At 31.7% G+C, this 255,429-nt stretch overlaps 4 protein-coding genes across 14 annotated transcripts; 1 reads left to right on the top strand and 3 right to left on the bottom strand.

The window, feature by feature from the left end:
• Positions 1–5,770: 5,770 nt before the first annotated feature.
• Positions 5,771–40,312, bottom strand: LOC134716350 (glutamate receptor ionotropic, NMDA 3A-like). Its single transcript, XM_063579299.1, has 9 exons — positions 39,651–40,312; positions 21,171–21,736; positions 17,875–18,904; positions 13,836–13,960; positions 11,848–12,001; positions 11,054–11,347; positions 9,365–9,484; positions 8,477–8,544; positions 5,771–6,711 (listed from the first exon to the last, which is right to left on the bottom strand). Exons 1-9 carry the CDS (start codon positions 40,020–40,022, stop codon positions 5,862–5,864), a joined length of 3,579 nt encoding a protein of 1,192 aa, XP_063435369.1. The 5' UTR covers positions 40,023–40,312; the 3' UTR covers positions 5,771–5,861.
• Positions 40,313–75,146: 34,834 nt separating this feature from the next.
• On the bottom strand, positions 75,147–92,205 carry LOC134716345 (WD repeat-containing protein 18-like). Its single transcript, XM_063579285.1, has 11 exons — positions 92,163–92,205; positions 90,820–91,011; positions 90,141–90,251; positions 89,799–89,932; positions 89,080–89,227; positions 88,366–88,509; positions 87,810–87,874; positions 87,137–87,261; positions 86,490–86,656; positions 78,094–78,144; positions 75,147–75,299 (listed from the first exon to the last, which is right to left on the bottom strand). Exons 1-11 carry the CDS (start codon positions 92,178–92,180, stop codon positions 75,165–75,167), a joined length of 1,290 nt encoding a protein of 429 aa, XP_063435355.1. The 5' UTR covers positions 92,181–92,205; the 3' UTR covers positions 75,147–75,164.
• A 5,184-nt stretch (positions 92,206–97,389) lies between these two features.
• LOC134716332 (nuclear pore complex protein Nup153-like) lies at positions 97,390–127,784 on the bottom strand. Of its 3 annotated transcripts, none has more exons than XM_063579256.1 (25): positions 127,570–127,784; positions 125,346–125,453; positions 124,545–124,815; positions 124,150–124,323; positions 123,767–123,879; positions 123,065–123,187; positions 121,974–122,105; positions 121,438–121,503; positions 120,652–120,720; positions 120,338–120,465; positions 119,233–119,542; positions 118,299–118,467; positions 117,821–117,964; positions 117,223–117,351; positions 116,715–116,846; positions 116,123–116,254; positions 115,629–115,787; positions 113,108–113,920; positions 112,434–112,532; positions 111,720–111,806; positions 110,578–110,667; positions 109,459–110,064; positions 101,645–101,754; positions 101,117–101,304; positions 97,390–100,605 (listed from the first exon to the last, which is right to left on the bottom strand). In XM_063579256.1, the coding sequence occupies exons 1-25, from the start codon at positions 127,642–127,644 to the stop codon at positions 100,548–100,550; spliced, it is 4,485 nt and encodes a 1,494-aa protein (XP_063435326.1). In that variant the 5' UTR covers positions 127,645–127,784; the 3' UTR covers positions 97,390–100,547. The 3 variants fall into 3 exon arrangements, with proteins under 3 accessions (XP_063435326.1, XP_063435336.1, XP_063435344.1); XM_063579266.1 differs by having other exon boundaries at positions 109,459–110,061; XM_063579274.1 differs by lacking the exon at positions 116,715–116,846.
• A 5,465-nt stretch (positions 127,785–133,249) lies between these two features.
• LOC134716281 (uncharacterized) lies at positions 133,250–231,627 on the top strand. Of its 9 annotated transcripts, XM_063579199.1 has the most exons (8): positions 136,314–136,431; positions 143,125–143,275; positions 159,886–160,618; positions 161,545–161,619; positions 220,748–220,962; positions 223,772–223,921; positions 229,016–229,234; positions 229,743–231,627. In XM_063579199.1, exons 3-8 carry the CDS (start codon positions 160,347–160,349, stop codon positions 229,886–229,888), a joined length of 1,077 nt encoding a protein of 358 aa, XP_063435269.1. In that variant the 5' UTR covers positions 136,314–136,431; positions 143,125–143,275; positions 159,886–160,346; the 3' UTR covers positions 229,889–231,627. The 9 variants fall into 9 exon arrangements, with proteins under 9 accessions (XP_063435295.1, XP_063435262.1, XP_063435269.1 ...); XM_063579208.1 differs by lacking the exon at positions 161,545–161,619; XM_063579225.1 differs by lacking the exons at positions 136,314–136,431; positions 159,886–160,618; positions 161,545–161,619 and adding an exon at positions 133,250–133,391.
• The last annotated feature ends 23,802 nt before the right edge of the window (positions 231,628–255,429 follow it).

Genomic DNA, 255,429 nt, shown 5'->3' with positions numbered 1-255,429 from the left:
TATATTTCAATGGATAAAGAAAGACAACATGGTTTAATGATTACATTGCTCGGTTTATAAATCAGAATTATCTTTCTTTGGTTTATTATTAACCAATACTGTAACTTAAAAACTACCCGGATTGTATGTTGTATCGTATATTGGCAAATCTTTTAAAAAATATATATTTTAAATGAAACCAATGACCCAATTAAATCACGTAAAAATTTTGTTTACAATGATATGTTCAAGTATTGTTTTTCCTTGTCAATTCTCTACTTACCTTTTTTTCTGTTTTGATCGTCGCCGGATACACACTCCAACTTATTTTCCTGGATTTTGGTTTTTCTTCATTTTTTGAAAACAAGTGAAATAATTTTGTTTGAATATTGTATAAGTATGTACTGAGGGTATTTCTTAAGTATGTTAGTTGCAGTTAAATTTATTATGTTGCTGTGTGAAATCTATTCGGAACTGCGGGGTCAATATTGGAATCCTACAAAAGCATAACATCGATATCAACAGACGGAATAAGTTAAAAGTTAAGTATATCTGCATGGTTCATTTTAAATGTTGAGAAACATTTCAGTATGATATGAATTACTATTATTTTGGTCTATTATATGTCATTATGATATGAATTACTATTATTTTGGTCTATTATATGTCATTATGATATGAATTACTATTATTTTGGTCTATGATATGTCATTATGATATATTTCTTTTATGAATTACTATATACGTTGAACCACAAACGTCAAAATCATTCAATCGCGTAGTGGAATGAACTATTTTTGGATTCTCATAAATTCTACCTATAACTTTTGGACTAGTTTAAATCTCGGTCTATTTCTGTAATTTGTTCTTACATACTTTTGATTTTTTAACTCTGTATGCTTACATTGCCTATGTAAATTTTAAAACTGTTTATATGCACATTGAATGACAAATTTATGTGACGTATACAAATTTTATGACGTCAGACACTCAAGTCAATCCATGTGTTCGTAGATAGATGTTTTTGTGTTCTGTTAAATTGTCCCTTTTAAAATTGTTATGCGATGATGACTGATGTACCCATATTTTGACTATTTTTATTAATTGTGACTGCTTATTTAACGCATCATGTAAATATAACGGAATTTGATGAGACTGTTATTAAAGAGAGAGGGTTAGCGCTATAGAACCAGGTTTAATCCACTATTTTCTACATTTGAAAATGCCTGTACCAAGTCAGGAATATGACAGTTCTTGTCTATTCGTTTTTGATGCGTTTTGTTATTTGATTTTGCCATGTGATTTTGGACTTTCCGTATTGATTTTCCTCTGAGTTCATTATGTTTGTGATTTTACTTTTCACTATATTCTTTACCGATATCATTAACAGTATGAAGCAGGCAATGATTATGTATCATTTAGTATCATTTGTTTTTATAGCTGTTCTATTTCGAATTTAATTCCGATTATATACGGTAAGTGTTCACAGTGATTTGTATTGCACGTTCTACGAACCTTTTAAGTCAAGATTAAACCAAAGCAGGCAGAGTACTAATCAGATATATCAGCCCGCCAAACGTTTATATGCATGTTATGATCCTAATTCATAAGTGTAAGCATTTTCAAGTGTTTTCGGTGTTGACATGAATATCAATTATATGGTCATTTTTATAAATTTTCTGTGTACAAAACTTTGAATTTTTCGAAAAACTAAGGATGTTCTTACCCCAGGAGTAGATAACCTTAGCCGTATTTGGCACAACTTTTTGGAATTTTGGGTCCTCAATGCTCTTCAACTTTGTATTTGTTTGGCTTTCAAACTATTTTGATCTGAGCGTCACTGATGAGTCTTATGTAGACGAAACGCGCGTCTGGCGTATAAAATTATAATCCTGGTACTTTTGATAACTATTCATATTTAAAATTTACGGTCGATTTAATATAGTTAGATTTACAACCTGACAATTGACCTGATATGCTTTTTATTATTTCAAGGGACTGTATGGTCATATTAATCTTAAACTGTTTCGGTGTGTATGCGTACTTGTCATCCAAATAGCTTGACATCAGTCTATTGCAATGGTTGAGGAATACGGCTGAGAATTTGAGGTACGGGGATACATATTGGACATGTCAAATCTGATATGCTAATACCTAGTTGTTTGTATTGGTTTCTTGTGTGTTGTTTATTCACTATAAATAAAATTGAGAATGGAAATGGGGAATGTATCAAAGAGACAACAACCTGACCATAGAAAAAACAACAGCAGAAGGTCACCAACAGGTCTTCATTGTAACGAGAAATTTCCGCACCTGGAGGCGTCCTTCAGCTGGCCCCTTAACAAATATATACTAGTTTCCAAATTGTACACAAGAAACTAAAATTAAAAACATAATGTCCGTTTTCCATATTCATGGCAAGGGTTCAAGACGATAGGAGTTAAATAAGAAAAAAACAAACAATATCACGGATTATTATAAGAAAAATAAACCAATGCAAACACAAAGGAATTCAGCGATTTATGCCAAATAGTCAGCATTAGATAATACTATATGAGTTTGTGAAGTACAGAAACCATGGTTAATGAAGACTTACGTCACACCAACAGTTTTAACTTTATTAATATCGATTTTATCTCTCATTGTTTTAGGGACTGAAGTGAAGCGTAGACAAATAACACAAATCAGATAAGACAAAGTCGTTTTTTAATTAAACTGTAAAACACGTTATGGTGTTCTGTTAATAATGATGTTAACATGATTGTTCTAATTTTCCCATAGAAAAAAGATTTTTCTTAACTACAGGTTCAAGAAATACTATTAAATATGAAATACATGTATTCAACTGAAGTTATTCGAGAGTTTCCATTTAACCAATTCACATTATGTTTGTTCGAATTTTACCTTCGAATCATTCAATTAATGAATACATCCAATTTAAGATGAAACTATTTAGTGTTGTTTGATTGAATGTTCAAACGAACAATCACGTCGCAATAAGTGTACGGGGTCATGTTTTTCGAAGTTATGACACGGCCTGACTAAGGTTTCAAATACAGATCGAAGAAACTTTCATAAACATTTTTAAGAGCATTCCTACACCAGTTGCCTTAATCTTAAGTAAGCCGGGTTGGAGTTTATCACCAATACTTTACAGTGTAAACTTAACGATAAAATATCAAATGGTATTGGCATTCTCAAAAACATTTGTTTATTCAGATATACACAAACGAACACTTTTTGCTTCATTACACTTGTTAGGACAAGGCAAGTTAATTTAAAAGGAATCTTTAGACGTACGACTTTGGTCCACCTTTTGGACAGGTTGACATCATTGTTTTCCGAAAATAAAAAATGTCGACTGCAATTGACAAAATGATTGTCGCTCAAACGCTTAAGAAAATGCATCTCCTCTGCTACATAAATACCGTAGCCGTTTAGATATACCATGCAACTGTGGTGCACAGGGAATTGAGAAAGCAAATGTGGGGGAAATTAAAGAATTGGACTCCCATGACGTAATGAAGTCTTTTTTTGACATTTGTTGACTTATTAATCAGAAAATTTACTTCGACTGTAATGGTACATAAACTTTCACAAAAAAGAAACTATATATATACGATATAATGGGTTAATCGAAAAGCTATAAGATGTAAAAAAAATAAACAACACCTCCATTGTAAACCACAATGACAAATAGACAATTATATATATAGAAATATTTACATGGAAAACTAAACATTGGACAACATGAAACCAGCCAAAACCTTGCTCCGGACGTGTTAGCTGTTCTTGCTCAGCTAGTTGAACTATTTATGTTTCTTAGAAAGAAACAATTCACTTATAAGTCATATTTTGTCATGTAACAATCGTGATACAGGGAATGAGCTTGTAGAAAGAAGTGTAATATACCCGCATACATCTGTTACACAGATATTCCAATCGATCTACCAAATCAGGACTGCGATTGTAAAACGCTAAACTGTCAAAGAGATGACATTATCTTAAAGCACCCTGTGTTCAATAGCTTTCTTGTTAGCAGCATCCGTTATCAAGATGCATCTGATTCACACAGATGCTAAGGAATGTAGTTTCACATTGACTTTGAAACAATCTAAGTAATTGATAAAATTGAAATATAAAGTGTTATATAATTTGGAAAGAGATATCATAGATCATAAGAAAGTCTTTGACTGATTCCTGTTAAGCACATACATAAACGACGTTGTTACACTAGAGGCATTGCTTGTCGAAATGCACATGTGGTGCAGAAGTTTCAGTTATTGTGAGATGGCCGGTTGTTCGTGAAACCTATTGTTGCTCGCTTTAGATTCATAGCATATCGGTTTGTACAATTATATTTAATAACATTCTTTAAAGCACATTTGAAGAAGAGATTACAATGATTTCAGCTTTCCAATTGTGAACTTTCCTTTTCTAAGTAGCAACATTTCATGCAGCACCTGCATACGGGGTATATATATCCCAATTGATACGATATTCCCGTGCTTGCATTTCCTATCGTGATGTTTTTGATAGAGGGTTGCTGCTCACAAGGAAGCTATTAAACAAAGAGTTTCAAATTGTGAAGTTGAAATCATCCCTTCGTAAATTTTACGGACACCATCACGAGTTGGTTGACCGTTATGGAGTTATCGTTTCACAAATGATATCGGATATGTTCCTTACGTCGTAACTACAATCCCCTTCCCTTTCATGAATGTGACCTACCGAATTAGACTATTTACCGGATTTCATATCACATAAGCAACACGACGGGTGCCACATGTGGAGCACCTGAAATCACCCCTAGGTTTTTGTGGGGTTCGTGTTGTTTATTCTTTGGTTTTCTATGTTGTGTGATGTGAACTAGTGTTTGTCTGTTTGTCTTTTTCATTTTTAGCCATGGCGTTGTCAGTTTGTTTTAGATTTATGAGTTTGACTGTCCCTTTGGTATCTTTCGTCCCTCTTTGAAACTTCATTCACTAGTCATTGTTGTCAGCCATTTTTTTTTTGTCTCGACCAGGTTTAATTGATATTTGTCAGATTTTTTTTATATCATGTGAATGTGTATTAATTTCCTTTCAACATTGTGTCATTAAGATTGTATTGGTTATATTTAACAATTTGATATTCATGTTCAATTGATTTACATACTTATAGGAGCAAAACAAAAAAACGAGGATCTTAGATGTAAACTAAAGGCACATTATTTTTCGTTTAAATCCGTTCAAAAGAAATGTAATATTTACTTCATTCAAACAGGTATGTTACAAAATACATGTACATGTTTTGTGATAATTCATGCATATGATGTACGAATAGGGGCAACAGTAATTTTATCATGCAAAAGCACTAATTTATTAAAAATGCTACATTAATTGTAGCAAATGCAATAATCATTACTAAGGCAACAGACATAAAAAGTGATTTGAGAAATAATTTATGGGGGCTTGAATTTCAACTTTAAAATCAGTTTAAATTCAAGCAACCGTGTATTATTTCTCAAAGGATTTTCTACGGTAAATGTTTGATGTTCCCGTATAAATTTACATAAAAGACAGTAAACGAAGGAAGTAACAATGTTTGAACGATTAAATGATTTACAATAAGATTATCTCACTTTAAAATAAAACAATATGCGACTAAATATGTAAAATGCTTAAGGTTTTCCCATGATCATGTATCATTCTATAATAGTGATGTCATTGCAAGATTCAATATAGTGTTTGGGTAAAAATAAAATTGTCCCCATAATGTTTATAACCGATGCTAACTTTGTAAAACAGTATTTGTTTTATGATTTTTAAACAAACCAAAACACTATTTTATTAAAATAACAGATAACAATGTAGAAATGAAACAAAATCACTTTGACTCTATCACAGTTTCGTGCATAATAACTTTTTCTTTTTGGAGAGAGTTCTTGTCGGTTCCTCTGGATCGTCTGACTCAACTATAGCCAACAAACATTTCAAATGATTGTTTTGTGACTGAAGTTTATTAAGCTTAGTTTGTAGTTCTATTTCTGAACGTTTCCATAGAACCAACAAATCTTCCTTCGATAAAGCCTCTACTGCACATTCATCAAATACTGTTGTTGAATGGCGTTTAAATTGAGCTAGAGCGTGTCTACGTATTGTGGATTTAACACGATTATCTTTTAACTTAACCGATGAACTATAGTAACATTTTGATTTCGAAGATGAAGTAGGTTTGTTTGGTTGAGGTGCTGCCACGGGTAAAGTAGATGGTTCATTTTCTCGTTCTAATGTAACTTTTTCTTTTTTCCTGAACGTACTAAACTTTCTGTTGCGTTTTTTCTCGCTTTCGTGATTACGTCTTACAAGATGCGACGAATCGGAATGAGATAGCTGAAGTCGTTTTTTCTTTATCACGTCTAATTCAGCAGTTGCACTGACATATTCGCTGGATATTGAATGAAGTTTGTGATCCCATAAATGATTAACCTGTAAGTGTTTATCTAGGTTAGAGTCCGAACTGTTATGATGGATTGTAAAAACATTATTCTTTTCCTGAATATCCTCAGGTGAGCTTTCTTCCGTTGAATCATTGAAAAAAACATCATCAAACTCCTGAGATTCTATTGGAAACGTCATTCGGCCATTATTTATTTCCTCCTCTTCTGTAATATTATAGAGTTTACCGGAAGAAGAAGTGGAGAATATAGCACTATCCCCATTACATAATGAGCGATCTTCACTTGCAGACCTACAACAAGTAAAACAATGAATAACATCCGCCATTTAATATTGTTTCAAATGGAAAAACAATTTTTAAGATGCATGCGAAAACATTTCTTACAGAGTATCAAATAATGAATATTATAAAGTAATAAACTATTCTAAAATAAATGATGTGGAATCATATATTCAATCTAGAGATTCTAACATAAACAAATTAAATCAAAAGCAGCCATATAGATACAGGTAAAAAGATAAGACCATGTTTGTTGTCTCTTTGACACATATGAATGTCGAACGAATAATAAAATTGGTTTATACAAATAACCATCGAAATTGGGAGAGTCAGATGCTCTTGAAATGTTAGAAATATCATGTGCTTCCGACACTATAGTGTACAATATTATGTACAAGAATGGTCAATACAATTTTGTCGCACACAACATTTATTGAGGTAATCACTGGCCTGATCATAACAATCTGATAACACTCAACACAGCTGTGAACAATGGTTGCTACAATTAGTTCGTATTCGAAACGTTTGTGATTACCACTAGTCATTACAGTTGTGGTACATTCGATAATGTAGAGATAATCATTGAACTTATTGGTGTGGTTCGAATCGACACCATCTTTGCTAGCCATGGGTTACGATCCACTCCCTTCATCCCTACTCCTGGCGGAATGAGATAGACCTAAAGTAATGATTTATATTGGTCGAAGTTGGAATAATCAAAAGGCGCTTGTAACATGATCACATGTAGATGTGGAAAATGTAGGTAAACAATTACCACGAGCTGATTGTGCAAGAAGTCTAAATCCCCCAATACATTCGACGATATTTAGTGATAGTTTGAATGTATTTAACCAAATAATATAAGTTCCTGTGTATGTGTCTTGCAAAAATGTTTAAATGTCAACGTATATATTCGTTTTCTGCTTCAACAAGTTTGTAAACTCTAGGCGATACCTTGTGTTCACCTTCGCACTGGAGAAAGTTCAAGTGCTACAATTTGTCAGGAATAATGTATTTGAAATGGGCGACTTATTCAACCAAATGTTTGCGCAATACTGTTATCACAAATGTTGGCTTAATCTGCCAAGGATGGGGAGAAGGCGAGTGGATCATAACTCTTGGTTGACGACCTTGATTCGACACCGCCTGCTGTACTACGTGGTTAACAACCTATCAAATGTGATGAAGGTCAAAACCATGCAAGTTAATTTACCCTTGAGTTTTAAAACCTCATTCTACTCTTATACATGTTTCTCAACCACCTAATCCAAAAAAGTATCAAAGATTCTAATCTTAACATAGTACGCTTGATAGGCTTTTCGGGATCATAAAACTCATTTGTAGTATTCGATTGAATGTTCTTAAATGATCAGCACAAATACTGATGAGTTTCTCTTGGTTTTTGATTGTCACCCGGATTTTGTTTTCCCTCATTCGATTTATAACTTTTGAACAGCGGTATACTTCTGTCTCCTTTTTTACGATATGTTTTTTTTATAACTTATAACTTCATAACTTCATAATAAACCTGTGCATTATTTAAATAGAAATATTAATCCTTCGATCCGATGTAGTTTTTATATTGTGAATTGTGACATCCGTTATCAATGTTATCCAGCTCGACACTTAAACTGTTGATACTCAGATAGGATGGGGTTTGTAGGCACGAAATCAGATCGACATTCTTCCGTCAATGAGATATTTTTATTACTTTTCATCTGTCAATCATGAATCGTATGCAATGATTCAACAAATACTATCAATTAAAGTAACCTACCTTAACAAAATATCAGTCAGGTTCATAAATTTTAAACCTTTCCGGGGTGCTCTTTGAACTGCTTTTTGCTTTAAAAAAAAAATCAAAATGGACATGTCATATAATGTATTATGAATGTTATTTAACAGTTAAAACGGACTTTGTAAAATTTAAGTTTATATGAATACATAAATAAAACATATAAAGGTGCAATAACTTACAAATACCAAACTCCATCTCGTTACAAATAATTTCAATTTACTCGAATCCATAAATTTGCAGCAGAATAGTGTTCAGAAATGTTAAGAAATAAACCAACCTCCGAATGGTTAACCTCAAAATGTGTGAATGATAAATTTCCATTTTAAAAATATAAACGCGAGACGGTGCATCTTAGGGCTTAATTGGTGCCCTGTTCATTTGTTTCAAATAAAGAATTGTATACTATCTTTTAAATTACTTATCGCATGTTTTAAGCTCTAGACCAAATGCGTTTGATAAATATAAATATCTTAGCTGGGATGAACGAAGTTTTGGGAAAAGCAAGCCCGCTGAAAAATTCTCGAAATTGTTTTGTTTTTTAAAAGTATCTCAAACAAAAGCAACAGAACATTCACATGTCTCAAACTATTAATAAACATTTATAGATTTCCGATCTATCATTCTTAACCTATTTGTTCTGCAGTACTGAAACTAATATATTTTATATGTATCTAATACGAAAAACGCTGCGTATAGTGTTATTTATTTTGCTTGATGATATTTACAACTCATCAGACAGTATACATCAATGAAAGCTACCTCTAATTGGAAACTATCCATATAAGAGCTTCAAGACCATGGCATATTACCAATAACCCCTATGTCATGCCCACCCACACTTATCAAACATTAAAAATGGTAAATTACCTGCAATTCGTTTTTTTGGAACATTCTAGTAAACTGTCGATCTTTCATTATCATCATCATTTCACGGGCTGTTTGTTGAGGGGACACTAATGTTTCACTCATAACAGTTCGATATAACCTCTGAAAAAATACGATATAAGAATAGAAAAAAATATTATTGTACTCATTGTAGTACGATAATAGAGCTAACAATGCTATATAGTTATAGCCAAATATAAAAAAGAGGATATAGTATGATTGCCAATGAGACAACTATCCACAAAAGATCAAAATGACACAGTCTTCATTTTTTATATTGTGTTTTCTATTTTGTGTACTGCTGTTTGTCTTTTGTTTGTAGCTATGTCGTTGTCTGTATATTATCGACTTATGAATGTTCCTTGTTTGGTATCTTTCCTCTCTTTTAATGTTGTTGTTATCACATTATAATTTACAAGAAATTATCTCTGAAAAAGATAAATAAAGCCTTAAAAAAAGTTTTATTCATAGAAGTACGACATAAATGAATAAAGGGAAAAAGTAAAAAACAGTTATAATACTATACTCAACTGAACTACTTGTTAAAATGGCAAACATTTGCCATAGTTTTATTATTTATGTTAAAAACAGATTAAAAAAGATTACAAAACCGTCTGAGATTTGCTATAAAGTGTTGAAAAAATTATTCAATAGAACTTTACACCTTGAATATTTTTTGTTACAACATATGTTCTGTACTGCTATAGATTTCGATGCTTTTTACAACTACTAGATATTTTATCACTATATTCATGGGGCAGGGGTTACGACAGGCTTGCTGATTGATATGATCAAAATATAGTTCAAACACAATAATCAGGTTACTATCTAGTGTTGATTTAATTAGTTCAATTTCGTTTTAGATACTCATATCCTCTCAATGGCAGATTCACAGTCGCAAATATTAATCCTCAGATATCGAATATCGAATGTTCATTTCAGACTTCCGTGTATTTATATAAAATGTACATAGTAAATGATGTAAATTGGACATGATGTAATGATCACGATCCAAGATAACATTTTTTAAACAACTTTCAATTAATAAAAGAATGTGTGCCTCACTTTTTACAAATATATAAGTGAGGCATATTTGCCAAATTAAGATACCACAAGTTTTCCCTCATGCAAAGCCCTGATTCCTTTCAAGGATTTGGCTATACGTTTTGGACCTTTTGGATTATAGCTCTCCATCTTTTATATAAGCTTTGGATTTCAAATATTTTGGCCACGAGCATCACTGAAGAGACATGTATTGTCAAAATGCGCATCTGGTGGAAGAAAATTGGTACCGTTAATTTTATTACTACCACTGGGTTGATGCTCTGCTGGTGGACTATTAGTCCCCGAGGGTATCACCAGCCCAGTAGCCAGTACTTCGGTACTGGTATGAAAATACGGATTTGTTTGTGTTATTAAAATTTGCTGTTGCAAAATATTTGAAACTATTATAAATTAAGGAACGTATCTCCCTCATGCAAAGCTCTGATTCCTTTCAAGGATTTGGCTATACTTTTTAGACCTTTTGGATTATAGCTCTCCATCTTTTATAAAAAACTTTGGATTTCAAATATTTTTGCCACGAGCATCACTGAAGAGACATGTATTGTCGAAATGCGCATCTGGTGCAAGAAAATTGGTACCGTTAATTTTATTACAAATAAAATATACCTGATTGAAAAATTCAAGTGTTCGTCTAGATTTCCACCTACTGTCTGTCGCTTGTTTTCTGAGGTATGGAACCAAATACTTGAAAGCAGCATGTTCCCCGACTAACAGCAAAACCGAAAGACCTAAACCACACACGAGCATAATAAACAGGCCCCCAGTCTGCTGAAGATCATATGGATTGACACTGTCCGTGGACATTTGTTCTTTGCAGTCTCGGGCCGACACGAACTTCTTTGTAATTGTCACCAAATATCCATTTTCTACATAATCCAAAATAAGTGACGATAGTTTTTCCTGTATAAATAAGATATATTTTTTAAATCAAATGTTTTGTAGATGTTCGCCATTGTTCTTAATTGCATGCATTTTAATTCAATCTAGCTGTTGTATAAGCAAATAATGCATCGAAAGTAATGATAAAATGTTTTAAGCAGTCATGTTAAACGATAACATTTAAATTTCAAAGCAGCTTGCATAATTTGTTCAATGGGAAATATCTCAAAATAGCATAAAGCATGTTAACTTATCTAAATAATGTATCATAACATTGAGTAACTGTTGTTTTTTAACGCCCTGAGACGAATATTCATGCATATCATTGAAGGATTCGAAAATTTAGAATTCCGTTAACTGTAAATCAATTTCAATGTTTAAACAATTTTTTAACATCCTTTCAATAAGATTTTTATTATTTTATCAGAACATGCTGGGGTTCTTTCGAAAATTGAAAATTTTGGGTTCGTGACTGTTTCATAATTATTGTCTGTCTAAAAATTTACAAGATTATTTCCTACCTCAAGCCATATGGATTTAGATGGCAACCCAAAAGCATAGAAATTTTCACCGAACTCGCTACCAGAAAACTTGATGGTACATTTGGAATCAATCTCAGCTAATTTATATTGAAGGATTTGGGTATCATCAACATAAACATCATATATACCCTTTCTAAAAAATAAAAAAAATGTTTCGATGGTATAACATATCAATAGAACGTAGTTTATAAAATATCTGTGGAAAATGTTCTAGTAAAATGATGTCAGTAAAGATTTTTGTTATTTTTCTAATTTCTTTATATATGGACAGTTTGATGCTGTAAATTTAGTCCAATTATAGTATGAAATTACGTTGTAAGTAAAATAGCGTGTGTTTTCTTTTAATAATTTCGCAATGGTAACAGATCTTTTTTGTTTCTTTTGTTGATCAATTGATATTATATGTATTTTTTTAAACAAAATATTAAATTGTCGATATTATAAATTTAATTCTTTTGTTTCATACATGTATAATGAATGATATTTGTGTTTGTAAATCTCAATTGTGCAAACCGATGTGTATCTTCAATCTAGTTCCTTCCGTGAAATGCAGTTGACAATTTTCCGAATATGCTACATATTTTGTACAGAACGTAAAATTTTTTTTTGAAGATATTCTAATTCAACGAAAAAACAAGTAACCATACTTGTAGTCCTATTTTGTTTAAAAATTTTGGTATGATTTAAAATGACAAGATGTATAAATTAATATTCTAACATGACGTCCTTCAAACGCTTTGAGTACACACCCGTGATAAAATATGGATTTCAAATGTTTGGCTTTGAGCGTTCCTGATGAAGGTAAATCCAGAAAAGCGCTTCGGACGCAAGAAATTAATAATGTGTTGTTTTCCATATTGTAAGGGCTGTTCGATTGTTCTCCCACGTCATATGTCTTTTTTTATGAATGAGCTACTCGACGTCATAGAACAATGACGTCAGAATATACGCAATTTACGGGAAAATACACGCTTGTGAAGCGGAAAATCATCACAACAAGGAAACGTAAACAAATGATGCTAAAATAAGTTATATTAACCATTTTTGTATACATATGAGACATACAAGTACAATAATGATTAGATTCATCTAAAATAATTTAAATATGTAACTATAAATAGTTTAAGCATCATCATTTATTCAGTTTGCTCCGTTATTTTACGTTAATAGTGAATTTATTTATTGGAACGCCAAAAAATGCCATCACCTAGGGCGCTTCGATCCAAAATAATTGCCGCATTTGTCCTATTAGAATCGAAATAATTCATGGGGGCTTGAATATATCTAGATTTTACCACGGGTTGTCCCTTTATGCCGATATTTTACCCCTCGCTATCGCTCAGGGGAAAATATTTGTCATAAAGGGCCAACCCGTGGTAAAATCTAGATATATTCAAGCCCCCATGAATTATTTCGATTCTAATAGGACAAATGCGGCAATTATATATTCAAGCCACCATGAATAATTTCATAAGTAATTGCTTATACACAATTAAAGACTTTAAGCTAGGCATTTGTGTTCACCGATTATGAAGTCTAACTGTGAAAAGAGTTGTTTTAATGAAAACACACCAAAGGAGATTAACCCTTTGACTGCCATGACATTGGAACACGCTTTACCTTTGACTGCTAAGAATCGGCCCGACTTCGTACGTTATCAAACAGCGCCATGGTAACCCTTACAACAATTGATAACGTCACGCTATTGTGCATGGTACCTACATATGATTGCTCGTTTTGATGACACTACAGATACACAGTTGGTATGAATTTGATTCACATAAAATACCAGCCCGGCTCATGGTATCTTTTTTACGAATCAACATTATCTATACTGTCTCCTTTTTTCTTGCTTCACCATTTCCACTATCAGTATCATTTCTGGTTTCAATGCTATCAAATAATTAATATTTACCATACACACAAATGAAAGTTTTGACATCACACAGTATAATTGTTGTGTTTACCTCAGTCCTTGTAAACCCTCATCTAATCCACTCACAAAAATGGGCTTTGTCAATTTAGAATCTACTTTGTCTAAAAAATCAGCAGCAGCACTTGTTTCAATCATCGCTATTTTCTTTGACTCAAGCTGTAAGAATAATTAAAATCATATCTCACTGTATGCCAATGTATTTATTTTAATCTGTTAATTTTATTAGTTTTTTTTCGAACTATGTTTTTATTTTTTTCCGGGTTTTTTTGTGTTTATTTTTTTAATAATTTCCATCTGTAGTAAGTCAAACTCAATATACAATTGATTAAAAGAAATTGTCCTCCGTTTCGTTTGTACAAGGTTAATTACCACGCAAATATCATGTCTAAACTACTTCTTTCCCGTATGCCCATATGCCAAAAACGGCCTCAACTATGTCTTGTTCAGCATGCAAATATACCAAAACAGTCTCACCAATGACATTTATGTTTATAATTATATTACTTAATTTGTAAATTAATTGATTTACAAATGTTGTGCGTGTTAGATGACTTGTTTTATGCCCGCGTCACACTGTCCCGATTTTTATGCCGATGGCAACACGATTATAGAAATTTTCATAATCGGGACTGATCGTATTCATATCGGGCTATTCGTAGTGCCATCTTTAACCATCGTAGAACCATCAGCCACTTTTTCTAGCCGTCGGAGACAACTTCGGGAAGGGTTCTCAATTTTTAACATGTTAAAAAATCCCCGAAGGTGCGTCCGTTGTTGAGGGTTCGTATTGAGTTCGTATCACCATCCTCACCATCTTAATGTCACCGGGAATGCATCTTTGAACATCGTATTGCATTCGTGTTTTCATCGTTTCCATCGGGCAGTTTTGACATTACGATGTCTACACGAATGAAACACAAAGCTACCCGAAGGTCTTATGATGGCAACACGATTACGTGAATACTTCGTAATCCCGTCGTGTTGCCATCGAATAAAAGTACGAAGGCGACAAGATGGAACTACGACGGCAGCTAAATTTAAGTTAATTTTTGCGCTAAAATATATTTAAAGTGCCAAGCGCAATATGCACTGGTCAGTCAAATACGACAGTTAAGAAAGACGTTCACAAAACATGGAGTCCTATCATATGATTCTATGATATCAATAAAGGCGACAGCGTTGTTTCTTTTAATTCAAATGGAACAAGAAGACCAGCTATAACATGCTCAGGATTTACCTTTACAAGTCAAATATTATTTTTTGTCAATTTTTCATATCAAGTAACATAATGAAAATCATAAACGCGCCTCGTACACCAACACTGCAGGTACACGTATATAGGGAAACCAACTTTTTCTTCATTATACTTTTTTTATGTATCGTCTGAGTTGTTGTCACACGAATGTTTACCCCATAGCCATTTTGTTTTCTATATGTCATATTTTGCCGCATTTGTTGCTTTCTCCACATCCTTCCTTTTGTCTATATTACTATGATATTCTCCTGGAAAGAGCTCTTTTTGAATAAAAGGGATCAACGAACCCATTACCTTACCTTTAAGATAGATCAGTAAACATGGGCATAATGGGTGATTATTAAGACTAGTCTTCACATTTTACAGTTAAAAAAAGGCAATGCCGAGCGTGGCATCCCCTCGTATGTAACATATTGGGGACAAATATGGACACTATTTTTTTTTTAGAAATCAACCCAAACATTCAGTTACTGGAAATACCTTTAATACTGTCTTTAGAACCAGCAGGTAAAAAAATGAGCAACCAATTTCCTGTGTATTATGCTATTTCAAGAAAGAAAAAACAAGTCCATCTGCATGACCTTGACCTTTGGCCTTGAAGATAAAACAAATGTCAGATCATTTAATACAAGGAGGAACAATATATCAAATGGGGTTAAAATCTTTTGAAGCATATTGGTTTTAGAGTGTCCACAAGGGTGATATTGCCTTGTATTACAACTGCCACTGTGACCTTGACCTTTGAACTTTAAAGTCAATAGCGCTTATGATATCCTTAACGAGATACACCATACCAAGTTTTGAGCATTTTGGTTCTAGAGTGTTCATAGCAATTTTATCTACACGCAACCTACATATAGTAGGCGAGGGGATAATAAACTAAGTTTTATAAGAATTAGACAAAAAGATCGATTTCCCGCCATGCATGGCAAAATTGTACAGAAACGATATGTTGTCGAGATTCTGTTCGTATCATAAAAAAGTTCAAAACAAGTAGAACGCATTTTAGACATGGTATGGCCATCGCACCATCATCGTAATCCATCGCGTAGCCTACGTAATCCATGGTGTTGCCTTCGTGATCCACCTTGTAGGCTTCGGCTGAGATATGAAGCTTAAATACCCGTCTTCGGTTAACCTTCGTATGTCCATCTTTTGCTATCGTATATAATTTCGGCACCATCGTATAGACTTCGTTATTCATCGTACTTGCTTCGGTCACTTTTTGGTATTTTTAACGAGATCGGGACCAACTTCGTACGAACTTACAATTTTCGCATTCGGGTGTCCATCGTATATAAAAATCGGGACAGTGTGACGCGGGCATTACAATATACAACGTACGATGTAAATTTAGCTATGCATACTATGTGTTTCTGACATCACCTGTGTAATGGATGTAAATGACAAAAATTTATAGTTGTACAGATTTATTTTTACTTTTAATTTTAGTTCATTAATGTTTTTGGTTAAGTATGGAGTCCATTTTCACTAAAAGAGGGACGATAGATACCAGAGGGTCAGTCAAACTCATAAATCGAAAATAAGCTGAAAACGCCATGGCTAAAACGAAAAAGATAAACAGACAAATAATAGTACACATGACACAACATAGAAAATTAAAGACTAAGCAACACGAACCTCGACAAAAACTGGGAATGATATCAGGTGCTCCAGAAGGATAAGAAGATCATGTGGCACCCGTCGTGTTGCTCATGTTATTACAAACCCGGTAAATAGTATAATTCGGTAGGTCATATTCATAAAAGGGAAGGGGATTGTGGTTACGATATAAGGAATATATCCAATATCATATGTGAAACGGTTATTCCATAACGGTCAACCAACTCGTGATGGCGTCCGTAAAATTTACGAAGGGATGATTTTAACTTCATCATTCGGAACTCTTGGTTTAATAGCTTCCTTGTTAGCACCAACCCTCTATCAAGAATATCATGATAGGAAATACAAGCTAGGGAATATCATTTGGGAGATATATACACCTTATACAGGTGCTGCTGGGATGTTGCTACTAAGAAATGGAAAGTTCCCAATTGGAAAGCTAAAATCATCTCTTTTGTCGTAAAGTTTTGTTTTCAACCGACTCTAGTTGTAAATTTGTTGATGTGAGTCAAGATATATGTTTTACCCATGTTTTAAATATTTAGTGAGAAAACATCATTTATATAGCGGAAAGTAAGGTTAAAGGAAATTGCTAACTTATTATCTTTCTTCCTAAGAAGTTGCTGTATGAACTAAACTAGTACACTTTTTATTTTAATGGCCAGCTGATGCCCACCTCCTGGTGCTGGATTTTCTCGCTGCTCTAAAGACCCGCTTGGGGCCTTCGAATGTTAACTGCTCTTTGGTTGCAGAATTTTTCGTCTATGTCATTTTAAGCCAAAATATTTAGTAGAAGGATTTTATTTTACGATGCTGCATTAGGATGGAGATAACTGTATTATATTTGTCGCTAGATAACTCAGTTGGCGACAGTCAAATCAACATTTTACGAAAGCCAAGCTTAAAATACAATACAGTTATCTCCTAAATAGAGATCAAAGAGGGGCGAAAGATACCAGAGGGAAAGTCAAACTCGTAAATCGAAAATAAAATGACAACGCCATGGCTTTAAATGAAAAATATAAACAGACAAACAATAGTACACATGCCACAACATAGAAAATAACTGGTTGTTAGCACTTGCAATTTGGAAAAATTACCATACACTTACACTAGAGATAACTTGCTTTTAACCATTTCAGGAGAGAGAATTGACAGTTAACACCAGAAAGAACTGGCTTTTCACACTTACTTGATTATCCTGGATACCAATAATGTCTTGAGTTTCATTCACAATACCGGCAAGATAAGCAGCAAGGTTGGCTGTATAACTGGCAACTATAAATATAGCCATCGCAGCCCATACATTCTGTAAAACTTTACTTGGCCAACCTTTTGGTGTTTTTGTAGAAACGGTATGACCAAACCACAAAGAAAATACCATTGTTAGTCCGGACCCTAAAGTATAATTTTTGGCACGTTTCCTGGCCCATGGGTTTAAGCCAAAAGGACTATTCCATTCTAGTAATGATGTAGCTATACCAGTACCTATAGCACTAAGAATTACGAGTAACCACACATTGTCGTCAAAAGGCTTCAAAAATGCGACAATTGATGGATTAGTTATTTCTTTTTTCATAACTAATGAATAACCTGAGTAGTGAAAAGGTTCTGTAAATGATATTAATTTTGATCTTGCTGATGTAATGCTGAAGGCTCCAACTATCATATCTGCAACACCGGAGAGAATATCACCTACCATTCCGTTCATAGTATCGTTGATAAGATTGCCATAATTTGTGTCATTTTCAAAATAAATTGCATAATCAAATTTGAGATCTTTCGATAGTACATCTAAAAGTTCAATAGCAATTCCACTACAACAATATATAGAATCTGAATAATTTGTAAAACAATTATCAATAAAGGCACCTTTGGCAATCGGCTCGGTCTGTGAAACTAAACAACATGGTTTTGATGTAAAACAACTATCAACTCCATCAACTGGACCGTGTATGAATACAAATGGTTCTGCAGGTCTAGTAACTACCCTGTGTCTTGGACTGATATTTTTTACAGGCCCAAATATGGTATGACCGGGCCAGTAAATGGTATTTAAGGTAAAGATATCACTTCCAACGTGTCCTACATCCTTCCATTTAGTGATGTTATTTTTAACTTCTTTGTTTCGTACTACATACGAATAATTGGTTCGACGTCCCTCTTCGTCAAATGAAAGACCTTTGTTTGAGGAATCATTATGTCGTTTAGATGTTACATAGCTGAAACATAAAAATAATTATACAGCTTTTTTTAAATGACTTTTGATGAAAATATTCAAAGTCAGTTCAACATAAGTTTAAAAAATTTAGCGAACGTCTTTGTAATTTTTAAAATATGTCTTTATACGGATTTTGTATCCTAAAACCTCTTCAACTTCGAACTTTATCAAGCCTATTTTAAAAACTTTACTAATTCTTTCATTACTAATGAGTCTTTTGTAGACTAAACGCGAGTCTGGCTTACACTTTTATAAGTTCGGTATCTTCGATGTGTTTTTGTTCTTACATACTCGCATAGGAATTAATCATAGTTCATTGCGTGGACCGACGCTGTGTTCTAGCTTTCATATTATCCAGCGTCAAATTAATGATGGTAACATATATCTATTCGTAAATATTAACGATGTTTCAATTACAACAAGAGTATCTAAAATATTTTTAATCTTGATTTTTCCTCTTCATATAATAAAGCTTTTGTGTTTTAATATGTTGTTGGGTCGGTTTGACAATTTAACCCACAAGATAACATGTGCTTTATTTGTCAATGTATTTTTATTAATATCTATACCCATGATATTTAAATATGCATCTGTTATGAGATTTTAGTTATTAAATGACAAAGGTGTGATAGTAATCTGGATATTAAATCGATTTTAAGTATTCAATATTGGTTCCAATAAAACTAGATCTGATTGAAGTCTACAATAGAGTAATCCCAAGACATAAGAATACCATTATTAATAAATCGGTCTTGCAATTTGACCATTAGAGCCTTTCATTATCACTGAATAATTCAGGCAGTGACAAACCCCCAACAACGCTTGATGTAGCAATAAAGACGCTAAATCAAACTTTCAAATTAGCATTGATAGTGTATTCACGCTCTAGTTTAGGTTCAAAGCGTTTTAAAACTATCCCATGGGCTATAATTGAGTACTAATACTTTGTAAATCAAATGATATCAAAATCACATCTATGTCATACAGAAATTATTAAACAAACTAAAGATTACTCTCTTTAAGTGCAATTAATAGGAGTTTTAGAACATTAACCTTCATGTTTATTTCTATGAAAACGTTAAGCACTGTGGCGTAAATGGCATCCGGTGGGTGCTTGGTTTATTTGACGCAATAAATGTTCAATAACAGTATTATAATTTCCAATGCTTGACTTTTAAAATGTATCAATCTGATGAGATAAGCCCTATTGAATTGATTTTTATAGTTTGTTCTTAAGTTATGCTGATACACCGCTGTTCCAATTAAGTGAAGGGTTGGGCTCTTTTTTTTTTGTTTCTAGTAGGATTTAAAAGTACAAGTTGTAGATTTCAACCATGTGAGTAAAACACACACAAGGGAATGGCCATACAACTTTATTATGTTTTTCATTGCTTTCTTTTATTCATAAAATTGGAACAATGATAAACAATAAATAGAATTGAGAAATGGAGAATGTGTCAAAGAGACAACAATCCTACCAAAGAGCAGAAAACAGCCCAAGACCACCAGTTAAGGGTCTACAGTGAGAAAATCTTGCACTCGGAGGCGTGCTTCAGCTGTCCCCTAAACATAAATATGTACTAGTTCAGTGATAATGGACTTCATACTAACTTAACTCAGAAATATATAAAAGAAACTAAATTCAAATTCATACAAGACTAACAAAGGCCAGAGGCGCCTGACTTGTAACAGGTGCAATATGTTGTTAAACATGTTTTTGAATTATCAGCTTTCCCCTTATACCTCTAGCCAATGTAGAAAAAAAACAAACACATATCAACTCAGTTTAAAAGAAGTTCGAGTATATAATTAAGTATTGTTGTAGTCAGAATAAAGCAGTTTAAAAAAGCAAAATGGAAACCCTTTTGGTATGATTTATACATCAAGGTCATTTCTATTACTATACTTACCTTCAAACATGTTGGCGTCATATCTTGACATCCTACTCAGTTTTGATAATATATTATTACTATCACCCAAAACAACAAATAGTAAAAATATGCTTAGATTTTTATGATAAAACAATGATCTGCGTTACAGACAATTGAAAAACAAGAATTTCGATTTTGTCTGCGAATGTAGATATCAATCACGCCAGAAAGAAATATAACAACATTTGTGGTGTAAAGTATGATCTATTTTTGTGTCACCTTGCTTTTTCTTGGGATTTGATTGCATAATGATAGTTGTGGTATTTTGATTCCCTTTGTCACCGTGAAACGCAATAAAGATAAAAGATTGCAAAAGATTAGAAATTAAACAATTACCTGATAACCTGGTCACGGAACACAGAATTATTGTATATAGCTGTTGTATCTCCAAGTGAGTTAATTTCTTCGACAAAATTAGAAATAGAAATAAGAGATTTATCAATCAATGATTCCAATCCATCCATTTCTTGGCTTTGTAATGCCAGTAAACCGGAAGGGTAAAACTTTTCGTCGATGTCAGACGCCGGCATTGACATGTCAGATAAAATCCAAGCGTAACCTGGTTCAAAGTAACCTTGTTGCTGACACAACTGGAACAGTGTTTTGATGTCCGTGTTTTTAATATGAGCAATAATGAGTCTGTATCCATGTTCTCTTATTTGTGTGAGTTTGAGAGATAACGTTGAGATGTCTTCTTCATCCCGAAAAATTATAATTTGAGTATTGTTGAATTCGTAATTCCCGGTTTTAGTGACAAAACCCTCCAGAAACTGGTCGTTAAGATGTCGATAGTCTATGATAAAACATGTCTTTGGTAAGTAATGAGATTCTACTACAGCTGCCGTCGCCTGACCTAAATTCCACCGGTTTCCATTCAATGCTACCACATTAGATGGATATATCTGAAAATATTAAATATAACCCATAAAGATTTTAAAACGGACATTAAACTTGTATACACAGTTTTAATATTAAATATAACATATAAATTTTTTAAAACGGACATTAAACTTGTATACACAGTTTTAATATTAAATATAACATATAAAAAATTTAAAACGGACATTAAACTTGTATACACAGTTTTAATATTAAATATAACATATAAAGATATTAAAACGGACATTAAACTTGTATATGACTAAAAATCGTCTCCAATTTGTCAATTGTTTCATTGCTGGCAAACACGGTTCGTAACTCTTATAGTTGATGTGTTCCCCTAAGCTTTGGTTTGTTAACTGGATTAATTTTTGCTTTATCGATTTATGACTATAGAACAGCGGATACTACTTTATATGTCTATTACTACTTTTGATCATCTTCCTTTTTCAATCAGAAATTTGCTATTCAGTCGTTCGAATTCGAAAGAAAAAGTTGTCCGAAATATTTATATAATCCTCGAATTCCCAGTCTTTAAACATGCTATTTCCATACTATAAGTAGTTGTATAATCCCCACATATTTATCAAATATGCCACATAATATGTCACTTTTATTATAGTTTTTTTGTCCGTGTTCATCCTCAACCTTTATATATGTTGTGTAGTATCAGCAAATACAACTTATATTCAAATATTAAGAATACCACGAAAGGGGTCCATTGAAGACAAAAACAAAAAATATCTTAAAAGTGACATAGTATGGCATATTTTATAGATATGTGGGGATAATATATCTACTTATAGTATTTAACAACTTGTTTCACCCTTGTGCATAAGATGAATAGCGCTATATTTTTTTTAATTTGAATGTAACATGTCATTGCTATGGCAATATGATGAATATAAAGTAGAGAGTAAAGGGAGCATATATCAATAACTTGGTAGTAATGTTTGGAACTTGCACACTATTCAGTATAGGGGGATGATTGAGATCTCAAAAAACATGTTTAACCCCTCCGCAATGTTGTGCCTGTTCCAATTCAGGAGCCACTGTTAGTCTTGTATGATTTTAAATTTTAGTTTCGAGTGTATAATTCAGAGTTTAGTATGACGTCCATTATCACTGAACTAGTATAAATATTTTTAGGGGCCAGCTGAAGGACGCATTCGGGTGCAGGAGATTCTCGCTGCATTCAAGACCTATTGGTGGCCTTTCGCTGTTGTCTTCTCTATGTTCGGGTTGTTGTCTCTTTGATACATTCCGCATTTCCATTCTCAATTGTATTAGGTGTTACAAAAGTGACAAAAATGTTTCATCAGATGAATCTAAAATTTGAGGACAAAATTTGACCAAATCCATCTATATAAAATAAGTTTGCATTTGAATAAAAACAGTTTAGCATAAAACTAGTAGTATATTTGTACGTAAATCAACCACATATGTTTTTTCTGTATATATTATTTTATTATCATTGATTACTTCTATTCGACAAAATGTGTCACAGATGTTTGAAACAGTTGTAAACAATGATAATAAATTTACTCACACGATCACAACTATTGCACAAGACCACACGCGATGCTGTCATACAGTAAAAAATTTGTAAAATTAAAACAAAAATAATGTTCATAGTGTGAAATCCATTCATGGTAACTCCTGCTTCTGTGGATACATTTCTATGAAAATTTAAATAGATGTCGACCAATAAAACATTAGTTTGAAAATATATTGTTTGTCAACAACATTTGATATGTGTTGGACATGATACCCCGGTAATATATCTATACAATTTATGCTTTCAAGCCATGAAAACAAGCGTTTGGTATGGATAAACAAGTAAATTTTTAAATAATTTATTTTTGATTTTTAAATGCAAAGCTAACAAAACTCCGGAAACTGTAACGTATGCCATCGTAAATGAACATCAATATTAAACATCATTTTAACAGTATATTAACCAGATTCGTTTCCATAAACAAGTCAATAAGTAATTCCTCTACACTAGGAATGGTAAAACAATAGCAATGTTTATATTTAAAAAAAAACCTGTTGCAACTACATGGTCCATTGACGCTTTCTGCCTACAATCAAGTATATTTGAAACGGAAATAATTTCATAAAACCTTCTATTGGTCCAAAAATCGGTGAAATTTGTACGCGAAAGAAAGCTTGGGTGTGGGACTTCAGTGGAAACAATGTGGTAATAACAAAATTGACGTGATGGATTTATAAGATGTACTTTTTATGTATAAATACATGAAGATGCTCGGTAAAATACATTAAGACAGTAGTATGATGACACCAAGGGACCAAGTGACACCTATGTATAGGGTATATCAAAATTGTACAATAGACCTTCGATATCGTTATTTGGAAATCTGCACAGCCTGACCCGAGAATCTGCGTCTTTTAAATATAAAAATCAGTGCACTGATTATGCCCTTAATGGGTCCTTTATTGGTATATCTTTTCCTTATCTAATATAACTACAAATAAACTGTTTATAAAGCATTTTTGACCACAAAAATATTTCACCTTAGATATACATGTATTTTGAAAAATCTTTCTGACTTTTGTTTGGTCCTTAATGGTCTTCAATTTCGTAGTCAATTTAAACTGTGCAACTTTTTTATATTCGCGTGTCATTGATATGTTTTTAGGCGATACGCGCGTCTGAAGTTCGAAATTTAATCCTAGTATCTATGATAAATTATTATACGCACTTTAATCAAAGTTTTAAAGAAAAAAAAATATCCTTTGATTTTGCCATTTAGTTAGGGACTTTCCGTTTTGAATTTTCCTCGGAGTTCAGTATTTTTGTGCTTTTACTTTTTTCCATCATTATTTTGTTTTTGACTTCATGACCTTGCTGTATATGGTGTTGATAAAAATCCGCAGTACCAGTTGTTTACGTTATATGCTAATAATTACATACAGATTGTCTCTGTGGTATACTTCTGTACTTTTTCACTTAAATAAGTATATTTACATATGCGAGAAATGACTTGAAATATTACGTTTGATAGAGAACAGTTGGAAAATTGACATATATGTGGAATTATATTGATACGATTGATATTTATACTGACATTATTTTAGCGTTCATATTTAATACAGATTTATTGTATCGATATTATCATGCAATGTTTTTTTTATATTAGAAATGACTTATAAACGAATGATAGCTTTAAGTTCTCTTTAGAAGGCAGCTTTGATTGTACAAATGAGGAAATTAAATGTTTTTCTGATAATTAATTGAGTGAAACCTTTCATGGAACGAATTAATTAAAATGGGGCATAAAAATAGGGCATGACCGATATTTTTAGCGTACGACGTCGACGGTATGATGTCTCGTTGTACACTACCACAGTCCCTCTGACATGTGTTTACTTCTCAATTAGCCAGTTATAAATTTGGGAAGAAGGACGTTTCCGCGGCTGTTTTACCTGTACCACGAGAGGGCATTTGCTTTGCAAACACTAAGGATATTTGTGCTTTAATATTAAAATTGATTGGACAGTTGCCCCTTTTATCTATGATAGCTTACCATTAGTGATATTTTACCAAGGATTTATACAGTAAGATTTCTTACTTTAAAAATCTTTGATTAAACCCATTGCGATTGTTACGTAATTTGAAAAGATATTTCATGTTTCCTGATACTTTTTTTTATAAATCTTTAATTTTCGGTTGTCTTGAAAATGAGCACAACATTGCACCTTCTTATATAGTTATCAAAGGTACCAGTATTATAATTAAGTACGCTAAACGCGCGTTTCGTCTACATAAGACTCATCACTGACGCTCATATCAAGATATTTATAAAGCCAAACAAGTACAAAGTTGAAGAGCCCTAAGGATTCAAAATTCCTTGAAGTTGTGCCAAATACGGTTATAGTAATATATGCTTGGAATGAGAAAATCCTTAGTTTTTTTAAAAAGGAAATTTATAAAAATGACCACAGTATTAATATTCATGTCAACACCGAAGAGTTGACTACTGGGCTGGTGATACCCTCGATGACGAAACGTCCACCAGCAATGGCATCGACCCAGTAATGTAAATAGTTATCAAAGGTACCAATTCATCCAATCTGAGCTTATTCCAGGAAAGATGCAATGTTAAGCTAAATCCAATCGGTTATATAGATAGTAAATATTAATTTATATCTTTAGGGAATATTTATTATCAAATTGTTCACTGCTGTTTTTGGTTGTATCAACACATCAAGTAAAGAGCAAGATCATATTATGATCGCAATGTATTTAAAGGTCATTTGCACTCCTTCGTATGTTTACGGGAGACATTAAGTATATGACTCTGAATCATGATAGCTCCAGAGAGGACTTGTATTCCATGCTGAGAGAAATCATTACACATCTTTTACATTTAACCACCTCTTGTCTGAGTATCCTTTCAGGCACCTGAGATCACACCCGGTATTTTGGTTGGGTCCATGTTTCTCATTCTTGAATTTTCTTTTATGGTGGTTCAAGTTACGTTCATTTTTTGTTGTTTTTCGGTTCTTGCTATGGGTTGCTTGTTTTCTTTTTGGCTTTTAATTGTCACTTTGGTGTCTGTTCATAACGGTTTATATTAATATTTCTGGTTATATATGATTCGCTTTAAAATACAGTACTACATAGTTAGTTTAACTTCCGGTATTTGCCCTTATTGTTCTGACATTTGATACTCATGGATTTTAAAAACTGAAATTGGATTTTATATGTTTATAATGGCCGATGGCTTACGTTGTTTCTGTTTGGGGACCTTTTCATCGATCATTATTTTATTGGAAATGCATTAAATATTGTTTGATACTAATAAAACTGTTTTGTGGTTCAAAAACAAAATGTCAATGGCTTTTTGTGAAAAATTTATCATTTTCCTCATATGCATGCTGTATATGAGATAAATGCTTAAGGAACTGCATTCTTGGTATCATTAGAAGCTTCTGTACTGTTTCGAGAGAGTGGTTATAACACGGGATTTGGTTCCGCCTTTGACCAAGGTGTTAGTATGTAAATTAAATCAGACGGGTGATGGATTTATAATCGTTTTCTTTATTTTAATTGTTTCAGACTCCCATACTTGACAATTACACTAAATTGTATTATTGTATTCCTATGAATTTCAATAATAAATATTGTTTAAAATAAAATACCATTACGTGAAAACAAAGCTCATGCATTGCTCTTATTCTTGATCCCACTGGTCGTTTTTGGTTTCATCAGCACTTGAGCGTTTGAATAAGGTTTAGACTTCCAAATAGTTGTTCGACCTCGAGCATTACTGAAGATATTTCGTCGATAAACACCTCTTGTGCAGTAAAATTGCAATCCTTAATGTTACTTGAATACTATTTTATAGAACTATATGTGAAAGTACTTCACGATTTTTTTGTGTGCCTAATGCTTCAATCTTCTTATGGTTTGGTTGAAAAAGGTTCAATATATTTAACCACCTTATTCAAAGCACAAAGAATTGTGCAAATCAGCAAGTGGAATTTTACAAAAAGTAAAAACGATGGCAACAAGTAACATTGGCAGTTCGGGGTCATGCTTTTGATAAAAAGGGTTTGCTAAAAATGTGACAAAAACGTCTGACAAAAAAAAACAGAACTGACAATTTTATGGTGGATAACCGTTTGAATGTTGTATATCAAAGATGAAATAGAAAGCTCAATCTTGAAGCAAAATATCATGACGGTATGATTGATGGGTAAAATAATGATCTTAATTATATTTTTTCAGTAGGATCAGATAGCATTGATAAAATCATGCTTAATTGTTCCTTCAACGATACGTATTTAGACCATTGATAGATAGAAGAACATTCAAAGGAAAGAGTGTATGTTCTTCTGTCGAGATTTTCATATCAATTAAAAATGAGTTAAGCTTTTGATAGAATAATAAACTCACATTACGACTTCTTATATTTTAACTAGTCCATTTGCACTTATAATAGTTTAAAACATATCTATTTATAGTGGATTGGGAAACAAGTTATTGCAACTTATATTAATCCCTTTCCACTTTGCGGGTGCGAGTGCTGCCTTGTCTTTTTCGAAATCTACACGTGTTCCTTTCACGTGCCAACGTTATGGCTCATTCTTAGTACGGATCAGACATTTATTGTCCCTTCCGACAGACTATCCTCTTTTCTCAAGACCATAGGTAGCACTCCACAGTTAGGTGTGTAGTTTCGCATTTTGGCCCCTGTGGATTTTTCAAATATGAGAGCTAGTGTGCAATAAAATTCATTTTTGGATAGCTGAGTATTAAAATAGCCTTTGTATTGGGTTTATATAAACATCAAGGTTATGTAATGTATGTAATATAGGCTGTTTTCTGTATGACAGTCCGTATTTGCATGTCCATACCATACATTGGTCCGGCAATTATTGCAATGTTTTTTTCCAACTTTTTATCGCACGAACTTTGTGATTGGATTTTACGAAAAAATGAGGCGAAAGACACCCAATTTTTATTTGATCATAAGGAAGATTTAAGAAAACAGTTTCTAAAAAGGTATCACTCAAAGGCATTGAAATTCTAGTTTGATCCAAATTTTGGGGGGATATATGACATGTTCACCCCCCTTTTTGCAATATTCTATGGTAAATAAATGCAGAATGTTGCCATGGATACACATGAAAGGAATTAACTTTCATCCTTTTAACTTTTGAAAATTGAATCTATGGAAGATACTGATTACATACATATGCACATGTGCAACACAAACAGTTAGGTTAATGTATTAGAAATCAAGGAATAGGAGATGATAAAACATTTTGCGGCTCATTTTTAACTTTATTTTCTAACTGTGGAGTGCTACCATAGTTGAAAATGGTGTCAAGTGGAGAACCGAAAATTCAGTCCCGGAGCGGGGATCAAACCAGGACGCTTTGCACTAACCACCACACCACTTATAATATATGCATAATTATCATGAACATGTATTGGTTCAAAGGCATAATGCAGTGTGAAAGCGTACGACATTTTATGTGCACGGATTTAAAAAAAAATAAACACATGGTTTCCATGGTATTTCCTTTGAACGTGCTCATTTAACTTATTGCGACCGTATAGATCGTGACTCTAAGAATATATATAGTTTATAAACTAAATAAATATTTCCAAATATGGATAGACTAAGACTATCTGTAGTTTTCAGTAATCATTAAAGGATGGGTTTTATATCTAATATTATGGAAATAGACTTTTCTGCCACTAGAAATTTAAGGAGCAGATGTCTCATTAAAAAAGATGCGCTCGTTTCGTGTAATTATTAATATAGTTGACATTTCCAAATAAGAATAAAACATCAATGCATATAAAACTGTCTGATCCATTACGTTACTAATATCTGTCATATAAGTTTTTTTTATCAAACAGTCTCCTGTTTAAAGATACACAAGACTAAGTGACACTTACTATTAATTACACTGGTATCTTTGATGACTATTTTCAAACATCTATTTATCTTATTTTTATTTCTATCTGTTTTATTATCCCTTTTTCTTTTCTTTTGGGCGGGAATACTGTAACATTACATGTCTAAATAGAGGCTGAAACCCTACTTACGAAATGAAAAACACTGTGCATGCGACGTTGCTTTGCTAATAACGATTATTACTTTGTAATATGCTGTCCCGTCAAGTTATTTTCTTTTTGCTTTTCTGCAGTTTTTTATTGCTATCTTGAATTTTCCCCAAAAATAATCCTTTTTTATTGATTTATGATATTTGAACTCCGTTTAACTACTGTCGCCCTAAATATTTGTTTTAGATTTAAAATAAATACCATGTTGTGAAAAACAATTTTTAGCTTAAATTGAATGTTCTTATTTTTAAATCGGCGTAAAAATCTTTTTATTAAGAGTGTTTTTATAACGGAAAGTATGGAATGATGAATTTGTATTGTTAAGACAAACTAGTATTGACTGAACTTAATGATGGTTTATTGATTTTGCATTGGATATTAATTAATTTGACCTTTGCTGTTTTATTTCTACAGTTGTTCATCATGTTGTTTTCATTTAACTTGATACTTTGAAATTGAATGATCTGAATAGTATAATTTATACACATCCGATAAAAACGATCCGGTATTCAGTTCGCGAATTTAAATCCTCAGCAAGCTTTGTCTAATCGTACAGGGGTCACTCCATCAATTAAAACCCCCAATTAACCATTTTTTCTCAATTGTCATAGCTTTCTTAATATTGTGGCTGAAGTTTAACTTCATAGAACCCATATCATAATTCTGATTTGTAAATATATCACCTTCTTATATGCTTATTTTTAACCAATGTTTAAGGAGGTAGAACTAGGTTAAGGGAAATAACTCTTAAATTCACTAGTATGTTTGTGTCAACCATTTTCATAATTATATTCTAAGCTTCTAGGTTACATAGATTATTTCCAATCTGTTTCTGGTAAATGCTTAAAAAACATTGATGATATTTGACTTTTACAAACGCATAAGAGATTTAAAGAGTTATCTCCCTGAACTAAGGTCTACCCCCTTAAAGTCTTGCACCACAACTTCTTCTACATATAACCCCTGCTTTTCTAGAAATCTTAGATAAGTATGAGATTGGGCGAATTTCTTCTCATTTTTTACTTTTCATGCAAAATCATGAACATAAAAATTATAGATTAACATGGTCGATATTTCTTTTTCACCAAAAGTTTTATTTCTTCAAATTTGTCTGTAAGTTCAAGTAAACAATGAATTCAAAAGCCCTATGTTCTTGTCGGGAAAGGGCGCCTATTACCTACGTTCTAAATTGAAGTGGGCGACGGATGCCACATAATGAGTACGTCTACTAACCCTTCCAGAGCACCTGAGATCACTCCAAATTTTAGGTTGGGTTAGTGTTGCTCAGTTTTTTGTTTTCAAGTTTTGTTTTTTGTACTATTGTTGGTCTTTTTGTTTTTAGCCTACCGGTGTCAATTTATTTCAAACTTTCGAGTTTGAATGTCCCTCTGGCATCTCTTGTCTCTCTTTTGGAAATATTTGCATATCAATACATGCCGATTGACAAAAATTAAATGTACCGACTTGTCAAATGACATATGTAGAAATTTACTTTTTCTGTCAAAACTATTATTTTTATAATTGATGCTGATTTTTTTTCTAGACCAAATATCCAAGGATTGCTAATGAATAGAACTTTTTTCGTCCGTGTAATCAAGTTAAATGTAGCGGAGGAATGCGCCTAGAAATTCAAACAATGAAACTTACTTTGGCAGTACTACTATTCATTGTATACATATTTTTACCTTTATAGGAATGTTGTGGAATAAGAATTCTCTAGTCCTGGAATACAATACCAAATAGCAAATGGCACTCTTTGATGTGTGGAATTATACAATACGCACTTAATAACGTGACCCTGATTTTTTTTCTTTTATGGTTAAAAGGTAAAATATGGGCCACTTATTGAAACCGTCTATGACCTTCCATTGAATCCCTTGAAATGAGGAATCTTAGCAGTAATATTTTTGGTATCATCATTTCTATAACGTTCGAAAGTAATGTCATCAAAACAAAATTAAATTAAAAAAATGAAGATTATGTGGACATAGCCAATGAAACAATTATCTGAGGGTCTGGATGAGTGTCCTTTTTCTGTATTCTTTAAATATTTTATATATTTTTTTCTCAATTCTGTATTGTCTTTTATTCTCGATTCTTTTTATTTTTTGTCTTTTATTGTCATTTTTTTTTTGTTAAATAATTTAGCACTCCAACAAGACCCTCTACCACAGACCAATGGACAAGAACGCACACAATTAAAGTTCACAGCCCTCAACAATTAGCAAAACCCACGTATAATGTGCTATTTAAAGACTAAAGATCTGTTGTAACCGCTTAACTGGAATATACGGGTCCACGATCACAAATCATTTATGATACAGGTGCACTTAAAACATTCAAAATTGCTCTAACCTTTCAGCACTGGTGAAAGGATCATCGATGTGTTGATTCAATTTTCAGTATTTTACTCTCTTTAAACATTATTTATATCAATACGTTTTCTCCCCACTTCTTTCATTTGTCAAACATTTTAGATGATGATTGCTTATATTTTAAAGACATTCTATTTACATACCAGTTGTAGACTTGTCAAATGAAGGAGCAATGTTTACTGGAAATTGATTAATTTTCTTTGTAACTTCCACTCATTAATTAATTCAAATAAATCTTAAGAGCCTATAAAGTAACAAACTTTATTACCTTTCCTTTGTACTTAATCTTTTAACATTCTTCATTGACATTTCAATCTATTCTGATGGTGCTTTTAATCTTTAATAAGTATGCACCTGAAGAGTGCAGTGCAAGTTCCTTTGGCTTTATATACATTTCCCCAGAATACACTGAACGCTTAAGAGTATTTTTAGTTAAGCTTTCACTTTAACTCCTAAAAGTCTTTTGCAAAATGGTACCTTTTAAATGATAACTCTCATCTTTCCAAACATTCAAGCCATGCCTATATAGATGCAATATAGAGGCTAAATAACTTTAGAAATCGTCGGTTTCTGTGTGATGGAGGAAGGATTGTAGTAAACGTCCAATGGCAAATCAGTGTTCATGTTTAATAGGACAAGAACATATAAGCGTCAGCCGAAAGACATGTCACATTACCCGGACACATTATTCTTACTCCAGGACGACCATACTTTGCTCGTGTTCACAAAATTCCGCTTTAATAGATTATTACATGTCCCAACCTTTCGTGGATTATTTGTTCAATTAAAGTTGCCTACTGGTTTAAAACTTAATATTACATCGTAAATTTGTTTTTATAGAATATGCTTATACTGTTATCTATGAAAAGTATGTTGTTGAACTTCGTGAAAATAAATAAAACGTTTAATGAGACGTAAATGTTTATAAATATTTCAGGATGTGTTTTAACGTGGATTATACAAATGCTTGCAGTACATGTAATATAAACAATACAAGTTATTTTCTAACATTTTAATGTTGAATGATGATATGGTTCCTATTTCATTTCAAAAATTAATTCCCTGAAACATTTAAACAAAATTAAAAACACATTGACAGCAGTGACTGCAATATACAGCGGAAAAGGTAATTTCAAAAACGATTGCATATTGTATAAAGCTAATAAAAGTGATACTTTCCCTCAAGATGAACGAGTATTTGATTATAAAAATTATGCAATATGTTTGGTTTTGGGAGTAAATATACGAGGCAAAATGCATAGATTGGTGAGGTTATGATTAATCGAAACCATTAATTGCTCTTAGAAAATAGACTAAATCACAAAAGACGTGAAAAAAATGCAATTTTAAGGGCAAGTACTCTAACATGTATAGAAATGTGGGTATCTTTATTTTAAGAATGTCTTATTCTTCTCGTTATTAACAAAATAATTCACTAATACGCTGAATATTGGTATAAATCGTCATCAACTTCTTTAGGATTCATCTATTGTGAACATTACTATACTTTAAGTAGTAAACAAAGGCACCAGGATTATAATTAAGTACGCAAGACGCGCATTTCGTCTACATAAAACTCATCTGTTACGCTCATATCAAAACATTTGTAAAGCCAAACAATTACAAAGTTGAAGAGCATTGAGGATCCAAAATTCCAATTTTGTTGATCTTAGTTCTTTAATTTGTAAGACTTTTTAAACGTTCATCTTATTTCGTCACGACACAAAATCAATATACTGAGTCAATGCATGCGCAGCAAAAAGCACAAAAAGCAACAAAAAAAAACAGAACTTCTATTGTTGTTCTTCATCTCAAAGTCACAGTAAAGCCTTTAACACGGAAAAAAGAACGAAGAATGTGAAGTGATGGCAATGGCTCACAAAATAAATTTATACCGGTGCGACTTACAAATTGGAATGTTGTTTTGCTTAAATAAACTATTACCATGGAATAAAAGTCCACATCAAATTGAGAATGGACATGGGGAATGTGTCAAAGAGACAACAACCCGACCATAGAAAAAACAACAGCAGAAGGTTACCAACAGGTCTTCAATGTAAGAGAAATTCCCGCACACGGGGGCGTCCTTCAGCTGGCCCCTAAACAAATATTTACTAGTTCAGTGATAATGAACGGCATACTAATTTTCAAATTGAACACAAGAAATTAAAATTAAAATAATACAAGACTAACAAAGGCCAGAGGCTCCTGACTTGGGACAGGCGCAAAAATGCGGCGGGGTTAAACATGTTTATGAGATTGGATACTTGTCAACTTTTCAAAATGCCCAGGGGGGTTGCGTGCTAGGTGGCTCTTGTAGTCCTTTAAAACCTTCAAGGGAGCCTTCAAATGTATTTTAATGGGTTTTTTTTTTTTTTGGCTTCTTCATACTTTTGAAAGCCTATAGCAATTATGAAACTACTGTGTTGTTTAAAACTGTAGACAAAAATGCCCTTACAAAATTTCCATTTGATAGCTTCCATGGGGAAATCCCCCGCAAATAGTGACAGTTGGCAGGTACATGTATGCACATGAACAATAACATGTTTTGATAGGCTCAATCCAAAACATTTTCATTCCAATGTTATATTCCTGGATTAGTATCTTGTTTGTTCTATCTATAGTTGAAGACTCGTTGACCTTTTCCTAGTTATTATATTAAATGATTATTTACATCAATGGTCCATCAAAACTTTTGATTTATTAATCGATTGCCTTACATGCTATAAGATTGGATTGATTAAGCAACTTCTACTCGTCACGCACATAATAAAGCAAAGGTTATATTTAATACTCATCACGCATAGAATGCAGTAAAAGTTGTATTTAATACTAGCATTGAGTTTTTTTATTTATTTTATTGTGCAACTGGATTACTCAGCGAGATATTTATTTATCTCTTTGGTATGCTTTAGATTGATAAGTACCTTGTTATTATTTACACAAGCTGAAACAGTATTTAGATCCGGTTTGACGCCATCTGTAATTGTTTTCGTATTATTGATTGATAATCCGTGTTTTCAAAATCAGATTTTTTCGTCTTTCATGGTTTGAGAAGAAACTGTTTTTACTAAGTATCATATTATACGTGACGTAATATTTATTTCTTTGATTTTCATAAAGTACTGTAAGAAGTGAAACAGAGCATGGTATCTGGCAGTGATGCTTACTTTATAATGAGCCATCTTGCGTCCGTCAGATTTCACAAGTACATTTAGGTCGTAAAATAAAATAAAATACATGTATGATGTCTATTCCATGCACCTAACGCGTGATTCGGAATAATCTCCAGCAGGTGCGCTCGAGACAAACAGTTTTGAAAGATAAACACACAAAGCGTATTACAGCATGAAAACGAAAGTACAAAGTCTAAAGATTTACCTAGTGCGCAAACTTTTGATTTTGTCGAAAGAAATGATGAAACCAACAAAAGGCTGGCATAACTATGTCAACTCTCAATACATCCTCGTAATATTTTATATAAAACCACATTTTCGTATTCAGTGATAATATAATTTTAGTAAATTCTAAGATTTTCATGTAAGGAATAACTTTGTTACTTTAAAGAATATTTTTTTTAGCAATATCTTACAACGCAAACGTATATTAGTTCTATGGATATAATCTCATCAGCGTCTTTTGTTGGATTAGATTAGGTTTCATGTAAAGCATACTCGAATCAAAATTTTATAAACAGACCAAAATCAGAAAAAAAATAATGATCCGTATAGGAGACACACTAATTGAATATAGCGTATACATATTTCAGCTCAAAGTCTAAAAGAACAGCAATATCTAAAACTGTTAAGAAAATAACCCAAACTAAATCGATCAATTACCGGTTTGACTAAAAAACTTTTAGATTATCGATCAAGAGAGAGAGAGAGAGAGAAAATCGACTCATAGTTGACGAAGATCAGATATACTTTTAATCAGTCATTGCTGTAAGATTTTATTCAGATGTCAATTCAAATTCAAATTCAATTCAAAGCTTTCGGCATGTTACATAACAAATAAATATAAGCTCTCTGAGCTTTTATAACCGACAAAGTCCATAGTGCAAATGTTTTTCAATCAGGAGTAACCCAAACTGAATAATTTATTATTCTATAGTCAACAGAACTGAACTTGCTGAATGTAAAGGACTATTTTTTCAATAAGAGACATATCATTTGCTGTTTGTGCAAAAACAGATATGATTCCGTCACATACCTGAATAGTTCACCTCTTTTTCGGGACAAGTTCAATGTATATTCCGTATAGACACCTGTCTATTCTTGGTCACTAGATCTCTTTTTTTTTGTTTTGTGTGTTGGTGTGCTGTTTTATCCACGCATCTCTTTTTATTTATCACTTTTTATTCATAACTGATTTTAAAGAATCAGTTATGCGTGGAAGACTAAATTACCAAGAACTAAATTACTAGAACAAAACCTCGGAGAAGCAAGTCAGATGGTATGCTAGATACTGTTAACAAAAAATCAAAACGAAACGAAACAACCAACCTATCGAGCCAGATTAAACATTCACGACAAATAATATGTTTAAGACCCTACATGCCTACACCAACTCTAATAGAAAAGAAAGCATCTCTTAGCAAAAAAATTGAATTAGAATATAGCTTCCGGGATGAATGCATTTTGATTCTTCCTTTATATTCTAATAACCATTGAAGAGCAACAAAACATGATAAGGTGAAAACAATGCAATATTGAAAGATAGTCTCGGTTTAGGGAAATGGTTATTACACAGAATTACAACCTTAGTTTACAAAACCTCGTTAAGTATATGTTTATCTCCTTTTTAATCAATTCAGCAGGCACATAAAATCAGCCAGCTATCATCACGTTGTATAATGTATAGACTTGCTGAATCCGTAGTGACATTTTAGATTGCATTCTCTGACGCAAGAGAAAAGAAACATTAGTAGTCAGTCTAACCTAATAATATATGTAAATAATAAGAATAGAACAATAACACATAAAAGTTCTGTACAGTTCTGATTAAAGGAGTATTCTAAAACATGAATAAAAAAAATGGAAATTTTATCGTCATGAAGTAACCTAGTTCAACTTTCATTAGATTAACACATTTATTCTTGCTTTTTTATTCCATCCATGCCAAATGTATTCTTGCTTTTTTATTCCATCCATGCCAAATGTATAATGCCTGCTTAAATAAATCTTAGATTTTAAAGAATAAAACGAGATTCACTAAAAAATTATTCAATGTTTACCTTTCATGAATGTTTTCATTTATTCTTTTATATTCAAACAAATACATTTTTTTCAGATGTCAAAGAAATATAAAACAATATGTTTGAAAGTATTTTTAAAGACTGACATTCTGTTTAAAGTAGTGCTTATCATGCTTTTTATCTTGACAGTTAGTGGAAAGCCGAAACCGCAAACGAGTTAATAATAACTTAATCCTGTTTATTCTAGATAAAAAAAAACAAAGAGAAATTATAAGATAATTGGACAAATAGTACATAAAATTTAAAGGAAGAGCATGTAAAATTCTCGCAATAATATTGCCAAACTTTTCGGGGGATTCGACAGTAACTTTCTAAACATTCCACTCATGTAGCCTACCATATTTATAACATAAAAATACTATTTGGTATGATTGCCAATGCGACAACTCTCAACAAGAGACCAAATGCCACAGAAATCAACTAGTACAGGACAGTGTACGTCCTTCAATAATGAGCAAAAGCTAATGTCTGGTATAGGACCTTTGGCTTTATATACACTGGCAATTAAGCAGATGGAAGTAACGTATATTTCTATCATCCGAAGATGTTGGTTCGCGTTACTCATTTGTGTGTTATCTATGTTGTGTTTTGTATTCTGTTGTTTTGGATTTTGTTATCGTTTTTCTATTCCCCCCACCCCATCCCCATTGACTTGTTAGTTAAATTTAGACTTATGAGTTTAAATATCTTTTGTTTCTCTTGTACTAGTTTCCCATTAAAATCCTTACTTATGAAATTTTATGAGTACTTCCTGCAAAAAGAAATCAGAGAATTTGAAAAATGAAAGAAATAGAAAATGAGGCAGTTGCGAATCATGAACTTCCTTTTTCTCTAATGTAATTTTTATTTTGAAAGCGTCTACATTTTTAGATTTTTTTACGATTCAAATATCATAAGTTAAAACGTGTTTGGTTTTTCATAATCTATTTCAATGTAAATTTTTGTTCTTTTTAAAATTTTGACCGTGTTCCCGTTTACTGCAATTACAACCCTCCTGGAACAGGAGCTTCAATGTTTTAGTGGATCACTCAATTGTACATTTTCATGTTTGTTAGGTTTTTTGTTTGTCTACATTTCATTTGTTTCACGCCTTTGCAATTCTTGGACAATTGCTTAGTTATCAAACTTACAATTATTTATTCAGGTTTTAAGATCAGATTCATGAACGAACTGGTTGGTTCTAGATTATTGATTCCTGTTCACAAAATGGTAAGTCAAAATTTACGTTCAATAAAAAAACGTGTTTCGATGGACTAATTTTTTTCCGACCGTTCTTTATTATACTATGGAAGTAATATTGAAATAGTAATATTGAAATATTACTTCCATGATTATACTGAGTAATTACTCTTTGGACCACTTCTGTTTCTCAAATAAGTATCATCGCTGTCGAAGCTACTATTATCAGCCCTATTTTAAAAAGTACTTTTGATACGTAAAAAGGGAAGGTTAGACCTTAACCTATGGTATTATGCTACCATATATTTTATTTTATCTGCTAATCTATTGGCCATCGTGTGGAGATTGGGGTTCGAAAAAAAAACACGATTTGTCTTTTTAGATATAGGAAGATGTGGTGTGTTGTCCATTTACCAAAGAAAATACTCTTGAAGCTATGAAATAATTTGTTTGTTTTTTGATGCAATGAAATGACCTTGTTTTAACAATAATGGTATTTATGATAACAGTTAAGCGTTTTGTGTTGCAATTTTATGTAGATAATGTCTAAATTACTTCAATAAAAAATTGCTAATGAGATTAATAATCTTTCAGAATTGCAATAACTGCATAATAATTGTTCTTTTATGTTTTTGATCCAGTGCAATGAATATTGAACTGTATGATACTAAAAAAATCAGAGTTGTGCATAGGCATTTGTAAATACGATTCTTGAGGCCTCACGTATTTTACCTGAATTTTATGGAATAAAGGTTGAATTTAAATAGCTATTCTATTGATTTTCCCTGCCTGATTTCAATTTACTAATGAGAATTGACAAATGAATATAATGATTTAGATGGCCAGATTTAGACAATCTTTCTATATTTGTTTCTTTAACATGAATTATGTACTTTAATGGAAATAGCTATAAAATTTTTAAAATATATTCCATCCGTTCTCTTCAGTTTTTCAATCACTATGGTGAGGCCATTTCAATTTCGTTTAAAATTAAAAACAAATAAAGAATTGTGTTTGAGTCCTAGATTTTAACCCACTTTGTTGATTTGCTTTACTTCATTTATCAATATTCAAATAATTTCGATTTTTTAAATGCTTTTTTCGATTTAATTCCCGTAGTGATCTTTTAAAATACAAAAGCAATGGAATGTTTTCAAAGACTATTAATAGAATCTAACATTTAAGCTGGAATAAAAAGAAAATCGTAAGTGATCCCAACGCTGACTTTTTTATTCTTCTATGATCTGTCTGATTCACCAACTATTAACTATACAATCTAATTGACAATACATTTACTTTTTTCTCTCTCTTTTATTTCTTACTTATAACTTAAAATATATATACCTGCTGCAGAGACATGTCTCTAGTTTATATCATTGTTTTTATAACTTAATATAGATAACCATTTCATGTACAGACAAAGCAATTTCTAGCTGTATTTATAAAACTTTCTTTGTATTCAAAATGGGTTGACAGCATATAAATAATAGGATGCTAATAATTGTAACACTACTTACATTGTTGTGCCACTGTGAAGTTGTGTACAGGAATATAGGTATGTGGTAGGTAGTGGCAACAATTGCAGCGGCATTTGTTGTCACGTCATCTCCAAAAACTACAAATATATTCCAAAAGTCATCATTAACGTTAAACTGCTGATAATTTATCAACAAATCACTAGTTCCTTTCTTAATCTTTATAGGAAATACTACATTGTCAATAGAGTTTGTTGATCTTTGATAAGTTTTCTCGTAGGTTCTCACTTGTTTAGCACAAAGATTATATAATGATTCATCACAGATAACACTTAATTGTATTTGTTTTCCATAGGAAATAACTATTGTTACACTTATTACAATATAAGACACAACCAAAGTAAAATTACTCATTATTCATATTCTTCGAATGATGAAAATGTTTTCGTATCATATTTCTCATACTTTCCACAAATTACTGATAATCAATGACATTAAGCCTACAATTATATGATAAATACTGTATGAAAAGTCCTATTAGTTCCATAAACACAGTCCTGTGTCTGATGTACAATTAAATGAAGCGTTTAACAGGTGATTTTTACCTGCAATACGACATCAAATCAATATCCGGTGGTAGTGCTAGGTAGACCGGTCCAGACTGAAGTTTAGATATTCTATTAATGGGTACTTGTGAAACTCCTTGATTGATGACCCGATGGTAGTTACTATTCTTTATCGAACTAGAGATGAGTATCAATTGACGAAGTATTTCTCGCCAATCAGAGGCTGTCAATACATCCCAGCATCAGTAGGCACATCTATTCATTCCACTAGCTACTAAAAGCTTTGCTTGGACAAGAACACTGATAAACGTAAAATGCAATGTTTGTATAGTTTCCCATTATGCCAATCATTGTAAACATTCAGACTCAGTATATGTTATTTTACTACTCATTGTACAAAGGTGCTCAATTATTATAATTGAAAACTCTTATCAGTTATGATATGTCTTGTGCAATATCCTGAAAGTAGCACAGAGAAAATTGCTTGGCTAAGTCTTATATGGTACAACAATAGAGTTGGTATAAAGAATTAAAAGCACATCTAGAAAGCAACACAGTTGTTCTTTGAAATAACAGGAAATGTAGTTCACTTAAAACCCTTGACGCCAATTCTCTTGAGAGTGATATCAAAGTTTTATAAAAATATATTGATCTGCATTTTTATCGATACTTTTTAACATTAATGACCTATCAAGTTTTCAAACATCCTACTTTAAAATGTGAATTTAAAGATTTTGCAAGCTATTACAGTGCCACTTGTTGGCTATGTCGATTGGTATTTATGTGCAACTTAAGTATAAAAGCAACACGATTCTTATAAGAAAATGTTATATATCCAACTGATGCTTTCGTGAAATGAAGAATACTAAGCACGACATTTTTGCTTAGAAAAAAAATCATCATGTTCTTTCAACATCAATGTTGTCTGCTTTATGGTCGGGTTGTTGTCACTTTGACACATTCATCATTTCCATTCTCAATTTTACATTGAACATCAATAGGTAAGCTCAACACATCAATGAAAAAAAATGCTTGATGATAAACATCATAAATACCAAAGGAAATTAAACAGTTCCCCCCTAACAGTCTAATGTCAACATGGCTTGAGAGAGTTGTAGTTTTTGCACAATAACATATGTGTTTGATAAAATACATTACCATAATGTTTTCACGGTCTTAAATCTTTGGCTTTCTAATTTTAAACCAAGTTTGTCCCTATTCCGAAATGTGACTTTTGACTAATGGTTGATTTACATGCAAATGATACATGATGTGCAAACAGTAACTGTGACGTACCGTGCCGGTCTCCTGCTTTTGAAGTACTGGCGATTCTGTATTTTTTTTTTTTATCTTCTTTGTGAATTTATTGGATTTGTGATTTGGACACAAGTAAACTACTTTTGACTCTACTTAAAATATTAATGAATGAAACATTTTATAATTTAAATCGGGTCAATGGTTATTGGGCGAATATTAACCTCGGGAACTGAAAGACAGCCAATATAAGTTAGACCAAACTTATAACACCCTTTCCTGTTCACAAGAAATGTAAATTTTAATAACATACATCGGGTATGCTTGACACCAACAGTTTGGAAAGCCGAAGGGTTTAAATGTCGAAGGGCAATGATTAAATACGCATCAGAACAAAATAAAATGTCAAATAACGTTTGCGCTTGATACATTACGGATAACTCTTTTGATTGAAAGTCCCCGATTAGAGGTACAAACAAAATGGTACTACAGACTTTAATGAGGTTATATTTCAATCAATGATCTGCAGCTATTTTTTTATATTTGGCTTTGATTCTTTGATGGTACTAGCGTCACTAATGAGTCTTTTGTAGACAAAACAGGCCTATTACGTACACAATTATTCGCCCGGCATCTTTGAGTTTTTTTATTGTGTAAATATTTCTCAATATACATTAGCCATGGCGTTGTCAGTTTGTTTTCAATCTATGGTTTTGACTGTCCCTCTGGTATCTATCACCCCTCTTTTAAATTAGTTTCACCAGCAAATACTCTAAAGCATATTGTATTGGACTCTGCATTTACATGTACTAGGTTATAAGTAAACGCTAAGGAGGAATATACATTTATTTGCTGGTAGGTGATGATTTATTTGTTATTGTACTCTGTTTTACCTAAGTGAATTTTATTGGGAGGCATTTGGACTCTAATTGTGATTAATGGAAAAATGACAAACGTTTGATTAGGGTATAGGAGATAAAAATTGGATTGGTCGGACGAAAACATATGCTTTTTTTTTTTTATTAAATTAGGAATTTCCGATATTTCAGCTTTTATTTGTTGATTTTTAACAGTTGGCTTTTAGAAAAATAAAACAGATATATATATATATATAAGTACGTCTGAGTCAGTGACAACCCTACAACAGATGTATCCATCGGATCGCCATCGATGATGGTGATACATGGCTGTGTACATAATGTATATACAACTCGTCTAAACATCAACCCAACAATGTTAGATCTGTAAATTTGCTTTCGCAAATTTTTGGTTCTTCACGGCGAGGGAAGAACCAAAAATTTGCGAAAGCAAATTTACAGATCTAACATTGTTGGGTTGATGTTTAGACGAGTTGTATATACATTATGTACACAGCCATGTATCACCATCATCGATGGCGATCCGATGGATACATCTGTTGTAGGGTTGTCACTGACTCAGACGTACTTATGAATATAATTATTTTCTGTGACTGTATCTTACATTAATTTGTAGGATCCTTTACTATAGATAATTTAGCTGATCTGTAACAATAACATCTTCATGCCTTATATATCATGTACTGTAGTACGCCGCTAGATTAAAAACTGACGTGGAAAGGTAACATATGGCCACCGAAAGCTCTTTTTTTGAGAGCCCAGGTGGTCGTGTGGTCTAGCGGGACGGCTACAGTGCAGGCGATTTGGTGTCACGATATCACAGTAGCATGGGTTCGAATCCCGGCGAGGGAAGAACCAAAAATTTGCGAAAGCAAATTTACAGATCTAACATTGTTGGGTTGATGTTTAGACGAGTTGTATATATATATATATATATATATATATTTGTATATCTGTTTTACAGCATTTTGTCGTCATTAGGAAATAAACAAAAAAAGGTTAAGTTTAAACTGTCTTTCTTTATCCATATGTACTAACGTTATACAATTTTACAAAAAAAAAAATGAAATAGACTGATGTTTGATATCATAATTCGTCAATTATTCTCAGCTTATATTCTAGTGTGCCTGATGCGAGTTTTGAAATCAAGACTCACCTTTATCACTTGAATCAAAAAAGTTTAAATGTCAAACCAATTACGATGTTGAAGATCCTTGCAAACAGGACATTTGTAAGTAATTGCACAGAACATTTGTAAGTAATTGAACAGAACATTTGTAAGTAATTAAACAGAACATTTGTAAGTAATTAAACAGAACATTTGTAAGTAATTGAACAGAACATTTGTAAGTAATTGTCTTTCATCTCAGGAGCAGAATCTGTTTAGCCTTCATGGAAACATGATATCACCACCGGTTCGTTTTGCTCTACCTTTAGTTTTTTATGTTGTGTTTCGTGTACTGTTGTATGTCTTTTAATCGTATTCCAGTTTGTTTTTAACTTATGAATTTGAATTTCTCTTTTTGGTATCTTTCATGATTTGATTTCTCATTTTCAAAGCTAGTCAAGATCAACTATGCAGAAGTGTTTCCAATAATTTTTAATATTTTATGAACATTAAATTTACATCGACCGCATTTACGATATTTCACGTCAGGTCAGGAGCGCTAGATACTGGATATTGATACATACTCACACAAACTGTCCACCGACAATGTCATTATCACAGAGACAACTGTTCTCCAGACAAAAATTCGTCTATATTAGATTCATCAGTGTCACTCAAATAAAACCGGTTGAAGGGTCAATCATTTTTAAGCTTCATACTTTATTTGGCATTTTTAGACTCGAGCATCACTGATGAGTCTTTAGGAGCCTGGCTTGGCGTAAACATTTTTTTTTAATCCTGGTATCTATTTACTTACAAGCGTGTATGTATGAAAACAAAAAATTCCAAGGTTGTCCCAAAGGCTATGTATGCATTAAAAAACTTTAGTGCTGATATAATTTAAAGTACAGTTATTACTAGGCTGGTGATACCCTCGTGGTTACTTCGACTCTGATAGTGTAAAAGCTCATCAAATATACGTGGTTTGTAATATAAGTATAGAAGACGCGCTTTTTGTCTACATAAGACTCACAAATGACACTTGAATCAAATATTTGTTCTGGTGCGGCTGAGATCAACCACGGGTTTTGTAGGGTTTGTTTTGCTCAGTCTTAAGTTTTCTATGTTGGTTTATAATTGAAAAGATGGCCTAGGAAGAGTCAGAAGTTATGCTAATGCGTAGAATTTACGGACTCATTTTCATTTGTAAAGGACGTTACCGAAAACCTTACGCTTGCACAAACTATTGCTGTTTTTGCGATGTCTTATCTGCTATGACGTCAAGGTTATACTATCAAATGATTGTTTCTCTGATAGAGATTAAATTTCACAAGTATGTAATGTTGTGAAAATAGCCACAAGTATATAAGATAATAGAATAAGTATATAAGATAACGGAATCAATAAATGTATCAAATAACGGAATTCATCATGAGTGCGATGATGAATTGATACACGTACGTCAATATTTATGTGCTCTTCGATAACCAATAAACCGAAATCAAGCTCTTCCTTTTGAATAACTCTTTGAACATCGATATGGTCATTTTTATAAATTAACTGTTAACAAATTTTTATTTTTTAAATACTAAGGTTTTGTTCCTCAATAATATATTACCTTAGCTGTATTTGGCAAAACCTTTAGGAATCTTGGTCATCACTGATCTTCTACTTCGTACTTTATTTTGTCTTTTTAACTTTTTTGGATTCGAGCGTCACTGATGAGTCTTTTTAAGACGAAACGCGCGTCTGTTCGTAAATACAAAATGTCATCCATGAATTTATGATAAGTTGATTTTCACTAGCTATTCGTTGATAATGAGGTAAATTGCTCTAAAAGCCAGTAAATAAGTGTAAAAAAAATATTGATACATTTAAGTTAATACTACTTTTTGAATAATATGATTAAAGGACGCATAGAACAGCAAAAAGTACTACTCCTTTCCTTACTACTTTTCCCCAAATGCTTGTTATTATTTGTATATGATAACTCGTACAAGTTGCATGTGCATTTGGTATATATATTCATTATGTATTCATGATATATATACGATGGTTTTGGCATACCGACTATGATTGAGGTGCTATTTTACGATTTATTTTTTAAAAGTTCTTTTTAAGATTTCTCATTAAAAAAAGTAAAATGAGTGGTTTAATGAAAGTAGTAATGCCAATATCAACTGTACAATATATTGTGTCTAAACCTTTTGAATACTGAATATTACTGTCGTTATCCAGAAGGCTTTGGCTATCCTATACCATTTGCTTAAAACGTTTTACCCAATTGTATAATGTATTCTTATACATTAACTAAGCATCTAGTAAAACATTGCTTCAGTTAAAGGTTGTTAGTGTGAAGTGCGAGCTTTGAAATTAGGATAATCCTTACCATCCGTGTCCAGAAATGTCTCTAAATAAAGACAACAGTAGTATACCGGTGTTCAAATGTCATAAATCGAATGAGAAAAAAACTAATTCAGGTTACAAACCAAAACAGAGGGAAATACATCAACTATAAGAGGAAAACAAAAAGCAACAGGAACACCGAAGTGCAACAAAAAACAAAAGCCAACACTCATCAACTGTGTCATGAAATGAAAATAAGAAAATAGCGTACTCTTATATTATGCACTGGTTTATAAAAGTCTGATTTGTATATGAAAAAATCTGTTCTTATGAAATTTTATAAATAATTAGTTCCAAACATTGTTTTGTTTGTCAATTATTTATTGCTTTGTTTGTTAAGAAGTTTTCATTTGTAATATTTTTGTAGCAGCTAATAACTTGCTAATATCAAACGGAAATAATCAACTTTATAAACAGCAGAATTTTGTTCTGTCAACTTTTAACTACCTTCATATTGACATTTTGCAGGGGCTGTTCACGTTATCTCCATAATTGTTCAACATTTATCATGTGTTTTTTTTTGTTTTTTTAATTATTTTGAAGGTGAGTGAAATTTTTAAATAACTGTTGTATCAAGGGACACAATTAAAGTTTTGAAGATCCGTCTATATATTACGAGGGTATCATCAGTACTTCTATGTTTACATTTATTATCATTGACAAGGCACAAAATATAAATATAATTAGTTTGCAAAAATTTAAATCATTCAAAATACTTATGATTATCAACCCCAGGAATTGTTCACCTCAGCCTTTGATTGAAAAATGTGCTTCCATAATGCTCTGCATCTTCATACTTTATTTGGCATTTCGGACTTTTTTTATTGTCACCGATGAGTCTCTGGTAGACCAAACATGCGTATGGCATACCAATTCATAATTTTGTTAATTTTGATTTGGTTTATGTGTACAATGCTTGAATTTAAATTATTTCCCTTTAATGCCCCAGATCAGTAATCGTTTAGAAAAAAAAGTATCCATATTTAAATTACACAATAGCTTCCTTTAAAAAAACATATTGACCAACCGAACAATGTATTGGCAGGTTTAGCTAGCTATACAATTTATTTGAGTCCACCCTTTTGTACATAAGAAAATACTGCACCAAAACAGGAATATGACAGTTGTTGTCCATTCGTTTGATGTGTTTCAGCTTTTGATTTTGCCATTTAATTCAGGACGTTCCGTTTTGAATTTTCTTAGGGGTTCAATGTATTGAGATTTTTCTTTGAACTTATTATGCATAAAATTCATTAGGAGAGAAATTTACATATCCAAGTCAGACCTTTACAAACAATGCAAATGCCTAATAAAACAGTTGCTTATTAGTTATTTCAACTTGTTGACATAGACCTAGAAAATATAGACTTGAATGGTAGGCATTATTTGTATTCACTGTGCTTACTGCACACTAAAACGCTTTTACTGAATCAATTAGCTTAAATGTATGACAGTAGTTCAGTATGAAGAGAGGAATACATACTACAGTTGGGTAAAACTTTTGAAGAAATTTGTACATACATATAGTTATCAAAAGTACCAGGATTATAATTTCATACGCCAGACGCGCGTTTCGTCTACATAAGACTCATCAGTGACGCTCAGATCAAAATAGTGAAAAAGCCAAAACATATACAAAGTTGAAGAGCATTGAGGACCAAAAATTCCAAAAAGTTGTGCCAAATACGGCTAAGGTAATCTACTCCTGGGGTAAGAAAATCCTTAGTTTTTCGAAAAGTTCAAAGTTTTGTAAACAGAAAATTTATAAAAATGACCATATAATTGATATTCATGTCAACACCGAAGTGCTGACTACTAGGCTGGTGATACCCTCGGGGACGAAACGTCCACCAGCAGTGGCATCGACCCAGTGGTGTAAATAGTTATCAAAAGTACCAGGATTATAATTTCATACGCCAGACGCGCGTTTCGTCTACATAAGACTCATCAGTGACGCTCAGATCAAAATAGTGAAAAAGCCAAAACATATACAAAGTTGAAGAGCATTGAGGACCAAAAATTCCAAAAAGTTGTGCCAAATACGGCTAAGGTAATCTACTCCTGGGGTAAGAAAATCCTTAGTTTTTCGAAAAGTTCAAAGTTTTGTAAACAGAAAATTTATAAAAATGACCATATAATTGATATTCATGTCAACACCAAAGTGCTGACTACTAGGCTGGTGATACCCTCGGGGACGAAACGTCCACCAGCAGTGGCATCGACCCAGTGGTGTAAATAGTTATCAAAAGTACCAGGATTATAATTTCATACGCCAGACGCGCGTTTCGTCTACATAAGACTCATCAGTGACGCTCAGATCAAAATAGTGAAAAAGCCAAAACATATACAAAGTTGAAGAGCATTGAGGACCAAAAATTTCAAAAAGTTGTGCCAAATACGGCTAAGGTAATCTACTCCTGGGGTAAGAAAATCCTTAGTTTTTCGAAAAGTTCAAAGTTTTGTAAACAGAAAATTTATAAAAATGACCATATAATTGATATTCATGTCAACACCGAAGTGCTGACTACTAGGCTGGTGATACCCTCGGGGACGAAACGTCCACCAGCAGTGGCATCGACCCAGTGGTGTAAATAGTTATCAAAAGTACCAGGATTATAATTTCATACGCCAGACGCGCGTTTCGTCTACATAAGACTCATCAGTGACGCTCAGATCAAAATTGTGAAAAAGCCAAAACATATACAAAGTTGAAGAGCATTGAGGACCAAAAATTCCAAAATGTTGTGCCAAATACGGTTTAGGTAATCTACTCCTGGGGTAAGAAAATCCTTAGTTTTTCGAAAAGTTCAAAGTTTTGTAAACAGAAAATTTATAAAAATGACCATATAATTGATATTTATGTCAACACCGAAGTGCTGACTACTAGGCTGGTGATACCCTCGGGGACGAAACGTCCACCAGCAGTGGCATCGACCCAGTGGTGTAAATAGTTATCAAAAGTACCAGGATTATAATTGCATACGCCAGACGCGCGTTTCGTCTACATAAGACTCATCAGTGACGCTCAGATCAAAATAGTGAAAAAGCCAAAACATATACAAAGTTGAAGAGCATTGAGGACCAAAAATTCCAAAAAGTTGTGCCAAATACGGCTAAGGTAATCTACTCCTGGGGTAAGAAAATCCTTAGTTTTTCGAAAAGTTCAAAGTTTTGTAAACAGAAAATTTATAAAAATGACCATATAATTGATATTCATGTCAACACCAAAGTGCTGACTACTAGGCTGGTGATACCCTCGGGGACGAAACGTCCACCAGCAGTGGCATCGACCCAGTGGTGTAAATAGTTATCAAAAGTACCAGGATTATAATTTCATACGCCAGACGCGCGTTTCGTCTACATAAGACTCATCAGTGACGCTCAGATCAAAATAGTGAAAAAGCCAAAACATATACAAAGTTGAAGAGCATTGAGGACCAAAAATTTCAAAAAGTTGTGCCAAATACGGCTAAGGTAATCTACTCCTGGGGTAAGAAAATCCTTAGTTTTTCGAAAAGTTCAAAGTTTTGTAAACAGAAAATTTATAAAAATGACCATATAATTGATATTCATGTCAACACCGAAGTGCTGACTACTAGGCTGGTGATACCCTCGGGGACGAAACGTCCACCAGCAGTGGCATCGACCCAGTGGTGTAAATAGTTATCAAAAGTACCAGGATTATAATTTCATACGCCAGACGCGCGTTTCGTCTACATAAGACTCATCAGTGACGCTCAGATCAAAATTGTGAAAAAGCCAAAACATATACAAAGTTGAAGAGCATTGAGGACCAAAAATTCCAAAATGTTGTGCCAAATACGGTTTAGGTAATCTACTCCTGGGGTAAGAAAATCCTTAGTTTTTCGAAAAGTTCAAAGTTTTGTAAACAGAAAATTTATAAAAATGACCATATAATTGATATTTATGTCAACACCGAAGTGCTGACTACTAGGCTGGTGATACCCTCGGGGACGAAACGTCCACCAGCAGTGGCATCGACCCAGTGGTGTAAATAGTTATCAAAAGTACCAGGATTATAATTGCATACGCCAGACGCGCGTTTCGTCTACATAAGACTCATCAGTGACGCTCAGATCAAAATAGTGAAAAAGCCAAAACATATACAAAGTTGAAGAGCATTGAGGACCAAAAATTCCAAAAAGTTGTGCCAAATACGGCTAAGGTAATCTACTCCTGGGGTAAGAAAATCCTTAGTTTTTCGAAAAGTTCAAAGTTTTGTAAACAGAAAATTTATAAAAATGACCATATAATTGATATTCATGTCAACACCAAAGTGCTGACTACTAGGCTGGTGATACCCTCGGGGACGAAACGTCCACCAGCAGTGGCATCGACCCAGTGGTGTAAATAGTTATCAAAAGTACCAGGATTATAATTTCATACGCCAGACGCGCGTTTCGTCTACATAAGACTCATCAGTGACGCTCAGATCAAAATAGTGAAAAAGCCAAAACATATACAAAGTTGAAGAGCATTGAGGACCAAAAATTTCAAAAAGTTGTGCCAAATACGGCTAAGGTAATCTACTCCTGGGGTAAGAAAATCCTTAGTTTTTCGAAAAGTTCAAAGTTTTGTAAACAGAAAATTTATAAAAATGACCATATAATTGATATTCATGTCAACACCGAAGTGCTGACTACTAGGCTGGTGATACCCTCGGGGACGAAACGTCCACCAGCAGTGGCATCGACCCAGTGGTGTAAATAGTTATCAAAAGTACCAGGATTATAATTTCATACGCCAGACGCGCGTTTCGTCTACATAAGACTCATCAGTGACGCTCAGATCAAAATTGTGAAAAAGCCAAAACATATACAAAGTTGAAGAGCATTGAGGACCAAAAATTCCAAAATGTTGTGCCAAATACGGTTTAGGTAATCTACTCCTGGGGTAAGAAAATCCTTAGTTTTTCGAAAAGTTCAAAGTTTTGTAAACAGAAAATTTATAAAAATGACCATATAATTGATATTTATGTCAACACCGAAGTGCTGACTACTAGGCTGGTGATACCCTCGGGGACGAAACGTCCACCAGCAGTGGCATCGACCCAGTGGTGTAAATAGTTATCAAAAGTACCAGGATTATAATTGCATACGCCAGACGCGCGTTTCGTCTACATAAGACTCATCAGTGACGCTCAGATCAAAATAGTGAAAAAGCCAAAACATATACAAAGTTGAAGAGCATTGAGGACCAAAAATTCCAAAAAGTTGTGCCAAATACGGCTAAGGTAATCTACTCCTGGGGTAAGAAAATCCTTAGTTTTTCGAAAAGTTCAAAGTTTTGTAAACAGAAAATTTATAAAAATGACCATATAATTGATATTCATGTCAACACCAAAGTGCTGACTACTAGGCTGGTGATACCCTCGGGGACGAAACGTCCACCAGCAGTGGCATCGACCCAGTGGTGTAAATAGTTATCAAAAGTATCAGGATTATAATTTCATACGCCAGACGCGCGTTTCGTCTACATAAGACTCATCAGTGACGCTCAGATCAAAATAGTGAAAAAGCCAAAACATATACAAAGTTGAAGAGCATTGAGGACCAAAAATTCCAAAAAGTTGTGCCAAATACGGCTAAGGTAATCTACTCCTGGGGTAAGAAAATCCTTAGTTTTTCGAAAAGTTCAAAGTTTTGTAAACAGAAAATTTATAAAAATGACCATATAATTGATATTCATGTCAACACCGAAGTGCTGACTACTAGGCTGGTGATACCCTCGGGGACGAAACGTCCACCAGCAGTGGCATCGACCCAGTGGTGTAAATAGTTATCAAAAGTACCAGGATTATAATTTCATACGCCAGACGCACGTTTCGTCTTCATAAGACTCATCAGTGACGCTCAGATCAAAATAGTGAAAAAGCCAAAACATATACAAAGTTGAAGAGCATTGAGGACCAAAAATTCCAAAAAGTTGTGCCAAATACGGCTAAGGTAATCTACTCCTGGGGTAAGAAAATCCTTAGTTTTTCGAAAAGTTCAAAGTTTTGTAAACAGAAAATTTATAAAAATGACCATATAATTGATATTCATGTCAACACCGAAGTGCTGACTACTAGGCTGGTGATACCCTCGGGGACGAAACGTCCACCAGCAGTGGCATCGACCCAGTGGTGTAAATAGTTATCAAAAGTACCAGGATTATAATTTCATACGCCAGACGTGCGTTTCGTCTACATAAGACTATACTCTTCTCGATGAACATCGCAACGAGACTTAGAGTCTTTACAAATACGTAAAACATTTTAAACAAACATGAGGTTATTACAAGCCCAGTAGTCAGTACATTTTGTGCTGACATGAATTGTCATTGATATGGTTATCTTTATAAATTAACTGTTTACAACTTGATTTGTTTTAAATACTAAGGCTTTTCTACCTCAGGCATAGATTACCTTAGCTGTATTTGGCAAATCTAATAGGAATTTTGGTCCTCAATGCTCTTCAACTTTTTTTGGACTTTTTAACTTTTTTTGGATTCGAGCGTCACTGATGAGTCTTTTGTAGACGAAACGCGCGTCTGGCGTATTACTTAATTTAGCCCTGGTATCTTTGATGAGTTTATTGATACAAAATTGCAAAAGTGCTATTCGACTCTACATGGTGCTTATAAAGGCATTTCAATTCGAAACTGTATATTTTACATGTTAGAAAAGTACCAACGGTATCTTCGGATGTAGTGCTATTACATGGCTCTAGAGACGTGACAAAAATTAGATTATTACGCTTGGTGCTTCATCACAGTTATCATCACCAATGCAATCGTTGTTCACCGGTACTCTGAACTATTAAATATCTATTTATTCCCTGATGTTTACTTAAAATGATATTTCAGCAGTTTGCGTTATATGTTATAAATCCTTGATGTAATTGTTCCTTGTAATTTATGTCATTTACTCTCTATTGAATTTAGCTACAATAGTTTAAAACTCATTCATACAAATTATAGACTCTTATTTGCTTATGAACACTACACTTATTTATTGCGTTTTGTTGTTCTGATAAAAAATAAGAATGATGTGGTATGATTACCAATGAGACACCTTTTCACCAGAGACCAAATAAATAGTTGCCTTGTTGACTGGTTGAGAGTTTCTTGGTTATCTTTTCTAAGAATCTGATCAATTTATACAGCAATTTTTCATTTATAGAGTATATGATCAGAAGCACGAACTTCTGATATGATATATAAGACTCAATCATGGGACGGATTCAATTTTTTTTAAACAAATATATCATAGTTATCAAAGGTACCAGGATTATAATTTAGTACGCCAGACTCGCGTTTCGTCTACATAAGACTCATCAGTGACGCTCATATCAAAATATTTATAAAGCCAAACACGTACAAAGTTGAAGAGCATTGAGGATCCAAAATTCAAAAAGTTGTGTCAAATACGGCTAAGGTAATCTATGCCTGGGATAAGAAAATCCTTAGTTTTTTGAAAAATTCAAAATTCTGTAACAGGAAATTTATTAAAATGACCACATTATTGATATTCCTGTCAACACCGAAGTGTTGACTACTGGGCTGGTGATACCCTCGGGGACGAAACGTCCACCAGCAGTGGTATCGACCCAGTGGTGTAAATAGTTATCAAAGGTACCAGGATTATAGTTTAGCATGTGTTTTCTTATCGTGAGACGTCCTAGCGTTGTACGTTTCGTTTTCTTAAACATCTCTAGGTGTAATGTTTTCCGACGTCCCCGATTAATAAATAAAGTAGTTACAGTATCAATATGTTGCAGTGTCCTCATATTTTACAATGGCAACTTCCTGTGTTTTATTATTCCCAACAAAATATCGTTAATCATACGCTGTGAATGGGAAGTTACTATTAGTCGTTAACTATGTTACTATTTGTTATCATTGAGCTTCGGTACTATATCTTTTCTTTTATATGATCGTTGTATCGTTTTGTTGAGAATGCATCTGCCTCTTTTGACTATTGGTATGGTATCATGGTCATAATATTAATCAGGTCATCAGTGTTATTGTTATTCAAGCAGATGAAGTTAATTTCAGATAGACTAGTATCAGTGTATAATGCTTACATAACAACTGATTCGGTGTTGCTTGCCGATAGCAGACCGTTATTCCCTGTGCACCATTATCATTTTGTGCAGAACTAGCATGATTAAATGATGCAGTGGATTAATAATTTTTAACTTTCAAATTATGATCAACCCGAAACCCCAATTCCACGATAAAGATTTTCTGTTCGCATTTGGCTTTTAAGCTTTTGGTTTCGATCATATCTAATGAAAGCAAGCAAACCCATGTTGTAATTATTCTAATCTACGTACGTTACAGAATAACCATGATTTCTGGCAATCAATAACAGTTGATTTATCATTGTAATTGTTCAGATTGCTGTCCATTAAATGTGTGTTACTCTCAACTTTAACATTTTACGACAGTTAATGGGAAGAAGAAGAAAGAATAAGTCTCTTTGACGTCGAAACTCTTATAAAAATATTACTTTATATAAATCGTTATTACTAGTAATAGTATTTAAATGGTTTCTTTTTAGAAGGTTAATCAATAAATAATCTTTAAACAGTTTAATTCAATGCATTATCGGTACTCATGTTATAGCATAAGATGTGCATGTCAACAAATAATGTCTCTTCATTGATGCTATTGGTCGAATCATCTAAATTCCAAAACGTTGACAAACTGGCAAATGACCAAAAGTAGAGCCAAAAACAAAACATTGAATTCTTGTAATATATATATAACGTTTCACCCAAGTTTTAATTTCGATTGATTTTCATGTTAAACATATTAATTCCAAACTCCTTTTCATTCTGCATTTCACGGACAATGAATACCGTTGGCCATTTGTCATAAAAAACAAAGGTTACATTTAAATGTTTTCTTTTAGAAGGAATATTAATAAATAAGTTTGAAAAAAGCTAAATTCATCCATCACTTACAACTACTTGTATGATTGTATACATAGATATAACCTTGCTGAAGATAAATGTCAATACACCGTCGTCAGTTTGATTATTGCTCTACCAAAAACTTACTGCGGTTGGTCTTTTCAAATTAAGATTTCCATTAATGACGCACTGTGTTTCTGTAATCAGAACTAAGTCTTCGGTAAATGGATTGGTATTATCTGTGGGACAGCTATTTGCAGGTTGTTATCCAATGAAGCAAGCATTGACGTGATTGGAAAAATACATTTGAAGAACTATCTTCGCTTAATTTAGAACACAAATATGAAATGTTCTTTCTTTAAAAAACATCATAACAGTCCTTCAATTTTTTTTATAAAAGAACTCCAAGCTTTGCAACTGGTGTCAAGATGGCATATTCATTTTGCTGTATTCAGCATTTACTATTGAGGAATTTTAGGAAGAAGTTTTTGTTATTCTTGCTTCTGTCAATGTTAAAGAGTAAAAATTGATTAACAAAAACTCAGTCAATTTATCATTTTAATACAGATAAGTGTTTTAAAATATTCTATGAAGGTATGTTAAAGTGATGTGAAAAAGAATAATCCAAGTCTGTTTGTAACTAATTGTTAACTGCCAAAGTAAGTCAAATTATCAGTATAAATAATTTAACATGAGTTTACTGGTGTTCACATCTAGTAAATCCATTAGGAAGAGACAAACCAGGGTAACAAACAAAACCAGGACGTGGGACCGAGTACTTCGACATGGTAAGCGTCTCCTGCCATATATGCATCACCTACCATACGAATTCAAGTCTATAATATCCTTCAGGTCATTGGAATATGTGTAATTAACATAGTCATCACATACAGAAAATGGACATACAATAAAATTAAGAATGGTAATGGGAAATATGCCAAAGAGACAACAACCCTACCAGAGAAAAAAACAACAACAGAAGGTCACCAAAACATGTTAAACCGAAATAATTTAATATTGGATGTAACGCATCTTTTGATTGGCTGACGTTATTTTGTTATCTGTCCATACATATAATTTAGTCATGTGACCGTGACGGACGTTTTTTTATGGTTTTCTACAGTTGAAAATGGAGCTTAGAATCAAATTATAAGAAGTGACTGTGATATTTTTTTCTGTCTATTCGAAATAACATTAAAAATGCGGTGAACACTGTTAAATAACTCGCTACGCGCGTTATTCAGTGTGCACCAAATTTGTTATGTTATTTCTTCATAGACAGAAAGTCATTCCTTAAATAAAGAGAAATAAAAGATTTCATATCGAAAATCGTCTCACAAAGTATGTGTGGGTAAAAATTAGAATTGATATACCACTAACCAAAGCTTGACCTATAACTCTGTTAATGTTCAATCTTTAATATTTTGTTTCGAGCGTCACTGATGAGTCTTTTGTTGACAATAAGTGTGTCTTGCGTACAAATGTATATATCTAGTATCTTGTATTATGGCTTTAACAACCACTTGGTCTATGCCACTGCTGGTGCATGTTTTATCCCTAAGAGTTTAACCAGTCTAGTAGTATTACTTCTTTGTTGACTTGAAATATTTACATATTGTAATTTAGAAATTAACAGTTTACAAAACTTTGTATGGTTGAAATACTAGACAAGACCTTGAGAAATTGTTGGCCCTCAATGTTCGTCAATTTCGTACTTCATTTGGCCTTATAACGAATATATTTGAGTGTCACTAATGAGTCTTTTGTAGTCGAAACGCGCAACTGGCGTACAATAATATAAGTCTGGTATCTTTGAATTGGTTTTACCACCGCTAGGTCGAAGCAACTGCCGGTGGATGTTTCCTCACTTAGAGTATCACCAGCCAAGTAGTATTCACTTATGTGCTGATATGAATAAACATCAATACTGTAATTTAAAAAACTGTTTACAAAACTTTAGTTTATCTTAAATACTATTTTATTTTCATTCCCTGGAATAGATAACCTCAGCTTTTTTGTAAAACTTTTGGCATTGTTGGCCATACATAATATTTAAAAAAACACACACAAAAAACAACCGTCATATTTTATTTTGCCCTGAAACTTCTATTACCTATGGGTCTTTTGAAACGGAACGCACGTCTGGCGTACAAAATTATAAGCCTGGTGTATTTGATAAAACTAAAATATAATGGAATACATGGTTTCACTTTTTATTTTGGCACTTTACAAATTTCTCTACTTACAATAAACAAATATTTGTAGGTGTTTGATTATAAATGGGAGAGAGAAAACAAGGACTTTATCAGAAATAACCTATACATACAAACAATACGTCTAAAACAGCCCGAAAGCGTCTGTCTAAAACAATAGGGTACCATCTGTTGCAAAAAATATGCTGCTAGGAAAAGAAAATACCCCCGATTACGTTTTCGTTAAATAACATCATAGTTTTATCTCTAAAAATCAGGTATAATTTTAAATTAAAAACGCTGCATTTCCATTCATAAAACAAGAAATGAAACAAAAACAAAAACGAGATACTTGGTACACTGTCATGTACATGGAATTGATTCTTTGTCCTTACGTATGCTTTATATTGATTTTATCGTTGAAACAATGGTTTAGAGTTAACAAAACATCATGAATACACTAACATGTTGTCACAAACGATGTAGAGGTGACAGCACACAAACAGCACACTAGTTATAGTCAAAGGTGAAAGATGTTTTACAATACAACCACAACTTAAAGTGAACATGCAGCTACAGGTTACCTGTAAATTTCGGAGTGAAATTTGGTTACTCTGATTTCTTTATTAACTAATAAGATCTTCTAACTTCAAAGCAAAGCGATGGATAATACACAGTTTCTGCAATCAGGAACTTAACGTCACAATCTCTGTCGTCAAAAATATTTCAAAAGTTCTAGTAAGATAAACTTATTAGTAATTTTTACTGTAAGACAAAATATATATTGATACAACAATAAAGTTGGTCACATGCATTTCTAGTTAATATTCCATTCTTTTGTCTAACATTATTATTAAAAATCTGAACTAAAATACCTGACAGATTATGATCAAAATGTGTATTTTACTCGTTTTAAAATTTTCCGTTTCCTTGACTAAACAAATAATGTCAAGTGGGTCACGATTTCGATTCCCGTTTATTTTTCAATTTTGATTTGAATCTTTATATTATTTTTGATTAATTTATTTGAGTGTTATTTTTCCAAACCAAATGTTTTTTAGTTGACACTGGATATTGCGAATGTTAAGAGGGACACTTCTACATTTGGATTCAGGAGTATTGTTGTTCTGGGTATGAAAACGTTAATATTTTCCTTCCATCTCTTTGTTCCTTAAGTCTTAGAGTTTCCCAACAAATTTCGTGTAGAATAATTTAAAACTAAATGAAAATAGGTGAGCCGATCAATTTTCTTTCAGTTGTAAGTTGTAATTAACTGTTCTAGTTTGCTTGAATACCCTTTTGCACAATTTGTTAATATTTCAGTTAATTTTTCAAAAACAGGGCTTTCAGATTTTCAATACAATTTTTGCTATATTCTGTAGGTTAAGTCGATATTTCTCGTTTTTTTCAGTCCATTCAGGCGTTTTATAATACTATAAATTGTATTTGATTATTCCAACTGGCCTCACACATATATGCATTTCATAATTGTTTATGAGAATTTTGTAACAAAAGGAAACATTTTGGCGCTATGTCTCATTACTTAGTATTTGAAAAATATATCATTTAAGTTTACATGAATCGAAGGACATAAGCCATTTTCATGAATTTAACAGAGAGTATAATAGAACTGTCATCATGAACGTATAGCGGTTATAGCCTAGTGATTATTAATCATTTTTGAAATTTCAAACCTTCAACTTTTAACCTTTATAATTGACGAAACAAATTTCTTAACAGTAAAAATTAACACAATAAATCGTAACTCTTCAATAATTATGGTATTGGTATTAAAAAAAAGAAAAAAAAAAGATAAACAATACTTAAAAAAGCTGCATATGATTACTAATCAAAGAATGCAAAATAATGATTATTTGTTGATATACAAAGTAAAAGTGATCACAATCATTGGTAGTTTTTAAAGCTTCTTATTTTGGGATGTAATCAAGACGGGTTATTTTATAGCTGAAAAGCAAATCTAATCGTGGATACTGAATGTAAACTCATTAGACTTATTATAACTTACACTCACTAGATGTATATCTTATGAATGATCAAAACGACTTCCATTAATCAGGATGATACTGAATAACTGTATCAATAAGTTATGACTTTGAGATCAAAATATTAGCATGTAATATCGTGTAAAGAGGCAAAAACTCATTATTTTTTTTGAAATATGAATGATTAACTTTCTAAAAATCCATTACCTCTTCATCATGGAAGTAGTCAAACAGAGTAAGGATGATCACTTAATAGCACAGAACTCCGTGAAACCTTTGTTCGTTACTTCTCTAAATCCGACGACTGATATAAATCAACATGTAGCTAGAATACTTTCAGAAACTAGTGCCGACAATTCTTTACTGAAAATTCGAAATCTATCTGTTGCTATCATCATATCTTTATTTACCAAAGTCATAACAGCTATAGGCTTAACAACATATAAACTACACAATGTATACATAGATAGCAGAAAGTAATGTGTGAAATCATGTAAGATCTTAACTTTTGTTCACGAAACATAAATTTACCCAAATTACATAATTCTCTAAGATTATTAGAACTCATTAATTATATATATTTATACATAGAAGGTTTTCTCCAATAATATGGTTTTATAAAATAAGATCTAAAACCTTGATAAGTAGGACATTTTATAAATAGAATGCATCTCATCTTCAATGTCATTTTTACAAAAACTTCATAGTCTATTACTTCTTGGAACCGCAAAATAGCGACCACATTTTATAGCTAAATCATGACAACTAAGTCTTATTTTGGTAATACATGTCATATAAATAACAATTAATAAACTTAACCTTGTTCACTGATCCATGAAATTAGGTCGAGGTCAAGTGAAAACTGTCTGACGCACATACCAAATATAATTATCCTATAACTTATAATAAGAGAGAATTCAACATTACAAAAAAACTGAACTTGTTTTTCAAGTGGTCCCTGAACCATGAAAATGAGGTCAAGGACATTGGACATATGACTGACGGAAACTTCGTAACATGAGGCATCTATATACAAAGTATGAAGCATCCGGGTCTTCCACCTTCTAAAATATAAAGCTTTTAAGAAGTTAGCCGCCGGCGGATCACTATCCCTATGTCGAGCTTTCTGCAACAAAAGTTGCAGGCTCGACAAAAACAATCACTCGAAAATATTATTTTCGAACATGTTATACCTTTCATTTCTCATATTTTCAGCATTTTTTCTCCAAAATATTAGTAGGATAGACAAAAAAAGCTTTCTCAATATCAGGTATGTGACTGGTTTTTTTTATTTGATACATAGAGAATAATACATGGCAAAATCCGTAACATATGTCGTATCATCCCGAGACATCAATATCAGCCCAAGGGCCTGTAGGCCCGAGGGATGATATTGGTCGAGGGTGATACGGCATGTGATACGGATTTTGCCATGTATTATACTCTTTATCATATGTTTCAACAGAAGAGTATTATATGAACTGTTTTCTGATCCATAGCACTGGGTTACCTTCAGTTCTACTTTTGTCTTGTTTCAAAGGCCTTAAAAGAACTGCTCATTTACTAATCCGAAGCACCTTGGTTACCTTACAATTTGCGTGCTGTTGTTTTAAAAATATTTTGTTTATTTTTGTAAGTTTTTTAAAGTTGCATTTAGTGTGCCAAAAACTATGAAAACTTGACGTACAATGTGAAAACAACGTTCGTGACGTCACATACCAAACTATGACGTCATTAAATAAAATTTTGAGGAAAATTTTTCTTGAGCTAAAACAAATTAAAACTGTCTTTATGTAAAAAAAAAAAAAAAAAAAAAAAAGTAGGGGTGTGATAAAGGGTAGGGGTGCGATAAAGGGTATGCGATAAAGGGTAGGGGTGTGATAAAGGGTATGCGATAAAGGGTGCGCATCAAAGTTGCGCGATATGGATTAAACAGCAGCCTATTTATCACATATGCAAAACTACTGTATTTACTACTAAACATATGATAAATATAAATAAACAACAATTCATGTAATTGTAGAGGTTTGTTGATATACAGAATATACAAATGTACCTTTTTTATAAAACATATGTGATATGCACTCTTTTTGGCAAGTACTAAGATATCCAAAACTTACAAATTGATTTTTGTTTTATCATCTTTATGTAACTCAATATTGTTAAAACAATCAATGTATTAACATTTGGTCATGATGTTTATCCCTTTGCACTTTTTAACGTTTAACTGTATACAAGAAGGTTCAATATGTTATTTGCTTAGTGAATAGTGGTATTTGTTTAATGCACAATCATGGCAAAGGCAAATTATAAAAAACAAATATATCAAATTGGAATAGAAAGTATTCGTATGTATTAGTTTGTCATCAAAATGTATAGAAACGGAATGAAATGTAAGGGTACATTGTAACGTCGCTTGTTATTGTCTGTTGGTGGTTGTTCTCATATGTAATAAAAGAGAGCTAGAGTCAAAATTCAAATAGCCTATAAAGTTATAGATAATTACGCATGGGATATTGCATACGTTCCAACCTCTTTTCTGAGTTTACCTACACCAGGAACGCTCATGAAACCCAAGATTATATAATGTTGAAGAAAAGTGTCCTGTTAATTACGATACTTTATTGATTTCTGAGAGACATGAAGAGAGATTAGAGAGGCAAAATATTTTTTCGACTAGTTAATACTAAAACTACATCTTTTCCAAATAAAGGAATCCCAGAATCCGCCACTGGTAATAATGTAGCGTTCATCCAGATATGTTAATCAGGAGACATAAAATATCTGGCAAAACAATCCAATGATGTCACTAAAAATTTACAGTATGATAATATGTAATAAACAGGAATATTTATTATAAGTTATAGGTATGTACTTGCTTCGTCTTCATAAAATGTGTAAACGTCTTTCTATACCCAGAACTTAAAAACTTACAAAAACAATCACGTTCTTAAATGTTCACATACAAAAGTTATTTAAATTTTTATTCTCCTTTTTGCCTTTTAAATACCATGATTGTAATAATGTAATTCCGCCAGATGCGCGTTTAGTCTACAAAAGTCTCATCAGTGACTCTCCAATAAAAAAAAATGGAAAAAAGGCCATATAAAGAACGAAATTGAAGAGCATTGATCGATAAAAAGATTGGTATATAGATTTAACCGAGCCAACATCTCTAACAGTACATGTGACAAACATATCATCAGAGGATTGTAAAGTCACTGTACATGTGCTTTAATATTAATATTCACTTGCATGATTATTCATATTATTTATGTACCTACAAAAACAATACTTTTGATTTTCAAACCAAATTCACGATAAAACTGCGAAATGATATTTTTCTATAGAGTCCTAATGGTAAAAAATATATGCAGGCCTCCTAATATATATACAGGTGTATAATCAACCCAAGTTAATACGATACTTGATTTTGTTTTTATTTATGATTTCCTTTATCTTGCATCTTGCATTTTCTGTTCATACTTTTCAAAAAAAAATTGATTTTTTTTTCTGACAAACTCTTAATAAGCATTTCTAAGACGGATACTATCACAGCAAACTAAAACAACCATCAAGACCCATCAATAACCAAAGCAACTAAGAGGGAAGCTATATGTTTTAGTTATTGGCGTTTAACGCGCCTTTAAGCTATCCACTCTACATCATGTTGCCCAGTTTATAATAGTGAAAGAAGTTGAATAACCCGGAGAGAGAACCACAAACCACTAATATTTTCTCAGAATGCAGAAAATTATTGTGTAGTGACCCGTGGACACAAAAAGCATGCTTAGCAATGGATGAACAGGAATATTGTATCTGCAACATACCCCCTTTTAAACGTTAAGAATAAAAATGACCGTCCCTAAGCTTCTCAACTCATTTTCAACGTCTTATCGTAATAAATTCTATAAACAATCAGATTAAACAGCCAAGCTCGTCAACGTTTATCAAAACTTAGAATCATTAACATCTCAATATAGCCAGATCACTGGAAAGACGACTTTTACTTTGACTTATTTGTTTTAAGACAGTTGTATCCCGTGTTTTCTGTAATCTGAGCTAGATTGTACGGTAATTTAAGAACAAATCTGTTTGATGGGAAATGAGTGCATTTGGAGAGGCTGGTTATTTGATAGATCAAGTGATATTATTGCAATGGACATTGATTAAATGTTAACAAAATTGTCTATTTTAACATTGTAGATCTGGTAATAAGAGAATGCTGACAAAAGATTATGGTCCGGCAATCTAAATTGGTTCGTCATATTAATGTTGAATTATTACGTTAACAAATGCTCTAAGAAATTATCCTAATAAGAAAGAGCATTTGGGATAGATTCTCATCTGCAAATTTCTTATTACAAAAATAATTATGAAAGCCTATACACAGGAGATCTGAGTAATTGATACGATATTCATCATATATAAAACTCTCTGGGGATCAGCAAGTGTTTCATTCTGCCAAGCTTATCTAATATTGTTAATAACTAGGAGTCAAGTTTGACCATGACCTTGCTAATTTATTTAAGACTTGATATGGATAATGGACGTTCTGTTCAATGAAAATTTAAAAGTAATTATAATCCTTATTAACTTTCCCTAGATATTCAATAATTATCAATAGTACCAGTATTATAATTTATACGCCAGACGCGTGTTTCGTCTACATGAGACTAATCAGTGACGCTCATATCAACATAGTTATAAAAGCCAAACAAGTACAAAGTTGAAGAGTATTGAGGACCTGAAATTCCAATAAGTGGTAAACACACTTTTTGTTCCATTGCCAACTCCATGTATCTTCATATTTTTATACTGCACCGCATAGTGCATAAATATGTTTCTAAGCCTTCTAACTAATGCCAACACTAATGTGATCATTATCTTAAAGAATCATTCCTCAGTTTATGAAACAATGAAAAATATAAAAAGATGTGTTTTTTCTTTTATGTAGTGTAAATTAACCAATCACTTAAAAAGGTACAAATTTTAATTTACTAATTTCGACAATTAATGTTTTATCATTGATGCTCAAGGCCACTATATTTGAAATCTAAAACACTAACTCAAACATTGAAAACCAAATCAAAATGAACCTTACGTAAAGCCAAATCTGAGGTATGCTCGAGGGAGACATATTCCTTAAATTCAAATAATTTCCAATATTTTTTACAGAAATTTTCAATTAACAATATCCGTATTATCATGACAGTTTTGAGGTGATGGTTAATGGGCTGGTGATACCATTTGGGACAAACAATCCACCAGATGTGGTAGTAATAGCATAAACGGAATAAACGTATCAGATGTGAGGTCATAAGCTGCACAACATACACTTATGAAGTATGTGTTCAGGATATAAAATCTAATTGAAAAAACAAATTTGACTTTTTCAATGCCTACCTTTCTTAGTAGTTTTTCTATTCCGTCATGTGGATTCATTTATTTTCGTGGGTACCAATTTTCGTGGTTTGAAGAAAACTTACATATTCGTGGATATATAATTTCGTGGTTTTGGCAAAGTCTACACTTATTCCTTTAAAAAATGTGTATTTCGTTGAACATATGAATTCGTGGTTTTCCTGTACCCACGAAATCCACGAAAATTGGTATCCAACGAATATTAATGAATCTACAGTAAATTAATTTGTTTCTAGATATGCGACATTGAATTGATATTTTCTGTTATTATCTTGAAAATATTTTAGAATTTGAAATCAAATTATATGTCATTTGCTGATTTCCCTCACTCTCTTATTCTTAAAATAATAAATGGAAAATATACGTATTATTAGTAAACATAAACAGAAATTTGTTAATGTCAAAACTGGCGATAATCTGCATTTTTGTCAATTGTAAATTGATGATGAAGAATTGATCTTGCTACTCGTATTAAATACCCATATCTGATGATCCCAATCATTTTATAATAACTATCTAAATTGCAATTACAAGTTACAGAATACACAGTTAGCAAACTTATTATATTACATGAATTATAGTTGCAATATCCTTCCTGTGATACTATTGAAGAAAAAGTAGGGACCCCACTTCATCAAAACATTTTTTTTTATCTTCTATAAATTGGTTATTGTTTTAATTTCCTGTAGAAAAGTTACAAATCCTGGTAAACACACAAACATGAAACAGTTAATAATGATTTTAACATATCTAATTAACCTACTAGCATAATTAAGTAAATTCGTCTTTTAATAGTCGCATATTTTGATATTTTCATAATCAGTCTGCAAACATGATAAATAGTGTCAATTTCCAAAGTTTTGGATTAGATTGTTATAGTGAAGATGTCCAGGTCAGACGAAACACGACAATGCATTGGATGGAGTGATTTCAGTATATTTTGACAAAAATAGAAAAAATGTACAGCAAATGTCTAAGACTTTTCATTTCTATTGGATTTAACGACTTTTTTCTTCGGTAAAGTGTTTTATACAAACAACTTAAGTAAAACATTAATTATCCTTTAGAATATTTTCGACTTCCTTGCAGGGATACAATATGTTGGTACAGCTTATCAATATTATGAACTATTTTTCCAATAGCGTGAATTACCATGAAATGAACACTGTCAAATATTTGAGACTAATCTGTCAAGTGTTATTGCAATTTCAAATCGATGGAACACTTTAACTTGATCAGTATTTATATTAATGATATCAATAATACTTTACTGAGATCACTCCTTTGCATACAAGTTTGTCTTGATGTTAAGAGTATGAAACAGATTAAGTTATGGTGATAAGATGATGTAGTTTCATATGAATCTAGACTATCTGAGAGTAGCTTGATGTTATCATACAATCCATTAAAACTGAATGATAGAGACCGAGATTAAACTAATTAAAAGTATTGGTTGGTATCCTTCCTGCGTTTGGTGACATACTACGCATAATTAACTTATTCAAACTTCTAAGAGTTTCCGATCAAAGCAATTGATTTTTCGCCCTCTGTACTCTTGTAATCAAATTAAATAGATTCTAATAACGTGTTTCGTAAAATAATATATTGGAACACAAAATCAGAAAAAAACAATTCGCCTAGCTGCTTCTCCATAATTTAGACCAAGTTTTCAGTACTTTATCAGACATGAAACATAAGCCAAAAACATTAAAAAGATATGACTAATTTTGATAGATCGAATATTGTTAAAAGAGAAGTAACAATTATCATCAGATCAAAAAAAAATTGATATACTTTTAATTTTGATTTTGTATTTTGTCTTTACGATAAATGATTTCTTTTGTCACATGAGGATGTTGTTGCTGTAAACAGATTCAACCCCACCACAAATTGTTGTTAACCCAAGACATTTTAGCTAAAGACAACTTTCCGCACTAGAACAAAGGCTTGGGATGCAGATAACTTAGTATTTTGTTAATTTCTGCCTTTACTTGTATGACTACGTTTACAGTGGAGACGGGTTTTATACTTTTGTATTGGCTTATATACATTTGTTATGATTCATGATTATCTTTTAATATACAATATGTTGATGTGAATTTTATTAATCCCGCTTAGCACTAAGAACCGACTCACTAAATGGGTTAGGTCACATTAATTCATTATATTTTATACTATTCTTTTGCGTACTGGTATATTCCTACGGTGTTGTTTTTTTTGTGTTTTTTTTGCTATTTTCATAACTTATAAAAATAATGTTTCAAAAAGTTTGAAGAGCCCATCTTTTAAGATAAAGAACTTTTTAAGCAACAACAGTAATTACAATGACTAAAATACTGAACTTCAACACATATTAAAATAGATATAGGAAGATGTGGTGTGAGTGCCAATGAGACAACTCTCCATCCAAATAATAATTAATTTTAAAAAGTAAACCATTATAGGTTAAAGTACGGCCTTCAACACGGAGCCTTGGCTCACACCGAACAACAAGCTATAAAGGGCCTCAAAATTACTAGTGTAAAACCATTCAAACGGGAAAACCAACGGTCTAATCTATATAAACAAAACGAGAAACGAGAAACACGTATATATTACATAAGCAAACGACAACTACTGTACATCAGATTCCTGACAGGTGCAAACATTTGCAGCGGGATTAAACGTTTTAATGGATCCAAACCTTCTCTCTTTTTCTGAAACAATAGCATAACATCACAACATAGAAAAACATACGATAAAATATCAATTGGCAGGCTGAACTCAATCAAAAAACGTATGATTACACAATGAAGACTACCAATCAACGGAACGAATGGAACAAAACTATTGCCTTATTCCTGACTTGGCAAAAGCATTGACATTCAAAAATGGATAGTGATTATTGAAACTTATTATTTATTTTTTTTGGTAGTGTATTCGTGGTACAATTATTGACGCTTTAATCTTTTTATTTTGATAGTACATTCATGGTACACTTAAATATGAAAATATTAACGATTATTTCTTGATAGAATATTCCATGATTTATTTGTGTATTATAATATGCATCTTTGTTAAAACTATATATTTTAATATCCCAACCAAATATAACAAAATATGAATCAAAGAATGCAAGTAAATTATATATAAATTGGCTTAAATGAATGCGAGATGAGGAACTTTAAGAAACATTAGAAACATATATATTATAAGCAATTAGTCTAGTTTCGATGATGGTTTGATAACATGTTATAGGAAATGGCAATATAAATGCATATGGTATTACGCTGAATATGATCTCGATTCATATTAAAGGACATTTTAAAGTGTTATTGTAATCTCTTAAGTAAGGCGCTGTATCTGAGTTAAGATCTTGGGGGAAATTAGATGCGATGTGCAAATACTTTATTCAGGTAATACTCCGACATCAATACTCAGGAAAAGGGCAATTCTACTGTTGAACATTTCAGTCAGCAGATTCGTCATCAAGTTACGTATTCAATATTTATTTCAAAGACGTTTCTCCATATCACGACGACCATGGGTAAAAAAAAAGAAGTTCGTCGGTTTCAACAGCTCAAATGTCAACACCAAAAATGTATATCTCTTTTAAAAAGAAACCAGTGGTTCAGTTCATTAGAAGGCAGTATTATTATGCGCCATGTGACCAAAACTTCGCATTTTGTGTATGAAGTGGAGAATTTCGAACAAAAGGACCTGTATCGATCACTTTCAAAGAAAAGGCCAACTAGCAAAGATTCACGTCTTCTTTCTAAGTTTTATATATATATATATAAAATATATATTGGACATGAAAAAGAAGCACTCGCTTTTCTTCTTTTTTGGGCACTTGCAAATTGAGGTTGACATCAAAAATATGTCTTTTGTGTCCGCTACCATTGAACGGAGTCCTTGGTAAATGACTCATAGTGTGATCATCAAAGAAAATTTCTACAATAAATTTGCTTTCGACATGCTCAGTCTTTGTCGTAATAGTAGGAAATTTTAGCCAGAGTTCATTGCAAGTGGTGCATTTAATATACTGTCTACTATTTATAAAAATGTTTCTTCTATTTGAAAATCTGAACATTTTCCTAAAAAAACAAAATATTGTATAATGGTTTGAAACATATTTTAAAATTATGAATACATATTTGACAATTTAAATGTATGTTCATTGTTAAAAGATATAGTTCAGACACTTGTTAATACATAATGCAATATACCATGCAAATATTGAAATTGGTGAAGAGGGTGTCTGCGATTTTTTTTATAATTTTCGGAAATGTGGTAATATCATACTATGTTTTATCACTGACAAATATGTGTGTCGCATCTATTCAATTGAATTTGAATTGGAGAATACCACAGTTACATTTTGATCTGCTTCTTGAATTGACTCACTTGAAGTGTGTATCCCTATTATGATTTTCTTAATATGAGAGGTGTTGCTTACAAACAAACTAGAAACAAATGATTACAAATTATAGTGAAATTGAAGTTATTAGCAGTAAGGAAAAACTTACCATTCATTACAAATAAAGGCAACAAAAGTATACCTCTGTTTAAAAGTCATGAATCGATTGGGAAAAAACAAATCCTGGTTACAAACTAAAATTGAAGGCAACACATCAAATATAAAAGGAAAATAACGAAATAAAAGAAACACTGAAGTGCAACAAAAAACCAAACGACGTTGCAACACACATAGAAACGAATTACAAGATAACAATTGCCATTTAACTGACTTAGTGCAGGCATTTTAAGAAAAAGTGGTGGGTTTTTACCTTAGTTTAAACCTATTTATCTAATTATGCATCCCTTATTTTTATTAACGATGTAATTGCATTGTATCACAGCTCAAATGTATTTGTTCATTGTGTGTTAATTTTTGTAACAACGCTTTGATTGAGTAAAACCTTCCAATTAATATTTATAGTGTGTCTTTCTATGCTGTGATATTATAATATTGTTTCAGAAAAGGGAGAAGGTTTTGTACCATTAAAACGTTTAAACCCACTGCAATTGTTTGCACCTGTCCTAAGTCAGGAATCTGATGTTCAATGATTTTGTTTGTTTGTTTGGTTTATAAGTGTTTCTCGTTTCTCGATTTTTTTGTATAGATTAAACTTTTGGTTTTCCCGTTTGAATGGTTTTACACAAGTAATTTTTGGGGTCCTTTATAGCTTGTTGTTCGGTGTGAGGCAATGCTTCGTGTTAAAGGCCGTACCCTGATCTATAATGGTTTACTTTTATAAATTGTTACTTGGATAGAGAGTTGTCTCGTTTGCACATTTTACATCTTCCTATATCTGAATAGATAAAAAAAAAAAACGCATACACAGTGGAATATCCAGAGGGGTCAGGGGATTAGAATCACCCTTTTTATAACGATCAATGCATTTGAATGGGGGAAATGAATGGAATACACACACACACGCTTTTTATCCTTGGTTGAAAATCTTTATTTTTGAAAATGGTTGGATCCGCCCCTGGTAGAAACCACAAAAAAGTCTCGGTTACAAGAGATTTATTAATGATAAAAAAAAATGTAAAATAATCGCCAATAGGCCAACTATCCACCAAAGTTCAAATGAGGTGGTTGCAAGAACTTATAGGCAACCGTACTGCCGTCAACAATGAGAATAAGCCATCTCGTAATAAAAGGCCAGACATAGAAAATGTGAAACAATTTAATTTTAAAACCAACGGTCTAATTTATAACAAAGTAATTTACGAAAAAAAACTAATATGACAGACGTGGACCAACGACTACCACTGAAAACCAGGTTTTTATCTTTGAACAGGCAGAAAAAGAATTTGGCGGGTTTAAACATGTTTGTGAACACTCAGCCCTTGTGCTTACCTGGAAGAACGGTGTCACTGCACAATTTGAGAACATATCAGTTGCAACTTGTTAACTGAATAAATCGGTACTAGGCACGAGTCAACTTACTAATAATCAATATACACAAGGTACCGACATAAGACTTACTCTACTAGCGTTAAAGCTCATTAAATAAATATCAAAGCTTTGAATCAGAGAATGCAATATATTTGAACAAATCATAAATAAATTGGTTTTAATAAAGGCTAGATGAGATACATATTTTAATCGACTTTTGAAGTATAATAAGCAATTAGTGTGGCTTTGATGATGCATTGATAATTGGGTACAGGAAACTCGAATACAAATCCATATGGTATTATGCTAAACCTTAACATCAATCCATAACATTAACTGTACTGATTTAACAATGTCGTTGTTATCTCTTAAGTGATGACCTGTAGTTAATATATTCTGGAAAAATAATAAATCACTTGCGGTATGAATATATCATATACAGGTTCCTCAAACATTACCAATTAGAAAGCGGACATCCGTCAGATAATTCCTAAGATTACATATTCATTGTTCGTTAAGAAGAAGTATTCTCAATATCATAACGCAACATATTTAAAAACAAATGTACCAGTGGCGAATAAAATAGCTCAATATATAAAAAAGAAGATGTGGTATGATTGCCAATGAGAGAACTATCCACAAAAGTCCAAAATGACACAGACATTAACGACTATAGGTCACAATATGTCAGCTTCCAGAATGTTTTTCTATTTTACAAAGCAAAAACGGTTCACAAAAAGATAGAATAATGATGTTTCATGGTTGCAACTTTAAACTAGTCTCATTTCTTATTTTCAAAATTAAGAATTCACAAGAAAGGCTTATGCATAGATAGAAATAGAAAAATATGCCAACAATCAAAGATGCATATGCTCTGTCATGAGGATATTCTGACGTGAACTAGGACCACTAGGAAATTCAGTTTGATTTTAAAGATATATTTTTGTGTTCACTGCTAGTGCTTTAAATTACAATTGCAATGGTAATGGCTCTTTTGTGACATTAAAAAAAGTTATTCAATAAAGAAGCAATAGACACAGTAAGCCTTGTCGTACAAGTATGAGATACTAGCTAGGATTCAATTCATATAGTGCATCCACAATTTATATATAGAAAAAAAGGGTTTATTTTTTCCTAATGAACATTTTTGATAATGGTTTAAATAAAGTGAGTAATCAAGAAACTAAGTTAAATACTACACAATTTAAGTGCAAGCACATTGTTTTGAGATGTCATACAAATATCTGATTACTTAGTAAATAATGCAATATACCACATCAATTTAAAATTTAGATATGAGGTTTCAAAGTACATTAAAAATAGAGATAGGTTGGGCATTTTTTCTATAGAAATGTAGATTTCATTTCTGTCTGTAGCAACGTATCAAAAGTGCCTAGCTATGGTATGTACTAGTATATCTTAAACTTTATACAATGTGCAAGATGGTATGTTTTCTATCATGATTTTATTGATGAAGGGTTGTTTCTTACAGGGACGATATTGAACCAAATGGAACATTTTAAAAGTAAAATAACAAAAATACAGAACTCTATTGGAAATTTGAAACGGAAAGTCCCTGAACCAAATGCAAAATAAAAAGCTCAGAAACGGATGAAAATAACAGGTTTATACTTGACTTGGAACAGACATTTCCTTTGTTAAAAATATTGGTTTAAACCTGGTTTTGTAGCTAAACTCCTTACTTGTTTGAAATCGCATACAATTCAATTAAATTGACAATGTGTGAGCAAAACAAAGTCATCCCTTCGAACCTTTTACGAATGCCATCATCAATACCATGCTCAGCATCCCTTCGAACCTTTTACGAATGTCGTCATCAATACCATGCTCAGCATCCCTTCGAACCTTTTACGAATGTCGTCATCAATACCATGCTCAGCATCCCTTCGAACCTTTTACGAATGTCGTCATCAATACCATGCTCAGCATCCCTTCGAACCTTTTACGAATGTCGTCATCAATACCATGCTCAGCATCCCTTCGAACCTTTTACGAATGTCGTCATCAATACCATGCTCAGCAACAAAGTCATCCCTTCGAACCTTTTACGAATGTCATCATCAATACCATGCTCAGCAACAAAGTCATCCCTTCGAACCTTTTACGAATGCCATCATCAATACCATGTTCAGCAACATTTTCCATACAATACTATCTAGTTTTATCCAACAATTTGTGATCCTAAAGTAAACCGAATAATTCAGTTGCTATATTCACCAATATATAGTTGCTGCTTATGATGCAGTTATTAAACTGAGGGTTCCAAGTTGGGGTCATTCCTTCGACCGTTTTCAGGTTGGAATGTTAGTGTGACAGATTACGACCGATGTTTTCCAAACGATATCAGTTCTGTACCATGTTCCTCCAGTGTGGCTGAATTTGTACAGGTTTAAATACTCACCATCTGTTTACCTTTCTTTTTTCGATCACTTGAGATACCACCTATGATGATCAAGTTCGTGTCACGCAGTCTATAATTGTCTGTATTGTGTTAGGTAAAGTTGTTCGTCTTTGTTGTCAATTGTTTTGGGTTGGGGTTTGGTTTTTTTTGGCTATAGTGTTGTTACATTTTAATGTTGTGTCGTTGTTCTCCTCTTATATTTAATGCGTTTCCCTCAGTTTTAGTTTGTTACCCAGATTTTGTTTTTTGTCCATGGATTTTTGAGTTTTGAACAGCAGTATACTACTGTCGCCTTTATTTGTTAATTTCTCTTGACTTATGGATTACAAATGCCACCTAGATATATAATGCCTCTTTTTAATACTTTTACTTAATTATTTCGTAGATACAATATTTTCATTTGGCTTAACTTCACTTTATGTATTAAATAGTTATCAAAGGTACCAAGATCATAATTATCTACGCCAGACTCGTATTTCGGCTACATAACTCATCAGTGACGCTCAGATCAAAATAGTTATTTTCATTAAATTCTAAGTTTTGTCCAAAGGAAATTTATAAAAATGACCATATAACTGATATTCATGTCAAGATCGAAGTGCTTACTACTGGGCTGGTAATACCCTCAAGGACTAAACTTCCACCAGCAGTGGCATCGACCCAGTGGTGTTAATAGTTATTAAAGGTACCAGGACTAAAATTTAATATGCCATTCGCGCGTTTTGTCTATGTAAGTCTCATCAGTGACGCTCAGGTCAAAATAGTGATGAAGCCAAACAAGTACAAAGTTGAAGACCCAAAACTTCAAAAAGCTGTTCCAAATACGGCTACGGTAATCTATTCCAGGGATAAAAAGATCCTCAGTTATTTTCTAAAGTTTTGTCAACAGGACATCACATCCTAATTTTTACCTTGAAGGTGGTTGTGGAGCCCATAAATTTATATAGTCATTGTCCACCTATTGATTATTGAATTGTTTGAATCTTATAGGATCAATATAACACTGTAAACATTTTAAGCATTGTTTTAATTGGTAATAAATAAACTCATCATAGATACCAGACCTAAATTTAGTATATACGCCTGTTTCATCTACAAAAGACTCACCAGTGACGCTCGAATCCAAAACAAGATAAAATGGCCAAATAAAGTACGAAGTTGAAGAGCATTGAGGACCAAAATTTCTAATAGTTTTGCCAAACACAGCTAAGGTAATCTATGCCTGAGGTAGAAAAGCCTTAGTATTTCAAAAATTTCTAAATTTTGTTAACAGTAAATTTATAAATATAACCATATCAATGACAATTCATGTCAGCACAAAAAGTGCTGACTACTGGGCTTCTGATACCCCCGGGGAAATAAATCTCCACCAGCAGTGGCATCGACCCAGTGGTTGTAAATAAACTCCTCATAGATACCAGGAATAAATTTAGTATATACGCCAGACGTGCATTTCGTTTACAAAAGACTCATCAGTGACACTCGAATCCAAAAAAAGTTAAAAAGGCCAAATAAAGTACGAAGTTGAAGAGCATTGAGAACCAAAATTCCTAAAAGATTTGCCAAATACAGCTAAAAATAACATTGATTTTGATTTTGATAAACTAAAATATAACTCAAAACATATAGCTATATTACAGATTTGAAAAGGTATGGTTTTTTTAAAATTGTGTTGGTACAGTTTTTTTATATTTTTAGATTGCACAATGTCACGCTTTTCTTTTTATGTATGATGTCTTTACACTAAACCCTACTGACTGATAACTCTGGGAGAAAAAATAGTTTTGAACTAGCTTTCAATGAATGTAAATACACTAGAACAAACCTTTGTGTTGGATTTTGTTTTTATTGTACCTTGTACCAATCTATCAAGTAAAGCCATTTCGAACTCAAAATTTTACATTTTTAGTTAGTTCTTATGTTGTGCTGAAACATCAATCCACTGTCACATCTAAGGCTAACAAACTTTTTTTTTAATTACATTCTGTGTATGCCTGTCCATAGGGAAGTCAGAAGCATGCAAGTAATTAAGTGGTTGTTATTAGTCAATGTCTGTCATATTCGATTTTTGTGTCTTGCTTTGCTATAAAAGTTGGTTTTCTCATTTGAATTGCTACCTATTTTGTCTTGCCTTTTATATCTCACTTTACAATATGCATTTTGCTCCAATAGAAGCAATACAGTGACCTCAAATTGCTTTCATCCACATTAATTGAACTTTCTTTAAAGATGGTTCATTGGCACTCATATCATTTCCTTATTTGTTTTTTATAGATAGGAATATTAGTTGATTCTTTACTCAAATCAATTAGGAGGGTGTCACCAGGGAAGCAGGAACTGGATCACCTGGGTCCTTCCCCACTTTTTGTATGTCCTTAGTTTTCTGTGTACTGCATTGATAACATTTGGTCTTTCTTTTTTTTATCATGGGTTGTCTTGTTTTTGATGAACTTATGTGAAAAAATAACAAGTAAACATTTAAATGTATAACAATTTTATGTAATTTGTTCATCCTGATGAAGAATTCCCTTTGCAGCAAATTGGAACAGTTTATGGTTGGCTGACTTCAGCATGGCTATTTCTTCTTTACACTTGGCAAGTTCTTCCTCAGGATCTGATATTTCTGTGTTCTGTAAACATACAAAGATAAATAATAGCTAAGAGGCAGATTTTATAAGGACAAATTAAATTTAGTAATAAAGATAATACTGACTTTAAAAATTTTCTAAAAATAATAGCTCCTACATCACATGGCGTTGGTTTGTTAAAGCCATATCTTTAGGTGTATCAGTAGAAACCAATTCTGAACACAATAACTCCTTTATAGCCTTGGTTTGTTGAAGCCATATCTTTAGGTGTATCAGTAGAAACCAATTCTGAACACAATAACTCCTTTATAGCCTTGGTTTGTTGAAGCCATATCATTAGGTGTATCAGTAGAAACCAATTCTGAACACAATAACTCCTTTATAGCCTTGGTTTGTTGAAGCCATATCATTAGGTGTATCAGTAGAAACCAATTCTGAACACAATAACTCCTTTATAGCCTTGGTTTGTTGAAGCCATATCATTAGGTGTATCAGTAGAAACCAATTCTGAACACAATAACTCCTTTATAGCCTTGGTTTGTTGAAGCCATATCATTAGGTGTATCAGTAGAAACCAATTCTGAACACAATAACTCCTTTATAGCCTTGGTTTGCTGAAGCCATATTATTTCATGTATCAGACGAAACCAATTAAGACAAATAAAAAGTAGGTTATGCCAAGAGACATTATTACCATTACCTTAATATATGTGCTAAATATCAAGCTTCGATGAAGATAATAGACTATGTGTCGGCCATTATTAAGTCTTTTTACAGACAACAATATTTGTCTTAATCAATTATAAAAAGATGAAAGACTAATCTTACATTGAGCCTTCTTTCTGCCTTATTAAAGCCAATATTAGCATGTATAGATGCATGCCAATGAACAAAACTAATCTTCTTATAATTATGATCAAATATGTCATCAATCATGATTTTGCATGATTTTGTCATGTCCCTTGTAATTGTACCTTGCAAAAGAGAATGATATTATTTCTATCTTTGCACACAGACTCTCAGGTGCTGTAACAAGCTTTAATATCACAAAATGTAAATGATGTTTTGCTTATATAGATACATTTTTTTCATTAGATGGTATAGACTTTGAAATATCTGTCAGTTATTGTGAGTAGTCTCAAATCTGTATTTTGAGTATTTTTTGTTGTCTGATTGTTTATAAATACCCTGCAATGTCTGGTCTGTGTGTTTGTTAGATCTTTATCTGCTTTGTATTGATCTGATGTGTTGAGCCCTTTTCAACTGATAATTATAGTTTGTTCTTGTGTTGTGCTCAACGTGCTGTAACAACACTGTCCCAGATTATGGGTAAGGTTCAACCCCCACAAAATGTTTTACCCTGTCGCATTCTTTAAGTGTCTGTCCAAAACCAGGAGACTGTAGTTCAGTTGTTGTTGTTAGTTCATGGCTGTTATATTTGTTTTTCATTTATCGTTTTATTAAATTTGGGCAGTTTGTTTTCTCAATTGAATTGTTTCATCTTATTTATAGTCAACTTTAGGGTATGGGTTTTTCTCCTTGTGAAAGGCTGTATGGTGTAGTGTTGCTTATAGCTACTTCCATCCACTTCATTTAAACTTTCATGGATAGTTTATTCATTGACAATCATACCACATTTTCATATTTTTTAAATTTTTAGTTGGTTCCTGTTTCCCAGTCTTTAGTTATAAATGTTATGTTTTGTAAACTGTCTTTTGATCTTTTTTCTTCTTAATTTTTTGCAACGGTATTGTTGATTTGTTTTCAACATATGAGATTGAATATTCCTTTGGTACCTTCCACCTTTCAATTCTCTCATAGAAAAACCATCATTAGCCTAGCTTACAAATATGGTAAATAGCACTTCTATAGGGTGAAATATACTATATTGACATATGATTCCATTGAAAATAATCATTAATGTTCATAATGTATACTTCAGACAAAAACTTATGGAAATACTAATAAGGTATGGGGAGCATCAAAATGCCCTAAACAGCACTGCAATAACCTAATTATGCCGCTAAGTCAACTTTCTATATTTTAACAAGATTTTTGGTGATAAGGATTTCTAAAACTAAATCTAAAAAGCTTTAAAATATCATTAAACTATTATAAAAATAATATGAAGTTAATTACTAATTAATTGATTGTGTAAGATCAGACAATCTGATCAAAAACATAATTTTAACTATGCAATTACAGGCTTAAAGATCAGAAAAATAAATAAATACATCAAAAAGAGAATTTATGTATATAGAGTAGTGCTATATTGATTCTTTAAAATAATTACCATTAACCACTGAAATAAGTCAGAACTGGCTAAATCACAAAATTTAATCAGTGTTTATAATTCAAGAGGCTGTCACAACAACAGCAAACCGGATTTATTAACATTTATTTGTGTCCTGGCAATATCACAAGAACCATTACTGATGATTAGTGGAAGTGAAAATCGTCTATATCAAATTTGACCTCCATTTTGTCATCAGTATCAACATATTAAAATTTGAAAAGCTTAGATTGAATAGTTTGTGAGTAAATGCAACAACGTGAATGGAAACACCATTTTACGATCTTTCAAGAACTCCTGAACGGTAAAAGTCAAAATCATCATTATTGAACTTGACCTCTATTTTTTCATCAGTAACAACATATTAAAATTTGAAAAGCTTTGGTTGAATGGTTCATGAGTTTATGCACAGACAACATTTGATTGCCGTCCGCACGCCCGCCCGCCCGCCCGCCGAGCATCCCCAAATCAATAACCAACATTTTTGTCACAAAAATCTGGTTAAAAATCAATTGCCAATCTACATATTCATACTGTACTTACTTGTGACAAATATGTTGAAATGTCTGACATATAATCAACAACAGATTCCATCTGAAAAACAAAAACAAATGTAAAATAAACTTTTAAAATATATAGTCATAAGTTGTGTACAAGGAAATTAATCAACTTCTATGGTTTATGAAGAATTATCATAAAAAATTAGCTCACTTTAATAACCTGTGTAGCAGTTTAACAGAACATGTGCACCACATTTTTTTAAATTATTTCGATAGACAAAATAACAGACAAATAACATGGACAAGAAAGATAAAGACAAATAGCAAGGACAAGACAGAAGACAGACAAATAACATTGACAAGACATGTAGATACAAAAATGCAAGGACAAGACAGGGGATAAACAAATAACATGGACAAGACATGTAAACACTAAATAGAAAGGACAAGACAGATGACAGACAAATAACATGGACAAGACATGTTAACACAAAATAGCAAGGACAAGACAGGAGAAAGACAAATAACATGGACAAGACATGTAAACACAAAATAGGAAGGATAGGACAGGGGATAGACAATTAACATGGACAAGACATGAAAACACACAATAATATGGATAAGACAGGTGGCAGACAAACAACATGGACAAGATATGTAAACAGACAAATAACATGGACAAGACAGGTGAACAGACAAATAACATGGATGAGACCGGTAAACAGACAAATAACATGGACGAGACAGGTGAACAGACAAATAGCATGGACGAGACAGGTAAACAGACAAATAACATGGCCAAGACAGGTAAACAGACAAATAGCATGGACGAGACAGGTGAACAGACAAATAACATGGCCAAGACAGGTAAACAGACAAATAGCATGGCCGAGACAGGTGAACAGACAAATATCATGGCCGAGACAGGTGAACAGACAAATAGCATGGACTAGACAGGTGAAAAAACAAATAACATGGCCAAACAGATGAACAGACAAATAACATGGCCGAGACAGATGAACAGACAAATTACATGGACGAGACAGGTGAACAGACAAATAGCATGGCCAAGACAGGTGAACAGACAAATTACATGGACGAGACAGGTGAACAGACAAATAGCATGGACCAGACAGGTGAACAGACAAATAACATGGCCAAGACAGGTAAACAGACAAATAGCATGGCCGAGACAGGTGAACAGACAAATATCATGGCCGAGACAGGTGAACAGACAAATAGCATGGACTAGACAGGTGAAAAAACAAATAACATGGCCAAACAGATGAACAAACAAATATCATGGACGAGACAGGTGAACAGACAAATAACATGGCCGAGACAGATGAACAGACAAATTACATGGACGAGACAGGTGAACAGACAAATAGCATGGCCGAGACAGGTGAACAGACAAATTACATGGACGAGACAGGTGAACAGACAAATTACATGGACGAGACAGGTGAACAGACAAATATCATGGACGAGACAGGTGAACTGACAAATAGCATGGACAAGACGTCTGTACAGACAAATAAAAGGAGAGAGAATATAATATGGACAAGACTGGTAAATAGACACATATACAGAAAAACACAGATGTACAGTCAAATAAAAAGGAAAAAAAGATGTGCCCTCCACAATATACAGTCAAATTAGATTTACAATACAGAGAAACAGTCCAATTACAAAGATTAAACCAATGTAGACATATAACAAAGACAAGACAAAAGCTGCCTTCTTGAAAATTTAAAATTTGTGCCTTATATATCTGGTCACACAAATTCTAACATTTTGCCAGACAAAAATATGATTTAGCAGATATGAAGATTACATAAAAATTTTGAAAACAGTTGTTTGATATTTAGACAGACAATTGGATAGACTTGTCCAACCAAACCAAAATGTCAGGAAGTCAAGCACAGTCACTTGTCGCCAGAAAAAAATAATCCTATATACCTTAATATATATCATTGGGTATATTGGTGGGGGGGGGGTGGGGGGGGGTGGATAATACTAAATACCTTAATATATATTATAAGGTATATACTTAAAAAAAAAATTCTCAGACAAGTGCCTGTGTAGTCTGGCATATTAAGGGTCCTTGGCAGATGAAAACAATCAAATAACATATACAAAAGAAATGTATCCTCTGGCTTCTTAATTCAAATTTAAAAAACAGATGTACAGTCATAGACAAGGCTAAGACAGTTGAACAGTCATGTAACAAGGCTAAGACAGTTGAACAGTCATGTAACAAGGCTAAGACAGTTGAACAGACAAAATGATGACCAAAAACTGCCTGGCATTGTAAGATTTAAAAGTCTTTATAGTAATACTGTACCTCTAGTTAGGAACATGTGTCCTTACAATTTTAATGCCCTAACCTATTACTAATTAATAACAGACATTAAAGGATAGTTTCTCTGATAAATAATATTATTTCTATATTTGTAGTTCATACTTTTTCTCACAGACATCAACAAATGCAAATTTAATCAAATTCCCTCAATACAGGATGTTTCAACATCATTAACAGAAGCCTTAATAATTATCAGACAAGTAACAATATTTACTCCAATATCAAATCAATTTTCCTGAAAGTGTCAGTTTGTTAAATAAATCTCTCATCAATGACTAAAGATATAAAATACTTATTTAATGTATATTATTGCTGTATCGTAAATTAATGGCTGGTCATAAGTCAAGGATACTAGTAACAAATAACCAAACGTATTATCTTGTCCTTTGTATCTTACTGTAGATTTTATTATTTTAGTGGCCACCTATTTACATAGATTGATGAAAAATTGTATTTTCATGGATATTTGTTGTCATGGTTTTGCCAAAATCTGCATACAAGCCTATAGAAAATTTACTCTTTGTTGAACATTTAATTTTGTTGTTCACCTATCTCAAGTCATGTAACAGGTCATCGATTGGTTGTTCCATAAATAATTTAGGTTATGCATATTCAGAGAGCTTGAAATCTGGAATTGACACACGCCTACCACTGAAGACTTTTCATAAACATTTTTTTGGTGTATATGTGTAAAGGGTCATCCATAATTGTCAACCATTTTCCAAAGTGTACAAAACATACACTTGGGGGAGGTGGTTAGAAAAAAAACCATTTTAACTGTTTACTTTATTAATTTTATTTCCGACAATAATACGACAGATATGTTTGAGTTTATTTCCAATAAAAAATTCTTTATTAAACTTTACTACAATACACAGGATGTTCTTTATATTAAGAATGATTGATTCTTTTCTTGAAATCTGAAAATGATTGATGTACACTTTTTGAGGGAGGGTGGGGGTTCTGAAAAAGTATGTTTTGTACACTTTAGAAAATGGTTGACAATTATGGATCTCCCTTAAATGGATGTAGGTTAGTCTTACTTCGCTGTGTTGTCCAAGGCAGTTCATGAATCAGATAATGACTTATCAGAAAGGGCATTAACACATTTTATCGCTATTTTGTGCATTTTTCCTTTGATCCTTTTTTGTGATAATTTTCATATCATGCTTCTCGCTTGAGATAGAAAAATTATTGCTAGAAACTAAGGAGGCCACATGGCGTTGCTGACGAAATTGACATGAAGCTAACGAAATTGACATGAAATTGACAACGTCGTCATAGGTAAAATAGCGATAAACAGATTATCATTGGTCATCTCAACTCAATTGCTATTCTCGCTTTCGCTGTACCAGCTCAAGCGAGAAAATCAATCTCGTTGAGATGATCAACTATAATCTATAAATATCAATAAAAGAGTACATGATACAATAATCAATCTGACAGTAAACCAACAATACAAATTTATCAAACTAATAAACATCTTGGTGTCAAAATAAGGCCTTCAATAATTGGCAGAAAAAATTAAATTATAAATCGTCCCGAGCATTGACTTTAGACAGACTGTGATTAAAGTCAACATAGACAACCAAAGGTCACTGTGACAGCGTATGTGATGTATGTTTTAAGCATAAAATGTGGAGTGAATGAAAGATTCTATAACTCATTTGCCTTGTTATTAATACAGAGTTTCACTTCGTTAAAATCAACTTGGCTTCAAGCACTGTACCAAGATCTGACCTTAAAATACACCTCTCTCAAAGGTTTAACACTGACGTTCCTATTTCTGAACTAATTTGTTTAAAATTTAATCTTCTGATGGATTTGTAAATAAATTCCTAGTCAATTTTCTTTCTATATTAAATGGATACAAGGATCTGATTTCCCTAATTGACTTTTTTATCTACAGTAAAAGTAATGGGATTAGTTTTCCCTGTACTGTGTATGTGACTATATGTATCATGTTTTCTATCAATATCTGACAGCTTACAACATTTCTTCCAATAAGACTCATATTTCATTTGAATAATTTAAATATTTCCTAAATGATTACCCAAACATGAACTTATAGTTTGCAATTAGTATATGTTCTGTGTCATTGTATAACATAACATCAGGAATATACATGACAGCTCTACAATTAGTTTATTAAAAGTTAAGAAAACAATTACCCAAGTTAGATGTTTCAGGAATGCCATATAGTACATGTTATATGTACTATGCAAATTCTTTTTTGTCTTCTTATATATATATATATAACAATGAGGATACTGCCTTGTTCTATAGTTATTAATTTTCATTTTTTTTTATTTTATTTTTTATCAAATACAAAATTTAAAACTATCAGTAATTTTTTTTATGACTTACATATAAAACCAAATTAAAACTACAAGAACTATAACTGCAGCATATTTTTACATGAATGTTAATTGTACTGGTCACATTTTTATGGCATCAATTCCATAATTGCATGAAGAAAATTGTGTGTGTAAGGGCAGCCATCAAGTACATGTAATTGTTTTTATTGTAGAATTCAAAAGACTTAGTGTTTTCTTTTGGTTGTATTAAAATTGCGATAACCATATATTTTTGAAGATTTTGGGCTTCAACTTTAGATTTGTAGGTAGCAAATATAAGTTTACTAGCATAGATTATATATAGTTAGTAAACAAAATTTGCCACATTAGAAAACCAATTGATAATGCAAATCTACAAATATGTAATACCCTGATATACCAATACTATCAACTTTTTGAAATCATTAGTAAGCTGGTTACTCTTAATTGTCTGAATATATTAATCATTTGAATTCCTGGCAGAAAATAAATTTTCCAAATCTTTCAAATGGCTGATCATTATTCTCTTCCTCTCTCTTTTGATTTATAACATTCAATCTCCATGAATAAGGACTGATTACTCTTTTTCAGTTTTGGATACATTTCTTGTGTAATCTGTGTAATAATGGTCTTGGGTATATCAGACAATTTACAATTCTATCAATATATCTTTGCATTAAAGAATAACAGCTAAAGGCTCCGATCATTACATGCATCTAAGCTTAAAATCAAAGAAGCCATGATTTATTTTCATAAATACTAAAACAGCAGACTTTTATATAATGCTTTCCAATATATCAATTTAACTCGGTCATAAAAACCAGTGGAAATATTTATTAAGTAAAATGGCCTTAAGTAACATCCAAAATGGAATTTGTTTGATTTATTGACTTGTATTACTTATTAAATATTTAAGACTAGACAAAACATGTCAATTATCATGTGACATTCTTTCACATTTTCAACAAATAATAATAACTAAAGATAAATCTCAAAAATATTTTGATTTCCAAACCTATTGATTTAATATTTAAAACATTATCATCTGATGCAACATAGAGGGAGGGTAGGAGGGGAACTGATCCCGAAATCATGAAATCCCGGGCTTAAAAAAAACGAAATCCTGAGGTCCCGAAATTTGAAAAAAAATTCCCATATCCCAAAAGTGTCCATCCCGAAATCCCGAGCTTAAGATCACCCAATCCTGGAGTCCCGATAAAGGTCCTATCCCCCCTCAACATAGATCCTAGAAATGTGTTAAATAATGTTCTGTGTATCAGAATCTGAAGTCAGCTTATCAAAGAAAAACTTATCAAGCATTTTTTGGAAAAAGAACAAAAAATTATAATTTTTTTAAAATCATCACACAACCAGAGATTGTTCTTAAAACTGTGTGGAAATTTAAATGGAAGAGTGCAGTTTGAATATGTAATCCTTCACCTTTCATGCAATATTTATCTATTCTCCTAGATAACATCAATTATCTTCAATTGACATTCAATTGTTTCAGATGAAAAAATTGACAACCAACATTATCTGCCTATAATCAATATCTATAATGTCACCCTATAATTATCATAGTTATGTAAATAGATCAATTTTCAACATCAACAGATTTTTTTCTCCATTTTCCATCTTTGAATGAAGACAAATAATCTATAAAACACAACTCCCACATAAATGATTTAATCTTACACATTTATTACAAGACCATTGAGTAATCTGTTATGTAAATCTGTTCGCTAGACGGCTTTTGCATACAAATTAATGATTAACATTTTAGGTACATAAACATTCCAGTTATAAACACTTAAATTAATTTGATGAAAATTACAGATTGTTATGGTCTCTCAAGGTCAGATAACCAAAAAAACTAGGGGGAACTGTTTTCTGTAACTAAATAGAAAAATATTGACCATCATTGTTCTTCTATTTATTTTGTTGTTGACTAAATCTGATGAAAAATCGTAATCATAATTTAACAGAAGTTTTTGCCCCCAGAAAAGTATACGAAAATGTGTCACAGTGTATGCCATAAGCTTGCAGATGAATATGAGTTGTGCTGTACATCAAGTATCCATAACTTGGCATGGCTGTCTACACTTCTCACCCTTCCATCCCCGATCGCGGCCACGACACCAGCCTTGGCCGTGTCCGCTTTACTGTCACCGTCGTTTGTCCCGTCGTGGTTGGGGTTATATCGTTTTTCCAGTGTAACCTGTGCCGACTGGTCGGGGGGTCACCCGTGGTTGAGACGAGTGCGGTCCCCTGGCCATGTGCGGACACAACTTTCTTCCGTGCGCCTGCCGTTTCCTGGTTGAGACCGGGGCGACCTTTGCGAGACGTGTCAGATGCGATGATACCAACGCTAGTACCGTGCGACTGATTTTTGCCTGCGTCTCTGGACCCATTCGTGTATCGTACCCGGACTGCCATAGTGACCGTAGCCGGAGGCGTAGGGTCGTGCAGCCACTATGTCGCCTTTACCAACTGGTTTGGGAACCGTGGAATGGATGAGAGATGGGACCGGCAAGTGCATGCCTCTCACCTTCCTTTACTATCGCGTCTATCCCGGCAGCGAAGATCGGGTCTTCACTGCTCCCATGATATGAAGTTGCACACGACGTCTGGGGATTCCAAGATTTCAAAAAAAAAATTAAATTTTAAAAGACGGCACAGCATGGGCAGGTAAGGTCGCCCCTCGATCCGACGATCCCCACTACCCATCAGACCCCTAACATGTGTGCCGTTCTGGCCCGGAAGGAATTTTCGACATTTGAAAAAAAAAAAAAAAAAAAAAAATTCATTGGGCTACCCGCGGCTGAGAAGGTACGTGGTCGACCTGATAGCGGGCTAGCCGCATGGGGGAAAAAAAAAAAAAAAAAAAAATTCATCAGGCTACTTGCGGCTGAGAAGGGACGTGGTCGACATGATAGCGGGCTAGCCGCATGGGGAAAATGTGTCACAGTGTATGCCATAAGCTTGCAGATGAATATGAGTTGTGCTGTACATCAAGTATCCATCACTTGGCATGGCTGTCAGATAAAAATCAGAAGAAATTTCATATGTGTATGAAGTTTCAAAGATGTTTTTGGCAAAAAAGAAAAAGTATGGCCAAGGAACTGAGACCATGTCATGGGTATCACCTATTACTGTGAAGAATGGTGCCATTTATGAAAAACAATGAAATCTTTGACTTGAAGTTTCTGAGAAAAATATGACAGACAAGAGTTTGAACAGGTGGACACAGAGATGAGCTGACAGACAGATTTATAGGCCAAGGTAAACCAGTAGGCCTCCCTTTGAAGAACAGAACACCAGCAATAAAATACTTATCATTCAGGATACTGTGAATTCATTTTTATTCAATGGATACCAATTTAAATGAGTTTTGTGGATAAAGATAAACCACAAGTTTGAATTTTTAACAAAGTACACACTAAACAGACTTTTGCAAATTGTTTCCAAAAATACACACTAAACAGACTTTTGAAATTCATTTCACAAAGTTAACCCTAAACAGACTTTTGCAATTCCACTAAATCAAATGTCCACCAAAAACATATAACTTTTCCGCAATCTACAAAAAGCGATAGTCACTTAAATTAATGAATCAACACTGGATGAACAAACAGACAAATAAACAAAAAGTAAGCTTGATAGTTCATCAGAAGAATGGAAGAAAACAAAGTGTTTAGTGACTTCAGCTTCATTTGCATTAATAATATTAACTAGTACCTTTTCTGCATGATTAAACATCATAGTAACAGTGCCATCCGATTCATCAGTTTGTTCTCCAGGTATGTACAGATGGCGCTGAAATGGTTTGATGATACAATTTCTTGGAGTGTTTAAATCTAGCAGTGCTGGAGGGGTTGGTATCAAAAAAACATTTGTTAACATTCCTGAAATAGATGGTTTGATACATGTTTTAGTATTAGTCAATTTGGTTCATCAGGGGCATAAACTAATCTTTGATTACATATGGCTATAATATAAAAAAAAATCAGTTTTTTTTACTGAAATTAGTAAATTAGATGCAGAAACGGAATTCATTTGATAAAAGAACTATTTATTATTTATTCTTTGATTTTCTTGAAGACTTTTAACTAGTTTTTTAAACTTGTTATATCAGGGGAGATAAATCAGATAATTTTACTCTATAAAACAATGTACAGTAAATTAACTATGTTGTTATGTACTTCCTAGTATGTAGCATGAAAACAAGTACTGTGACCCCAATTGGTCAATCCTTGTCTCCTCTTGCATGTACAGTCTAGAGATTTTACATCCTATCTTCTTTTTTCTTATTTGTCAGAGATTTTATTACACAAATAGTTTTATCTTTCATATGATCCATATTATGTACAACTATTCAACTTTACCTTTATGATCTAAAGTTTTTGTACACTGTCCACTGAAAACATCCCAGATTTTGACATTACAATCATCAGAACCTGATATCAATTTATTACCATTAATAGACACACACAAACACGTCACTTGTTTTCTGTGGAGAGAAGGAAAAATAAAATTAGCATGAGTCATATTAATAAACAAGACACTTGTTTTAAATACAAAATGTAATTTCTATCATCTTCAGGAGACACAATAGGATGGTATTGCAAATTGGCAAACATAAAATACCTCTAATTTTTTTCATACAAAAAATAATTATTTTGTCTCCTGCAAATCTGTTTATTTATAATGCTAGGTAGTAAATGTCAATATAGATTAAAACAGATCTGTAAATACAAGCAATGTAAACTTCCATTATATGAAGTGGCCAATTGCTACACATAGTGGCAGGATATACAAGGTGGCAGAGAGTGACATGTAAAGTGTCAAATCCTAAATCCACTATTTCATGCAAATTAACCTTAAAAATAGGATGCAGTACACAAATATTATTTTGCAGTAGTTCAAGTCTACCCTTAACTCGACATTTACAAGTAGTTTTGACACTAGTAAGTACCGTTCACGAGGAGACCCACATGTAGCCTCTGGCTGTTGGCATCCTCTTTAAATAAATAAAGAATTAAATTAACATTCACTTACTTATGACCTTCAAAACAGGTAATGTCTTCTGAATCTTTTTCTATGTGTCTTTCTTTTTGAACTGGCTTTTAGACAAAAATAAATAGGTAAACATCATTTAATTTAAATTTCATCATGCAGTTAACATGTCTTGTATAATTTTTCTTTGTAAAGGCTTGGTATTTAAATCTAGTATAGTTTCATCAATTGTTTAGTTTTTTTCTATATGCTTTCAAAATAGGAATTTGTAGTATTTGAAGTCACATTTCTTTTCTATTCAGCATTTAGTTCAACATCATGTTATTTGTGTAAATTAAAAGAAAATCAAGATCCTGATAATATGCACACCTATAGTATATTTACTAGCATTCTGCATAATGTAAAAGTTATAGCTTGGAAAAGTGAATGAATAATTAGCTGTACAAACCCATTTACCCTATGTTGATGGTAAAACTGAAGGAAGGACTAACAGACAGGGGTAAAACAATATGTTCTCCAAAATAAAGTTAGGGGGAATACAAACAAGTTTGCCACTTGTTTGACATAACATTTTTTATATTCGATTCAAAATTATTACCATTTCAAACATCTCAATACAGTGAATGACTCCGTTGCTTCCACCTGCAAACAAACGATATTCTGCTGAATCCATGGTAACAGATGTGATACTGACATCAAATACAAGGTTACAAAGAAGGTCACCACTGACAAGGTCATACATCTGTGCAAACAAAGAGATTAATGTCAAGTACAATATGCAATACTACAGTGAAACCTGCATATAATACATAATGCAGTCAACTGACTGTCATACCAGATATGTAACTTTGTTACTGTTCTTATACACCTTATCGCTATTTGTCCACCATTACTGGATATCACACAGGTTCCTGTAAAAGTTTGACATCATAAAACAAAATGTCTGACGCCATAATGGAAATTTGATTGTTGAATGCGTCAAATGTTCAAGTGGCCGTGTCAGCCGGAATTAGCAATAAGGTGTATTCAAAAGGCTTTTAAGCAAACCAATAAACCAAAAAAATATTTGTCTCATTAATCATATATCAAAAGATTTTGCATTGTTACCACATTCTTACTGATAGTTTGCCAGTGCAATTACATTATCAATGCCATTATAGCTTTATATAGCTTTTTCTTGTAGTTGTTATTTGTTCTATTCAATGGCAATAATCCAGAACATGCATGCAGAATTTGCCACTGGATATAAAGCAACTATCAATATATCTCAAATGTTTTTTTAACATCATTTATACTGCCTCTATAAAACTACCTTGCAAGCTTGGTCCAGAGAAGATGACACAACTCTAGCTCGGTTTCCACCTGATCCTATAAATAGGTCTGTGACAGGAAGTGAATGGTGGGACCACACATGGTCTGGTTCAACTTGATGACTAGGATTACCACAGTCAGCTAAAACTCTGAAACAAATCATATTATTTACAAATATTTCAGAAGGCTCACATAGCTTAGGCGTCAGTAATCTAAATAATCTTTAAAAAAAAAAATTCTTAACTAAGCAATGAAGCTTCATTAATTATAGCAGATTATGTTAGAAAGAACATAAACAAAAGAGGTCAAAGAATATTTTCTCACACTATTGTTTTTTTTAAAATAAATTATACTTTTTTTCATATACTCTGCACTGGAACGTTTCTACAGCTTATGAAAATTAGTGCAATATTTGTAAACCTGAGTATTTAGTGTCAAACCATTTCATAAGCCTATATGTGGCTGAAACAGGAGATTTACATTTATTGAAATAAAAATTGCATCATATTCTCATAACTGACTACTTTGTTGCTCAACTTTTTGCCATTTCTGTCTCAGTCTTTAAATTATTCAGGAATTTCATTCTAAACATTTGTGAAGATATGCAAAATTCCTTTATTTAATTTATACTTTGCCAAAATCTAAGCTATGCTTAAATTGTCATCACCAGGACCTTGGTGTAACAATTTAAAATTCATTTTTTAAAATCAATGTTCATACTTTGCCAAATTCCAAGCTATCACTAAATTATCATCACCAGCAGTGACAAAACAGGTTCCATCATCTGTACATTTAATACATTTAATTTGTTGATAATGACGACTCAGCACTGTCAATAAATGTCCTGTACACACCTACAAACATAAAATAATATGCCAGTTTAACCCACAATTATTAATCAGACTTATCAAATTCATTATAAAGTAGTTTGAAAATTGAATTTTGGGTTTATTTTTGTTTTCTTTAAAACTCTATAAATATTGTAAATTCATAATTTTCTTCATTGTATTTATTATTCATGATGAATTACAAAAATTCTTCTAAAATTAGAAATATAGATACCTGCCAAATGTGAATGTTTTCTGACACTGCAGCGATACAATAATTTCCATCTGGTGTTGTTGTAAGGGAGGTTACTCTACCAGGACATACAATCTGCATTTGTGTGTTGTCCTGTAAATAGTGGATGGATATCTAAAACATTCTGTCAAACAAGTAAACACAAATCTGTGACAAACTGACAAAGAACTGTTATTTTTCTTCTATTTGTCATCCAGGGAGCTAACTTGAGACATACAAAATGTAGCAATAACTTGCCTCACTAAAATTCCTGTACCAAAATTAACATTTGATTTCATCAAGCATGTCAAGGATCGCCATTTTGATGAAGATAACATTTTTGTTTTAAATTAAGTTTGAATAGTAAATTTATAAAGTGCTTCAATGTTGGGAAATGTCTTGCATATATTTTATTTTTTTGTTAATACTTACATGTGTATAAAAAAAAATAGTGTCAACAGTGTTATTCCCTATATATCCATAGAACTGAGTGACAACATTAATTAAAATTGTGTACATGGACAAATTACTCAAGAAAATGAAGAAATCTATTGAACTTTTAATCGATTTGTTGTATACCAAGTCTAAAATTGGCAACTATCAAATTACTGCCAGGTATTTTTTTAAAGCTAATATTCATAACCATAACAAAAACTAATATGTGCTTAGTATAAAATCTTACTGTTTTCTGAAGAGACCAGACTTGAATGACAGACTTTGTTGGTAAAGCACCGAGGATATATTCATTGCTAAGTATAGATAGTGTATGTGGAGCAGATGTACTGCCTTTAAATGTCAACAAGCTGGTTCCTGCCACTGGGTCCCATATACTGGAATTCCACTGTTGTCCCGCTGCATCACTTGTTACCAATACCTTGATAAACAGAATTGTCATTTGTGGTAAAAAATAAAATATTGAAATTAAATATTGAAGAGTGCTAGTCCTGCTACCATCATGACCATGATCAAAAATACTGTCAATTACAAATGTATCTGTGCAAATTTAAAGGTTTTTTATCTATTAGACAAGCCAGCTGGTTCAATATAATGTTATGTTGTTATCTGTTGAATGTGATTGAAGATTTTTCAACTTTGGTTCAATAGACTTTGTTTGACTGTCATTTATTATGGGGCCAGGAATGACATTGAAACGGAAAGACCAGATACCTTGTTGTAATATTCATTAGACAGTTTGTGTTATCTTTTGCATTGTTTCATCTTTTTTTTTCTTTTCATTCAGGCACCTTACACTCATATTCTCTTTTAAAACATAAGTTACTATAATCATTATTTCAGACTCAAACATACAGGTCTGCCAACTGTCACTATTTGTAGAGGATTTTCCCGATGGAAGCTAGGTAATTTTGTCCACAATTTTAAATAAAACAGTTAATTTTACAATGGCTATAGGCTTAAAAAAAGTATGAAGCCTTTAAAAATACATTAAGACACATTTGAAGGCCCCCTTGAAGATTTTTTAGGATTGTAAGAGCCATCTTGCATGTAAAACCACCCTTGTGCATTTTAAAAAGTTGGCAGGTATGCTCAAAAGGTCTAAACAACACTTTTAAACAGAATAAAGTGTCAAAATATTTAGTGTATCAATCTTATTTTAAATTCAGATATAACTCATCATGCTCATCATACCATACATTCAATTTCAAATACTTTTTAATATGCCAATAATGGGTGGCCCTATTTATAGTGATAACTTATTTGCAGTCATTTTGAATAAAATAAAGATTTCACTAATACCACATCGTCTTATATTATATATCTATATAACTTATATAACAGTATAAGTAAAACCTAAGACTACTGTATAAACTGTGTTATACTGATAGTGATAAGTTATAATAGTAGTCTCAGATAAAACTTATAAATTTGGAATAGCTACTAATGCGGACATCGACATCTTATACAAATAAAACCTGTTGCATATAAGGGAGTGATTTCATGTTGTGAAATCCATATTAGTGTCTTAATATAAAGATCTATGTGTATTAAAACAAAATAATTATCTACTTCTTGCATTGTTGACATTTCTAAATTTCCGGAAACACATGTTGAATGTGTAAAAACAAAACCACGATCGGATAAACATGTAATTCCGTGAAAGTTATGATTTATTTAATGAAGTGAAAATATATTTTGAAAATGTTAACTTTGCCTCTGGTTTCAACACCTTTAACTCTAATTAGTATTAATGGGACCAATAGATAAAATAGAGATATATATTTCCAGTCCCACTGCGATATTTTGTAAAAGTTCATCAATTGATAGTTTGACAATAGATTCATGTTGATCATAGATGTAAGTTAGACATCGTTATGACTACTTGACTTTCCGTGTATACTAGCTAATTGTTTTCTTTTTTATGTCTTATACTGTCCAATAAAACTGCTAATCGTAGTCATAAAGTTAGGTCTCAGACTCTTGAATCAGTGACATGTGTGATCATATGTTGAAAAATGCAATCCCTATTTTAATAAAACCACTTCATATAAACTCTTTAATAGCATATTCGAATCTGGTCAATTTCCGACAATATGGAATGAAAGATTACTTGTTCTCTTGCATAAGAAAGGGGACAAATTTGATCCAGGGAACTATAGAGGTATATCTATTAGTTCCAACCTGGGTAAACTTTTTAAAGTTTTATATAAACGTTTAGTAAAATTTATGGATATCAAAAATTTAATAAGTAAAAATCAAATAGGTTTTAAAGAGAAAAGTCGTACAGCTGTCCACATATTCACTCTTAAGACCATAACTGATCAATATAGACAAAAAAAGAAAAAAAGTTTTTGCTGCCTTCATAGACTTAAAAAAGGCATTTGATACTGTATGGCGACTAGGTTTATTTTCTAAACTCATAAAACATAATATCCCCCAAAAAATGTTTAATGTTATTTATTCAATGTATACTGATACAGTATGTAGAATAAAATTATCCAATGGGTTTCAAGTCCTCCATTCCTATCAGAAAGGGGTGTTAAACAAAGTGACGTATTGTGAGTCCCTTCTTTTTAACTATTTTATAAATGAACTAGTAGGTAATCTTGATAACAAACATACGTTTCAAAATATATCAAAATAGGAGGTGAGTTTAACCCCCCAGACATCGATTGGACAACATATGATATATGCACACAGCAATCAAGTCACTAGCCCGGTCAATCTAGATTTCATTAGGATGACTGCAGACATAAGCGTCCAACAATTGGTGGTAAACCGACTACTAACAGCGACCACGACATCGTACTATTAGAGTAGACATAGCAGCAAAACCGTACAGTAGAACCAACAATCTCTGAAAAAAATGCCGATATGGATGGAATTAAGAAAAGTCTTGCTGATAATTGGCACTGAATTTCAAACCACCAAGTCCAGTGACATCAACACACTGTAAAAATAATTTCAAAAACATCATCAACAATGTAATGACCACATATATACTTACAAAACAGACAAAGGAGAGAAACAGTCATCCTTGGATGAACAAATTAGCAACAGCATACAGTGAGTATACACAAAAACTAAAAGAGCTGAAAACCCTTAAGATTGGAGATGTTGCAAAATTCCTCAAGGCAAAGCTACAGAAAGAATCCAGGGTTGCTCATTAAGGTATTATTTAAGGAATTTTTTTTTTCTGAGACAAGTACCTGTGTGTCGGAGCTGCCAACATTGTACCAGTCTTCACAAAAGTGAAAAACACAAAGCTTCAAACTACCGACCAGTCATTGACTTCCAATAGCATATATTTATCATATCAACATTATGGATCACTTTGACCATCACAAAATCATATGTGACCATCAATACGGGTTCAGAGCAAACAGATCCTGCGAAACACAACTCGTTATAATCCTAGATAAAATTGGCAAGAATTAAAAGCAAGGAGAACAGACTAGATTTCCCTAAAGCTTTGACAAACTGCCCCATAGGAGATTCCTCATTTGAAAACTTATGAAGTACAAGAAGTATAACCCTAAATTGGATGCAAAACTTTCTATTTAAAGCAAGAGAATACAATATGTATTGCTTGAAAGGCATCAAACAGACCTCAAGTGGATACAAGACTTCTAAGCAAGAGAACACAAAACATAAAAACGTCATCCTTTCCCATCATGCTTTCATCAGGTGAAAATGACAACCCTACAAGAGAGTTGATGGGAGTATTATCCTTTAAACAACCATGACGCTTTCTAAAATTCAACTGGAATAGCAGGTGATTTCAAAACAAAGATTCAGTCTTTAATCTTAGATGAATAACCATAAGAGGAACATAATTTCCAGTGTTAACTCTCTGACAAGGAAGCTAATGTCAGAATTTTCGTCAGAATTTAATTGTTCCATCCATAAAAGTTTCGTTTACCGAGAAACCGGTGCATTGCACTTGCTCTCATTACCATTATACTTTTTAGCACTTGCGCTCATTACCATTATACGTTTTCGTGAAATAAATCATCACGCTTGTGCACAGCTTTTGATTACATTTGCGCACATTCTTTTAGAGGTGAACTTTGGTAAATAAGGTATAGATTATACTTCTTATTTTCCAGCAAGTCCGTTGTATTACACACACGCACTTAGTCCTGGGATAATATACAGATAGAATTCCTTCTAATTTTATATGTTAGTCTTATATTAAAAGATACATAATTTTTTCATTAGTTTATTGGCTTTGAACTTGCTGTCAGTAACTATTCCGGCCCAAACCTGTTTTTTGTCTGTTGAAAGATGAAGACCCAAGTTTAGTCTTTTTGTTAGATGTTGTATCTGATGAGTATTAAAACCCCTTCAACTTATATTTAGCTCACGTGGCCCAAAGGACCAAGTGAGCTTTTCTCATCACTTGGCGTCCGTCGTCGTTAACTTTTATAAAAAATCTTCTCCTCTGAAACTACTGGGCCAAATTTAACCAAACTTGGCCACAATCATCATTGGTGTATGTAGTTTAAAAATTGTGTCCGGTGATCCGCCAAACAAACCAAGATGGCGGCATTGGCTAAAAAAAGAACATAGGGGTAAAATGTAGATTTTGGCTGTTAACTCTGAAACCAAAGCATTAAAAGCAAATCTTACAAAGGGGTCAACTTGTTTATCTAGTAAATGTCTATCTGCCCTGAAATTTTCAGATGAATTGGACAACTAGTTGTTGGGTTGCTGCCCCCAGTTGGTAATTTTTAAAGAAATTAAGCCGGTTTTTGGTTATTATCTTGAATACTATTATAGATAGAGATAAACTGTAAACAGCAATAATGTTCAGCAAATTAAGGTCTACAAATAAGTCAGCATGACCAAAATGGTCAGTTGAACCTATAGGGAGTTATTGCCCTTTATAGTCAATTTTTAACAATTTTCATTAGTTTGGTAAATTTTGGTAAGTTTCTACAAAATGTTTTCCTCCGTAACTAAAGGGCCAAGTTCATTACAGATAGATAAAATTGTAAGTAGCAAGAATGATCAGTCAAGCATGATCTACAAACACATCACTATCATCAAAACACAATTTTGTCATGAATCCATCTGTTTCTTTTGTTTAATACACACGTACCAAGGTGAGCGACACAGGCTCTTAAGAGCCTCTAGTTATATTGTTACACCATCATCACAAAATAAGGTTTGGCACCTTCAAACAAGATTCACCTACCCAATTTTTTGTGTGCATATCCCAGTAATCCGTTGGCTCATATCCATCATATTTGTTTTGTGATAATTTAGGCAGAGAATAGTTTTCTCAATTCATTTTTTCTCTCGTCAGGGTCTTTTATAGCTAAAGCAGACCTCATGGTATAGGACTTTCTCAATGTTGAAGGCTGTATAGTTGTTTATAATTGCTTTCATCCACTTCATTTGAATTTTGGTTGATAGTTGTGAACTTGTCTCAATGACAATCAAAATATGTCTTGTATATTGTAATGGTCACCTGTAATATTTTATGTGTTAGCCCAGAGAGGCAGCCAACCAATTGAATAAATATCTACTAATAAAAAGTTTGATAGTGAACCAATAGATATAGGAAGATGTGGTGTGAGTGCCAATGAGACAACTCTCCATCCAAATAACAATTTAAAAAAAAAGTAAACCAATATTTGTTTACAATTGCAAAAGTCTTGAATGTTATATTATAGATTTGTTTTTAAAATAAAACCCATTTTAATTAAACATCTTCTTTAAAGCATGTCATGTAAATCATTTTTTTTGTAATTTTTTCTAACAGACAAAAAATGAGAAATCAGAGATAACTATATTGGGATCAGAGTAACCTAACTCTTGAAAAGACACACATCAATTTACCAACATTTGATCCAATAGAGATGTGCTTAGCCTGAGCCAACAGACAATTTGAAACAAACCTAAATCAATGTGCCTCCAACAACGGTGAGCGTAACCCAAGATATGGTAACTTTCTTCTCGTTCAAGGTCAATATTGTGAGGTTATTTCCAGTAATAGTTTCAATATGTGTCAAAATAATATCTTCAAATTTTTTCTCTAACACATTCAAATCAATTGAACATAGTTTCATATTTCGTCAGAAGACGAATGTGTTGATCCATATCGTTTCAATATGACTATTTGCCTTCTGATCAACAATAAATCAGAATCATTTGTAGACAAAAGGGATTTCCAACCATCAATCTAGTTTCCAAAACATTTTCACCTTGTAGTACCCGAGGGAAATGCTTTGTGAAAAAAGACAAACAACTTTGACAGCCATGTTGAAAGCAATTCAAAATCCCAAATTTTTTTCTAATGTTATCTCAAAGACAGGCCTTCCCCACAATTTTGCTCCCAATTCATTTTTAGATTAATGCAAATTTCTAAAAAGAAAATGGAATTCTTCAAGCTCACAAAATAAAAATTATATAATTTCATATAGATTAGACCAATACAGTTGACTCTAACAACTATGTTTAAAGCAATTCAAAATCACAAATCTTTTTCAAATGTTATCACAAAGACAGGCCATCCCCACAATTTACAATGGTTTTCCCATTTGAATGTTTTTATACAAGTCATTTTTGGGACCCATTATAGCTTGCTGTTCAGTGTGAGCCAAGGCTCTGAGTTTAAGAACCTAATTTGACCAATAACGTTTTTTTCTTTTATAAATTGAGACTTTATCATGGAGAGTTGTCTCATTGGCACCCGTATCACATCTTCTTATCTACCAATCATTTGATCAATTATTTAGGGTTGGTGAAGTAATGATTTGTGTGGCTGCATACAAATAACAAGGCATCCTGTACTTCAATATTTAATATTGAATTGCAATTTTCACCCTCACAGTGGACTTGCTCACACAAGCAAATAAGTCATAAGACTTTACAGAACTTCACAGATTGTCTAATAAATAAATCACTCTCACTCTCTCCCTAACTTACTCTCTTTTGTCCGAATCATTTTCAAAAATACAAAAAATTTAGATACCAAATAACAAAAGTGGCTTTTTTTTTGCCACAAAAATATTATCCTGGCTTAATAAACAATGTGAAGGTTTTTAATATATGCAATGCAAAATAAAACTATATTTAATGATCAGAGGATATTGACAATTTCTTTTATGAAGTCTCTATTAAAACAGCCTACTTCTGAAGACAAAATGAGGATTGTTTTCTTATTTTTTTGAATTGATATCTGAAAATGCAAACACAGTCACATTATCTACATAAAGGTTTTTATGAAAATGTCTGAAGATGTAGTGGTCAAAACAACATTTAAATAGAGTAGAAATCCTTTTAAATAAATATCTCATAAAATTTTTCAATTCTTGTTGTCCTAAATTCAAATGAATTGCATTGTACATTCAAATCCTCCACTTGATCATTGAGCCAGGATTTTTTTTATCGAGACCTTGGTCTCTATTTAACATCTGTGAAATCCTGCATAACAACAATAACATGAGCACAATAGGAATCAAAAATGCATCACAGATTGATGACTCGTTACACCCTGCTGTTCTGCTTCAGTCATCTTACAATAAATCTAATGGAAGTTCTATTCCTTTACTACTGTATACAATACATACAACCTTGGGAACTTATAAATGTTTGCACCAACTAGAAACCAAACAATTTAAAAAATCTAAATTACTTAATGTTTGCACCAATAATAAACCAAAAACTGTAAATTTCTTCATTTCTATTTACTTTATTCTTCAACATCCAGAATATTAACATTTTAATCTTCACTAACTTTCCAATACAACAAAACCAGTTTTAACAAAAGTTTTACTTGACAACACAACAGCAGGGCTACAATCTGAATGTAAAAAAATATAATTTTCAAATCAATTATCTAACTTTAAAGTGTATATGATTTATTTATATGACTTTTTAATTATCAATTGTGAAATGCAACAGATTGGGATGTTTCCAAAAGATAAACGGGAGATAAAATCAAATTGGAAGAAAAACAGAAAGAACAAAAATTACAGTAAAAGAAGATAGAGAAAAAAATGTTGTATAACAGCAATAAAAATAGTACCTCCTATAGAAATCATTGCCACAATAGCAAAGAATAGAGACATACACAATCATATAATCTTTAAAGTTAGTTTAAGTACTGCCATTCACTGATGGTCAGCTACAGAAAGACAATGGGAACACATTTATGTAATATTTTCTCAGTCTTATTAAATTATAAACAAGCCTTTCTATGTTTTGACTGTCACATGAATATTATACAAAAGTCCCATACAATCACTTACAATTTCCCTTCTGAAGTAATCATTTGAATTTTGGTTGAAAGAGACTTCTGTATAAAACTATTTTTCCATCAAACTCTGAAAATATTTGAACTTTTATAATACTACGATATTAGTTTTTGCACTTTTTTTAAAACAGTATTTACAATACAATTATGTATTTACATATTGTCAAAAATGTCATTTCTCAACTTTTCTGTTTAAATGAGATGATAACATGCAGACACAGCAGAAAAATGTTATATGATAAGAGGTAAACTGACACAAAATGATACAATACTTTGGATACCAATACAGACAGAAATATTCAACATAAAATAAGACACTTTTGGTACCCAAAGGTGACAGATTCTGCAGGATAACATGAATGCATACTAAACATTATGCAAATTAGGAATGATAAAAATTTGCCATTAAAAATTCATGACATGAAAATATAGCACCAATTAGAAAACATTTTATAAACAGCACTGGTCCAGTAAAATTTGCCCTTTGAACATCTAACTACTTTAACAAGCAGACGAAAGACAGATTTTCAAAACACAGCACAAACTCCTGCAAAATTGTCTTTTTATTGTATATACAAATTTACTATTACCCTTAAAGATTCACTGAACACAACAGAAAGGCTAAATTTACATTTATGCTTCAAAATATTTTCTCCGGTTCAGTGAAATCTGACAAAAGGCTTCAAATCATGATCAATGAAAAAAAGAACATGATGTTTACAGACATATATCTACAATATACATATCGAATATAGAGGGAAAAAGTTAAGAATAAGTATTACACAATGACTATTACAATGCCCAGATGTTATTTTTAAGACATAGTGTGGGTGGCAACTCAATATAATGAATATTTATGTACAAATGACACACCAATTTATGTCTACTTAGATAGATTTACATTAAAAAGTACCTACAAGTATATCACATTTCAGGATATATTTTGTTTTTGGCTTTCAACATAAAAATAAGCATAACAGCAATATAAAGTTCTGAATCTGTAAAGAGAGCATCATTTACCTCAAGTTTACATGTTCATTTCTATCTTTATTAAAACACTTAACATGAAAAAAAACCACTCAAAAGACCCCGAGATTTTATTTTTGTATTTCTTTGTTTGAATAGTAAGTTTCTCATCAGCTTGTGTACATATACTGTTGGAAATCTGAATCACGACAGTTTAAATACAGAATACCCAAACTTTACAACTCTTTGCTACACCATTGACAACACTATAAATATCATGTAAAGGCATTTCAATAAAATTCATTTCCCAGTCTGAAACTATTGCAGTGAATTTTATATGATAAAAAAAAGATTTCACATGCAAGTGTTTTTTCATATAATTTTCTGTTTATAAATGACACTACATTTTTGTCTTGAAAGGATTAAAAAAAAACATGACATGTTAGTAATTAAAAGTTTCAAAACATGAAAATCTAAAAATGTTTGTTGCAGTCCCTCCCAAGTAAAATCCGTTTATTTAAAGATACAATGATATTCTTGAAAAGCCACTGAAAAAAGATTTGGCTTCCATAATTTCTGGTAAACTCTAAAAATTTAAACAATAGACAATGGAAACTATGACACAACATCATTTTCTTGACATTTTTTATGTTGTAACAATACCCATGGAATGTTGATTATATTTCACAGGCCCAAAACAATGGCCTTTACATTCTTGTAACTCATCTTCTGATTTTCCTAACAGCTTTCTTAATTTTTCTGTTATCTGTGCTTCCAGCTCTGCAAAATATAAATATGTTTTCGTCTTTTAGTATATCATTGCTCCTTATTAAATGCAGCTGCAAGGGAACATGCTACTTATATGGTATAAATTCAGCTGATTATGTCTGTCATCAGTCTTTAACATAAGCTTGCCAAATAAATGTTTTGGAGACTTTTGATATAGAATTTTCTTTATTCTCAAAAGACATCTCAAGTCTGAGCCATAATGACCACTAGTTACAATTGAAGGCCTATATATTGCTAAACAATACAGGTTCAATTTGAAGTCTAAGGAAACACTAGTCTGTTTATCAACTGAATAGATCATAAGATTTACTGCAAGTTCTCAATTTATAATGTCAATTATGACTTTTATTCATAAATTAATGAATTGAAATTTCATAGTTCAACATTTTTTAATAACCAAAGATTTTTTTTCTTTCTATTTATGGTTAACCTATCTCTTTACTCTAGAAAGATTTACTTATGTCACCTAACCTCTATTCAAAATGGTAAAAGTTTGACCTACCCTATATTAAACATTCCTGTGCCAGACTGTTGTGGTGTTGAAGGTTGTCCAAATCCTGCTCCAAAAGATGGTGTGGCAGCTGGGGTCGGTGCAGCACTGAAGCTATAAGGCGCCCCTCCAGGTGTGCTAGCAGCCTGTCCAAAATTAAACCCACCTGAGGGCACTGTTGGCTGCTGTGGAGCCTCAGCCTAAAGAAAATATCATAATGAAAATTATAATCTTTTCCTCAAAACAGCTTGAATACCTTGAAGTCATTCCATATTAAAAATATTAACAAAGTCTCTAATAGTCAGTCAGTTAATTTTTCAAGTAAAAGGTATTTAAGTTGAATTTAAATGGGAACTTGAACTCAAATATGACAGGTGATTGTATTCTTTTTCACAAAAGTCTTAAGGTAACTATGGAGTATGGTGTTTTCCTCTATCTTGGATTTTGAAGTAGCAGATAACAATTCGTCTAGATATCTAATAAAATGTCAATTTTTTTAAGACTGACAAAAGGACAATTGTATAAGACATAAATATATACCTGTTTTGGTCCACCAAACTGAAAGATACCAGCAGAAGGAGCAGCTGGCTGTTGTGGTGTATTGGAACTCCTAAAATTAAAGCTTGGTGCAGCATTAAAATTAAAACCACCTGAAAATGTTCAAAAGGAATGCATTTAGACAAGCTACACATATATATTGTTACAGTAAATATAATTAATGTCATTTTAATGTTTTATCCATTTTTTTAACAACAATTCCACCCTCTCCTTTTTTCTCTCTATCATCATCTGTCACATACATTTACATAGGAAGTATTTTTTAGAATTGTTTTAAAAAAAAAGTAAAAACACAAAAATACCGAACTCCGAGGAAAATTCAAAAAGGAAAATCAAAAATCAAAAGGCAAAATCAAAAGTCCAAACACATCAAACGAATGGGTAACAACTGTCATATTCCTGACTTGGTACAGGCATTTTCTAATGTAGAAAATGGTGGATTGAACCTGGTTTTATAGCTAGCTAAACCTCTCGCTTATATGACAGTCGCATCAAATTCCATTAAATTGTCAACGATGCATGATCAAAACAAACATACTCAAAGAGTAAAAATGTCAAAAATAGGGGTACAACAGTCAATATTGTGTTATCATCTTAATATTTCTACATAAACAACAAATGTAACAAAGAAGCACAAAAAGGCATACATTAATTTAACATTCTCATTTTGCTTTTCTTATACGGCTGAATTTATCTATGTAAAGTCTACCCATAATGATAGAAGGTTTCATTACTGGTTTAAAAATGCGCGTTTGAATTCGCACAGGTAGACATAAAAACAATTTTGTCGTATAACGGCATACATAAATGAAGACTTACGTAAAGTTGATATAACAAAATCAGACTTAACAGTAAAAGTAATAATAATAAATAAAATAATGGTGTGGTTCAAAGTATGACGGGATACATAAGAACAGTTTCACTTCAAATACGGCTGAATTTATCTATGTAAAGTCTACCCATAAATGATAGAAGGTTTTCATTACTGGTGTAAAATAGCGCGTTTGAAATTCGCACAGGTAGACATAAAAAATAATTTTGTCGTATGTCGGCATACATAAATACAGACTCACGTAAAGTAGATATACCAAAAACCAGACTTAACAGTAAAAGTAATAATAATAAATAAAATAATGGTGTGGTTCAAAGTATGACGGGATACATAAGTACAGTTTCACGTCAAATGTATATCATGAAAAACAGACTAAACAGAAAAAGTAGTATTATTGAATAAAATAGTTTTGTCATTCATAGTATTCAAGATCCTTAAGTAAAAGTAATATCAATCAATGAAATAATTTTGCCGTTCAAAGTATGTGGTTTTACATAACCACTGAGTCACTTCAAATGATTATCTAAAAAAGACTAATAAAAGAATTCTATAATACGTAATTAAGATGATAACAAACGTCAGTACGCAAAATCTATCCTTCAAGACCATCTTGTATTATTTGTGAAGTTGATACAGAATATTTATCAACAAGTTCTGGGTATCTTCCGATGAACTTTTTTAGAAAAAGGACGAGACGTTCTTTGACATACCCCTGGTTCATCAACTTTCTGCTCAGACACTGGTGACGTTTTACAAAGTCTGAATAGGAGCTGCAAGCTCTCGAATACCTAATAAGTTGGGAAATGTATATTCCATATGCAGGTGAAGTTGGTATATTACTACTAAGGTGGGGGAAATTGATAATTTCAAAATTAAAATCGTCTCGTTTGTCATAGATTCTGGTACTGAGATGACTGTGTATGTCAAATTCGAGGTATAAGTCTAAAAAAGAGGCGGAGGAAGCCGTGTCTGTGGTCTCTTTAATTTCTAGTTCTGGTGGGTATATTAATGGAATCCAATCAGAAAAGTTCGGATTGTTAATGGAAAGAACATCATCAATATATCTGAAAGTGAAATTAAATAACCTGGCTTCTTTGATCTTCTTGTTTTTGACAAGTGTCTGAAGGAACTCCGATTCATATGAAAATAAGAAGAGGTCAGCAAAGAGAGGCGCACAGTTCGTTCCCATAGGAATGCCGACAATTTGTTGAAAAAGTCTACCTCCAAATTCAACAAATATGTTGTCAATAAGAAACTCCAGCATACTGATCACTTGTTCCTCTGTGTAGTATGTTTTACCCTTTTGTACCTTATTAACAAAATATGCCTTATGGTATCCCAAAGTGATAAATTTATAGCGTATGCTACCATTTTTATGATGAAAAGCATTGTGGATTATTTCTTTTAGACGGTTTTTCAATTTCACATGGGGAATGGTTGTATACAAGGTTGAATCAAAGAGCAGAATGCTCTGAGGGATACGATTGCCATAGTTTTCATTGACACATGTATAGCAGTTCTGCCAAATTTTCATTAAACAAATGCATGAGATTTGGCCAAAATTGAAAAGATCAAAGAGGGAAAAAATAGATCCAAGAATACTGTTGCAAAAAAGCATGAACATGCGTGAGTCTCAAGCATTTTTGACCGTAACCCTGGTACAGCTGGATAGTATTATTCTCTAAACTAATTCAACTGCACATGCAAAATGTAACAATCTGAATAGTCACTCAACTTAAAGAATAGCCAATCCCCGTTACAAGTGTATGAGCCATGTACTTATTGTGTTTTATCGAATTATAGTTATCCTGTACCATTGTAAACTCGTACCACTAAAAAAAAACTTGTACCAATGCAAACTCGTACCAACTTACTTAAATGCATTCAAATGGTGTTAAATTATGAATATACATGATATACGTTACTTTCACCCAATACCTCTTAAGTCTGTAAAATGTATATAATTTGAAAGTACAATGACCAATTTGTAGCTTATGTTCCTTGTATATTGGATAGAAAATACTGTGGCAGATGTAGATAATTAAGGTATATACAGTTTCACCCGAAGAAAATTTTTCATGAATAATTAAATCTTAGCAGTTAGTCAAAATGATTGCCAAAATTATTTTTACTGTCTATAAATAAATGTAACAATGAAATTTAACTGATTCCTGTTTAGGGGGTCCGCATTTTCCCCGCAAATAAAGCACATATCTTTCAACAATTGTAAACATAGCATTCAATTTATGATCATGGATTACAGCTTTAATTAACTTAAATCGGAAATATACATATTCAACATGTTCAATTTTTATAAGGTACAGTTAAAGCAATGTTTTAACTTTCCTCTGGATTAAGTTCTACAGTGGCAGATCCAGAACTTTTCCTAAGGGGGAGCCCGCTGACTGACCTAAGAGGGGGCCCGCTCCAGTCATGCCTCAATGATTCCCTTTATAATCAACCAAATGTTTTCCACCAAAAAAGGGGGGGGGGGCTGGATCCGCCAATGTTCTAGTTTGAAAGATCAGTTAAAACATTAATGCTTTAAAACATTCTTTATTCATGTCTAAGTTTTCATTTAACTCCTGTGTAAAATTCAAGTAATTCAACTTTATTTCTATTAAGTTTACAAACAGAAACCCATAAAACATCATATATTTTATATATTTTTCTGAATGTTACGACTTCCCAGTAGTACAAAATAACTTTTTTGGTTCCAATGCCGTGGGATGAGTTAACTTGCTTCCGTATCTTATCACCGTAATTCTAGGAGGAACCCTAAACTGGACCCCTGTTGTGCTACACTGACCTTCGGTGCGAAGCTATATATAGAACGGCGGACCAGTTTAGGAGGAACCCCATTTCTTACTCTTTAATTATTGAAGTTCCTTTGGGTCAGAGGGCATGACCCCTTTCCGTACACACTCCTATGTTTACATTGAGATCGTTCTTAATACAATACGACGTTTACCGGCATTAACGAGTTAATTCTTCTTGACGAATACTTCGAAAAGAGAGACAACTCGAAACGATAACATGGAAGATTCCATTTCTGCTGAAGGGGTGTTATAGGTAATTTTTACGATGAAACATTTATCTTAATTTAAATTATGCATGTGATTTAAAATTATGCAACAACAATAGCCCTCCATATGCAGACAGACATAGAAAGAATCCCATGAGTTTCAAATTAATCAATGAAGCGGGGAATCACTCAATCTGATACCCCTTAAAATCAGGAAAACTACACGCATGTGGGGTCTCACTAATTAGCGACAAAAAGCGTCAAGAAGCGACAAGAAGAAAAATAATAAGTGACAAAAAGCAACAAGAAGCTATTTAGCGACAAGAATACATTTTGTTATCACATACAATAAAATATTATTTTAGCATTATATTGAAAGATGAAGAAATAAAAAAAATTCGATGAAGAGATTGTCTACTTTTTATTATCATATTGATAGATGTAGAAATTAAACATGTGTAAGAGCAAAGGAAATGTAAACGCTATAAAATGAAAATAAAAACAAAGATTTGTCACCTTCCTTTTGAAGGATTTAATAAAACAAAAACATGAAATATTATTTCCTTCCTGACTGTACAATTAATTTTTCCTGATAGGACCAACATTAGCTGTGGCTTCACTCTAAGGTAATACACAATTAAGAGCAACAAATGAGATTAACTAGGTGCATGTCCTTTGTTTTATTGCAACAATAACATCCATTAACACCTTCATCAATTACAGCACCAGAATATACAATTATTGTACCGAACAGTGAACACCAGTTGAAAACTCAAGATTGTCATCAGTTTCCTTTTATCTTCAATCTATATGCATAAACATGATAAATATTCACATTTTAATTATGTTTTCCTCTTGTTTGATTTCAGTTCTTAATTTGTATTTCACAATTTGAGTATGTATTTTCTGGACAATTATGCACAAATAATGCATTTTGCAAGTTAATTATGTATTGTACAAAAAAGGTTTTAAAAACAAATAAAAAGACAAAATATATTATTGTTCTAAAACACAAGTAAAAGTAATACCATAAAACGACAGGGTAAAGGTAATACTTCCTGTGATACCTTATAAAATATCATGTAAATAAATGTAGCAACTGAATTAGATTTACAAGTTTCATTTTTTCTTTGGCATATTTTTTTAATATTTATTTCGAATAAGTAATATAAATAAAAAAATGTTTTCTTGTTGCTAAATAGTTTCTTGTTGCTATTATTATTCTTCTTGTCGCTTCTTGACGCTTTTTGTCTCATCAATTCTTTTTGTCTCTAATTAGTGAGACCACGCATGGACATTAATACATAAACAAACCGCGACTTGCGATTTGGAACAAGAACGTTTATTAAATGATATGATGAATGGTTCTCCATTTCTTTGTGAGAGTACAGTATCAAATATCAGTTTCATAACGGTAAAATATAGAAATACTCCACTTCAGTTATTATCGATCGGCTTTCAGAGAACTCTCGCAAGTTATCAAAATTTGGGAATTCCCTCTGACGTGTTTCTAAATTTATAAAAACACTAAATATAAATACTGTTTAATTCTGATTTTCCGTATTGTTAAAAACACGCATATAAGTCAAGGAAAATATCACACATGAAGATTATGAGTAAAACATTACAGGAAAGTTGTTTATGTTCAATTGTTTTGCTTGTTTTTACCTTTTAAAGCAAGACAATCATAAGAATCTGAGATGTTGCTGAATGTTTAGAATAAAACGAATGACGTGAGGGAGTGTGTCATAGGGTCAATAGTAAAAGTCTACAGATTGCTTGACAGCAATCGTATCCCAAAAATCAAAAGTTTTAATAGAACTAATTTCAGAAAAAGACCGAGATTTAAAATTATCAAGAAGTTCTTTAGAGTTTTTCAGAATCCACATATGGTTAATACCACTACGAGAGTAAACAGTTTCACAGTATATCTGAAGACCCTCTTTAACTGCGGACAGAATTTTAGTCAGTCTAATGGACAATTCTTTAGTAGAACAAGCAGATGAGCCGGCAATGTACCGTTGTTTGTACGGAATTTTGTGAAGTTTAGGTATCCAATACAAACAAGGTAAGTCCTCCGATTTGTCGTTCAATGCAATGTTCATAGAAGCCATGAAGGACTTATGATTCGCCAAAATCTCATCCTTGTCAAATGATATGTTTTTGTATGTGGGATTACCTGAGTGTTCATTTATTCCTAATTCTTTTATAAGACACTCGTAGTAATACGATTTACATACAAAGACAATATTATTTGAAGCTTTGTCCGCAGGAACAACAACATACTTATCTTGAAGAGATGATAGACATTTCACAGCCTCTTTGTCACTGAAAATGGACTTAGGTCGATCATTCACACAGTTTTTCAACTTATGAATGCGACGTTTTATCAGAGACCTGATTGTTTTGACCCATTCTGACAAAGTGTCCAGTTGAACTTCTTCTCGCTTAGCCCATGCTCTGGCGTAGTTCTCAATGGAATCCATAATTATTTTGAAGTTATGGTTCCAATTGATGTGTTGGGGTTCTCTAAACTTAGGACCACGAGAAATCACCTTTCGGAGATTATCATTTTGAATTATGTTTAGATCCCCAGTAATAACATGGCCAGAGGGGCTGTAATTGTAAGGCGAGTTGGAACAATCACATGTCAGAGGTTTTTTTAGGTATTGTTCTAAATCAAGGTCATGTAATGCTTGTTTATAGTTAAATATTTTGGGTGCAATGGTTTTGGTGTAACTGTAGGATACAATAGGAACAGACTGATTTTGAAAATAAATAGGAATTTTAGATGTTACCTCCTTGTTATGTAGAACGTTGCTGATGTTGATTGCATCAATTCCTCTATTGTTAAAGTGAACAGGAAGGAATTTTCTCTTTTCCTCATGTAAAGGTTCCGATCTTACTGGTTTAAAGAGACGGAAAAGAGCTACATCGCAAATTATACTGACAAGTCTGTATATTGGAGAAAATGTATTAGTACCTCCTTTGTCAAGTGCATAATCTCTCAAACATTTTAGAAAATTAACCAGCAGTGAAAAAAGAATAGTTCTAATGTAATGTAACCCTAACGGATGATGCAGATGAGAAAGAAGGTCATCAAAGCTTCCAGAGGCCGATCTAGATTTGGAAGACTTTTTTACATTAGGTCGATGGTAACGTTTTTGTCCATGACTACGTTGGTTTCGTAAGGTAGTATTAAATAAACTCATTACATTAACATCACTGCAGGCTGGACTTGACAAATTTCCTACTCCTTTGACATTATCATTGCACCCATATGGCATTGCAGTACCTAGTTCCCTTATCCAGAAATTTTCTCTATCTTTTCGGAAAGGAGTACTAAGTACTGGACTATTTGTGTGGTGATAAATTTTCTCGATGATCCGTACTTTCATAGATAACGAAGGGTCATGGTCCGATTGATTAAAGTGGTTATAAAGAACCCTGAATTGCGGATCTTTAAGTTACTGGGAATGTAAAGATATCAACAAAACAGTTCGTACCTGACTTACATTAAGACTAGACAGACAGACTGCCAGTATTTATATGTCCACTGCAAGAAAGTAATACAACTGTTTAATATATACACCTATAATGGTTTAATTTTTGAATTGTTGTTTGGATGGAGAGTTGTCTCATTGGCACTCACACCACAACTTCCTATATCTATCAAGTATACCGTTCAATATATATATGTTGAATTTCAACCCCCCTTTTATTAAAAAAAACACACCTACCTACCCTATTTTGAAATTCCATGTAAAAGGAAACACACATTTGGGGGGGGGGGGGGGGGGGGGGGCCTAAAGGAAAACCACAAGACTCAAGAGTAATCAGACAGAGAGTAGGTTAAAATGAGTACACATATTTCATTTTAAACTATATTTCAACACAATTGTTTTTATTTGATCTTTAGAGTAGCACACATTTATTTACCTGGAGTTGTTGATGTAACAGGAGGAGGTCCAAATGTTGTGTTTTGTGCTGCACCAAAGACTGGTCCTGGAGGCTTCTGAGGAGTACCAAATGATGGATTAGATGACAGAGGTGCACCAAAGGCTGGGATGGAGGTCTGAGTTGACCCAAATGCTGGTGCTGTTGTCTGGGGTGTTCCAAATACTGGAGTTGAAGTTTGTTGTGCACCAAATGCTGGAGTGGCTGATGGCTGAGATGCTCCAAATTGTGGATTTGTTGAAGCAGAACCAAATGCAGGAGCTGTTGAGCCAAATCCACCAACTGTACTGATTGGACTACCAAAACTTGGAATACTAGAAGAAGTACCAAATGTGGGCGTTGAGCTTTTACTACTAAATAAAGTTGATGTCTGTTGAGTTGACCCAAATGTGGTAGAACTTGTAGTTTGGTTGGCTGAGCTGGCTCCAAATACAAATGAAGAACCAGTGGAAGTTGATGTTACTGTTGCAGCAGCACTCCCAAACACTGTACCAGATGATATACTTGATCCAGTAGAATTAAATATTGAGCTAGTCGTTGTCTGAGGGACGGCATTAAATCCTGTTGTAGAATTGGCTGGTGCTCCTCCTATTAAACATAACAGATTTGTCTGAGATTTCATAAGAAAGATGTTTATACGAACAACTGTCTAGCTATAATACTGACAAAACTTTGAAAATTTAATTACCATAATGTGAAGTTTGGGTCTTTGGTGTCACTTGAAAATCAAGGACATATCAATTTTGACAATTTCTCTTTTACTGCCAAAGTTGTGTGAAAAAATTTCACAAAAAAAAAAAAAAAAAATGCATTTTCATTTTGATAGCATTGTGTGCATGTAGGATTTGATAAAACTGCAATTTTTAATCCTGCATTTGTGAATTGTTCAAAAATCACAAAAATAAATGCACACAAAAATGTCAACATTTCAATTATTAACAATACCATTACTTCACACATTCATTAATTTACACCAAAAGTAATGTTTTATGAATGGATTTGATGACTACATCATTCTGTTCTTATCTAATAAAACTTGCCTTCTTTAATAAAATAAATAAGTATTAAATTATCTTTACTGTGGTTAAATTGCATTATTACCTCCAAAATTAAAAGATGGAGCAGCAAACGCTGTTGGTTTAGTATCTTTATTCTGTCCAAATGCCATAGAAGGGGGAGCATTTGTAGTGGCTGCAAAAAATATACATAACAACATTTAAACAACATTCATTGTATTCACAATACTATATTGTTTCTTTTGTGGTTTGAATATAATCTTAGAAATAAAAAACAAAATATGATTAAAACTTTCCCTGGAACAGACAAAACTTTTTTTCTCTCAGGTCAATTGCTCAGATCAGGCCTTTTAAGGACACCTAGAAAGATTGAATTCTTAAAATGCTAACCAAAATTGATTTTCTTAACTGAAAATTGGACTATTATTTTCAGTGGTATCATCGTGGTGGTGTTAGGCCGTGAAGTATTATGAAAATCTTTCTTGATTTGGCCAAGTGAATACATAGACCTGCCTCATTGAAGACAGTGACTTCAAAACTATAATTGGGATTGAAACAGCTGTCACAGAAAAAGGTTTAGAATACTGTTAATTGGGACAACATCCCTAATGCGCCTTGAAATGAGGAACTCAAAAGTCACGTGTAAAGAAAAAATCTCTGTGTAGTGATATTGGACATGTTTCTATTTTTAGCAAATGACTGAACTTAATTATTTGTGGTGATTAGGAAAGTAGAGGAACATAGAATAAATGTGTAAAAACTATGGAGCTATTGAATGTGTTCAAAGTATTAAATTTTCAAAGAACTTATTGTGTTAAAAAGGGGATATTTTACCACAAGGAGACGCATCACAACAGGATGTTCGGGGTTTGCTAATTTACAGAAAAAGTAATCTCACTTCGTACCCCGAAAATTTAACCACATATGTGAAAATGTCACAGCTTCGAAACAAGCTATCATACATATTCAAGTTAACGATATGGACTGAGCTACAGGAAAAAACGTTACCATTACCGCCAATGTAAAAACAATTAAAGATTTTGACCCAATTCTGGTTAAACCAATCATTTGTATTCAAAAGTGGCTACCCATACATGCCTAAGTGAATACTACCAAGTTTCAATCACAAATTTTTACCAGGAAGATCATTCGAGTTTCAGACAATAATGGAGAACATCTAACAAATTCACAGAAGCATGCTATAACATTTGTGGTCTTCAGACTTACCAGTAGATTTGACACCAAACTGAAACAATCCCGAAGATGCAGATGATGGTGCAGCAAAGGGCTTCTTCTTTTCTGCTGGTCCTGTCTCTGTTTAATTTAAGAATTTACCAGTTAACATGGTTAAAATTTAATTTAGAAGACATGTAGAACAATATATTTGTGATTAAATTATCTTTTGAATGAGGAAAAAAGGCTCAATTTAAATTACTTTTGGTTTCCCATGAAATTTCATTAATTTTTCTACAATGTCATCATAGAATCCTCCAAAGATTCATTCAGGCAATTCCTACTCGTCATTTGCAAACCTAAATAGTTGTAGTTATCTGATAAATGACAACTCTCTTGAAAAAAATTAATTTGAAGAAATAGCAAAGTTCATTTTAATGTCTGCCAGATAGGCATGTCTCACATTTTATGCATTGTGCAAAATTGACTCATATCAAATTTAAGTGTTTTTTCTTAGATTTTGAAGTTGCAATGTAGCTCATCTTTCTATTGATAATGGTTTCTATTTCAAGTAATCCTACAAAACAATGAAGCTTCGCTTTGAAAAAGAGATAACACTTGCATATAATGTAATGAATTGTACCGTTTAAACAAGCATGATAAGACATGACAACTAAATCAAATCACAACGATTATATAATTAGTTATGGACAATATCACATTCACTCTAATGAACATGATGAATATCATCCGAAAAGAAGAACCTACCATCATCTCTGCTTCTTTTCAAACTGGGAGATACTGTAGAAGACTGATTATTAAATGAAGGCTCAGACTTTTTATCTTCTGACTTGTTAAATGAAAACCCTGTAAAAATAAGGATTATTAAATATAAGTATTTCAATATTATATGTACATGTAAAAGATTATCATCCTATTCCCATTTTTAAAATCATCCTTTTGGATATGAACTCTTGATGAAGCTTAGTATGAACTGTGCAAGGGCTGTATAGCCAGTCAAGGTTGTTAAAAACTTTCATGTCCTTGATGAAGCTATATTATAACATATGTAAGCTTGTTTATTTTAGGAAATGTATTGTTGTGTGATCTTGCAATTTATAGCATAAATAGAAGGCAAACTGGAACATGTGCAATCTTATTCCTGGTTAGTCTACAATTTCCAAACATTTCACTATAATTTTTTTCTTCTTAGGTAATCAGCCATAAAAACATTTCCCATGACAACAAATCAAGTTAAATTATATTCACATTTTACACAAAATCCATTAATTTCAATATTTCTGATGCCAAAATACTATCAAATGCATTGGGGCATGGCAGGCACTTTTTTAAAGACCCAAACCACCCAATATACAATTTTCATTTTCTCAACAGTATACATTGGTACATGAATCATTCATCTTACTTTTATTTGATCTTACCTGAATTATTTGTTCCTGTAAAACTATTTATTGATGATGTTTTAGGATCACTCCCAAATATATTACTACTGTCAGATTTATTACTACTTGAAGTCCCAAATATAGAATTTACACTTGTTGTTTTTACATTAGCGTCATTATTTGATGTCTGACCGAAGACAAAACCTCCATTGGCAGGTTTTTGTCCTATTGCAGAAACAGACTGTCCAAAGTTACCACCAGGAGTAGTTGATGTCTTTGTTTCGGAGTCCGACTTAGAATTAAAAGCTAGTCCTGTTGTTGCTACTGTTGATGTGGTAACAGAACTGTCTAATATAACAGTACTATCTGAATTCAGTTTACTAACACCGTCTGTTTTATCCAAAAATTCGGCTGATGTCTTTCCAGACATAAATCCACTAGCAGAAGATTTGTCTTTGGTACCTGATAAAGAGTTCTGACTCAGAAAACCTGATTTGTTTATTTCATCAGGTTTGTTTTCCCCAAACTTGAAACCTGTTCCTGACGGAGCAGACTTTTGGGGAGAGAATGAATTGGATTTTCCAAACACAAATCCTTCTTTTTCTTTATTATCTGATTTGACATTTGAACTTTGTTTGTCTGAGTCATTAGACAATTTTACTGAACTATCCCCAAATTTGAATCCACTTCCTGCTGAAGTAGTTCCCCCACTAAATTTAAATCCTGATCCACTTGATGATTTAGTATCTCCACCGAAGCCACTGTTAGACATGTTTGAATTAGAATTTGATCCTGTCGGAAGAATAAATCCAGACTGGCCAGAAAATGCTCCTGGGGCTATAGTCAATCCACCTGTAAATAGAAGAAAATTTCATAATTACACTTAGAATTTCACCATGGTTTCAACAATATATTTGCTATAACATTTTCGACCATCATACAGGGCCTGCTCTGGCTCCAAAAAGGTTGAGCCATACAAAATCACCATCTGCTATATTTTGTGGCCAGTTTTGGAATACTTAAAGAGCTTTCCACAGCAAGTTTGAGTCTTGATTTCTAATGCCCAAATTGATGTTTGCCTGTTATTTATATTTTTTTCTTCCTTTCTGTGATCAACCAAAACATGCAGGTTCACTGATACTTTTGTCTGAAGCTTTTTGTTTTGGGCTACACATTGAACATTGTCATGATTGTAGTCTTATGGTGCAAGATTTCATAAGACTATGGCAGATTTTACAATAAGAAGGAATTATTGTTTTTTGTATCCATCAAAAAAGCAATTGCTGAAACTGTGAAACAGACTGTGTAATGGAGTAATGCATTATGTTATTGAATAAAATGTGTCTTTCTGAGTAAATAAAAATAAAAATTACTCTGTGCTTGTGTTTTTTGTTAGAATTAGAGGGTTTTCAATTTCAAAATATTGGACATGGAATAGACATCATGACCTACTTTACTGACATCCAGCTTATTTGGAGTGGAATTTTGAAGTATTATTTATAAGTTGAGCCTTATCACATGGACTTATATTTTAATAAAAAGTCTTCTTTTGTGTTTTAATCATAACTTTAAGGCAGATTTTTATTGGTAAAGGCTAAAAAAGGTAATTTAATAATATTGTTGCTAACGTCACGTCTTTTCCGTCCATTGTGGTATGTCACGATCGCAATTTTCTTGTTGGTTCTCAGACAGGCAATTGTAGTTATTTTTATCCCGGGTTTTATAAATAATTGAAAATAGCAATCATATTAAATTTGGATGACGTAAGGGGGTCAAAGGACTTGAGGAATCAATATCATTGGCTGTTTTATTTTTTGCGAACGTTACTACTTGAGGTTTCCGTCCAAATCAGTGTCACGTGAGCAACATATATTTAGATCTGTAACTCTCCTGTATAGGAGTTACGATATCGCCCTTTGCAGAATTAGATTCGGAGTCAGTTCCTTCACATGATGGGGTAGCAAAGAAGGTTAGTTGTATGTAATATCGTTACAAGAGGACCTTAAATGTATTCCGTCCATCAAAAAGACGTTCGCAACAAAACGTAATGTCATGATAGTAGATGTTGCTAATGTTACTATTACGAATTGGTTTCATGTGTATTCATTTGATATAAAGTACACCTGCAAATGACATTCTGTATATTTAGAAATTCTAAACCAGACTGTACAATTTTATTACTCCAGGCATATATTAAACATCACTGTGTGCATACATTTTAACTTTTAAAGATGTTGTTGCTCATGTTACATGTCCAAATGTCGCTAACGTTACTTATTTTTGTCTCCGTCACGTTAGCAACATGAAAGTAGGAGACAGAACACAATACTGTAAAATCTGCCCTATGCAACTGAATTATGTGAATGACTTTTTACTGCATGTTTTATGAATGTTGGCAGAATCTGTTTTTTACTGGACATAACAAAGTTTCTCATAAATTTTGATGTCATAATAGTAAATATCTGCTGCCACAATGGAAAAGTAATTGTATGATATCACTAGTTCAAGAGGTGAAGATTTCCCAATATTGATAAGGTCTATAGTAAACAAGTGGTTTTACCTGATGATGATGGCTGGGTACCAGGTCTAGGTGTTTCACATGCTAAACACTTTGTGACATCTCCATTGTTAGGGACCAGACATACATCACAATCCCAGTTACCTGTAGGCTTCTTGAATATAGACTGTAAACTATCACCACCAGCAGACTTTGATGTACCTATAATTATATAATAAACAATATAATTGCCTATTGATAAAAATTAAAATTGGCTATCATATCCTGTCAATGTCAACATACTAAAAATTCAAAAATTACTGCGGAGGTGAGTATTACAATAATAAGAACTTGCATTCTGTAATACTATACATACATCTATATCAAGATTTTCCAGAAATCACAATACTAATCTCGCTTTTTTTTATCCATTCCTCAAAAATTGCAATGATAAATGCATTTAATAATTGCTCAATTTACTGCACTTGTTCTAAAATATATTTTCTAACAAACAGTGATTTCCGAAAAACAAGTTTAACACTTGATAAGATACTTACTTTTTTTCAGTCCTGGCTTAGCCTCAGCACAAGCAACACATTTCTCTGCATCATCTTTATTGGACACCAAACATACATTACAAGTCCATCCTTTTCCTGCAAACTTTGCAAAACTATCATTCTTTGGTACAGCTGCAAAGAAAAGAACTGTTCAAGTATGGAAAAACATTGCAAAAATCAAGAAGTCTGACATTAACTATTAAGTCTGCAAAAAAATATTTTGTGTTTTCAGTCTGTTTTAACTCTTTTTGAGTTTAAGAGCCTACAGCATGGTGCAAGCAATTAAATTTTTTTTAAACCTGATTTTTTTTGTTAAAGATGAGAACATATCAAATCATTTTTTGCTGAATCAGACCATTTTCAAATGAGTTGGATGTTCATGTACCAGAGTGAGACTGATCCATTCTGATTGCCTCCTTATGGAAAGTGCCACCCAGTTGAAGAAACTTGACTCTTTGAGAGGTCTGTAGGGGGTTTGTTGCAATTTATCACCAAATGAAATTGAAGATATTGAAATATGTAGATACAAAATAATGGCAGCACTTATTTTTATATATTAATGTTTGTACTTATAATAACACTAATTATTTACATGTCTTAGCTCCAGGTCGAGGTGATGTGCAGGCTACACATTTATCTGAGTCATCTTTGTTGCCAACAAGACATATATCACATGTCCATCCTTTAACAGCAAACTTGGTTAGACTATCATTCTTTGTTGCTACTGACAAGTTATTTAAATGACAAAAATTAGGTATGATTTATTTTTAAAGTAAACTGTCTTATATCAAAACATTTCTCCAATAGATACACAGGGGTATAGAGATTGGTGTCAGTTTCCTTTCTGAGATGCCAGAGTGTCCTTCTGGCAGTATTAGATTCGAATGTGCCAAGACTGATCAATTTAGATTGAAATGAGTAGGAAAAGTGCCAACCTTTGAACATAAAAAGGAACAAACTTTGATAGGCTTGAATGGGGCATGTTTCATGTCTTAGTTTCTGCCCCATAAATGATACCACATTTTCCTCATGTAACTAAAGAGAATAAAATTAAAGACTCAAAATAATTGTAGCACTTAAAAATGTTTGAAATTATTTACATGTCTTGGCTCCTGGTCGAGGCGATGTGCAGGCTACACATTTATCTGAATCATCTTTGTTGCCAACAAGACATATATCACATGTCCATCCTTTAACGGCAAACTTGGCTAAGCTATCATTCTTTGGTGCTACAAAGTAAAATAAACAAAATGTACTAAGTGAACAGAAACAAACTTATACTCATCCTCCCAAAAAGCTCTTCATGATTAGGTAGATGCTTCTTTTAAAGATATCATCAACATGATACTCCTCTGGATATCAGAGTGCTACAATTTCTGGGAAATTAAAAGTAATCATTTATATTTCTGAATTTTGTTGTTTATTGACATTCTGCATATAAATGTAAATGTTCTCATTAGCATTGCCCTCTCACCCAAATACATCTTTTTTTTTCACACTAGGCTCAGTGAAAAGAGATTCAATATAAATACTGCCTGCCAGGTATATATGGATATTTTATTCCTTCAATTATCTTCATCCTATTTTTCACAAACCTTCATCAATGTTGTAAGAGGATGAAAATATCTTTTTTAAATGCAACAAATAGTGGTATTCAATATTATTATGTGTTAAATAGCATTTAAACATTTTTTTTACCTTCTGGGGACTTTTTCTGTTCACTTCCACTTTTTCCTAAAATATCCATAACACTTCCTGTTTTTAACTGTGATGCCACTTTGAAGCCACCACTGGAAGGTGAACTGCTGCTTGAACTTGTCTGTGAAACTGGCTTTGAAAAACCTTAAAACCAGATTAAAACTAGTAATTAGCACCCATGTTGAAAATCTAATATGTTGTCACAATAACTTGATCTTTTCAAATCATGGCGTCAATTAGCACCATTCGTGTAGTTATTGATTTATGTATAATAAAAAAATAAAACTTCGTCTGTCACATTATAGTGAATTTTATTCTAAAAACAAAATTCAGTTCAAACTTAGTTTTAAAGGGTATTCTTATGCCAAGAAAGGTCAAATTTTTTCAAATCATGATTATTTCCTAAAGAAATGAACTTTAAAACATTTTGCTTAGCTGATATGATTTATAACTTTTCCTGCCAATAAATAATGTATACCTTGTGCTACTGGAGAACCTGTGAGGCTACTGGTTGAGACAGTTGAAGATTTATAGTTGTATTTCATTTGAACGTCATTATCATCACCAAGATTAAATGTTACACTTTTTGATTTGGTGGGTGATGATGATCCATCTCCTTGTTGGATTGGTGAACTGAACTTGAAGTCCTTTAAAACAGAAAGTAGAATGTAATCACTGTGCATGCAAAAATATCAATAATCTTAAACTGGAGTCGTTAATTAAAGAGTTGAAAAAATGACAGCAATAAAATCACAACTTGAACAATTCATATCAACTGGTAATTTTCTCATTCCTTTGTGAATCAAGCCTACTTACTTCAACTGGATTTATTTAACTTTCCTCTGTCATGATGATATTTATAGTAGTGTATTAAATTTTTTTTTAAATTTGACGGACAAGTCTTTTCAATTATTTATTCTAAAACAGTAACAAAAGTATGCCTAAACAATGTCTGAGGTCACAGTTCCGTGTCTTGAAGAGAATATTATTCTTTCAGTAATAGCTTATCTTCCCCAATTCATTGTTTACTTCTTTCTCCAATGGCTGTTTATCTGTTGTCAGACAGTTAACAACTGTGATTTACAAATATGTATGTATTTGAGTATGGGGAGACCATAAGTCAATAGCATTATATTTTAAAAGATTTTAATAAAATGAAGTATTTTTCTTGTGAGAAAGTATTATTTCATATGTTTTATAGTAAAATTTAGCAATTTCATTGCATAAAACAATTTTATATCTAAGGGTTAAACCAAAAGGACCAAATGACTTGAGCTTTAAGATTTATTTTTAAATTAAAATCAGGTAGATATTTTATTATATAAAACATCTGTGAATCAGAAGTCTATGTGAATAACTTCCAAATAATAAATTTTAACACAATAAACAAGGCTATTTAGTATTCTACAAACCATCTTAGGTGGACCTGTAGGTGTATCTGTAGGCGTAACAGGCATTTTCTGTATAGGTGTTGAGAAGGTGTAAGCTTGACTAGACAAATCTATTGTTGTACGCTGAGGTGTAGACTTTGGCATATTGAAATTGAAAGTAGGCATGTCTTTGACTGGCAGTGTGAACTCTGTCCTTAACTGTGGCATTTCATAGGGCTCATCTTCATCTTCATCTTTTCTAGAGGCAACATGATGTGATGTAAACTTTTTGCTCTTCATTTTTCCTCCCTGAGTATTAGTTGAGGACATTCCAGGATCTTTTTGAGAAGATCTAATGTAAAAAACAATTATCTTTTATAATGCATAAAAGAAAAGAGTATTATAAAAAGACAGCAGAAAAAGAGAACTGCTTTTCTTCAAGTTTTCACAAATAAACTGATTAATTCAAACAAATCAATATGAATATAGCATCTGAGGTATCAACAAGAGGCTAATTGTCTGCCTGATCAACAATTTTTCATACATAATTAGATAAATATTTTAAATATAAATTTTCCTAAAAAGACTAATACCAACAATCACCAAGAACTAACTTGTGAGTTGTCTATAGCAATCATCATACTAAAAACTACCTGAAAAAAAGCTACCTGTTGGGTTTTCTTTTATCAATGTTCTGCAAACGACTGATATAAATACTATTTTGTACTACACCAAATTCACAAAATGCTTAATATCTGATTCACCCATTCTCTAGACTGATTTGTGACATTAATTTTATTTGAACATTGGTAGATAGTTGTCTCATTGGCAATCATACAACTTCTCCTTATTTTCTTTTTGTGAAAAACTTTCAGGAATGCAAAAAAATAGTTTGAAATTGTTACTGGACAAAATATGATGTAAAATTCATGAAACCGTCATTTAATTTGCTATATGTAGGTCTTTTAACTGTCCTTAAAAGATAAGCTTTTAAAGAACTTTTGTGTTTTTTCTATACCGACTCAAAGGACTACTATCATTGAATGCATCACATCTGTTTTAAAGTTTCTATTTAATAGTAATTTATTAACTCTTCTTTGATGTTTAACATGAATGCTCTAATTGAAATCATTAAAATAAAACGTACCCTGGTAACTGATAACTGCCTGTAGTTTCAGTGCTTTCTCTGGTTGGTACAAATCTCTGGAGATTGGCAGCAATAGAAGCTGATCCGGGAGTACTCACTCTTTGTAATGGTGGACCTCTATTTGGAGTCTGTAAATTATACAAGACCATAGCAAGTTAATTTCTCAATATTAACAATGTGGGTCACATCGAACATTTCTATTCTGTCTATTGTATAAAGTGTCAAAGATTTCTCCTTTAAAATATGCAATGCATTTGCTTAATATCAAAACTTAAAAGCCTTATAACTCAAATATAAATATATTCTATATTTACCTGCAATTCTCTTGATGTATTCATGTAATTTCCTATACTGTGTCTTGTTGGCCTTCTATATACTGATGGCTGAAATTTAAAAACCTAACATCAATAGCTTGACTATTTGTTTTTTGTTCACATGCTTGGCTAGAGACAAATATTTCATAAATGTTCAGGACATGATTAACAGCAAATTCAAATAAAAGGTCTTGCAATAAGGACTGTTTCATATTGGGAAGGGAATTTGAATGCCACTGAACACTGAGGATACATTTGATAGCATAGGGGCCTTGTAAAAGGACAATTGACTGAGAGTTTATACAAGTACAGTATTCAACTCATTTCTTAAGACTAATGTAATAACAGATTGACAAGCTTTGATAATGAGGCTATAGATGTATAATTAGATCCCTTGATTCTTGTGTGGCAACAATAGGTATATTTCATATTCTAAGTACTGATCAAAAGGTCTTGGTTTACAAAAAGTTATATATAACAAATGTGTTCTATCTAAATACAGGCTATTGATTTTCAATTTTGTATATTGAAAATGTATGCTGTATTTCATAAAGAGCAGACAAGTCTTAGTCCACAACATATCCATTTAAACTGGGCTTACTGGCCATCCCAGTGTCAGTTGTAAAGACCATCCTGGACCTTTGTCTAAATGTAATTGGCAATCATACCACATCTCCTTATTAAGACAACATCCATCAGTTTCTATCTCATAATAGTTTGCTAATATAGTACCCTTTCTTTCTTATATGAAAAATTTGGCAATAAGCTATTTCTGTTTACACTTACAGTAAAGGAAAATGATGAACTCAAGCTCTGCATTACTGTATCATCAACTGGTATTTTCCTTGCATCCTACCAAGTAGAATAAAACCATATATTTGTATTTCAATAAATTAAATTAAATATAAACATCAGTATGAAGAATACTATTACAATTTGGAAGAAAAATATAACCAATAGTATTTATATATAGATTATTTTTTACTTTATATTTAAAGAAATGACAATGTGAACTGATGCCTGTGTTTAGGAAAACAGACTTATAAGGTAAACAAGTGCAGACCTATGACATGATGACACATTGATGTTGATGGTTTAGAAATGTTCATTGAGGTTTGACAAAACAAATCATCATGCCAAAGTCAGTTTACTTTTTGAGCTGAATTCAAAAAAGACAAAGTTCTTTTAAAAATCAATTAGGCTTATTGAAAAAACATTCAAACCATTTTGTCAAAATCAGTTTATTGCTCAGTCTTAATACCATTTTTTATAGATTTAATTTTTTAATTTAACATAGAATGTCCCCCTTTAATAATACTCACTCCAAGAGGTGTTGTCATTTTTTCCAATGTTTCTAATATCTTTCTAGCTGTTCCACTAGTGGTAGCACTACCAGCAAATGAATTGTTCAATGGCTTGGCTTTCATTTTCTGGCGAACTGGAAATGGTGAGGACTTGAAAGAAAAGGATGAAAACATGATTTTTTTTGTAACTGTGCTGGATTCCCCTCTCAAAGCTATATCAATGATTTAATTTTTTCAGACTTTCAAAAAAACAAAAATCAAGACAAAGAAAGACGCACTCTTCTTTTTCAATCTCATGAAGTTCATGAACAATCAGCCAAACCTTTTACAGTCTATTCCAATTCAGAATTATGCTGGTACTCTATATATGTTGATAGACATCGATATAAGGCAAAAAAATATATATATGTCTGTTTCCTACTTCCAACGTAAATAAATCAGGGTCAGTAGGTTGGGATTTTTTTTTTGCATTCCCTGTCAGATTTGCATTCTGTTAAATGTCATGTTTGGTTAGAGTCCTGTACCCCAAAATGATTTAATCCCTTTAAAGAAGCTTTAATTGAATAATTCTCGCAGTGCTGACATTTTTTAAAACGTAGTTGTATCACATTTTTGCAGGGAGCAGCCATTTTGATTGTTTAGGCATAGTAAGATACGGATCGGGATTGGAAATGATTTTTTTCCAGAATTGAATAAAAAGATCTAGGGTTTGAGTTAGGGTCGGTCAGAAACAGGAAACAGACATATATTTTTTTTTGGCCTAATACATGTACTTTATTATTGCCAAGTTCAGTTCTGAATTGCCAGGTCAAGTTTTAGGGATTGCACATTTTTCTAAATTGCAATAGAAAATTTTGTAAAAAAATCCCTGTTGCCATATCATGAACATATTAAGAACCAAATCCTAGTTGAATTCCTTGCTGAATTTTGCAGTTTCATAAAAAAGTGATTAGAATATCTCACACTGGCCTTTAAAAATAAAGAAAAGTTAACAATGAACACCATGTGATGGCAATCATGAACAGACAAGCTTTTCAAGCTCAATAGATATCAGTCAGCAATACATGTTGCATTGCAGATTACAAATTATTACACCATTTAATACAAACCACATAAGGAGCAGTTGTGTTTAAACTTTGTCGTCTCTGTGATGAGGCTCCACCAAATGTTGTTCTTCCAGGATAAAATGCTGATTCATTCAACCTGTCATGTGACAAGGAAGAATTGTTCCCCTAAAAATGAAGGGAAAATATTAGAAAAAGACTTCCTTTTTATTATTATATGCTGATTGCAGACAAAAAGAAAAGGTTTTTCTAGAAGTAAATAATAATTATAGAATTCAAATAGGGCAAATATTCACTGAGTGACCGAAAGCATTAATTCACAAATGTGTGTAGCGCATCAATTAATTATCAGTGATGTTCAGTCAAGAGTTGAATATTTTTCGAAGTTGAATTCTTTTATTAGTTATTCTTTTTATTACATTGGAAAATGGCTTTTTTAAAAAGAAATTAATGTAAAACATGTAAGGAACTATAACTTTTTCAACACATTTACAATTTGTTTAGACCTGCTGTTGAAAATGTCTCGACAACGCTTATTGTTGTATGATGTCAGAGAATGAAATAACCATGTTTATTTCACATGTGAAATTACCGGTTTTTATTTAACTGGGAAATCAATGTAATTCATTGCAACCAATGTAATAATAGTTTTTAAATATCAAATTAAACATTTCAACACTCAATTTTTTTAACAGACAGAATCTTATTGGAATCAAGATATGAATCAATACATCAAGATCTACTTACAGGTGCTGGTGAACCAAACAAGGAAACATCAAAGCTAGGTTTTCCTATAAGTGCTGGCTTCTTTGGTCTCTTAGTATTGTACTGTGCTGTCCAAGTAAGAGACTTTCCTAATCCTGCAAAATATCAATTAATAAGCAAACTTAGTTTTATGCATCCCCATTTACACACTTGTGTCAATAAGCTGTTATAATTGAATAACGCCAGACTTGCTTTAAACTGAAGGCCAATTTCTTTCCGTGGAAGTCCTTTGAATCTTTTATACTTGTCAATGTAAGATCCATCTTAGCTTTAATGATTTACGCTGTTAATTAAATATTTGCATATTCCCTCACATGTTACAATACTATATACATTGATATATGAATAGTATACTATAAACATACTGTTAGGTAGCTTGTCACTGGAATCCACAAGTTTGTCCTTAATGCTGTCGATATCACTTTCATTTAATTCTAAGGTAACTCTATCTTTCAATACTGTACTGGGTGGGTGTGGAATCATGGAGGAACAACCACTGGTAGACTTAGAGTGATCACTCCTGTCTGACATGTTGTCATCTGAAAATATACCTTTCTGTTTATTTGTATTTATTTGTTTAAAAGATTGTTCAGTCATTTATCAGAACTTCTGAACCCGAAAGATTATTTGATCGCCTACAACTTACTTAAACCAAGTTCAACCAATTATCAATTGTTTTTCAACTCACATTAAATCCCTTTTAATTTAAAGAAATGTATAAATTGCTTAAAGTTAAACAAAATTGTCTAGTCTGACATACCATTGTCCACATGATGATAGTGATGTTCATACATTTTCTCTGGTATCAAAGGAAGTTGTGATGATGTAAATCCTGCCTGCAGAGGGAACTGTTCAGGTTTAAAACTTTGACTAACTTCTCCTGACCTGGTATGGGCTATGAATGTAGATTGTGGAGGAGCCATGAGTTGGCTAGGTAAACCATTCCTTTTTTCTAGTGAGACAAAAACTGGAGCAGGCCTTTTATCATTTTGTGGTTTAATTCTCCCATGAATAGGCGAGGGTGCAGGAACCTACAAGAAATAGTACAAAGGCATTATTGAAATGTATTTTTGTGTGGAATAACATGGCAGCTAAATTGTCAACATGAAAAATATCAATGTTGTAGTTAAGTATAACAGCTGGTATTACCCTGCTACTACGAAAAATTTAAATTGGACACTGATCCCATGTACATGTATATACTTAATGTTTCAAGGATATAAACGTATATACTTAGTGTTTCAAGGATATAAACACTTAACTTTTATAAAAATCATTTGCAACTGTCTTTCGATCGAGCTCCTGTCTGATCACTTATTTCTTTAATAACATTATATGTACCTTTGTCAGCATGCAATTAATTCAACAAATTGCTAAAATGCATTCTTTTACTCACATTGTACACTTATTTGTCTGCAGAAGACATCAGACAAGTTTCATGACCATATGTATATCCACAAACTACACGAGTCTACAATAATGTGGCATATTATAAAATTATGAGAATTTAATTAAGACCATGCATGATCTTGCTGCGTCTTTCTGTCAAATATTTGTTTACCTCAGACTCTATGTCCTCCTTTTCAGTAGTTTCATCTGATTTCTTATTGCTGACAAAACTGGACAACCAAGATGGGGTAATCAGGTCTTTCACCTTTCCCAATAGAGACTACAATAGAACAAGCATTTGTTTTGTCAATTTTAATTTCTTACTTATAGTATTTAAAATAAAATAACTCAAAGTTAAAATAATTAAAAAGATGCATTCCACATGAGTTAAATAATGAAAACAAAGGCAATATTGATTAACAAGCCTATATATAATGACAAATCTATAGCTAAACCTCAATATAGTGACAAAGAACGGGTTTCGCTGTAGGTGTGAAATATAAGTGACAGGTGCAAAGTACACTAGTAATAGCTACATTAACAAGATTAATGGCTATGGATTAGTAACTCAATCTTCCTTGATCTAATGTATAATTTTGATCATCACAATATTGAATAAAAAATATGAATTGAACTAACTTAATGGTTAAACTGTCAAATTTACATAATATAAATAGTTTCTTATTTTAAATATTTACATGTATAGTAATGTCAGATGTAAAAAAAAATCTACGAAATTTGGGTTTCAGTTGCACAAGGATAACCAAAAACAAAGTAAGGGCTGTAACAATACCTCTTACTATATGATTCTTAGACAAATACCTCATCAATTCCTGACCTTGAATTAACATTATAGCAATCTACCTTTGTTTTTTAAAGTAAACTTGTTGTTTCTGTCTCCAAATTGAAATGCACAGAATAAAATAAACACACATATGAAATAAATGTTTGAATTATAAGGACTGATGAGTAGTTTCTGATAATGTAGTGATGCCAATTTTTAGTATATGAATGACAAAAATTGGCCCATCTAAACATACAATTGAGTGATACTTCCATAATTTTTTATTTTTTTTGTTTTAAAGCTATATGAATAAATAATGTTTATATTGTTTTGGTAGATTCTCTTTTATCTGTTTTGAAAATAATATGTTATACATGTATCCTCGAGTACTGTAGAAAATGTCCAAGTATACTGTAGTTTAAAAAAAAGAAGGAATTTTCTATGAAATATACATACATATCTTTATTTTTGTCAAATAATAAAGAGAAGTTAAAATTTGTACTCACACTCAACCAATTTTTTTATTTTGTTTTGCAAAGAGAAGAAATTTGTATTCACATTATACTAAATTTTTTTTATCATGTTTTGCAACTTCAGCAGCATGCCAAATGATACGGTCATGTAAAATATAACATTTAATAATTCAATATAATTTATATAGTAAAAATCCTTTGTTTATATTTTGTCGAAATTGTCATTATGAACATGATGAATTGTCAGAGTTAATTTATTAACAGACCCAAATTGTCTTAATAGTCCGTTTCACTCTTAAGATTTCAGATTTTTTATAATTTTAAGATATTGAATTTTACAAAAATGTTCTCCATTACAAATCATATGTATTGATAATACTTGTCTCCAAGCTGATTTGTTACTCTTCAGCAAGGCTACCAGGGCAATTTCTACTTGTTTACTTTTGAGATCAACAAAGTATAGTGTTACAGGATGGGTAATGGTTTGTTTTAAAGTACATCATACATGTATGTAAGGTAAGGGTTAGTGTAGAGCAACCCTATACATCTTATTGCTTTTTGGCCATTACTGAACATCACACAGGTTCCTGTAAAATATTTACATCATAATACAAAATGTTTTACGCCACAATGGAAAAGTCATCGTTGTACGACTTCAAAAGTTCAAGTAGAACAGATTACTTGAACAGATTTTCTGATCAGTTGGGAATAGCGATAAGGTGAATTGTATGTATATGGGGTTTTTTAACCCCTGAAGAATAAGACAGAGTTCCCTCCCTTGGTTTATTTAAATTCTACCTACACTGACTGCTGGACATATATCAACTGTTCTTTGTGTTGGAAATGTAATGGACTTAGAAGTGTTCAGATCATTTAAGAAGTTTGAGGAAAAATTAACAATGAAATGCCCAAATCAAATCGGTTAAAAAATGTGTCAGATCAGTTACACAATTTTACTTTATAATCAAGTGTCCGGATAGGACCGACAATGAAAACTTCTTATGCTCTAACATTTTAAATAATTTAAGAATCTCGAAATCGGTTGGAATCTTTCATCCGTCATTATCTGATAAAATTTGAAAATGAAACTGCGACCAATTTTGTGATTTTTTATTTTTTGTGTACCACTTGTTACTTACTTTTCTACGTTCATACGGTTTGTTAGAACCATGTTGGCGTCTACTTTTAATCTTTCCACCAGCTTCCTCTGACATTTTTAGATGTCTTCAGAAAGAAAGTGTATTATAGTAAGTAATGTATAGATTTAATTTGAATGAAACACCATGCCACTTTCCAGACAGAATAAGATGGCGGCAATTGACATAATCTTCTGATTGGTTAAATATGTCATGTGGTCACAATAGAGTTGAAGGTCAAAATAAAGAACAAGAACTCTTTCTGGCGCGAAAGATAAATATGGCACAAAATCGGTGAACCCATGGTAATTTTCAGCTTGACGCCAAAGCATAATTTGCAGTGGCCACAACAAGCATAATATATTTCAAATGATAATTTCAATTCAAATCTAACTCATAAACAAGGATTTTTTTTATACAAAAATCATTGGTATAAACGATAATTATTTATAGTTCTTCCTGTTTCAAAATGGAATTTCTCAATCTGTTATATTATAATCAATGGAACTTAGGGTAGTATAAGTTAAACATCGCATTTTGTATAGTGCTGCCCCAGATATTAGTTTTTCTCTATCACGCTTTTCAGAGGCGGGGATAAATAACTAAAATAAAACATGACACAAGATCTTTTACCGGGAGGGGGCTCAGGGGTACGTGCCCATACCCCCAACTTGAAGTCCAGGTCACAAAAATAAAATAATGTCAAACATATCTTTTATATTTACTAAATCTGCATATCTAGATTGGAAATCAATCACAGCTTGATTTGACCTCTTAACTTGCCGTTGATTAACCCAATCTTCAAAATGCATGTCAAGTTTTATGACACCGCAAGTTTTCGGTGGGTATGTATATAATTATTGACACCTATGTGTAATGTCTCTTTTCAAAAGCTTTCATGTAATCTACATGTACATGTTCATTGGAATAGTACGAAATTTTATTGGGTTTTAATAAAGTATTACAAATTAAGATTGATATAAACAGGTTAACTCATCTGATCAGTACTATCCGAGACATTTACCACAGGCGCTTGGGTCTATGATACATTTTTTTTTTTTTTTTTTTTTTATTAAAATTTTCAATTTTCTATATTTATAATACATATCTATCACTTCTGTGCATGTCTCACCTAGTTTCGAGTGATTTAAACGACCCAGAGAAAATACCTTAGTATGGATAGTAAAATTTGGTATTTTCTCTGGGTCGTTTAAATCACTCGAAACTAGGTGAGACATGCGCAGAAGTGATAGATATGTATTATTAATAAAGAAAATTGAAAATTTTAATAAAAAAAAAAAAAAAAAAAAAAATGTATCATAGACCCAAGCGCCTGTGACATTTACTTTATTATATGTAACATAAAATTGAGAATGGAAATGGGAAATGTGTTTAAGAGACAACAACCCGACAATAGAGCAGACAACAGCAGAAAGTCACCAACAGGTCTTCAATGCAGCGAGAAATTCCCACACCCGGAAGCGTCCTTCAGCTGGCCCGTAAACAAATATATATATACTAGTTCAGTGATAATGAACGCTTATAACGGAAAGCAGCAAAGACGTACTGGCGTCCAGAATATGAACCAGCATATACAATAAATTAAATTATGTAAATATGATAAATCTGTTCGGCTAAAGATGTCAAACGATGTATCTGGTACTATATGTATATAAAGAAATTACCAACTGAAGTCTGTGGTTTTTTTGGCAAAAATACATGTTTTTGTAGGTACAGATACATGCAAAGATGTTTAGTGTCAAGAATGCTGGTAAAATATATCTTCATAGCAAAATATTCACTTTGCCATTTCTTGTGAATGTTTGTGTTTCGAAACTGTGTGACTTTCTTTAAAAAAAAAACGAATTGGCATTGTTCTATGTATATAATAATCAATAAAATGCTATAATTACGTTTTTATTAGACCTTCTCAATAACATAATATACATTTATTTATTAGTCCAAGCATACAGTAAACTAATCATGATATGATTTTCATTTCTTGTTTCAATTATCATTCATGAGGCTATGAATGGCTCACCATTTATCAGGATATGAATTGGGTTTACAGAAAGTAGTATAACGCGAGGGAAAAGTCAGATTGTATATAATTATAGGAGCGGGACCGAAAAACTTAACAGAATCAAAAGATTATGAAATATTTAGAATAAATCGATTGATCGTTGCTCGATGCCAAGTACCCGCCACTTGTATTTTTATACATCTCAAAATAAATATCTAAGTTTGGTTTAATGGTGGCCCTATTCCCCACCTCCGACATTAAGGTTCTGTACCCGCCCCTGGCTTTTAGCCAACAAAGAAAGCATACCAGACATGCAATAAGACAAAGAGTAGAACACAAATGAAATACCATAACTCATTCTATCATGTCTAAAGAAGTGGTAAATACGGAAAGGATGTTATATATTTGTATTGACACTTATTTCGTCTGAACAAATAGCCTTCAAGTTCTTCAGTATCAATATTCTATTACATCCACCTTATAAAAAAAACTGTTTTTGTGATGTTCCTCTAGCACCATCTTACTGCTTTTATATTTCACAACTCGTTCGATATGCCCGTGTCTGTTGTGACGTTTTTGATTTTAACGAACGTAATCTATGTGGTTTTTTTTACATAAATAAGGCCGTTAATTTTCTCGTTTGAATTGTCTGCTTTAGTAATTGTTGAAGAACGTACAGTGACCTATAGTTGTTATGTATGCCATATCGTTAGGTCTCTTGTGGAGAGATTTCTCATTGGCTATCATACCACATCTTCTTTTTGAAGCTCTCATCACTCCCGTTTTCTGATATGCTTGTTTTTTTAAGTTAGGCCGTTCTTTATACTTCCTGGCATTGTTCTCTCTCTCTATTCTGCCAATCCCATCCATACCCTCCTATAATAAAAAGCTTAGTTGGCTAATGGGTTCTAGGGTGCTGCACACGACGCAGGGGGTATTGTCACGAATTTTAAAGAAGCATGGGTTACGTTTAAATAATAACTTTGAAAGAAAAAGTATGCTTAGTAGACTATCGCTGAACATTTGCAGATCTAACATTGGTGAGTCAAACTTCAGTTGAAGTAATTTGTGTGTTATTAGCCATGCATATATATAACCCTATAGGATAATATTTGTCGTAGAGTTGTCCCATGCTTCTACTTAAAATATGAAAACATATTTATGTGACTGAATGGTAAGTATTATCACCTTTACGACAGACGGAAAAAAAACGGTCGGTTAGCTAAGCCCCCATCTACATGCCATCATGTACACCATATATTGTGCTACACGTGGCCCTAGACGAAGCCGACACGGAAATTTATTGAGAACATTAACGTTAATTGTAATAGCATGGTCTAAGGAGTTGGACATACAGCAGTGGTATATATAATACTGCATGGTTATAATTTCAAACCTCGCCAAGAGATATGTCTTAATATTGTATGTGTGGTTATTGTTATTAACACAATCTAATTAAAAATAAATCTCTCACTCGCTCATTAATTTTAATTATATTGTATTAAAGTCGGCAAAAAGCTGTACAGAGCTTATGTTTGTAGTATTTCATGTAACCCGACTTAAAATTTTCTTATCATATCTTATCTTATTCTTTTTGTGTCTGCTCCAAATCAAGATTTTGTGCCTGTGATCCTGAGGTTGTTGTTTTCTGCTATATATCATATTTGTGTCTTGTTCATTATTTTGTATACGTATCTGGACTAAGTCTGGTCGTTTGAATTGTTTTAATTACATTCGACATTTTAGGGCCTTTTATAACGTACAATGCGATGTTTTGGTTTGCTCATTGCTGAAGGCCTTACGGTGACCCATAGTTGTTAATTTGTGTGTCATATGGTCTCTGGTTTAGATCTGTTTTCTGTAAAGAGACGTGTTATTTATTTTTCTGAGACAACTGCTTTTGGCCGTCCACAAGAACTTGTGGTCATCCGATGTTCAGTACTTCAGTACTTTGATTTTGAGTTAATTGATTTCAAATAAGTGACAAAAGACGAAGGGGGTATAACACATGTATGAATGTCGGTGTAAAAATTCACAGTTTTTCTAAACGCTGGTATATTTACAGCTTGATATTTAAAGAGTTGTCTAGCAATACAATATATATTATTTCCTGAAATCTGATGATGATAATCAAGCCTATTGCCTAACATAATTTCAGACAATAAGTGAACTTCGACATGTTCGATCATCTTCCAAAGACATGTTCATTCATTTTTTGATAAAAATATTTTAACAAGAATGTGTCCCCAGTACACGGACACAGGCACTTGTCTCAGAAAAAAATATTCCTATATACCTTATTATAATTGTTATAATAAGGTATATAGGAATATTTTTTTCTGAGACAAGTGCCTGTGTACACGGATACCCCATCTGCACTGTCACTTTCTATGTTCAGTGGACCGTGAAATTGGGGTAAAACTCCAATTTGGCATTAAAATTAGAAAGATCAAAAACTTTAACCTGAAGCGGGACAGACAGACAGAACCAACGAACGAACGGACACACAGACCAGAAAACATAATGCACATAAATGGGACAAAAAAAAAAATATATGACATAACTTGAACCAACGACAACCATTTGATTTACAGGCTGAAGACATGGCACCGATACATAATGAATCATTATGTTGCGGAACTAAAGATGGTTTACTGAATGGACACTCCCCAGCATAAATAAAGAGACAGTGGTGTAACAGCACAACACAAGAAAATTTTAATCAAGATACAATCCAGATAAACTTGTCATTAAACAAACATTTTCTGAAAGGTTATCCAATACTGTAATTAGATCTTTTGAATACTGCGTTTTCCGGTATGAATATTATTTTATTTTCAATAAATCAACCGCTAAATAAAAAACACTAAAAAACACCATATTTTGGCATTGCACAAGGGTATGTTTTTTCTGACGTCTTTCATCTAAATCTATTTAGAGATGTTGGATTTCAGTCTTAGATAGATAATCTATTACAGGAATTTTAAGAGTATGAGACAACTCGCCATGATTTGTTAACATAGTAATTATTGGCTTGAACTAGCTTTCAGGAACTGCAAGAAATCTTGTCGGTTTAAACCTATTTTTTCTGATTCAGTTTGGATTAAGAATTAAATTTGTGTTACAATACCATGTACTAGTAGATGTGTTTTAAAGAATAGAACATTATCAATCGGAACTGTAATATGCCAGAGTAAAGCATAAAAGAAATATTTAGAAAATAAACATACATTAGTAAACACAGATGATAATCATGATTATAGATTGGAACATGTTTGTCCGTTTCTTAAAATAAACTGTCAAAGTACCCTCACGTCAGACTCAGAGGCACAAGAAAAATATATATTGCGTCATAGATGAAAAGTCAGTGCTCGTTTTAATACGTCATTCAATTTTGGGTAAAACTAAGGACAGAAGGGGTAGAATATCCTGTGATGTCTTTGAATACAGTTTTATAGTCCTAGACCATTCTTTAATCTATTACATTTGTTAGTGAGATGTCCTTTGAACAGAAAAACAAGACCCAGCAAGTCAGTCAACGATGGCTTTTACCAGATACGGCAGTGTATATGTTGGAAGGTAAAACAAGTTTCGGTTTGGAGGTGTTTGCTGAGATCTCAAGGGAGGTAACTGATAAATTGATGGATCACGTGATGCTTCCATAGGAACGACGTAACGCTGGGATGACGTTGTGCAACAAAGCTGTTCTTTTTCTTTGACATGCCTAATTCTGGAGGTATCCGATTACAAAATTCCCGCAAAATATATTTACCAAGAAAGGTTTACAATGCATTTGAGAACGGTGAGGCTCCCATCTATTTCAAATACAAATGTTTTGTCGTCGGAAAACTCACTAATCTAAAATATAAAACAAAATTTCCCGAATTATGAGGGCTATGAGCTTCTTGCCTTTGCCTGCAAAAGACGATTAGGAAGACTGACGTAGACACTAGTCTGAAGAGACTTTTACAAAAGGGTTTATAATGATCTGTGCGTGTCACTTGGTTTTTAAATCCTAGATTACTAAATAAATCCTTGCATGTTTCAATGTATACCTAAACTGGGTAAAGCCAGTATATCAAATTATAACAACTGATCAAAAGTCCTATAGACAATTTAAAATATATAGATTCGTTATTCGGTCTCAACATTTCATTCATTTGAGGGGTTAGAAACTATGCAAAGGTTACTGGGACACATTTATAACTTTGGATGGTTATAGCTAGACTTCGCCAGTTCAGAAATTGAAGCCACAAACTTGGTTTAACTTTAGGTCACTGAGCATCAAAAGAGTAAAATTGTTCATGTTTTGTAAGTTAATTTTGGTTTATTTTAGTTTGGTTTTTGTAACCATGATGTACTAGTTGTAAACCCTTTCCGTTAACGTTATTTTGAATACAAATCGGAACAAATACTATTTATCACGCACATAAAAAATAGTTTATAGTTGTCTCCCTTACAACAGCCAAAAAAAAATTCAGTGGACATCATATTGAAGAGAAAATACCTATAATATATTATGTCTTAACTTTATGATAGTACAGGGGAAATTGTTCATTTGTAGTATGCACGGGTCGTAACTAAACTCTTTTAAAAGTAGGGCAAAATATATTTCGGTGAGGAGTCTAGGAGTCGTCCAAGGCCCCCAAAGCAGCCTGCGTGTAAAATTGCAAATACTTGCATTCTGAACGTTCCCCGGACCCTTTCTTAATCTGAAACGCAAGTTTTATTCTTCTTTTTTTCGACAATATTCTACATTTCGACAGTATTAAAGCAAGATATATACTTGTACTAGTAGATTCATTGTAAGACTTTTAGTTTTAGGGACGACATCAAAAGACCCAATGTCAGTTGGAAAACATTGAAACCGTATATCCACATTTCATAGAAAGCTCTTTTTTATGCAATCATTTAGTCATGAAATAAAATTATGCAGTATCCTGTCACAATTATTAAAAAAGTGATTGACACTGAGGAAGGTGTACGTATACCTACACAATTACGTTATTGAAGCATTTCCCCGTTATTTTGACTGTGTTTGTTTGCAATTATGGTATCTTGGCTTTCGATACCATCATTCAATCCTTAGAGATAAAATTCACCCTTAAAATAAATAGAAATCAAATACAAGTATTAAGAGAGTTCTTATGTCATGATTACGGATGCCATGGATTTTGGAGCGGACCACCACCGAGAAACACAAGGTACAATGAACCTTTTGGAATGGATCGGTACAAAAAGTAGCTAGACTTTCTACAAACATTGAATCTTCAATGATTTTAAAAACTAGAAATCCAAGGAATATTTTTGTAAATTCATTGACAAGTGATTCAATCTGAAAAATTGCGAAGCACATGGAGATTATGATAAACGAACTTAAAGAGAGAGAGAGAGCTGAAAATTAGAGTATGGAAATATTTTTGAGTGTAATATTTATCCAGAGCACAATAGAACCAGGAATAATGAAAGACTTAGTGACCTTCAATGTGCGTGTTGTTAAACTGTTAATCAATTGACAATAATACACTTAGATTAGTTACAGTTTGCGAACTTTCCGTTTCTTTAAAAAAAAATTTATTAAAATTTGATTAATAACATATAAAGTTTTTGAAATAGATGAAAAAATTATTACGTTAATCCGTCTGTAATACGAGCACGACACTCAACACATTGACTACTTTTTGTTCTGATTAGTTTTTAATTTATTTTAATTCTATTTTATTTTACCGCAACCTATCGTTTGTTTGATTGGAAATATATTAAAGTAATATGCATTGAATGACAACGACAAATTTAAATTTTACATATTATTTGATTCAATTCTTAATTTTAGATTTGAATTTTTAATGAGTTAACTATTAAAGGGGTTTATTATAGTCGGTTTCTTATTCAAATCAAGAAAGTTATTTCAGTATAATGAAGCTTTGTTGCGCTTCATGGAAGAAAAGGTAAATCCACGAGTTCTATTAATGGAGAGAAGATAATTTTCAATATCGTTAAAAACACATGAACCTGGATTATTGGAATGCCAGTGTATATATGAACCCCACGTTTGGTATCATTTAGCAGGCGACCGCTTTTATTCATCTCGAGTTGTACACCTTACATGGCTTTGTGTGCAAATGACAGTTTATTTGAACAAATTGATATGTAAAATGAAACGATCATTTATATTAAACAACTGATACTAATCTTTTGTTAAGTGGATTTATTTATTTGATGTTTTACATGTATTTAAAGTGCCAACATTCAAAGCTAATGTTAACCCAGGATGTGCTATATGAATGTATGCTTTGAGCTACACGTCCAACCCAACACGTGCGAGGTTAGCGAATCTTCAAAATGAATTCAACTGCAAGAAGAGCCATAATGCACCGTTAATGGATGTGGAATTTTGGATTTCATAATTTCATCAGTTTTGTTATTGTTTTTAGATGATGAGTGATGTTTTAAAATCATTGACTAGGTCAACTACCGATATAACGTTCACTAGAGGGTTAACATTTGAAAGATCATCGGTTGTTGCACCAGTTGTGAAATTAAAATATGATGTTCCAAAGTCTCCACCAAATAATAACATTCGTTACAAGAGGAAAGTTGTCTTGTCAATTCCGGTTGAACAAAAGATTTCTCACAGACACAGTTTGAGATTGTTAAGGTCGAGTACATTTATGCATCAAGACAATTTGGGTAAGTCGTGTTATAGTGATGTCGAGGCCGAATACATGTTTTAGCAGTTTTGAGCTTGATGTGACCCAACCGACGAAAAAGAATGAACGTGCAGAAGAATTTCAAAATGTCACGAAAGTTTAAAGAAGAAATACACAAGCTTTTGTCATTACGTAAAATTTGTTTTGTATTTGTAATGGATTTTTATTTGTCACCGTCAGTACATGACATAGTATTATCATATTATACCAAAAGGGACTTGTATGTAAGGTGTATTCGATTAGGTATAAGTGTTGGAAACGATAGGTATAACCATTTAAATTTTCACAGAGGGTTCTGGGAAAAAGGGAAGGACTACACATTTTCAGATACTCCGTTAGTTAGATAATCAGTGGCGGTTATAGAAAATTTCTTTAAAAATGGGAGTGAACTTATTGTCATAAGAGAGGCCCACTCCAATCCCCAATAATTATCAACTAAATTTCCCCCTCAAAAGTTGGGAGGAGGCAGGGTCCTCTGTCCCCTTAAATCCACATCTTCCAATATATTAAGGACTGCTTTATTTTAGTGATTTATAGAACTTTTTGTGGTAGTAAATTTTGGTAAATTAACCGTTTCCCAATGTACTCAAGGTTACCAGAACAAACATTCTACCTTCCTTCCCTATTATTTTTTTTATTATGGAAAGAAGTACCAGACACGCTTTAATTGTGTTTGGCCTAAGCCTGTTGTCAGTAAAACATGACTTTAATAAACATGTAAATAACAATGAACCACACCATGTATGTATACAGATACAGAGACATACAATACAAGTGTATACAACATATTTGTTCTTATTATTTGTTGACAATGTCTTGATTTCTTTTAGATTGAATGTTTGTTGGTTGTTTAACATCCAGTGGCAAATATTTCATTCATATTCAGGATGTATTATTTTAGATAATAAAGAAAAGATCATTCTAATAATCAAAATTGAGCATGTAACAGTAAATGATTTACAAAAGTAGAAATTATTTTTTAGAGGGGGTGGGATGGCAGGGGACTCCAGCCCCCCTTTCGTAAAAAAAATAAGTTGATTACATAAAGACTGATGCATGTCTGGAGCCTGCCAGTTCCCCTCTTATGAAAATTTCTGGAACTGCAACTGTTTTTTTGTCTGTCAATTTGATGTAAAAGTGTTACCTATACAGTAGACCTTGGTAGAGTACATTTACAAATAAAAGAGTGAACAAATTCTGTGAAGAATTGATTTGATAATGTGGTGTACAGATGCTAGTAAGAAAACCTTTAAGCTTTTTTTCCCCACCAAACTATGAAACATGGTTTCTACTCTTGATAATCTTTCTGGGTCTACTTTAAGATTTTCTTCACAAATGATAATCACAATTATGGTAGGCCACCTGGTTAATTAAAGTAGTATTTATAATGCAATTGACATTAAATCAGACGTCTTCATTAATATTAGGCAAAAATTAAAGAGTACAGATTTGTAATTATTTGATAAAGATATTTCTAAGTCCTATAAGTCTGTTAACTAATAGTAATACACTAAATTGTTATTTTTTGTTCATTCATTGATTCTCTCTGTTTGTTAAACTTAATATCGTTACATCAGCTTGTAAAGAAAAACGATTAGCCTTTTTAGAAGTTAATATATGCCATATTAATATTCTTAAACAGTCATTAGTTCCTACGTGGATCCAGAAAATTTTCATCCAGTTTAAAATTACAAAAACTGAAATAAGTTTAAAGTAAATTGGATTAACCTTCTATCTAGATACGGCTTTATCAGAGTGCTTGAGAAAACTTTCAATACATGTAACCTTAATAATGGAGACTATATTTGTATTAACAGTTTTTGATGATAACCTATAGATACAGTGTATTTACTGTTGGTGAAATGTTACCAGATTATGTAAACACAGTTTGTACTGCAAACACACAGAATGTTGGCACAGTATAGGTCTGTCTTTAAAAAAACAATATATTTTGATACTATGTATTCAAATGTCTTTGAGATCTTAGGATTTCTAAGGCTTCAAATATTGTCCAAAAAGGTGTTTTAGTATTTTTAAACACACAACAAGTCTCAGTTTGTGATAGACATTGGTTAGATCTGATAAGTACAGAGATGGATTTAGAAGGGGCTAATTGCTTGGGCCCTTCCTTTTGGAGCTACATTTGATCTTGATTCAGACATTATACCTGTTCCACACTAAACATTGCCTAGTTTGGACCCCTTTGATCAACTGTAATCTTTCACAAAATTTTCTCCTCTGAACCAAGAACCAATCTTGGCCATTGTGAATCATGATTAGGGTATTTATTTAAAAAAAAATGTGTCTGATGAACCTGATCCTGCCATTTACCCACATGGCCAACATGGCTAAAAATAGAATTAAGGGGTAAAATGAAGGTTTTGGCTCATATCTTTGAAACTAAAGCAAAAGAATAATAGTTGCATTATATTATGCATCAATTATAGACAAAAATATCAGGTGAGTGACACAGGCACCTTGGAGCCTATAGTTTTTCAAAATCTCATGAAGAAGTTTGGGATGAACTAATTTATTCCTCAGATATGCATGTTACAGTTCGAAATCCATTAACATAACTGCTTTTGTCAAATAACCTATAAGGTTACCCACATCGATATCAAATTCATGAAAAAATATGTTGCATTTGACCTTTGATTTATGTTCTTACAACTATTTGTTTGCCTTTACCCTTTCATATTTACACTTTCATGACTTTGTGATGCCTCTCACTTTCCTGAAAAAAGTAAGGCCTTTTGATACCCCATCCTTCACTCTTGCCAGCGATGAGGCTTTTTTTTACACCCCCTCTTCACCCTTATAATGATGCCTTTGACACCCCCCCCATTTTACCCTTTGAAATTGCTTATTGACCACTCCCCTTCTATGATATATTTCATCAAAATGAATATTAAAAAAAATCTCCAGGAGAAAAGGGTTACTAATAGTTTTTGATGGCAGATAGTGAAAATTTAGCATCATGTTATAACTTAATAACTTGCATTCTTGTTTATTATTTTTGTAGGCAGATTAAGAGAGGGGGCCAGGGTGGTCAGGCTTCTCTTTTTCCTTTTGTGGAAAAAATTTGGATGATTATACACTGAACTGAAGCATAACTGGAATGGGACTCCCTTATGAAAATTCATGGATATGCTGCTGTAAAACTTTTAATTGCAATCCAGTATAATCTTACGGAGAAATATTTAAACAAGTTATATTGGTCTGTTAGTGAAACTCTTTAACCATTGTCAGAACAAAAGTCACATTTCAGTATGAATTATGTATATGGCTTTCATACATAACCAGCAGTCTCATGGCATTTCAATACAAGATATTTGAATGAGCTTTAAAATCAGAATAAGCCATTTGATATTGTGACATTATGACATGGAGTTTTAAATATCGAACTGCATTAATTAACTAATTAATCCGTTAAGGTCACTGTAGTTCAGATTATGGTTTAATATTGATTATATGATATTATATCACTAGTATAATGTTTACATGCTAAAAATTATTGTGAAAAGTTATTACATATTTTAAGTCGTATTTACTCATAAATAAAGAATAATTTAGAAAGAGATTGATGTCTCGTACAACACTTAATAAGAACAATATTTATATATATGAAAAATTATGAATACATATTTTTAATCTGAAATATAAACTAGTAGAAATTTTTATTCAACAAATGAACTCATACATTAAGGTTCAAACTCAATGAATTTTTTCTTTAAGGTTGAAAATTGGAAAGAATTAAGATAAAGGTTGTATATCCTCATCTCATCGGTTTTCGTTATATCAAGAATGCATTATGACATCACAATTTTTATTGAAAAAGCATGCATAGTCAAATTCATATAATGATCTGACCATAATTTTCACAAGACAACAATCTCTTGAAAAATTGGAAAGTGTCAAGTTTAAAAACAAATTCACCCCTGAAACGACTGGTCCCGTTAGAGCCTAACTAGAGCACAATCCTCCTTGAGGTATCTAGTTTAAAAAAAAAAGATGTCCAATGAACCTACCAGCAGCCCAATGGGAAATGATAGAACATGGGAGTAAAACTTAGTTTTGCACAATACCTTAAAAACCTTTGCAGGTAGAGAAAATATGACCATGTAGAAATGTTCAAAATAGCAAGATCTTAGTACCTTAAAATCTACCAGGAGTTATTGCAAAATCTTTTTCATTTCTTTCAATTTTGATTATTTTCTATAAAACTATAATAAATTAAGGACGTATAACTAACAATATACGTCCTTGAATTAATGAAGGGAAATAAGAATGGCAAAAAATAATAAACGTATATATATATTTTAACAGCGTCAAAGTTGTCAGTTTACACCTTTAAGAAAAATTGGTCTTGAAAGACTAATTTCTCAAATATGGAGTAGGATCTTCTTTATTTAGGCTTTAAAGCGCACCCAAAATAACCCCCAGATTTGGTGGGGTTCATATTGCTTTATAGAATTGGGGTTTTCTATGTTATGTTTCTGGAACTGATGTTTGTTTGTCTTTTTATTTTTCTATTGTTTCCGGTTATCAACTTAAAAAGTATAACAATTAGAAATTTTTGATCAGCTGCATACTGTTAAACAAGCAAATTATTAAGCTAGTCTACAATTCGTTTTAATTGGATTATAAATTAATCTTGCTGGACAGGGTGTTAAATTTTTATATACAGGGGTTGGGTGGTTGGTTGTGTTCATTTGAATTTTTTTTAAGTGGGTGTTCAATAAAAAAAACCTCTATTGACCTTACTTTTACTTGAATGCCATTGGAACCTTTATTTGGGGGGGGGGGGGGGTCCTCTCAAAGGATATGACCATGTCAACATTTTTATTTTTTTTCTACAAGTTGATTGCCTTCTTTTACAGAGTACAAATAATTGATTGGAATGGATTGAAACTTTTTTCACTCATATCACAGAATTATTTTTGATTATTACCATGTGTAAATGTCACAAAAGACAGCAGGGGAGACAAAGCAAACTTCATTATGTATAATATTTTTACATTCAAAAGAAAAAGAGAAAACAGTTATATTTGTACAGGATGACATTTTTTTTAAATAAGATTTTTGTGATCAAAATTAGTGTCATATTGCAACAAATTTTGATTGTGCTAAGTTTCACAGGGATTTATACAATGTTCAAACATAAATGATTTAAACTTCTTTAATTGAACCTTATATTTTGAATAAAATAAGATAAACATCAGAGTTGTCATCAGTATGACAATGCTAGACGTTACAATTAGTTCCTTAACCAGTTATTTTGTTATTTATTATTAAAAATCTTAATGTACCCAGTAGTAACATTAGAATAGAAGCACTTGAAAGTCAAAATTTCTCTTAGGGGGCATTTTAATGTATAGTTTGAGATTTTCTTTAAGAAGGACACTTTAATTGAAAAAATAATTAAATAACTAAAAGTTAATCTTCCACACTTTTGTATCATTGGATTTTGAAGCTTTACATTTGGAAAATTTTAATGCATTTTACTATAATGGAATGAAATGTAAGATCATTTTATTAGACAGTTGAATTCATTATAGGTATTAGTTCAACTTGTTACCGTGTGTTAAACATTTATATTTTACTTAAAAATACATAATTTAGGAAAATTAAGCCTTGACACTGATTGTACATAGCAAAGATTGTATGATTTATTATTTTTCTCATTTTTGCTGGGAATACCATTTCATGTTATGGTCAAATCACCTTAGTCCCATACTAGGGACATTTGTGACCTATTGTCATCACTTGGAATTCATATATTCACCATCTCTTTTGGAAGCCAAAAGGGAAATAGAGTCAAACTTGGCAGAATATTATACATAATGTTGGTGACTGATTTGACAGAAAAATAGAGAATATCTTTGAATCTAATTTTCAAGTTTAAAAAAAAATCCGTTTAAATTGCATCTATGAGCAAAATGTGTTTAATTAGTCAATTTTGACTGATATCAATACTGGTTGCACACAGTTCTCATTGTAACACTATTGTTCTTGTTGGAAACTATATGACCAATTGTCATCAAACTTTTGAAGGAATGATATATATTTTTATGAAAGGTCCTCTACAAATGATTGTCAAAAGGGTTTGGAATGGATGAAAAGATGGTTGCTTCAGACATTCTTTGATTCTGATTAAACAATTAAAAAAAGATCTTTTTGTCTGAACTAAAATTACTTTCATTATTTGTCTTAATAATTTATCTATAGTCATCAAAAGCGTATAAACAGAGAGTTGAGGTTTGTCCCTAACAAGTGGCAGTTGTGTTCTGATCCACTCTGGATCTTCTGCTCAAAGAAGTTTTTCAACTCAGGATATAGATATAGGAAGATGGGGTATGAGTGCCAATGGGACAACTCTCCATCCAAGTCCAAATTTATTAAAGTAAACCATTATTAGTCAAAGAACAGTCTTCAACACGGAGCCTTGGTTCACACTGAACAGCAAGCTTTAAAGGGTCCCAAAAATGACTATTGTTAAACCATTCAAACAGGAAAACCAACAGTCTAATCTATATGAAAAAACAAGAAACGAGAAACACCTATGAACCACCTCAACAAACTACAACTACTGAAATCAGATTCCTGACTTAGGACAGGTGCAAACAATTACATCAGGTTTAAATGTTTTTCAAAATTATGTACCAACCTCCACCCTGATCTGAAACAATAGTAAGTGGAACAAACTCTGGTTTCCTCGAGCTCATCTGTGATAAAACAGAAAGGGGTTTAAACATCCATCAAAGAAAAATAAAAAAAAAACTTTAAATTATAATTGCACTTTCATATTTCATAACTATTTTTCAGATTGTACAGTAAATGCTGACAGTCAGAAGGTGACAGGAGTTGGGTTTGGTAGAAGTTATGATGGGGAACACAAGAGAAAGACAAAGTACACAGAGACGGACAGACATGTTAAAAGTGCCAGTGATGACAGCAAACATGGGAACAGAAGCAAGTAAGTCTTTACACATATATATAAAACAAATAGTTTCCTTTACTTTACAGTAAATGGATAAATGTCCTTGTGTTTACATTATCCCTATACTGCCTAAAATGTAACCTTAATTATAATATAAGTCTCGATGAAGAAGTGCCATGGTGTCAGGTCAGTATGCAGATTGTGGGTGCAACAATTCAATGATTCAATAGGTTTAAACAAGAGAGTGAAAAAGAACATATAAATTAATTGTTTAAACAATTTTCCGTAATTTCCACTGTAGACACAAAAAAGCCAAATTGTTCTCTCCAAAGCTAATACAAGATCATAAGCATGTATCTTGTTCAACTGTATTGTTGAGGACAAAGTTACATCCAGCAAAAATTGTACTTATGCATACATTGTCATAATTTTCATGGAAACATATTATTTAGATCATCTAGAATTCTCAATAAAGTCAGGCACATGTACATCACAAATTTTTATATAATCAAACATTTTGACTGTGAAAATAGCAAAATTTAATTGGATGATGTCTGCCAACAAAGTAAGGTCATTGATAAAAATGCAAGTTATTCACCTAAGAATAACTTAAACATATTTGAAAAGTAGCGACACCCAAATTTGGATTACAATTTGATGGTTACAAATATCCTTTTTTGGGAGGATTTTACTCAGAATGCATTTCTACTGTTGAATCTCTTAATTGATGGCAGCAACATTTCAAACATACTAGTAGAACAGACATTCCTTAGTTAAAACATCTAGTACAGATACCATTTTGCTGTTTTCCCAACATTCAGCATGTTTTGTATGTATTCCACAGACAGTTACTTCTCTGTAGAAGTCTGACTTACAGAGGTTTCATAAGGCTCAGATATTGTGTAGATATTGTTAGTAATGTTACATCCAGTTGTTTTTGGTTTTATAACAGCTCATTTTTCTTCAGATCAAAGGATGAAACAAGATATTTATAACGCTTATACTCAAACTTGTTCCTTTAATGGAAATTTTTCATACAGATTTAAGAAAGAGGATATATTGATTATGCTTTTCAATCTAAAAATGTTGATTTAACTGTTCAGTGTTTAGATTTAAAAGCAATATTCCTGTATATAAGTTATTAGGAAGGTGTTGTAGAATTGGAGACATGTTTGATTACCCATGAAATTATGAAGAGATTAATGTATTTTAGCGATTATTTTGATATATATATACAATGTTATAATATTAAGGTTAATATGAGTGAACGAATGAGTAAACATCACTATTATGGTAATACATTTTGTAATTGTGTCTAGTTTTTTCTTGAACATGACTTGAACATTGTTGGATTGGAAGTCTTTCTAATGTAACAGAGTTATTGGAATTTGAACACTTAAGAGAATGATTGATTCCATTTTATTGTTAAATATCAAAGGCTACTTTATGATAAAAAGCAGAACATTTGCATTATAGAATTGATTTGATAATCAAAATTGATTGCTTGTTGTTTGTTTAATGTCATTTTGATACATTTGTAGTAGAAAACTATAACAATATTGTTTTCACATACTCAGGAAAGCTTTGTAAATGTCGGAGTATTAGTAAAATGCAAAATGCATGTGATGCTGTCAGGTGTCCATCTAAATATAAAATATGATGATGAAAAATTTAGTTCAATAAAACATGTTGTTGTTGTTTATAAGGTTGGGATGCTTCATTAGTGTTGAATGTAATTTTGTCATACCTTTATGACTGTTGACTCATTTATTTTCCGTGGGTACCAATTTTTGTATGATCGTGGATATTTGATTTCACGGTTTTGTCAAATTTTGCATATTAGCTGATAAAAATTTTGTATTTCGTTGAATACTTAATTTCGTGATTAACCTGTACCCACTAAATCCAAGAAAGTTAGTATCCAACTAATAATAATGGATCCACAGTAGCATGTAAAATACATTGATGTTTACACTATGTTTGACAAAATGCTACTGATAGAAATAACTTTGATGCTGAATTAAACTTTACATAGTGATGGGGGCAAACAATTGTAAACAATAAACCAAGAAACTAGAAATAAAGATTAGGAATAGATCTTTTCAAGTTATCAGAAAGAGAAAAATTCAGGACGTTTCTGAAATGTAATACCAAGAAATGCTTGATATGTTTTTACTTTGACTTGAAAGAAACTAAATTGTTTCTTTTGGTTAAACTTGAAAGAAAAAAGGCCTTTAAAAGTCGTTTTTTTCACTTTTTTAGCAATACTGAAGATTTCTTAAAGTATCAGGTAAAATAACAATTAACTTATGTCAGACTTAGTTCAAATTGCTTATATATGCCTTACTAGTAGGTATTTATTTCTTTTTAAATTGAGTATAAAGTGAGATTTAACCATTGAAGTAGTACAGGAATATGTTATACAAAAGGTCAATTGTAGCTAGATCCCATTAGAGGTCTGAATCATTTATTTTTAGATATATATAAAAGTTTATGTGATGAATAATTCATCAGTGTTAATGAATTAAATATTTTATTGCACAGGTACACATTGCATTGTCATCATTTGTGTAGGACATTTAGAGTTGTCTCCCTGTATAAGATTAAAAGAGAGACAACATTACAACCTTCTTGAGACTGGTTGCTTTTAGATAAAGACTCGGCATATCTTTTTAAAATTGAAAATCCAGCCAAATATTTTACAAGTTGTTCTTTGAAAATCTTAAGATGTTGAAACAAAAGAGATTGCATGTTTCTTTTGGATTTGTTATTCAGTGGTTCAGAATTTTTGAATTTTTTCTCTGTTTCTACAATAAGAATTTGCTTCTTAAAACTATAACTCAAACCAACTTATTCTAGTGGATGTTTTTTGGATAAGTCATTCATTTCTATGTGCCTTTGCAACGATTTATTCACTTTGGTGATGAACACAGAAAATTGCAAATGTAAATGATGTTTGCATACAGCTGTATAGGAATTTTAAAAACATATGTTTCTGAACTTGACAATTTGATACCAATATATCTTGACATTATTTTTCTTCATGTGAAAGTCATGTTAATTTTTATAACCAAATCAACCCTTTAGTGACATTGATTCAACTAGCATGAAAATTGACTACCTGTCAATTTGAAATTGGAATTAAAAAAGCAGAATTTTAAAAAGGAAACATATGAAAACAAATTGCATTTCCAGATAATTTATGGAAAATATCAATTTTAGTTGATACTTGAAACTGTGATATTGAATATTTCTGTTCACCTTAACAGCAGTACAACAGATTTCTATTAGTAAAGTTATAGTAACCTATATTTTATTTAGTTGGGTTGTTTAGTACTATACTGATATTCTTGTGATTAAGCTCTATTATAAAATTCAGCACAGGTCGTCTACATTTTTAACCATATAATGTTGAAGGATCTAAGTTAAATTCATATCTCAAAGATTATCTGGCATTCATTTTTTGGAAGAAACCAAATTAAACGAAATGATTTTTATTAGAATAATTTTTAAAGTTTTAGGGAAAAAGAATAGATATTAAGTTTTTCCAATTTTAATGGTGTATAATGAAAGACACATCTACGTCTGGTGGGCTTTTTTTCTTTTTTTTATGCATTTCTCCTAAATTTGCTAAGGTTTCTTCCATATATCCTTGTTTTTCTATAACTTCAGTAATGAAAAATTTAATTTTCTCATAGAATTATTTCCCTTTGACTTGTATATTCAACAAGTAAAGATACAATCTAATTAAAATTAAAATTAAATCTCCACACTCATTCATTTTGGTTTGGTTGGTATGGAAAAGTTATCCATGGCTATTGATGATTGCAAGAATCCGAATCCATTTCCAGTATCAGATCAGGGATATTAATTTAGATGTTACCTTGTTGAATATGGGACAACATCCTTAATGCGCCTCGAATGAGGAACTCAAAAGTCACATGTAAAGATAAAATCTCTGTGTAGTGAAATTAGACATGTTTCTTTTTTTTTTTTTTTTACAAATGACTGAATTTAACCATTTGTGGTGATTAGGAAAGTACAGGAACATAGAATAAATGTGTAAAAACTATGGAGCTATTAAATGTGTTCAAAGTATTAAATTTTCAAATAACTTATTGTGTTAAAAAGGGGTTATTTTATCACAAGGAGCCGCATCACAAAAGGATGTTCGGGGTTTGCTAATTTATGGAAAAAGTAATCTCACTTCGTACCCCGAAAATTTAACCACATATGTGAAAATGTTACAGCTTCGAAACGAGCTATCATACATATCCAAGTTTACGATATGGACTGAGCTATAGGAAAAAACGTTACCATTATTGCCTATGTAAAAACAATTAAAGATTTTGACCCAATTGATAAAGTTCAGCATCCGGTTGTACCAACATTTCAACAAATTTATCTGTATGAAATATGTTGTTGCTTTACAACAAATAATGTTCTTACATGTGTAGAAATATAAAACTTCATGTACAGACTTTGTCAGTTAAAGCTTTACAAGTACAGGTAGTATTTTACCTTATTGTACCAAGGCATTGTACTGGTAGAATAATATATACATTGAAAGTGATGTCATCTGGCTTTCAAAGCTATGCTTGAACTTACAGGTTTTATAGATATAAATGCAGGTAATGAAACTCATTTGTAATATATATGGTACAAATATTATATCTAATAACATAAATCTGATTGTCTTTAATGAAGCATACTGTTTATATTATACAATAAATGGGTATCTGAAAGAATATTGTCAATAATATTTAGAATATATATGATTCTACTATTTATTTAATTGACAAATTTTACTCAATTTATCGATACACCATTAGTATAAACATGCATCAAATTGTTCTTAGATATACATGTATAATGCTAATAGTCTTTACAGAAGCAACAAGATATACATAATTCTATAAATGAATGTTTGAAATATATTTGAGTTATTTCCCCTTATCTGTACATTTTCTTACTTTATATTGATTTTGTTTTTAACAATACATGTTATGTAATAGAACACAAGCTTGACTATAAATTTATAGTACCTGTATATGCTTTGTTACTGTATATTTTATGTACTTCTCTAATGTCACATTGTAGTTTTTTGAAGTGATATGTAAATAATTTTGTCATTGAATTATAGTTCATTTTAGTGTCACACTGTTTGTTTTAAGAACATTGTAATTGAATTTTAGTATTTATTGATATTGGTTTTAAATTTATGTTCTTTTAGAGGTTGTTACTAGTCATTTACTATATTGTTTAATTTAATTGAATATCAGAATTTTTATAATTTTTAAGTCCTTTATTTATACGCCTGTTTACAGGAGGTATTATGGAATACCCTTGTCCATCTGTCTGTCCGTCGTCAATATGTCAGATATTAACTAAGAAACGCTTTAAGAAATTTGCATTAAACTTTGGTGAATTGTTTATATCTATTGATGTGAGCTCCCTTTTTTTTTTTTATAAATCTTAGATTTTCAAGTTAAAGGGTTTTATTCATTAAAAAAAGGGGGATTTTCCAGTTAAGGGTTTTATTCATTAAAAAAAGGGGGATTTTCCAGTTAAGGGTTTTATTCATTAAAAAAAGGGGGATTTTCCAGTTAAGGGTTTTATTCATTAAAAAAGGGGGATTTTCCAGTTATCAGACAATAACTCAGCAGTTCTCATGAAACTTTTTGTTTATATCTATTGATTCATTGTATGTCGATATTTTACATTGTACCACTGAATTATTGTGCAAATCAGCCCTAACTTATTTAAACATGAGAAGATAACCGAAAGCAAACATTTTTCTGCTAAAACAGGACCACCAAATTTTACTATGACCACCTTGAGGGTCATTATACCATGACCACCAATAAAATAAATATTTTGACAACTCAGCCATAACCTATATTTCACACTCGAAGGATGTTGCTTACATCATTTTCTATTTCTACTTCTACACTTTATGTTATTACATGTAAATAGTAATGATATTTTATGCAATACTGGTCTGAAACACTTGGGTGAAATTTAAGCATGTCACAATTTTGCACTCAGTGATTAGTTGGCTTGGAACTACTTTTATCTTACCTCCTATACATTTCTAGGATATGATTTGTTAAAATCAACCGTGTGGAGACTGTGTATATTCCATATTAGGTTAGTAGGTGGGTGAGGGCTTATTTCAATACTTGATTAGATGTGGTGTTACGTTCCTTTATAAAAACAAAATGGTGCTGAGAAAATGTCTTAAAAGTTGAAAGATTCAAAATAAATTCATAAAAACACATGATTTAAATCTAACAAGTTGTTATTGTTGGCATTTGTTTTTGAATGATCAATGGAAGTATATTTACTTGATGAGTTGCTCACTATAATAGGTCACTAGTCTATGGCTATGTGTTAAGATAAAATTGTTACATAGTGTACTAGTGAAATAATACGGTATATTAATGGGGTCAGTAAGTTCCATATGGGGATTCAAGCTTCACTCTCACCCCATATGGTATTTACTGACCCCTTATGTACCGTATTAGGTCACTTACCACACTATGTAACTAATAGTATCTCCATATCTCAAGAGTCCTGTACAAGACTTGTAACTCTCATAGAAGTGCATTATTGAGCATTCTGATTATATCATATCAGCCAAAAAAAAAATGACTGAAATGACTTGGGAAAATTCCCGAATCCTTGCTCAAGACAGATTTCCATAATTTATAGTCAAATATATCTGAATCATTGGATATCATTTTGGTTTTAGGGGTGAAGCATCTTTATCTGTTGAACCACTGAGTTTGAAACTGGGTATGTGTCAGGTGTGTTTGACCCTACCAATCTTAATTGAAATCTTTTAAAATTGAATAGAATTGTTGAAGGCCGGTCTGTGGTTCTCTCTTAGCAATTTTGACATAAAAACAAGCCACCGCTGAATAGCTTATTATAGTGCAGAAAGAGGCATCAAACACAAACAAACAAGTCCACAATCTATCAATCAACTTTATCATACACAATAATAAAGATTTGACAATTAAGAACTTGAACTATTGAAAAGACACCTGTCATTTTCCTTTATATTACAATTGCATGTATGAATAAATTTTACTAGGAGTGAAAATATCTGGAGAGTCAAAAGGATATAAAATGTGAACTTTCGGTTTATTGACATAATTTTATTTCAAATTAATGACCCTGGCAGCATAATGAACACCCCAATAAATATATAATTATACAGATTTAATGACTGAGCAATTATTAATTATCTTCGTATTAACCTTTCTGTGACTAACAACTACATACAGGCATGAAAGCATAAATACATTACTTAACTTTAAAACATATTTTCTCTTATTTTTTTTTATCAATAATTAAAGTTTTTTGACAACTTTAATTGGTCCCAATATTATCGTATTTATGTGTAATTAAGATTTAAAATGATGATAAGCTAGTTACCCTTTAGTTTATAAATCTTGACAAGTTTTTTTATGTCCTGCGTTTTTAATTTGACGGGAGAAATATTATGTATCCGTATAATAGAGGTATAGTTATGTGTTTTTGATTATATCTTTTCATGCACACCTATAGATTTAAACTGTAATATACTGTTATTGATTTGATTAAAATCTTCTCTATAAGCTGACCCAATGTAAGGATCATTTACCTGAGGGTTCTAGGGATCGTGTAAAAGTGCAGGGAATATTAATTACAATCTAACCTCAAGGACCGCTCATGAATGAGGGTAAGTTTATATATATATGAAAACATTAATGAAGAGAGAATAGAGAATAGACACATTTAAAGGTTCTGTCAAATTTCAAATCAGTTGAGTCTGTTATTTTTAAGCAGCTAATGTTAACCTATACTTATATTGTTTATTATTTCGTCACATTAATTACGTTGACAGCATATATTTTATGCCAGCACATTTCATGATCTCAAGTCCACATCCTCATTACTCCAATCATTCTGCTCTATGCCTGATTCTAATTAAGTTCACTAATTTATCATGTAACCCTTATGATAGTCCTTTTCTTGTACAGCTGATTACTGTAACAGTTGGCGTTTAATCCCTGGATGTTTCTGTTTTCTTGTCTTGATGTCCATCTATCTGTCTGTTATTCCATCCAATATTCTGTCTGTTCATCCAATAGGTTTAAGTTATATTGTTAAGGTAATTTATCATGAAGTTGTGGTCACATCTACTTACGAATTAATACAAATGGAACTTTAAAATTTTACTCTAAATTATGGTTTAAACCCTGATTTCATGGTTCATAAAATAGTAGGTACTGCATACATTGCTTGGTCTCATAATGGATTAACATATATTCTTGTTTTGATTTAATTAGATCTAATGAACTTATGGAAACTTACTTTATGCAATTCATATGTCTATATATCACTTTTTCTTTTTTGAAAAAAGTAATAATACAATTGCCATGCCCGAGTCTGAAAATCTTTTGTTTCAGTGGGCATAGAACCGCAAAATGTTTTTATACTTGATTATGTCAAAGATTATGGTCCCTTAACAGAATCACAACAAGGAGTCTTTTGACTGTTGTTGAGGGATCTGAGTCACTATTGTTGCTTTTATGTTCCTGTATGATCAATTACAACTGTAACACCACTTACTTTTCTGCAGGTGAGACTTTTCACAATGAACCTTGTTGCTTTCACATAAATATGTAACTGATGAAAAAGGTTATGGAAGGATTGATTTCCTTTAATGAACTTGTGATGGTTTATCCTTGTACAACAGCTATACTCCATCAAAATAGAACAGTAAACTCAGCTATACCCCATCAAAATATAACTACAAACTATATTCTACTCATTTTTACAGTTATTGGATTTAATTGGTTTTGTTATTCAAGTTTTAAACAACTGTCATACAAGTGAGAGGTTTGGTTAGCTATAAAACTAGGTTAAACCAACAATTATCATCTGAAAATGCATGTTCCGAGTTAGCAGTATGGCATTTGTTTTTCACTGGTTCTGTTAATTTGAGGTTTTTAGGGACTTCCCCTTTTAGAATTTGCATTGGAGTTCAGTTTTTTTTATACTTTTTTTTTTCAGTACCTTGAATCTTTTGATGATCTGTACACAATGGCCATGTTTCAGTCTTTTATCTTTGATAACTATTTCTGCTATAGCTGTGAGGGGTCTCTTAAACTGTTTTATAACATATATTATCATGGAACAGTGCGGTTTTTTATGTATCAATGTTTTTAAACTTAAGAAAGTTAAGATAGACTTTTAATATTCTATAACATGCACATGTTTGAAATGTTGATAAGATTCAATTATAATGCAATATACGTAATTCCAACCTTTTGAACACTGGCAGTATTTATATCTTCTTAGTTCTGACTTGTATCACATTGTTAGGTACAAATGTCACTTACTTGTTTTACAGTTTAAGTTTGTTTCAATAAAGTATTGAAGTATCTTGAAAGATTTTAACAGGATATAATTTCTATTTCTTGTCAACAGATTTAAACTCTTAAAATCAATCAAAAGTGGTAGAATTGATCTCTAGAATGTTGACATGTATATCAATAGTTTGGTTTCACAGGAACGGTGATGTATAAACAAATACATTTAATTATAGATAGCTAAGTCTGTCCTATACTTCTCCGGTAAAACTATGTACTAAGTCTGTCATATAGTACTCTGGTAAAACTATGTACTTAGTCTGTCATATAGTAGTCTGGTAAAATTATGTACTATTTTAGTCTTTCCTATACTTCTCTGGTAAAACTATGTATCTATTGTCTGCTCTTATGGTCGGGTTGTTGTCTCTTTGACACATTCCCCATTTCCATTCTCAATTTTATTTATCTTTATGGAGAAGGTGTAAGCAAACTGATTTAACATAAACTCTGATATCAAACTTCAATTTAACTTTAATTATTAATGAAGCATATTTATCATTTACATGAAAACCTCCTTACTTTCTAAAACACCTTTCTCTGATTCTTACTTTTTACTTGAAGGTACATTAGGCAGGTTTCTTTAATTAAAGAACATACATGAATTTCTCATCAAATTTATGCCAACAAGTGTGAAGTGAATTATTTTCATGAGGTTTTTTCAAATATAACAAATTTGATTGATTTTTGGTGTTTAACACCCCTGTGGGTATATTTTCAAAAACATGAAATCACAAAATTTGAAGAAAAAAATTCTTGAATCTCTAAAGGTTAATTGCGAAATTTTGAGCTTAAAAACACCTGACCCGACGTCCCAAATAATGGTCCTGCGACTCCTGCCTCAATAAAGATCTGAGTAAAATGCATAATGGTGAACCAGGATTCAGACTCAAAACCTCAGTTTTTAAAGGCATGTAATCAATGCAGATAAACAACTTATACCAATGGGCCAACCAAGCCCAGAACAAATTTGAAATATAGAAAAGTAATAAAATAGTTTAGAAAGACAAGTTTTCTGAAAGAGTTATGAGTGTTTGTTAAGATTTTGTAGCTGTCTTCACAAATTTATAGACATATTATTATAAATATTTTATGCATACAAAAAAGTGAAGTACCATATATATTCTCCTTGATTTAATTTTAAAATTAAATGCCGACAAGTGCATACAAAGGTGTGTGTTTTCTCAGGGTATTTTTACCTTTAATTGACAAAAATAGAAATCTGATTGAATTAAATATCATATTCAATAAACTTCATCATCAGACTTAATAAAGAAGGTAAGACATTTACATAGATTTCTTAGATATAAGGAAAAAAGATAGTAACATCAAAACAAAATTTTTAACATTATTATATTTAAAGAGAAATATCAGAAATTGGAGAAATTGCGGTGTTGACTTAATCTGACTACCACATCTGTATAAAATCATTTATGATTTGTTATTAGATAATTCTGGAACTATTTAATAAATTATATATCAAAATCTATAAACAATTTTATAGCAAAATTTTCACAATTTTTAATTTACAATTTATATATAGTTGTGAGTTGAATTTTGGTAAGCTATTTAAGTCTGCAGATCATGTATAATTAAAAGTTTTAAATTTACATCTCCAAAAAACTGTAATGAAGTTTTAAAAATTTCTGAATACATTTTCATCTAAACACATCCTTATTTTTAACTTTAAATTCAACTTGTAAAAATGCAAATGACAATTTGAAAAAAATGTAAATTTTGCTAATAAAAAATATGATTCAGATTTAATTTCTGTGTGCATGGCATACATCTTAAATAACCTTTATTTAATTTCAAATTAGGTTTTTACCATTCAGCCAGAAGTCTGTCAAGTATGTTTTATGTTCAGACATTTCTGCTAAATGTCTTTCTTGCTCAACCAAAAGTATTGCTTTGCTTAATACCTTCATTATCAGACATTGGTTCTGTTTTTTCTTTGCCTCCATTTTCCATATATTGGATGGTTTTGGTATTTCCTTGTCCCAACATATTTAATTGTTTGGGTATTGCTTTGTCCATAATATGTCCAGGCATGACTATATGGTTGTTTTTGGTATTTCTTTGTCCATAATATGTCCAGGCATGACTATATGGTTGTTTTTGGTATTTCTTTGCCCATAATATGTCCAGGCATGACTATATGGTTGTTTGTGGTATTTCTTTGCCCATAATATGGCCAGGCATGACTATATGGTTTTTTTTTGTATTTATTAGCCCATAATATGTCCAGGCATGACTATATGGTTGTTTTTGGTATTTCTTTGCCCATGATATGTCCAGGCATGACTATATGGTTGTTTTTGGTATTTCTTTGCCCATGATATGTCCAGGCATGACTATATGGTTGTTTTTGGTATTTCTTTGTCCATTACATATCCAGGCATGAATGTATTGTTGTTTTTGGTATTTCTTTGCCCATAATATGTCTAGGCATGACTTTATTGATGTTTTGGGTATTTCTTTGCCCATAATATGTCCATACATGACTATATTGTTGTTTTTGGTATTTCTTTGCCCATAATATGTCCAGGCATGACTATATTGTTGTTTTTGGTATTTCTTTGCCCATAATGTGTCCAGGCATGACTATATTGTTGTTTTTGGTATTTCTTTGCCCATAATATGTCCAAGCATGATTATATAGTTGTTTTTTTGGTATTTCTTTGTCCATAATATGCCCATGCAGGTATATGATAGTTTTGGTATTTTTATTTGTCTTATTTATTTATTCCTAGAAATACATTTCATTGTTTAGATGTTGCTCATGGTAATATATTTTGTCCAAACATAGTTTCGACTTTTTTTAAATATTTTTTTGCCTTTTAACTTCCTTGTCAGATGTCCATATAACCACATTCTATATTTCTGTGTTTTATTACCACCACTAGACCAAAATCTTCTATTGATCTATAAAGATGACTATTTAAAATATAAATCATTCATGATACATGTATGACAATTTATCAATTATTTTGCAGACTGTGTTTTTTAGCTCACCAGACATAAGGGCATGGGAACTATCTAAAACCATTATAGAATCAATTTGAATTAAATTTGAAAGAACAGTATCTTTATGGGTCATTTAACATGTAGCTTCTTCTGTGCTAATTAGATATCAAAACAAAGAAATGAAAGTTTACACTGATACAAAATTGAGCATTGAGGATCCAAAATTCCAAAAAGTTGTGCCAAATACGGCTAAGATAATCTATGCCTAGTATAAGAAAATCCTTAATTTTTTGAAAAAATTCAAAGTTTTGTATACAGGAAAGGAGTAGGTTCAGTAAGACCCCTTTTTGGCCCCAAAATATAGCTGTTTTACAAAATTATGATAATGGAATCATGAAGCTATTTATTGGAAAGTAAAATGATTCTGCTACATAAATATGGGCTGTTTTTGACAATACAATGCAAATACATCGGGTACTAGCATCATAAAGTCATGTGAAATTACTGAAATCTTCACAAAATTAGCATTTTAGTTAAATTTTAGACGGTTTCTGTCTAAAATGAAAGTGGCCGCATTAGTGTTCGTTCATAATATTGAAATGCAAGTTGTATTTTACGATAATACATCTATTATACTAAAATTACGAGGTCCAATTTGTCAGCCGTCATCGGGTAAAAACGACAAATCAAAGAATTCAACTTTATATATAACTAATATAGGGCAATGGTGTAGATTAAAAATTACACCACTCCAGACCCTTTTGTTTTCCACATAATTAATATTGCCAATAATTAACAAGTTCCAGGTCGAGTCCGATACCGATACCAATAGTATATTCACCTGGCTGTTACCTATTACCTTATCTGTACGTTCCGCATTTGACAGGCGCACCACCAAAAGATGTATTAGGCAAACGGGTCATAATCACAGGGTTGACACTCCTAAATTCAATCATTGTCAAATTGTTGCCTATTGTAGTATTTTAATCAGTAAGACTACATAAGATAACAATATGAATACTAAAAATCTGGACTTAAAATAAAGCGTATAGGTACAGTTTTCAATTTGTTAGCGGGCATGGCGTAAACAGCGAATACAAGAATTCAACTTTATTTATAATGCTGTTGATTTAAAATACTCCATTCCAGGACCTTTTGTTTTCCAAAAAAATTAATAAATACCAATAATTCACAAGTTCCAGGTCGACGGGTTCAAACAGAAATATCTTGAAAGCAGAGAGAAAACCGTGTATCTTATAATCGGTATGACTTTATCAGATGATAATACCAATACTAAAATAAGGCTTACGCATTGTTATTTACTTTAATTCAGTCATGGACCCGCGATTTCACGGGTGTGCTCTAGTAATATATATAAAGGTTGAGGATGAACATGGATGTGGCCGCTTTCATTTTTGACAAAAACCATCTGAAAAGTGACGATGTTTGGCAAATTTGATAGATTTTTCATATTTTAGCTTGAATCAGATCTTTTTTAATGACTAAATCAGTTAAAATCTTTCACAAAAACAAATTAAATCAATTGAAATAGACACTTAAGTGTTTAAAAAGTGTCTGAAATATTTCGTCAGATGAACTTGAAAATTGAGGGCGAAATCAGCCCTTACCAGACCTACTCCTTTGTAAAAATGACCACATTATTGATATTCATGTCAACATCGAAGAGTGGACTACTGGGCTGGTGATACCCTCTGGGACGAAATGTCCACCAGCAGTGGCATCGACCCAGTGGTGTAAATAGTGAATCAGTCTAGAAGAAAACAATATTTTGATGAATTTCTACCAAATCTTAGTCAACAGTAATGTAAAGATATAGTTGAGGAGTGCTGTTTCCTTGAAACCTCCAGTTGGATAAATATAAGGGCAATAATAGGTCATCTTTGGACACACCCTTGATTCTGGAATATGGTCCTATGGTCAGATCAATCTGACTTATTTTAAATGCATGAATATTTAGCAACCATTATTTCATTTTACTTTAAATTTTTAATTTAAGATTAAATAAGACGATCTATTTATCTAAAAAATGTTCAATACTAAAATCTTCTCCACAAATTTTATTCTTGAGAGATTTCGATCTATTGGCAAATGATATGAGTGAAGAAATCTTCTCTCTATAATTTTCAGGGATCTTTGGAAAATTTTATAACTAACAATGTTTGTTTTGTGAATTTTTTCTTTGCCATTAGACAAACTAAATATTAGTATAGTAGGTTTAATCTTCTTTCAATGTAAAAAATTATGATCTTTTTAAATTTTAAAGATCTTTACAGTTTAGGCATCAAAAGTGTTTTCAGTGTTAAAGCCCAGTCATGTCTTTTAAATTGAATAGGTCAAATTTGGTAAAGCTAAGCACTGAAGTATATGCAAACAATTTATTTTTAATCTTGTAATATCAGATGGTAAGTGTTTTATATGGTTTATAGTTACAGAATTTTTAAGCATTGATTTCAAGTTTTTTATAGACTTTTTAAATACATTTCTTTACAATTATGTCCATATGCTTCAAAGAAATGAGACATATGTTATATTGTCTCTGTTTTATTTCTTTTTAATTTTTATCTAGTTCTGATAGTGACTTATGATATTTGGTATGAAGGTGTACTACAATGAGATAGTATGTCACTTTGATATTGACCATTTTCAGACCTTGACATTTGACCTCAGGGGTATTTTTTTTAATCTTGTGTCTGAGCCCCCTAGAGGAGGATTGAGTCTGAATTCCTTTAGATTTTTTCACTCCAGAGTCCTCTGATGTCATTATTATATATGACAACTATAAGATGTTATGTGCAATGAGGGAAAAGTACATGTATAAAAATCTTCCTAGTATTGGTCAATGTTTAATTTATGAAATTATCATGATTTTATAAATGGTTTGTATAAATGTTTTCCCTCAATTTTAACTACTTAAATAAATAACCAACATATTATACCATTAACATACATTACCAAACTAGTAATTCTAAAGTGTTATAAATAAACAATCCAGTAACCTTTAATGTTATGGTATTTACAAATTCTAAACAAAAACTTGAGATAATTGATTTATCAAATTCTAAATAGGCAAGGTATTTTTTCCAATGTTTACAATAAGTGAATTTTGCGTTACAAACATTTTAAGCTAACATATATTGTGTCTTAACTTAAAAACTGAAACGGAAAAAGTCTAAAACTTTATTTATGCTATTTTGATATTATTCTGAATATTTCAAAACATAGATAAGGAAGCAGAATTGGACATTTGTTGACAGTAAGTTTTATTTAATTTTACTAATTTGTTATTGATCATTTGCTCTAAGGCCTGGGCTGATCAAGGGGAGGGTTCTAGGGATGGAAACCCCTCTGTAGCATGGGTTTGGACCCCCCACCTCCTTTCTAAAAATGGCTGGATCAACCCTGATTTGGTTACAATGAATTGTTATTCCAGAAAAAAAACTTTTAAAATTATAAAACTATCTTACCATACATTAACGGAACCTATACGTTCATTTACAGTTTGTTGTAATCTAAAGCAATTTTACTGCTCCAAATGTTGTAGATATCTATTTCCATGGCATACTCTGGGTTTTCTTTTGTCTGATAGCAGCCTTTAAGTCTGTCCAGCAGTCTTTTTGTTTTACTGTGGACTATCATATTTATTACTTCACTTGGCTGTCCTATCATAACATTGAATCATTATCTCATATCATTTTGGACTTATTTAGAAATAAGACATCACCATTTTAGAGTTCTCGTGTTCTTGATTTACATAAATCTGGTTATGGTGCGGATCTACAATTACACTTTCATAGGCTATTTTTAAAAGTCTTAAAATTTTGTACTTTCATTTACAATGGATGATACCTTGAAGATTAAAATTGCAGTATGTAGATTTGAGACATGTCAATATAAGTCTTTAGATTTTGTACTTTCGTTTACAATGGATGATACCTAGAAGATTAAAGTTATAGTATGTGGATTTGAAACATGAAAGATAAAAATATTTAATACATCATGTTTCTCTCTAAAGTTTTTCATATAGGTACAAGTTTTGATATAAAGATCTCATTTAAGTTATTTCAACTGTAAATAATTCATTTTTTAAATTTGTTTATGTACATAAGAGTTTAAAAATATCAGATTTTTAAACAAAACACCTAAAATTATTTATAATAACTTTTATTTCTGTGATAATATTTTATGTACATAATGAAATTGAATGATATTTGTTAAAGATAAGTTATTTGTTTTCAGGTCTGTGATGATGTAGAAGACACTGGTTTCACATCTTCTCAAGCAAAACATTTTAATTTTGATGGTATTAAGAATGAAAGGATGATTTTGTTAAGCTATCTGTGAAGACATTTTAAAAGTCGGCTTTGATTGGGACCTAACAAAATAAATACAAGATATTACATTGATCAAACGTTTTGTATCAGTGGATGAAAATCATTAAAAAATAGAAATGGTCGTGCATGTAGAGTTGTATTGAATCTTGTGTTGACAAGACTTGACAGTTAAATTTTGTTTAAGCCTCATTGGAATATTGATAAGTTTTTTTTTTTTTAAAGTGTTTTGTATGTTCATACATTGTATGCATTATTTATCAGATACTTAAAAAAAATCATGAGTGCATGCCCAGCCATAATAAATAAAAGTGAGGAAAGTGATGGATATTTTTAGTTTTCTATAAAGATCAGTGTTAAAGGATATGAATGAAGCCTCAACGATCATGGACAACTTTGGACGATGGGGCATTGACAGAGGACAGGGTCAATCTAAAGGACAGTATGGTCCTCAAACTGCCCACAAACAGTCAACTTCTGAACAGGCTTTATGCCAATTCAGGGGTACGTGTCAGAATGCAAGTGGGTCGAAACCCAAGGCGTAAAATTCCGACAGTACGAGAACTTATAGAACAGTTACAACATAAACACGAACAAAGATTAGAAAAGGAGATGACAGAGATGATACCACTAAAAGATCGGTAAGAAAAATATCTAAAATTCTGAAGTTATTTCAACCTTATAGTTATAAATCTGAATTATATGGATATATTATTTGAGTATCCACATAATGTAAATGTAAAGTTGCCATCAAAATACATACATGTATATTCTTCATTTGAAAATATCTGTATCAAGTCATGAATATGACAGTTATTGTGTGTTTTATCATTTGATTTTGCCAATTGATTAGGGACTTTCCATTTTGAATTTTCCTCTGAGTTCAGTATTTTTGTGATTTTACTTTTTCACTATATAACTTAAAACCACTGAAAAATAGATATGAAATGATATATTGCATCATGTCCCTCCATTTGTCTGTATGTCCATCTATTTGTTACTGTTGGTACCTACATTGGTTTGACCAATGAATATTTTCATTACACTTTTCTCAAGTTACTTCTGTAGCATTATCTTTAAACAGAACTAGTTCAGTATTTGTTAGTATTATCTAAATTCTGAAATATATACTTTTCTATATTATTTGGAATCCATTATTACCGTTGGATTATGTACTAAAAAAAATAATTTTCCTAGTGTTGATCACAGCTCCCCATAAAATGAAGTGTAATAATATTAAGAAGATTATTACTTGTTATAGACATATTAGTATTCATTAAAAATACACGACCAGTTACATGCATATCCCTTTATTATATTTAAGCCTAGATATTTTTAACCTTACAAAAAAGTTTATAGACTTTCTGGGATATCTTTAAGGCCAATTTTTCGGTTCTTTCTTTTTGTAACCAAATTCAATTTCCATTGTTCATTGTTTAAATTGTCAAATTGGTTTTATGTTGATTGCAGTTTTGACTGAACTGTAAAACTAATATGAATCTTTTAAAAGAAACTACAAATAATTGTATGGTTATATATAAATTAACTTTTATTTTACTGTTATTAGACAAAAGGAATCTGTTACCAGAATGATTCGTCATTTTATTGAGGAATCTAAATCAGCGCCAAACTTAGGGAAAGGGTAGGTTTATTTTCTTTGTACATTGGTTGCTTTGAAACATTAAATTCTTAAAAATTCCTTCAGACTTGGTTAAGATTTTTCAAAGAAATATAAAAATATCCTTATCCTAATTTGTTTTGTCTACCACATACAAGTAGGTTTCAGAAATTTGGTTGATGTGGTATCATATGACCAACTAATTTGCACCGCTGTGGATTCACTATTTTCATTACTAAATAGTAGCATTTTCTGGGGATTGAGGAAAGATTGTGTTTTCTTGTATATTTAAATCCATGGTTTTGCCAAAGTTTGAATTCAAAAATATAGAAAAATTTAAACTTTGTAAAACATTTTAAATTTGTGGTTTACCATTTATAATCCACAAAAATTTATCCAACAGACAAATATGAATCCACAGTATTGAATTGTATTTTATGGGATAAAGTGGCAATATAATATTGTAACAATATGTTTATTTTTGAGAATTTTTCAGAGCAATATAATGTACATTGGTATTCAGGTGTTTAGAGAGGTGATTTGTGTCTGTAGAATCACTGACCTCTTTCTCATCTTCAAGAAGACTGAGCATTACCAATAAGAACATTATAATATCAAGAGTTGTCTGTCCTTTGAGAGTTTTACTCAGTCTTCTGTCCTGCTATACCCATTATATATAATGCTTTCCTTTACTCTCTAATGTTACTGTAACAATGGTTTACCAATGCTAGTTTTTGTTTCAGAAAGCGTAACAAAGCTTATAACAAATGTAGTTTATATTAAGAAAATAATTTGTGAATAATAATTTTAGTACAAAAGTAAGCTGCAATTTGTCATGATTTATTTGTATGAAAATCAACTGGGTATAGCAAGTGAACAAAAAAGTTTGATGGCTGTTTAATGTCTAAAAAGTTTTATAGAAACTTACAGTGGATAAAGTCAGTTAAAAGAGTTTTTTTTTTAAACTTAGAACATTTTACTGTTTGTTTTCATGTAATACAATGGTTAACCATTATGTAACACTATAAAAATAACTTTGAATGTGTCAAGTTTGTAACTAAAGACTTCTAGACGGCTTTCACAATCATTCATGCATTTTTCATACATTTGGGATATCACAATGTTTATGTTTTTATGCTATAGTAAGAGTTGATTGTCGCCAATTGCACAGGTTGACCTTAGATCAATTGGTGTAACTCATTCATAAAAAGGAACTGTAAATTGTACTATAAAAGATTCTATACCAGGGTTATATGGATTCTTAAACATTTATATGATTTTTTTCACACAATGAATAAAATGAAATGATACATGAATTTTCCGGTATACATAGTATATATATATATATATGTGTATCTTACCAGAAACATCCTTACCGGTACTTCCAATGTCCTTCAAGTAGAGGTTGATTTTTTATCAATGTGAAAAATATATTATAAAACAGACTCAGAGACATGTTTTTTGCAAAATGTTTTAGTCTCAAAAATTAGTAACATGAATGTTCAGCAAGCATGGTAGAAAAATTAAAAATAAACTTGCTGTAGTATTACATCTAGGTGTTGGCGTAGACATGCATGAGCTAACAGACTAATAACATGTCAAACTATGTATTGTTTCTTGAGCATTAAACTCAGGGGTGGATCCAGTCATTTAAAATAAAAGGAGGGGATTCCAACCATATGTCCCCAATCAAATGAATTTTGATTAAAAAAAAGGGGAGGGTGTTCTAACACCGGAACCCCCTTTCCCTCTGGATCCACTGCTGCTACTTGTGTTTTGGAATAATATCTTACACCAAATCATGCTTTAGAATAATGTCATTTACTTTACAATGAATGAATGAATGAAATAAATATAAAACTATTGTAATTCTCTTTAGAATCCTATAATGAATTTTAATGTAACATCAGTGGCTGTATTATAGTATTGATATTTTAAGGGTAAACATGTTTTTATAATGATTACCACATTTTAATTGCAGCATTGAATGTCATACCAAATAGGATTTTATGATTTTGTGGTGTTAAACTTTTGTGAATTCATTATTTGAATCATCCTAATAATTATTAGTTTTAACAAGAGACAAATAGATTTTTCGGGATATTTGTTTACAAGCAGTTTTAGAAATGGCTACAAATGGCTTTCACATCAGTCCATTCTATTGGATTGTGGTTAATATCTTTGGCATTCAAAGCCTGCATATTATTATTACACCATGTGACATCTAATTTTGTGAGGGTTGTTTTTGTGTATGGGGAGTGCCTAATTCTTAATGATGAAAGAGCCTTAAGTGTAATAAACTTGTTATTGGGACCATATATGGCCTGTTGCAAGATTAGATTGTTGTCAAAATACCTTCTTTTTTAGTTGCAGTCCAAATGTACTCGCCTTTTCATTTTATAAACCCACTTAGAGGATCTTACGGATCTACCTAATTTTAGTTGAATAATTCTTGTCACACTACATATGAAAGAAATACATGCCAATTTGTAAAGTTGCAGAGATTTAATTTTGCATTCCCATACATTTTTGTATGGTATAACATTTTAAAATAGATATTTGAAATATTATACTAATTCCAGTACGATGGTTTTAGATTATCAGTCTAAAGTGGTAAGCATGTTCCACAACAAAGAAAATATATGGAATATTTAGTATTATAGTCACTGGGTAAGGTACAATGATTTAGAATATTGAGTTGAAAATGTGAAGGTGTTATGTGATAAAACCTTTTAGTTGCAATAAAAGGAATAGAACAATGTGAACATTCAAGGGTTGCACATAGCGGGAAAGTTTGTGAAACCCTGCTGTTTCACACAGGGAAAAGGATGATAAATATATTATATTAAGATGCACACTAATTAACAGGTGAAGGTCATGTCTCCTTGAAATATATGATGATTAAAATGTACAAGTTGCATACAAATGAAGTTTAATAATAATGATAAAAATAATTGAAGTTGCACACAGTATGGAAGAAAATATTGACCTTTTTGATGTGAAATTTGAATGATATGGAATATTTAAGAATATACACACATGGAGAATGAATAAGGTTTGCAAGTAGTGTCACACAGGGGAAAGTTAAGATGTGTCCTGTAAAATACTGATACATGATTATCAAATAAACAAATTAATAGAAAATGATTTCATAAGTAAAAATATCAAAACAGTTAAGGGTTTGCAATAACTAAAGTATTGAAATGTTGCAGTCCATTCTGAATACTTTCAATGGGAGATAACTCAAACTAATATTTTATTTTTGACTAGTTAAAACATGTATATTGGTTTGTGCAGTGGAATCTGTTTTCTCATGCTTATGGAATAATATGTTATTGAATCAGTGTTTAAAATTCTATTTACTTTATCTTTCAAGCATCTTGGAATGAATATAGATGTCCTCCCCATTTGAAATTTATTTTTTATTACTTTCAAGTTTTCAAATTAAATTTTTGTTTTGAATGGAACACGTTAAACAGTTAAGTATTTCAATTACAATGTCTTGGCTTTGAATGGTTTTATAAGATATAAATATAAACCTACAGTGGCTTTGTCAAAGACCATAAAGACTTCAGTTTTATATGTTTATCATCAGTCAAAACCTTTTGAACGAGCTTATTCAGAATTAGTCTGATTTAAACCTTATATATTGTTAACTGATTTAATTTGCATGTTTGAATACATTGTGACTATTGAATACACCACCCGTCTGGGGTGACCCCATGTAATGGAATACCGTCCACACTTAGATGTACTGATACTCTGTTAAATGATTTGAAATTAGATTCGTAAATTGTTGAATTATTTTATGAATTATCTTAAATCAATCTAGGGGGTGTATTATGGGTGTTTTTATTAATAAGTAGTCTGTAATCTTAATTATGATTTTGAATAATTGTTAGTTTAATTTTTCCTCAAAACATTTTTAACATATTGACATATAGTATTTGCTTGAAAGTTTAGATTTCCATTTATTAAAAGAGTATTAAAAGAGAATCCTTGATAAACCCTTCTTAAATCAGTCGTAGCGCAACAAATGAAAACTAAAATCCAGAGATTTTCTTTTATTTGTTAGTTTTCAAGATTTGAAGCAAATTTGGAAGTTGTCAATAGATGACTACTTGCAGAGTGTGAATAGGTTTTTAATGCAGTCATCTTTTTTATGGGAATGCTGAACCGTTACAAATTTTGGCAACACTTCATCGATGGGTATCATTTATATTCACCCTAAATGTGACGACACAATACAAGTATATAGATTAATGGCTTTACTATAACTGATGACATTCTGTCGTAGAAAATTGAATAACTGATAATACAAATTTATAATGTGTTTAATATGTATTAATATGTATCAGAGTATGTGAACTGGAGTATCTTTTAACATGTTACATATATGACAGCAAGGGATTAACAAGACTTTCAGGATATTATATAAAAGAAATGTACTCCAAGCTCAAAACTATGTTATTACATAATTTAAATTGTTGTGTTGTTTTTAAAATAAAGGAATAAGCATTGGCTTTAATGTAGCTAACTGCAGATGACAGTAAGTTTATCATTATAGAAATTTAATGATTCAAAATTTAACTTTGAAAATGAGTGGGAATTATTTTACGAACTACAATGAAGTTTCCTCGATTATTGACACAAAAGCGTGATCCTTTAGCTCGTCAGAAAATTCGATACATTTTAAACCAGCCTGTTCACAAAAGAGCGAAAGTTGTACGTTTTAGTTTACCTTCGATTAATGATCCACATAAAAACAAGGAGAATCCGGATGATATCATTCCATTGCCAGAGAAAAACAGACGATTTGAAGTTAAGAAATTTGAAACACTGGACAATGTACATTATAAGAAGCGAGAAGGAGAAACTATACGTCTAAGATGGACCTCAAGACTGGAGAAGGAAGCGGAAAACATATCCAAAGTTTTTAATAGATCAGATACTAGTAAAGAAGATGTTCTTAAATTACCGAAACTTGTTCATGTGCATAAAAGTGACAGAAAGTGTCGGAATTCCTGCAATGTTTGTGAAGCATCAAGGATAATTAGTGCATCACCTGTAGACAAAGTTTTCCGTGAACACAGAGAACACGGAATATCCTGTAAATGTATCGTGTGTGAAACTGTCAACAAGATCAGAGCTATGCAATCTCCTATGCTATCTCCTAGTCCATCAGAATCGGAGGTAAATATATAATTATTACTGGTATATTAAGATAGGACAAAAATAATAGGATTAATAACAGAATTTAAATTATACTAAAACTAATCTGAAGTTATATTGGTGGTTTTTTTTTATATATAACTTTTCTGAACTGGCATGGGTGGATTCAAAATAAAAATAAGTTTTTTCAGTTATTAGAATGTTTTATAGTGTTCCAGGGGTTGGACGCCCGCCCACATTCCAAAATTGCTGGATCTGAGCCTGCAGGAATGCTTTTCTATGTGCATGAGCTATAGCAATATTTGGGGACTCGTTATAAATAATTGCAAGTAATATATGTCAAGTGACAGCTGACCTAGTGACCCCATTCTCATGGTACATTGACCAATGTTACGTTTTTTGTGATCAGATCATATTCTCAGTTACAGTAATTTAAGATCAACAATGAAGTCATTTTAAGGTGCTTATGTCTATCTTAATGGATTCACTAAACATTGACCTTATTTTCATGGTTCACTGATCAAAACATTATAAGTTTTTGATAAGCTTAGAATTTTAGATCATGTTACTATCAAGGTTAGAGTATTGAGAATAAGATTGAGAATGGAATGACTGCTATAATTTATAAATATAATTTATGAATAACCATTAAACAACAATTTATTTTTAAATCAATCAGAAGACTACATCCAATTATTGAACTAAGTTTTATTAATATTGAATGTTTTTTCTTTTCTTTACTAAAACATACAAGTAGTAAATTATATAAAAATAAATAATTTTGATAGGCATGAAGCAAAAATAAGATTTCAGTGTTTAGAAGAGGTCATTGGTTTCACTAGAATATACAATGTAAATAAACTACAGTAAGTGAAGGTCTGTTAAAAGTATTTATACATAAATCTAGAAGGGATTATGTAAAATTTAAGTCTTGCATAGTGGACTTATAAGTAAACTAGATATGTACATTGATGCAGTCAAGTAACGTTTGAAACATCGTAAAGTTTGGAATAAAAAAAGATGGAATTTAAGGATAAAATACGAGAAATATATTTCCGTGAACGTAGTCAGTCTTTACCAAGTTTCTATCCTAAGGTAAGAAAGTGTTTATATAAATATTTAGGACGTTTTTAATGGATTAAAATGGATTACACATTAACTTATAAATATGTTATGAAAAAATCCCCCCACTAAACTTTTCGAAACCTGTTAGAGGTATTTACTTATATTAATATGAATGATTGTTGTTGTGCATAGTTTGATTAATGCAACAGCAACCCACATGACACAAATAAACAAAAGACATTTAGAGGGAAAAATGGCCTACAACAATAGACAGTTGTGTTTGTCAGATGGAAAATATACTATAAAAAAGTAGAGGATCTTTAAAGTGTTGTCTTGAAGCAGAGATGAGAAGAAAGTTATTCCTACCAAAGGCAAATCCAAAAGTTCATGCACAAGTTTCATAATATTTATTTAACACTTTTCATTCAGTATAACTTTCACTTTATAATTTAGACATTACTCTTTTATGGTTTTGAATCCACAATTGCATGCTTGTAATGTATGATAGCTTTTGAAATTTTCACATGCCAAGTTGCCAACTAAAGAAATAAGTGTTTACCCAAATGGTTTGTAAATTGTTTAAAATGATCAAACATCCGTCATTTTTGTCCAACCTGTGACTACTGTCCCAAAAGCCAGACATAGTGATATGACATTCTGACTTCCATGGTGGCGTCCCTGAAGATTCACATTTTAGTTAAGGGACCAACTGAAGCACGCCTCTGGATAAGGATTTTCTTGCTGTATTGAAGACCCATTGGTGGCCTTCTGCTGTTTTCTGCTCTCTAGTCAGGTTGTTGTCTTTTTGACACATTCCCCACTTCCATTCTCAATTTTAGTCTGTGGTTAAATTTTTTTAATTTTAATAACTTTCTGGAATTCTACTTAACATGGACAGCTTGGGTATGATCATAAGATAGAATCAAGAAGTAAATTTTGTAAAAAAAAAAAAAATCTTATAAATGGACTTTTTTCTCCCAATTAAGCATGACATTCACTATGTGGTTAATTTGTACAAAATTTTGATAACTTTCAACTATCCTGGATTTGCACCAAACTTGGACAGAAACTTGTTTATCATCAAAAGCTAGTATCTAGAAGGAAATTTTGAAAATTTAATTTCGATTTTTCCATTTATTTTGTATAAATTGGCTAAGTTTTACTTCCAGTTAACATAAAATGCAGTCTGCAGTTGAAGTTTTTTAAACATTTATTAGATTCATAAAGTAGACAAGACACTGGGTTCCACAGAACCCTTACAAATTTTTCTGAAAAATGTTTGTCCCTAGTGATCCCATGCTTCCGTACATTTGACAAATTGCAATGCATATAATGCTTTTTTAGTTCAGTATTAAGTAAACTTTAATTCTAAGCTAACAGTTTGAAGGAAAATTACCTACAAAGGAGATAGAAACTTTGCCATCTATTGGTATATTGAATTTTCTTTAAAATAATGTTATTTTTATGGGGAAAATAATTGGTGATAAAACTTTTCAAGTTGTTCTTATATTATAGATATTCCGCAAGAATTTGTAGAAAAAAGATGGTCATAGTTTTTTTCTTTCTTTTGGAAACATTGAGTTTATGGATACCCATCCAAAAATCATCCAAAATCTATGTATTTTTACAAAAATCCTTAAAAGTTGTTACAATTATTCATTTGGTATTATGGATCGTAATTCACTATTTATATAGTTTAGACCAGGTGTGGTAAGATTGCCAATGAGACATTATAAACTCCATCAGAGTCAAAATGAAGGGCATTAACTCCATACCTTTATACAGTCAGCTGTAAAAGGGCATTAACTCCATACCTTTATACAGTCAGCTATAAAAGGGCATAAACTCCATACCTTTATACAGTCAGCTATAAAAGGGCATAAACTCCATACCTTTATACAGTCAGCTATAAAAGGGCATTAACTCCATACCTTTATACAGTCAGCTATAAAAGGGCATTAACTCCATACTTTTATACAGTCAGCTATAAAAGGGCATTAACTCCATACCTTTACACAGTCAGCTATAAAAGGGCATAAACTCCATACCTTTATACAGTCAGCTATAAAAGGGACAGAAGACAAAAATTTGAAACAATTCAAACAAAAAACCATTAGCCGTTTTTATAAAATAAAATAAATCAGCAAAAACCAAATAACCGTACAACAACCAACAAAAAACATTGAATTACAGGCGCCTGATGGGAAAAGGCACTTAAAGAATATGGCAAGCTTGAAGGTTTAACATGTTTGTGGATACTTTATCCTTTCTGTAACCTGGGACAATGAACAGTTCAACATAAGAACAAACTTTCAACAATTTTAAAATAAACAAAAATTGAAATATTAAATTAAAAGTTCAAATTTGCATGGAAATTTGACCAAACAAGGCTTTGTCCTTTCTCATTAAATTATAATGTGTATTCATTAGTATTCATGAAGTATCAAATTGTTTTGTGGATTTGGTGGATGAAGGTTAACCAAGAATTGAAGTGTTTAACAAATTACAAATTTTCAATAGTCTTGTATGCAGAATTTATTAAACCTTATGAAATAAAGTAAACACAATGTGAATAGAAGGAGATACATTTGCCCTATACCTTAATAAGACAGCAATCCTATGACAAAATTAAGGTGGGAAATACAACAGTTGAAGTTTTGATAAGTGGGAACACAAGTTAAGAAATCAAATTAAAACTTTTCATGGCCCCGCCACTAGGTGAAAGGGGCATTAAGTGATACCTTGATCATCAGTGTCTTCCCCCATTAACCCTTCTGTTATTTGGTTCCGCACTCTAGTTTAAGTTTTACACATGCAAATTTATGAAACTCGTACACAATGCTAAAAACCACAACTTGCAGACAGAGTAGGAATTTGGGCAGTATGTCATTTTACATCATAGAGTTATATCCTTTTTTTGTCTATTGAAATGCAAATTTTGAGCATTGTATCCTGACACAATCACAGTTAACACCAAAATACAAATAGACTTGTGTTGTCTAAAAATTAAAAAGGATAAACAGTTCATTTTTAAGATACTTAAAACAATATTTTTACAACATGGTGAAGAAAAAGTCTTCTTAAACTAATTAAGGCATATAAGTGTCCTATAAATTAATATTACACTGACCAGAGTCAACTGATTGTTCAAATTATAAAGGAGAGCTGTGGTGTAGTGGTTAGTGCATTGGACTACTAACACAAAGGTTCCTGGTTCGATTCCCGTTCGGGATGAAAATTTCAGGAACTCAATTTTCGGCTCTCCCTTGACACCATTTGCGAGTATGGTCTTAAGGAAACAATGATAGTCCATCGGAAGGGGACGATAAATGGCTGACCCGTGTTAAGAGAGAGCCATATCTCTTGCACGTTAAAGACACCCTTGTAGATTTCGAAAAAGAGTAGGCTAATGCGGCTACAAGGCAGCACTCGCACCAGCAAAGTGGAAAGGGATTAATATAAGTTGCAAAACTTGTTTCCCAATCCACTATAAATAAATATGTTTAAACTGAATTATAAAATACAATATTTATCTAGATGTCCTTAAGGATTTAAAAACATTCTGCAGGATCTGGTCCCAAAACATAACTCCAGATCATCATATCAATTCCTTTATTTAAGTCTTGGTTCATTATTGTAGGTATTGCATTTTTACTGTTGAAAACATCAGTCCAAAAGAAAGCTACTTAATTCCTATTTAATAAGATTTTGAGATTATAAATCGGATTTGTTCCTTTGATTCATAATATTTTCAAATTAATCTTTCACCTATGTAAAGTTCTATTTTATTAATAGCAGCATTTATAATGTTCATTTGTTGGTCACCGGAGCAAACCAAACTGGATAATTCAGGTGCAAATTAAACTTGAATTCTGTTGCACATTTCTAAGATTACTTGTAGGTCATCACCCAGAACAAAATTAGGTTAGAGTGACCTAATTTTAAATGTAACCGACTTTATAGAAAAAAGAAAATGTGGAATGATAATAATTTCCACTGAGACAACTCTCCACAAATGACCAAATGACACAGAAATTATCAACTATAGGTCAACGATGAGCAAGGCCCATACCTCTTAGTCAGCTATAAAAGACCTGAAATGAGAAATGTACAACACTATAACTTAGTTCACTTTTATTTCAAAATCTATCTCAATTCAACAATGTAGCATCTTCTAAACTGGAATTCCATCCAGGCATAAGTAGACCATATTTGTAGTCGACCATCAAGTTAGAATCTTTGGTTTTCTTTGATACAATGAAATACTACAAAATAATCATTCTATAATTTTTTTTTGAAGTACTCCTACAACATTTTTCATTTGGTGATAAAGGATAATAAAGAGATTGTTGGTTCTACCAGATGTACATTAATGTTTAAAAAAACAATGTTAACTGCATTGCCTAGTGTTTGGGCTTTTCTTTTGACTGTCTTCAATAGCAGTACTAAAATAGTTTCTAAATAGCAAAGCAATACAAAGATTAAAAAAAATATTGCCTAAGTAAGTTGAAAACAATAAAAATAGTAGAACTTACTGAGGGATAATTTTAGAATTAAGTAGATTTAAATATTAAGATTTCTGGAGTCATTTAGATTAACGCAATGGATTAAATGGTTACGATGATACATTGTTGTAATACCACCATCATAGAACTTATAATTAACAGATTTTTATAATAGTCAAAAAGATATGCCACTGAGGTCCAATAGAGGATGTAAATAGTTTTAAAGACTAGTGACCTATTAAATTAAGTTCAAATTGTTGACAAAATATAATTAGATATTAAAGATAGCACCTTTGTGGAAAGAAAAAATTATCTCAGCAAAATGTTGTTATTGATTGTTAAGGGGTTTTGCCCACCCTAGGAACCTCTTATGTTGAAATCCAACAACTTATCACATTAAATATTAGTATATTTGTAGAGGACTTACTAGTGGCCATCAAACAGCCAATAAGTGGACCTAGGTGACTTCAACTTGTCAAATATAACATTTAAATCTATTTACATTCCAAGGATAAAATTGTTATTTTTAATGGATTATTCTGCTTTATTCCATTTAAAGAAATCTTTCTCAAGTTGAGATAGTCTTTGTTAAAATGGAAATGAAATTTCAGTATTAATGCATTATTGAAATAGAAATCAAAGCCCTACTGGAATATTGAAACATGCTATGAGTTCAATTTGATATTATGAAATGGATTAGTTCATTTCTATTCACAGAGCAGGAAAATGACATCTTAAAGTGCTAGAATACAAAGACTAAAATTGATCATTGAAAATAAAGTTCAATTACTAGTAATTCAATAACTAATTTGATGTGTTTTGAAATATATTATTAAAGGATATTACTGGAATATGTAGACATAATCAATAGTTTTTATCATATTTAAATAATACAGTAAATAGAAATTAATAGTGTACACATGAAACTGTAATTGATTGGAAATTCTTGGATCATTTGAATCGGATACACAACATGGATAAATTTGTCATTTTAAATATTGGTAAGACCACTTTATTTGATATAAATTAACACTAAAAAGGGCATAAAAGAACTGCTGTATCTGTTTAAAATCAGCTTTGATGGAGGGAGTTGAAATCTTAATAATTTCAAAATTCAAAATAATCAACAGAGAAGTTTTCATTTGAAACATATCTATAATACTAAAATTGCGAGGTCCAATTTGTCAGCCGTCATCATGTAAAAACGATGAATCAAAGAATTCAACTTTATATATAACTAAAATAGTACTATGCTGTTGATTAAAAATTACACTTCTCCAGGCCCTTTTGTTTTCCACGTAATTAATATTGCCAACAATTAAGAAGTTCCGGATCGAATCCGACACCGATACCAATAGTATATTCACCTGTGACCTATTACCTTATCCGTACGTTCCGCATCTGACAGGCGCACCACAAAACGGTGTATTTAGAATTTTGCTGTATACTGTTGAGTAAAAAATACTTCATTCCCGGCCCTTTTGTTTTTGAAATTATTAATATTACCAATAATTGATAGGTTCTAGGTCGACGGGTTCAAACAGAAAGATTTTGAAAACAGAGAAAACTACTGTGCATCTTATAATCGGCATGACTTTATCAGATGACAATACCAATACTAAAATAAGGCATACACATAGTTATATACTTTAATTCAGTCACGGACCCGCGATATCACGGGTATGTTCTAGTAACTAAGTACAATTTAAACATTGTCAACTTTTTCATGTTCTTGATAAGTGTCTCACCGTGGTTAAAATTTGTGAACAGTCAAGACAAAGCTATGAATGTTTACCAGTGCCAAACGTAGCAATGAGCATCTACATATATTACAACCTTTTTCCTTGACAACTTTGTATAATACATGAAAACTAAAGATAGATAAAAAATGCATTCTAATTAATTTCTCACTTTTTGCACCTTTTAATTTTATATGCCAAATTTGGGTTTTGATCCATATTTTGTAGTTCACTAATCATGTTTATGTAATAGTCGGAAAAGGACATCCAGATATTGGCTTCAGCTGGCTTTGAAAAGAAATAACATATACTAGTTTAGCAATGAAGGATGCTGCATTAAACTCTGAAACATACAAATGAATCCAGAAATTTTAAAACACACAAGACTAAAAAGGCTGTAGGTTCCTTACTTGAAGCAGACATAAAAATGTGGAGGGGTTAACATGTTTTGTGAGATTTCAACCCACCCCCTATGCATCTAGCTAATTTGGAATAAACACACTAGTTCTATATCGGAAAGAAATTCCTTTGAAGACCAAACAAATAAACAATTTACTAATATAAATTCTCTCATCAAATTTTAATGAGGGAAATGAATTTATGACTAATGAACAATTAGTTTCATTTATTGAGTTTTCATAAATCATATAAAGCAGCTGTCCCTTTGGGATAATTCTTTTTGCTACCAATTTTCAGACTTAAGTTTTAAGATTACCTAATACTAATAGGTTGCCTTATAATTATTTTCATCATTTTTATTAATAGTTAGATACTGGACGACTATTATCACAAATGCAGATCAACCAACAGCTGAATCTTCTAAGAAATACGGGGAGTCTAACCCCAATACAGATGTACTCGCATAGAATGATTCGTTTTAAACTCATGCAGAACCACAGACGGCAGACATTGCCGATACGACTACAACCAACCAGGTAGGTCACAGAAATTGGTGGAAGCAGAAGTATATCCTTTCTTGTTGACTCATTTGCATGAAGAGTTGTCTCATTGGCACTCATACCACATCTTCTTATATCTATTCAATGTATTGAATGCAGTTTGAGGAAACAAATTTTGTCAATGAGCTATTTTTACCATTACACAAATTATAATTTCCAATGGTCTATTACTTCGAAATATCAAAGAATTGTATTCTCCCACTCTTATATTGCATTCACCTTATCAATGGTGTGTCCAACAAATATTGATGTTTAAATTTTATGAGGTATAAAAAAAAATGACTTCATATTTGTTCAGCAACTTGACAGTTTTAAAACAAGTGAGCACTTCCTATCTCTTCTTATCTTTCAGTCTTTCTTTTTTAACAAAACTTTGAATTATGAGTAAGGGTATTTATTCTTAGGAGGTCATAGCATGATTTTTTTCACTACAGAACTTCGCTAAAATTGACACTCTTCCAAAGCACAAGTATATCTATATTTATATATTTGAAAGTGGTTGATGACTGTGGTGAGAAATAGTTGTTGGGAATTAAATATTTGAACTACAGATATTGTAAAATTATGGGGTTTTAACAGGCAAATTTTCTTTGATAGAAAATAATACCTCTAAAGCATTTGAAAGAAGAATAGAATACAAGAAACAAATAATGGCAAGCAAACATATACCTTCATACTATTTAAACAGTCAGTCTAAAGGATTGATTTGTCATTGAAAATGAAAAACATCACTTTGAATGTTTAATTTGGTCAATTCATTCATTATTTTGCTGAGTATTTTTATGGACTTCTTTAAGATATAATTTCAGCCTTAAATAGGCATATGGAATTGCAAAAACTGTAATTTTCTTTGCATTCAAAGTTTCCTTATTTTGATTAATGGTCATCTTACATTTGGTTACATATAAGCCATAATGAAAATTGTTTAATACAATTTAAGAAAATTCTTCTTGGCTAAATGATATAAATTCCCCAAATTTATATTTTCTTTTAACAATTATTTACTTTAGTTATATCAAATGTTTTCTTGTTTTGGATATTACTGCTTAGTTAAATAAAATTAGTTCCTATGTAACATAAATCATTAGTTAAACCTTTTGCTATACAACTAAAAAAAAACTATCTTAAATAAAAATAAACAGTCGTATTGATTTTTTTAAATAATTTTTCTTTCTGATTTATAATTAAAAAAAAATGTTTTGTGTTAGAGTTATCTTTCTTAGTATAGAAAAAAATAATTTTGAGGCAGGACACACAGAGTTATCTTTTCATGCCATTGTTCAGAATTTGGTTGGTAACCAAGTTAGAGTTATCTCCCATTGTACTGTATTTGAAATGAGAGATAGAGGAAGCTCAGCTAAAATGGTAGTTATATTGTATTATTAGTTTGGAATAAACATCAGGGTTTTTCTGTTGTAAATTATTCATTTAAGCCACCTTTAATTTTGTTGACAATTGAATCAATGGAATATTTATGCATTTGATTATAAATGTAAAAATACCAAATGAATGTGTAATGATATTGTCTATTATTATCCATTATTTTAAAACTTGGAAACATTTGATGTAGATTTTAGTATATATAATGCTAGTGATCTTTAATAATGACATTTAAAAAAAATATGTAAATAATGTATTTAATTACAAGTCAAATGTCACACTTAAAGATATTTTCCCCTTAATTCATATTCATTGATGTCTTAAAATAGACTCATTGGATTTAAAGAGGTTCTGCAAAAATTATACTGTGAATTATTTCTATTCAAAAAAATTATAACAAAAGATTTCTGTAAAATACTTATGGTGTTATGTATGCTATTCACTGGAAAAACTATCAATTAATAGTTTGCAGAATTGTTTATTTTTATTTCTAAGTTTATTCAAGACATAAGTGCTATAATATGTCGGATTGCGGATTGAACTGGAATTGGAAGAATAAATGACTTTTTTTTCTATACTAAAAAACTCTATATGTTTATGCTCATGTCTTACACGAGTTACATCGAAATACCGTTATTTCTTATTAAATTAAAAACTATATTAAAAATTTGGCATATCAAATAAATGATCAAACTTGTAATTCAACTCATATAATAATGGGTGTTCTCAAGATATATAAGACATGGTAACTTGTAAATCAACTCATATAATAATGGGTGTTCTCAAGATATATAAGACATGGTAACTTATGACATCACTATCACCATCTCTGTATCAGGCATGATATCTTATGATGACGTCACCATCACCGCTTCTATGTTAGGCATGGTAACTTATGATGACATCACCATCACCATTTCTATGTCAGGCATGGTTACTTATGATGACATCACCATCACCATTTCTATGTCGGGCATGCTAACTTATGATGACGTCACTATTACTATTTCTATGTCAGGCATGGTAACTTATGATGACATCACCATTTCTATGTCAGGCATGGTAACTCATGATGACGTCACCATCACCATTTCTATGTCGGGCATGCTAACTTATGATGACGTCACTATTACTATTTCTATGTCAGGCATGGTAACTTATGATGACATCACTATCCACATATCTTTATCAGACCATGGTTACTTATGACGATGTCACCATCACCATTTCTATGTCAGACATGGTAACTTATGATGACGTCACTGTCACTATTTATATTTCAGACATGGTCACTTGTGAAGACATCACTATCCCCATTTAAATGCCAGACATGTTAATTTATGATGAAGTCACTATCATCATTTCTATTTCCGACATGATAACTTATTATGAAGTCACTATCACCATTAATATGTCAGGCATGGTAACTTATGATGACATCACCATCACCATTTCTATGTCAGGCATGGTAACTTATGATGACATCACCATCACCATTTCTATGTCAGGCATGGTTACTTATGATGACATCACCATCACCATTTCTATGTCAGGCATGGTAACTTATGATGACATCACCATTTCTATGTCAGGCATGGTAACTCATGATGACGTCACCATCACCATTTCTATGTCGGGCATGCTAACTTATGATGACGTCACTATTACTATTTCTATGTCAGGCATGGTAACTTATGATGACATCACTATCCACATATCTTTATCAGACCATGGTTACTTATGACGATGTCACCATCACCATTTCTATGTCAGACATGGTAACTTATGATGACGTCACTGTCACTATTTATATTTCAGACATGGTCACTTGTGAAGACATCACTATCCCCATTTAAATGCCAGACATGTTAATTTATGATGAAGTCACTATCATCATTTCTATTTCCGACATGATAACTTATTATGAAGTCACTATCACCATTAATATGTCAGGCATGGTAACTTATGACGACATCAGGATCACCATTAATATGTCAGGCATGGTAACTTATGACGACATCACTATCACCATTAATATGTCAGGCATGGTAACTTGTAACGACATCACTATTACTTTTTACATGATAGTCATGGTAAATAATAATGACATCAGAATTATCTGTACCATCTTATACATGGAAATATTAGTGACATGTGATAGCAAGTTAGTGGTCATTCATCTATACCAATGAAAAAAACATAGTATTAAAATCATTTTACAACCAGTCACAATAACTTATGATGACATATATATCAATATAACACTTCGTTTCTCAAATATATTACAAATGTTGATATAAAAGTAGAAGTTTCCCTGCTATAATGGTTCCTTCATGTCTTGGTGGTGATAACAACCTTTTACTTGAAGTAATTGTTTAGTTTTTGTGATACTGAGTTGAGATGGTTACTTCTATGATATTTATATTTCTTGAAAAGTATATTGAAAAAATGCTTTAAAATAGAATGAAAAATTTAAACAACAGTAAATTTGGGAAAGAATCTACAAGAGCAACACTAATTCCATGTGTGGTCTATTTATGTTTGAATACACTGACAAATATAAGCCCCCTATTTACATCAAATTCAATATTATATAGTTATGTAATAAATATACATTGCCAATCTGAGCCTAAATCAAATATGGGAATTAAAAGTATGAAAAGTAAATAATGAAACAAAAGTGGGCTTATATAGTGAAAATTGATATCTAATATAAGCATATTTTTATTAAATCATGCATGAGTTTGAAAAATTCTCAGGTAATTTCAGAATTTATAAATGTATATACATTTACAAAGTTGCAAACTAATATAAGTTGGATTAAACCATGCACACAGATTGAAGTTTGGTCAAACCTTGGACAGTTGTTGTATACATTATAAATCTTATATCTAAACAATTCATTTAAATCGAATTAAGTTAAATTAAAAGACATCAAATTTTATTTAAATTTTTATCTCTGTTTATTCCTTTAAAGAAATTTTAAGCTAATGTAGTATTTATATCAATTGATCATGATTAAAAGACCAATTGACTTCTTATGGTCTGTGATGCTAAGTTCGTTATGATAAAAAGATCTTGAGGGGATTATTGAGATGGAATTAGGTTCACGTCGTGTGAAAAATTTCACTTGCCGTGAGGTTATCTTAAAGCTATCTTCGTGTATAGAAAAATATGAAAATGATTGGAATATTTTAATAAAGGAGCTCATGTAATGATGGTTGATGGATAAAAAGACATATTTTTATTATAGATGATATCATTATATTACCATTGAAATAGCAGTTTTGTGTTCAGTTATGGCATGTATGGCTATCAAAAGTCTATAATGAATTGTATCAAGTGTTTATGAATTGACGAGATTTTCCAATCAAGGACAAATATCTATTGTTATCTGATATTAAAGATTTAAATCGGAATCTTTTCTTTGACTTGAGATCAGTTTTTTATGTTTGAAATGATTTCTTGAGACAAGAAATTAAATGGAATTTTATTTCAACTTAATTTAAATTTCCAATAAATGACAATCATTATTGTCAAGCTGAATATTTTTTTTACGTAGATTGAATAAGTACATGTTATTAGTATTGCAAGTCACCATTTTGTAAAGACTTTCTCGTTCTTTGTACTGATTTTTCATGTGTCAATCAGACAGTGTTATCTTCGCTATAAACTTTTATTTACGTAATCGAATAGCATTGTCATTTAAACAATGACATAAAATATAGGACAATCGGACAAAATCATAGGTAAAGGATCAACAAATAAAAGATCAGGAAAGCATACCGGCATATCGACAAGAAACATCTACATAGTTTCCTTATTTACATGATTTAAATCGCTAAAAAGACGGCTGATAGTAAATTAGGAGGTTATTAAAATGACATCCAATGGAGTTCACATATTACAATAGACAGGGCAATCGTTACTTATAGATGTTTACAATGGACTTTCTTTGACTTACAGTGAATGTGTATTCAGCGAACGACTGTTATTATAAGTAATTAGCTAATGGTCCTAAAATTGACATAAGAGTTAAATGTACCTTACAATGGGACAATTTTTAACCTTTTATTCGTGTGTAACTTGTGTAACAAAGTAAAAAGTTGATTCAGAGTTAAAGATATGTGTGATGTATTTACTTGTATGATGGATGCAGTTTAAGTTAATCGGTAACATTACCTCATTAGAATTGCACCTACTGGGATTTGAAACTAGATATTCATTCTATCTGCAGTTAGTTATGATATATTGATTAAAGTGAGTTTTCCTGCAAATAGTTTTTTTTTAACAATTGCTTTTCCTTCCAAAGGATATTGGAATACAAATTCATTAGAGAAAACCATCTATAAATGTCATAATTATACTATGACGACTATATTTTCAACGACTATGACGACTTCTTTACAAGTTGAAAAGCGTCTGATTGGAAAAAAAGTGTAACAATCTATTACCATACAGTGAATATAAGCTTAATGCATTTAATGTGTTTTTTACTGGAGAAAGGTGAAAAATCATTCCATTGGGTATCAACCAAAACTTTGTGTGTGTTGACTTCAAAGACTCCTAATTTGATTTTTATGAAAATTAGGAGGCTGCATGAGAATAGTTAACAGAGTTGATGGAGTTTATAAAGTTGTAACATTTAGTCACTTGGTGATATTTAATACCTTAAATGTAAATGAGGCAGTTGATTAATTTATTGAATAATTGTGACTATTAATTTGCCTTGATATTTTACTTGGTTCAGTCTCACATCAAGCTTCCCGATCCCTTTACCAACACAAATTGGGTGATCAAGGTGGAAATAAAACGAGGCCATGCATGGAAAGTGAATATGTCCTTTCCTGATTATGTTGCCAAATTTCGGCGTAAAATGGTGGAAATACGTTCCCGGTTTAGAGAGACAGCTCGGTTAGGATTATATGCTGATTACTGGGTTCCACCACTCCAATCAACATCACTTAAACGGCCTTCATCGTAAGTACTCGTTACTTCTTATCATAAACTTCTATTGGTCAGCTATTAACTTAATGACCATCTCTACTCAATTGCAGGTAAGAAGATTAATTATTAATCAACAAATCAATTAATATCTTTCTAAAGATGTTGATTTTCTTTATTCTTCAAACCTCAGATGTTTTAAAAAACTCTTTACTTTAAAACAGTGTTACCTTCTTTTGTCAAACTGGAAAACTCTGTGTCCATGAGGAGGTTAGATTGTGGAATTTTTTGATTCAGTAGCCTTAAAGCAGGCACAACTTTAGAAATAAGTTTTTTGTTTCAGCTTTCTATTTAGCAGAATTGCTGTACCTTATACTTGTTTCTTTAGTCATGAAGACAAAAAATAGTGTTGCAGTATATTTTTAAAAAGATTTAGATGTTAACCATGTATATTACACATGTTCTGAGCTGCTTTTTTCGTGATTCTCTGGCTTTTCATATAGAGTTCTTATCATTTACAAATTCCACAACAGTGTTTTTTTTGTATTTCTGTATTGTAGATTATAATTCTTAGTACATACCATCTTTGTTGTACATTTGATATTACTTCTCTCTTTTGAGAGGATTGATGAATTCGTTCTGACTTATTCTGGACATTATAGTATCTCCTTTTTAGCTCACCTGGCCTAAAAGGCCATGTGAGCTTTTCTCATCACTTGGCGTCCGTCGTCGTCATTAACAATTTTTCAAACATCTTCTCCTCTGAAACTACTGAATGGATTTGAATAAAACTTAATATGATTGTTCCTTAGTATATCCTGCACAAAATGTGTGCTTCGATTTTTGATCCGTCAAAAAACATGGCCACCGTTACTTAAAATAGAACATAGGGGTCAAATGCAGTTTTTGGCTTATATCTCAAAAACTCCAGCATTTAGAGCAAATAAGACAAGATGTTAAAGTATTTATTAGGTCAAGGTCTACCTGTCCTGAAATTTTCAGCCGAATTGGGTAACTGGTTTTTCAGGTATAATGCCCCTGAATTGATGATTTTAAAGAAATTTTGCAGTTTTTGGTTATTATCTTGAATACTATTATAGATACAGATAAACTGTTTATAGCAAAAATGTAAAGCAAAGTAAGATCTACAAATTACTCAATTTGACCAAAATTGTCAATTGACCCCTTAAGGAGTTATTGCCCTTTAAAGACTTTTTTCACAATTTGTTCATCATGTTGACTTACTTTAAAAAATCTTCTCCTTTGAAACTGCTGTATACATTTCAGCCAAACTAAAAATGAGTTTCAGAGTATCTAGTATAAATTTTATATTTCATTTCCTTGTATGTCAAGAAACATAGCTCCTATGGCTAAAATAGAACAAAGGAGAAAATGATTTTTTTTTGCTTTTGAAGAAAATAGGACAATTCAAAGAACATTTAAATAAATTGAAAAGCAAAAATAATCATTGATGAGAGATTTAACCAAAAAAATTAAGGTGAGCGATTCAGGCTCTTGAGAGCCTCTTGTTTGTATAGAACTGGGTTGTACAAGAAATGTTCTTGTGTGAAGGATATTATTTTTAAGGCTCAACCTTCATTAGTCTTGAAAATGTATTGCCACATGTGCCATGAGCACAGAATTATGCTTGAATACAGAAGTTTACAGATATAGCTCCCTAGATGGTATATTCACTAGTTACTCTCTACATACATATATTTTTTGAAGGAACTATGTTGTTGTACACATTTGTAATATCATACTTGTTGATTAGTTTAAACATGTTTATTTATAGTGGATTGAGAAACAAGTTTTGGAACTTATATTAATCCCTTTCCACTTTGCGGGTGCGAGTGCTGCCTTGTAGCGGCATTAGCCTACTCTTTTTCAAAATCTACAAGGGCCGATAATTGATTGATTGGCTGAAATCAAACTCCCATGAGCACCTGCCAGAAATTTTAATTGAAAAGGTGATACTCCTAGATTTGAAATCTGATCTAGGAGTACAGATTGTAGTTAATGATATCTACTGATTACTTCAATAATGGAACACTGATATTTAAAATATACTTTGGTCTTAAAAATTTGATCAGTGAATGTTAAACAATGTCATCTGTTGTGTGTCAACGAATGGCAGAACATCTGTAAGCCAGAGTTAAGACTTTGAAATGTAAACAATTTATGTTGCATTGCAATTGCTTTATTTCAGTAAAATCACCCTATATTTTACCACACAGACATGTGTTCTTCTATCAAGAGCAATTTCCTCCCCTTTTGAGTCTTAATGCTAATTGTTACACCAATGATAGTACAACAATCACCTTCTACCATTCCCTCCATTTTAACATTCAGAGATCATTCTAACCAATAGTATATAATGCTTAGTCAAGACCTACGGAGTGACTGATGTATGAAAATTCCATGGTAAGGTCCGAAATTGTATGTTTTTTAGTATTTCTTGAAGGCTGCAGAATTCATCTGGTCCTGAAAAAATTAATTGTTGAGGTTTTCATTAATAGAATTCTGAATTTTTTGCTTTTCTAGAGTTTGCTGACATAAGAAGTGACAATTGACTGTGTACATGCAATTATCTTTATCTAATGATGTTCATCAATCTATCCTATTTGTATCTGTCAGATCTGAAATGAGATAAATTTATTAATATTTACATTTAATTCCAAATGCCAGCATGTCATTAAAAAATGAAGTAGTAGACATTCAGGGCTGCAAAAGTGTGGACAATTATTATATAATGTAATTTGTAAATTTTCATTTGCATTACTACTGGGATGTGATTTTGATTATCATCTTAGCATTCATCTTTCTGTCTATTCACTTTGCTTTTATTCTGTGGATTGATTATTATTTGTGGGAAACCAGTTTTTTAGGAATTCCATGTGTGCAAGAAAATGAGGATAATAGTAGAAATAACCTATTGGGCAGTCAAATAACATCTGCTAAAGAATGTACGGAAATACAAAACAAGGGTGGTTCCATTTTTAAAAGGGAGGGTTCCCAACCAGGATAAAAGTATAAAAGGGGGGGATTTGTGTGTGGTTCCAACTACATTGTAAATGTTCCCATTCAAATGCATTGATCTTAAAAAAAAGAGTGGGGGTTCCAACCATGGTTGCATTTGGACATGGGAGAATTACGCCTTTTTAGTTTTAGATGATTAATCAAATTTTAACAATTTTTATAAATTTAATGCCCATCTACCATAGAGGAGCATTATATTTTCTGGTCTGTGGGGACATTCATTTGTCCCTCCATCCGTCGATCTCTTTTTCCATTTGTCTGTCCCGCTTCAGGTTAAAGTTTTTGGTCAAGGTACTTTTTGATGAAGTTAAAGTCCAAACAAGTCAAAACTTAGTATACATTTTTCCGATGATATGATCTTTCTAATTTAAATGCCAAATTAGAGTTTTTATCCCAATTTCACAGTCCACTAAAAATAGAAAATAATAGTTCTAGTGGGGTATCCGTGTGCTGTGGACATATTCTTGTTTATTTCATGATACTGTTACAAAATATTCAGGTAAATAAAAATGCTTGAAAAAAACCCACCAGAAATACAGTTTGATAATATCTTGAATTGAAGACATTGTTTAGCTGTAAAAATTTGTAAAGTCCTTCATATCTTCACTTGAGTATTGTCTTGGGAACCCGTCATACTTACGGGATTGTTTTCACTCGAGCAGTGTCTTGGGAACTCCTCATACTATCAAGATTGTTTTCACTTGAGCATTGTCTTGGGAACTCGTCATACTATTGGGATTGTTTGGTTGACTCTGTCAAATTTCACTTGAATTCGTTTTTTCCTGTTTACAGGATTAGTTGGAAAGAGAGTAGTTATTTATTTAAGTTTGTATTTTATTGTATAAAAGTTGATAGAGACATTTCTATTAACTAGTCTGATCCTAGGTTTATTTCTCTATGGATTAGATCTTTATACACCAAGTATGCTGTCTATAAAGGAGATTTTTTTAGATCTAAAGAATTGCATTAATTTTCTATTGAAAGCTTATTCTATAATGAAAGATGGACTCCAATACATGTAATATATTGGTTGTCATGTTTCAGTGTATTGATATTGTAACTAACTCTTTGCTTTGTAACAGTTTATCAAAGCATTTCAGCGTTGGTAAAATGTTGCTAGCTTTATTATAATGAGAAATTTAATTAGAGATTTGTAAAACTGATGTCTTTTAAAATTGAAATTGATTTACTTATTTGAAAGCTTATAATGCAACATTTTAAAATAGAAATTCTATGCTGTAGTGTTTGTTACTTAGTAGTTACTGATTTGGTATGCTTGTGTTGTGATTTTAAAATGGAGAAAATTGTAAAAACCAAGACATTGGATGGATACAATTCAGATTAGAATCTATTGAATCGTCATTAGTTGTGAAATTTCATGTAAAATAGAAAAAATAAATGAGTTATATCTAGTTTTAAGAAATTGTAACTAGAAAAAGAGTATTGCATCTGAATACATAAAATGTTGTCAAAATGATTTAAATCATACAAAAAAAATCAGAATTATGATTTATGGACAAGCTGTGGAAATAACAAGAGTTTATATATCAAAAAAAGAAATGTTTAGCAGAACTTATTATTGAGATCAAGTGAATGAAATTATTAATTTAAATTTTATGACAATCCCAAGTTTGATTTTGTATTTAATGGGAAATAAAGTTTATTTTAATTAGCAGAGAAGTGAAAGAAAGGTATAATTATTTCATCTTGAAGTAGATTTTATCGTAAATGTTTATTTAAAAATGAATTAGACCTAAGGTCATGTATGTACAGGCATACTGAGTGAATAAAATAATATTCTGTAATAAAATCTTTATTTTTGCAGTTTCTATGAGTTCTCAACAAATATTTAATATTGTGGTCTTCAGTGGGTTTTTTTTTAAACTTTTCACCTGAAAATGGTGGTTCTACTCTTAGCAAAGATATTTTCAAGCACTCCTAAATCAGAGAATAATGCATATACAATCATCTTTGTGCTACTTTTGGACATTTTACATTTTGGCATATAATTAACTTCTTCCAAATCATAAATCAAGAATGACATATGTAACCATGGCACAGCCAAAGAAAAACATACAAACAACAAACCCGAAAGCAGTATACAGAAAACTAATAAGATAATAAATAATAAAAATCCCCAAAAAAATTTGGGATGAACTCAAATTCAAAGGAATGGTAACTTTTGAAAAAAGTCATTTTAAGACCATAACCAATGATAAGTCATTTCGAAGTGAGGAATGATTCTAACTTCCCTTGTTACTAATAAAGGATTTGTTAGTTGTTGGATAATACAGGATTTCTGAAACACCAAAAAAAAATATGAATATAGAAATTAGGAGAATGTAGTTTGATTGCCAATGAGACAACTTATAATCTGCCAAAGTTCAAAATAACTTTTTCATGTTAGAAAAAAATATGTCCACCATACAAAAAATAGCTTGTCGGTCACTTACTACAAAAGTGTCAAAACAACCCTTTTTACATGTCTAAAATCAGATATCCTAATTGAGTAATTATTTGATATGCAAAATCTAATTTAAATTAATTGATTTTACTTAGTCAAAAGGACTATTAATAAAAACTGGCATGTTAATTGAAATGTTCATTTGTTAATCATTTGAGAATTTAAAGTTATGAATATGCTCTTTGAACCATATTTCTATGTTTGAATGCCCAAAGATATAGTTTTTATAGTTATGGGACCTTTTCCCACCTAAATATCAGACAAATTGTGTCATATTTAAATTGGCCTTTCTTGTTTTACAAAACAAAAAAATCAGGAAAGATTATCAATGCATTATTTGTATTATTGTGCAGAGATAAAGCAGTATTTACTACAAATCTGTTTATCATGAAAATTTATTTTCAAAATCAAAGTTATTGATGAATATGACACATCAACTGCACTTTTGTCAAGGGAATTATAAGCTCATAAATTGAAACATTGCATGTTGGGAATTGACGGGAATGGCCATCGGATGTAGTTATGTATGATTCTTCTAATTACGAAGTTACTCGAATATTGAGGTGTGATGAAGAGTCCTTGGTTTGTGTCGGTAGCAATCGTCAAAGTGAACTTCTGAAACACTGTAGATTGCTAAGTGCTCATCTAAATGCAAAGCCAAGAGTTCACTACCAGCATAGAAAAGCATTCAGTGCTAACTGGTAAGTGAGTTTATGTATAAGATTCTGTGCTCCTAAAGTCGTCAACAATCATTCTGTGCTAACTGGTAAGTGGGTTTATGTATAGATTCTGTGCTTCTAAAGTCGTCAACAATCATTCAGTGCTAACTGGTAAGAGAGTTTATGTATAGATTCTGTGCTTCTAAAGTCGTCAACAATCATTCAGTGCTAACTGGTAAGTGAGTTTATGTATAGATTCTGTGCTTCTAAAGTTGTCAACAATCATTCAGTGCTAACTGGTAAGTGAGTTTATGTATAGATTCTGTGCTTCTAAAGTCGTCAACAATCATTCAGTGCTAACTGGTAAGTGAGTTTATGTATAGATTCTGTGCTTCTAAAGTCGTCAACAATCATTCAGTGCTAACTGGTAAGTGAGTTTATGTATAGATTCTGTGCTTCTAAAGTCGTCAACAATCATTCTGTGCTAACTGGTAAGTGAGTTTATGTAAAGATTCTGTGCTTCTAAAGTTGTCAACAATCATTCAGTGCTAAAAGGTAGATGGGAACTTATCTCTTCATACATGCACCTTATTGCTATTTGTTAAGCATTTTACCCAGAACATAAAAGCTCCCATAAATTTTGACATCATAATAGAAAATATCTGATGCCACTTTGGTAAAATGATAAATTGTATGACATCAATAATTCAAGAGGTGCACTGATTCTCAGGTCAAGCGGCGCAGATATCCAAATAGTGATAAGGTCTTTTGATTCTGGACTGACTCGTAAAACTTAACAGAACTGAGTGTATCTATACCACTCACAGGGCGACTGATTTTGTCAAAGGATCAAATTTTCTAATAACCATTTCTTTTATTAATTTTTAGAAATTTTAAAGAAAAAAAGGGGAACATCATTTTGTTAGCTTTATACTGGCAATACAATGCACTGCATGTACTAGTTTACATTTTTACTAGTTTTGTTTTAAATAATACATGTAATATATGGATCATAAAGTTTTAAAGAGTCTTCTGCCATTAAATATTTAGTTTAGTCTGTTTTATACCCAAGTTTATGTACAAAATTCATGCTTTTAAGAGTAAAACTTTTAGTGCATTGAATTAATGTTCAATTTTTTGTTGGCACCAGGCTACAAAACAAGTAGTTTATGTTACAGCAGGGAACTAAAATAAAACAGGAGGCTTACCAAGTGGAATTTTAATTTGTGATTCTGTCACAATATTTAACTTCTAGTTATGAATATTTAATGCCTAACTTTACAAAATTCAATAAATTTCTATATAGCATTTCTTTCCAAATAATTATTTCTGATTTGATATTGATTTCATGTGGGTTGAAAATGGTGGTTGCTTTGTAGGACTTTATGCAATGCAATTTCAGGGATGGACTACAGTACTTAATTAATAATAATGACCATTGTGAATGTCTGTTTTCATGGTCGATGTCTGAACATTTACTCTTGTGTTTTTTTATGCCCATATTGAATAGAAGAGGGGAATAATATTTTATTGGTCAGTTGACATCGTTCCAATGTTTTATCCTTTATTCCATTCATCCATCCTTCTGTCCTGACTATAATCAGGTGAAACTTTTGTTCCATGAATATCAAAACAAAATTCATGTATCTGACAGTATCATGTTGACAAATGGTTGTATTGTTTTCTTTTTTTGTCTATGACATTGTTTTCCTCTCATCCAATAGTTTCTTTTTTTGTCTATGACATTTGTTTTTGCTCTCTTCAACCAATAGTTTCTTTTTTTGTCTATGACATATTTTTCCTCTCAACCAATAGTTTCATTTTTTGTCTATGACATTTTTTACTTTCTTCAACCAATAGTTTCTTTTTTTGTCTATGACATTTTTTTCCTCCCAACCAATAGTTTCTTTTTTTGTCTATGCCATTTTTTCCGCCCAACCAATAGTTTCTTTTTTTGTCTATGACATTTTTTCCTCTCAACCAATAGTTTCTTTTTTTGTCTATGACATTTTTTTTTGCTCTCTTCAACCAATAGTTTCTTTTTTTGTCTGACATTTTTTTGCTCTCAACCAATAGTTTCTTTTTTTGTCTATGACATTTTTCCCTCCCAACCAATAGTTTCTTTTTTTGTCTATACCATTTTTTCCCTCCCAACCAATAGTTTCTTTTTTTGTCTATGACATTTTTTTTTGCTCTCTTCAACCAATAGTTTCTTTTTTTGTCTGACATTTTTTTGCTCTCAACCAATAGTTTCTTTTTTTGTCTATGACATTTTTCCCTCCCAACCAATAGTTTCTTTTTTTGTCTATACCATTTTTTCCCTCCCAACCAATAGTTTCTTTTTTTGTCTATGACATTTTTTTTTGCTCTCTTCAACCAATAGTTTCTATTTTTGTCTATGACATTTTTTTCCTCTCAACCAATAGTTTCATTTCATTGCCAATGGCCTCCAAATTTTCCATTATGTATCTGATTTACTTTTATCTTTAATAGTATATATATATTCTAAATTAAAGTCAATTAACTTGCCTTGTAACAAAATATTATTTGTATTTAATTGTTACGAATTTCAAATGCTTTTCTGACCAATTTTTGTCTCGCCTGTTTTTGCACATTTAATGAATTTTTATTAAATTTTCATCAACAAGCACTAATTTAATTGTCAAGTTAATTGTCAATTTTTCTGAATTTGATTATTTAAGCATAATTAAAGCTTGACTTTATAAATATGGAAATGATAGAATATAATTTATTAAAAAAATGGTGTTGATTTGATACTGAAGTTCAGCTTTCCAATCCATTTTGTATAAACAAATGAATGTAATGCAGGATTTGACATATTTGTGTTCCCAATTTTAGAAGCACATTTTAAAAATGAATGATAGAAATTGTTTGGATGTAAAACAAAAATACAGTTCTACCACAACTACAGTGAAATCAAAACAGAAAGTAACTATCAAATTAAAAAAAATGACTCCGAGAATAGATAGGAAAAGATCTCTTAAGATTATAGAGGTTTATAGAAACTTTAACAGGTAGAGTAGATTGCTTTATTTTATTGATGATTATTTTTTTTCATTGTATTCATTTTATTTTTTAATTGCTTCAGAAAATCTTTTTTTTAAGCACTGTTTTCTATTACCACAACCTGCATCTGAAGGAATGCACCACTGTATGATCATCTGTAATATTCTTGTATGTGTCATTTTGCTCAAGCAACTGAAAGTTCAAGATTCTTCTGGTTAGGCCCAACTGTGTGACTCTTCTGGTTAGGCCCAACTGTGTGACTCTTCTGGTTAGGCCCAACTGTGTGACTCTTCTGGTTAGGCCCAACTGTGTGACTCTTCTGGTTAGGCCCAACTGTGTGACTCTTCTGGTTAGGCCCAACTGTGTGACTCAGGTTTTGGGTTCTCTCAATTTTCTATCTCTTGTTTACAGAAAACATATAGCTTTGCAGGTTATCGTTGATCATCTCAACAAGATTGTTTTTTTCGCTTGAGCTGGTATGGCTAAAGTGAGAAAAGCAATCGAGTTCAGATGACCAATGATAATCTGTTTATTGCTATTTTACCTATGACGATGTTAATTTCATTGACAACGGGCACATGCATGATAACTTACATGTAACTTTGTCACATTAAGTTGTGATTATTGAGCATGGGTAAATAGTGCTGGTTGTTTCAATTTGGGGAGGGAGGTGGGTTAAGCTTTGCATTAATTATGCTTTTCTTCAATAACACTTTCAGGAGTGATCTTGAAGTTTTACATTTTGTATTATTCTATCTAAAAAAAAAGTAGGAATTTAGATATAAAAGGTAAAAGAAAGAAAAAAAGATTTAATACAGATAATTGACAGAAAGAGAAACGGTACTTAAACTTCTCCGACATACCATATTTAGATAAATCCTTTAATGTTTTGATTTATTCCAGATTGACATATATGTAATCAATTTCTAGGTTCCTTTACTCATTGTAACAATCTTCTTCCCCGGAAATATGAAATGTGCAATCGTCTGGAATGGAATATGAAGAGAATAATAGTCAGTATAAAGAAATCAATTTGATGTATTATTAAATATATTGCTGGCCTTTCAAGGTACAAGAAGTTCTGTGTATATTTTTGTTCAGTCTGACAAGTTATGAAAAGCTTTAGGAATTGATTTTAGATAAGGCTACAACATCAATGCATTAAAGGAAACAAAACGTTTCCTGGAGATTGATAGATTATATTGCTAATTTGTAAAGATTCAATGATGTGCTCTGATACAAACCTATATGACCTGAAAGATTTGATGTCAGGTCGCTTCAATCTTTAATCATGCAGTTTCATATTGAAAAAATAATTACTTGTGTCTTTTACATTATAGTTTGAAAAACATCCCCACATAGAAGCTTTGAAAAACATCCCCACATAGAAGCTTTGAAAAACATCCATGCATAGAAGCTTTTGTAGTTCTATAAAAGTGAAAGGCTGGACTGATTTAGTGGTTGTTTTATAATCATAAACTATGAAATGATCAATTATCAAGTGTTCAATAATTCATTAAAAAGAAACAGGCTTTGTAGAGTATATATTGTCGCATTATTTTTCTCTCTTTCAAGTTTACTGTGATTGAATTGTTTTGAGTAATATACCCTTTAAATTTAACAATAAAATGGATTTTTGTAGGCAATGTTTTCTTTCTCATTCATAATTTCTTTCCTGATTAAATTGTATTAGCAATATCACATTATCCCACACAAAGTTTACAAAATATTGTTAGAATTATCTCCCTTAGAAGCATAAAACCTGAGCGCAAATTGATGAGTTTGTAAGTAATTGGTTTGAAATGCATGTATTTATATGTTATTGAATTACACCAATATGAAGATTTTATTGTCAGAAATTATTAATTAAGCACAGTGGAACTAACTATTTAACTTTTTTTTAATAATGATTTTAATAGAAATGAGATTTCATCATAAATAGCAGTTTTGTATTAACAGGATAATTTTTTTAACATGACATGACAATTTGCAAAATAGGGTTTTGTTCGTTTGTTATCTTTTGCATTTTACCTCTTCTACTTTTTGCTGTTGTGCATAAGTGGAGACCTAATTGATTGCTGTTCAGTTATGCACCAGCATTTAAGATGAATACAAACTGTATATTAATGGTAAAGTTGCATGAGAAATGTTCTATTATCATCTAAATCAGGACATTAAATGCTTTAAATGCTCCATTTGGGATCAAAAGTACAAAAAAGAATTATGAGCATTTCAAATCTTTCCGGTTGCTTAAAGTTAAACATGATACTTTCCAAAGATTTAAAAGTAGACAGTACCAGATAATTTGTTCTATATTTGAAAGGGTTCTATTCTTTTTGTTTATATAAGTACTTTAATTGCTTACTACTTAAAAGCAGAATTAAAATTTTAGAGGGCACAAAAAACTACTAAAAAAATATTGGATACCTATGTGCTAGAACTAAAAATCATCTGAAAAAATGAGAAAGTATTATAAGGTTGTTGGTGTGTCTTGTTTTCTCTTTTCATATGTATTGAAAAAATATGGAAATATTTAAATAATGCAAGTTTTATTTTAATATAATAACTGAATATTTAACACCCAAATAAGTCTTTTAAAAATGATGTGAAATTGAAGAAAGGCAATTGGAGTTATCTTCCTTGAACTGATAATTTTATAAATTCATAAGGCAGGAAAATGTTGGTGAACTGAACTATCTTTTATTTTTTCTTCACAAAAAATAAGGCCGTTAGTTATCTCGTTTGAATTGTTTTACATTGTCTTATCAGGCCTTTTATAGCTGACTTTTTTTAACATAAATAAGGCCGTTAGTTATCTCGTTTGAATTGTTTTACATTGTCTTATCAGGCCTTTTATAGCTGACTTTTTTTAACATAAATAAGGCCGTTAGTTATCTCGTTTGAATTGTTTTACATTGTCTTATCAGGCCTTTTATAGCTGACTTTTTTTAACATAAATAAGGCCGTTAGCTTTCTCGTTTGAATTGTTTTACATTGTCTTATCAGGCCTTTTATAGCTGACTTTTTTTAACATAAATAAGGCCGTTAGTTATCTCGTTTGAATTGTTTTACATTGTCTTATCAGGCCTTTTATAGCTGACTTTTTTTAACATAAATAAGGCCGTTAGTTATCTCGTTTGAATTGTTTTACATTGTCTTATCAGGCCTTTTATAGCTGACTTTTTTTAACATAAATAAGGCCGTTAGCTTTCTCGTTTGAATTGTTTTACATTGTCTTATCAGGCCTTTTATAGCTGACTTTTTTTAACATAAATAAGGCCGTTAGTTTTCTCGTTTGAATTGTTTTACATTGTCTTATCGGAGCCTTTTATAGCTGACTATGTGGTATGGGCTTTGCTCATTGTTAAAGGCCGTACAGTTACCTACAGTTGTTAATGTCTGTGTCATTTTGGTCTTTTGTGAATAGTTGTCTCATTGGCAATCATACCACATCTTCTTTTTTATATCCTAAGTTTAAAATTTGACTGCTTTGTTTGTCTAATTACTTAAGTATGAATGTTCATGCTGTGTGCTTACTTAAGTTATATATCAATATGTATGCTTTATACATTCAACATTTTTTTTAAGGAATAATGAAATGTAAAAATGTATACGTTGATGTCATATCCTTATATGATAATAGAAATGGATTATAAACTTGGGGGTTGGGAATGAACTAATCTTTTTGATTTTTATGCCTCATTTATGGGCATAAGGTTTTTCGGTCTCTGCCTTTGTACGTCCATCCATTCTTTCGTCCTTCCCTTTGTCAGTCTGTCTGTCTCGCTTCAGGTTAAAGTTTTTGGTCAAGGTAGTTTTTGATGATGTTGAAGTCCAATCAACTTGAAACTTAATACATGTACACATATTCTCTATGAAATGAATTTTCTAATTTCTATACCAAGTAAGAGTTTTTATTACCTTTTCACTGTCTACTGAACATAGAAAACGAAAGTGCAATTGGGGCATGTGTGTACTATGGACACATTCATGTTTCAAAATAAATTTATATAGTTAAAAAATAAATAAAACTGCATTTTTAGACATATTATTGTACCATGTAAAGTAACCTTATAACCAGCTGAAGCACACTTCCAGGTGCAGGAATTTAAACTTACTGCATGGTAGACCCATTGGTGGCCTTTGACTGTTGTCTGCTCTTTGGTCAGGTTGTTGTCTCCGACACATTCCCCATTTCCATTCTCAATTTTGACTTGCAAATGCATTTGGTATTATTTATTTTTTGTTGATATTGTAATCTGAAGGAAGTCAATACTATTGATTTAATACATATCAGGTATATTTTTTAGCTTTCTGATTATTTTCATATTGACTTTGAAGCTTTGTTAGAAAATAATTTTAGATATAGCACATTTTAAGTAAATTACCTCTTTTGGACTTCATTTACAATTTCATATGTTGCATAAATACTTTCATAATGAAAAAATGAAGTTTATTATCAAGTTCAGCTGTCTCTTTTGATGATTAAATCTCATATATGCTGAGAAATTTCAATATTTTCAAATTAAGTTTGGTGCAGTTTATCTGACTTTGTTCAACCATATTGATTAATAAAGTATTTGTGAATATATTTTGCACATAAAATGATTTTTTTCTTTTCTCTAAAGTATTTCAAATAAGTACTGCTATTCCACAGAGAGTGATAATGTCTCAGTGGCTAATGAGATTTATATGTGTCGCTAACAAACACACGCACACAATGGTAGTGAAGATTTCATACAATAGATCAATGGATATATGTCATCAATATTAAATCTCCTGTTGTCTGGTAAAAAGTCTCTCTTATTTCAATATTGATTTTATTATTCGTATGTATAGGAATCTCTAAAAAATTTCACTAAGTATTTTTTTAACTTTTATGAAAAGTTACAGTCCAGGAGGTATTTTAATGTGGCATGATACTGTTAAATAAATTAGTTTCCGAGCACAATACGCTCTTATGTGTATCTGAAATCTGCCCTCGCCTTTTGTCTGAAGTTCAAACACTTTATTTGTTTATGTTTTAATACTTTTGAAAGGGATGTATTTTGATTAAAGAATAGTGATTAAACAACTAATTGGTTTAACAAAAAAGAGTGTTTTACCTGGAAAGTTAAAGCCAAAGGGAATCTAAAAGACAATACCTTTAATTACTTGTGATTTTAAACAATTTCAATGTTTTTGGAAAGTTTCATAGGATTGCCATGGGATTTATATAAGACACTGATTAGTAGTGTTAAGAAATATGTTTAATTGAAAGGCTTTAGTGTATACTGCTTATGTTTTGGGGGTAAAATAAGGATTAATCCCTTAATGTAGTATTTAATTATGAGGACTTTATTTTTTGTTGTTGTGTTTATAAACATGAGAGGTTTAAAATCACAAAACATATTTTAATCAGTACAGATTATTTCTTATTTTAAATGGACATTTCTAAAGGAAGGGAAAAAACCTGAGATCTAATACATTTTAGTAGTGCTGGACTATTATTACTACAAATTAAGTCTGCCAATTGCATGAACTTACATTTTATGTGTGGATTTAAATATTTGTTTGTCCATATTTGAATGGACATGTAAATTTGAAGAGATTCTTGTTTTTTTCACAAATCATTTTCTGGTTCAAGGCTTGGAATATTAATTGGATTTCATTATGGACAGTGTAAACAAAGAAAGAATTTAATGGCTGATGTCTATTGAGAGTTGAATTAAATCATACTAACTGAATGGCAGTCAAAGGAAATGTAGATTTAAAAGCACTTTTCAGTATTGGCATCTATTGAGTATAGACTGTATAGAAATGTTTGGTACTTATTTGTTCGAGTAGAGTTTGTTTTCGTCGCTACAATTCATTTCATTAGAGGATATTTTAATAGAAAATAATTATTCTATCAGTTTTATGAGGACTAACCCTGCAATGTGTATCCAGCAAAAACAAACATGTAAATTAATAGACCACATATTATAATATTTTGACTGAAAATAGCGAAGTTTTGTGACGTTTTTAAAACCAGGAGTTATCTATTGACAATAACTCGGTGAATGACACATTATTGGATATTTTGATATTAATAAATTATTTACTGAAATCAACTGTTTGATTTTGAAATATTTGAACAAAGTCTATAATTTACAAATGACTGTGATTTCTACACAATGTGAAGAAAAAGTAAGAATGAATGCTAGGTTCGGGAAGCTGTATAAAGAGTCCTACAGACCATCTACATCTTACAATAGACCTTCAACATCAACATCAGATGAATGTGTTCGACTACGATTAATTAATGTTTCTAGTATTTCATTGCAATGTGCCCAAAGGTAAGATGTTTCATTGTTGGTTTATTTAGCACAGATTTTGAGGTATTTTTCAATTTAATTAATATATTTTTATCAATCCTAAATTTTGACCTCCAATTCTATTGATTGTTTTGCTTGTTTGACTTTAACAACTTGCTGTGTTGGTATTTTGATACACCACAACAGCTACCAAACAGAGTCAAAACAGCACACCTCAGCTTGAAAATAGATTCAGTTGAGGGTTTTTTTATGCTAAAGGATATGGCATTGTTATAGCCATAATCAATATCATGATTGTTTCTATTTGAATAGTATAGGATTACCTAGGAAGTAAAGCTGTTTGAAGGTGCATGAAATATTTGCCAATGGACATAAAGATCTATCAATGTCAGTCCGTCCCATGAAACTTTCGTCACATTTTTCTCTGGAACTACAATACAAGGATTTCTGAAATTTGATTTCAGGGTTTATCTAAGTCAGCTATACTGTGTGATGCATTTTCAGATTCATCACTTGACATCTTCCTGTTTACCGAACACTTGTATGATTTTACACATGATAACCAAGTTGAAAATTTTGGTCACATTTTTCTCAGGAACTACAATACAAGGATTTCTGAAATTTGGTTTCAGAGTTTATCTAAGTCAGCTATACTGTGTGATGTGTTTTCAGATTCATCACTTGACAACTTCCTGTTTACCGAACACTTGTATGATTTTACACATGATAGCCAAGTTGAAAATTTTCGTCACATTTTTCTCAGGAACTACAATACAAGGATTTCTGATATTTGGTTTCAGGATTTATATAAGTCAGCTATACCGTGTGATGCGTTTTCAGATTCATCACTAGACAACTTCCTGTTTACAGAACACTTGCATATTTTTACACTATTAATATTATCCACTTGCGGCGGGGGTATCATCAGTGAGCAGTAGCTCGCAGTTGCGCTTGTTCATTTTGATTTCCTCATTAAAGCTATTCTATAAAAAAAAGTCCAATTATGAATGGTTATAACATTGGACCACTTGTGATTTTACGAAAGTTCAAAAGCTAATTTTGCTCTACTTAACTTGTATAATTTTTAATAGATCAGTAGAAAATACATACATGTATCTGAAGCAGTCATCAGCCCTAAGGTGAGAAGTGTGACCTCCAGATAAACTGAAACAGCATGACATTCAGTTTCCAGTTAATTAATCATTGCAACATCTAATGAGTTAATCTTAACCTTGTTACAGAAAGATAAGATAAATTCTCTCTAAACTTATTTTCCATGTTCAACTCATGTACCCTCCTTACCCAAATTTCTAACATTTTTAAACCATCCATAAACTCGTTATTTATCTTTTATCATTTTGGTGGTGGTAAAATATCTGCATGAAAGTCTCTTTATTTAAAACTGGATTTCTAATGATTATTGGTGTTCTAAAGAAAAGCAGACTTTAAAATAGTTAACTAATGCAACATAATTTTCATTGTCAACTAAAGCAATATTATTGACATTGTCAACTAAAGCAACATTATTGACATTGTCAACTAAAGCAACATTATTGAAATTGTCAACTAAAGCAACATTATTGACATTGTCAACTAAAGCAACATTATTGACATTGTCAACTAAAGCAATATCATTGACATTGTCAACTAAAGCAACATTATTGACATTGTCAACTAAAGCAATATTATTGACATTGTCAACTAAAGCAACATTATTGACATTGTCAACTAAAGCAACATTATTGACATTGTCAACTAAAGCAACATTATTGACATTGTCAACTAAAGCAACATTATTGACATTGTCAACTAAAGCAACATTATTGACATTGTCAACTAAAGCAATATTATTGACATTGTCAACTGAGGCAACATTATTGACATTTTCAACTGAAGCAAAATTATTGACATTGTCAACTGAGGCAACATTATTGAAATTACTAATGACAAAATATAGGGTGAAAAACAACAATTGAATTCTGTTAATTTTTCATCAATACTGTTTTGACCAGAGTGATTGAGGACCTACAATGGTTGAATGGCCGAAACACTTATCTACTGTACCACAAGCCTCAACACATGGCAGGTCAAGTTCACTTGGATTGCCATGCTATATTTTTTACAGGAAGTTGGTGATTTTCTATAGGCACTCTGGCTTCATGCCTTAATCAAAACTGGCTACCATGAAAATTGAAATAGCCAATTAAAGTGTTTAAACTTATCAGCACAGGATTTCAAACACCAAAATTAATCAATCTGTTTGGAAAATATTTGTAATTCAAGTTAAGGGATATTTTTTAATATCTAAGACCAGTCTCTTATGCCTCCTGCACAATAGCAAACCTGTCTGTCCTAAACCTTTATTGTGGAATAAAAAGTAATTTATTTGTGATAGAAATACCAATCCAAATCTTTGGAATTGGAACACAATTAGTATCAAAGTTTTCCCTACAAAAACAATATAGTTTTAAAACTGGGAATGCAAGATATTGTTTTTATTCCAAAAGAAAACAAATCTTGTAGTGTATAATGTTTTTGACTGATCTGTCAGTCTCTGCGTCTGTCCATTCATCAGTCTATTCATTCGTCAGTGCTTCTGTCAGTCCTGTTCTTGTCATTGCAACTCCTCTGGAACCACATAGTATTTCCTGAAACTTTGTAGGTAATAAGAACATAGGAGTTATGCCCCTTTCAACTTTAAATTTTGGCCTAAATATACTGCAGCAACAGTTTGTCACAGCAACTCCTCTGAAGCTTTGTAGATAATCAGGACATACTTTGTTGATGTGCTGCCATCCACAAGAATTTTTTGTCAGTTAATGACATTTGTAGTTCTTTGAATGTTAGGAATCTTGTGATATTCTGTTTGTCCAGTGACATTCTGTTTGCCCAGTGACAATGTGGTGGCGTGGGGTATATCAGTGTGCTCTCAAAAATTCTTAAATTCATCTTAATAAGCCATTTAAAAATCCTTCAGATAACTTAGTATACTAAAGGAACAAATATTTCAACATCGATAACTAACATGGTTTGAAGTTTTGAACTAATGTTTTGAATAAAAACAAAAATTACACAAACATGGAACTAACTTTTGGTTGCAAACTGTAAAATCAAAAGAAGACATTTAACTAGTTTTAAATTTTACTTCTTCAAATAAAAAGGTGTTTGGATCCCCAATTTTGCCTATATTAAAAATATACTTTTTGTTAATAAAATGCAAAAGGTCATTCTAAAGATACAGTGCAAATATTGCTTCTGTCAAGCTTGGTATTCACATTCTATTGTACAGTAAAAAGGGGTAAACATATCTGTATAATGTACCAACTTTTAATTGCTTTCTTAAATAAACATTTACCAATAAATAAGCAATTGAACAGTGCAAACAATCTGTGTAACTATTCCTAGCATTCATATTTGTTAATTTTATGAAAACATTAAAGGACAGCCTAGGCTAACACTGGTACCCTGATACGAAACTGCAAAGGAACAAGAAATCAAGGGGCAATTGATAAAAAGATTGTAACGGTGGAATTTAATGCCCTACAGATTTCGAATCAGGATACCTGGCATAAGCCTGTAAAGGGACGATGGGTGTTTTGTTTTGCAAAGAGATATACAAACAGTTGATCTGCCCAGCTCCTACACTCAACTCTTTTCATTTGGTGGAATACAAAGAAAAGCAATTGAACCATTTAATTGGTTTGCCACCACCCATCAACCATAATACTTGAAGTTTATTAAGATGGTGTCAACAAATAATGAGCAAATCTCAAAAATATGAAAATTAATTCACATGCTTTACATGATCTTGTCCATTATTATCGAAGGTATCAAATTTGATAAGATTCAAACATTTAATGCACCTGTGAGTAAATATGATCAAATTTCAACTTTTTAACTTATTCATACATCTAAAGTTTATAATGACAAGGGAAAAATGAATTAAAAAGTCAATTGTTATTACATTGAAAGATTTTTCCTTTAAATGTTTGCTATGAATTGTAAAATTAATGGTGATAAATTTCATAAACAGCCTGAGATAGTATTTTCACTTAATTTTAGAATATTCTTTGTTCGACATCAGTTCAGGATTAAATTCATGATTGCACATGATGACTTGTTAACAAAACACTTTCTCATGAAGCTAGGTATACAATATGAAATAAGAAATCTCATTTCAACCTACGAAATATAGGATATTATATACCTTCAATCAAAACCATTGATGTATTTAAAGAAATCTAATAACGCTGAATGTGTGGAGAAATTAACTCAGAACCTTTTGAAAAAGTTTTGTATATTAACGATACAAAATTTGTGAGGAAAATTTTGATTAAAATGGCATCTTGATGGGGGTTAACATGGATAGTATAAGAGGAAAGGGAGCAAGGTGTCACCTTTCTGCCGCCAAATGTAGCATTGTAGTGAGAGTTAGACGTAGAAAAAAGAGGTAAGAATACCCTTAATTTTTTATGGCTTTTGGATGTTCTGGTAATTACTACTAGCTGTTAACTCCTTTTAAAAAACTTTGTCAATTGAAAGTTATGTTATGGACATGATACTGTTTAACAGCAATCAACTACATGTATTTGTTCTAAGATTATGATATAATTGTTTTAGCTCTTTTCTGTCTAGTTTGATCCTACCGGATACTGCTTATTAGTTTGATCCTACCGGATACTGCTTATTGTTTTGTTAGGTTCCGGGATCCTACTTGTCATTTAAAAATAATGCTTGTAACTTCACATGTCCAAACCGACTTCATTTCCTGTTTTCACACACAATGATTAGATTTTTACTAGTCATGCTTAAAAAAGAATCTGATAATCCTGCTTCAAACTTAAACCCCAATGAGACCCACACTACTGGTAGTTTTGAAAACTACAATTTTTGTCACACACTTTTTTCAATTATAATATTAAATAGAGATCTATGTTTGGAGCAAATGCCTTATGGTCCCATCCGTTTCCATTTGGCATATTTCCTATGTACTTTAACTCGTTTTTCACAGACGAGCATGTTTGTGTTATAGAATCGTTGCAAGGATATTTATTTGGCTGTCAAACTGATTTCACAAATTTGAAAGTTGAAAGGTGGCCCCTCCCTTTCAGATTATAAAACTGATCTGACAATAGCTGTGTTGAAATCACATGACCTTTTTAAGGACCTCTAACTACTTATTCATACAGATTTTTTTAGTAGTAGTGAGGATTTTATATTAATAATATTTGAGTTATCTCCCATGGAAATATTGCAAATGTATCTGCAATAAAACAAATATTCATTGTCAGTAAGTTGTATGTTCTCATATAATTCATGTATCAGTTCTGTTAGATTTGTATGATTTCTAACAGATGTTATGTAGGCTATAATAGGATCAATTTCAAGTCTTCAATTTAAATTCAGTTTAGATATTAGATTCTTCAATTGGAAAAATATTGGTAACAGTTTAATGTGACTATTTAGATAAAAAGTTGTAAAATTAAATCATTAAATGGGGTAAATCCCACTAAAGTAAGATTTAATATCTTGGTTTTGAAACTAGAATTACAAAGTTTTTGTTATAGGGTTCTAAAGTCAAGACTTGGGAGTTAAATAGTTAAGTTTTATTGACTTAGTGGACTGATAAACTTACTGATGTTTTTCTTTGATTTACACCTTGACTGCTCTCGATACAGCAGGAAAAAAGAAATTACTGGGACAAGAACGGTTAATTTGTTTAGTAAAAATTATCAATTTCTGAGGTGTTGTGCTTTAAATGCTTGTCAATTTAAGTTTTTGTTCGTAGAATTGCAGATGAATATGTATATCAAATTTAGAGTTGCAATTAAATTAAATTAATAGTTTATTTCATTGGATACAAGTATACAGAAAAAGTTTAATGTTCGATAAAAACATTTGATGGTATTTTTGCATCACTTTGAAATAGGACGAATATGGATATTAGTATATGTTGTTATTCTGAACACAACTTAAGGATTATTCTCATTTTGAAGACATTTTTTAAGGAATATTCCATATTGGTGCACTATTTTAACCTCAAGGACACTTACAAAATTCCAATTTGATTAATGATTTTTTTATTGTCTGAAAATTACTAGAAGATAGGCAATTTCTCTAAGCAAGCATAGCAACCTTCAGTGTTTTCGTGTTTGACTTTTGATAATGTCAGTTTATATACATAATGAAATTGCCGTGTTGGTAATGCAGTCTCTATTCAGGATTAGGATTATGGAGATAAGACCTGTATCATTATACAAACTTCATTAAAAACTTAAGTAAACTAACGAGAGATTAATTATCATTAATCAGTTATACATGCTATAGGGTTGGTGAATTGACAAGTTGTGTTAATATCAAAAGTACAACCTAGCGGTACTTACAAGTATTTTTATATAAATTTATGGTGATATATTAGTGTGAAAAAAGGAGAAGAATTTTTTTTATCAAGAGGCAATTTATCTCAATTTAAAGTTTTGGACCAGAGATATAATCAGCTAACTGATTTTTCTGAGATATTAAAAAAACTAGAGCTCATCTGAAAGTGCAAGATGCTGAATATGGATGACTCAACAAAGATGTTATAATGTGCCTTGTGTGATACATAATGGAAAAGTACGTAAGAATTTGAGACCTATTTTGATAACTTGTATCAATTTACACAAATTATTGATGGAAATTAGATTGTGTCAGCTATTAATATACTAACTTGATAAAGTGAAATGGAATACTTCATTAATTATGTATGAAAGGTCTTATTGAACAAAAAGTTAGGAAAACATCGTTTAACAAACTTCTACTTTGGAAGCTGACAACACTTCATTTAAGAACTATCGACTTTTAAATATATTTGACAAAAGAATTTAAGTGGCTTTCCAGGTAGACATTGTATCCAATGATATGGGACTATAGTATTTTAAAAAGGGGAGAAATAAGCAGTTTGAGAAACCGTATGAGTGGTGCCAAAAAAACTTCTTAGTAAGTCAAGGTTGATTCTTAAATGAACTTAGTGTATGAGCTATGCCGATATTGTTTCCAAATGTACAAATAAGATTTGGAAACGTGATGGTACCTTATGACAGTTGTAAACTTAAATTTCGTCAGACACCAATCCCAGATCTCATTAGTACAGTGTTGGAATACAGACTTGGGAAACTGAAAGTTAAAAAGGGGTAAGTCATCTAAAACTTCATGAAATCTACCTGTATTAAACACCTGTAAAAGTACAGATTATAACTGTTAATCCATTGGATTTAGTTTTCATATAGGGGACCAGTTGTCCATTATATTTGTCCTTAGGGGTTCTCAAGGTACCAGTTTCAGCATTCTCTTCATAGTTTTATTAATATCTCCTCTAGTTTGAATATCTACATGTCATCATTTGGTAGAATGACTGGATTAATTCTTTTGACAATTTAAAATCTTTTGAAACATGCATTTGTGATACTACTGTGATCATTTGAATACAACAATACAAAAATTAGCCAGAAAAAATAAATAATTAACCCTGTTTAAGGTCTGAAAGAGAGTTTTTGATGGAATTAAATGTCATTTCCTGAGACCTTCTGATATATATGGCTCAGATAATCCAGAAATATTTTTGCAATACTATTTTGGTCATTAAGATATTACACATAATGAAATGTAAAAGACAGTCAAATTCCTTGAAATTTATATTTCTGGTATATTTGATGTTCATAAAAACAATTTTACTGATTGGTGCTAAGTAAGAAATATGCTCTGCTGTTGAACTCAAAGTATAGAACATTTTGTCCTCTTTTCTCCAGACCAGTACAGTACTTTTAGATGGTCACCTGTACAAAACAAGTTCCTCTGGTAATCACCAGACCTGTTCATTTTTTTAGATGGTCACCTGTACAAAACATGTTCCTCTGGTAATCACCAGACCTGTTCATTTTTTTAGATGGTCACCTGTTCCAAATGTGTCCCTCTGGTAACCACCAGACCAATAAATTACTTTTAGATGGTCACCTGTACAAAACATGTTCCTCTGATAATCACCAGACCAATACATTACTTTTAGATGGTCACCTGTACCAAACATGTTCCTTTGATAATCACCAGGCCAGTACATTACTTTTAGATGGTCACCTGTACCAAACATGTTCCTCTGATAATTACCAGGCCAGTACATTACTTTTAGATGGTCACCTGTACCAAACATGTTCCACTGATAATCACCAGACCAGAACATTACTTTTAGATGGTCACCTTTACCAAACATGTTCCTCTGATAATCACCAGGCCAGTACATTACTTTTAGATGGTTACCTGTACCAAACATGTTCCTCTGATAATCACCAGGCCAGTACATTACTTTTAGATGGTCACCTGTACCAAACATGTTCCTCTGATAATCACCAGACCAGAACATTACTTTTAGATGGTTACCTGTACCAAACATGTTCCTCTGATAATCACCAGACCAGAACATTACTTTTAGATGGTCACCTGTACCAAACATGTTCCACCGATAATCACCAGGCCTGTACATTACTTTTAGATGGTCACCTGTACAAAACATGTTCCACTGATAATCACCAGGCCAGTACATTACTTTTAGATGGTTACCTGTACCAAACATGTTCCTCTGATAATCACCAGACCAGTACATTACTTTTAGATGGTCACCTGTACCAAACATGTTCCTCTGATAATTACCAGGCCAGTACATTACTTTTAGATGGTCACCTGTACCAAACATGTTCCTCTGATAATCACCAGACCAGAACATTACTTTTAGATGGTCACCTGTACAAAACATGTTCCTCTGATAATCACCAGACCAGAACATTACTTTTAGATGGTCACCTGTACAAAACATGTTCCTCTGATAATCACCAGACCTGTACATTACTTTTAGATGGTCACCTGTACCAAACATGTTCCTCTGATAATCACCAGGCCAGAACATTACTTTAAGATGGTCACCTGTACAAAACATGTTTCTCTGATAATCACCAGACCAGAACATTACTTTAAGATGGTCACCTGTACCAAACATGTTCCTCTGATAATCACCAGACCAGAACATTACTTTTATATGGTCACCTGTACAAAACATGTTCCTGGGATAATCACCAGGCCAGTACATTACTTTTAGATGGTCACCTGTACCAAACATGTTCCTTTGGTAACCACCAGGCCTGTACATTACTTTAAGATGGGCACCTGTACCAAACATGTTCCTCTGATAATCACCAGGCCTGTACATTACTTTTAGATGGTCACCTGTACAAAACATGTTCCTCTGATAATCACCAGACCAGAATATTACTTCTATATGGTGACCTGTACCAAACATGTTCCACTGGTGATCACCAGACCAATACATTATTTTTTAATGGTGACCTGTACAAAACATGTTCCTCTGGTGATCACCAGACCAGAATATTACTTTTAAATGGTCACCTGTACCAAACATGTTCCTCTGATAATCACCAGACCAGAATATTACTTCTATATGGTCACCTGTACCAAACATGTTCCACTGGTGATCACCAGACCAATACATTATTTTTTAATGGTGACCTGTACAAAACATGTTCCACTGGTGATCACCTGACCAATACATTATTTTTTAATGGTGACATGTACAAAACATGTTCCACTGGTGATCACCAGACCAATACATTACTTTTAAATGGTCACCTGTACAAAACATGTTCCTTTAATGAGCAGTGAGCAGACAGTTCATGTCTCTTTTTTAAATTTTATAACTTAAATATAGGACATCTTGAAGATAATATATAATACAGCCTAAAACCCATGGTGTAAGGTTGAATTCAGTAAGAAATTTTTTGAAGCCCCATTTATGGGCATTATGTTTTCTGGTCTGTGTATCTGTCTGTCCGTATGTTCGTTCTTCTGTCCAGCTTCGGGTTAAAGTTTTTGGTCGAGGTAGTTTTTGATGAACTAATGAAGTCCAATCTACTTGAAACTTAGTAAACATGTTCCCTATGATATGATCTTTCTAATTTTAATACCAAATTAGAGATTTCATCCCCTTTTCACAGTCCACTAAACATAGAAAATGATAGTGCGGATGGGGCATCCCTGGAATTGGGACACATTCTTTGTTACATATAATTTTGTCTACCTTAATGCCTGCTTAAAACAAAATCTCTCAAACTTATGCAAAAAATGGAAAATCCAAAAAGGCACCTGAACTTTAATGGAAAATCCAAGAAGGGCACCTGAACTTGGTTTCATCAGATTATTAGCACATTAGACATTTAAGATTATTTTAATGGTAAATTGTGATATGACTTTGTCACCTTATAGGCATTAATCCAATGATTTATAATAAGTGGTAATAATTAATGTTTTTATTACATTCAAACTTTCTTAAATGTTTTAATTGAAGAAAGAAAATGTTTTTCTTGCTGACAAAAGAAATAAACTTTGAAGATTGGGGGCATTTTACCTTACTGTAAAGTTGTTGGTATATTTATCTAAATGGCTTTCGTTCTGAAATAAATTAGTTTTCTAACTTTTAATAAAATTGATTTATCTAATTTATTTATTTTATTTCAAGATTCACTGATCCATCAACGATAATTTTTCAAATGAATTTGTTAAAAACACAAAATCACTTTGCGCAGCATTACTGAAGAACCTTTAAGTTAGTCAACCATGTCAGATTTATCTAATTTCAAGTGAAATGAACCTTAAATACTTTGATTTTACTTATCCTTAAATTTTGAAAACTTAAGTAGTTCATTTATGAAATAAAACATTTGATCTGAGATAGATAAATATGTTTTAACTTGATGAGATGTAATGTCTTTATTGGGTGAAAGTTTAGAGATTTGTAAGAATTGTGTCTTTATTTATATGGATTAACTAATGTAATCCCTTATTGTAGTGAAGTTTATTTTAATAAATTACTATCTGATTCTTAATATGAGGACCAAATAATCAGGGATAGTTGATGTTAACAACAAAATTTTGATCCCTATCGGATCGAACAATTACTAAGGCGTTTGTATTTGGTGAACCCAGAATTTCTTGTATTGGAGCTTAATTAAGAGAAATCGTATTGAGTGAACTTCGGATTTATAAACTATAAAAGTTATCAAGATCTTTGTTACTTCTGTAAAGCAAAATTATTAACAAAAATTCTTGAATGCTGAAAGACAACTTGAATTGTCAAGATAGATAAGTTATTGAAATATCTATTCTTTATATTATGATAAATCGTAATATTTGATATTCAAGGGAGATAATATTCAGATTTTACTGGGAAGAAGAACGAGGCATTATAAAAAGATACTAAGATTGTAATATTTGTTTTTAGTAGTGATTTTGACATATCTTGAAAATGAACAGTTTTCTTATTCAATTGGTGATTAGAGGATTATAATTTCACATTTGTATTTTATATTGAAGAGCTTATTATGTGATATACAGGTGCTGATTCAATCATTATTTAAACTTCAATTTAAATTAGGTTTTGTAAGTGGCTGAAGATTTGACACATTAAAAGATTGTCTACTTTGAGGATTAAGTTTTGGAGCTCTTGTACTGGACAATTGGTTTTGGTTAAAAATCTCAGACTGCACTAGTGAAGGTCTTATTTGGTTTTTGGCATAACAATCACAAATTAAAAACTTGAACAATCTTCAGAAAGTGGATTGAATATTTATTGCTAAAGAAGAAGCATATGGGATTACAATATTTGATATTTGAATGGATCAAAAATTTATTACATGATAATTGATTTTTGTAATTTTAAGATTATCCTATAGTGTTGATGACCAGATATAGGATAGTAGAATTATTAAAAATCATTTATTATTCATAGAAATGAAAGTATTGTGTGTCTGATTTTTATTTTTCTGAAAATAACTGCTAAATGTGTATTGAATTGACATATAAACCACTGGATGATTGAATTCATGAAGAAGAAAAGTCGGTTTTGAAGGAAACAAGTGTTTATAGATTTAAACTAATGACAATGATTCTGTTTCACGCCAATAAGGCAATGAAGATAAATCTTTATGGAATTTTATTAATTGGACAAAATAAAGACTTTATCAATACAATTGCTACTTGGTATGACTTCTTAAACCACTGAATACTTCAACTATATAATCATTTGCTTTAGAAGGATATAAACATTTATTGAAACTATTGACATAAGTAAGGGACAAACCGTTTGTCCAAATAATGTGTACTGTATGGAGCAAATATTGCTGTTAACTGCAAATAAACTTTTGAATAAAAAGATCAAAAAGATTTCGTAAGATTTTATTCGGTGAAATATATGTATAAATTGAAATAAAATTGGACTTTATTTTCTTAAAAAGAACACTTTGGAGAAATTGATTAAAAATCAAAGACGTGCAGATTTCTGATCATAGTAACACAGAAAATTTTTCACCTATAATGATATATTAAATGTGGACTTTACATAATCTATTGTCAAACAACAATTTTCATTGGCAAACTTTTTTATTTGCATTGTGTTAATATTGTTGTGAAAATGTAAACATATGTTTTTCTTAACTTTGAGAAAAGAACTGGAGAAAAAGTTGAGGAAATGTCGTGTATCACTTGTTACAGCCTGCAATTATTTCTCTATGACTATTTGTTTGTGACATAACCTGTGTAAAAGGCTAACAGACTATTTGTGTTCATGTAATTTATCATTAGCAATTGGCTGTACAAGAAATTAGTTAAAACTTGATATCGGCAAATTCCTGGCATTTAGACAATGCCCATATGGACTTAGTTGAATTTTGTAAATACTAAATGACATATTTGAAGTCAATTGAAGAGAATTGATTACGGGTAAAGTGGTAACAAAACAGCCGTTTTTCAATTAGGGTTATGATCTTACTATAAGATAACATTCACAAATGGAGAAAAGCGATATCAAGTGGAAAACTTTGCGAAATAGTTTATTGTTACATGCTCAGTTTGAACGCTATGACTTGATACGTTCTAGCCAGTCGCTACGAGCAGCTAAGGAACTATCAGACTGTTGTTGTAATCTGCCAAATAAGCAATACTGTATGTTGAATGTTCAACCTGTATTCTCTTCTAATGAGAGGAATAGGACTCCTAAGAAATACCAATGGGTACCAATGAGTATCTGCAGTGTATAGTAAGTACTTTACTTATCAAATATTGTCTTTATATAGCCTTATTAGTTTAAAAGAGTGGGAAATAATTAAATACTAAATATATATTATATTATTTTTCATTTTTCTTCAGTTTGAACTGAAACGAATAGTTAGAAAAAATGAATACTAAAAATTCAGAAATTATTGGGATGCTTCCTTTATTGAGAAAAATGTGACAGTTATTTAATAAGACTTGTATTCATAATTTCAGTACTGCTTTTCCTTTATAAAATAGTTTTAAAGGTCAAGGTTTACAATGAAAATCTATGCATTTATCTTTGTATCAGCATATACATATAGAAGATAGAAGATAGCACACTTGTCACATATCTGAATGAATTTGAAAGCTGATGATTATTTTTCTGTTGTGATAGAAAAAATAGGGATGGAATGTTTGTCTCATTTGTAATATAGAAAAGACACATTTTTGAAATAAAAAGCAATTAATTATCAAGATGTCAAAAGAAGGTTATATTTAGTAGTACTTGGGGTCTATGTGGCCATTTATAAGTAGACTGTCAACAAACAGAGGTTATGAATTTAAATCTTGCAATGGGCAGGTGCGTAACAGTACAAATTTGATTCACTGAGATTGTCACTTTTGCAACCGAATGTCAAGTCAGTGGTTCTTTACGGGCTGCAAGGAAATTGTACAATAGTGTTAAAAATGGTGTTGAACACCAATCAATCTATCAATCAAACAATCAATTTAACAATCTAGAATTACTTGATCTTCCTTGCTTTCTGTAATGAGAATCATAAGTTTTATTACAGTGCATTAGCTTCTAACAGTTCATTATGCCCCACTTAGGAGCATTATGGTTTTGATCTGTGTGTTGGTCTGTTTGTCTGTCTGCCCGACTTCAGGGTAATTTTTGGTTGAGGTAGTTTTTAATGAAGTTGAAGTCCAATTAACTTGAAACTATATACACATGTTCCCTTTGATATGATCTTTCTAATTATGAGGCTAAATTAGAGTTTTCACCTCAATTTCATGGTCCACTGAACATAGAAAATGATGGTGTGGGTGGGGCATTTGTGTACTATTGACAAATTCTTGATTTTGTTTTTTCTAATGGCATAGCAGGACTGGTGCGCCTCAAACAATAGAAGTTGAGTTCTGTATCAGAGTTATAAATGTTAGCAACACTAAACAAACCAAAAGCATTTTCCTTCTATAGCAAATCATTCTTTTATGACCTGTAATTTCTCCTTTTGTGTTGCATTTGAAAAACTCCAGCCTCTGAGACTTCAATGAATTGTTTGCAATGGAAACAAAGTAATTACTGCTACCTAAAGTCAATACAATAATGTTTAGACCCAATAAATGTCTTACTTTAATTGCAGGTTAATAAGCTTTGGATTTTTATAATTACACCACTACCTAGGTTGTGAATGGCAGTATGGTTGCACGGCAGGTCAATTCTGAGTCAGAGTAAAATATCTTTCTATCGTTGAAATTTTGATTGTCTGAGATTTTATCTTAAGAAAAGGAGAACCTTTTGATAGTTCTGCAAATTTATGATAATTGATGAAAAAATCTGTAACCTATTAATATTGTTGCTAAAAGTCAGTCAAAAGTCCTTGAAAGAGAGACATAAGGATTGATTTTCTGGCAACAGCAATGGTGAATGTGTCAACAACTGTTGTCTGTGTGACTTAGTTTTATAAGAAAGGAACTACTTGTGATACTAATACTCAGATATTTGATGTAAAGTTGCATTACTATTAGTACTTATCAGTTTGATGATTATTTTGTGGCCCTATTCCCTAGGTCATGGTACATTTTGATGCCCTGTCCCCTAGATAGAGGTCTAGTGACTTTAAAATAATTAACAATTTGCTTAAGGTGGTACTTAACACTACAGGGAGATAACTCTGTAAAACCAACATAACGTTTTAATGAAGTATTGCTAAGGGGATATTAAGCTTCTCAAGATTTTGTCAAATTGTTATATAACCAGTGTAATTTTTCTGAATAAACGGTTACTTTAATTTTTTTGAAATTTTTATATTTTTGACAAAGGGTCAAAGTAAATACTTTGTCAAAATTTTAAGAAAATTAAACGAGCCAAATTAATTCCACCTTAAGTCAGTTTGAAAAGTACTTGTGATAGATAGATATTTTGTTTGAAGTTGCATAACTATCAGTATATATAAGTTCGATGACTATTTTTAGGTTTTTCCCACATAGTCCAGTGAATTTGAATTAATTATCAATTTTAAATGTTAAATTTTCAGCTTAAATTTGATTCATAGGAACTTGTGTTAGGAAATTTCTCCCCTCTCAAGGTCTCAACAGTTAAATTTGAATTATATTATGGATTATGGATAAAATATTAGTTTGAATGTTTTGTTTTTGTTTTCCTTTTATACAAGTGATTAAAAATTAAATGGATTAATATAATTATACTTTCAAATGTGTTATTTTGAAGAATATCCATTGTTGTGATTCAATTTATTTGTGATTTACTGTGAAAAGATAATTTTTTTATCTACAATCTTTTATTTTCAGTATGAATTATTTTAATTAAAAATACATACATATAAAATTTAATTCATCTTTTTGTACTGAAATGTTTTGATGTGACAGATTAAAAATTTTATATGTATTTTATTTTTATTTTATTTATTTTTAATTCTTTTTGAATTTTTAATTTGGCTGACTATTACTTGTTTTTATGTGCCATGGGGGGATAACTCAATTTCACTTGAAATGTTTTATATCTGAATTAAATCAGAACTAATGGGTTTTTAAGAGATTTTCTTACAAATGATTTCCATACTGACATTTTTTTTAAATTCAACCAATGAAAAATTAATGTTTTAATTATTTTAATAAGATTATACAAGTCTTAACTAACATGGTTTTAAACTTTTAAAAGTTATATTTCTTGTGGTGAATTTTAAAGTAAACAAAAGTTTGTCATATGGATTGTTTGTTAAAACTTTATTGATGGATATCTTACAAGATTTGGAAATTTTATAGAAGATTATAAGAGTATCAAAACATGTATAAGTTTGTCTTTAAGTGGAGTACTAAATAACTTATTAGTTACACCAGTGTAATTTATTTTACTTCAAATTTGACTTTTGAATTGTTCATTTGAACTTTTTGTCAACTGTATTGTGGATAGTACTGTATGTAATAGGAATTTGTGACTCAGTTTGTATGTTCACTGGTTCAAAGTGACTTGGTTATGTAACGAAAGTGGTTCAAGAATATAATTATACTTTTCCTTTGTGAAATTGGCGGAAGAGAAAACATTTGTAACAGCTATTATTGGATCATAACGTTTTATCAATACTATGATGATTGTGTATTGATCGAACTTTTATCATCTTCTTAATTTGTGACATCAAAAGTTAATTGTAGCTTTTTATAAAAATTGATATTGTTGCTTGGAGATGCTGTACATGGTTGTATGATTATTGTGATTTACCATTCATTGGGTGCCGTGACCGCACAAGAAATACTGTGGAGGAAAACTCAAATCAGTTTGGAAATATGAATGGTTAAAAATCATAGTGGAAATTTTGATAATGATTTTATTTTGATATATTGGATATTAAGATTGTAAATAATGTGGTTATATCAAGATATAACTTTAAAATTTCATCATTGTGTCAATATTCCGGTAGAATCTAAAGAAGTTTACACTTGAATATTTGCTAATTTGAAGATCAAATTTCTTTCTTGATTGTATTGAAAATAAGATGTTTTCACATGACCACCCCTATAGTGAGTTCTTGACGAAATAGCAAAAGGATTTATTTGTAATAACATATTCATACTTGATGATGTTTGAGTAAAAAGTGTCTTTTGTCATTGAAAACGTTTATTTAAAACTTGAATATGCAATCCCATGTGGGAAGGATTACGTGAAATGTATTTAAAATATGCTGCATACTTATCGCAGGTCTGTAGAATGGAATATTAAATAAGGTGAAGGCAAAAATTCTTTTATTGAAGTTGAACCATATTGTCTAAAACGATATATGTCTAAAAAGATTAGATGAGTGACTTTGAACGTTTCCGCAATGTAATGATAATTACATCAGCTGGACGACCAAAGACTGGTAATTTTCACTCTTTGAGACAAAGTTCTCGTTTAAGAAATGTTTATGGTAGAAACAGTTCTGTGTCTTTATTGACTGAAGGAGAAAGGGTCAGACCAGCAACAACTGGCTCTCGGTTTCAGTCTTCATCAAAGTGAGTTTTTATATTGATCATTACAAATGTAAATGTAATTTAATTTGACTTTTAAATTTATTGAAATTATCAGTAGTATGCATAATTCACAGCTATTGACTATACTGGATTCAATTGAAAACTGATGTTTTAGTTGAGAATGGGAAACATCCTTGAAAAGGGAATTTGATGCAAATTTTATCATATAACTGTGCAATATTGCGTCAAAGTATATTCGTATGTAAATATGTAAATGTTGAAATCCATTCAATAGTTGATGCTCATCTCACATAGCATCAAAGTTTGTTTATTTTTTAAAAGTTATTACAGAATCTAATGCATTGTGGGTGAAAGGTACACCAAAAATATTTTGATTGGTTTAAAACAATATTATGTAATGTCATTGGCCAAAAATCCTTTGTTCCTACAATAAAATTTCAAGAATAATAATTTTACCTAAAGGACCATAGTTTCTGAAAAGGCAAATTGTAGTAATTATAAATGGATGTTTTTTTATAGAACAATACCAATTTTTCATAGTTTACATGTTAGACAGTTGGTATTTTTCATTTCACAATAATTATGCATCATAGTAAGGGAGACAACTCTAACTGCTGTTGAATCCTAAAACATATATGTTTGTAAAGTTGAGTGATATATGTTCACCGTCCAATAATAAATTGACATACATTCAAGTTAGATAATGAAGTAGCTTTAAGGATGTACTTAGATGAAGTCACTCGAAATTTAAAAAATCATGAATTTAAAATTGATACCATAAGTCGTGAGAGCATAATTAAGTTAAGGAACAAAATAAGATAAAAATATCAATAGGTCATGGAGCTCCTTTCTATAGATATTTGATTTTAAAAAGTTGGCGGGAAAGGCTGACTCAGACTTCTAGGGTATATTTGCATTGGTATTATTGGGTCTCAAATCAAAAGAAAAAAAATTAAGAATCTGCCTAAATTTTGGTAAGTGACCTGTTATAAACTTTTAAGTCTAGTATGAAAAGATAAATGGGTGTCATGGGGCAAAATATTTTACCTACCTTGTATCGTATATGGAAAAACCAAGGAGTACGAAAATCTTACACAAATTCCCAAACCTCACCTAAGTACACCCTTAATTAAGCTACCGTAGATACTCGCTTATAAGTCAGAAGTTTGGGAGTAAAATTCTGAATCCAGAGAGGGGTACCGACTATTAAGAGAGATCCCAAGACCAGAGACCTACGTTAGGTTCAGTTGTGATTTTCAGTTGATTGTAAAAAAAAACATTAAATATTGATGGATTAAGAATTTTTGCAAAACATTTGATGGAATAATTCAATGTATACATGCAAAATTGCAATTAAGCAATAAATGAAACAAGTTGGTCAACCATTATATAGGTCAGGAATTAGACTGTCTGCAAAAAGTGGATATCAGTGGCGGATCCAAGGGGGGGGGGGGGGGGGGGGGGGGGGGGTTCCACCGTTCGGGGGGTTGGAACCCCTCCTTTTTTTTGGCCGATCAATGCATTTGAATGGGAGCATATAGTTGGAACCCCCCCTTTACTCTGGGTTGGGAACCCCCCTTTTTCAAATGGCTGGATCCGCCCCTGGATATGTATTCTTACAACAGATTATATACCTACAGATCCATCAGTAAGTTGATCCAATGCTGTTTGTTTTAATGTGCAGAGTTTGTGTCATCCTCCCAAAATTTGATTTAATATCCCAATAGGCAGGACTGGCAGTGGCTGTATGCATTTTATAGATACTAATAAAGTAATTTTTTGTTAGTGCTATTTTACTTCTAAGGGATATGTTGAGAAAAGAAACCTTTTACAATCCAATTTTACAAGAAACATGTTTTTGGAAAAATAAAATATTTGGAGTTACTCCCCTTTCTGTTCAATGAAATTGTTATTCCAAATATAACTTTTTGAAGTACAAGAAAGAAGGATTGAAAGAAAGAAAGGTAAATGTGTTTTGTTGAATTACTTATATATATATAATCTGAAGTAAGAAACTGAGCAGTTGATCTGACTTTATATAATCAAGAGATTGACAAATTCTTGCTATCAAATTTTTTTTTTTTTTTTAATTATCTAAGAAACCTCTCGCATACCCCATGTCATGTTTGCATTGTTATATGATCTATAGATCGTTTATTGAAAGTAAACTTATCAGTAAACCAACCCATTAGCTTGTCTTTAAACGGTTGACTTTTTAAATGGATTATGATACTGATTAATCAGAAAACAAAATATTTGCATGGTGGATTTTCTGGTACTATTTATATCAGTTAGTCTTTCTTTTATGGCTCTTTTGTGTAAATTTCTATTCTTTAAACAAAAATTTAAATAAAACAAGTGGATTATCAGGCAAACAAAAATCAGATCAATGTTGATCCATTGACGCTGAACAGTTTTTAATAATAAACAAACGGGTATTGACTTTGGCCTTTTAAAATTTTAATTTTGCCCGTTTTAGGATAAATTGATCATTCAATTGTTAGCTACTTGAATGTGACGGTAACTATATTAAAAGAGGGATGTTCAGATTGGTTCAGGCATTCCATCATCAAATTACTTCAGTAGCCGCATTTGTAGTTGAACCACAATAGACCGAAGAAGTTGATTTAAAATGTGAATGTGTTTTGTGACTCTGGGAGAGAAAAAGTATTTAATGTCATTCTTATTCATCATCATTATTCAATGTTTGTTTAAACTAAGCGTTAATTTATTCACAAAGTTTTTAAAATCGATTTCGGTAGAAGTGTAACAAATATAGACACAGAGCCTGTATTATTCCGTATATACTATAGAAATTTACATACCAGTTTTATAAACACGTTTTGTGGCAATTTAAATGGTTTCTGCTGATCATCGTCACTTGCAACGAAATGTTGTTTTGAATACCGTGCGATCCTAACTTTAACCTCTATATTAAGTGTTATAAAAGTGTTGACATAAATTTACTTGAGTAGATTGTAAAGAGGGAATATAATTGAATGATACTTAAGGTTCAAACTTATGTGATTGAAATGATCTATAATAAAAGTCATTAGTACATGGAACAGTATTATTAGAAATGTACAATGCAGGACAGTACTTTTTGTGGACTAATGAAAAAAGCAACAGTAATTTGTCCTCAGTGTCCGTGGTTGTATCCAGTGAGGGTAAAAAATCACAGAAATCTAAATTCATTAAATTTGTAAGTTTACTCTGCTTTTAATCTATTTGCTTTGATTTTTGTAGGAACAGCATCCATTGAATTAGATACATTGCAACTGAAGTCATTTTAAATTGATACTTGTATTATCTGATTTTGAGAAATGATCAACGTTAAATCTGTTTAAAATGTGTAGATAATTTGAAAATTCATGAATTAATGAATGTAAAAATGCATGCCTTTTGATGGACTAGGGCTGTTTTCTGCTCTTAGGTCTGGTTCAATTGGTGTCTTGAAAAAATGACACATTTCTCATTTCCTTTCTCAATTTTATGACATACTAGTATTTGATATCACAAATGAAAGGTATTTTTCCAAAATTCTAGCCCAACAAATACCCAAGAGATATTCTTCAAGCAAGAATTTTAAGACTCAGTGGGGAGGGTTCCTCACCTGGTGTTGGAACCCCCCCTTTTTTGGGGGGGGACAATCAATGCATTTGAATGTGAACATATAGTTAAAAAAAAACTTTGTCTGGGTTGGGACCCCCATTTTAAAATGGCTGGATCCATCCCTAACTCCCGAATTTTTCTATTTGCAAAATGTTTAATTTGACACCTCATGTAAATATATGCTTTCAGGCAATGCTAAGAAACATAAATTTGATATGTTAGTTTGGTTCTTAAAAAATTAAAGAAATGAATGGGAAATGTATTGTGCAGTATTATTTTTAATAGGAATTTGAAAGAGAGAAAAAAAACCATGCAAAACCTTTTTATTTAGAACTGAAAATCAATTTCAATTGGTGTAGTTATATACAAACAAAACTATTAGCAACCATCCAATATTCATGGTCATATAATATATTTTTGAATTAAAACAATACTTTTGCATTAAGTTGTGTGTGGATATATTTTAATGATGTACCGGTACATGTAGTTAATATTTCATTAGCAAGAATGAATTAGTTGATACAAGATTCTATAACCATATATCCCTATTGAAATGAGTTGATCGTCCAAAAAGGGGGGTTCCATCCCCCTTGAGATGCCACTGGAGATGCCTCTAAAAAAGGGAGAATGCAATAACTCTTTGTGAGGTCCTTTGGTGGCCTGTTGTAAAGCAAATTTTCTGTCCAAATCAAACATTCCCCATGCGATTAAATCTATGCTCCTAACATCTCACATCTAACCTTTTGGGATGTATTGTTAATTTTCTTGTCCTAAATATTCACAAAATGTTTGCCACTGGATTTTATTAGCAAACATTTACAATTAATCAATAAACACTTTTTTTTTAAACTGAACCTTTATGATATAAGTAAATATTTACAGGACTTTCTTTAAAATGATTTTATGTGTTGTAATTGATTATTTTCTTTAAAGTCTAAATGTAGCTCCCTTAAAATTGACTGCCAGGTTGTTTATTTACATGATTTTATGTTCCTTTGGCAATTTTATGATAAGTAACAGTGGATCGTTGGTTTAAAACAAAAGGCTGGCCAGTTTCTCCTTTGGGATCTATTGTTATTTAATCTGGCTAATCATATCGGGTCAATCCATGGCCTTTAAACATTTATTTTATTGTTCAAATTCAATTTTGGGTATACTAAACGTTGTCCTTGTAAGATTACACTTATACCCAATGTTGTGTGAACGTTTAACGCATGTTCAAATTACCAACGGAACCCGTGTCAAGGAATACCTTTAAAATGGTGACCATCAGATCATTCTTCCCCTTAGGATAATAACATATTTACTAAAATTATTTGTGTAAATTTTAAGTGGAGTAATTTTAGGATGACTAAAACTTTGTTTGTTCAGATATGAAGATTACGTTTTTGAAGAATAGAATTCTATTTGAACTATGGATTATCAAGTCCGTCGATATTCCACACGTAAATCGTATCTGTCATTGAATAAGATTTTGGCTGAGATCAGGTAAGGGAGATAATTACATATAAAAGATGGGTTTGTTTGAACAATTGTTAGAGCAGACATCTAGATCAACAAATATATAGATGTAAATAATAGTTCGTTGTTTACATTGTATTTTGATTTGTTAGTTATTTATTTGCATTATAAAGAAATAAATTTGTATACTTGAAATCCACACCTTTTGTAAGTACAACATGTACATGAAGTATACTTGTGCCAAGGTGTTTTTAAAGTACTATACAACAATAAAGATATACAACTTGAATATTAACCTTAGAATGACTGTGGAGGGAATGAAAATATTTTAATATAATTTGGGATAAAAACTATGTTCATGTATTATGCTGATTCTGCTTGTTACTGAAAACCTAATATTATATCCATGTTTGGGTTTTAAGTGCTCATTTATCTTTTGTGTCGACAAATACTATCTCCTTTTATCCTGTTTATTTTCTGTATCATCATTTTTTGATAAGTGTATTTTATTGTGAAGTAATGCTATCACTTCAGTGTATATAATAATTTTTTTGTAATATATGACTGTTTGAGTTTTTATCATTAACAAGAATGTCATTTAAATTTTATTATAGAATTATATATTTGCTCAATTAATTGTCATCCTGTTACATTATGTATCAATACATCTGCATAAGTATAACACCCTTTTCTTCAACAATTGAATAGGAATAAGCTGGGTTTATTATAATGCTTTAAATATTAATGATTTTTTGCTTTTTAGGAGACAGCGAGACCTACTTAGGTATGATGGTCAAATGATGTGTTTTTTGGGGGCTTTTTATTTTGGAAATAAAATCTGAGCTATAAAAAGCAATAGATTAACTTTAAAAAATAAATTATCTTACGACTGACTCAAAAGACAAATAAGAAGATACATGAAAACTGACAAATAGTATTTTCTAATGCAAATCACATGGTGTTTTTCTAAATTAAAGAATGTGCCTTGAATTCTTATGCAGTTTGCACGGTGTGGACTATCAATCTTAGATCATAAGATCATCTGAAGGTGTTAAACTTTCTCTTTGGTCTTTGGGCTGATCTTGTTTGCAGGTATACCACATCTACCTGGCATCTTAGATTAATGTCTGAGACAAGTATGACAATCTGAAAACATCCAAACATGGACATGTTGCTCAGTGCACTGTCTCTATGATGAGAGAAATGTTAAGAATTATTTCACCTATCACTGTATATATAAATAACATGCACTGTTTGAATTTTAATGGCTGGATTATATGACAATTTGTTTCTTGTTGAAGTGTTTCATTGTTGTCAGACATGTTAGACAAAAGGATATATAGAAAAAAAGTATTGAACTTTGATTGGTTCTATTGATCTTTTAGTCACACTTATTTGTACAAAATGGATCTGATTTCAAAAGCTTTCTACAATTATGTGTAGGTTCAAATTTTTAGATTTTTAAGTCAACCATTATCTATTTTCAGTTCTTCCAGCACGCCAACAGTTCCTTATTCAACTACAGATATATTATATGGCAACGAGGTTCGAAACTCTCCTCAGCTGGATGAAATTAGACAAAACAGTTTTATTGAATACAGCAAAGATAAAGACCGTCATAGTTCTAACAACCTAGTGGACTTTAATAATCGAAGACCAGCAAGCAAAGGTGGATCTAGAAAATCATTATCTATAGAAAAAGGTAAGTGTCACTATGACAGAATACAATTGTTAGTAGTAAATATAGTATATCTTGTGTTTAGCCTTGGTTACTATTTAAAAACTCCAGGGTATAAGGGAATTTAAACTTTTACATTTCAAAAGATCTAGGATTATAAACAATGATTTTGTTTTCTGGCTACAACTCAACAGAGAGAATTATTCCAATATTAGATGTAATATATGACCTAGCTAAGAACGTATTGATAAATCTAGTAATTTATTTTTAAACTTTATTGTTTCAACCTTTCAATTTTCGACCATGTTTGTGATAAGTTGCATAGTTTTGTATTGGATTTGATTATGTATAAGTTTGATTCTGGTAAGTGTTTGCATATGTGTAGGTAAATATTTGTGATATACATTTTTCCATCAATAATCCACATATAGATAAAGAGCATGCACATACATGTTAAGTTTAAATTTATATTTGATATGATATAAAGTTATATGCATTTAAAAATTTTGACAGTTTGTCAAAAGCTACACATTGTATTGTGAAAAGTGCTTAACATTTGTGTTCAATTCTTTTCTACAAATCATCAGAATTGTATGATCCTTTGACTTTATTGGTGTGATTTTATACCTATTATTTGCCGCCTTTACTCAACTTACTCAACACGGCCATATTGATGATAGTTATTGTTCAGCTTGAACATTTATTAACATGAAGAGGTGGAACCATAAATATATATTAAGAGCTTAAAATTTAATTTGTAATGTCAAAGATAAATTGTTGAACAAACATCATTCTATTATAAATTACAAATAAAGGTACTTCTTTAAAAGGTTTATAAACTGATTGTATATTATAAAAATAATGATTGCCAATTTTAAAATTAGGACAGGGTACAGACATACTCATTGTTCACCTTTTTATGAGTTTTGCAACTGAATATATATAGGAAGATGTGGTATGAGTGCCAATGAGACAACTCCATCCAAGTCACAATTTGTAGAAGTATACCATTATACTTCATAGTTTGGCCTTAGTGACTCACACAGAAAGACCTGTTTTTAGGTTAAAAAAACAAATAAATAAGCAAACATCTTTTTACAAGATTGACTCTTTCTGTGCAAGAAGAAAGCCATCTTTTGACTGGTCAACTTCACTTATTCAGGCATGCACATTTGTCATGATCCAATTTTCATCCCACTTTATATGTGTTGTTGGGAAGCTGTCTCATTCAATTTATATTTTAATTAATAAATTTACATCTTTTAAACTAGATTTGCAAGATTGACAAGAATGGCGGCACTCACAAAACAAAGCTTGAAACCATTTTTAGGTGGTGAAATATAAAAACTGTTATTTTCACAAAATTTTCAAAGTCCAAATATTAAAAAGAAGGTGTGGTATGATTGCAAATGAGACAACTCTCCACAAGAGACCAAAATGACACAAAAAATTAATAAATATAGTTCACCATACGGCCTTCAACAATTAGTAAAGCCCACACCACATAGGCAGCTATAAAAGGCCCCAAAATGACAATGTAAAACAATTCAAATGAGAAAACATAAGGCCTGATTTGTGTACAAAAAATGAACATACAAGAAATATGTAAAACATAAACAAAGGACAACCACTGAATTACAGGCTCCTGAAAGCCTGATATATGGGCAAAAATCAATGGTGCAGATCCAAAGAGGGTAACACTATATTGGCTCGACCACAGTTTGTGTGTGTGGGGAGGGGGTGGGGACATAAGGAAATGATGTTCTGTCCAAAAAGGCTTCTGGCAGAGGGACCTCAGAAAAAAATTGTGTATTGAAAAGATTTATTGTAATGTCATAATACGAACATAAGAGATTTTGAATAATGTAAGCTTGATTTCACAGATGATATCGAATACATATTTAAAAAGGCAATAAGTGAAGCACTTTCAATTACATTTAATCAATTCTCAACTATTCATACAATAATTGATTTTAATTGCTGTTGAAAGCATTTAGACTTTTAAAAATTCTTTTACACTTTTACTTAAGATATTGTAAACTATGCAGTTGTAGCATCATAGCAACTATTCAAGAAAATAGGCTTGAAGTTCTTCATTAACAAAGTGGCTATTCTTCAATCTTTTTTAATTTAGTTTTCTTATTTTCATTTTCAAAACCTGGGATTGTCCTTTAAGTGTTTACATAAGTGAAAGTAAATGTGAATTTCATTTATATTATCTTTGAAAGAATATAATACCTACGATTGTCCTTTGTAAATATCTTTTGTAAATATTGCTCTTTGTACCTGTGGATAAATGGTTTATGAATGTTATGGCTGCCATTTTAACTAGTTTTTGAATTTTTGGAGGATTTAAGAATGGTTTTTAGGCAAATTTACTGTCCTCAGAAACCTACTGGAGAACCCTACCTTTTAACAGGCAGGGCCCGTAGACGTATGTATAAAAAGTTGTAATTATAGAATTTTTATTTTCTATATACCAATAGGTAGATATAACATTGCTCAATCATCCTTCAACAACTATATATATATGATATAGGGTTATAAAAACTATATGATTTATTCTCATTAGTTTAAAAATAATGCTTTATGAATGTTGTACAATTAAATAAAGCATATTTGGAGATCATTAAAAGCTTCATTTTTTTTAATTTTTTTTTTATTACTACTTTAAACTCAACAGTAAAAGCCTTTTTGATAACTTGATATTTTTGTATTGAACCAGGAGCCTGGTGATCGGTGTACCTTATTCTCAGTAGTATGATAAAAAGTTATAGTGCTTAATTAATTCTTATATGTCATGTGTCTTAACAAATTTGTGTTGTATTTGCAGTGAATTTTAATAAAGAAAGTGATGACAATTTGAGACCTATACTGCCAAGTCCAGGGAAAAACGGCAATCAGTACCGACCTAATGGTTTACGGAACGGTTTACTCAAGGGAGACCCCCTGTATGGTTCAAGGGGAGGTAATTATTCATCAGGTAGTTACAATACGAAGTTTCTTTATTACTTTATTTGAGTAACCTTAAACTTGACAACACTGCTCTGTTGCTGCAAATAATTCTCTTTTCAAAAAATTGTTTCCAGATATAATAGCAGATATATGTTAATTGTCTTAAGAATAATAACTTGCTGTACAGTTGGTAGACTGTGAGGCTATATTGGGATAATAATTCAATGCCCATGACTAGAAAAGGATGTTCCATGAACCTTGCTTAGTGTTTTGTAAGTTTGAATGGTATTTATTTCTCAAGGAAATTCAAACAGCTAAATTATACTAGTTAATAAAAATTTGACATTTTGATTACCCTGTTTAACATCCTTTTCTTCTGTTGTTTTTTTTCTTTCTCTCAGTATAATTATATAACTTATAAATTGTTTTAGTATATTATTAACCAAAGATCATTCCAAATATTATGAATTCAATTATATTTTCCTGAAAAATACCAATATTACAGTTGTAGTACCATATTATGGTAAGATTGCTTATTGTATGAGCTTGCTGAAACTGCAGTTTGTTTTTTCACTATGCGATCAAATTCATTTTTACCTTTTTGTCCTTTTTGAAAACATTCATATATCTATATTTAGTTTGAAAATTTCATTTTCCTTATTTCTTACTTGAAATGACATTTCTAGTGTCTCTACAGAAACTAAACTAAGCCTTTTGGCATTTACTGTATTTTATGCGTTTATTTGGTATAATCATGTTCAATATTTTGAGTCTATGGTACTTTTTATTGATTAGTTAATAAAATATTATTAATCAGAAGTTAAGATTGTGTTCCAAGGCTTTCAAGCAGAATGTCCAATCACAAAACAATCATAGCATGATACATTACTAGAAAATCAGAACGAGCATTCATAAGCTGTTATCAAATGTGGCTATTTATAGATGCTTAGTTGTTACATTTTCAAGTTTTTAAACAAGACATTCAAAAATAAGAGAGAACCAAAATATTATCCTATAAGATGCTGGACATCAAATACTCTTCCAACTGCAATACTGTACTTCTATGTTGTAAATCTTGTGTGGTACTCCAGGCCACTCAAACAAAACAAACTACAAATTGAAGAAACATGTTCATACACAAAAACCAATTAATAGAATTAGGAAAGTCTATACTGTGTAATATCAGTGATTTATTTGACTCAATTTAAAGATGACTAACTTTGTTGCATGTTGCATGAGATCACAATTTGTAATAACTGCATGGACTGAGCATTTTCTGAGCACATATCCGTGATTCAACAAATGGAAGTTTTTAACGACCTTGACTGGCTATGCAGCCCTTGCACGGTCGGCTATCCGTGATTTCCTTATTTTGCTACATTTTATAGGTAAAAAAAATCAGTCAGGGTGTTGCATTTAGATTACCTTATGATTTTTTTTTACAAGTAAGAACTTTGAAAATCTGTAAGTTATGAATCATAAAAAAATGAACTATGAAATAAATTAATAAAACTAGATTGTCTATTGAACTAAACATGATAGTGATAGCATTTAATAATTTTATTTTATATTAAATTTAAAATTAGAGAAAGAATTATAAGCTATGCTCTAGCCATTTTTAATCGATTGTTTAACTATTTTTACATTGTATACTTCACTGAGCATGACTAAATTATTAGTAAAAATAGGTTTACACCTTGAGTGAGAGTTTTTAAGTAAATATGATCTGAACTAGTTGTATATTATGTTATTTTCCCTACGTTTTGGATTTTATAGTGTTTTCAAATATATCTTATTGCTTTTATATGTCTAGATATCTTAAATCTGTATAAGGACAAAATATTTTCTTTTGAAATATAAAATATGAAAAAGCTATTTAATGTAGAAAAAAAATACTTTGTAAATGTTTCATTTTGTATTTGTTTAGAGGAAAAAACATGACCAAGACAAAATTTCAACAAGATTTATACAACTATAAAAAACCTTAAAAATCTAAAATTATTTTTTTTTAAATGTTTTAATACATTGCATTGACCACTTAGAAGTCCTTGCTGATGAGTATGACTTCAAATTAAAAAAAACCTTCTATTTGATTATAATAAGCAAGATTGATATTGAATTCTATATTATTGTAAATCCATTCCTTTGATCTCCTTCTTAATCTCTGACATTTCTTAATCATTCAGCCATTTTATATGCTGATAAATAACGATTTTAAGGAAAACCAAAGTGATAATGATTGTGTTTAATTGATTTCCGCCATAAAAATGGACGTTTATTATTAATCAACTAAATATAAAGTTATCTGTTGTTCAGATCTTACTGTTGCATTCTGGGTATTGATTATTTCTAACTGATACCATTGATATTGGAACAATGGGCAGAAGACAATTACAAAGAAATCTATAAAGTTTAATATGAAGGAATTCATAATTTTACGTGATAATCATACAGGTGTTGGTACAAATTCAGTTTTTAGACCAACGTCCATGGTTCTGGACATAGCAAACGTGTCGTCTCATAATGAAAAACTTTTTAATGGACTTTAAAATGTGGACCAAATGGAGAGAAAATAGTTTTGTACGATTTAAAGTAATGGATGAACGGGAAAAATTGCCAAGAATACACAGTAGTGTTGTTAGGCACCTTTTGGCTTACAATTTACGCAACAGTAAGTTATGTGTTGTTTATAACACTTATAAATTATTTATGTGACTGAGAAGGAAAAAGTGTAAATACAATCCCATAATGGTAATTCTAACTAGGTTTGTATAGACTTTTCTGGTGTAAGGGTTTTGAAAAATACAGAAATCGTGATTCTAAACAGCTGCCTAAAATTTTTGATAAAAAGAAGTTTAATATAAAATCTCAAAACTAGTAGTTTTATATCCTGGAGGAGATGAATTATAAAAAAAAATATAAATTGATCAATCAACAAAAAGGACCTTTGAAGAAATGCAGAAATTAAAAATCCCAGGTTCTATTAGTGTTTCTACTCAAATTCATAGGGTATCATGATTTTCTATTTAAATTTGACTATCTTATATCAACAAAAACAGCATTTTTAATTATTTACAACAAGGATTTGTATAGTTATTCAAATCCTTGTTTACAAGTGCATGAAGTTTGAGAAAGAAAGAAAAATGAATCTTTAATTCGACAGTTGTAGGAAATAAACCCTGCATTTCATTGTAGCAACATTTTTGAGAGTCATAAACTTTAATATCTTGTATGTTTCAAGGCGCAATTCTTTTTTAAATGAATTCCTGTACAATATTATGGAAACTTGAGGTGTCATGACAACTAAAGCTTAAAATCAGGCTGCAAAAGGTGAAAAGTTGCTTCAAGTTAATTACAGGTGTTGGTTATCTTCTTTTATTATGTACTGCAATGTAAGTGAAATTTTTACTGTAATACTGAATGGGATAAAACTACTCATGCCAACTATTTCTTTCAATAAGGTTTTTTATAAATAAGTTCTGCAATTGTTTTTTAAAAATAAGTAAATTTACAAATAGACTTCTTGCACTTTAATATTCTCTATGTACAATGGTGATTGATAAGAACATTTTAACAACTTTTGTATCCCCCCTTTAAAATAAAATTTTTTTTTCCCAAAAATCTTCAAAATTGATTTGACATATAAGTCATTGGTTATATTGAAATAACAGGAACAACTCTTATGGAAGAAAATAAGGAGAGGTGGTATGATAGTCAATGCACCAACTATAAAAAAAAACACCAAAGGACAAGGATATAAACAATTACAGGACAGTTGTACAGCCTTTAACAATTGCAATAAGCAAAACACAAATATAAAAAAGAAGATGTGGTATGATTGCCAATGAGACAACTATCCACAAAAGACCAAAATGACACAAACATTAACAACTATAGGTCACCGTACAGCTTTCAACAACAAATACATGTATACTGTATTTTAATCTGTCAGGACTATTCTATCTGTTCAAAGCATACTTCTTTATGCCACATGTGAACAAAAATAATGATTATAGTAAATTAGTTTTCTGTTTCTTAAAAATCAAAAATAAGATTTCTACATGGAACTCCAAGCAAAACATTTGGATCATGCAGTGACTGTGTTTCTTGCCAGGCGAGCTTTAGATATTGTGTATATTTATCTTGCAAACTATTTGAAATTATTATTTAATGTATTTGATTTCAAGATTGGTTGTATTTTTAGATTTTAAGAGAAAAAAACTGTACTGGGGAAATGGAAAAATAGATTGAATCACACTGAAAATAATTTGCATAAAACATATTTGTTTGTGGTTGAGTTGATTTCTCATTGATATATACCAACATGTCCTTATTCTTACTTTTAAAAATACCAATGGAAAAATGAGGATAAAGAACGTTTTAAATCTTGACACTCAATAGACCTAGGATATAATAATTGTACAAGAGAATTAAATTACAGTTGTTAGGCAATTTGAGATAATTTGGACTATGTACAATAATGGAATGATTTAAATTAGGTTAAATGGTTGACATAAACTTAAAAAAGAATTATTATGCTATTTTTGTCTGTCATGCAAGTCAGAAAAGGTGTTTCTATATATATTGTATTTAAAACTATTCAAATCAATTGGGGTAAAATCAGAATTTTTGATAAATATTTAGGTATTTTTTATGTTATTGTTTGAATAGGGATAAGGGGGCTTCCTTGGTTAAAAAGTGTACTATGTGAATACTCTCTATACATTAGTCTTCAAGACAATCCTAAATACGAACTTTGAAAAGTCTTGAAATGTCTGTAATGGTATTTTCATAAACAATCTTTCAATAAAAATGCTTTGAAACTCAAAAACCAATCACTATAGCTTATGATCAATTTAATAAATAATTTGTTTTGCAAAAAGGTCTGTTCAATTCTGCATTCCTTTCGACAAGAAAAAACAACAACACAACATTCTAGTAATCTTCATTACATGTTACATATTTTGAGCAATAATGTTACTTATAATGAATCCTCTCATCACCTTCATATATGTATTTTGTTACATTGTAGCATAGCAGATCTTTAACTTCTTTATAAAATTAAGATATCTATCCAAAAATTTTTATGAATTTCTCACAATATATTATGTTTCTTCTTAAGGTAGAGAATCCGATGATTTAATAGCCATGGGAACAATCTGGAGTCCAAATACAGGACCACAGAAAAACTCAGGATCCAATAGTGCCAATGGAATACAAAATGTCACAGGCAAAAGTGTTTCCATGGTGGCATCTAACAGTTCAACCACAGTGGCACGCAAAAACGTTAAACCAATCATGGTTAATTCTTCATCACATGGTCGCTCAAGTTTCAAAGATGGTATGTTACTAAATAATAAATAATTTTAAAAAGTAAGTGCTGGAGTTAAAGTTTGAAAAGAAATGTCTTTTTCTGCATTTTCAAGATCTTTCAACACATTTAGGTGTGGATTTATATTTTGCCAGTTCTCTCTGCACTCCAGCTTGCTCAACCAACAAGAAATGGCCACCAGGATGTAGAAAATAGTGCTGAAAGGGGCATAAAAAACAAACAATCAATCAACCAATCAGAATGTCAGAAGACGGATTGGATAAGAAAGAATCATGTAAATGTTTTTACTCCTTGGATGTTGGAGAACAAATTAACCATTTATGGAAAATAATAGAGTTTATGGAAAAGCAGAATAAATTATAAACTATGGTTAAGGAAAAGAAAAAGTTTGGTTTAAAATTCAAGACTATAAAATTTAATTGATTCTATTTTTTTCTGGTTTTCAAAGAAGGTGACCATTAAATCGGTTTACTTGAAATTAACAAAAATGTGAATACTTTTCTTTTTTTTTTTACAGTTGAACCAAGATATACAGATCCTGTCATTGGTGCTCAACCTTCTTTTCAACAAAGACTCATGGAGTTAAGTGCCCTTGAATCTGAAACAATTAGATATGAAAAAAGTAAAAAGGTGAAAAAGAAAGTTCGAGACAGAGACTCTTGAGGAAAACTTATTGTTAGATTATTTCAAATTAGTTCATCTATATTAAAAGACATGATTTAATATTTATCACGTTAACAATCCCAGGGATTTGTAACCAAATAAAGACTGCTGAATAAGCACATCTGTGATACATGTGTATGTGGTGTCTGTGGCAGTGTGAAGAAGGGGAGATTACTCTTGATAATAGCAAGACAAGAATGGATGTTGTTGGAGTTAACATTTGAATGAGTTCTATATATAGCACTCGAGATTTGACATTAGTCTTTCATTAATAAATATAAAGACATGTATGCATTGTTCAGATATTTCACAGAAAAACTCAGTGTTTTTATTTCATGACTTGAGATGCATTTGCTATAGTAACATGAAAATGACATGAGTGAAACCTTAACTAGATTTTCAATTTTCTTTTATCTATTTGCTTTTAAGAAAAATTATATTCAAAAATAATACAGTTAATAAACTTTAATTATTTTTACACACAACTCTGTTTCACTTTATTAGGGCCCTAATAGGCTTAGCAGGCATTCTTATTAAGTATTAATAGATCAAAAAGTTAAAATTGTTAATGCTGATGATATACCGGCACTGTAACTGGCATGTGTCAAATTAAATGACAAAATCTTCAAATTGGTAATAAAAAAAGATAATCAGATCCAGTTTAACAAAAATATGTTTTAATATTGTATTTATGTAAGAGAGAGTTTACATCATTTAGTACAATGTAATAAGGGATAAAAATCCAAGTCAACTGATTTTTGATTAAATGGATACATTGGTTTCCCCATGCTAGTACAAATGGTATGTATGAATGTTTATAAGCTACATATTTTATGGGTGCTGAATTGTCACTGGTCATACAAAATCCATTACTTTATGAAGTAATTAATGCTTTTGTTGTCACCATTTATTAGGATCTAAACATACATTCTAAATGAAGAACATTTAATTACATGATGTTTTTAGTTAATTTCTGTGACTTTTTTAGCATGTAAATTTTCATTAAAATGTTTAACCAGGTAAGTCATGTTAGAGTTATTCCCCTTTTTATACTTTTATATGTTCCTATCAGTGCGTATTTCAAAAATCTTGTCATGCTAGTTTTGTTTTGGCAGTAGAAGATAACAGATAATTAAATTCTGGTTTCATATCAATTGATTCATATTTTATTTTAAATATTCAGCAAATAATAAAAAGAATAAGAATTTATTTATTTTTGATTTTTTTCTGAATTTGGCTTTTCAAGAATATGAACCTTCAAGTTTGAATTATCAACTCTCCTAGGTTTCTGTGATTAATGGGATATGAATATATTTATTTATAGAAACCATTTTATGACTATGAACAGTATTAGATTGCCTTAAAAGTTATACATGTACATTGTATTGAGGTACTTAACTTCATTTGTGAAAATTCACTTACCCATAGGAAATATATTGCTAGTTTCTAATTTATTGTTTTGAAGTATAATTGTAATTTAAATTTTTTGCTTTTTTTTCCCATAAAAAAAGTGCTTTGTAAGTTGAACATTTTTTTTACCTGTTAAACCACAATGAAATTAAATATTTTTTTCTCCAAAACATTATTTACATAAGTTGTATGTTAAAGTTTCTTGTTACTTTTTTTCCGTCCATATTTTGATTGTTTATATTAGCATTATTGTTCAAACACTGTTCATATATGAACATTTATTATTTAACTGAATCTACATGATTCAAATAAAGCTTTTACCAAATGTTTTCAGTGTTTTCTTAGTAAAATTGAAAATGGAAATGGGGAATGTGTCAAAGAGACAACAAACCGACCATAGAAAAAACAACAGCAGGTCACCAACAGGTCTTCAATGTAGCCAGAAATTCCCACACCCGGAGGCGTCCTTCAGCTGGCCCCTAAACAAATATATACTAGTACAGTGATAATACTTATTTCCAAATAGTACACAAGAAACTAGAATTAAAATAATACAAGACGAACAAAGGCAAAAGGCTCCTGACTTGGGACAGGCGCAAAAATGTGGCAGGGTTAAACATGTTTATGAGATGTCAACCCCCCCCCCCCCCCCCCCCTATACCTCTAGCCAATGTAGAAAAGTCACATAACAATACGCACATTTAAAATTCAGTTCAAGAGAAGTCCGAGTCTGATGTCAGAAGATGTAACCAAAGAAAATAAACAAAATACATAAATAACAACAGACTACTAGCAGTTAACTGACATGCTAACTCCGTGAGATAGCTGTTATTTAGTTATGTCCAGTGGCAAATAGTTCATGGTTCAAGTAATTGAAAGCATTTCTTTGTAGAATTTATTGTGTTTGTTCATTGGCAAATATATCTGGTCACATGTTATGAATTCATTACTAGCTGGACATATTTCTGGGAAAAGTAGCAAATATTTATAGGTATAGGTTACTGTCACACATCTAGTGGCAAATGTTTCTTTGTATAGGTTACTGGCACTTGAATAGTGGCAAATACATCTTGGTATAGGTTACTGGCACATGTCCAATGGCAAAGATTTCATGATAGAAGTTACTAGAACATGAAGAGTGAAAAATATTACTTGGTAGACTGTTTACAGCAACATGTCCAGTCACAAATATGTCTTGGCAGAGTTGACCAGCACATGTCTTCAAATATTTTTTGGATAAGGTACCAGCATGTGAGCAGTATTAAATATGTCTAAGTACAAGTTACTGGCACATGTCCAGTGTCAAATACTTCTTGGTGAAGGTCACTGAAACGTGTCCAGCATCAACCATGTCTTGGTAGAGGTTAACAGCACATGTTCATTCTCAAATATATAATTATAGGAGTAACCAACACATGTCAAGTGTCAAATACTTCTTGGTAAAGGTCACTGACACGTGTCAAGCTTCAAATAAGTCTTAGTCGAGGTTAACAGCACATGTGCAGTGTCAAATATTTCTTGGTGCAGGTTACTGGTACATGTCCAGTGTCAAATACTACTTGTTAGAGGTTTGCCTGCACATGTCCAGCGGCAAATATGACTTGTTAGAGGTTACCTGCACATGTCCAGCGGCAAATATTACTTGTTAGAGGTTACCTGCACATGTCCAGCCGCAAATATGACTCGGACTTGTTCGAGGTTACCTGCACATGTCCAGCGGCAAATATGACTTGTTAGAGGTTACCTGCACATGTCCAGCGGCAAATATTACTTGTTAGAGGTTACCTGCACATGTCCAGCCGCAAATATGACTCGGACTTGTTAGAGGTTACCTGCACATGCCCAGCGGCAAATATGACTTGTTAGAGGTTACCTGCACATGTCCAGCGGCAAATATGACTTGTTAGAGGTTACCTGCACATGTCCAGCGGCAAATATGACTTGTTAGAGGTTACCTGCACATGTCCAGCGGCAAATATGACTTGTTAGAGGTTACCTGCACGTGTCTTGCGGCAAATTTTACTTGGAAGAGGTTACCAGCAGATACCCATTGACAAGTAATTCTTGTGTGAGGTTAACGTAGATATGTCAAGACTGACAAGTCCATAGATATATTTTATTACCACGTACTATACTTTATACGTTAAAGTTGTTAGATGTATTAGTATTCTAGTATACAAGTTATATTATATTATTGAGTAATGATAAACTGTTCAACTTGCATTGCACCTTCAACATATCAGGATGTGATACGTCCTCTTTCAAAGAAATTCCTTTCGTCCAACTAAAATGATAATTCAGTTGCACATTTCAAATGGGAGATTTTATTTTCCCCTATTTAAATAATTCTCCGTCGATTGACTATATTGGGAATATATATGACTGTGGTTTAATACTCTCCAATCACATTTTGGAAACAACTAGTTATCACTTTGTCTGTCAATGTGTCAGAAACAAATAAATTCTGGATGATTAATTACTTGATTTGAGAAGCTATTGATGTTGGGGCCAATAGGTTGAATGTGGAAATAAATGGGTATCCAGTGTCTAAGTTGATTGGAAAGAAACTTATCCATACAGATGTACCATGTAAGGAAGGGAAGAAGCCTATTGATTTTTGTGGTCGATCACTGTTCCTACAAGAAGTCAATAGGTTAGGAAGATGTGGTATGAGCTAGTGCCAATGAGACAACTCTCCATCCATGTCACAATTTATAAAAGTAAACCATTAAAGGTCAAAGTACGGTCTTCAGCACGGAGTCTTGGTTAACACAGAACAGCAAGCTATAAAGGGCCCCAAAAATGACTAGCCTAAAACCATTCAAACGGGAAAACAAACGGTCTAATCATAAAAAAACTAGAGGCTCTAAAGAGCCTGTGTCGCTCACCTTGGTCTATGTGCATATTAAACAAAGGACACAAATGGATTCATGACAAAATTGTATTTTGGTGATTGTGATGTGTTTGAAGTTCTTACTTTACTGAACGTTCTTGCTTCTTACAATTATATCTATAATGAACTTTACCCATTAGTTACAGAGAAAATTATTTGGTAAAAGTTTACATAAATTTACCAAATTAATAAAAATTGTTAAAAATTTACTATAAAGGGCAATAACTCCTTAAGGGGTCAATTGATCATTAAGGTCATGTTGACTTATTTGCAGATCTTACTTTGCTGAACATTATTGCTGTTTATAGTTTATCTCAATCTATAATAGTATTCAAGATAATAACAAAAAATTGCAAAACTTTCTGTAAAAATTACCAATTGGGGGCAGCAACCCCATAACCGGTTGTCCAATTCATCTAAAAATTTCAGGACAGATAGATATTGACTTGATAAACAATTTAACTCCTGTCAGATTAGCTCTAAATGCTTTGGTTACAGAGTTATAGGCCAAAATCTACATTTTATCCCTGTCCTATTTTTAGCTGTGGTGGCCATCTTGGTTGGATGGCCAGGTCATCGGGCACAATTTTCAAACGATATACCCCAAAGATGATTGTGGCCAAGTTTGTATTAATTTGGCCAAGTAGTTTCAGAGGAGAAGATTTTTGTAAAAGATTACTTAGATTTACGAAAAATGGTTAAAAATTGACTATAAAGGGTAATAACTCCTAAAGGGTCAACTGACCATTTCGGTCATGTTTACTTATTTGTAAATCTAACTTTGCTGAACATTATTGCTGGTTACAGTTTATCTCTATCTATAAAAATATTGAAGATAATAACCAAAAACAGCAAAATTTCCTCAAAATTATCAATTCAGAGGCAGAAACCCAACAACGGGTTGACCGATTCATCTGAAAATTTCAGGGCAGATAGATCTTGACCTGATAAAACACATTTTTACCCCATGTCAGATTTGCTCTAAATGCTTTGGTTTTTGAGTTACAAGCCAAGAACTGCATTTTACCCCTATGTTCTATTTCTAGCCGTAGCGTCCATCTTGGTTGGTTGGCTGGGTCACGCCACACGTTTTTTTTTAGACTAGATACCCCAATGATGATTGTGGACAAGTTTGGTTCAATTTGGCACAGTAGTTTCAGAGGAGAAGTTTTTTGTAAAAGCTAACGACGACGGACGCCGGACGCCAAGTGATGAGAAAAGCTCATTTGGCCCTTCGGGCCAGGTGAGCTAAAAACGAGAAACACTTATGAACCACTTGAACAAACGACAACTACTGAACATCAGATTCCTCATCAGGTTTGTTTCTGGGTGGTATCTCACAATAAAGTGTTCCACATTTGTACAAGAAGAAAAAAAGCAATGAAATAACACGTTTATTTGTCCCTCTAAGCATACTAGTATTTAAAACCCTTGAAATAAAAAAAAAACATCTCTCAAAAAGTGCATTTCAGGAGCATCAGCTTCACAGTGCCAGCTTTTTATTTGTAGATTTTAAGATTAAGAACTTTTTTTGAAGATGGAAGTAGTTCTTCACATGAACAAATATGTTATTGAATGGTATGTATGATCGATAAAACTCATAAAGTCAATACTGTCTATGATTCCTAGTGGGAATTTATGCAATATTTGAACAAAGATTACATTAGTAGCTTAACACACGGCCTTCTTATGACCAAGTTGTAGTAAATGGAATATGTCGCAGTTTTGGTAAAATTTTGCATATAAATTTGACTCGTTGAATTATTATAATAACTGAAAATCCATCAAATCATGCATTTATCTCTTTTTTTTCTGTAATATAAGTTAACTCGGAGTTCTTTTTTAAAATATTGATGTAGAAAGCACATGCAATATAAAATAGGCAAAAACCGTTCTTGAATTTGTCTTTGAATCATCAAATCTTCAATTTCAAATCCAAAGATTTCTCTTTAACATTATGTGTTGTTGATACATATATTTCCTTTTTAACCGGATTTTTGTGACAAAAGTGTCGGTTATTGATTTGGGGATGCTCGGCGGGCGGGCGACAATCAAATGTTGTCCGTGCATTAACTCATGAACCGTTCAACCAAAGCTTTTAAAATTTTAATATGTTGTTACTGACAACTAAATGAAGGTCAAGTTCAATAATGGCGATTTTGACTTTTACCGTTCAGGATTTATGGTTCTTGAAAGATTGAAAAATGGCGTTTCCAGTCGTGTCCGTGCATTTACGCATGAACTGTTCTATCAAAGCTTCCCAAATATTAATATGTTGTGACTGGTGACAAATGGAGGTCAAGTTCACCAAAGCTTCCCAAATATTAATATGTTGTTACTTGTGACAAAATGGAGGTCAAGTTCAATAATGACGATTTTGACTTTTACCGTTCAGGAGTTATGGTTCTTGAAAGATTGAAAAATGGCGTTTCCAGTCGTGTCCGTGCATTTACGCATGAACTGTTCTATCAAAGCTTCCCAAATATTAATATGTTGTTACTGGTGACAAAATGGAGGTCAAGTTCAATGATGACGATTTTGACTTTTACCGTTCAGGATTTATGATTCTTGAAAGATTGAAAAATGGCGTTTCCAGTCGTGTCCGTGCATTTACGCATAAACTGTTCTATCAAAGCTTCCCAAATATTAATATGTTGTTACTGGTGACAAAATGGAGGTCAAGTTCAATAATGACGATTTTGACTTTTACCGTTCAGGAGTTATGGTTCTTGAAAGATTGAAAAATGGCGTTTCCAGTCGTGTCTGTGCATTTACGCATGAACTATTCTACCAAAGCTTCCCAAATATTTATATGTTGTTACTTGTGACAAAATGGAGGTCAAGTTCAATAATGACGATTAATTGACTTTTACCGTTCAGGAGTTATGGTTCTTGAAAGATTGAAAAATGGTGTTTCCAGTCGTGTCCGTGCATTTTCTCATGAACCGTTCAACGAAAGCTTTTCAAATTCTAATATGTTGTTTCTGATGACAAAATAGAGGTCAAGTTCAATAATGATGATTTTGACTTTTACCGTTCAGTAGTTATGGTTCTTGAAATATTGAAAAACGGTGTTTCCAGTCGTGTCCATGCGTTTTCTCATGAACCGTTCTACGAAAGCTTTTCAAATTCTAATATGTTGTTACTGGTGACAAAATGGAGGTCAAGTTCAATAATGACCATAATGGCATTTTGACTTTTACCGTTCAGGAGTTATGGTTCTTGAAAGATTGTAAAATGGCGTTTCCAGTCGTGTCCGTGCATTTACGCATGAACTGTTCTACCAAAGCTTCCCAACTTTTAATATGTTGTTACTGATGACTAAATGGAGGTCAAGTTCAATAATGACGATTTTGACTTTTACCGTTCAGGAGTTATGGTTCTTGAAAGATTGAAAAATGGTGTTTCCAGTCGAGTCCGTGCATTTTCTCATGAACCATTCAACCAAAGCTTTTCAAATTCTAATATGTTGATACTGATGACAAAATAGAGGTCAAATTTGATATTGACGATTTTCACTTTAACCAATCATCAGTGATGGTTTTTGTGATATTGCCAGGACAGAAATAAATGCTAATAAATCCGGTTTGCTGTCGTTGTGACAGCCTCTTGTTATTGATAATTTAAGCAGTAAGTCAACTGTACTTGGTGCATGGAATTTATGTAAGGTATACTGTCTGTCTGGCAGGATTATGTAACCTTGAACTCATTGCAATGCATTATTGTTTAAAATTGTAAGTGTTATACTTTAAATCACTTTTAACATGAAATCAAGCATGGTCAGTAAAATTGGCAAGATCATCATCTTGTGCACTCTTGTGCTTGCTTGCAGCACTAATGTTATTATATTGTAAAATTGAGAATGAACGTGGGGAATGTGTCAAAGAGACAACAACCCGACCATAGAACAGACAACAGAGAGGTCATCAATATATAGGTTCTCAATGTAGCGAGAAACTCCCGCACCATATGTCAGACAGTATGCGTATCGACCTTATGCATGTCTATATATGTATCTTTAATCCCCAGATTAATAGTCTTTCGCTAAATTACAGTCGATTTATAATATCTAAAGTAAAGATAATGTAAACCATTTATTGCATTTTAATAGTAGGAAACCTCAAACCCTTGATTTCCCACCGTGACTTTTTAACTGTAAATGTGGATGCACTTTGGTAACCTTTTTGTATGCTTACTTGCACACATAACATAGGTAGGTATAAATCTCATCGAATACTCATCTTGTGAATCCCAACAATTGGTTTTAACATTTATACAAAAAAAAAACATTTATTACATTTGGATGCCTGACATGTTTTCAAACCTCATTTTCATTAAGCAACAATCTATAACTATTACTATTTAGCATTTAGGCGTTTCTATCAAATGTTAACTTTGGTTATTAGATCTATGTAAAAACCATTAGAATTATACGTGGACATGAAGTAAGCAATACTGGATTTGTTTTTTAACAACAATGGTCGTGCTATTTCCATCTATTTTTGTGTTTTATGTTTTGTTCTTTTATCTTTGTCAGCTCGCTCACGGGTTGTGTCTACACAAGGACTGTACACGATAAGAGACAACTATCATCCAAAAAACCTTGTTCATATAAAAACTGGTCACAAAATCCTTATGAAATTAAGTGTCAAAACCAAATACATGTACCTTGCTTCCATAGGGCATTGGTTTATGATAACTTTTCAAAATTCGAATGGTATTTATGTTATAGTTATATTTTGTAAATAGTTAATTTTACAATTTGAATAAATATAGTCGTGTTATTAACGTCATTGAGACAGCACCCCAACTACTTAAATAACCAATGACATTCAAAAGCAAAACGGGTAGTAACGTCGTTTTACCGATGAGCGTTTAGTACAGTGATTTTGTCATAGTTTGGTTAAGTTGGACATGATTGTGTTAAGTGTTTCTGAATTGGTACAATGAAACAATATTGACATTCGCATCTTTTCCTAAATGAACATCTGAACATAAATTTAACATGGTAAGTATATTTGTGCATAGCTTGTATGTTAGAACATTACAATTTGTACATGTATCATAAATGTAATAATTTGATATAGCATTACGCTTGCGTATATGAAGTTGCTTATTCGTTTCTCATGCATAAAACGGGATTTGTTTACTGTCTGTTACATCGCATGTTTTGTTATGATTTAAGGCTGCCGCCAATTATTCCTAACAATAGTTATACTTACTTAATCAAGCTTATTACACAAATTCAGATTACTGAAAATACAGTGTCATGGATTGGTTCAGTAGTGTCATGTCTTGATAAAGTAGGGTCATGGTTTGGTTCAGTCGTGTCATGGTTAAGTTCATGTTCGATATGGTTTTGTTCTGTGATTCCTGTCATGGATGATGAAATTGTAATAATCAAATTGAATACTAGTATGCTAATACTATTTTATTTATAGTTTATTAACCAAATAAGTTTACACCGTTGTTTATGTTACCATTTTGGCCCGTGAAGGGTTAATGACGTACGGAGTCCTCTCGATATCGCTTGGTTAGTATTGTAGTTGTATTTATAATGTAGCTTGAGCGTACAAACCTAACATCTCCGTTTATTCATTATAGACATATTCTGGTTCAAAATAAAAACAACAGATGTATAATTTCCTATTAAAACACAAAGTATTTTTGATTAGCTGGTACGTTTCGCAAAATTAGGTATAAGTCTATAGATATAGGAAGATGTGGTGTGAGTGCCAATGAGACAACTCTCCATCCAAGTAACAATTTAAAAAGTAAACCATTATAGGTTAAAGTACGGCCTTCAACACGGAGCCTTGGCTCACACCGAACAACAAGCTATAAAGGGCCCCAAAATTACTAGTGTAAAATAATTCAAACGGGAAAACCAACGGTCTAATCTATATTTACAAAACGAGAAACGAGAAACGAGAAACACGTATATATTACATAAACAAACGACAACTACTGTACATCAGATTCCTGACTTAGGACAGGTGCAAACATTTGCAGCGGGATTAAACGTTTTAATGGATCCAAACCTTCTCCCTTTTTCTGAAACAATAGCATAACATCACAACATAGAAAAACACACGATAAAATATCAATTGGCAGACTTAACTCAATCAAAAAACGTATGATTACACAATGAACGAATAAATTTGATCTGCGATATCTGAATATATAACCATTTGACTAGTGACGCCGTTCACGATACCTACAGCAAAGTCCATCCAGAACAAACACTGAGAATTTTTTTTAGGTGAAACAGAAGCAACGCTTTTTGTCTTTGTTTTTAATCAATGGCCAGTTAAAAAGAGAATGTCTAAAATAATGATACCTTAGGAAACACACAAAATGTATAATGTAGTTTCAGCAGATTACGCGAATTTGGTTAAAAGGGTGGGTTTTTTTTACTCTTAGTCAATTAATTAATTTTACAACTTTGTTTTGACACAAGCGAATTCAAACAAACTATCAGTATTAAAGTGAAAGAAACGTGACTTTTTGAATCTAAACCATGCCTGACAAATATGACCAAACTCATGACACATGTGTAGACATTTAACTGATCCCTGTCACTCGCTAAAACAAACCATCGAAATTTCGATATTTTGGTTATCCTGCGTTAATGTCCTAAAAGCAACATAGTCAATGAAGACTGTTTGAATTAAAATATAGATTCAAACATTGTATTTGTATTTTATTTGCTCATTTGAAAAACAACTCATGCAATCGTTTTGGGAAGTAACCTAACTAAACCATGACCAACTTAACCAAACTTATATATGACAAAATCGCTGTACTTAATAAGCGATCCTCAATATATGACGAGGTTACTATCATAAGTTTGAGGCGAGGTTTTGTACAGAGAGTCACAAGAAAAAATGACAAACAACTTTCGGACCATGAATTAAACTTGTATGCACAGGCTGAGTCGCAGCTCTCGATCATTGCTTGCGCATTAATTAAATAGATTTTATTTGAATGAAAATGCTGCATGGTCATTAAATATAATTATACTTCAATTGTTTGAATGTGTAAAAGGTACTCTGTCGTTGGTTTTGAGCACCGTATGTGTTCTTTAACCGTCAAAGTTGATATTTTTCCATTTGGTAATTCATCTCCGTGATCTTACATTTTCAACATTCGTTTTATATTATTAATGGTTTGATAAATCTAATATAGAGCTTTCATCCGTATTTGCGATCTTTGAACTGGACACTGACGAATGTCTATAGCTCCGACAGAGCTGCAGGACACTTTGATTTCCAATAATCTTAAGTGTCTGATCTTATCTATTCCGACATTTATTTATTTAATACGTAGTCCAAATTACTATATTTTACTTCACAGTCGCAATACATCGTAATAGCTGTATACCAAATTGATTCACTGCTTTACTAAACAGAATATTTATTTCATTTATAGATCTGTGACATATAGTTGGTAAACAACTTAGACAATGACATATAGGCCTAATGGATAACAAAGTCTATTGTAGTTGTGAATTGCATAGAGAACTAATGTACGTAGCATTGTTCACATTTAATCATACTTGGACAAAGCGTTATTCAATATGACTAATATTCTGTAAAGTAGATTGAAGTGTAAAAATAAGCAGAAGTTTCTGAATAAAAAGATTGTGGAACGAGACAGCAACCCTGGGACATAAATAGCCTCAGTAAATAGCCATAAGAAATTTATATCAATATATCTATATTTTCTTCTGTAGATTCTTTAATATCTATAATATAGGCCACATACGATGCAATTAGAAATATTTCTGGGTTTTCGTGTAATTAACGCTGTTTATCACGAATAAAAAGATCGCACTATTCAAAGTAATAAATGGTAATACCAATAATAGCTGACGAAACCTATGGAGTTCTGACCGAAAGAAATTCCCATGTTCTCTCCTTTGATTAGTAAAGATTGGCCTCCTGGCGGCGAATCTCGAAGTAATCAACTCTTACCAATTGTATATATCTCCATTTTTATTGCTTCACTTTTTTTCTAATGATACGTTTAACGAGGACCAAATACGTAATCGCCACAGGAACACTCAGGGATAATGTGACGGAGTGTTTTTAAAATAAAGCATATTGTATTGTATTTTATTGAAAATCTATCAGGAACATAAAAATTATATATAGTCAAAGAATCCATTTAGCTAAAATATAGGTTAACCACATGTAAATCTAAATTTAAAGTTCGTTGAAAGGTTATTCGAATTTCCATACACGCGATTCTTATACATAATAATTAGATTTAAAAACAGGTCACAACTGTCAGAAGAAACTAAATTCATTCAAATTGTTCTCAACGGAAACATTTATTCATCTTAAAAAGCAGCGATTGAAATATAGAAACCATGCATAACTAAAATAACATTGAATGGATTATCCAATTGTCGGTATGTTCTAATGTGAAAAATATTCCGAATAATTTCCAGATTATAATTAAATACACAACGCATAAGAGAATTATCATTGCAAACTATTCAGTTAGACCTTTTAACTCTTAACCATTCTTTTCAAATTGTGAAAGCAATTGTACTTTAAACGGTATATATTTAAATATAATTAAAATTAAGTACATATTTATGGAATGAATCTTAAACATTTTTGCATGTGGAACAATTTTGTTAACGAACGGAAAGCAGGTTTGATAAGCGATAATAATTTAAGCATGTGAGAAAACCAATTGTATAAAGAAAAGTCAAAAGACACAAGGGGAAATCGAATCGTAAATCAAACAAGGTCAAACAAGAGCTATATACAGGAATAAACACGAAATGGCAAACAAAAAAGCCACAAACAACACTATACACAAACATATTGACAAAACTCACCTTGCCAATAATAGGCGTTACCTCAGCGATTCTGTCGCTCTTTTCACTTATAGCCCCTACATTGACTTTGATAGTAAGTAATATTGAAATGTTCACGACTTGCGACTATTTTTTTTTTGGGGGGGGGGGGGGGGGGGGGGGGTACATAAACTGACTTCGACGTTAAGTACACTGTTCGAATGTATGATGTCATATAAAGCTACATAGTAACATTATGAAAACTGGCACAACAATCTGTCACCTGTACAGCAAACTATAGATAAAGGAGCAAGTTCTGACAAAACACAGAACTATAACAGTCACATGTTCAGTTAGCAATCGTGACCATCCATCATAAAAGAAAGCAGCAAGTTAACACCAAATACATAACTACAACATCCACATGTATATATATGTAGCTAATTATCGTGGAACTTTATAACATAAATCAGCAGGAGCAATCGCGATGCCAGCTAAAAATCGGCAAGTTCAGACTAAATACAGTACTTTAATATCAAAGCTAACCTATTTTAAAATCAAAGACTTAATTTGAAACCCAAATAGTGGACCACAAAATTTCAACAAAGAAAATGATTCTAATTTTGGAACATAAACATCTAAAAATAAAACTATTTAAAAAAAAGATGGCTAATCTAAATGTTAAATGCCTATAATCAATAGCATCTATTCAAAGGCATGAAACCTTAGACAGAAATAAACATATTGTCTGCATGCCAAACCATTAAACAATTGTACTTCGTATTTTGCATCTATTGTTAGAAGTCATGATGGATCATATAAGAAGGGATTGTTTAATGTCGTGATTTGTTTTTATCCTCACAGATTATTGAAACAATTGTTAAAAGCATTTCCAAGCTACAAACTATTCAATGTAAAACAATTTACAAACCTTTGAAATCTCAATATTTCAATAAGAGTCAAGCTGCTAAAGCTAAGAAAATACTCTGTACTCCAAACATGTGTTCAATGTCGTGATTTGTTTCAACGATTATTGCAACAGAACTTCCAAGCTACAAACTATTCAATGTAAAATAATTTAAAAACATTTATAAATAATTCAATATTTCACAAACTCGGAGTCAAAAAATAAAGCTAAGAAAATACTCGATACTTTTACATAGGCTTAACCAAGCATGTGTTTAAAACCAAACACTAACTTCGATGTATATTTGTTATTTGCAGCACCATCTTGTGGATACAAATATACTGACTATATATGTATCACTGTTGTCAGATATTTAAACATCGTCTTAGCTGGGGTTCCAATCTTGATTGACGAGGATTGTCAGTCTTCCTATCTCCGGCAACCTCCACCAAAAAAAAAAAACCCTGGCCGCCATGTAATAACTCAAAAGCGGTGCTGAAAAATGGCATATAACACAAAAAAAGTTAGAGGTGAGCTGATTCATATTATATACTTAAACACAAAACTTATATATTAATTTAGATTTAGCTATGAACTAGCTTTCAGTATATGTAAGTACTCTTAGGTCGGTTTCCTTTTTCCTTCTTGTTTTTTTTGCTAAGTATCCATCTGAGGGTTAAACGCTTACTAATCAACCCGCATGTCCAATGTCAGAAGCCTGTAGTCTTGTGTTTGGATATAATTGTGTTTTGTTTATTTGTTTATTTTTTTGCATAAATCAGACGGTTGGTTTTCTCATTGGAATAAATTAATATTTCTTATGCATGCAATGACCTATTATAGGTTTGATCAGCTTATTACACAGCGTGGGTGTGCTCATTGTTGAAGGTCTTTCTGTAACCTTTAGTTGTTTACATCCTCATACTGTGGTCTCTAGTGTGTAGCTGTCTCATTAGCAATCATACCATATCTCCTTATTTTTCATTTCAGTGCTTTCCAATACTGATGTGTATTGTAAGTTCTTTTATGGAACTTTTGTTATTATGCTGATTGATATTAAAGTGGGAAGAATGAATTCTATAGAAAAAATAGGTTCACGTTCTGATCTAAGATTAGAAACTTCGTCAGTGCTTGGTGCTTGTATGCATTATTTTTTTGTTTTTCTCCGTTTAAGAAATTCAGTATCGCTTGCCTATCCTTGGGGGTCGCTTTTAATCCAACCTCTTTCCTTCTTTGATTTAGACACGGCGATGAAAAGTCTGACATATTGTGTGTACATCTATCTATTGTCATGTTGACCTCTGTGTTTCTGTTGTTACTTATGTCGTTTGGTCGGTCCTTTCTCTACCCAACAAGTACTTTAATTCATGTTGCTGATATATGGCGACTCAAACTTTCATTAGCATATGTTCGCTCCAACTCTTACATGTATTAATAAAATCAACGGTACCAATTTGGTTGCACCAGATGCGCATTTCGACAATACATGTCTCTTCAGTGATGCTCGTGGCCAAATATTTGAAATCCAAAGCATATATAAAAGATGAAGAGCTATAATCCAAAAGGTCCAAAAAGTATTACCAAATTCGTTTAAGTGTATAAATATTATAATATAATACGTTAACTATAACGAGCTCTTTTTTTCAAGAATTTGTTGAGTATAAATACAATTGGGATATTATAAACCGTACTTTTAAGAGTCTACAACATTCAGATTGCCAACAACAATTGTAAAATTAACAACGGGTAATTAAACTTGTTACCGTCTATTAGGTTTCCTATACAACATACAAACAGTAAAACAAAAGAGCTTATTATAATGACTAGATATACATATAATCCTTGTCTAGATTAAATGGAATACGTTTGAACACTTCGGGATTATATAAAAAGGGGTTTTGTTCTGAATATATTTTTTAGAATATTTTTATATATGAGAAAAGATGTTTGTGTACAATAAATTGTAATACTAACTGCTACGGGTCAGCATAGAATACTTTTCACTTAAGTAGCCATGAACTCAGCAAGTGTCACAATGGATTTTTTTTTAACTTTTCGGACATTTGTTACATGATTTGGTAGAATCAATTTTTCTTCTTGCAATATTTCACTAAGGTATTTTGTTATTTATGTTGTTAAAGGTTCATGTCAAGTTAAGAAGATTAAGCTGATAAGATTTCATATTTTGTTTCTCCGTCACTTTTCTCGGTGTCCACTGAGATAATACTTCCTTTTGACCCTTCATCGTGTATATGTGTCTACTTATTCCGTCAAAATAAATCCCCTGATAGTAAATAGATACAAGAAGATCATGGGTGCCAATGAAACAACTCTCTATCCTAGTTACAATTTGTAATAGCCAATTTGTAATAGTAATCAACACCGAGCATTGGCTCACACCGAAAAGCAAGCTATACATATATATAATTTATATGTCTGTCACAGTGGAAAAAAAGACACACCTTGATTTTAAGACTTTTCGGACATTTGAGACATGCTTTTGTAAAGTTGTTGTTTTTCTTTTGCAATATTGTGTTATTTTGTTGTGGAAGGTAGTGTCAGGTTAAGAAGATTAAGCTTATATGATTTCCTTTTTCATTCCCTTTTCTCGATGCCCACTAGGCAATGACTTCCTTTTGACACCTTTCATCGTGTATGTGTTACAGTTTGTAAAAGTAAACCATTATAGGTCAAAGTACGGCCTTTAACATGGAGCCTTGGCGCTAACACAGAACAGCACGCTATAAAGGGCCCCAAAAATTACTAATGTAAAACCATTCAACAGAATAACCAACCGTCTAATCTATATAAAAAACGACAAACGACAAACAACTATGAATCTCTACAAGCATAAACAGTATATGCTAAAGAACGTTTGAAATATGTTAGTACTAGAACATTCATTATGAAAATTTCAATTTTTGTTTGTCAGAGCGTACACACTTATTGACAAATTTGCATCCAGATACAAATTGATTTGTCTACACGAAAGGAAATCATATAAAACCAGTAATTACCCTCCGGAAATCCTTAATGTTACACAGGAAAATGCATCGTAATGTAGACCTTTGTTCCAATACAAATTATTGCTAGCAACACAAAGATGAAAGTTGGAGTTAATCGAACAATGCTTTGGGAAAAAGGGGTTCGATATATAGTCTATAAAGGACCTCTTGAGACGGCATCTTTGTTATGTTATTCAACCTTGACCATTTGTTTCTCAGTATTCATGAGGCGTTGTATGATCATGCAAGGTATGACTTAACATATTCAATACAGTATAAGCAATAAAAATTCTCAAGACAGATAATTTTTAGAATTTTAATAACATCCATAGAACATAAATTGACTAGTAATTGTTTATATTAGACAAACTATTGCACTCGTTAGTGAGGTCAGGCAAATTAAGTCTTGAATTGTCCGTAAGAATTCACATTTGTAATATATAATTAAAGTAATTCAAAATCAATTGATCACCTGTAAGTTTATTTTGGGATGCACAAATTCATTTCCAGATTTTAAGCAATTTTCACCAACAATTTCTAAGAAAATGCATCTGTGTAATTCAGAAAGAATTGGCAAGATCAGCAAGATCGTAAATCAAAATCTTCTTTCATTATAAACTATATATTTTATTTTTGTTCAAGGCTGCAGTAAGTCTGCATGTGTAACAACTTGACCCCTGACATTTGAAAATAAATGCTAATAATGTTAATGATATTGAGATTCCTATTTACATATTCTACTGTGAACCCATGTATACAGCGGTATTTCAATAACGGCAAGACTTTCTTAAATGTCAATGAATAAAATTAATAAATCTGTCCAATTTCACTCTAATGCTCTGGTATGTCATCTATAAAACACGAAATAAATTGAATTGACAAAAGAATTGATTAAACTTTAGCACTTGAAACAAACGTTTTCTCTATAATAGAAACGGGAAATTTGAGTGCATATTTGACAACGCATTTTTATAATGTTTATAGAAAACAAACGGCAAACAAAAATTCATTTCAAATTAATTTTAAAAAAAAACCTTTTTAAACACTTTTAAGAATTTAAAACAGAATAAATAACAGGACAGTATATCAATAAACAGAATAACAGAACACTTCAAATATCACATATAATGTAAACATTTAAAATTAATGTTTCTTATAAAATTATGTTTACTCAATAAATGCTGAGTTACAACAAACCATAACTGTTCTTAAAACTAGGTGTCCCTGATGATGACTGAATTTTTCTCAGCGATGAAAATAAAGTCGCCAACTCATGCAGCTTTAAATATTCATAAAACAAATCAACTTGCGCGCATACAGCAATGTAGCTGCCGTTTGCATACCCATGCAACATTCTCTACATCTTTCCAAAAGAATATCAGTATTTTCTGAATAGCACAACACTTAATTCCTTCTTATTATTTAATAGTCTTTGGCAGTTATTTAGCATGGAGATAGATACATGGTAAAGTTCCCATATGTTATCACTGGTCTGATAGTAAAACAATATCATTAGCCGAATGTTTAAGAATTGACTTCGGAACAGTTTTCATGAATAATCGAGCTTGATGTTTTTCATTATCTGTCGGTTCATGCGCTACGGGTGCAACAAATCGTTCATCAATCCATTGAACAGATTTTCGGCGACCCCGGCGAGGCTTAGGGTTTTCTTTTTCGGAATCTGAATCGTCTACTCCTATTGCGTCACTCTTTCTTAGATTTAACACATCAACTGAGAACCGTCTGTCCCTTTTTTGTGAACCGACATGATGAGTTCGTATTCTCCCAACACCATCAAGACAATCCAATCGTTCGGAATCAATCGCATCAAAGGCCAATGATTGTTCTTGTGGTGGTTTGAACTGTTCTAAAACACGACGAAACGTATCCGAAGCTTCAGGAACATGTTTATCTGGAGTTGACGTTCTTGAATTCTCTTCCGGCTTCAAATCGTCATTCAAGTCCATATTTTTAAGTATTTTGTCCATTTGTACTATAAATTCATCAAATATTCACTTATAAAATATAATTACTATGTTGTACTGTCAACATTATCATCACAGCTACACAGTTCAATGTCCAATGAAAAATCTAATCCAAACCCTGCATCTGAGGCTTACATATCTGAATCTGTTTCAATTACGAGAAATCGATTTCTCCTCAATCAGAACACAAATGTACCTAAACCAGCGTCAGCATCGTGTATACGTTTTCACAACTCTGACGGTATCTAAACAAATAAACAATTTTTCAATAGATTATTGCCAATAATACTTAAATTAATCCGCTTTTAACCATCGTTGTATGATTTAAGTTTAAAATCTTTTTGAATGTTCCGACAGTTGTTTACGAATTTAAAAATTTTCCACGTGATTTAATGTGAATGAAATTAACCTGGTTAGTTGCCAATGTCTTTTGAAATTTAAAAATCTTTCTACAAGGGCAAACTGCATAAATAACAAATAAGACAAAGGAATAAAACAATACACAAAATTTCAACCGATTTTCATGTTCGTACGTATACACTTTTAACAACTAGATAGCTATTTTTCTATAATGCACGTTAACCATTTTCCTGCTGATATTTTTCTATTTAATTCCCTATCGATTTATTCTATATTTCACATCAAAATCAATATAATTAATATTAGTAAAAGCAAAAAGGTTTTTGGTTATTTACAAATATCAACGATAACATTCACATGTCATGCTGATATTAATTTCAAGTGTGAAAGGAATAATAGATACCCATTGTATGTATGACAATGAATTACATACCTATAAGAACATTTACAGTATCGGGTAGAGAAATGGATTGTATATCATAGTTTTAAATGCAAGGTGAATCGCTCTTTTTAAAAAAAAAGTTAAACCATTTTCAATTAAATCCTTGTATACTTATTCTTTTGCTACTCAGTTCCTTTCTTCCTGGTTCCCTGTAGTTTATAAACATATTTACTTATAGTGGATTGGGAAACAAGTTATTGCAACTTCAATTAATAACTCTCTACTTCGCTGGCGCGAGTTCTGCCACGTAGCGGCATTAGCTTCCTCTTTTTTTGTAATCTACAAGGGTGTCTTTTACGTGCAAGAGATATTTTTCAAAAGTATACAAGTATGGACACAGACGCAAATTGTCAGTGGGGTTAAAGGTCGTTACAAATGTATTGAAAGCTAGACTGAAAATGTGTATTAACAAATTGAGTTGATGTGTACATGTCTTCATTCAAATGCATTGACTGATAAAAAAAAAAGGGGGGCTTCAACTTCCACCCCTCTCTGTGAATTAGTTGTTTGAGTGTTTGCATATGGAGTTTGTTAATAAATAGCTGCACTGTAAGCGCATGATATGTCTTGATTCCTTTTAAGCTTGCTTAAAGGTTGAACTATTTTGTTTTGTACAAATATTAGTCTATTTGTTTTCTCATTTCATTTGTTTTATATTTGTCATTTTAAAGTCTTTTATAGCTGACTGTGCTGTAAGAGCTTTTGTCATTGTTGAAGGCTATTTGGGGACCTGTAGTTGTTAATCTTGTTTTAAATTTTGGAATGTAGCTGAAGTCAACAGACATAGACAATTCACCCAAGTTTTATAAAATGATGTGGAAGTGTTTATGTGAATAATTCAGATGGGAAATGAGGAAAGTGTCAAAGTGACAACAACCCAACCATAGAGTAGACAACAGCTGAAGGCCTCCAATGGGTTTTCAATGTAGCCAGAAACTCCTGCACTTATAGGTGTCCAAAAACTATAAAATCCCTTCTTTTTTTTAGCATATATAAAAATTCATAACACAGAAATGTATAATCTGAAATTTATTTCAATCAAAAGGGACCTTAGGTCAATAGTGTAAACAATTCACCAAAGTTAAATTAAAGGTGATGGATACATTTTTGTGTTATTGTTCAAAATTGGAAAATTCTCTCTTTTTTAAGGATAAAATCTCTCTTCATAACATGGAAATGAAAATTCTAAAATTTATAAAATCGATGTGGAGCTTTTGTCAATAGATATAAACATTTCAACAAATTTTCTTGAAAGTAGGGGAAGTGTTTTCTAGTTATTGTCTGAAGTGTGGATGATGGACTGATAGACAACAGTATATTATATTATGTTGTGTGTGAGACATTGGTATAATAAAATGGTTTGGAATGAGTAATGATTAGAAACTGTTTAATGCAGTTTTTGAGGGAACGACAGTGAAGAAATTCCTGAGATCAATGCGTTTGAATCCTAAGAATTCAATTTTTGTTGAAATGAAACAAAGTTCAATTTTTGACCCTTTGGATCTTAATGTAGAACAATTTGAAAAAGGGACAATCCTGTGCAATTGAATATTTCTTGCTATTATGCAATTAAAAATTTCTTGCTATTGCACAGTACTGTGCAATTGGAGATTTCTTACTATTGTGCAATACTGTGCAATTAAACATTTCTTGCTATTGAACAATACTGTGCAATTGAAGATTTCTTGCTATTGCAGAATACTGTGCAATTGAAAATTTCTTGCTATTGCACAATACTTAGTATAATAATTTTTGACCTCGATTTGGACCAACTTGAAAACTGGGCCCATAATCAAAAATCTTAGTACATGCTAAGACTCACCATATCAAAGAACCCCAAGAATTCAATTTTTATTAAAATCAAGCTTATTTTAATTTTGGACCCTTTGGACTTTAATGTAGACCAATTAGAAAACAGGACCTAAAATTACGAATTTGGACATGGTTAGATTTGGCATATCAAAGAAGCACAATACTGTAATTCATTTTTTTGATGAAATCAAACAAAGTTTAATTTTGGCCCCTTATTCTTTGGGACCAAAACTCCAAAATTAATCCAAACCTACCTTTTGTGGTCATAAACCTTTATAGATTTCTATTAACTTATACTAAAGTTATTGTTCAAAAACCAAGAATAATGCTTTTTTTGAGGCCTGTTTTTGGCCCCTAAATCCTACACTGTTGGAACTAAAATTACCAAAATCTATCCCAACCCTCCTTATGTGGCCATAGACCTTATGTTAAAATATCATAGATTTCTGTTTACCAATACTTAAGTTATAGAGCAAAAACCAAGAACAATGCTAATTTGGCCCCTTATTCCTAAACTGTTGAGACCAAAATACCCCAAATCAATCCCACCCTTCCTTTCATGGTCATAAATCTTGTGTCTAAATTTCATATATTTCCATTTTACTGAAGTTAGAGTGCGAAAACTGAATGTCTTTGGATGAAGACGATGATGCCAACGTGATACCAATGTACAACCAAAAAGTTTTCAATTTTTGCGGTTGTATAAAAATGATGTCAAATCAAATTTTTAATGGAGTTTGCAACAGTAATTATTCAACTACTCATTTTAATACATCATAAAGTATTAAAGTGTAAATGTCATACAGTCATGGTGATGATGCCTCCGCTAGCATATAACGTTATAAAGGTACATAAATCAAGAACTGTAAAAGTGAAGCTGCTAAAAATTGAACTTAAACCAAGTTTAGAGGTACCAGAAATAAGCATTGTATACACATTTCACTAAATTTAGTTGAGACAAATGGCTTCCTTTTTACTTATACTGAAATTATTATCTGGAAACCATCCGTCTTGGGAAGACGACCACAGGATACCTACATGTATTTCAACTGCAAAAATCTCTGTGGTTGTATAAAAATTTCAAATATGTACAATGAAATATAGTTTAACCAGATGCTCCGCAGGGCGTAGCTTTATACGACCGCAGAGGTTGAACCCAGAACGGTTGGGGCAAGTATGGACACAACATTCAAGCTGGATTCCACTCTAAATTTGGATTGTGATTAAATAGTTGACACAGCATAGGTTTCTGACACAGAATGAATGTATTCAAATGAACTTAAAATTTTTGTTTTCTCTTATTTTATGAAATTTCAAATGAGAAAAATTTAACCCAATTTTTTATTCACATCCCCCTTTCCCTTATTCCAAAACTAATTTCAATTAAAATATTCTAATGGAGTTTGCAACAATTACTACTCATTTAAATACATCATAAAATATTAAGATGTAAAAAAACTGCTTGTTATCACTGAATGGTAAAGATTATTTAAATTTACCAGTTGGTAGTAAAAAGTGAATATACATTGTATATAACAAAGATTTAAGTTGATTCTGGACAAAGAAAGATAACTCCAATTAAAAAAAATTCTTGCAGATATTTCTTGCTTACTATACTGGACAAAGAAAGATAACTCTTAATTAAAAAAAAATTTGCTATTTCACAAGAATTTAATTTTTGTTAAAATCAAACTTAGTTTAATTTTGGACCCTTTGCACTTTAATTTAGACCAATTTTAAAACTGGGAAAAAAATTAAGAATCTACATACACAGTTAGATTTGGCATATCAAAGAACCCCAATTATTCAATTTTTGATGAAATCAAACAATGTTTAATTTTGGACCTCGATTTGGGCCAACTTGAAAACTGGGCCAATAATCAAAAATCTAAGTACATTTTTAGATTCAGCATAACAAAGAACCCCAAGGTTTCAATTTTTGTTAAAATCAAACTAAGTTTAATTTTGGACCCTTTGGACCTTAATGTAGACCAATTTGAAAACGGGACCAAAAATTAAGAATCTACATACACAGTTAGATTCGGCATATTAAAGAACCCCAATTATTCAATTTTGATGAAATCAAACAAAGTTTAATTTTGGACCCTTTGGGCCCCTTTTTCCTTAACTGTTGGGACCAAAACTCCCAAAATCAATACCAACCTTCCTTTTATAGTCATAAACCTTATGTTTAAATTTCATAGATTTCTATTTACTTATACTAACGCTTTGGTGCGAAAACCAAGAAAAATGCTTATTTGGGCCCTTTTTTGGCCCCTAATTCCTAAACTGTTGAAACCAAAACTCCCAAAATCAATCCCAACCTTTCTTTTGTGGTCATAAACCTTGTGTCAAAATTTCATAGATTTCTATTAACTTAAACTAAAGTTATAGTGCGAAAACCAAGAAAATGCTTATTTGGGCCCTTTTTGGCCCCTTATTCCTAAAATGTTGGGACCAAAACTCCCAAAATCAATACCAGCCTTCCTTTTATGGTCATAAACCTTGTGTTAAAATTTCATAGATTTCTATTCACTTTTACTAAAGTTAGAGTGCGAAAACTAAAAGTAGACGACGACGACGACGCCAACGTGATAGCAATATACGACGAAAATTTTTTCAAAATTTGCGGTCGTATAAAAATTGATAAGCCTAGATAGGCCTTATAATTTTTTCCCCACATAGTTGAAGGACCATTTACACTCAGGACCGAGTCATAAGTAGGCAGTACAGTCTACAGATGTATTAAAACAACCTAGCATCATATTGCTAGTAGTGGGAGTAGCATTCTCGGGTAAATTTGTTCTTTTTTTTTATAATATGTTTGGTTCAAATCAAAATAGAATGCTTTTATCTCCCTAATACTTACATTGTAAATAGAGGTGGTACTACTTTGACAAATCCTTGTACATGAGAGTTTTCTGTCAAATCTTTATTTCACAAAGAATGAATTGCATAACAATGAACTGAGCTCAAAGCAAAGTACTTTAATAATACACTTAGACAAAGAGCTAAATCCAGTGATATACTTTGTACTACAGGTCCTTCATTAACATCCATTGACCAAAACCATATCTCAACGACATTCCATACTACATGGTTGGATTCGGAAGTCCTGAAAAAGACATGATTTTTTTTAACATATTTTAAGTATATATATACACAGGTTAAAACTTTCTTGTTGTATAATCATTCCGTATCTAGCAACTATCAATTTGCTTAATGCACATATTGATATATGTTGAGTGTACCTCTGTTGGAAATAAGAACACACAAACCTCCACCTAGTTTTAGTCAATGGACAAAACATTCAAAACTATAAAATATTATAGATCTAAGACTTGTCAGTGTCTATTTACCATGCCACTGAATCAGTGATATATGTATTGTACACATAATTATATACATGCAAGACTAAAATTATAAAGTACATACATGTTTGTATATAAGACTAAAACTGACATTCAGTCTTTACAACATCTTCATTCCCAGTCATTTTCAAATCTGACATCATGGTAAAATAAGATTCCATATCTACAACCAATTAAAAGGAAAAATCCCTCTGATAGACTAGCATTTCAGGGGTGTGGAAATATTTGTTGTGAGCACTTGTCCCCGGGCAAGTGAAACCTAACATTTTACTTGTCCAGAAAAATATTAACTTGCCCTGATGATCTCAATAAATATTGAAGTATTTCTTGTTAGCTAATATATGATTCTTACTTCGCACTGTTGTGCATCATCCATTTGTTTATATGTGTAAAAAAAATAGGAAAGTAGGAAATGGGTTAACATCAATGGGACAGAAACCCAACAGCAAACCAACCAATGAAATGACATGTAAAGGTCAATTTTGCAGCAGTTTTGATAAAAATTGTAGCCAGTTGGTACATATACTAAATTTGAGGAGAGTGA

Source organism: Mytilus trossulus, chromosome 1 (genome assembly GCF_036588685.1).
Source record: "Mytilus trossulus isolate FHL-02 chromosome 1, PNRI_Mtr1.1.1.hap1, whole genome shotgun sequence".
In the NCBI taxonomy this organism is placed as follows: domain Eukaryota; kingdom Metazoa; phylum Mollusca; class Bivalvia; order Mytilida; family Mytilidae; genus Mytilus; species Mytilus trossulus.
The sequence above is the reverse complement of the archived record's forward strand: the minus strand, read 5'-3'. Positions and strand labels throughout refer to the sequence as shown.

Excerpts from the sequence above, each read along its gene's own strand:
- LOC134716350 (XM_063579299.1), bottom strand. The coding sequence starts at position 40,022 with ATGAGTAATTTTACTTTGGTTGTGTCTTATATTGTAATAAGTGTAACA. Across the intron at positions 18,905-21,170 it reads TTCCGTGACCAGGTTATCAG|CTATGTAACATCTAAACGAC; the intron begins GTAATTGTTTAA and ends TTTATGTTTCAG. Across the intron at positions 11,348-11,847 it reads CTAAATCCATATGGCTTGAG|GAAAAACTATCGTCACTTAT; the intron begins GTAGGAAATAAT and ends TTATTTATACAG.
- LOC134716345 (XM_063579285.1), bottom strand. Across the intron at positions 86,657-87,136 it reads AAAAACTTTAGATCATAAAG|GAATGTTAACAAATGTTTTT; the intron begins GTAAAGTTGAAT and ends CATCTATTTCAG. Across the intron at positions 75,300-78,093 it reads TTTCAACATATTTGTCACAA|AACACAGAAATATCAGATCC; the intron begins GTAAGTACAGTA and ends GTATGTTTACAG.
- LOC134716332 (XM_063579256.1), bottom strand. The coding sequence starts at position 127,644 with ATGTCAGAGGAAGCTGGTGGAAAGATTAAAAGTAGACGCCAACATGGT. Across the intron at positions 120,721-121,437 it reads GTTCATCATTTTCCTTTACT|CCATCAGTATATAGAAGGCC; the intron begins GTAAGTGTAAAC and ends TTTAAATTTCAG. Across the intron at positions 101,755-109,458 it reads TGTTACATCAACAACTCCAG|GTGGTTTTAATTTTAATGCT; the intron begins GTAAATAAATGT and ends GAACATTTTCAG.
- LOC134716281 (XM_063579177.1), top strand. The coding sequence starts at position 166,222 with ATGAAGTTTCCTCGATTATTGACACAAAAGCGTGATCCTTTAGCTCGT. Across the intron at positions 220,963-223,771 it reads ATCATTATCTATAGAAAAAG|TGAATTTTAATAAAGAAAGT; the intron begins GTAAGTGTCACT and ends TTGTATTTGCAG. Across the intron at positions 223,922-229,015 it reads GGGAGGTAATTATTCATCAG|GTAGAGAATCCGATGATTTA; the intron begins GTAGTTACAATA and ends TTTCTTCTTAAG.